The following is a 288358-nucleotide window of genomic DNA, read 5'->3' on the forward strand; positions in this document are numbered from 1 at the left end:
CTTCATTTGAGTCCAGCTGTGTTTGATTATACTGGTTGGACTTGATTAGGAAAGCCACACACCTGTCTATATAAGACCTTCCAGATCACAATGCATGTCAGAGCAAATGAGAATCATGAGGTCAAAGGAACTGCCTGAAGAGCTCAGAGACAGAATTGTGGCAAGGCACAGATCTGGCCCAGGTTACAAAAAGATTTCTGCTGCACTTAAGGTTCCTAAGAGCACAGTGGCCTCCATAATCCTCAAATGGAAGACGTTTGGGACGACCAGAACCCTTCCTAGAGCTGGCTGTCCGGCCAAACTGAGCTATCGGGGGAGAAGAGCCTTGGTGGGAGAGGTAAAGAAGAACCCAAAGATCACTGTGGCTGAGCTCCAGAGATGCAGTCAGGAGATGGGAGAAAGTTGTAGAAAGTCAACCATCACTGCAGCCCTCCACCAGTCGGGGCTTTATGGCAGAGTGGCCCGACGGAAGCCTCTCCTCAGTGTAAGACACATGAAAGCCCGCATGGAGTTTGCTAAAAAACACCTGAAGGACTCCAAGATGGTGAGAAATAAGATTCTCTGGTCTGATGAGACCAAAATAGAACTTTTTGGCCTTAATTCTAAGTGATATGTGTGGAGAAAACCAGGCACTGCTCATCACCTGTCCAATACAGTCCCAACAGTGAAGCATGGTGGTGGCAGCATCATGCTGTGGGTGTGTTTTTCAGCTACAGTGACAGGACGACTGGTTGCAATCGAGGGAAAGATGAATGCGGCCAAGTACAGGGATATCCTGGACAAAAACCTTCTCCAGAGTGCTCTGGACCTCAGACTGGGCCGAAGGTTTACCTTCCAACAAGACAATGACCCTAAGCACACAGCTAAAATAACGAAGGAGTGGCTTCACAACAACTCCGTGACTGTTCTTGAATGGCCCAGCCAGAGCCCTGACTTAAACCCAATTGAGCATCTCTGGAGAGACCTAAAAATGGCTGTCCACCAACGTTTACCATCCAACCTGACAGAACTGGAGAGGATCTGCAAGGAGGAATGGCAGAGGATCCCCAAATCCAGGTGTGAAAGACTTGTTGCATCTTTCCCAAAAAGACTCCTGGCTGTATTAGATCAAAAGGGGGCTTCTACTAAATACTGAGCAAAGGGTCTGAATACTTAGGACCATGTGATATTTCAGTTTTTCTTTTTTAATAAATCTGCAACAATGTCAACAATTCTGTGTTTTTCTGTCAGTATGGGGAGCTATGTGTACATTCATGAGGAAGAAGAATGAACTTAAATGATTTTAGCAAATGGCTGCAATATAACAAAGAGTGAAAAATTTAAGGGGGTCTGAATACTTTCCGTACCCACTGTATATATATATATATATGTGTGTGTGTGTATATATATATATACATATATATATACACACACACACACATTATATATATTAATATATATATATATATATATATATAATTTCCTTAAATATATAAAAATACACACACACATTATATGTACATACACAAGGCACAATGAAAATGAAAAGCTATGTAATAATTTTTTTTTTTTTTTTTAATTGAAAGTTCATTTTTATTTATTTTTTAGCTTAAGTGGAATGTTCTTTTAAGGAACTGTCAGCTAGGATAATGCGGTTTTGTTGTCCGTAGCATCCTTCTATTCTTCAATTAAAGTACCTTGTTGCTTTAGGCAACTCAAAGAGCAGGTCCCCCTTGTGACTCGGCACCAATATTCATCTACCTGGTATCAATGAAGTCAAGGGTGATAACATTCCTTAGCAATGACAAGCTTGGTGTTCCCCAGACTGATACTGATAGGTATAATACAGGGATAGAGATAGCAGGGAGGTTAATTTAAGCATGTAGGAATTCCTGAAGCATATCACTGTGTAGATAATAGATGACATGCACACCACTCCCTGCACACAATACATATCTCCGTCCACACACCCACAGAATACATGTCCTATGCACTATCCCGCTGTTTTCCTGGTATCCTTGGCAATGGCGGCGGCTGGGAACACACAGCTGTGGGTCTCCGGGCAGCCCTTGAGAATACACCAAGAATGTGCCGGCTTTATTGTACTTTTTTGTCCTCAGCACAATGTTGTAGACAAAATGTTCGGAACTGTGGCCAGTTTTCCTTTGACCTGTCTACCCATTTTAAAGTGTCCATCCATCCTGTAACATGGGATGGGGAGGGAGGTAGGCAAACATGGATCCTTAAAGTGTATCTAAAGCCCAAACTTTTGTTTTGTATTTTCGACAAAAGTTAGAATCTCAGTCAGATTTGTATTGCTGTCTGTGTCCTTGCTGGAAAGATTTACCCTTCCTATTTGCACTTCCATTGTTACCAAACGAATAATGTTACTGTTGTTGAGGAAGTACTAGCCCTGCATTGTGTATGATGATGGCGAGGGACTGTCCATAGAGCGGAGCGCTCGGGAGAAGAGGACAGCTCTGCAGCCTGCCAGGGTGGGGAATAAAGTAATAACCTCCTCTTCCTCTGGCCCATAGGCTAATTACCATTTAACCCAGTATTTCTATATCTTTTTACCCCAGAGGAACCCCTAAAATAATTGTCAAGTCTCTGGGAACCCTTATTATCACCAAATTATCAGGCTTCAATGGGAAACATGCCCCTTACATCAGAGGTCAGTAGGAAGAATGCCCCTTACATTGGTGGTCAGTGGTAAAAATGCCCCTTACATTGGTGGTCAGTGAGAAGAATGCCCTTTACATTGGTGTTCAGTGGGAAGAATTTCACTTATATAGGTGGCCAGTGGAAAGAATGTCCCTTACATTGGTGGTCAGTTGGAAGAATGCCCCTTACATGAGTGGCCAGTGGGAAGGATGCTTAATGCATTGGTGGTCAGTGAGAAGAATGTCCCTTACATAGGTGATCAGTGGGAAGAATGTCCTTTACATTGGTGGTCAGTGGGAAGAATGTCCCTTACATTGATGCTTAGTAGGAAGAATGCCCCTTATATTGGTGGTCAGTGGGAAGAATGTCCCTTACATTGGTGGTCAGTGGGAAGAATGCCCCTTACATTGGTAGTCAGTGGGAAGGATGCCTCCCTTACATTGGTGGTCAGTGGGAGGAATGCCCCTTACATAGGTGGCCAGTGGGAAGAATGGCCCCTACATTGGTGGTCATTGGGAAGGATGCTTAATACATTGGTGGTCAGTAAGAAGAATGTCCCTTACATTGGTAATTAGTGGGAAGAATGCCCCTTACAAATGCAAAAAAAAACCTAGAACGAATTCCAAATTTTCTTCAAAACATCTGATTGTTGTTTATACACATTGATCTTGTTTGTATTAATAATATGTTTATTCAAAATATGCGAAGTGCCCTAATTAATAAAAGTAGCATCTTACTTTCAACATTTTACTATGTACAATACTGTGCAGAAGTTTTAGCCAGAGAAAAATAATGTCAAGAACAAATGCTTTTAATTATTTATGTTTTACTGATTTCTTTTTATTAAATTTACACTTGCAAAGTAAACAAAAAAAAAAAAAAATCTTCATTAAATGATTACAATGACTCTTTAAATCATCCTTGGCTTAACAAAAACAGCATTATTCTGAAATGGTACTCTAATAACACACACAGTCTTTGATTTCAACAATATGTTTACAGTTCAAATTAAAATGGAATTCAATATAAAATTAGAGTTTAATTTCTTTTTTTTTTTTTTCCAAAATAAAATTAGAGTTTAATTTTAATTCGAATTTCAGATATTCGAGAAAAAAAAAATTGTTTCATTATTCTGAGAATTCAGTAAAATGTGTCTGTACTGTAATTCAGGGATTCAGATATATCCGAAACTCCGAATAACGAAAAATTTGTCCGAATATTTATTGTGTAATATTATTATTCATGTCTAATTATGACTGGGAGATCTCACTGCTGGAACATCAAAGATCTAAAACATCCCCATTGAGTTGACTTACCCTTTAATGATTAATATATATAAGCCACTTCCATACAGGCTTTGTGTCCTCTGTACCAGTAAACAATGCGGCAGCCATAAGAAAGGCAGTAAATTCAGGTTAAAGTATAACTAAAGGCAAGAACCCTATTGCTGTCTGTGCTGCCATTAGGGAGATTGATCCTCTCTATTTGTCCGGTTTACCTTTCTGATTGAAGGTGGAAGTAAAAGAAAATCCCACATTATGGGTGTCCCCAGAAAAGTAATAGAAGAGAAATCTTCCAATGGGGACACTAGTTTTCCGATGACCTGGGGGTCCCCAAGGAATTCTCGTAACACCTTCCTGCCTGGCCTATAATAAAATGACGATGGGACGAGAGCACTTCTTGCTCTGGGAGGACATCACATGGCGTTGTCCCAGAATGCGCCTCTTGCTCGGCCACAAGGTCGCACAGCAGCGCGATCTGTCACCAGCTGTGTCCACTGGACACAGCCAATGACTGATCACTGCATCGGCCCACTGCCAGTATCATGTGATTGCTGTGACCAATCATAGCAGATCACATGACAATTGTAAAGAATGGATGGTTTTCTTTCATGCCATCCATTGTATATTTATGTGTTGCTAGCTGTGATTGGTCACAGTGAACACATGGTACAGACAGAGCCAATCACAGCACATCTGCACCATGTGATCAGCTTTGACCAATCACAGCTGATCACAACAAATTACAATGAATGAACCAGTTTTATTCAGTAAAAATGGTTGCTTATACCAATGAAATTCATTGGTATATGCAATCATAATGTGTGAAAAAAAAAACCTGATCACTTCCTTAGAGTAGTTTAGTGTTACTATGGTAACATTATATTGTTCTGGTCACAGTATGTTAGAAAAAACAAATCGTAAAAAAATAAAAAAAAACGTAATAAAAATGAAATCATGTATTTATAATTTTTTCATTTTCCAAATGATTGTGAGGAAAAAAAATTACAACTTCAAAAAACTTGCCATGTCTCTTACTAAATACCTTGGAATATCTTCTTTCCAAAAAGGGGTCATTTGGGGGGACATTTGTACTGTCCTGGCATTTTCTAGCCTCAGGAAATGAGATAGGCCATCAGTACATCAGGAATGATCAGTTTTTAGACATATACCATAGTTTGTGGACTCTAACTTTCCAACAGACTAAATATTATCCCGTGATTTGGGTTATTTTCACCAAAGAAGTGTAGCAGTATACATGTTGGTCTAAATTTACGAGGAAAGATTTATTTGCAAAATTTTATAACAAACTAAGAAAAAATGCATTTTTTTTATTCAAAATTTTCCATCTTTTTTAGTTTTATTAAGCAAAAAATAAAAAAACCGAGAGATGACTAAATACCACTGAAAGAAAGCTCTATTTGTGTGGAAAAATTATAAACATTTCTTATGGGTAAAGTGTTGCATGACTACGCAATTGTCATTAAAAGTTGACAGCGCTGAAAATTGGCCTGGGCAGGAAGGGGGTATAAGTGTCCGGTATTAAAGCAATTAATTTGCAGGTATTTCTTCTCACTTCCTGTCTGGCAAAGGGAAAGGAAGTGAAGGGAAATTTTTGCAATGGGACACAGGTGTCGAAAAAAAATAAAAAAATCTGACAGGGGTTATAACTCTTCCTTACTTTATCCAAAATGAAAAGAAAACGGAAAAATGTATCATACTTACCGTAATTTTCCTTTCCTGGTGCCTATCCATGGCAGCATACTAGTGATAGAGCTCTGCCTCTACTCCTCCCTCAGGACCAGAGAGTAGCATAAAATAAAGGCCCAGTCCCCTGTCCCATCATTTTCTGTCATATAGAATACCAGGGGTGGGAGCATATGCTGCCATAAATAGGCACCAGGAAAGGAAAATTATGGTAAGTATGATACAATTTTCCGTTTTCCTGGTGCCTCCATGGCAGCATACTAGTGATAAATAACTAGCAAAGACAAATGGGTGGGTAATGCTGAATGTGTGAATCTTTAATTGGACAAAGACATGGCCGACTGAATAGTCCTTCTGCCGAACTCCACAGTTGTGAGAGACCCTGGGTCGATACGATAATGCTTGTAGAACGTATGACGTGATGACCATGAGGTGGCCCTGTCTCTAAGGAAACGTTGGCCCTTGCCACCCAGGAAGCTGAGACTGCCCTGGTTGAATGAGCTCTTACTTGGGAAGGTGGAGATAGCCCCTTGACCTTATAGGTTTTCTGGATGAGCTTGGTGATCCATGAAGATAGAGTCCTCTTGGTGGCCTCCTTGCCCCTGTTTTTCCCAAGGGGATGACAAACAGACTGTCAGAATGTCTAAATGAGCTTGTGGCCTCTAGATAGGCCCGAAGAACTCTAGAGATGTCTAGGTCCTGATGAGTTGATTTTGAGTTCTGGAAGACCGGAAGAGCCCAAGGCTCTAGAAGATGAGAAGAAGAGGAGACCTTAGGCATGAAACCCTGAAGTTCCACTCTGTCCGGGAAGAAGGTAATGTGATCTTCACTTATTTCTAGGGCATGCAGTTCAGAGACTCGTCAGCCAGAGGTGATGGCTAAGAGGAAGGCGGTTTGTAACGACAAATTCCAGAGAGAAGCCTGTTCCACAGGAGAAAATGGGGGGTTAGATAGACCCTCCAAGACTAGGGTAAGATCCCACTGTGGAAAAGGGCGCCTAATGGGAGGATGGATTTTTAACACTCCCCTTAAAAAGGTAACTACTAGAGGATCTTCTGTCCATCTCTTGTTGGTTGCAGCCGAGATTGCAGCCACCTGCACCTTAAGGGAGCTTAGACCCAATCCTAAATCCAATCCTGTCTGCAGGAAGGCCAAAACTTGAGAGGTAGAGGGAAGGATGGGGTTGAAGTCCTGCCCTGCGGCAAATGCTAAGAATTTATTCCAGATTTTTGAATAGACCGCGTTGGTGGAGGGTTTTCTTGCCTTCAACACTGTCGAGATGACTCCAGGGGTACATCCTAAGGACTGAAACCTTCTCCTCTCAGTTTCCAAACCCGAAGATCCAACCTCTGAGGGTTCGGATGACATAGTTCCTGCTGGGATAGTAGGTCGGAAAAAGGAAGAATCCATGATGGATCCACGGTCTCTTCGGCCAAAAAGGGAGTATCGCTAGGATTTGTACTGACTCTGTGAGGAGTCTCTGGAGAAACTTCAGAATCAGCGGGCGAGGAGGAAAGGCATATGCCGTGGAGAAATTCCATGGGCATGTCAGGGCATCGACTGCTTCCGACTGAGTGTAGGGAAGGCGAGAGTAGAATCTGGGGAGTTTTGAGTTCTCCGGAGTGGTAAACATGTCCACTTGAAGAGGGTACCAGAGGTTGAAGATTTGGAGAAAAACGTGGGGATGTAGAGACCACTCTTTGTTATCTACGAACCTTCTGGATAGTGAGTCTGCTACTGTGTTTAGCCGGCCCGGAATGTAAACTGCCCTGAGATCTCGCAGGTTCCTTTCTGCCCATAGCATTATGGGTTCGACCTCTCGTAGGAGGGTCCTGCTGCGAGTACCCCCCTGTCTTAGCAGGTATGCCAATGCCGCCTTGTTGTCCAATCTTAGGAGAACTCTGTGGCCCTGGAGGAGGGCTGGCAAGGAAATCAGAGCCAGGAATGCCGCTCTCAGTTCTAGAACGTTGGATACCACTCCTCTGGTTGAGTGAGACCATCTTCCCTGTAGCTTGAAATTTCCGCAATGGGCGCCCCATCCGTGTCCACTTGCATCAGACGCAAGGATGGTCCAGTTGAACGAGCCTAGGTGACGGGGGTTGGCGAGATTCTCTCTCTTTGTCCACCAAAACAGACTTGAATCTTCTGGGAAATATGTTGTTTTCTCCATTGTGACAGAAAGCCTGTTTGGAAGAGCCTCAAGTGCCAGTGGGACCACGGCACCATGGGAATACATGAGGTCATTGTGCCCACTAAACTCAGACACTGAGAGGCCGTCAGATGAGTACTCCGAATTACAATGAACATCCTCTGTATGATCATATCCATCTTCTGGAGGGGTAAGGACACTGTCCCCACTTGGGTATTGAACATGGCCCCCAGGTAAATCATCTGTTGTTTCGGGGATAGGTTGCTCTTTTGAATATTTATGAGCCAACCAAACTCCTGTAAGGTCTGAAGAATAATCTCCCTATGGGATCTGAGCTGATTGCTTGCTAATAGGAGAATGTCATCTAGATAATGATACACTCTTAACCACGCTAGCGGTAAACCCGAGCGTGACTCGGGGTAGGAATTACCTGCTATTATCGGTATCCCCGAGTCACGCTCGGGGCGAATGGGCAGAGCTATGAAGACAGCGGAGCGGAGTGTCTTACCTTATCCTGGCGATCCAGCGATGAGCTCTCATTGCTGTGACCGCCAGCCGAGATCTCCGCCGCTCGTCTGTCGGTAGGAGGACTTCCTAGTTCCGTTCCCTGCAGCAGCAATGCTGCATGGGAGCGGAACTAGGGAGGGAAATTAAAAAAAAAAAAAAACGTTGCACAAAACACAAACACATTTTATATTATATATATATATATATATATATATATATGTATATACATATATGTATATATATATATATATATATATATATATATATACCTATATACACACACACATATATATATATATATATATATATATATATATATACATATATAAAATTATATTATTGATTCGATTATAATTCATGCGTTATATATATATATATATACATATACACACACACACACACACACACATATATATATATATATATATATATATATACACACACACATATATATATATATATACACACATATATATATATATATAATATATAACGCATGAATTATAATATTATAATCTAATCAATAATATAATTTTATTATATATATATTATATATTATATAATAAAATTATATTATTGATTCGATTATAATTCATGCGTTTGTGTTTCAAATTTATCACATCTGGGATGTCTACTAGACTCTTGTTTTGGTCAGGTTTAAGTCAGTAATTACTAAGAATTGTAGGCCTATAATACATAACGCTAAATTTCCATGAAAAAAATGGTACCGCTTTTGGTACAGAATTCCTGACAGAATCATACCACCAGGGAGGTTAACCCCCTCTCCCCGAGGGGGCGAGAACAGTTATCAGGAGGATCTTGGTGAATACTCGAGGAGATGTGCAGAGCCCGAATGGAAGAGCCTTGAACTGAAGGTGTGTCTTGCCTACAGCGAATCTCAGAAATCTCTGATAAGCTGGAAAGATTGGGATATGTAGATATGCATCCTGCAGATCAAGAGCTATCAACCAATCTCCTGGTTGGATGACCTGGATGATAGTTTGCAAAGACTCCATCTTGAAGCTTTCGAGCTCTATATATCGGTTGAGCCTCTTGAGGTCTATCACCGGCCTCCAACTTCCCGTCTTCTTTCAAACTAGAAAGAGTGGGGAATAGAAACCTGTGTAACGCCCTGCCAATGGAACTGGCATGGCTGCACCCTAAAGCTGAAGGTCTGTCAGGAATTGGGATAATGCCAAAGCTTTTGATGGAGAGGCTGGTATCCTTGTCTCCTGAAACGAGGCGTGAGGAGGAGGATGAAAGAATACCCACCGGTGACCCACGCGGATTGTTGACAGAACCCAAGGGTCCTAGCAACGAGAAGTCCAAACTGGGAGAAAGGCCTGCAGTCTGGCTCCGACCGGGAGGGACTGGAATCTTCTGCCGTCAAAAAGGCTTTGCTGCCTCCTGGGGGGCGGTGAAAGCCTTAGTTTTGCAAGTGTTTAGAAAGGAGGCCTGTGATCCTCTCCAGGGTCTTCTGTTATCCCTGCTCTGCCTGGATTGCCTATAATCCCTGGAATTTGAGGGTCGGAATCTAAATGAATAGAGTCTTGTTCTTCTGACTTTTTTGTCTTGAGGAAGGAGACCAGACTTGCCTCCAGTGACCCTGGAAATTGCCTTGTCCATTTTTTCTCCGAAGAGGGCTTTACCATCAAACGGGATCCTACACCAACTTTGTTTGGATGCAAGATCAGCTGTCTAAGGCTTTAGCCAGAGAGCCCTTTTGGCCATTACTGTATGGAGCATTGACCGCGCAGAACAGCGGATGGTATCAATGGCGGCCTCCCCAATGAAGTCTGCAGATATCTTCAGCTCCTCCAGCGCCTTAATGATGTCTTCTCTGGGGACATCCTGGCGTAGAGCTGTCTCGACATTTTCAGTCCATGCCCTGATGGCATTGGAGACAGATGTGAGGGTAATAGCTGGTTTACAGGCCGCGCCCGAAGCCAAGTAGCTCCATTTTAGGTCTAGGTCGATTCTTCAATCTAGCGGGTCCTTAAAATAAGTTGAATCCTCCATAGGCAGTGTGACATTTTTGGCGAGTCGTATTACTGCAGCATCTACCACCGGCATGGAATTCAACGACTGCGTCTCAGCCTCGGCTAGAGGTTATTAAGGCGGCCTAAGGAGAACTTTTTATCCGTCTTCATCCATTCCTCTTCGATAATCTCTCTTATCTCGCCCATTAGAGGAAAGAATACCTGCTTCCTTTTTCGGAAGGGAAAGTATGTCCTCGATTTTGGAATGGGTTCTTCGGGATCCTCCCAGGCAATCACCGTCTTGACTGCCTGAATAAAGGGTGGGATTAAGGCATAATTAAAGCCTGAAGGGTCCGACTCCTCTGAGGATTCAGAGGGAGCAGGGAAGAGAAGCTGTCCTCAGGTAGGCAGAAGGAGGAATGGCCCTTTAATAGTAAAGGGAGTAAGGAAAACCCCTCCCTCTAGCTCCTGTGGGAACTCAGGGCAAATTGCTACCTGGTTTCCACATCCAAGATAGCCGCCCAGGCCTCAACCGAACTGCGCATGCGCCCGCACATGCGCAGACCGCTCCTCGAGGACGGCTGTACTATCCGTCCCGGCGAGGAGGCTTGCAGAGATGCCCCTGTACAGCACAGGAGAGGGGCGGCCTAGAGCTGATGGCGCTGCAGGGGGAATATCAGACCTGGAAGACACCCAAAAAAGGTTTGGATGCTTGGCCCGATTTAAAGAGACAGATACAGAGGAGGTAAGAAGGAAGCGAAGGGGAGAGAGGGGAAAGAGAAAGGAGAAAAATGGAGAGTAAAGAAGGAAGGGGGAAAGAAGGAATAACAAAGCAAACAAACAAAAACAAAAAGGAAGAGAAAAAAAAAAGTGTTGGGAAACATAAAGGGGAACCCAAACTGCAAAAAGAGAGGAAAGAGGAAAGGCAATGTGGCTCGTTATCGTCCAGCGACGTAGACCTACGTTGCTGGACTCCTCCCCTTGTGGGCGGTGCGCGCGCGCCGCCGGAGGCTCGCTCCCGCTGTATTCAGTTACAGCGCGAGTCGGGCCAGGGGAGGAGTGGCGGTGATCACCACTGCTCTTCCCCGATCGTCGGGGATCAAGTGTGGAGATCCGCCCGCTTGTGTCTCCTAAGTGACAGGCAGGGTCAGATTGCAGGATTCAGCATAGCTGAACCTGCAATCTGTCCCTGTGTCACATAGTCCCCTCCCCCCACACACGTCAGTAAGCACCAGGCACACATTAACCCCTTGATCACCAATAAAAATTAACCCCTTCCCTGCCAGTGTCATTTTTACAGTAACAGTGCATATTTATAGCACTGATTACTGTAGTAATGTCACTGGTACCCCCAAAAGTGTCAAAAATGTCAGTCAAGGGTCCGATCTGTCCGCCGCAATGTCGCAGTCCCGCAAAAAAATTGCAGATCGCCGCTATTACTAGTTAAAAAAAAAAAACAATAAAAATGACATCAATTTCCCGTAGTTAGTAGCTGCGATAACTTTTGTGCAAACCAATCAAAATACGCTTATTGCGATTTTTTTTACCAAAAATATGTAGCAGAAAACAAATTGGCAAAAAAAGTTAAAAAATTTTGATTTTTACATTTTTTTGGGGGAATTTCATATAAAAAAAATTTGAAAAATATTGTTATTTTTATAAAATTGTCTCTCTTTTTTTGTTTATAGCGCAAAAAGTAAAAATCGCAGAGGTGATCAAATACCACCAAAAGAAAGCTCTATTTGTGAGGAAAAAAGGAACATAAATTTAATTTGGGTACAACGTCACACGACCGCGCAATTGTCCGTTAAAATAACGCAGTGCCGAATCGCAAAATATGGCCTGGTCAGGAATGGGGTAAAATCTTCCGGTCTTAAAGCGGTTAAAAATACGCTCATTGAGAATTTTTTTGTCAAAGACATGTAGCTAAACACATTTTGGCCTAAATATATGACAAAAATTGAATATACTGGATATTGTTTAACTGTCAAAGTAGAAAAAAAAATTTATTTTTTCAAAATTGTTGCGCTTTTTTTATTAATATCGCAAAAAATGAAAAGCGCAGAGGTGATCAAATACCACCAAAAGAAAGCTCTGTTTGTGGGAAAAAAAGGACGTATATTTCGTTTGGGTACGGCATTGCATGACCGCACAATTGTCAGTTAAAGTTGCACAGTGCCAAGTTGCAAAAAGTGGCCTAGATGTAAAGCAGGAAAATCCTCCGGTCCTAAAGTGGCTAAATGATGCTTGTTGTCAGCATCTAGTGGCAAAAAAAAGTACTGCATGGGAAATCACTAAACTGAGGCTGAATAATGTGGGATAGGATGAGTTTGTTATTTTATCCTTAAATGGGCTTTTCTTTACTTTTGGCTGGAGTTCTGCCTTAGCAAACCATCAGTTTGGAGTAGATTTAGATATCTTTAAAGAGTTAAAGTGATTGTAAGCGATCACCTTGTAAAATAACACATGTAGTTAAAATAGAAATGAAAGGCAAAGCATTTTTGTATAGATTTTAAAAAACATTGTAAATACCTTTTATGTGATCACATTCCCTCCGTTCTCAGCTGCATAAGAGCTGGGGAGAGGAGAAGCAGCAGCACACTGAGCTTCCCACTGAATGGCTGTGCAGGGGAGGGGGGGGGGAGTGGTTTCAGGACAAGTCTTATCATGGGAGGAGAGCACACTGAGTTCCCAGCATAGCTAGAGAACTGACCACAGTGTGCTCTCCTGCCTAGTGTGGTCAGTTTTTAATAGGAAAGCAGAGGGACTGACAGGAACACCGGGGATTTCACATAAAGAAAGCCATACAAAGAGAACAGGAAAGTTTCTCATACAAGTACATGGTACAGCAGTCACATATCAGGAATATGAAGTTTTGGGGTAACAAAGGCATTAAGTCAAATTTCTAAACACAAATAAGGAATGTTTTTTTCTGCCTTGTGTCCTCCAGGGACCTTTCAGGAAACCAGCTGACCGTGTTCCGTGTGACAGTCCTGAGTGAGCTCCGGAGCCTCCGAGAACTGTGAGTAGGAAGTGGAGAGAGAAGAATTGAAGGGGCTTCCATGTATCTGAAGTTTAAAGCGGTATTAAACCCAAGAATATAATATATCACAGCTTACCAGTCATCAGATATCATGGCTACATCAGTTTTCTTTTCTTTGGCTTTTTCCCCTCTGTTTTCACCTGGAGATCTGGCCAGTAACACACCTCCTGTATTGAAGAGACACCACTCTGGAGGAATGACCTCTGGAGACACAGACAGCACCATTGACAATCTGGGGTTGAGGGTAGTGTTAAATGTATTAGCAGATTTAAACATACTAACAAATCAAAGCCAAAGCCCAACTCACTTTATAAGCAGTTACAGCAAACAGTTTTGTTTTCCTTTTGGGATAAGTATTTTACATGAATAAACAAAAAGCTGATCATTTTAATCACTCCTGCCAGTGTTAAAGCGGAGTTCCGGGCACAGAAACCATTTTTCAATAAACATACCCCCGGGACAGTCAGGGCTAGTACATTCCACAATGGCTAGCCTCTGATCTGTCCCGGGTCGCACTTACCTTTTAGAAGAAATACTCACTTATAAAATTTCTTCCACAGCGTTGCCATCTCTCTTGTGGGCAGCTGAAGCCGGCGCGATCCTCTTCGGCGTCCTCTTCCGCGTCTTTTTGTCCCAGAATGCGCCTTCACCGGCCCCTCTCGTCACTTCCGGTGCAGCGCCGCATTCCTCCACAGCTTCTGTGCATGCCCAGAAGCTGTTTAGTGGGGAATTTGGCGTCGCCCCGGAACTGACGAGCGGGGCCGGCGCCGTCGCATTGATTCCTGGGAGCGATGACGTTCAGCTCCCAGGAATCATCGCAAGACAGGAAGTGACGTCGGAGCCGCGGCACCGAGGGAGGAAGTAGAGAATAGGTGAGTATATTCAATCTCCAATTACAAGGTGAGTGAAAAAAAAAAATGCCTAACTATCCAATTCCTTTTCAGGTGAGGAAGACCAAGCGAATGGGCACAAAAAAAAAAGTTTGTTTTTGTGCCCGGAACTCCGCTTTAAGTGGTTTGTCTCATCCATGTAAACTGCTACATTCTGCTGGACAGCTGAAAAAAGCTGTGCTTTTGAAAAACAACAGACAACAGACTTGCTGGCTGGTTCACCAGATGAAAATAGAAGAAAGAAAGGCTAAAAAAGAAAACGAATGCAGCCATCAGTGTCTGTTCACACTGATCCGACACGACTTCGGGCGACTAATGCCGTCGCCCGTGCACCGCGACTTCGGCGCGGCTTGCAACGACTTCACATAATGGAAGTCAATGCAAGTCGCTCCGACTTTGCAAAAAAAAAAGGTGCAGGAACCTTTTTCTAAGTCGGTATGATTTGAGTCGCTCCTATTCGAACGGGAACCATTGCACAGCATGGAGCGCTACTTGTCAGGCGACCAAGTCGCCTGACAAGTCGGAACAGTGTGAACCGGCAGTTACATCAAAGAATTGCTAAGCTGCAGTATAATAAATGTTTGCTTTTGTGTTTAATACCGCTTTAAATCCAATTATACTTCCATCATGAGTAAATGCTATTCAACAAATTAATTTGCATGCTATGCATTCATCTGGCATTTCTTCCCCCCCTCCCCCCGCCCCCCAAGATCTGGGAGGTGATCCAAGCCTTAAGTATGACTGAAAGCAGGAGGGATCTCACTCCTCCTCCTGCATTCTCTGTAACCCAACTGGTGGGTCAGGATGACCTTGTGATGTCGGCAGAACAGAGGAGGAGCAGAAGAATTACAGTGCCTTGCGTTGTTTTTTTTTTAACCAGTTGAAGGCAAAGCATTTTCTGGCACTTTTTGTTTACACGTTAAAATCATTTTTAAAATTAGTTAGAGCCCTCAAACATTATATATATATATATATATATATATATATATATATATATATATATAAATAAATCAATTTTATAATATATTTTTTTTTAAAGCAGAAGCCCTAGAGAATAAATTGGGAGGGTTTTGCAATTTTTTTTTATGTCACATGGTATTTGTGCTGCAGTTTTTGGGAAAAAATATAGTTTTTTAAATTTTAATACAAAAAAAACACAACACATAACCCAACTTTTTTTTTTTTAAAACCTAAAAGTTGATGTCAAGCCGAGTAAATAGATAATAAACATGTCACGCTTTAAAACTGTGCACGCCCGCACAACGACGACAAACAGCGCATGTTTTATTATCCATAGGTGACGCTTTAAAAGCCTTTACAGGTTACCACTTTGGATGTACAGAGGAGTGTTAGAAATACTGCTATACTAGTGCTAGAAGTACTAATGCTAGAAATACTAGTGCTAGAAATACTGCTCATGATCTGACGTTTGCAGCGATACCTCACATGTGTGAGACGATCGCGGTTAGCGTGCGCTTATGACCATCGCGCACATTTGCCTTTGCTTGCTAGCACAGGGGGACGGGGGCACTTTAAACTTTTTTTTTTTAATTTTTATATATTTTTTTATTTTTACACTGTTGCTTTCAATTTTTTTTTTTTGATCACTTTTATTGCTATTGCAAGGAATGTAAACATTTCTTGTGACAGAAATAGGCACGTGACAGGTACTCTTATGGAGGGATCTGGGGTCTATAAGACCCCAGATCCCTCCTTTGCACTTGAAAGCATTCAAAGCGCTAAGATCGGCATTTTTTAATACTTTTGATTTTTTTAAAATGGTGCCTTTAAGACTTCAGTAATCCGGAAGTGATGTCATGACATGGCTTCCCGGTTACTACATCTGAGACCCGATCAAAGCCGAAAGGAGGGTGCAAATGCCTGGTGCATTACCTCCAACACCATAATAATTGATTAAAAAGCCAAAAACATACTCACAAACATGAGGTAGTTACAAACATATGAAATCACAACTCCAGCATGGTGAGAGCTCTGAGGACGGGGGCTGGTCTCCCGAAACGCGTCAACTTCCAACTACAGTGATTTTATATGCTTGTAACTACCTTGTGTGTGTGAGTATGTTTTTGGCTTTTTAATAAATTATTATGGTGTTGAAGGTTATGCACCAAGCGTATGCCCCCTCTTTTGTTTCTATATACAGCTTTTGGTCTGTACTAATAATTAGGAGCCAGAGGGCTGGCTCCTGATCATGTGACCACTGTTACAGCGAATCGCAGTGCTCACATGCAGGGCCGTCTTTTTAATATTGATTGGACCCTGGGTAAATATTTTATTGGGCCCTCCCGAATCCACTTATCAACTATTTGCAGGCAATATATGTGAGTGAATCAATGAAAATATATATTTACATTGATTCACTCACATATATTTTGGGTGGAATGCGTGGCTAGTAGGAATATAGTTTCACTTGATAATATTTGTTTAATTGTTTAAGCCGCAGCACATTTGAGTTAGGGCTCTTTCACACTGTCCGCCTCCGCAGGCGGATCCGTGTTGCTCAGCGGGGATCGATCCGCGATCCCCGCTGAGCCGGGCGGATGACAGCTCCGTCTCCGCTTGCAGAGCGGAGAGGGAGGTGTCTCAGCCCCCGCTGCCCTCTATGGGGGATCGGATGAGAGCGGACCGCTTGTCCGCTCTCATCAGATCCGCTCCGCTCCGATTACTGAACGGATGGAAAAATAGGGTTTCCATCCGTCCAGATTTCAGCACAGGATCGGATGCGGATGGCAGCGGGTGTCAGCGGAGGTGTCTCCGCTGACACCCGTTGCCCCATAGAGCTGCATGGAGGATCCGATCAGATCCGCCTAAAAAACTGACAGGCGGATCTGATCGGACCGCCCGTGTGAAAGAGCCCTTTGTGATTACACTATTTGATTACATTTACACCGAGATTTATTTATGTTTAGAAGCGCAAGAGCTTTTCTTTATATATTTGCAGACAATGCGGGCTCAAGGGGCAGCTGCTTTGGGCTCCACAACAATGACTGAGCCCAGGGCAGCGGCCCCTTTTGCCCTGTGTTAAAGACTGGCCCTGGTCACGTGATCCGCCAATTCCTCCAGTACCCCTGGGCATACAGACCCCTGCTTTTACAACTATGAACATACATTCAGTACAAACTAGCATATTAAAAAAATATATTGCTAGTTGAATCAGAAATGAATGCAGTTGAAGTTACAGAATTTATTGCAGTTAAATGAAAAAATTGATTTTTTTTCTGTAAAATTGAACCAACTCTGGAGAACATTAGAGTTCCACGGAACTCTGGTTGAGCATCCCTGACCTAGACTCCTCAAAGAAGGATTATGTTAATCTTCCGATTCCTGATCTCTTCTTTCTTCATTTAGCAATGTAAGTCACAATCAAGTTTCCATTATTGAAGAAGCAGGGATGGTCTCACTTCCCCAGCTGCAATTATTGTAAGTATTATGGTTAATTAAATATACTATAAGGGAGGTTAGTGAGGAAGGGGGAGGAACTCATAGTTTTCCAATGACATCTTCTGGTATCTCTTCTTCCACACTGCTGGTTTGTAGTCCAGTGAGAAATATATGATAAAGGACGTTACAATAAGAGACAATGTTGCTTTTGTCCTGGCTATACTGTCTGACAGAGGTGACCTAAGACTTCCTAATAGAATTATTATTATTTTGGTGGGTAAAAGATTAAAATCTACACAGGGTGTCCCAAACATCTGATCCATAGACATGGAATGTGTTATTGTGCTTATTTGGGGAGATACATGGGTAAGAGGAGCACCCCCCCACCCCCCATGTTAAAGGCATATGATCACTTATCCCCCCCCCCCCTTTCCTGATCTGCTGGACTGCATGCTAAAATAAGGACCTGTATGGATTTTGGGGGGGACCCCATGCTGTTTTCCTCTGACCGCATTTTTGTCCACACAACTTTCGCTCACTGGATATTTTCTCTTTTTCGGACCATTCTCTGTAAACCCGAGAGATGGTTGTGCGTGAAAATACCAGTAGATCAGCAGTTTTTGAAATACTTAGACCAGTCCATCTGATACTACCAACCATGTCACTTAAACCCCCTTTCTCTCCCATTCTGCTCAGTTTGAACTTCAGCAAGTCGTTTTCACTATGTCTAGATGCCTAAATCCATTGAGTTGCTGCCATGTGATTGGCTGATTAGCAAATTGTGTTACCAAACAATTGAACAGGCGTACCTAATAAAGTGTATATTCTCTGCAGTTGAAGAGGAAGTAAACCCTCCTCTGACACTTTTACCTATAGGTAAGTCTATGATAAGGCTTACCTATAGGTACTGTAAATATCTCCTAAACATGTACCGTTTAGGAGATATTTACCTTACATGCAGCCAGTGACATCACTGGCGCATGCGCTCTGAAGGAACAGCCACTGGTGCCGTTCCTTCAGAGTCCCATGCCGTGACCGTCGGCTCCCGCCCGCGTGCGCGGGAGTGACGTCACAGTGGCTCCGGCCAATCAGATGGCCGGATGCCGCAATCCCGGAAGACGGGCGACTGAACATGTCGCCCGTCATAGAGGTAAGCGGGCGGCACGGCGGGGGCTCGTTCTAAGGTAAGTATTTCATAATGAGCTAGTATGCGATGCATACTAGCTCATTATGTGTTTCTCTTTCAGGGTGAAAAAAAAAATTAGTTTACAACCTCTTTAAAATGTAATGAATGCGGACACTACTTCATTGTGGCCATTAGATGGCGCTAAGGAACATTCTTAGTTCCTCTGATAGTCAGTGCCATCTAGTGGCTGTCATGCGGTAATTTCTCTATTCACACATTTGCAATCTGCAGAGAATATAGCCTGAGAACATTTGATTTTAGCCACATTCGCACAGAACAAGTTTACATTGTAGTTTTATTGGACGAACAGCTATGCAACACTTTCATAAATACACCCTCTGTCTCTTCTGCAGTAAAGGTTTTTTCTACCCGACAGTCATTTTCTTCTAATTGCACACTGGGCTATACATGCCTAAAATCTCAACATTCTGTAGGTTCTGGAATGGAGTAACTTTTCCGAAAAAATGTCAAGATGACTGATCAGAAGATATCAGTGGTGGCAGGATTGCACACTGAGCTGTCTATGTACTGCCATTGTACAATTAGAAGAAAACTACTGGCAGGCAGAAAAGGAACTGAAACCTGCACATACTTTTCCAAGCCTAGAGGTGCCTGCATTATTTCTGTCTATACTTTTGACAATCTGATGATTGTAGGGGTTTATATTTAAAATGATCATTTTTCTCACCTAAACCATTACAATATTGCAGAGATCTTTCTGGCAACCGTTTATCATGCGGTTGTCCACTACATGGTTTAATTTCACATATGGCAAAAGGAGGAAGACTGATCATGGACCAGGAGGTGGAAATCTGTCTTCATGACTCCAGTTTGCTACTGATGCCATGTGGTAAGATGATTCAATATTTTGTATCCTAATATACAAATAATCTTAGAAAATATTTTGTTACCGAAAGAGTAGTTAACCGCTTTCCGACCGCCCACCGCAGAAATACTGTGGCAGGTTGGCCCTCCTGCGCAAACCGCATGCAGCTAGGGGACTCCGGTGCACGGGGCAGGTGGCTCCGATTGCCGCCTGACACCCCCGATCGCTCCCCACTGAGAGATAAGAACAGTCGGCTGTTGGAAACACAGCTGACCGTTCTTCTCCCTTCAATGTTCATAGAGCTCATGTGATCCTTCTATATAGGATCACAGGTCTCTGTGATCATTTCACAAGCCCAACCCCCATACTGTTAGAATCACTCCCCTAAGTACACATTTAACCCTTTGATCGCCCACAATGTTAACCCCTTCCCTGCCAGTGTCATTAGTACAGTAACAGTGCATATTTTTAGCACTGATTACTGTAGTAATGTCACTGAACCCCCCCAAAAGTGTCAAAAATGTCAGTCAGGGGTCCGATCTGTCCGCCGCAATGTCGCAGTCCTGCTAAAAATTGCAGATTGCCGCCATTACTAGTAAAGAAAAAAAACTCAATAAAAATCTCTCCCATAGTTAGTAGACACGATAACTTTTGCGCAAACCAATCAAAATACGCTTATTGCGTTTTTATTTTTTTTTACCAAAAATATGTAGCAGAAAACAAATTGGCCTAAAATGTTAAAAAATTGTAATTTCTAATATTTTTTTTGGGAATGTTATATAGCAGAAAGTGAAAAATATTGTTTTTTTTTTCAGAATTGTCGCTATAATTTAGTTTATAGCGCAAAAAATAAAAATCGCACAGGTGATCAAATACCACCAAAAAAAAGCTCTATTTGTGGGGAAAAAAGGACATCAATTTTATTTGGGTACAGCGTCGCACGACCACGCAATTGTCCGTTAAAGTAACGCAGTGCCGAATTGCAAAAAAGGGCCTGGTCATTAAGGGGGGCAAATCCTTCCGGTCCAGAAGTGGTTAAAGTGGTTGTAAACCTCAGAAATGAAATATGAACAAAACATATCCTTCTATAGCAGCAGCTCTCAACCTGTGGGTCGCAACCCCTTTGGGGGTCGAACGACCCTTTCACAGGGGTCGCCTAAGGCCATTGGAAAACACATATTTCCGATGGTCTTAGGAACCGAGACACCGCTCCTCTATTCGTCTCCAGGCGGGTCCGCCCACATGCAGATACGCCCACATACGAGTACCTGGCGTGATGACATCATCGCGCCAAACCCATCACATACACCCCATACAAATACAGGTGTATGTGGTAGGGTTGGCGCCATTATGTACTTATGCGGATCAGTCACACATGTGTAGAGAGCAGCTATTGTGTAGAAAGCAGCAGTAATGGAGGTAAAACAACACTTCATGAATTATAATTACTGGGTAAATGTAAAATCATCAACTACTGCAAAAAAAATAATAATATCGGTATCATGGGAACTTCATCTGGATGCTGATCGGTCTTTTTATATTCAGCTGTGGTTGATGTGAATACTGCCCCCTTGTGATAGTAACAGGTATGTAAAAAAAACAACACATAGAATGGTAAATCATAGGAAACTTTAATGAACTGCATTGACTGAACTATGCCATGTATCCTCTTTTGTATTATTAAAGCTATTGTTATAATAATAATATATTATAATATATAATATAATATAACAATATAATATATATTTATTTATTTATTTCAGGTACTTATATAGCGCTGTCAATTTACACAGCACTTTACATATACATTGCACATTCACATCAGTCCCTGCCCTCAAGGAGCTTACAATCTAAGGTCCCTAACTCACATACATACACAGTAGGGCCAATTTTATACAGGATCCAACTAACCTACCAGCATGTCTTTGGAGTGTGGGAGGAAACCGGAGTACCCACGCAGGCACAGGGCCAGCCAGCCCTGGCAGGAAGGGGCAGGGAGCAGGGCTGGCCCCAGACATTGTGCTGCCTGGGTTTGAGAAAGAAATGCTGCCCCACCCCCTCTAAAAAAAAAATCACGCCCACCCAAAGGCCCCCACATCCATTATTTTATATAAATATAACATTTCGAAAATATTACATACAGTAAACTGTTATCTTTTTCCATAACTCACCACCAGACCGGTCCACCAAACACCCACTGTCTGTCCTTAGTCCTCCCGTCAATCCTATGTCTGCCGCAGCCACCGCCCTAGAAGATCCAGCCTGCCCTGCATGAGATGGAGTAAGCCAGTGATGGCGAACCTTGGCACCCCAGATGTTTTGAAACTACATTTACTATGATGCTCCTGCCCTCTGCAGTGTAGTTGAGCATTATGGGAAATGTAGTTCCAAAACATCTGGAGGGCAAAGGTTCGCCATCACTAGAGTAGGCTGATGTCTGACGTCATTGCACACACTTTGATCACGTGAGGGCGGTACCCCACGGAAAAAAATCCACCTCCTTATACTCTTCTGTTTGTAATACGGGCGGCAGATGGGAAAATGCCACCCGTAACGCGCCGCAAACTGATGGCACACAAAACCGTTGGAAAAAAAATCTTGGGCGTCAATTTCCCACCCCTCTCAAAGTGTTGCCTGGGTCCAATGGGACCCATGGTAGGGCCCGCCTTGCTTCCTGCTTTTTTAGAGCTGAGAGATCCTGTGTCATTTCTGCACTTTGAATAGATGTAGGGGAAAGACTGCTGTAGAAAAACAGGTACAACTTATATAGTTTGTTTCATTTCTGTGTATCACCTGAGGCCAGTCACTTCTCTTTGTATATGTGAGGGTTGACAACCACTTTAATGCTTGGAACAGATTTCCAGGTAGAGCATCAGTCAACAGTAATTGGATTCAAACATGCTTGGGACAAACAAGGATCAATACTCAGACAAAAAAGTTAGAATAAATATGAAAACAAATTAAGGCAGACTCTATGGACCACATGTTTTTTTTTTTTTTTTTTTCCGCCATCACTCTTCTATAGAACATAAAGATATGTTTTTTTACAGCTGTTACAGCATGATAAAAAATTACAATTTGATCCATTTTTAATAAATAATTTGTGGTTTTCCTTTGTAGCGGCGCACTATGTCTCATGTCTATGGGGACTTCCACGCCATGTGCTGTATTACTCTCTCATCACCCCAGGTCCCTTCTCCAATAATAGCTGCCTCCTTCTCTGTTTCCGCCATGGCTATTCTTATTATGGAATGGACAGCATGCAGCGTTGCCTTTGTGGCTCAGTCACACTCGATGATGATGATGACGACCCCTGTTCGGGGGTGTGCTCAAGAGATGGGAATATCCACATGTGCAATAAGAGTATCATTCAGGATCTTCATACTGTGCAGGTAAACGTTTCATCCAATATGTGAAGTGTGCTCCTGCGCTATCTCTTAACCTCTTCCGGACCGCCCGCTGCAGTTTTACTGCGGCAGGCAGCCCCTCCTGTGCAAACCGACGTAGCTGTAAGTCGGTCGCGCGCCGCCCGCGGCGCACTCCCGCCCCCACTTGGCAGCAGGGACTCTGATGCACGGGGTCGGCGGCTCTGATTGCCGCCGGGCACCTGCGATCGCTCCCCGCTGAGAGAGAAGGATGGGCAGCTGTTGTAAACACAGCCGACCGTTCTTCTCCCTGCAATGATCACAGAGCGCCTGTGATCCCTCTATAAAGGATTACAGGTTTCTGTGATAATTTCAAAAGCCACGCCCCCATACAGTTAGAAACACTCCCCTAGGCTTACATTTAACCCATTGATTACCCCCGGGTTAACCCCTTCCCTGGGTCTATATATATACAGTATCTCACATAAGTGAGTACACCCCTCACATTTTTGTATATTTTATAATATCTTTTCATGTGACAACACTGAAGAAATAACACTTTGCTACAATGTAAAGTAGTGAGCGTACAGCTTGTATAACAGTGTCAATTTTCTGTCCCCTCAACACAACTCAACACACCATTAAACCACTGGCAACAAAAGTGAGTACACCCCTAAGTCAAAATGTCCAAATTGGGCCCAATTAGCCATTTTCCCTCCCTGGTGTCATGTGACTCGTTAGTGTTACAAGGTCTCAGGTGTGAATGGGGAACAGGTGTGTTAAATTTGGTGTTATCGCTCTCACTCTCTCATACTGGTCACTGGAAGTTAAACATGGCACCTCATGGCAAAGAACTCTCCGAGGATCTGAAAAAAAGAATTGTTGGGCTACATAAAGATGGCCGAGGCTATAAGAAGATTGCCAAGATCCTGAAACTGAGCTGCAGCACGGTGGCCAAGACCATACAGCGGTTTAACAGGTTCCACTCAGAACAGGCCTCGCCATGGTCGACCAAAGAAGTTGAGTGCCTGTGCTCAGCGTCATATCCAGAGGTTGTCTTTGGGAAATAGACGTATGAGTGCTGCCAGCATTGCTTCAGAGGTTGAAGGGGTGGGGGGTCAGCCTGTCAGTGCTCAGACCATACGCCGCACACTGCATCAAATTGGTCTGCATGGCTGTCGTCCCAGAAGGAAGCCTCTTCTAAAGATGATGCACAAGAAAGCCCACAAACAGTTTGCTGAAGACAAGCAGACTAAGGACATAGATTACTGGAACCATGTCCTGTGGTCTGATGAGACCAAGATTAACTTATTCAGATTTATTTGGCTCTCCGTGCCCTTAGTGCTTCTTGATTAACTTGGAGATCTGACATTGGGCTCTAGTACTGCCCACCAAGATAGCAAACCAAGTTTTAAAGAAACTTGGTTAGAGGAAACCAAGAAAATAATTTTGTATGTCTGCATGGTGTCTTTAAAAAATGTGGCACTGTCTCCTTTAAAGTATTTTGTAGGCAGGTCCAGTCTACTTTCTCCACTGCAGTTTTTTCTCTTCTTGGTGTATTTACAGGTGACAATATTGCTGTCAGCCCCTTCTTACTACAACGTTTTGCAGCCTGCTGAGTTCCATGCAGTGGCCTCTATCCCTGCCGCCCAGTTTGTTTGGGAATTTCAAGATGGAAGCCAATCAGTTGTCACTGTTAATGGCATGGTCAGTCATAGATATAGTCTACCTGGGAAATACACAGTAAAAGTAAGAACAGAAGCACCGCAGCCAGAAGCAGAAACCACAGTGACCATGGCAGTAGCAGTAGACATGGCAGAGCTGTACTGCCCAATGGTGGCTCAAACAGGACAAAATCTAGAAGTATGGCTACAGGTCAACCAGGGAACGGATCTCCAAGCTCTCTATAGCATCCAGATGCCAGATGGTCAACTATTGACAGGTAGGAGATGCATTACTGGGGAAGGGGGTAGATATCTATTTTTTCTTGTTTCTGCTACTAGACTTTTCCACTAATTGACATTTAATTTAAGGTGGTGCGGTAATATCATGATTTCCACTTTGTCCATTTAGAGAACACTTTGCATTTATTCGGATTATGCAAAGTGTTCCCTGAATGTCACCCATGCTATTGTGTGATCTCCTGTGTTCTGTAAGCGGAAGGGCAGCTGCTGGACACAGTACAGGGAAGCTAGCGCCGATCGCTGGCATATACATGCGTACATTAATTAGTCCAAGCTGGATCAATGTGACTATGTAAAAAGTTACACATATAAACTTCAGCTGTAAGGAATTAGAGAGTCTGCCATTTTTTAATGATTTACTGACTCTCAATGTTTACCAGTTCTTAGCAATGTTTTTTTTTCTTTTGACCTAACATTTTAAAGAAGCTGTCTTACTTTACCCCCTCAGAGTGGGCAGTTTCTAGAATTACAGGGAAAGTCTACCTAGGGTTTGTCGGCAGGTGCAGTCTACTTTATCTACTGCAGGCGGCGCTCTCCGTAGCAACACTGCACATGGAGAGGAAAGTTTCTCTGTGGTTTTCTGGGTCACTGGGGAAACATCCAATTGGATGCTGTCGCCCCATGTGACTCTGACAGCCATCTTGGGTCAGGCAGAACCTATTTAATGCCCTGGCTCACAGGGTTGGCGTGCATTTGCAAGTTGGTAGAGTAGGGACAGGTACCCCCGCCTGTTAAGGACAGCACTAGTGGCAGGGAAAAGGTTCCTGACAAGCGTAGGTCTCGCAACTTCTCTGGGAACAAGACATCTAGGCTGCATTCTTCCCCTCTCTACAGATGCTGACAGTCGGCTACATTCTGATTTCTACATGCTGTTGGAACTGTGAGTATTCCTGGTTGGGGGGCCTTCCCACTGGGTTATTTGTGAACTGTCTCTGTATTATTTCAACAAAAGTTCTTTCACTGAACTGGTGCTGTGTGTGTCATTCCGCCACACTGCGCTGCACCCTAGCTCAGTAGGCCATATCCCCCCCCCCCCTGCCAGTTTACTTACCTTGCTCCGCGGGACTGACAGGCAGCGGCGGTGGTGGCGGCTTCCCCCTCAGTCTTCATGTTCCCTCTCGGCGGCCGTCTCCTCCCTCCTTCTTGGCCAATAGGACGCCTTCTCCTTTTCGGCCAATCGAGAAACAGGTCTCAGGACCCACTTTCTGATTGGCCGGGAGGAGAATCAGTGTGGCAATAGCCAATATTCATTCGTTTTTGTCACACAACTGAGTGGGCTCAGGGTGCAGTGCTCTGCGCCCCGAGCCCATTCTTTTTTGAAGCCCATTAGAGCCGGCTCTAATCACGTGCACCAAAAAAATAAAAATCCCCCATTGGAATCCATTCATCCAGCGACCCTGCATGTAGATTAGGGGGCTGGACGCATGGATAGGGGGGGGCGGCGCCGCTGTGCCCCAAATGGATGGGCCGACACTGCCCTAGCTACAGGTTGATATCACGTGTGTTGGATGATGCTGGAGAAGGGCTGAAGTACCCCATGCATCTTCTGTCTCTCATGGACTTCTACGGCATATACATTCATATAATAAGCATATTTTTGCATATTTATTAGGTTTTCTTTTTTAGAGAAACTGCAGATTTGTGGTGCTGTTAGCGTTTAATAACTTTGATTGAACCTTTTCCAGATGAATCCTCTTGTCCCCGTGGAGGCAGAGTTTTCCATGAAAATCTCCGCTGTTATTGGCTAAATCAATTTAAGGAATCATTGTCAGATGCGCGTAGTCATTGCAGATTAATACCTGGAGGGGACCTTGCATACATAACCTCTGCTGATCAGCTCAGCTTCATCCAGGAGTCCTTCAGAAGGTAAATGCCATATGTTAGCACAGTAACTTTTCCTGTAACCCCCAGAAGAATCCTCATGATAAACTTTACTGTAAGGTTGAGTGGACAAAGGGAGCTGCAGAACAAGCCTTTATATTTATATATATACAGCGCATCCGTAAAATATTCAAAGCGCTTCACTTCTCCCACATTTTGTTATGTTACAGCCTTATTCCAAAATGTATTAAATTCAATATTTTCCTCAAGATTCTACAAACAATACCCCATAATGACAATGTGAAAGAAGTTTGTTTGAAATCTTTGCAAATTTATAAAAAAAAAAAAAGGAAAAAAATCCGATGTACATAAATATTCACAGCCTTTGCTCAATACTTTGTTGAAGCACCTTTGGCACCAATTACAGCCTCAAGTCTTTTTGAGTATAATGCTACAAGCTTGGCACATCTATTTTTGGGCAGTTTCTCCCATTCTTCTTTGCAGGACCTCTCAAGCTCCATCAGGTTGGATGGGGAGCGTCAGTGCACAGCCATTTTCAGATCTCTCCAGAGATGTTCCGTCAGGTTCAAGTCTTGGCTCTGGCTGGGCCACTCAAGGACATTCACAGAGTTGTCTTGTAGCCACTCCTTTGTTATCTTGTCTGTGTGCTTAGGGTTGTTGTCTTGTTAGAAGATGAACTTTCACCCCATTCTGCGGTCCAGAGCGCTCTGGAGCAGGTTTTCCTCAAGCATGTTGCTACATTCATCCTTCCCTCGAGCCTTACTAGTCTCCCAGTTCCTGCCACTGAAAAACATCCCCACAGCATGATGCTGCCACCACCATGCTTCACTGTAGGGAGGGTATTGGCCAGGTGATGAGCAGTGCCTGGTTTCCTCCAGATACGACGCTTGCCATTCAGGCCAAAGAGTTCAATCTTTGTTTCATCAGACCAGAGAATTTTATTTCTCATGGTCTGGTAGTTCTTCAGGTTCCTTTTAGCAAACTCCAGGTGGGGTGTCATGTGCGTTTTACTGAGGAGTGGCTTCCTTCTGGCCACTCTACCATACAGGCCTGATTGGTGGAGTGCTGCAGAAATGGTTGTTTCTCTGGAAGGTTCTCCTCTCTCCACAGCAAAACGATGAAGCTCTGTCAGACTGACCATCGGGTCCTTGGTCGTCTCCCTGACTAAGGCCTTTCTCCCCCCCAAGCCAGGGAGTCCGCTCCAGGAAGAGTCCTAGTTGTTCCATACTTCTTCCATTTCCAGATGATGGAGGCCACTGTGCTCATTGGGACCTTAAATGCTGCAGAAATAGTTCTGTACCCTTCCCCAGATCTGTGCCTCCATACAATCCTGTCTCGGAGGTCTTCAGACAATTCCTTGGACTTCATGGCTTGGTTTGTGCTCTGACATGCACTGTTAACTGTGGGACCTTATATAGACAGGTGTGTGCCTTTCCAAATCATGTCCAATCAACTGAATTTACCACAGGTGGACTCGGATCAAGTTGCAGAAACATCTCAAGAATGATCAGTGGAAACAGGATGCACCTGAGCTTAATTTTGAGTGTCAAGGCAAAGGCTGTGAATACTTATGTACATGGGATTTTTTTTAATTTTTTATTTTTAATACATTTACAAAGATTTTAAACAAACTTTTTTCACATTATCATTATGTGGTTTTGTTTGTAGAATTTTGAGGAAAATAATTAATTTAATCCATTTTGGAATAGGGCTGTAACATAACAAAATGTGGAAAAAGTAAAGTGCTGTGAATACTTTCTGGATGTATATACAATACATATAAATATAAAAAATGTGGCCCAAAACAAGTAGAGCTTCCCTTTAATAGCAGTTGCAGTGTGACCAAGACCTATGCTGGTTTATATTTCCCTTTGCTCCTTTCACCTATGCAGAATGTCATGCAGGAACGCCATATTATGCACTGTAGTGCAGCAAAGCTACATTGCCAGAGCAGGGTGGATTGCGTTTCTTCATGTGGTGCATACTAGCACATTATGATATTGCCTTGCAGGAAAAACTTTTTTTTTCAAAATACTTTACTACCGCTTTAATACAGGTGAGAGGCAAAGGCAGGCTAAATAACCTACATGTATGCTATTCAGCCTGTTCCGGGTTAGAAGTGCGCAGCACGCCCCCTCCTGCGACTGCTGCGTCCACTGGACACAGTGGATTGCTGATCCTATGATTTATTCATAACAGCTGTGTTTTTTCTGCAGATTGATGCACCTGGGCCAATCACAGCACCCTGTACCATGTGATTAGCTGTAGCCAATCACAGATCACTTGTAATCACAGCTTTCATGAATATAACCTATTCATGACAGTTTAAAAACATTGCTGTTACAATGAGCATCATTGTAACAGCAATGTGGAACAAAAAAAAAATCCCTGATCACCACACCACTTTGGTAACTGAACTACTCTAATGTAAAAAGTATGTTAAAAAAGAAAAAAAAAAGAAAAGAAAATGTAAAAAAATGTTTAAAATATTTTATTTTTTTAAAGCATACTGCCAGTCAGGGGAGGACTGGGCCAGGGGGGCAAATGCCCCCTGGGCCGCTCTGATGCCCCATAAAAAGGCTGCACTGCTTCTGCCACAGACATGTCTAAAGTTTGTAAGAAAAATGCGAAAAAAAAATTATTTAATTTCTTCTTTCCAAAAAAATTGTGATAAAAAAATTACAATTTAAAAAAACTCAACATGTCTCTTACTAAATACCTCAGACTGTCTACTTTTCAAAAAGGGGTCATTTGCTGATATTTGTACTGTCCTAGAAATGTAAGAGCCTCAAGAAAGATGTCATTACATCAAGATTGATCAATTTTCAAATGTGTATCCCATAGTTTGTAGGCGCTATTACTTTAATGCAATTAAAATACACTAATTGGGATTTTTTTTTTAACTAAAGACATGTAGGAAAATACATTTTGGCCTAAATTTTATTGGAAATTTGATTTTATTGGATATGTTTATAACAGAAAACTGAAAATATAGCAATTTTTAATTTTCGGTCTTTTTTTGTTCATATCGAAAATGTGGTGACCAAATACCACCAAAAGTATGGCTAGCTTAGGCTGTTGTTTCTTCTCCTGGTTCCTACTTACTGTCTGGTTTCTTTTTCTGTCCCTCTCTGTGTTAGTAATTCTCCAGTATGGGTGAACATTTCACCGTCCCTGCAAGAGGCGAATCGGAGACTCCTGGTTAAACTAGACTCGGGTGTTCATGAAATAGAGAACGACTGCCTGCGTCTGTCATTGTTACCAGGGGAGGTTTATCAAAGGAGCCCATGCCTAGAGAAAGCACCTTCTATCTGTGAATGCCGGGCAGGAGGTCCGTATTTTTTATTACTGATAAGAAATTGTCATAGACGATCAGGTTCATTGCTTGGTGCCAACTTATATCCATGGCAATCAGAAAATGTCCTAAGCCTTCCTTTGGACGTTTCGCAGAAAGATGGCCTCTATGAAATGTGATCTTCTACCTTTATAGACAAATTATATATTTAAAGGAAGAGATTGTAAATATTAAAGTTTTTTTTCAGATAAAAAGCCACTTTTGATGCAATCTCTTGCAGTGGTTAGGCATAATAAATACTAGTGATCAACCGATATCGTTTTTTCATTGCTGATACTGATATTTCGGTCATCGCATATCGGTATCGGCCGACATTGGCCGATATTTTCGTACATTTAAAAAACATTTTTTTTTTTTTTTTTACTTGACAGGTACTCTTGTGGAGGGATCTGGGGGTCTAAAAGACTCCAAACCCCTCCTCTGCACTTAAAAGCATTCAAAACGCCAAGTTTGGCTGTTTTGAATGCTGTTATTTTTTGAATCTGGCGCCAGTACCCGGAAGTGATGTCATGACATCAGTTCCGGGTTTTTGCATGGAGACCCGATCAGAGCTGAATGCGGCTTTGATTGGGTCTTCAGCGGCCGTGCAGGCTGGTTGCCCGGGTCTCTCGGTTGGACGGGAGACCCGGGCGAGCCGCGGAAGGAGGGAGGGATGTCCCCTCCCGCTCCTTGTAATGACAGCCGAGTGGCCTCTCAGCTGCATCAGTTGTCATTACAAGACAGTCAACGCCGGTACCGGGGTGATGCCTCTAGCTGCAGACATCACTCCGGTACAAGCACTTTCCGAAATATCGGCAATATCGGTAGCCTCCTTGGCCGATTCCGATATATTGGGGAAAGTGCATATCAGCCCTTGATATATCGGCTTTGCCGATAATCAGTTGATCCAGATTAAATACTGCTCTTAAATTTAATGTTCCCTAGCTGCACACTTAATTGTAATTTATTTCTTTGAACAGTGTACTGCACCAAGTCTTTTAAGATTTTACCCTGCATAAGTGTGCTTCTCTTTTTCAGTACATCTCCCTGATGCTCCTGTGTACCTGGTAGGCATTCTGATGTTTGATGATGCGTTTACAGAGAACGCCACATTATCTCTTTCAAATACCATACCACAACATGATATTGAGGTAAGTGCCAATGTTCCATTCTGGATCCAATTTTATTTTTGGAACAGTCCTCTTTATTATTAATAAAAGCAATATAACATATATAATAATAATAATATAAAATATGCAAAATGAATAATCTTACAAATCATGGGGCTTTTGTTAAAAAAAATTCTATGAAGAATGTTAAATTAAAAATAGAGCCTGTAGGCTTCATCTACAGGGGATGAGGCCTAAAGTCATAGCAACGCATTTTCATGCTTGCAGAGAAATGTGCTCCAAATTAGCTGGATGCCTGTATTTTAATTCCAATGTGAAAGGGCCATGCACACATGCATACAGGAATATGTCAATAATCTGGTGATCCTGGAACACACCTGTTGGGGTTCCCGGAGCAACCTCCTTGTTGCCTCCTACACACACTTTACCCCCCCCCCCCCAAAAAAAAAATAAGAAAATGTTTTTCACAAACATCAGTTTTGTTTGAAAATGTGAACATCATTAGTAACGTGGGAAGCAAAGAGAGAGAAAGTTACATAGCACAGGCTATCCTCCTGCACTCCTCCTGTCCTATTAATGCCCCTGTGAGGTGCTCTGTGTGTGCTGTGGCTGAAGTGAACGGAGAACTCAGATTAAGGTAAATTGATTTAATTTGCTGCAGTGTACTAGAATGCAGTAACTCACTGATTGTTTTCACTTGCCTGGAATCGGTATTAGGGCCAGTTCACACCACATGCAGTCCAGTGCATTTTGTTCTGCATCAAAAATGCATGGAAAGTAGGTTATATAGTCTAACAGGGGCACAGACAGCAATAACAACTTGACAAATTTTATACTCCCTCCACCTGAGTGTAGTATTAAAACAATCCTTTATTGGCATGAAAGGTAATGCACTCACATGAGTGATAGGAAAGCAGGCGCTATCTTGAACTCCTGACGAAGGGGCATGCATGAAGGCTAGCACCGCCCCGCTTCCGCCCGATGTGATGAGGGAGAAGATGTGATGCCACCATGACACCAGGAAGTGCCAGAAGCCACTGACACAGCCAGGACCCAGGGCTGTCTACACCTCTCCTGCCTCCCCTGGAGCCGATCGGATGACTTACTGTAACGCCTGCTTTCCTATCACTCATGTGAGTGCATTAACTTTTATGCCAATAAAGGATTGTTTTAATACTACACTCATTCGGTGTCTCTGTTTGTTCTGTGGCACAGTGCAGGGGAGACAATAGGGTTCTAAAAGACCCCTGATTTCTCTTTAAAGAGAACCTGTTATTGCACAATGCCATCACAAGGGGGCTTTCTGTAAAGTGGTCACTGGGTATCATGAATGTCAAAGAGTTGAAATTCGTTTTTTTTTTTATAGAACAGTGGTCATTTTGGCTGCATTACTGGCAGTTACCAGCCTTGTTACTAGCTCCTCTGTTCTGATGGAATTCCAACAAATGCCATTTTCATGGACAGCTACAAAGACACATTAACATCTCTATTCTTGTGACATAGAACGTGTCAAAAACATTTCTGCCTACTTTGATCATTTTCATAGAAACCAAAGTTTTGTCTTGTGTGTTTCACATTCTTCTTCTGCTATTTTTCCACTGTAGGTAATGGTTTTTCCTGGTCTGTGGTTCAGTCACTCGGGGTCTCTGCTTGCCTTGGATTTAGGGATTTGGCCTATACAACATGAGCTCTTGTTTCGAATTCAGATTCTCCGTCCATTCTGCAGTCCAGAACAGAATTTGATTCCACCAGGTAAATCAAAAATATATATGAAGGCTGCTTCACAGATCTATAGATCAAGAATTTGGTCCTACTTTCCCCAATATAAATTCTGGCCTCCCCTTATGGAGGAGGTTAGTAGATGTCTCTGAATATGGAGTAAGTCCCTGTCTATTAGCAGATACCTTAACTAGGGAGGAGCTTTGCAAATGTCCCTGCCTAAGGTAAAGTTTAGTAGAATGTTTTTAGTTTATGGAGGAGGTTAGCAGACGTCCCAGCCTAAAAATAAGTTAGTAGATGTCCGCATCTATAGTGAAATTTAGCCAATGTCTGTTGTCTAGCATGATGTCTGATAGGGAGATGTCCATGGCTAGGTGAAGATTAGCAAGTGTCCCTGGCTGTGGTGGAGGTTAGCATATTTCACAGCCTATGGAGGAGGTTAAAAGATGTGCCCACTTATGGAGGAGGATAGAAGATGTGCCCACCTATGTAGTAGATTAGAATATGTGCCTACCTAAAGAGTAGGTTAGAAGATGTGCCCACCTATGGAGAAGGTTAGAAGATGTGCCCACCTACAAAGAAGGTTAGAAGATGTGCCCACCAATGGAGTAGGTTAGAAAATGTGCCCACCAATGGAGTAGGTTAGAAAATGTGCCCACCAATGGAGGAGGTTAAAAGATGTGCCCACCTATGGCGGAGGTTAGAAGATATACCCTCCTATGGAGTAGGTTAGAAGATATGCCCACTTGTGGAATAGGTTAGAAGATGTGCCCATCTGTGAAGCAGGTTAGAAGATGTGCCCACCTGTGGAGTAGGTTAGAAGATGTGCCCACCTGTGGAGCAGGTTAGAAGATGTGCCCACCTGTGGAGCAGGTTAGAAGATGTGCCCACCTGTGGAGTAGGTTAGAAGATGTGCCCACTTATGGGGTAAGCTAGCAAATGTTTCTTCCTATGGAGGAGTTACCATAAATAACTCCTTATCTCTACTTCCCTGTTCCATTTTTTTGTCTATCCGCTACAAAGAGCAAGTCTTTAGGCAAACTGCACAGGTTGGGTTCTGCATTATGATCATTCAACATTGCACTTTACTGCTTGCTCTCTTATACTGAATAAGCTTAATTGATTTACTGCCAATTTAAACTTTCCAGCACATTGTAAATCAGATTATGTACTTTCTTTTACAGGTTGTGTAGCACTTTGGTCTCCATTTTCTACATGTAACTCTCAACCAGTGTGTAACACAACTGGTGACTGTCCTAATGGAAGGCAGTGGTGCCCACTTACTGAGACTTGCCTGAAACTCAACCGTCCATGCAGCACTTATACCTCCACACATTACCCATACCCACCCCGATACTCAGGGGTTCCTCCTTCATATTCACCTGTTGCTGATGTACTGTTGCAGCTCAGTCCCAACTTGAAGGAACGAAACATACAAGTAAGCTTATGTTTTAATTACACTCACTGTATATATGAAGCAACAAGTGTTCCAGGATTTGTCTATTAAAATGAACCTTTACTGAAAACTTGTCTGGCTGTTTTTCTTATTCTATGACTTCACTATTTTCTGAGTCACTAGAGCCAATATGCAAATCAGGAAATTAAGAATAACCTATTTCTGCAAACCAGCTCTAGATCATTGGCATTGAAACATGGGAGATAGCATGACAGCCGGACAGCTAGCATTTTCAGATTGAGAAGTCAGCAAAGGGAATCACAGTCTGCTTTTTTTCCTGGGAAAAACCTGAAAATTTCTAATGTTGCCCCTTGAAGTTTTTTTTTTACCTACTGCATGAGGACCCGGACAGTGAAACACCTTTACATTCACCCATGCTTTATCAATAAACCCCTATGAAGCAATCCACGTATGGTATTTTGAAATGGATGTTTTTTTTTTAGCTATTACTTTATAGGAAGTCCTTGGGCCCAACACAAGGAATGCAAATTGATTGCCTTTTATTATTATTATTTCAGGTACTTATATAGCGCTGTCAATTTACGCAGCGCTTTACATATACGTTACACATTCACATCAGTCCCTGCCCTCAAGGAGCGTATAATCTAAGGTCCCTAACTCCCATTCATACATATATAGTAGGGCCAATTTTTATACAGGATCCAATTAACCTACCAGCATGTCTTTGGAGTATGGGAGGAAACCAGAGTATCCGGAGGAAACCCACGCAGGCACAGGGAGAACATGCAAACTCCAGGCAGGTAGTGTCATGGTTGGGATTTGAACCAGCGACCCTCTTGCTGTTAGGTGAAAGTGCTAACCACTGCACCACTGTGCCGCCCAACCACTACACCACTGTGCTGCCCAAGGAACCAATCTGTCACGATTTGACCATGCCCACGGTGACTAGCTAACCGACACATGGTAAACCGTGACTGGGGAGTATAAGGGGATAATGGAAATAAAGAAAATTCCTACTAAGTAATTACTTATTGCAATACTTTCACAGCCTGCACTGCCTTTGGTCACCACTAGAGGGAGACTCCACTCCAATCCAGCTGACTGACCACACACAGGCAGATACAAATCTTACATACAATCTGGTGCACTCTAAGGGTTAGGGAGCAGTCTAGTAATTATCACACACTACTAGGATTCCTCCAGCTATCCTACAAGCCAGAACCCCTGTGTTAATCACTCTTCCCACTGTCCCCACACCCACACACCTGCCACCACCCAACAGTTTGTCCGCAAACTGGTCTGCTGGGACACCACACACACACACAGATCTCCATCTGGTATACAATCTGCATGCAATCTGCCAACACACAGTGCAATTGCATACAGATTGGCATGTAGCGTAGATCAAGCGATTTAGGCACTAAAATGCAAACAATCTCTCTAGAGGTATGGGTTCTAGCTTAGTACACAGAAGTCACTTATTAATTTTATAATTTAATATCCCGAAAGTGGGCAGTGCATAATAAATATATACAAAGCAAAAGCAGTTACAAAAATACACAAAAGACCTTTTTTAAAGGTCATATCATAAATGTGCTCAGGAACAGCTGCATCATCTTCATCACCTCTAGTTTTTCTCTAGTTGCTGTGCCTGTTGACCCCATGACTTACTTTATCAGCAGCCTTTAGTTAATGATGGTTTTAATTTTGATGCTTTTCTTTCAGGTCCAGTTGTCCCACATATCTCACTCTGTGCATCCCGAAGATATACTTTCCATACAGCACAATGGAAACCAAGACACTTTTTTACGTTGCAAATCCAGTCTAGATTCACCCTGGCGGCAAACCTATGCCAGCATGACACATCAAGGATGGCTAGAGGACTCTTTTCTGCTATATTCTGCCACCTGGGTTGACAATGTAGTCTGTGACCTTCGTGTCATCTATGGATCAGAGTTACGTAGCCTAGTAGTGTCCTCTTTGTTAAGCAGTTTTCAGGAAGAAGGGACATACGTACTCAGTGCTAACCTGAGCAATGGAGTTAGCTCAACAGTAGCAAGCTGTGATGTTACTATTCTGAGTCTTGTCAGTGATTTACAGATTATATACCCAGCACTAGATACTGATTGCCTGCATGTAGTCACACATCATCCAACCCTGGTGGTCATCAGTGCTCAGAGCTCCAGTCCAGCTCACGTTCAGTGGTCAACAGTGGCACAAAGTGGAGAGTCAATGCTACAGCAGGAATGTCCTTCAGATGTTTCCTCAAAATTACCTTTTTGTACCACACTTTTATCGAATGTTGGCTTTGCTTCAATGTGGTTGAGTCTTGACCACCCACAAACTACTAGCCTGACCATCTTGGTGACCAATGAGGTCAGTTCTATAAATCTCACCTTGCCAATCCAGTCCCATGATGTCATTCAAGGACTCAGAATTAACTCTGATGGACCAGATCATGTTAATCTCAATCAGACACGGGTAAGTCTTATTGTTCATACACTCTGGCTATTTTTGTACTTCTGAACATTAAAGTATAGACTTCTCCAAATGTTAACCATTAAAAGCCATAAACCTTTCTGCAGTTTACTGGTCCAACCCATGCCCTTATGTTGACAATCTGGGAACCCTTTTGTTCACTTGTTAGTAGAGCTGCACGATTCTGGCAAAAATGAGAATCACGATTTTTTTGCTTGGAATAAAGATCACGATTCACTCACGATTCTCAATATAATAATAATTAATGAAATTATTATTTTCATTATATTATTTATTGTAATATATTACAATAAATAATGAGAATAATAATTTCATTAATTATTATTATATTGATAATTCACAAGTAAAAATGCTGAAAAGGTAGTGTTATGTGCAGAAAATGTAATCCCTAAAAAAATAAATAAATAAATGTATATTATAATGAAATGAAATATATATATATATATATATATATATATATATATATATATATATATATATATATATATATATATATATAATTCATTCATTACAATATACATTTAATTATTTATTTTTTAGGGTTTTCCCCTCTCTCCTCCCCTCCTCTGTCCTTGATTACCTCATGGAAAGCTCATCATGCCATGTGAGCTAAAGGCCGGGTGTTGTATAATTTTCTCGGACCCGTGAACAAATCGGACCTCGTCACTTCCGGGGACAGAGCAGGCGGGGCTGAGGTGGGACGGAAGACACCGCCGCGTCATCTGCAGAGCTGAATAGAGGAGGCGTGACGGAGGTGCGGCCGTGTAATAAATGCAGGGCTTAAGCGACTCCGCCATTTGCATTCCAGGCTGGCCAACGGCTTCCCCTACCCCACCCCTAGAATCGCCGATATTCTGGATGGAGATCGCATAGGGGGGTGGATCGAGATCGCGATTCCAGAACGATTAATCGTGCAGCTTTACTTGTTAGTAATTCAAAAGAGGTATCCAATGGCAAGTCTTGGTGCTTAGAAGTTCCTCACAGCCACCAGTCATAATCAAACTCACTTTGGAAGTTTAAAAGTAATTGATGATATGACAAGCAGAGAACGTTGCAATGTACTGTTTACAGGAAGCAGATCCACCCAGCCAAACCTTTGGGTGTTCTCTTCAATGGATTATAGAAAACTCAGATAAAAGTACATTGAGTGCTGGTCTTAGTAAATTTAATAAAGCTACAGTGTTTGCCGAATAGCTTTACCAGTTCTGTTTCATTTGTTTCCTAAAATCATTATTTTAGACTCTTTCTCTCCTTGTGGGATTTATTTTTTGCAACAGGTATATTCAAACAGAATCATAAATTATCCTTATTTTATGTCTCTGTCTATGATTCTGTTTCTAATTAGTTTTCTTAGTTTCTAATTAGATTCTGAATCTAATCTTGAAATTTGTGCATGCATACAGACTGTTGTCTACACAGACAGACAGATGTCACAACATTAATCCGATCATTCCAGTTTTAATTACATTCAGTTTAAATTAAAGTGTTACTAAGCCCACAACAGTAAAATGAGTCTGTATATGCAGTAAAGTATGCTTGTTATACTCACTTTGGAACGTAAAGTGTTAATCCTCTGCATTATGTAAAAAGGCTGTTTGATCCTGTCGTATCTGATCCTCCCCTTCTTTTACAGTCACCAATCCATCTCCTGATAGTACAGAGCCTTGGGGGCAGTCTGCACATGCTCAGTTTGGTGTGTACAGTAATCCCCCGCTCCATCGCGGTTCAGTTTTTGCGGTCCCGGTAATTCGCGTTTTTTTTTTGTAATGTTATTTTACTATATAAATCATTAAAAATGAAATATTTTTGTGTTTTCCATAGCTCTTGCTCTGTCTCTTAGTATCTTTTATGTGTTTAAATGAGTTTCTATTGTTTTAAAAGTGTGTTTAAAGACCTTAAAATGCTTTTACACGTACAGTGACAGTAAAAAAAAACATGCCTACAATGCATTTTAATAGGGTTTTTCTATTTCGCGGAATTTCACTTTTCGCGGCTGGGTCCGGAATGTAACCCCCGCAATGGAGGGGGGTTTACTGTATTGCTAAAAATTTTGGAAAGGTGCATTTGGTCAGTACAGGGCCTATCAGCATTGTCCAGACTCTCAGGGGTCCTGCAGCCTCTTAGGACAGTCAGAGGAGAATAAAAACTCCTCCTACAATCTTTAATCAGTGCTCAGCCGGACATTGATAAAAGTTATATTTACTAAAATAATTGCATTTCCATGTTCTGAGTACTGTGGGAGACCAGATATAGTGAATGCAGGGTCCAGGGTTTAGTAACACTTTAAGTTTAAATTACAGCTAATGTAAATGGTAACATTTGCCAATCCAACTTCTCAGATCTTCTCAGCCAAAGTGACTCAAGGATCATCTGTCACATTCACGTGGACCATAGATAACAATGAAGGATTCTCATATAAAGGAACGAGCTATATGGTGACATTCAGGACTCCAGGCATCTATAAGCTTAAAGTAAGTCCATGCTGATTCGTTTATTTTATGGTTCAAACAGCTTAAACATCTTCAGGTGTTAGCATATGCTGAGTGATAGGGATACAGGAATAAAAAAAGAAAAAAGATAAATTCACGCTTAAATCATAAAAAACATATGAATAAATATGCGAATAATAAAATTTGTATGAAAACAAAAAGCTGCAACCAAAAGTGTAAGACAACCACAATGTAATGCCCCTTTCACACATACAGTCTGATCAGATCCGCCTGTCAGTTTTTCAGGCGGACCTGATCGGATGCCCCATGCATCCCTATGGGGCAGCGGATGTCAGCGGAGACATCTCCGCTGACACCCGCTGCTATCCGATCCGATCCTGTCCGTCAAATCTGGATGGATGGAAACCCTATTTTCCATCCGTCTGGCGGATCGGATGAAAACAGAAAGGCAGTCCGTTCTCATCCGATTCCCCCATAGAGGACAGTGGGGATCTGACAGCTCCATCTCCGCACACAGAGCAGAGATGGAGCTGTCATCCGCCTGCCCAGCGGGGATCGGCAGATCGATCCCCCGCTGAGCAGGACGGAGTCCGTCAGCGGAACGGACAGGTGTGAAAGGGGCCTAACAATTAGCAAAAAAAGGTTGCGCTAATAAATATCAATAATAAATAATGATTGCTGTGCAAATAAAAAGTCCAAATAAAAAGTCCATAAACCACATGAAGTAAACAGTGAGCAAACTGATGAAATGAAATGACAGTCATGTGATTCTTCAGTGAGGAATCCCCACACCACCCCTAGTGAATCCGTCACCAAACAAGGATGGTTCCTTACAAGAAAAAAAGACCATATAGGTCTACAGCGCTTGTAATAAACACCTCCAAGACCTCTTAGATAAGGAAATAGACTGGATATCCTTATCTATAAATCACTTAATCACAAACTTCAATGAGTGGAAATGGCATTTGCCATGAAAGAAATATAAATAGTCCGCCATAGTGTAAAATTGTATTACACTTCTTTAATAGTAAAGGAATAAACCCTTACAAACATTTGCTGGTTACAAGCAAGAGGTGAACAATAAAAGTAAAGCTGGCCGGCATTCACACCATCGCCTGTCCTTCCAGGATAATGCGCGTGACATCAGCATGTTGCAACTGACGCGTTTTGTCACAGATGACCTGCGGTAGGATGTCATTTGTGACGAAACGCGTTGGGTCGCAACGTGCTGACGTCAGCGCGCATTATCCCGGAAGGACGGCGATGGTGTGAGAGCCAGTGGGCTTTACTTTTATCGTTCACCTCTTGGTGTTTTTACTGCTTGCAACCAGCGGATGTTTGTAAGTTTTATTCCTTTACTATTAAACAAGTGTTATACAATTTTACACTATGGCGGACTATTTATATTTCTTTCATGGCGAATACCATTTCTACTTATTGGAGTTTGGGATTTAGCGATTTATGGATCAGGATATCCAGTCTATCTCCTTATCTAAGAGGCCTTGGAGGTGTTTATTACAAGCGCTGTAGACCTATATGGTCACCATTTCTGGTAAGGAGCCATCCTTGTTTGGTGACGGATTCACTAGTGGGGGTGTGGGGATTTCTCACTGAAGAATCACACGACTGTTATTTAATTTCATCAGTTCATTCATCAGTTTACTTTGTTTACTTCATATGTCCAGCCAGCCTATAATTTTTAATTCTTCTATACCAGGGGTCTCCAAACTTTCTAAACAAATGTCTAGCTTACTGTCCCTCAGACTTTAGGAGGGCTGGACTGTGGCCAGTGGGAGTAGAATATGTCCCAGGCTGGGTAGTCCATGGGAGTAAATTGATTACATCATGCCTGCGGTTGGTAGAAGGAATCGTGCCCCATCATTGGTATTACAAAAGGGCTGGTTGGGGAAATAGGGGAAATAGGGAGTAAATTAGTAAGACCACATCCCAGAATGCAAAGACAAAGAGGAAAGGACCCCCAATGGGACTTTTTAGGTCTTAAATAGTAATCCACTGCTATTTAAAGCAATGAAAAAAAAAATTCAAATTTCAAAAAAAAAATTCATCTGTATTAGTGGGAAGAATAGTTCCCATCATTGGTATAGTGCAAAATCGTTCATATCAGTGGGAGGAGGTATGCCCATTGTTGGTGTCAGTGGAAGGAATGGTGCCTCATTGTTGGTGTCAGTGGAAGGAATGGTGCCTCATTGTTGGTGTCAGTGAGAGGAATACTGGCTGTAGCAAAAAGAGTAACATTGCCTCCTATCATTCAAAGGGACAGTGCTCCAAGGGTTGGATTAAGGGGCTTCATCCAGCCCATGGGCTGCAGTTTGGCACCCAAAGTTTTAAACGAATGAATGGCTTTATCTGATGTCTATATATTTTTCCAGCTCTTTGCTCAGAACCCTATCAGCTCCCAAGAGGAAGAGATGCTTATACAAGTAGAAGGAAGTTTACCACTGCCAGAAGCTGAGATCCTTGTCTCCTCCACAGTGCTGCTGACCTCTGAGTCTCAAACAATATTATTTAGGATACAAGTGCAAAAATCATCTGATGTGGCCATAAGGTGACTTTCTGATAAACTTGCACTGGTCTTGCCTTCAGCAGACTTATTTCTGAATGAACAGTAAAGGTTAACATGCTTAAAGTGTATCTAAGCCCCCGAGAACAAATATTTTATATATTGCATCTTACTGGCCCTAAAGTGTGGCGGCTGCATTCGTTTTTTTTTTTTTTTTTATGGCTGTGTTTCCTTTATATTCATTTCCCATCCTGCTTCTTCGAACTTTCCCATCATTGTTGACAAAAACAAACACTGATTTGACACCACTAGCGATAAGAAAAATCCTATGAACGTCTTAAAATGAAAAGTTTTGAACTAAATTCTCCTAGTGTGTAGCCAGCTTAAAGGGATTATAAAGGAAGAAAAAAAAAATCAACATCTCTATACTTACCTCCTCTTCCCGCGTCCCCCGCTGGCACTCCTGGCTCCCCTCATCTCTGTCCAGTGCCCCCCGCGGGAAGCCGCCTCCCATGGAGACACTTGTGCGTGCTCATTTGCGAGCCCCACTGCTGCGTTCTTTAATACAGACAGCCAGACTCAGCCCTGCCTCCGCTCCCTTGTTACTGGCTTTGATTGACAGTAGCGGGAGTAAATGGCTCCCCATGCCCCAGCAAAGCCAGTGAGACATGGAAGTGAGAGAAGAGAAGAGCTGCAGACGTGCACAGTGCCAAAAACGATTACAAACATGTTTTACCTTAATGCAAGGAATGCATTATGATAAAAAAATGTTTACGCTTTAGAACCACTTTAAGGGGGGTATGTGGCATCCTACATTACGCAATAAAACGCACTCGACTGCAGGACATCTTCTCTTTTGTTTTTTGGCCCCTCTGTGTATTTACCATCATCAAGTTTCCCTTGTTACCCCCTCATTGTACATCCTAAACTTTATAGTGTATTATTGTACTTTCTCTACAGCTGGGATTTTGGAGATGGCAGTCCACTGCTAAACAGAAGTTTCTGTGCTCCTCATGATATGCAGAATGCTAACTTCTTGGTCACTTTGAATGACACCGAACACCATGTATATGCCAAAGAAGGTAAGTAGTTGGTGAAAAAACAATGTGCTATTAGTTTATACTTACAGATTAAAGTGTATCTAATGGCAGAATGTACTGTATGTATTATTTTGGACAGTGTAGGGAAGGGTTAGAGCCTCTGTTAGGTTTAGATGCTGTCTGTATCCCCAATACAGGGATTTACCCTCTATTTGTTCTGATGACCATTGTCAATGGGACTGAAAATTAGGGCAAATCCAAAGTTTTTCAGTTGTCACTGGAACAGAAATGAGGGGAAATCTTCCAATGGGGACATTTGTTCCAGTGGCAGCTGTCTAAATAAGGATTTTCTTCACTTTAGAGACATTTTGTCTTATTGCTCTGTCTCTAACACATTTGGTCCTCCATTTTTTTAAATTGTTATAAATGTAGAGTGTTTAGATTGGCCACTAATCTAAAGCCAGCCATACATGAATCGAAAATCGGCTGGTTTAGCAGGGACTGGTGGAATTTCGATCCGTGTATAGGCAGGGAGGTTGTTGGGTGTTCAACCACCCTGTTGGGTTTTCCTCGCTCGATCGGTACCACAGGTTATAGCTGGCAGAGCTGATCAGTATATTTTGATGGTGGGGAAGTCTCCCCGCTGTCAGCAAAGGAATGGCGCAGCGGTGAGGATTCCTCCATCCACCTTCAATGTGGGCTTGGGAGAATCGAGTCCTTTGGTTTCATTCAACACACTGGTTGAATAACTCATCTTTGGGCAGCTTATGGCCAGCAAATCTGTTTTCCAGGAAGGCAGAGGAGAAATCCCCACTCCAGGTGCGCCGAGGAGATCCCACAGCAGGTAGCCCCACAGGTGCTGGCCTAGCGCGCCACAACGACAAACTAGGAAACTTGGAAAAGACAGCCGCACACTTCAACGGGATACCAATAAATGGGTAGGACAAGATGTGTGAAGCATGGTAATCTTCCATTCATTCTTGTGACTCTGTGCGCATTACCTCTATGCCTCTGTGCGCATTATAAAAAAGACATTTTATTGGTATCCCGTTGGGGTGTGCGACTGCCTTTTCCACTACTGTCACTCAAACCTTGCTGCTTAAAGAGACGCTGTCACTTTTCCCTGAAATTGCAGTTTCCACATAGCGCACCCTGTCTAGACATGTATACTTACCCAGCCATTCTCCATTGTCAATTAGAGCAAGCCTAACATGCTGAGGCATCTGGTTGTATGGGAACATGTGACCTCCCTAAAGTGGCAGTGTTTGGGACTGAGCGGCCAACCATGAGGCCCAAACATTATAGTGTGGGGGGTACATTGACATCATTCCTATGTCCAAACTCCAACACCAGCCAGCACAGAGGTGTGATGCTGCAGTGCAGAGGTGGCAAGGAATTGTGAGTAAAGATACATGTCTGGGGAGGTAGGCTATATGCATTTAGTGTCTCTGTAACAAGTAATGCCAATGTACAAAACAATATACATATTTAAATTGCTGCATAAACTGTCAACACTATATAAATATCTGCAATAAATAAAAAAAATAAACCATTAGCATATGGAATGGGATACAGGAAGTGCTTTGGTTTCAGTAAATCCAGCAGATTTTAGACACTGAGATAGCGCTGGGAAAAAGTGAGCAGTACTTATATAAGTAATGAGGATGCATATGGAATGAGAAACTATTACATGCTAAAATAGGAAAGGACTATACATTTTATATAATAGCTAATGATAACTTTGGTTCATTATAGGTCATTATCAAGTGACTGTAAACGCTTATACCAGTGGCTCTGAGATCACAAGGACTTTACCGTTACAAGTTGTCCATCGACTCTCCAGCTTGAGTCTGAAAGTAGACCATTCCACTCTTCAAGTTCATAAAACTACATCGTTCTCAGCTACTTGTCTTCCTTCTCCCTTTGGTGTGACTGTCACATGGGATTTTGGTGATAAATCTGACATTGTCCAAAGTGATTATTTGCAAACACAACACATCTACACATCACTTGGCACATACAATGTCACAGCCACTGTGACAAATGGACAGAGCTCCGTAACAGGATCATTAATGGTGACCATTGAAGAGAAAATTGAAGGTTTGCAAGTGTTAAGCAATGAACCAACTGAACTGGGAGCAGAAAGCATAATAACCTGTTTATTAACTCAGGGCACAAACGTTATATGGAATTTTTATATGGGGGATGGTATAACTTACTCTAACCAGTCAAAGCCTTCAGTAACCCATACATACTCCCAGTGGGGCAATTTTACTGTTAGAGCAGTTGCTAGAAACTCTTTGAGCTACAAAAGTAGTTCCATTGTTATTCAGATTTACATGATTCATGTCAATAACATCCTCCCCGATGTTATCACCAGTCATTTGAAGACCCAATTTACTGTAGACCTCACAGGGCCGTCCATCTTGCTGAAATTTCGCTGGGACTTTGGAGATGGCAGTAAACCAATACTGGTGCAAGGAAAAGCTGAGGTTTGGCATAGCTATGTTGCTGCTGGTAATTATACACTGAAGCTATTGGTGAGTGGACAGAAAGGCAGCAACATTTATAGCAAAATCATTACAGTAGAAGATCAGATAATGGTGGCTACCATCAATGCATCGGCTTCAGTTACTAATGTGTCCCAGGAAATCCTTTTTAATGCTTTGTTGCAACCTCCACCAGATCTTGTGCACCTCTATTGGTATCAATGGGATTTTGGAGTTGGAATGTTACTTCTCAATTCTTCCTCATCAGAGGCTACATGGGCTTACAAGTTTGAAGGACAGTACAAAGTCACATTGACTGTATGGAATCAAGTCAGCCAGTACAGGACACAGTCTTATATCACTGTTCAAAGACCCATTACGTTGGTTTCTATAAAACATAATGGTGGAGATGTAATCTCAGCTGGTGTTGAGGTAGCATTTACTGCAGTCGTCTCTGATGTCTCTGCCAATTTCCTTTGGAGTTTTGGTGATTCATCTCGTGTGGATCTTGGACAAAATGTCTCATACACATTTCATCTGTCAGGCAACATAACTGTCAGTGTTCAGGTAAATAACAGTGTGAGCTTCGGTGAAACCTCTATTACAGTACATGTCCAAACTCCGATCAGAAGATTGTGTTTAGATGCTGATCATGTGGTGGCAAGGACAAGGCAAAAGGTCAATTTTTTTACATCTCTGTCTAGTGGGGATAGTGTGCAATATTACTGGTCAATGTGTAACTCATGTCCAAATGTGATTGGACCTTCAAATATCTCCCATGTATTCACTGATTCGGGAACCTACAGGGTTAGAGTGAAGGCAAAAAATTTAGTGGGCTTAGCTGAAGCATTCATCATGGTAGATGTGCAGGAGCCGATTGAAGGTGCTAGCATACATCAAGAGAACCCATGTGTAGTTGGTTATGCTGGTCTTACGGAACCCCTCACCCTCACAGCTCATGTTATCAAAGGCACCAACCTTACATTCCGCTGGGTGTTGTGGCCTGGGCCATGGGAAAACAACAATTCATCTATTTCTTTCCACCCAACTAAACTAGAAGTCATTTTGGCAGAGGTTTGGGTAGAGAATGCCTTGGGGGTTGCATATGCCAAAACTCAAGTCAAAATCTTAGAGCGAATAAGAGGTGTTTATATTCAGAAATCTGACAGCTTTGTTGCTCTTAGAAATCCAGTAAACATTACAGTTTATGCTGAATCTGGTAGTGAACTGGAGTACAATTGGCATCTTGGGGAAGGTTCAGCAATGCCAACCAGTCAAAAGCAATCTGTGACTTTGATTTTCCTTACCCCAGGTTTAAAGAACATTACAGTTATAGTGTCCAATGCTTTGAGTTCAGCTATTGTGTCAACAGTGTTGACTGTGCAAGAAGTTTTGTCTAACCTTAGCATTGGCATTGAAGACATATATCATTCCCAAGCAGTTATGTCACACAAAAAGATTTTATTATATGGGTCAGTTGAAAATGGCACAGATTTGACGTGGAAATGGGCAGTGACTGGAGCAAACAAAGATGTCACATACAATACCCAAAACATGTCACATATCTTCACAGAACCTGAGCAGTATTGGCTGTGGCTTTGGGCCTGGAACTCAGTGAGCAATGCCAGCACATCTGTTTCATTGTTGGTAGAGGATCCAGTAAGTGGGTTTATGCTAAGCACAGAGAAAAACCTCTTCTGTATGGGGCAAGAAGTCAACATTTGTCCCAGTGTTCACCATGGCACAAATGTGTCCTTCACATTGATGGTTCCTCAGCTGAATCTCTCTGAGACTCTCATGAATAACTGTGGTCACTTTAATTTTCCATTTCCAGGAACATTTAATATTCGGGCCATTGCGCATAATAAAGTCAGCAGAGCAAATTTTAGCCATAGCATTCAAGTTGCAGAGAGCCTGAAAGGGTTGAAAGTGATAGGTCTTCCATCTTCTTGGCCTGTGAATCAAACAATGCATTTAACTGCCATCCTGGAATCTGGATATGCCACCAGCTTTCAATGGACCTTCCAACAAATTGGACAACCTGAGTTTACACTTATAGGTCAATCCATAGCATTCACTTTTCTCAAAACTGGAGCACTTCATGTTCTGCTCAATGTTAGCAACCCCTCATGTTTCTCCTCATTTACATCATCAGTGATCATCCAATCACCAGTAACTAAGGTTTACCTGCAGAGCAACATCAAAGAGATTTTTCTGAACCAGTGTGTCACATTTCTTGCTGTTGTATCTGATGGGTCGGACCTACATTTCCTCTGGACATTTGAAGGTGATGGTAAAAATGTTACAAGTGTGGAGAATACAGTTGAATACTGTTACAACCATGAAGGGGATTTTTTGACTCGTGTTTCTGCTTTTAATCTTGTGAGTGTAGTCTATGCTCAAACAACAGTGAGAGTTCGATCACTGGCATGTGAAAAGCCCCAAGTCCAGATAATAGAACCACCAAAGTTTGTGTACAGATCCTTTGGTGGTAACTTTGAAATTAGTGTGAATCTAAGAGGATGTACTAAGTACAAAGGGGTATATCTATGGCAGCTTTACAAAGGGACAGATTGCTCCACTGACTTGTTAACTGTCCCAAAATTGGACACATCCAAAACTTTCTTGTCCATTCCTGGACGCACACTTAGCATTGGAATTTACTGCTTGCTGTTCACCATCACTCTTGAAAGAACACCGCTCTCTAATAATGCAACACATGTTTTTCAAGTCAGACATAGCTCACTCATTGCTCAGATCCAAGGAGGCTCAAAGCGAATTTGGCCAGTAGACATAGACTTGTCTTTGGATGGTACGCAGTCTTATGATCCTGACCTGGATGAAAGACAGAAAGAGATGGATATGGAATATGAATGGAGTCTGAAACCACTGGAGAAAAAGGTAAGCTAGCCAAGAACTATAATTGGTTGTTACATTGTTAGGCAAATCATACAATGCTGTTAACCTTCCTAGCGGTATTCCCGAGCGTGACTCGGGGTTAGATTTTAGAGCCAAAAGCGGTAACCCCCGAGCCACACTCTGGGTACCGCTAGGAAGATCGCTGGATCCTGGTAGAGGTTTTACTTACCTTTTCTCCGGGATCCAGCGAAGAATGCGGGCGGTATGCGGAGCTTCCTTCCGATCGTCTGCGACCCCCGGCTTCCGTCTCCGGCGACGTGACGTCCGCCGGGGGGTGGAACCGGTGGCAAATTCAAATGTAAAACACACCAAACACACTGATTCCATTCAAAATAAAAAAAATTCACATTACATTGCCCCCCAGTGCCCTTTCCTGCAGTTTTACTGTACTTTTTATGTATATATATATATATATACGTAATTCTTGTGAATGAGCAGCCCAAACCAACTGTATACATTATATATATATATATATATATGTACGTATATATATATATATATATATATATATATATATATATATATATTTATATTTATATATATATATGTATACATAATATATGTATACATACATATATATATATATATATATATATATATATATATATATATATATATATATATATATATATAATAAATGTATACAGTTGGTTGGGGCTGCTCATTCACAAGAATTACATGCAAAATAATGGTACCGCTTTCAGCACCTAAAATCCAAAAGAATCATACCGCCAGGGAGGTTAATTAAAGAGTAACTCCATTTTGTTGCAGATTCCTACCTTTTGTTATTCTGAAGAATCTGTATGGGGGTGTTTTTATAATTATTAATTTATTAATTTTGAATCTGCATCCCTTTAGATGGGAATTTTGGGAGCATCTCACCAAAAAAAGGACATTTTTATTGCAAGGAATGCCAAAAATCTGACTTGTATCAGAGTGCAGACTTCTGGGAAAATCATTTAGCCAATCACTCAAGCAGGAAATTACATTTTCAGGGGGCATTCTGTACACCATCTGTGTACAGAACACTTCCAGGTAGCCATATTGCATTACATTTTACTGAGAATTACAGTGCTGAAGATTATAAAGGGAAGGCTAGTTGCTTGTTGTGTTGTTGGTGGACAGGTTTCTGTGATGGTCCTGGCTTTCTGGCTGTGATTTCTGTGCAGTAATGGATTTTAAAACTGCTATCAGTGCTAAATATACCCATTTGATCAATACGGAGTGACTAAGAGGAATTGATCGTTCCATGGTGCTATCCACTTTCCCTTGGATTCATTGAGTTTTATGTGAAACATCCCTTTGCTTGGCGAGGCTTTCTCATTCATTTGAGTAGCCATGGCGCTCTGGTAAGCTGCTCCCATTATTTGTGCACTGTGGTGTCCCCATCCCACACATTGCCTGGGTGTCACAGGAAGGATCGTTTTCACAGTATTTGCACTTGGATCTGTTTTGAACTTTCACCATAAATTTCTTTTTTATTGATTTTTTATTGCTTTTTTGGGACTTTATTCACTATATTTTCCTTGGACATTTTGTTCACCCTTCTTGATGATGATTCATTGTCAGTGTATCATTTACTAATTTTATATTACTTTAGCGCTACACTTTTTTACTATTATTGCATTATTGATCACTGTCTGTTGATTTTGTGTTAGCTGCTTTTTTTTCACTTGCAATCATTTTTTTCACATATTGACTCATCATTTTTATAGCGCAGAAACATCCCTGTGCTATTTATTTGACAAAAATTGAAATTAATGGGGTTTGCTTGTTGGGCGTTTTGAGACTTCAGAGATGAGCGTTTTACGAGCTGAAAACACTTAGGTGTGAACAGGGCCTTATTATTTTAAGGAAAAAATAATGGAATGAAATGGGGCTTTTAATATCAGTTTACTATTAGACTTGATGGCTAATTTTTGGAGTATGGTAAATTGTGTGTTGTTTGTCCCATCCAAACCACTATGCTTATTGTATTTTCTCTAAAACAAATATACTCCTCTGACCATCTATAGATTGGAGTTTATTTATGAACATCCTTGCATGAATGACCTTCTTGGACAGTCTGTATTGTCTGCAGACCACCATGTTCTCCCATCTTAGGGGTCTCCAAACTAGGGCCTGCAGGCCACATCCGACCCTCTTTAAGATTTTTTCTGGCCCCAAGCCAGCATTAGTGGCATACTTTCAATGTGCACAAATTAAGGATTAAGGACTGCAGAGGCTGTATATGGTTTACATAGGGCCACTGATGTAGGCAGGCCTGCACTGGCCATAGGGCACACCAGGCATTTGCAGAGTGAGTCGGAGCCAACAGGCAACTGTCGAGCTGCCCCTTGACCCCGCGCCACACACCCAGCCTCTCCACGGCCAGCCACTGTTGGGGGACCAGGGGGAGGAAACTGGAGGTTAGCTGACCCCTGACCATGAAGGGGGAAGAGCTTGAGGAGGTCTCTGCTGTGTGAGCTGTAACTCACAGCCTGTGAGGAGATCCCATCTCCTGATCTCGTGATAGTTGTCAGAGTGACACTGACTGCTGCTACCTGACATGTGGAGGGAGCCAGAGAGACAGTGAGTGCCAGTGAAGTTATTTTATATCCCCCCAAGGTAAGAACTTGTCAGGTGGGGGGGAGCAATGGGGATGGGGAAACTGGGGATGATAATGGGGATGAAGGCTTCCATAGGAGGACCAGACCTTATCATTGGTGTGTGACCCCCTCCACTTGGTTCTGCCCCCCTCTCTTCTGTCCACCTGGCTCTGTCCTTCCCTCCATCTGGCTGCATCCCCCCTCTCTGCTGTCCACCTGACTCTTCCCCCCACCTCCTGGCTCTGTCCCCTCTTTTCCTCCATCCACCTGGATGCTGGGAAAAACCCCTGGGTGGCCACACTAGGCAGGTTTGTGGAGCCAAAAACAACAATTCTCCTGCACTCGGGTGGTGTGTAATGAAGGATAAGTACTTTTATATATGGTCTTGGTGTGCACCGCTCAAGGTCTTGCTGCCCCTTCTGGACCAAGGGTATCCAAAGTACACTAAAAGACAACAACAAAAGAAGGGCGCACCGACCTTGTGCGACCTTGTGCATTACCACTAAAAAAGGTTTATTAAGATCCAAAGACAACACATATACTCACAAACGAGTGATGATAAAAAACATTAAACCACAATGGAACCAGTCATCCTTAAAGTATCCAGGGTATCCCTGTACTGGACGACGTGATGGTGTCAGCAACTGTATGGCTTGGCTGATGCGTTTAGAGGGAGGACCCTCTTTCTCAGAGCCACAACGCGCACTTTTGTTGTGGAGCCAAGTGCCAGATTCTTTTGTTTTATTTAACCATGCCCCTTTAAGTCCCTCCCACTGTTAACACAATTTGGCCACATTCACTGTTCACCGCCTCATTGCTGCTCTCTTTGAGACACCTGGAGAACCTGATATAAGGTGGAACTTCGATAATAAAGGCCCTCTGTAATGGTAAGGGCTTATGTCACTTTAATGACTTCCTTTTACTTGTTTATGTTTTTCCAAGGGTACATCCTGCCCCTTGCCATCTTTGCCTGGAATGCCAAGGATCTCGGTCGTTTGGGCAGCACTTTGTGCCAATAACTCATTCATCTTCACCTTAACTGTATGGAAGCCTGGAAGACGTGCAGCTACGGCCCAGCAGATAGTAAGTGCATCACTGAATTTGATGCAAATATTATAAACTGCCACATGATTTACCAATAATGAAAAGAAATGGCTGCACTCCAGATAAGGTCAAAATCCAGGTTTATTGCTGGACATCCCAGTGTGACAAAAAGGTGGCAAGGTAGACGCGTTTCACACACTACAATGTGTGCTAAATCATTACTGTAATGATTTAGCACACATTGTAGTGTTTGAAACGCGTCTACCTTGCCACCTTTTTGTCACACTGGGATGTCCAGCAATAAACCTGGATTTTGACCTTATCTGGAGTGCAGCCATTTCTTTTCATTATCGATTATCCACGGAGGCGAGCCGGGGCGTGCACCGCTAGTGGTCATTAAGCCTCTGAACCACCTTGAGCAGTGAGTTTCCTTTCCTTGTATACACGATTTACCAAGTTATGATTTTAGAATTCTGTTAAAAGAATACCTGCCATTTGTTTCCCATGGCATTAACTAAGAAGCACGTAAAGAAAGTTTTACATTTTAGTTCCTATGTATAAAGACTTATCTGTATAGCTGAGCAACTCCGAGTCAGGGAAACAGGCTTAACTCCTATGCTATGCTCTCCTAATACACGAACCTCCCCTGGTTTATCCTAATTTTCAGCTGAAGCCCCCAAGCTCTACAACTGTTATCCATATCCACCAACAAACACCCAACACTTCTTCTAGAGGTCGGACTTATTGTGCTTATTGCTGGTCCATTGCTTGTCACAATCCAAGGACACTGGATCTCCTCAGTCTAAAGGATGCCGAGATGGCTTCAAGTGTTGTTTTGCAGCAGACACCAACTTCCTGGTAATTGCCAGCTGTATGTGTTCCTGCTTTTTAATATCTAAAGGGAATATGAACTTTATTGACTGGAGATGCCATTTTAGATTTAATCGTATTTTAGTCATATGAATTGAAACTGAATTTTTTTTTTTTCGTTAAGTTTTCGTCACTGAAAGCATGCAGGTGACGTAAACTATGACGAAAATGTTTTCGGTGACTAAATTAACACTGTTAATATGTTTTATTGTTTTAAATATTACACTACATTAAAAACGATCTTCTCCTACAACACCGTCTTTCCTCATTTGGCACTGTGATTTAGTTTTTTGTTGTGGAATGCTGGAAAAGCAGAAACCACATTGGGGGGGGGAATTTACTAAATCTGGAAAGTGCAAAATCTGGTGCAGGTCAGCAAAGAAACCATTCAACTTCCAGGTTTTATTGTCGAAGATTAACTGAACAAGCTGAAGTTAGAAGCTGATCGGCTCCAATGCCTAGCTGCACCAGATTCTGAGTGCTCCAGTTGTAGTAAATCACCCCCCCATAGTGACATACAGCTGGTGATGATTATTGGGAGAGTGATTTCTGGCACAAAAAGCCATGTGAAGTCATCCGGGGATTTATTGGACTGAGGAAATTGAAATTTTTATCCTTTTATGCAAGTAAAAACCCAGCAACAAGAACAGTAAGACCAACCCCTATGTCAGGGATCCTCAAACTACGGCCCTCCACCAATTGTGGAACTACACATCCCTTGAGGCATTGTAAAACTCTGATATTTCCAGACATGACTAGGTATGATGGGAATTGTAGTTCCTGAACAACTGGAGGGCCATAGTTTGAAGACCCCTGCCCTATGTGGTCATGCACTTGAGAATTTTGGGTACTCAGTGTTGGATAAGGATATCAGTTCCTAAAGGGCAGTGGGACCAGTCCCTTCTTTGGTCCTGCGTTACTTGCTACCTAAATTATATACTTAATGATGTTGGCATAATCTGTGATGGTTTATGGGTTTGATTACTAAATGTTCTGGTGACAATGATTGATTTTAAGGCCTAAGTACTATTTACAGTCTCTTTCTCTCCCTCTGCAGGTCTTGCTTCAACCTGGCAAAGTGTTACCAGTCTTTGTTCAATGCATCTCATGCCATTTATCATCTCCCTATAAGTTCAGCCTCAGTGGTCCTGTCATTTTGTATGGTGAATGTGATACTTGCCACAATAATACAATGGTGAGAAACTTCTGCAATTTATTGAAAAAAAAAATGTATGCAACAGTATTAAATTATGAGATCCAACAGTATCAATGTTGGGTGACTCTACAATTATAGTCAAATTTAGAAAGTTCTCAACTGTGGGGCGTGCAATGATGTGCATTAAAAAAAAAAAATTCTCAAAGGTTGGGACATACATTACATACACAGATGTTATTCATGTCTTTCAGTTTACTTGGAGTGCTTTTGACTCCCTGGGGGATCCTCTGATGTTGGACAGGAACACAACCACCAGTGGGCCTTGGAGCCCCGAACTTGTAATCCGGAGAGGGGTCCTGCAGGGTCATCTGTCTTATACTTTCTATTTGCGGGCTGCTCAGCAGAGAGGATCTGAATGGGGAGAAAGCAGCATCACTCTTATACCAAATATGCCGCCAACTGGGGGGAAGTGCTCATTGCTCCCCCAACACACTCTTGTGTGGTTAGAAACTCTCTTAGAGTATACCTGCACAGGTGAGTAGCCGTGGGAAATATCACACTGCAGCCACAGGCAAAGCTTATTTGTAATTGCAATGTAATGACAAGAAGATGCATTTACAGTGTCACCTTATGACATCTTCCCAGAGCTTTATCTTCTTTATTTATTATTACCTGAATTTTGATATTGGGAAAATCAACGTTTGGTTTATACAAAACTCTTCTCCACTATCAGTAATTTTCATTACTTAATGCCCTGAGGATCGTTTGGACCAATGGCTGCATGCAGCATTTTGGTGCTTATTGTTTGTCCATAAGACCCCAGAAGTGGAAGCATTAATTAGTAAAGGGGGTGTAATGACGGTGATCCCTAGCTGTCTCGAATAACATGCCGCTAGTCTCTTAGGGGTTGATTTACTAAAACTGGAGAGTGAAAAATCTGGTGCAGCTCTGCATAGAGACCAATTAGCTTTCAGGTTTTATTGCCAATGCTTAATTGAACAAGCTAAAGTTAGAAGCTGATTGGCTACCATGCACAGTTGCACCAGATTTTGCACTCTCCAGTTTTAGTAAATCAACCCCCTAATGTCTGCTGTAGCATGTCTTCAATGTCAAAGTACACCAGAGCTCAGAGCAACCATCCCCTGTATATTGTCAGCAGTTTCTGATCATCTCATGTGACATGTCTGCAGTCTCTGAACATTGCCTGAAGTATAACGGAGAGTCTGACCGTGTTTTGTAGTATGTCTGCAGTCTCTGACCATCTTGTGTAGTATGTCTGCAGTCTTTGACCATCTCCTGTACTATGTCTGCAGTCTCTGACCATCTCCTGTACTATGTCTGCAGTCTCTGACCATCTCCTGTACTATGTCTGCAGTCTCTGACCATCTCCTGTACCATGTCTGCAGTCTCTGACCATCTCCTGTAGTATATCTGCAGTCTCTGACCATCTCCTGTACCATGTCTGCAGTGTCTGACCATCTCCTGTAGTATGTCTGCAGTCTCTGACCACCATTTGTAGTATGTCTGCAGTCTTTGTCCATCATTTGTAGTATGTCTATAGACTCTGAACACTTTCTTTAGTATGTCTGCGGTCCCTGACCATCTTGTGTAGTATATTTGCAGGTATTTAACATTTCCTGTAGTATGTCTGCAGTCTCTGACAGTTTTATATGCAGCCCTGTGGTGATGTCAGAGTCCGCAGTTGAAGCCTTGTATATCTAGTAAGTTGACCACGATTGCTGTAATACTTTGTCTTCTTTAGTTTTGCATGTTGCCTACTACCAGCTTGTAAAATGCTCTTTGCAGTCTCTTTTGGTATGCAGCATTCCTCCTGACTGATCAGGGATCCTTGCAGATTGCAGCAGTGGTGGGGTAGAGTTGAGAATAGGTTCTTCCTTCATGTTTAGGGATGTTTAATTATATTGCACCATAGGTGTGTATAAATATTCTGCAGAAAGACTCTCAGACGTTAAGATAGGAATCAGTTTTGGGCATGGTGGCATAATTAGGTGTTCCCAAAACACCAATTTTGTGCCAGCTAGATAATTATACACCACAGGCACTACACAAGGATTATCACTTCTGTGTCAGTGACTCAGAAAGCATAAAGAAAGTTGGGTCAAAGCTCATGGGGTTGGTGACTCAAAAAGCACTGAATTCATTACATCAGCATGGAGCCAGTCAACTGGCATTTTTAGAAGACAGGAGCAATGTCAGCCTTGGTATTTATCCCAGTGCTAGCTCTCTTAAAATAAATGCTTATCAGACTTCTAGGGGAATACAAAATGTAATAAAATTTGTGAAATACACCATGCCAGGTAATTAAATTTCAACTTTGTTTAGTTTGAAAGAGTCACGCCCTGAAAGATGATTCCTGATTGGTCACAATATGTCACTGCAATTTGCCTTGTAACATGTACTGTAGGTAAATGCCCATTGACAGCCAGATCCAAAGCAAGAGAACTTCATCTCAAGAACCCCTCCATATACTGATCGTACTAATGGATTCTGTTTCTCTTCTAGGGTGGAGGGATCCTGATTCGGAGACTCAGCTCTTCTACTCCTTGTCAGTTGGGCTCTGCTCTGCCACAGGTTGTCAGAAACTCCATTTATACCGAGGACTAAAAAGCCAGGACAGTGTGCGGCCTCCTGCAGGCAGAGAGCTTGGAGAGATTTGGGTGTATGTGGAAGTGGAAGACTTGCAGGGAGCTCGGACTCTGGCATTGAACCGGTGAGGTCAAGGTCATTGGAATGGTCACACAATTCTCTGCTACCATGGGAATGTTGACCTTTGTAGAGAATATAAGTAACGGCTTTGTTATATCTTATTCTGCTTCTTGCATCAATGTCCTATCATTTATCTACCAAAATAACATATCTAATGTTAGCCAATTAAAGTGGATCTATAGTATTTTTGGTTTTAAATTAAGCCCTTAACAGTTTTATGATACACATTTTATTAACAGTATTCTCTTATAACGATGCTAAAACAGAACTATGGCATTTGTTGTATTTTGCAGAACCTCATGGTTTCCTTTATTTATTCTCTTTCCAGAACTTTATTGATTTCAGTGTCTTGGGTATCACCTGGTATTTCTATGACAAATTGGCTGAGGAATTACAGCAAGTCTATCTTGGAGAACATGCGTGTAGTGGGTGACACTCCGCAGGTGATCCAGTTAGCACTGGAGATGGTCACTGTTCTGAGCCTGGTGAGACATGGGGATGGCAATGGTATAAGCTGATGCTAAAGTATATATGGAACAAAGTTATAACAGCGCTTAACACATTAATTGGTGTATATAAATAGTGTTCAAAGAAATCCTCTTTCAAAGTGCAAATGTGCAAATATATGTGCAAAATTTATGCAGCTGCTGTGCATCCAAAAAAAATTCGGAAAGAATGTAAAATTAAAATTTAAAACAGCATTAGCATCTTATAAAAACAGGTATGGTAAGTAAATATATTATAAAGTGCAGAGTGATCAGTGAAAATATGACTATAGAAAACAGTGAATCAATATAGTCAAACAATATATCAGCATGAATAATAAATAAATAATTCTTGTATAAAAGTCCTTATTTCTTAATGTAATAAATATAAAGTGCTCAGGTGCAAAAAAACGATCCGATCGAATGGTGCTCCAGTGAGTGACCCGACCCTCCAGGTCCCCTACTCACCACAAATATATACAATCAGCGCTTGAAAGGATCTATGGCAACCGAGCTCCAATATTAATATTCCCAGGGGATAAGGAAAGCCTTGATAGGATCGCTCCAAACAAGTATCCGTTTTTCATCCAGATATAGGGAAAAGAAGAAGGGCCGATAGTGTAATACTTTTTAAATTTTTATATTCCCCCAAAGCATAGATGTATGTACTTACAAAGAAGAAAAAATGACTTCGCATGGATCAAATCAATGAATGAGGAACGCCGCAATGGCGTGCATTCCACGGATTACAGGAAGCAAAACCGGATGTGACGATGCGTGGTTGTACGCCGGAAATTACGTCAACGCGTTTCACCCGTGGAGTGGGCGTTTTCAAAGACCGTCTTTGAAAACGCCCACTCCACGGGTGAAACGCATTGACGTAATTTCCGGCGTACAACCACGCATCGTCACATCCGGTTTTGCTTCCTGTAATCGGTGGAACGCACGCCATTGCGGCGTTCCTCATCCATTGATTTGATCCATGCGAAGTCATTTTTTCTTCTTTGTAAGTACAATCTATGCTTTGGGGGAATAAAATAATTTAAAACGTATTACACTATCGGCCCTTCTTCTTTTCCCTATATCTGGATGAAAAACGGATACTTGTTTGGAGCGATCCTATCAAGGCTTTCCTTATCCCCTGGGAATATTAATATTGGAGCTTGGTTGCCATAGATCCTTTCAAGCGCTGTTTGTACATATTTGTGGTGAGTAGGGGACCTGGAGGGTCGGGTCACTCACTGGAGCACCATTCGATCGGATCGTTTTTTTGCACCTGAGCACTTTATATTTATTACATTAAGAAATAAGGACTTTTATACAAGAATTATTTATTTATTATTCATGTCGATATATTGTTTGACTATATTGATTCACTGTTTTCTATAGTCATATTTTCACTGATCACTCTGCACTTTATAATATATTTACTTACCATACCTGTTTTTATAAGATGCTAGCGCTGTTTTAAATTTTAATTTTAAATTCTGATGCTAAAGTGTTAGGGTACTTATAGACATGAGATGAGCAAGGTCTTTGGTCTAGTTAAATACATTTGATATAGGGCAGTCTACAGCCTCTAAACACTCAAACTCGGCGGGCCATTCTTTAGCCGGCCATACATGGATTGAAGTTGGCTGGTTTATCAGGGACCAGTCAAATTTTGATCCATGTATGGGCAGGATAGTTGTACACTAGTTGATCGACTAGTGCACAACAAACCTGTTGGGTTTTTCCCAAACAATCAGTGTCACCTTCTGTAGCTGGCAACAATCATCATTGTATTCTGACAGCATGGAAGGATCCTTGCTGTCGGAGTACAATAGTTCAGCGGAAAGGGTTCCCCCATCCACCTTGAATGTGTGAATAGGGGAATTGGATCTTTTTTTGTCATTCAACCCACTGGAAGAACAAAAAACATGGTCAATGTATGGGCTGCCTTACTGCAGTTAGGAGGTGCTATTCTTTATCAAGCCTCTAAAGCATTCCATCATAATAACATCAACTGCTCAAGTCCTGAAGAAGGGGGAGGCTTTTCCCCCAGAAACATGTTGGTTGTATTTGATGCTCTTAACCAATAAATGTTTCAGAAAGCCCTTTTAATAATAAAAGGGGTTCCTCAGTACATATCTAAGTGTTTATCATCTGCTGAGCGATTACTTTGTAATCAGAGAAGTAGCAACCTAGGACAAGAATAAGCCAAAGCATATATCACTTGTACACCTTGGTTCTCAAAAATAACATCCAAAAGTTTATTAAAGTTTTCACAAATTGTGAAATTTCGGAGGAGCCCTTCATCAGGTATGGGATGACCAGAACAAGGTCCATATACACTATACTTTTATCAAAGATCTGTTTCTTTGAAAGAAAACACACTTCACTGTATATACTTCAGACTCTCACTTCTATATTTCCTGTGTTATCACACACACATCAAACATTTGAGCATGTGTGGCTGACTGATCGCAAGGAACAATTGATCATCAAGGATGTTTTTACTAGAGCTGATCAAGTAATGAAAAGTTTTCATTTTCGTTCCTCCAGGTAAATATTTGATCAATCCCATGTCATTTTCGTAAAAAGTGATCCCAAGGCCACATTACTAGTTAACTGCTCAATTTAGAAAAGTGCATAGTGGCCCCCCAAGTATGTGCTGCTCCATGTTCTCTGGGTGAAATCCCGGTGCCACCTGTGTGACATCACATCATAAAACCTTTTGGCGTTAAAATACAGGATTCCTGTTTAGAATGCCACTGTGCATTGTAGCCACTGAGCAAACAGAATTTAAAGGGAATCACCACTCCCTAGCAACCCTTGGCTGGAAGCAAACTAGCCAGATCCAACTTGCACAACTCATTATGCTCATCCCTAGATTTTATCAGATCTTTTGCTTATGTTTTTCTGGGATTAATCCAAATCCAGGGAATGTCTGTTCAATCTTGGATCTTCTGACCTCCTTCACATGTCTGTGATCAGATAATGTCATGCATTTTACATGATGGTAAGCTATGTTTTCCATCCACAGGGTGATAATATAACTGAAGAAGAGCACGATTATCTTAGGCTTCTTCGAAACAATGTGACCCATGCTGTGTACTCCTTACCAGTCTCCAGTATGTGGGAAGTAGCTGCAGTTAGTGCAGCCTTGACGCAATGTGTGGTAAGTTCTTACAAGTGGAACATCATAACACCCAGACAGATATATGGAAAAGCTCTTGTATATTCTACCCCAGAAGTCATGGCTTCATTGTTTATTTCAGTTTGCAAAAGTAATTTGTATAGTGAGTTACCATGTGTTAGCTGACAGTTGGACTCAGCCCTCAGTTCTCTCCTTATAAGCCCATTGGCAGTACCTTGGTGGGCTTGCACAAGGGAGATATCACAGACGGCAAATATTCGATTGAAAATGTTCAATAGCAATCAAAGCATAAGTTGTTGCTGAACATATAACAAGTAGATTATTTTATTTCGACTTTTGTTTATAGCCAAGCTTACCCGCCATCTGGAGCAAATTTACTAACTATCCCTCAGGATCCCTCCAATTTTATCTGTCCAGTACGTGTTTCGATCAACAGTACCAAGCCCAGATAAAGAGAGTGAAACTCCAAAACACATTACCTTTTTATAATACAAGAGTCAAAATTAAATTAATCCAGAATTTATATGTTCTGCTTCTGGTGCTTAGCTCCTTGCGCACCCAGTTTCGACTCCAGAAAAAAGCCTATATTCAATTCAGCAACCCATACATTTCCACTACTTCTACTTCCAAGAGACTGGTCATGACTGAGATGTCCACTGGCCAACTGGGTCTGGTCACCAGTCCTCTAAGATCCTCTGGCAAAGAAAAAGTGACCAGTGCCTTGGTATTAGTCATTCAAAGTATTCAAATTACCCCTTTTTTAAATACACTCACGACCACTTTATTAGGCACACCTGTTCAATTGCTTGGTAAAACAAACTGCTAATCAGCCAATCACATGGCAGCAACTCAATGTATTTAGGCATATAGACGTGGTGAAGAGTACTTGCAGATATTCAAAGCGAGCATCGGAATGGGGAAGAAAGGGGATTTAAGTTACATTGAACGTGGCATGGTTGTTGGTGCCAGACGGGCCACTGGTCTGAGTATTTCAAAAACTGTTGATCTACTGGGATTTTTAGGCACAACCATCTCTAGGGTTTACAGAGAATGGATCCAAAAAAGAGAAAATATCCAGTGAGCGGCAGTTGTGTGGACAAAAATGTCTTGTTGATGTCAGAGATCAGAGGAGAATGGGCAGACTGGCTCAAGATGATAGAAAGGCAACAGTAACTCAAATAACCACTCCTTACAACCAAGGTATGGAGAATACCATCTCTGAATGCACAGCACACCGAAGCTTGAACGCTACAGTAGTAGAAGACCACACCAGGGTGCCACTCCTGTCAGCCCAGGGTGCCACTCCTGTCAGCAAAGAACAGGAAACTGAGGCTAAAATTTGCACACCAAAATTGGACAACAGAAGATTGGAAAAACGTTGCCTGCTGTGATTAGCTTCGCTTTCAGCTGCGACTTTCAGATGGTAGGGTCAGAATTTGGCGTAAACAACATGAAAGCCTGGATCCATCCTGCCTTGTATCAACGGTTCAGGCTGGTGGTGGTGGTGTAATGGTGTGGGGGATATTTTTTTGGCAAACTTTGGGCCCCTTAGTACCAACTGAGCATTGTTTAAATGCCACGGCCTACCTGAGTATTGTTGCTGACCATGTCCATCCCTTATTGATTACAGTGTTCACATCTTCTGATAGCTACATCCAGCAGGATAATGCACCATGTCACAAAGCCTAAATCATCTCACCACTTGTTTCTTGAACATGACAATGAAGTCATTGTTCACCAATGGCCTCCACAGTCACCAGATCTCAATCCAATAGAGCACCATTGAGATGTGGTGGAACAGGAGATTTGCATCATGGATATGTACCCGGCAAATCTTCAGCAACTGCATGATGCTATTATGTCAATATGGACCAAAACCTTGTTGAATTTATGCCAGGAAGAATTAGGGCAGTTGTGAAGACAAAAGGGGGTCCAACCCAGTACTAGCAAGGTGTACCTCATGAAGTAGCCGGGGAGTATATATGTGTATATATATAATATATATATATATATGTGTATGTATGTATGTTTTTTGCCATCTGTATCCCATTAGGGAGATTTCACTTCTTGTTCTGTAGACACAGCAGGAAATGGGAGAAAATCTATCCAATATGAGGGACAGCTGTGTATCCAATTATCTGAAAGGAGTGCTTTCACAAAATGTTAGGGCTCTTTCACACGGGCGGTCTGATCAGATCCGCCTGACACCCGCTGCCATCCGCATCCGATCCTGTCCGTGAAATCTGGACAGATGGAAACCCTATTTTTCCATCCGTTCAGGTATCGGATCGGATCGGATGAGAGCGGACAGGCGGTCCGCTCTCATCTGATCCCCCATAGAGAGCAGCGGGGGCTGTGACACCTCCCTCTCCGCACTGCAAGCGGAGACGGAGCTGTCATCCGCCGGCTCAACGGGGATCGGCGGATTGATCCCCGCTGAGCAGCACGGATCCGCCTACGGAGGCAGACCGTGTGAAAGAGGCCTTAGGCTATTTAGGCTCCACAGAAGGTCTGGTGTGCTGAGGAAAATTTTTTTTTCGATTTTCCTGTTACCATGCCCCTATGCCCAAGTTTCCTTGTGTCTGTGCTTTGTAATGCTCTTTGTCTCATATTAAAGGGTTTCCGTCATGATGTGGGTATGCCAGTATGGCTAAATGTCCTGAATGCCACAGAGAGGATGATCCATGTGCTGAATGAGAGGGGTGACCAGGGACACGGACTTGGTGCTGATGTGCCGCAGAACATTCTCACTTTATTAGGTAAATGCGTTCACTTCTTACTAAACCCAGGAATAGTACTGTGCAATGCCAGTGATTAAAGTATATGTCTAACCAATTTTTTTCTTGTTTTGAATAGAGTGTGAAAGGGTTAGAAGAACCTTTATCAGACTTTCCATTTGTCCTGATGAGAATTGTAACCTGAACAGAAAGATGGAAAATCGAAAATTTCCTCCATAAATGGGATGATGGTGTTCTAGTGTAGACACCTATAACCGTCTCCTCACTTTGAAGAGATTTTTCACTCACTTTGGCCCCTTTCACACGCCGATCCAATCCGATCAGTTTTTTCAGGTGGACCTGATCGGATGCTCCATGCATCCCAATGGGGCAGCGGATGTCAGCGGAGACATCTATGCTGACACCCTGCTATCCGATCCGATCCTGTCCCTGAAATCCGGACGGATGGAAACCCTATTTTCCATCCGTCTGGAGGATTGGATCAGATGGGATCGGATGAGAACGGACAGGCGGTCCATTCTCATCAGATTCCCCCATAGAGGACAGCGGGGATCTGACATCTCCCTCTCTGCACACAGAGTGGAGACTGAGTTGTCATCCGCCTGCTCAGCGGGCATCAGCGGATCGATCCCTCGCTGAGCAGAATGGACTCCGTCGGGCAGTCCACCCGTGTGAAAGGGGTCTTACTGACATTTCTCTAGGACAGGAATAAAAACTCTGATATGGGTTCCAACCAGTTACTTCTCTATCTAAAAAAACTAAAGAAAAGTTTTTGCTACAGATGCACTAAACAGAAGATGAGTTACACAAATGCAGCTTTGGATGACCTGTAACGTGATTTGACTTTGCTGGAAGATTGGTCAAAGCAGTGGAAACGGCAGTTTAATGTTTCTGAATGTAATGCACCAAGGGAAAAAGAATCCCCTGAGAGAGTACAACATTGGGGGCACATTGTTGGCCAGCATTACAGAGTAAAAAGATTTGGGGGTACTTATTTCAGATGATTGCAAAATGAGCAAACAGTGTGACCCGACAGTGAAAAGAGTGAATAGAATTCTAGGATGCATCACTAGAAGCAGTGGCAGAACTACCAGGGTTGCACAAGTCGCACTTGCGACCAGGCCCTGGCATTCCAACACTGTGGAGGGGCCCCAGGACGGCCGCATATCTGGGGCAGTGTTAACAGGCACTTTTCTCTAGTAATAAAAAATTATTGTCAGCGCCTTTTAAAGCGGAGTTCCACCATGAAAATTTTTTTTTTCACCGTCCGCTTGCTCTAAATTACCTGTAAAACAATTAGATAATTAACATTTTTTTTTTTTATTCACTTGCCTTGTTTTTAAAGAAAATATACTTATCTTACTTCCTCTTCCTCCCTCTGCGGCCACGGCCCACGCCGTCACTTCCTGCTTGTGTTGACTCCTGGGAGCTGAGCGCCCCAGGAGTCAATGCGCCTGCACCGGCCCCGCTCGTCAGTTCCGGTGCAGGCGCGTCACTCCCTGCTAAACAGCTTCTGGGCATGCCCAGAAGCTGTGCAGGGATGACGCGCCGGAACTGACGAGCGGGGCCAGTGTAGGGCATTCTGGGACCGAAAAGGACTCCGAAGAGGACGCCCTGGCTTCAGCTGCCCACACCTGAGATGGCAGCACTGGACAAGAAATTTTCAAGGTAAGTATTTCTTCTAAAAGTTAAGTGCAACCTGGGAAAGTTCAGAGGCTATCCACTCTGAAATGCACTAGCCCTGCCTGTCCAGGGGGTATTTTTTGATTTGACAGGGGGTATTTTTATCTAAATTTTTATTTTCAGACTGGAACTCCGCTTTAACTGCTAATATGCAGTTCCGGAAGCAGCCAACTGGATAGCTGCTGGGCTCCGCAGTGGGGTGTGGCTTATATTCACAGGCCCCACTGCATGTGAAGGGACCGAGAGCAACAGCACACTAATCGGCTGAATTTAGAATTGCACATTTCCGAAATGTCGAAAATGTAATTTTTATACTGCCAGCCCGGCCGTTTGCGAGTTGCAGGTGGCCCGCTGTGACTAAACAGAAAGAGAGCCTGCTCCAGGCAAGAGACAGGTATCCCCTCCACAGCAAGGATGCATGCAAACCACAGTGAGATGCAATCTAAAAAGATTTTAACCCCTGCTTGACAAATACCTTTGGTAAGATGTATCAAACCAATATACCTGTAGACATTAAATATACAAAAGAAAATAAAAATAAACAAAAATAAATCATTTAAAATCACAGAAGGTAATAAAAGGGATCGTGATCCTAACCTGGAGGTACTATCTTAGTACCACCAGAGTGCCCCCTTAAATCCTCCTCCGGTGCATCCTCTTAGTACAGTAGGCACTCAGGAAGTACTAAGGGGGCACTCTGGAGGATGTAAGGCGGCACTAAGGGGGTGTTTTTAAAGGCACAGTTTGGATGATGTCAGCTGGCACTCTGGAGGCACCAAGAGGGCACTCTGGAGGCATTAAGGGGGCACTCTGGAGTACCTAGTACCAGTGTGCCCCCTTACATCCTCCAGAGCGCCCCCTTACATCCTCCAGAGCGCCCCCTTACATCCTCCAGAGTGCACTTGCAACCAGGCCCTGGTGTTTTGCCACCATGGGGCTGTCCCAAGATGGCTGGAAGGTTGTCCGCTGTAGAATATGAGAAAGGGCCCCAGGATGGGGTCAGGGGGGCCCTTTATGGTTTCTTACACCAGGGCCCTGGAGGTTCTAGTTACGCCTCTGACTAGAGGGATCACCAGCAGCAGGAAGGAGGTTCTGAGTCCTCTATATAGATCTTTAGTGAGACCTCATTTAAGAATACTGTGTCCAGCTCTGGAGACCTCACTTACAGAAAGATATTGTAAGATAGAAGGAGTCCAGAGACAGGTAACAAAAATGGTGAAAGGTCTGGGGGATAAAATATATTGAGAGCGACTTTCAGGAACTTAATATATACAATCTAGAGAAAAGAAGGAAAAGGGGAGATATGATTGCATCCTTTAAATATGTCAAGGGGGGTGAATAAGGTTCAAGAGGGCAGGATCTTCAACATGATACCAAGATGAGGAACACGGGGAGATGACCTCAAACTAACAGAAGGAAAGTTCAAAACTAATCTAAGAAAGTATTACTTAACTGAAAGGGTAGTTGATGCTTGAAATAGACGTCCAACAGAGGTAGAGATTCAGTCAACAGTAAGTCGTTTCAAAGATGCTTAGGACAAACATAGATCTATACTCAATCAGAAAAGTTAACGAAAAAAAGACTATAAAAAACATGTATAAAAAAAAAAACAAATGGGTATAAAAAAAACAAAACTTGGGTGTTTTTTCTGCTGACATTTTTCTGTTTCTTTGATCCTGGTCGCTCACATGTATGTACAGTAAATTCTCACAGATAAAATTATTTGGTGTTGGCAGTCCTAAGTAACAATGAAAAATTTGATACTTTTTGATTTTTTTTACTTTTCTATTACCACTTTTTGACTCCAAATCCCTTACACTCAATGTGCACTGCGGTATGTATATTTATTTCATAGTTTTCGATGTTACATGGTTTTTCAGGTGGTGTTTTGGCCTCCTCAAATTCGGATGACCTGTCTCTTACTACCATTGGTCTGACAAAGGCTCTGACAGTTTCTCTTGGAAGGCCACTTGTCACAGATGAAGATCCTCTACTTCTTGCTGTTCCTGGTATTCGGGCACAAGTGACACAAGTTCCAACCAAAAGTCCCTTGTGCGCCGCTTCTTTGTCATTGTGCCAAACCTCTAAATCTCAAAATCTGTTACATACTTTGTCAAGTCACCACAAACTTCTTCAAGTGACCATGGAACTAGAAGATAACCCATTTCCTGCTGGACTTCCTCCAAACCTTACCATGTCCTCTCAGTTGGTTGCCTTGGAGTTCACATTCATTGATGGTGAGCCTGTACCTGTAAAAGACTTGCCTGAAGATTTGGCAATCCAGCTGGCATTGCCCATCAAGGAGGAGATTGCTTTAACTCCAATATCGGCCTTCATACCACCAGGTGGTAGTGCCAGTGTCACGGTGACTACCAGCATGGCACACAGATCGGCAGGCGTGCATCTGCACTTTCGTTTTACACAGCTGAATGGTAAGCAGGGCTCTGGGAGGATTAATGCATGTATAAAGCTGATGTACATTAGGTTCCAGCTGAAATCACTGAACTATGATCTAATAAAATGTGTTTTTTTTTTTTTTAAAATAGGACTTGCCAAGTACATACTGTATGTAACACTTTTGGCAATGGCAGACCAGAGATTGTAAAATAACATATACCCAATCCAATCATTAACTACAATCATGCTTAGGTCTCTTCTACATAATACTTATCTACTGATTTACAGTAGAACTCATGTAGGAAAAGAGCAGGAAAAGCACCCATTGCTTCATGGGAGATAAGCTCCTCCACCTTTTTGGATATAGACCAAACAAAGGGCTGCAGTACCTGCCTTTCCTGTAGAAAATGGTGTTCCAGAGTCCATCTAGTGCTGGTCACATGACCAAAAATCTAGAAAGTTAGCTGCTCCCCTTTTAAGTATGACCAAATGCCTTAACCTTTCTATGACCAAATGCCTTGACCTTTCACACTTGAAGGACCCTAGCGTTTGCTCTCAGCCCTTCTATTTTCCTTTATCCACGACTGGTCACTTAACGTTATGTTATAGTTTATAGATTTAAAGAATTTGTTACCCCAACACTTCATATTCCTGATACAGTGCCTTAAATAAGTTACATTTGCGTTTTTGGTTGTATTATACGTGATAGACCAACACAAAGTGGCACATAATTGTGATATGGAAGGAAAATGATAAATAGTTTTCAAAATGTTTTACAAATCAGTTTTGTATTTGAAAAGTGTAGCATGCATTTGTATTCAGCCCCCCCAAGTCAATACTTTGTAGAACCACCTTTCGCTGCAATTACAGCTGCAAGTCTTTTTGGGGATGTCCCTACCAGCTTTGCACATCTAGTGACATTTTTGCCAATTCTTCTTTGCAAAATAGCTCAAGCTCTGTCAGATTGGATGGAGAGCGTCTGTGAACAGCAATTTCCATGTCTTGCCACAGATTCTCTATTGGATTTGGGTCTGGACTTTGACTGGGCCATTCTAACACATGAATATGCTTTGATCTAAACCAAGGGTCTCCAAACTATGGCCCTCCAGTTGTTCAGGAACTACAATTCCCATCGTGCCTAGTCATGTCTGCGAATGTTAGAGTTTTAAAATGCCTCATGGGATGTGTAGTTCCGCAACAGCTGGAGGGCCGTAGTTTGGAGACCCCTGATCAAAACTATTCCATTGTAGCTCTGGCTGTATGTTTAGGGTCATTGTCCTGCTGGAAGGTGAACCTCCGCCCCAGTCTCAAGTCTTTTGCAGACTCTAACAGGTCTTCTTCTAAGATTGCCCTGTATTTGGCTCCATCCATCTTCCCATCACCTCTGACCAGCTATAGTGTTAGTTTTCTAGCACACATTGCGTTTTGCCATGATGCTCAACTATACTGCAGAGTGCATGATGGGAAATGTAGTTCCAAAACATCTGGGGTGCCAAGGTTCCCCATCACTGGTATAGGGTGTACTCCCATGGAGAAAAAAGCATCAAAACGGCAGGGACTGCGGGCACAAAAAATTGTTTACACTATTTGTAAAGGGCAGTTTTGCTTTTAGGGTTTATTATTACTTTAATGTCTCTGCTGTAGACAATATCATAAGGCTTTTGTTTTTTTAATAAATCTTACTTTGTGAAGAAATTCGAAAGGCCATAAAATAATTTATGTTACATGTTTAGACTCAGACTGGTCACTTGAAGAGTCCCCAGAATTGGTAATTTCTTATGGACCCCTTCAGTTCTTCAATACTTCTGACATGCAAACGATTCATACGTTAAAGTTCTCATTGGGTGAAGAGAATACACGGAACCTCACTCTGCTTCTCCCTCGTACCTGGAGGTATAAACATATCCTTACCTGTTATATCTGTTTTATCTACAACTGTTGTTATTATTATATTCTTCCTATGTATTAAAGAGAAGCTCCAGGCATCTATAAAAAAAAGTGTTGCTGCTGACTTTTATAAAAACAGCCACTCACCTGTCCCATGGTCCAGCGGTGAGCTCACCCAAGCCGTCTTCATCCCCTGTCCTCCCTCGGCGGCGCCGGCATCTTCACTTTGGGCACCCGGCTGTGAACCCGGAAGCTGCCACAGGCCTGTGGCAGCTTCCGGTTTCACAGTCGGGTGCCCACTGGGCATGCGCGAGTCGTGTGGTGCATCCTGGATTGGTGAATGCAGTCTACTGGGACCTGTCAGTGTCCCAGAAGACTGCAGGGGGGAGGGAGGAGAACTTCAGTTGCTGAGCGCTGTAGCGTTCGGAACGGAAGTGGGAACAAGTACCTTTCTAAATTGGGTACCTGCTCCCCCCCACTCCTCAAAAGTGCCAATTGTGCAAGAGGACTTGGAGACGAGTCATTAAAACGGAACTTCCCCTTTTGGGTTGAGTTCCGCTTTAACTAGTAACCCAAATGTTAACCCCTCCATGCCTAAGCCTTTTTCTGACGTTTGTTGCTTATAAGTTAAAATCAGTATTTTTTGCTAGAAAATTTCTTGGAACCCCCAAACATTATATATATATATTTTTAGCAGAGACCCTAGAGAATAAAATGCAGATCTTTGCAATATTTTATGTCACACTGTATTTGCGCAGAGGTCTTTCAAATGCAATTTTTTTGAAAGAAATACACATTCATGAATTAAAAAAAAAAAAACAAAAAAACAGTTTGCCCAAATACACATTTATGAATTAAAAAAAAAAAAAAAACAGTTTGCCAAATTTATTTTTATAATGTGAAAGATGATGTTACACTGAGTAAAGAGATACCTAACATGTCATGCTTTAACCACTTCCCGCCCGCCCTATAGGCAAATGACGACGGGAAGGTGGTTACATTATCTTGGCAAAAAGAAACAAAAAAAGGGCGCACCGACCTAGCGCATTATCCTCAATAAGGCTTTAGTTGTATAACATATAAAAAATGGCTACTCACAAACAAAGGTAGAAAATAGTCATATCAAGCTCAGTCGCTCCAGTGTCAGGAGTAGTTCATGTGTTAGCCCATATTCCTGTTAAGATGACGGCTGACACGTTTCGAGGCTCAGCCTCTTCCTCAGAGCCAGAGTGGTCTCGGCGGCACGCGTTTAAACACAGCGGGAGTTGGGCTGGAGGAGGTTCCCTTTGAACCTTCACCGGAGTGGTCCCGTCTCAGCTAGGCAGACCCCCAGGGGCAGTTTGCAGTACTCACAAACTTGGAATGCTTTCCTGAAACTGGACTCCTTAGCTCCGCTGGTCCTCAGCACATCGGATTCTCTCTGCAGCTCAGCTCAGCTCTCTCTCTGTCCCCTCAGGCAAGCTGCCTGGGACACCCGATCCTTCTGACAGGAGGAGAGACAGCTGTACTCTCCCTCCTGGGACTCTGCTTCCCACCAAAGACGCTGCGTCATGCACTCCCCTCAAACTTATACCCACTCCCAGAATGCTGTGTGGCAGAATCTGCCTTTCTGGGGTAGATACAAGCCTGAACGTGCCATTGATTGGGTTTCCTCCACTGCTCAATGAGAGCCTTCTCATGGAGCACAGTGGGGAGACTCCCCAGTCTCAATAGCCACCCCTGGGAGACATGACTGCTAGCTGAAATCACGGCCCTGCTGTTAGGCAGCCAAGGCCCACTATACTTCACCTAGCACCTACCTTGTAGGGTGCTACATCTGTTTGATTTGTATTTCAAATGAATGCTAAAACTGGTAAAAAGATTGCCCATCGAATGTTAGGCCAATCTGTTGCCAGTACATTTATCTAAAATGTTGGTGGGGGGCTGCCTTCATCTGATTGGTTGTTTCTGCAATTAAGAGTCAGTTGTCAGCAGTTGAAATCACCTAAAAAGCATATGGGAGATCTGAAAAGCCACCATGCTTGAATGAAATTGCAGTTTTAAACAGCATTGGTCTTTAAAGTGCATTTGAAGTCATGGATATAGATATGCAGCCAGAAAGACATTATACTGACAACCTCCATTTTCATAGGATTACTGCCACTTTCCTGCTAAAACAGTTATGCTGAGTGTCTGAATATGACTGTGTAATCTACTAGGCACAAGAGCTAGAACCACTGCACTCAAAAATTAGCTGGTTGGACACGCCTCCTGCCTTCCTCTGCAATTCAAGTCTGTGTGAGGGCACTTGTGGGTGTGGCTGTTACTCTGCTCTGCCAGCACAGAGCGCTAAAGTGGGAATGCTGGTAGCAGCAATATCACTGAGAGGAAAAAGTATATAAAAGCATTTCCAAGCAAAACTCTATTATAATAAAGACTCTACTATATTAAATAATGCAGTTTTTGTGTGATGAACATTTAACAGTAGAAAGACTTGACTATAGCCTATAGTGTTGACACTGTTCTCTCTTTCCTTTTTTTTCTGGTGTCTCAGTGGGTCCTTGCTGGAGTATCAGATCAATATCACAAGTCTTCTCTCCGTCAGCTCGGTTGCTGTCTCTGTCAGCCTCTTCTCCAGCCTCTGCCAATACTTCCATGTGCCTAGCCTGACATGGAGAACAGACGGCATGAGCCCAAGCAATGCCAGTCTTCCACATCAAGCGGTGTGCCGGGCCCAGCATCTAACTCTGTTCGGAGCCAGTCTGTTTGTACCTCCTCACCAACTCGTATGGTTGACCCCTGTGAGTAGAATTACCTTTTATTGCAGTGATTGTGTCATAAGAAAAGTGCGAAGGTTGCCATTGCTGACCTTTGAGGATAATGATTCTCTCAATGTTATGCTGGAAACATTTTCTGACCTAAGGCTCCATTCACATATAGGCGTTTTGGATCGCGGGCAGAACTGCCGCGATCTCCCCCCGCGATCTCGAACCACTGCAAGTCGCGGGACGCCCGTTCAATTCCTGTGACTTGCAATGGCAACCCAAATGCGGCACGATTTTGCCGCGATTGTCGCCCGACGAATCGCGGTAAAATCACGCAAACAGAATCCCGAACCACTGCAAGTCGCGGGACGCCCGTTCAATTCCCGTGACATGCAATGGCACCCCAAACGCGGCACGATTTTGCCACAATTGTCGCCCGACGAATCGCGGTAAAATCACGCAAACAGAATTGCGGGACGCCTGTCGCCCAAAAGTACAAGTACAAGAACTTGTTTTGGGCGACAGGCGTCCCGTGATTCTGTTTGTGCAAGTTTACCGCGATTCGTCGAACAACAACTGCGGCAAAATCGTGCTGCGTTTGGGGTGCCATTGCGAGTCACGGGAATCGCACGGGCTTCCCGCGACTTGCAATGGTTCGGGATCGCGGGCAGAATCGTGGCAATTCTGCCCGTGATCCGAAACGCCTATATGTGAACGGAGCCTAAAAGTGTGGGATATCCCGCGCTACCTTATAGGTAATAATATATGGCTTGACTAAACTACTGAACAATTTAGCTTGGATCAACCACACAATATAAGGAGTGGCAGAGAATAATTGTGTTCCCACAATGTGAATCAAATAATGAGAGTGTATGTTGTTGTGCCTAATGCCCTTAGTAGTGTCAAGAATTGTGTTGTAAAGTGCAAAGTCTAAAATCTTCCTCCTTAGTCTCCTTGGTAAATAGTAATACACAAATATAAGTGGGTCTTATAAAAATATTGATGTCATAAAATCAAACACTGGTTCCTAGGTAAACTGTAATATAGTAATTATAAATGTGTAACATAAATATGTACTGTGAAAAAAAGTCGCAACTGAATGGCGTAGTCGCAAAATCACAATATCGCAATATAATTGCATATACAAAACAAAAAAAATCCTTAAAAATGCAACATGTATATGCAATTCATAAGTGAATCCATGATATTACCAAGCACAAGTGCAAACAAACTCTGAAACCTTCCTCCTTTAACCACTTGTTGACCGCCCCGCCGGCTCTTTACTGCGGCAGGGCGGCTCGGCTGCATCCAGTCACATAGTACTGCGTGACTGGAGTGCATGTGGTTTCGGCGGGAGGCGGGCCGCAGGAGGAGTGGCGGTGATTGCCGCTGCTCTCCCGCGGTCGTCGGAAAAACCGAGAGAAGACCCGCCTGCTTTTTTCGTAAACAAAGCAGGCGGATCTTCTCACAGACAGGCAGGGACAGATCAGCAGTTGTGATCTCTCTGTGCCTGTCACAGAATCCCCCCCCACACACAGTCAGTAAGCATATTAGGCATACATTAACCCCTTTTGGTCACCCCCCGTATTAACCCCATTCCCTGCCTGTGTCATTTATACAGTAACAGTGCATATTATTTAGCACTGATTACTGTATTATTGTCACTGGTCCCCAAAAAGTGTCAAAAATGTCAGTTAGGGGTCCGATCTGTCCACCGCAATGTCGCAGTCCTGCTAAAAATCGCTGATTGCCGCCACTACTAATAAAAAATATTAATAAATAGAAAGTCCAAAAATCTATCTCGTAGTTTGTAAACGCTATAACTTTTGCGCAAACTAATTAAAATACGCTTTTTGGGATTTTTTTTTTATTTTACCAAAAATATGTAGCAGAATACAAATTGGCCTAGACTGATAAAAAAATGTAATTTTTAAATTTTTTTTTTATTGGGAATGTTTTATAGCAGAAAGTAAAAAATATGGCGTTTTTTTAAAAAACTGTCGCTTTTTTTTGTTTATAGCGCACAATCTAAAAACAGCAGAGGTGATCAAATACCACCAAAAGAAAGTTCTATTTGTGGGGAATAAAAAGGACATTGATTGAATTTGGGTACAGTGTTGCACGACCGCGCAATTTTCCGTTAAAGTAACACAGTGCCGAATCGTAAAAAATGGCCTGGTCATTAAGGGGGTAAAACCTTCTGGGGCTGAAGTGGTTAATGTCCTTCATAAATAATATTGGTGAATACACAAATATAAGTGGATCATATATCGATCTCATAAATTCAAACCCTGGTTCTTACTCTAACACAGTGCAAATAAACATAGAACACATTGTGGTTTTTTTTCCATCCACTGACATCCGATTTTCGTCCTTTCAGTTCTGTTCCGTTTTTTGGAATGGAACAGAGCCCTATTTTTGTTCCGTTCCAAAAAACGGAAAGGACGCAAAATCGGATGTCAGCGGTGTCATCCGCTGACATCCGCAATGCCCATAGACATACATTATGTCCGTATATCATCCGCAAACGGATGGGATGATATGCGGACCTACAGACCGGATGACACAAGTGTCATCCGTGTCCGTGAAAAAAAAAAAAAAGCACCGGAGCGGATCGCAATACGGTCCGCTCCGTGTGAAAGAGCCCTATATACCATACCATTGAATCAATGTAACTATGTATATACCATACCAACGGATCAATGTAACTATGTATATACCATACCGTTGAATCAATGTAACTATGTATATACCATACCTGGCCAATGCCTTGGAAAGCTGGAAATCACCAAAGTAGACACTGCTACTCCAGTAATCTCCACTTACTTTTTGATCCCATGCTAAGCAGCTAGCCTGATGCATGGACACCATTAGGGAGAATGCAAAGCGATTTCTGATAGGACGAGGTGGAGAGGTGGGCTGTAGACATTACGTTCTCCACCTTGTGCTCTCATCGCGTCATGCTCTCCAGAATGCAAAGCATTCTCTAAATGGTGCCCGTGCTGCCAACTTCCTGTAATCACGATGCATCAGGCTGGCCACTAAGCACGGAACATGGAAGCAGGTGGAAATCAGTGAAGTGTCTATTTCAGTGATTTTCAGCATCGGCCTGGTATGATATATACAGTATCTCACAAAAGTGAGTACACCCTTCACATTTTTGTAAATATTTTATTATATCTTTTCATGTGACAACACTGAAGAAATGACACTTTGCTACAATGTAAAGTAGTGAGTGTACAGCTTGTATAACAGTGTAAATTTGCTGTCCCCTCAAAATATCTCATCACACAGCCATTATTGTCTAAACCACTGGCAACAAAAGTGAGTACACCCCTAAGTGAAAATGTCCAAATTGGGCCCTATTGGCTTATTTCTCTTCCCCGGTGTCATGTGACTCGTTAGTGTTACAAGGTCTCAGGTGTGAATGGGAAACAGGTGTGTTAAATTTGGTGTTATCGTTCTCACTCTCTCATACTGGTCACTGGAAGTTCAACATGGCACCTCATGGCTAAGAACTCTCCGAGGATCTGAAAAAAAGAATTGTTTCTCTACATAAAGAGAAGGAAGCCTCTTGTAAAGATGATGTACAAGAAAGCCCACAAACAGTTTACTGAAGACAAGCAGACTAAGGACATGGATTACTGGAACCATGTCCTGTCATCTGATGAGACCAAGATAAACTTATTTGGTTCAGATGGTGTCAAGAGTGTGTGGCTGCAGCCAGATGAGGAGTACAAAGACAAGTGTGTCCTGCCTACAGTCAAGCATGGTGGTGGGAGTGTCATTGTCTGGGGAGGCATGAGTGCTGCCGGCACTGGGGAGCTACAGTTCATTGAGGGAACCATGAATGCAAACCAGTACTGTGACATACTGAAGCAGAGCATGATCCCCTCCCTTTAGGGACTGGGCCGCAGGGCAGTATTCCAACATGATAATGACCCCAAACACACCTCCAAGAGAACCACTGCCTTGCTAAAGAAGCTGAGGGTAAAGGTGATACAGGTGAAATTATGCTGTTATAAAAGGTATTTTCCATTCTTTTCTGCTCGCCTTACCTTGTTTTATGTGTCTAGTCTCCCCATAGGTGGACACTGGCACTGCTGTGCTGCTCGATTCTCCTATCTCTATATCTGCTGCTGGTCCTGATAACCCACAAGTTGGACCATCTGGACTTGTCGCGGGTAGGAACCATTCCGCTATGTGGTCTGGAAGGCCAGTACAGATACTGGGTGCTGGTGAAGACAGGCTGGAGGAGGGGGGCAGGTGTGTACTGACTGATTGTATAGTGTATGCATATACACCGCATGGCAAACAACTTTAACCAAATATTATTTAAAGGTCATCTTATAAAATGTTCTGTAGTATGATATGCTCATCTTCTCATTTATTTGGTTATCGTTCAGGCACTACAGCCCATGTTGGCATCATCCTGTATGGGTTGAACAAAAGTGGAGCGCGTCACTTGAGCAGCAGGGGAGGCCTAACCACAGGAAGTCTCGATATGTTCCAGGTTGAAACAGACACCAACTTGGGAGAGATCTGGAAGATTCGTGTGTGGCATGACAACACTGGTAAAACAATGGGGAGGATTTACTAAAACTGGTGCATGCAGAATCTGGTGCAGCTGTGCATAGTAAACATTCAATTTCTAGGTTCTATTGACAAAGCTTAACCACTTGCCAACCATGCTATAGCCAAAAGACGGCTACAGCGCGGTTGTATAGTTCTGGGAGGGAATCCATAGATATTCCTCGGAGCGTGCCCTGGGACTGCTGTGTCCTTTGGACACAGCTGATCACAGATCGGGGTAAAGGGCCAATCACAGTGGCCCTTTACCATGCAATCAGCTGTGTCCAATCACAGCTGATCACATATAAACAGACTTGCCGGTTATTGGCAGTCCTTTCCTCACACCGATGTGTCTGTGGGAGGAAAGGAGAGCCATTAACGGGAAAGCCTGTCAGCACATCATTTACACTGATAAATATAATTATTATTAGCAGGGGATCCCTAAAGCCATAAAGATATTCAAAGGGTTCTTCCATGTTAAAAAGGTTAAGAAAGACTGCCTTAAACCATTCATATACCAGAACAAATGACCACATCGTACAGATTTTTAGTGACTTGTTGTGTGTCTAGGATTGAATCCATCATGGTTTCTGCAATATGTTGCTGTATGGGACAAGCAGACGGATTTCCTCTACTTCTTCCTGGTGAATGACTGGCTGTCTGTAGAGAATGAGCGGAACGGAGGAAAAGTGGAGAAAGAGATTCTGGCAACCTGTAAGTGTTCTATTATTTTTGTGTGATACTGTATATTAGATACAGTCAGTGGTAGGGCTGCACGATATTGGGGAAAAAAGTACATTGCGATATTTGGTTTTTAACTATATATATTGCGATATTTCTCCCGGACAGTCTCCGGAGGAGGGATCAGTGAGCAGAGTTCAGCTCTCCTCCAGGGGATGCACCACACTTGTAGAACTTCTCCCGCCGGAGCCGGAGTGTAGAGGAAGCGGGCGAGTGAAGTGTCCCCAGCAGTAGTATGGTGCAGTAGTACGGTAGCAGCCTTTGTCCCCCGGTGCTCCTCCGCCATGCTCCGGACGTCTCTCCCCCCTCTCCTGCTGCTTTGCACTGTAGCGCTCTGCAGCCTCTCCGCCGCCATGCAATCCAGCCCTCCCAGCTCTGCCTCTTAGTCTCCAGCCGACCATTACTCCGCCCTGCTCCGCCCATTGTCTCTCCATTGAATCTATTTACAATACATTACAGCCTGATCCCGCCCCCGATCCAGCCAGGAGAGACAATGGGCGGAGCAGGGCAGAGTAATGGTCGGCTGGAGACTAGAGGCAGAGCTGGGAGGGCTGGATTGCATCGGGCTGGAGGGGCGGAGTTCTGATCACAGCCGAAAGCAAAACGAATGTGTCGGCTGCCAGCACTGCGAGTCCTCCTCCTCCCCCTGAGTCCCGACTTCTCCCTGCCTCCCTGCCTATGCTAAATATCACGTCTTCGGCGATATGAATATCGCCCACGCCCACAGAACGATAGTCGATATCATATCGACTATCGTTCAGCCCTAGTCAGTGGTAACTTTGTTAGGTCCATCTATATATTATCCATACAGGAGGTCAGCACTATTTAGATATGCTGTGGAATGTCACTTTATATTAAAGGGGGCCATAGGTGCCCCAAAGAAAGGTTTGATTACAGCAGCTTCACCATCTGACAAGATGGATCCAATGCCGGCACTCCAGATTCTAACTTTCTAATTTTATTTCTAGCGTGTCAAAAAAGAACTCTTGGGTGGTCAGACCAGGCATGTTTCTTCCATTCTTCAGGCATCCAGTTTTGTTGATCTTGTGCCCACTTTATCTTCATTTTCCTGTTCTTCCCTGACATTAATGGAACTTGGTGTGGCCTATACTGCTGTATTTCTGCATCTTCATGGTTAGGCATGTGTGTTCATGGCTTCTGTATCACATTGGATTGGATATTGGAGCAGCTGTAGGCTTCCTCTAAGCTTGCACAAGCCCATTCAGATTTTTACCCCACAGGACTTCTACTTATTAGATTCTCTTCCCCTCCGTTCCCCATTATTTCTAAAGGCAGTGAGCAAATGCGTTAAATGTATTAGTGGACAGGGGTGGGGAGAGGATGGTTGTTTTTTTATAAGTGCTGGAGAACCTATCACTTAGCCCAAAATGGACAGGTTCTCTTGCAACCCCCCCCCCCCCCCTTTCTCACTGCTTACTTCAAGTAGGCAGTTCATATATAGCTACATCTACTTGTGTAGTTAACCAGTACCTATCTGCCAAACTGAACATCATGATCAACGTAGTGCTTTGAAAGCAACAACACTCCTCAAAATCCCCTGAATCATTAGTCTAATCCAGCATTTCTCATGCTTCAGTCGTGGCACCCTTAAAAAAGATCCCAAGGTATCCCAGTCTAAAATGTAAAAAATGAAAATGTTATTTATCAATGGGAACCCTAATCCTGGGGCAATGCACACAACTGCCTTGATGAAATCACATCGGAGTCCAATTCCTATCAGAGGTTCCCCCATCACATCATAATCTATCCTTCACTTTAGAGGCCTCCCTTCATTTCAGATGTTCCCGATCATTTCAGAGGCCCCCTATCACATCAGCGTTGTCTCCATTAATCAGAGGCCTCCTTTACAAGTATCCCCTTTACAATATAACCCTCCCATCATATCATAGTTCCTTCTTTACAAGTCTCCCCATCAGAGTCCTCCAGTCACAGAGCTTTCTAATCACACAGCCCCCCCATCACAGAGCCCCCATATTACTCAGTCCCCTCTTCACATTACAGCCCTAACTTGATTTCAGCTATAGGGCAGAAGGCAGGAGGTGGAGAAGATCTGGAGGAGGCAGACTCCTGTCTTCTCCTATATTCTGAGGCTCTGCTTGCTGCCTTCCCTGAATCGGAGACATGAGTTGCCATGATGGGGATGAGCCTGCTGCTATCACCATAGCAATGATAGCAAGCATGTGTCCTGGCCCTAGTTCACCACTTGTTGTTATGGTGCTCTTGGCTGGCTCACCCACACTACAGCAACGCATGGCATAGATGAGTACGTCGAGCAAACACTGGTCTAATCTCATGTTCTGTATTTTGTTTAGGTCCTCAGGAGTTAGGCAGTTTCTCCCAGGTGTTCCCCCAGCAGCTCTTCCTCGGTTTAACAGACTGGCACCTCTGGTTGTCCGTGTGGTGGCGTCCTTCAAGAAGTCGGTTTACTCGTGTTCAGAGAGTCACATGTTGTGCATTGGCACTTAATCTCTACATGACAACCTGCTCATTGTGGTATGGGGCCATTGGAGTTCAAAAGGGAAGGTTAGTGCCAACAGGTGTCACCACCAACCTGATAAGTGGGGTATTGAACCTTTTATGGGTGGATATCCAACCTATGGGGGAAATCACTGGAAATTCTATGTGAAAGATATACCGTACATAAAGGCACACCCATATCATTTTGGGAAGGTATTGCAGCCTGATGGCACCCCCAAATTTTGGTTCTTTCTAAAACGTAACCTAATAGTTAAACTCTAAACCCAACCTGTAATCTGTGGCCCCCTAACTCAGTTCACACAAATACACACATACTGTACTTTGTCCTTGCTGAAAGTATTGGTCCATTCTGTGCTGGAATCAGTTCCAGTCTCTTGGTGATCATGTGAAGTTTCTGCCAGTGTTTGCACTAAAAAGTTTCAATAAAAAAATCCTCCTTTATAAGTTTATCCTCCTATTAAGTTTTATTATACTCTCATTTTTATAAATATTACTATCTTGACATGTCTATTATTTTCATTATTATGAAATTCCTTTTTAGCGCCGGTTCACACTACCGCGACGCTACTTCCCGGGGCGACCTCCGAGATTGCGGTGCGAGCAGCATGCCGCGACCTCGGAGCGGCCGCCACGGACTTCATAACATTTAAGTCTATGGCGGTCGCCTCCTGGTCGCCCCAAAGAAGCTCCGGACCCTTTTTCTAGGTTGGAGCGACTTGTGTCGCTCCTATTAGAACGGGTCCGCAGCTTCCCTATGGGAGGCGACCTGCGGCGACCTGTGAGGCGACCAGGTCGCCTCACAGGTCGCCCTAGTGTGAACCGGGACTTAACATTATGTTTTTGTTTCTGGGGTTTGGGTAATAAAAAATATTTCTGCGAATGTTTGGGTTGTGCCGTAACTGAACAACAAGTTGGAATTACATTCACATTGCCGCGCTTATAGTGACAATTTAGGATTAATATAAGTGAGCCTTTATAGCAGGTTTAAGTAGACAATAAAGTGTAAATAACAGTCCCAAAATTAATTCAAGTTCAAGTTCACCAGTGTGACAATAATTATAGGAAAATCTGGTGTGATCCAATGTTTGCGACACCCAAGTGTACCGCCACCTCTGATCAAGAGGACTCTTTGAAACCTTTATACATAAAGAGTCAAATGGGCATAAGCACCTCCAAGTTTCCAGAGAAAGTCCACTCATTGTCCAATACAGTGACCCAAAATCAATCACTATACCAAAAATAAATCAGGGAAACTAACATCTTGTAAAACAGTTTGACTCTTTAATCACATTAAAAATAAGTAAAACTACTCACAAGGTAAAAGTATATACTAGCGCTTTTAGTAGAACAATACAGTTTCCAGGAATCGATCAAACACTTCCTCCTACGTGGGAGCGTGGTGATGCCACGCACGTAAGCTCCACCCTACGTGTTTCATCAAAGCTGATGTCATTGGGGCACTTTGATGAAACACGTACAGCGGAGCTTTCGCACGTGATGTCATCATGCTCCCATGTACAATCAAGTGTTTGATCAATTCCCAGGAACAGTACTGTTCACTAAGAGCGATTGTATATTCTTTTACCTTGTGAGTAGTTTTACTTATTTTTATTATATTTAAAGAGTAATACAGTTTCAGACTATGTGAGTTTCCCTGATTTATTGTTGGTATAGTGAATGATTCTGAGTTATTGAATTAGATAATGAGTGGAGCTTCTCCGGAGACCTAAAGGTGCTATTAGGCCCTCTGGAGACGGTGTTCCAGTCGAATTCCCTGCTAACAGGATTTTAAACACATGCCCATTTGACTCTTTATGTATAAAGGGTCCAAAGAATCCGATAAGAGTCTTTTTGATTGGAGGTGGCGGTACACTTGGGTGTCACAAGCATTGGATCACACCTAATGTCCTGATTATTATTGTCACAGTGGTGGATTTGCACTTAAATTCATTTTGGGACTGTTATTTACATTTTATTTTATACTTATTCCTGTTATAAGCGTGGCAATGTGCATGTACACTATATTACCAAAAGTATTGGGACGCCTGCCTTTACGCGCACATGAACTTTTATGCCATCCCTGTCTTAGTCAGTATTGTTCAATATTGAGTTGGCCCACCCTTTGCAGCTATAACAGCTTCAACTCTTCTGGGAAGGCTGTCCACAAGGTTTAGGAGTGTGTCTTTGGGAATCAGAAGCGTATTTGTGAGATCAGTCACTGATATTGGAGAGAAGGCCTGGCTCACAGTCTGCGCTCTAATTCATCCCAAATGTGTTCTATTGGGTTGAGGTCAGGACTCTGTGCAGGCCAGTCAAGTTCCTCCACCCCAAACTCTCTTATCCATGTCTTTATGGACCTTACTGTGTGCACTGGTGCGCAGTCATGTTGGAACAGGAAGGAGCCATCCCCAAACTGTTCCCACAAAGTTGGGAGCATGAAATTGTCCAAAATGTCTTGGTATGCGGATGCCTTAAGAGCTCTCTTCACTGGAACTAAGGGGCCAAGCCCAACCCCTGAAAAACAACCCCACACCATAATCCCCCCTCCACTAAATTATTTGAACCAGTGCACAAAGCTAGGTCCATAAATACATGGATGAGCGAGTTTGGGGTGGAGGAACTTGATAGAACACCTTTGGGATAAATTAAGACATGAATGAGCGAGTTTGGCTGGCCTGCACAGAGTCCTGATCTCAACCTGATAGGACACATTTGGGATGAATTAGAGGAGAGACTAGGAGTCAGGCCTTCTCTCCAACATCAGTGCCTGACCTCACAAATGCGCTTCTGGAATAATGGTCAAACATTCCCATAGACACACTCCTAAACCTTTTGGACGGCCTTCTCAGAAGAGTTGAAGCTGTTATAGCTGCAAAGGGTGAGCCAACTCAGTATTGAACTCTACAGACTAAGACTGGGATGCCATTAAAGTTCATGTGTGTGTAAAGGCAGGCGTCCCAGTACTTTTGGTAATATAGTGAACATCTGTGCACAATTTATCTAGTTGTTTTTGCCTTCTGATATTATTTGATCCACCAGCGTGATTTCTGTTATGTCTAATCAACTAATAAGTTGGAATTGCTCTTTTTGTGTTTCAGCTCTGTCACAGGACTGCAGTCTCTGGTTACATGGGAAAGTATTTTTATCGGGACACTTGCATCTGTGATGGTTGTACCTGTACAACTACTTTTCTCGTTTCTTTTTAGGGAAACCCGTAGCTTGGTAAGCAATACCCTGGTGATATTAACACTGATAACACCTCCGCCATTTATTATTAATGCCCATACAGTATCCAAGCTAGAGATCAGATAGCTCCTTCCATCTATACATTTCTATGTATCTCTTCTATTCACCCCACACTAAATCTAAATGTAGAATTTTACATTGAAAAACATGGCAATATTGTGCTAAATCCCTCATGAGATGCGCACACACACACTATGGGATCTATTTTTTTTTTTTTTAATTGCTGTGCAAATGTATACATGATATCTTCTACCAACAATCATTCCATGGTCGGAGCCATTGCAATTATTCATCTTGCCCATTGGATTGTTTGGCTGAACAGCTGAGAACCTTGGCCAAGTCTGCAAGCTTTATAGATTTGTTTTTCCAAAGTACATTTTTATGGATTGTTTTTTTTGATACCCTGTGTCACCTGTCATTGTCAGGTATTTGTCGAGGATTCTGCTACCTCCACCCAATCTACAGAACAGGACATTCATATGGATGCATCGTCCCTTTTGTCCTTACCTGGAAAGGCCGACTCTCTCCTGGATATCAGTTCACTCAGCTGTGTAGGTGGCCCAATAGCTACATGTAATGTAACAGATTTAAAGTGGAAGTTCTGCCTAACCATAACTATTCTTAACCACTTCTGGACCGGAAGATTTCCCCCCCTAATGACCAGGCCATATTTTGCGATTCGGCACTGCGTTAATTTAACGGACAATTGCACGGTCGTACGACGCTGTACCCAAATAAAATTGATGTCCTTTTTTTCCCACAAATAGAGCTTTTTTTTGGTGGTATTTGATCACCTATACGATCTTTATTTTTTGCGCTATAAACAAAAAAAGAGCGACAATTCTGAAAAAAAAACAAACAAAAAAAAACAATATTTTTCACATTCTGCTATATAACATTCTCAAAAAAAAAAAAAATGAAATCAAATTTTTTTAACATTTTAGGGCAATTTGTTTTCTTCTATATATATATCTATATATATATATATATATATATATATATATAGATATATATATATATATATATATATATTTTTTTTTTTTTTACTAGTAATGGCGACGATGTGCGAGTTTTTTGTTTTTTTGCAGGACTGTGACACTGCAGCGGACAGATCGGACCCCTAACTGACATTTTTGACACTTTTGGGGGGGGACCAGTGACATTACTACAGTAATCAGTGCTAAAAATATGCACTGTTATTGTAATAATGACACTGGCAGGGAAGGGGATAACATTGTGGGTGATCAAGGGGTTAAATGTGAGCCTAGGGGAGTGATTCTAACTCTGGGGGGCGGGGCGTGGCTTGTGAAATGATCATAGAGACCTGTGACCCTATATAGAAGGATCACAGGAGGTCTGTGATCATTCCAGGGAGAAGAACGGTCAGCTGTGTTTACAACAGCCGACCGTTCTTCTCTCTGGGAACGATCGCAGGTGTCAGGCAGCAATCAGAGTTGCTTGACTCGTGCAACGGCTTCCCCGCTGCCGAGTGTGGGCGGGAGCGTGCTGCTGGCGGAGCGCGCTTGCCCCCTAGCTGCCAGCACGCGACCGACGTAGACCTACGTCGATTCACGCAGCAGAGCCACATTGCTGCAGTAAAAAGGCGGCGGCCGGTCGGGAACCGGTTAAAAACGTCCCTTCCACCTCTTGCTACCAATGCTGCCTGCCCTAGGCATACTGAACAAAATTATAAACACAACACTTGTTTTTGCCCCCATTTTTCATGAGCTGAACTCAAAGATCTAAGAAATCAGGGATTCATCTGTGAAGAAAACATCTCTCCAAAGTGCCAGACGCCATTGAATGTGAGTATTTGCCCACTCAAGTCGGTTACGACGATGAACTGCAGTCAGGTCGAGACCCCGATGAGGACGATTAGCATGCAGATGAGCTTCCTTGAGACGGTTTCTGACAGTTTGTGCAGAAATTCTTTGGTTATGCAAAGCAATTGTTGCAGCCGCTGTCTGGGTGGCCGGTCTCAGACCATCTTGGAGGTGAAGATGCTGGATGTGGAGGTCCTGGGCTGGTGTGGCTACACGTGGTCTGCGGTTGTGAGGCCGGTTGGATGTACTGCTAAATTCTCTGAAGCACTTCTGGAGATGGCTCATGGTAGAGAAATGAACATTTAATTCATGGGCAACATCTCTGGTGGACATTCCTGCAGTCAGCATGCCAATTGCACGCTCCTTCAAAACTTGCGACATCTGTGGCATTGTGCTGTGTGATGAAACTCCACATTTTAGAGTGGCCTTTTATTGTGGCCAGCCTAAGGCACACCTGTGCAATAATCATGCTGTCTAATCAGCATCTTGATATGCCACACCTGTGAGGTGGATGGATTATCTCGGCAAAGGAGAAGCGCTCACTAACACAGATTTAGACAGATTGGTGAACAATATTTGAGAGAAATAGGCCTTTTGTGTACATAGAAAAAGCCTTAGATCTTTGAGTTCAGCTCGTGAAAAATGGGGGCAAAACCAAAAGTGTTGCGTTTTTTTTATAATTTTGTTCAGTGTATAAAACAAAAATTGTATACTTATCTTTTTCAGTCTGCTCTGGTCCAATCATTTGATTCTGCAGCTCCAGCGAGCATTTGATAACAGCTGGGAATTCCAAGAGCGGCGCCATCACCCATAGGCTCCCATAGCCCAGCCATTGTCAGTGCTCCCTTCTCCCCCCTGCAGCCAGTTTTACTTTAAAAAAGAATACCCAATCAAGTCCAAGGATAATAAAAAAAAAAAAAAAAAAAACATTTTTGCTTGCACATGATTGGATGATGGAAGTCAGCAGAGCTTCACCTTATTCAGTAGGTTCTGGGGAACTTTCCTTGTAAAGTGCAACTTCCCTTGCAAAGTGAATAGTCTATTTGGTTTTAGTAGTTAATTTACTAAAGGTAAAAAGGATATTCACTTTGCAAGGGAACTTTCCCCATAGATTAGTGAATGAGGGGAAGCTCTGCTGACTTCCATCATCCAATCATGTGCAAGTAAAAATGCTCTTCAAACTTTTCTTGCACATAATTGGATATTCTTTTAAAATTGAAAACTCACCTCACTCAGTGAGCTCTGGGTCAAATTCCCTGCCAAAGTGTAACTTCCCATGCAAAGAAGAAAGCCTATTTTCCTTTAGTGAATCAACCTCAAAGACTGAAACAGTCCTGCAATATGTTCCACAGTGAAGCCTGGTATTATCAATAAACGTTCTAAAGAAAGAGGATTCCTAATCACAATGCCAAAAAACACATTCTACCAATTACCAAAAAAGTCTGGAACCAACAATTTAATATGTATGACTAAAGGTGGCCATACATAATTCAGAATTTGGCCGGTTTAGCAGGAACCAGCGGAATTTAGATCCATGTGTGACCACTATGGTTGAACAGAAGTCGATCTACGACCAGCTTCTGTTCAACCGCCCTGTGTTTTTTGCTCGATCAGTGCAGCAGGCAATAGGCTGTGTATGATGGGGGGGGGGTTGTCGGGGGTCTCCCCGATGTCACAATACAATGACACAGCAGGGGAGATTCAATCCCTTTTTGTTTTCCTTCAACCCACTGTTTTTTTCCTTTAACCCATGTATGGCCATCTTAAGGTACGATTAAGGTGCTCCTCATCTCACAAACAAAAACATGCAGGGCAAAAACATAACAAAAACTAAATGTGCAAAGAAATGTCATAAATCCCTTTGTTTTTCTGATACAGTTTTCAGAATATTAGCAGTTATCTTTTTTCCTGAAGAAGCCCTAACAGGGTGAAACATGTTGGGAGTATGTACCCTTATACAGCTGTGGCAATAAGAACAATGAATCCATGTTAATAGCTTGTATGGTTTTAATATGGAATGTTTCTAACATTGTAATACAATAAATTGTGAATTTTATATTAATGTAGACTCTTATTGTCTATATCGGGGAAACTTTCTAACCAAAGGGCCAGTTTAATGTCCTTCAGACTTTAAGGGGGCCAGACTGTGGCCAGTGTGAATAGAAAATGCCCTGGCATCAATGGGAGTAAACAATGCCTCATTATTGATATTAGTGTGGTGAATAGTGCCCCATAGTTGGTGTCGGTGGAAGAAATAATACCCCATCTGTAGTGTCAGTGGAAGGAGTAGTGCCCCATCATTGGTGTAAGTAGGAGGAATAGTGCCCCTAAGTTGGTATCCGTGGGAGGAATAGTGCCCCATAGTTATCAGTGGGATGAATAGTGCCCGATCATTGGTGTCAGTGGAAGGAGTAGTGCCCCATCATTGGTGTCAGTAGGAGGAATAGAGCCCCATAGTTAGTATCAGTGGAAGGAATAATGCCCCATCATTAATGTCAGTGGAAGGAATAGTACCCCATCATTGGTGTCAGTGGGAGTAATAGTGCCCCATAGTTGGTATCAGTGGGAGGAATAGTGCCCCATAGTTGGTATCAGTGGGATGAATAGTGCCCATCATTGGTGTCATAGGGAGGACTAGTGCCCTATAATATCAGTGGGATGAATAGTGCCCCATCATTGGTGCCAGTGGGAGGAATAGTGCCCATCATTGGTGTCATAGGGAGGAATAGTGCCCCATAGTATCAGTGGGATGAATAGTGCCCCATAATTGGTATCAGTGGGAGGAATAGTGCCCATCATTGGTGTCAGTGGGAGGAATAGTGCTCCATCATTGGTGTCAGAGGGAGGAGCAGTGCCCAATAGTATCAGTGGGATAAATAGTGCCCCATAATTGGTATCAGTGGGAGTAATAGTGCCCCATCATTGGTGTCAGTGGGAGAAATAGTGCCCCATTGTTGGCATCAGGAGAAGGAAGAGTGCTCCATCATGGTGTCAGTTGAAGGAATAGCACCCCCGTCATTGGTGTCAGTGGAAGGAATAGCGCCCCATTGTTGGTATCAGAAGGAATGGTGCCCCATCATTGGTGTTAGTTTGAAGAATAGTGCCCTGCTGTTGGTGACAGTGGGAAGAATGGTGCCCAGTTTCTGGGTTTAGTGCCCTATTGTTGGCATCAGTGATAAGAATTTTACCCCATTGTTGGTGTCAAGCAGAGGAATAGTGCCCCAAGGGCCGAATAAAGACGAGCAAGGGGCCACATCTGGCCCCTGGACCGCAGATCACTGGTCTATATTGTGCTCCTTTAAAGTCCCAATAGCTTTTCCAAGTTTCCTTCATTAAGAGCTGTGGTGCTGTTATGCTGTGTTTACTCAGCCACACCATTATATACTTTTCAATAAGTCACCTAATGATTATTGTTTTTCAGGCTTCCATAAGCAGCAGTAAATTTACATTTGACCTTGAAAAAGGTGGCAGCTGGTTTGCAGAGAGGTGAGTTAGACTGTGTGGTGATTGGTTTTCTATGCCAGGGTTTCCGTGGAACAACTTATTTCTTTAATGATCTTTTTTGGGCATCAGGTATTGAGCTCATCTGTGTCCCTTTAATTTGAAGCGGATCTTTCCAAATGCTGAAATGTATAAATTCCACAGTGGTGACATAAAACAACTGTGTGTTTCAATGGTAAGTAACTTCACATCCTCCACCAGTACCTTTTTCTGCCACTGGATGTCCTCAGCCTGATGGCCATCATTCAACCTACTTCTTTGGAGCCCAGGCAGTCCTGGACCCGCTCCACCCTATGAATAAATAATGAAAGGAGAAGCAGCACAGCGATAAGCTCATCTCTCTTTGTCGCTCTTCTTTCTCCTCCTGTCAGCATGCTTCTTCTCAGTATGGGAACTGATTGACTTCTTGTGCTGCTCCTATCCCTGCTGTACAGACTGTCACACTATCCCTGCTGTACAGGGACTGCAAGAGGTTCATATCAAGTCAAATCGCACTTACACTGTTTGCATTTAAAAAACAGATCTAAGAATATAATAAAATGATTGTAAAGTTAAAAATGACTTTTTTTTAATAACATTTCATACTGACCTGCTCTGTGCAATGGTTTTGCACAGAGCAGTTCTGATCCTTCTGTCCTGGGATCTCCTGCTGGCGCACTTGCCTCCTCTTCTTCTCTGTGTGCCAACATAGGAAGCAGTTTCCTATAGTGGGAGACGCGTGGGCTCCATCCTGGGTCGTGCGTTGTGTGTCCTTTGACACTCAAAGTGAGCCTCAGCCCTGCCCCCGCTCACTTGTCACTGGATTTGATTGAAAGCAGCAGGAGCCAATGTCTCCCACTGCTCTTACTGAGTCCAGTGAGGAGGGAGAGAGCACAACGCTGGTTTAGGATCGGGCTCAAGTAAGTATTTGGGAGGTTGCTAATAGAAGTTTTTTTACCTTAAAGTGTTACTAAACCCACAACAGTAAAATCAGTCTGTATATGCAATAAAGCATGCTTGTTATACTCACTGTGGAACCTAAGGGGTTAATCCTCTGCATTGTGTTAAAAGGCTGTTTGATCCTGTCCTTTCTGATCCTCCCCTTCTTCCGCAGTCCCCAATTTATCTCCTGATAGTACAGAGCCTTGGGGGCACTCTGCACATGCTCAGTTTGGTGTGTATGGCTAGAGAGTTTTTTTTTCTTGGGTGAGTGCATGTGATCAGCACAGAACCAATCAGCACTGTCCAGACAGAGGGTCAGGGGTCCTGCAGGGGGGGGGGGTTGGTAAAAGACAACCCTTTCTGCAGCTGTACAGAGAAGTGCTGGATCTGGCAAAGGAGTTCTCTCATCTTTGCTGCCGACTACTGAGACAAGGTGGGGGCAGAGAGACAAGGGAGGGGCGGCAGCTGCAGGAGAGGTGCGAGGGCCACATGAAATGGCCTGGGGGGCCGCATTCGGCCCGTGGGCCTTGTGTTTGACACCTGTGCATTAAGGTAAAAAACCTTCAGCCTTTACAACCACTTTATTACAGAGCTTTATTCATTTGTGTCTTTTATCTCTGCTTTTGGTTCCACATTTACTCTTTCCTACCATATGAAAAAGTTTAACATCTTGGGCTATTTTTTCAATGTAATCATTAAAGCGGAGTTCCGCTGACTTTTGTGTTTATTAAAAGTCGACAGCTACAAAAAGTGTATCTGCTGACTTATAATAAACACGCACTCACCTGTCCCATGGTTCAGCGATGCAGCCGGGGGGAGCCTTGGTTCTCTCCATCTTCTCCCCGCGGTGCCGGGATCACTACTGTGAGCACCTGGTTGAGACAGCTTGCGGCTTCACAGCCGGGTGCACACTGCGCATGCGCGAGTCTCGCTACGCGTTGTGACTGGCCAGGCAATTTTCTGGGACCTGTGACATGTCCTAGGAGATTGCAGGGTGGGAGGGGGAGAGGAGAACTTCCGCTCGAGTCGCCTAGGTGGCCCGAGCGGAAGTGAGAGAGGGTACCTGTTAAAACTAGGTACCCGCTCCCCCCCCCCCAAAAAAAAATTACATGCCAAATGTGGCATGCCAGGGGGTCAGGACCACTTAAAGCGGAGGTTCCACTTTTGAGTGGAACTCTGCTTTAATATATTGGTGTCTGTTTTAAATTACATTTGTAGTTTGGGGGAGGTAAAAACATGCAGATGAGGGGCAGTAATGCTGTGCCCCATTTACTGCCCTTCAACTACTCTCCCGGCAGAGGACAGGGGTGTATCCCCACTATTATTTTGTCACCTCACTACATGTTTTAACCCCTGGTTGTGGATCAGCATAGTCCCATTAGGGACAGTACTGCCCACCAAATGTGACCCAATACACTCAACGGGGCTGCCTTCTACCGCGCTGAAATCACGTGCAATGCATACGGTTGCGGTATGGTGGTGCAGGTTTTTAAGGGTTAAAACAGGCAACATAGTGCATCCTGACTGCCTTTCAAACATCCTCTGAAGAGTTGTTTTTTTTTTTTTGCGCAACACTTCAGTTCTAGATTGATTGGGTGTTTCAGTGCCGGTCTTTACAGCTACCCGAGACTCACCAGAAAGATCTCCATCCATCACCATTGAGGTGTAAAAGGGCAAGTTTGTCTTTTTGAGCTCATTGCCCAATGTCACCTGCCCAAATGACTACATTTTGATCTTCCATCAGATCTAGACCTGTCTGGATGTCCTCCTGTGAGAGCCTTTATGACGCCCGCGGTGATATCCTGACCGAGTCAGGACTTGGTTTCATGCAACCGCTATGCAAGGAGAAAGAAAAAGACCAGAGGGGGTTCCTGTCATCCTACAGCTCAGGAGATGATCCTCTGTCATTATCGGAGGGGTCCGGCAACAGTCCGCATTTCACTCTGTCAGGTATTGTTGTGCTCTACCAAGGTCTGAAATGTTTTACCCTAAAGACCGTCTACCAACATATCAGCTTCCTCTGAAGTCCATACACTCCTGGAAATCCATACAGTCCAGAAGTCCATACACTCCTGGAAACTTTTAAAAGACTCTTGGACATAGATCTCAAGGACATTAACATTTAGGGGTATGGGAAATGATTCACAATGACACAGGTTAAACTGGATGGACTATTGTCTTTATTCAACCTCAACTACTATGTAACTATGTAAATGTAGTCTCTAATTCTCCACTCTCTATTGAAGATCTTCTCTGCTTGTGACCTGTAACAAATATCTCCCTGATAGAAAACCACACCTGAACACATACTGTAGCTCTCCCAGAGCAGCATCACACCACTTCGACCTTCTGTAAAACCTTACACATTATTACGTTCTTGACGAAACTCCTTTCATTTGTGAAATAATATAATGATTGTTGGTAAAATTAAAATAAAACCTGCACTTAGGATTTGGTATGTGCAAAAAAAAATGGAAGATGCAGATGCTGTCCACTAAGTAAAAACTTAGAACTATAACTATATATATACCCAAAAAGCAGCGCTCGCAAAGTGATAAATAAAATGAATAAAAAAATATAAATTCATCTCCATGTTAAATAACGTGCATGCATAAAATGAATATAAATAATATCAATTCATCTCCATATTATAATACTGAATATGTGCATAAAGTGCTAGGTGCAAAAATTACTGTATATTGATTGAAATAACGTGCATCAAATACTGAATACTGCAAAAAACTATGATTACCATAAAGGCTCATTTACCTTTTAGCTCCGGTGAGTGGATTCCCTCAGGGGGGCTGGAAGCACCGTCACTGTGTGGAGCACAACTGCACTTTGAAAAATTGGCACCTTAAGTTATACAGCACTTTTAGTGCCCATTCACACTACCGCGACTTGCCAGGCGACTGGTCAGCCTGACAAGTCGCGGTCCATGCAGTGCTACGGGAACCGTTCTAATAGGAGCGACTCAAGTCCTGTACTACTTCAGGGCGACATCGGAGCGACTTGCATTGACATTCATTATATGAAGTCCGTGCAAGTAGCACCGAAGTCGCGGTGCACGTGACTTCACAGGTCGCCCCTGTGAATCGTGCCGCGGTAGTGTGAACCGCCACTTAGGAGCATGTTTACCACTGTGAAAAAAAACATTTGGGACTTTAATTATTGTTGGCACTGTTGCACTTTGTAGGGCACTCTGTGATTAATTATTTGGAATCAGCATCATAGTTTTTTGCAGTATTCAGTATTTGATGCACGTTATTTCAATCAATATAATTTTTGCACCTAGCAGTTTATGCACATATTCAGTATTATAATATGGAGATGAATTGATATTATTTACATTCATTTTATGCATGCACGTTGCTTAACATGGAGATGATTTGATATTATTATATTAATTTTATTTATCACTTTGCGAGCCCTGCTTTTTGGGTATATATAATATAATGATTGTGGTCACTGAACTTCTACAACTGCATATTAATGCACGGCGCAAGATCATCTTTCATATTTTACAAAACAATTGGGTTATATATATTGTGTTTTTTTTTTTTTTTTTTTAATTCATTAAATTTTATTTTCTTTTAAAAAAACTTGCATTTGAAAAACCGCTGCGGAAATACCATGTGACATAAAAAAGTGCAATAATCGCCCTAGGGTGTCTGCTAAAAAAAATGATATTAAAAAAAAAATTATATAATTGTGTGTTTTTTCACAGAAGAAAATTTACTTCAGTCAATTGCTGCAGACACTCAAATGTGGAAACGCAGCGAAGAATCAGACAGCGGCAGGTTTTCGCCCCGGCCAGATCTTGGTTCACCCAGGTAATCCAGCTAAAGCTCCCCATTTTTAGCATTGACAACTACATGAAAACTCAGTCCTACATACTGTATATAAAACACAAATTTTTTTTAACATCTTGACTGATTATGTCAGTTCTGTTTTCAGCACTGAAAGTGGTTACAGCCTCATGACGGAGAATGAGGACTGCTATATGACTCGATGTTGGAGTGAGAACCACCAGTGGTGCAGTGATAGTAAGAGGAAATCATTCTCTTCCTCTTCTTGTGTCTCTGAGGGGTCCAGTAATGAGTCTGAGCTTCAGGAATGCTGGGATATCCCATCAGTCTCTCCTTCCGCTTTCACAACTCGCATTGGTAAGAAGTAAGCAGTTCAGCTAATGCAAAGCTCCCAACTGTCCCTGATTTCGGGAGACTGTCCCTAATTTGGAACAAAGTACCTCTTTCCTCTTCAGTTGTCCCTCATTTTAGTCTGATCTATAAAGCTGTATATAAAATGCGCTATTTATCTTTCAAACGCATGGCAATGAATCATAGTGCTTTGCGTTAAAAAATTTGTGGCACATCCATTTTCTGTTTTCTTTTTGATCAATATTCTTTTGTGTACCAATAGTTTATTTTCTGATGTACCCACAGGGGTTCGATGGAAGCCTCCTGGATGGCTATTCCCTCCCTGGATGCTGTGGGTAGTTTATATAATGGCATTCATACTATTAGCTGGTTGTTTTACCGTCACTGTCCTCTATACCTCATCACTTTCTGAATATGGCTTCTTCCTATGGCTCATATCATGTACCTGTGCACTGCTGTCATCTGCTCTCCTGCTGGAGCCACTTAAGGTAGGTGGGAGCAGGGCTGGGTTCTTCCTTCCTTCTGTCCTAGCAAATGCTGACATAAAACTTGGGATCACAGGTTTTAAAGCTCCTCTTGTATTGTAAAGTGATGACATTGGGCCTGGTTGTGGCAGCTCCCAGAAGCTCTACATTTTCGACACACCAGTCCTCCTGGTAGGTGCCGTAATTGCCACTGTGATGGAGACAGCTGATGTAAGGGGGACACTGTGATAGGAGACCTGATGTAAGGGGGCACTCTGTTAGGAGACCCAAAGTAGGGGGGCACTCTGATAGGAGACCTGATGTAGGGGGGCACTCTGATAGGAGACCTGATGTAAGAGGGCACTCTGATAGGAGACCTGATGTAAGGGGGCACTCTGATAGGACATCTGATGTAAGGGGGCACTCTAATAGGACACCTGATGTAGGGGGGCACTCTGATAGGAGACCTGATGTAAGGGGGCACTCTGATAGGAGACCTGATGTAAGGGGGCACTCTAATAGGACACCTGATGTAGGGGGGCACTCTGATAGGAGACCTGATGTAAGGGGGCACTCTGATAGGAGACCTGATGTAAGGGGGTACTCTGATAGGACATCTGATGTAAGGGGGCACTCTGATAGGAGACCTGATTTAAGGGAGCACTGTGATGTGGACAGCTGATGTAAGGGGGCACTCTGATAGGACACCTGATGTAAGGAGGCTCTCTGATAGGACACCTGATGTGTGGGGGGGGCACTCTGATAGGACAGCTGATTTAAGGGGGCACTCTGATAGGAGACCTGATGTAAGGGGGTACTCTGATATGAGACCTGATGTAGGGGGGCACTCTGATAGGACACCTGATGTAAGGGGGCTCTCTGATAGGACACCTGATGTTTTGGGGGGGCACTCTGATAGGACAGCTTATGTAAGGGGGCACGCTGATAGGAGACCTGATGTAAGGGGGCTCTCTGATAGGAGATCTTATGTAAGAGGGCACTTTGATAGGACACCTGATGTAAGGGGACACACTCATAGGGACACCTGATGTAAAGGGGGGCACTCTCATAGGCACACCTGATGTAAAGAGACACTATCATAGGTACACATGATGTAAGGGGGCACTGTGATGGGGACACATGATGTAAGGGGGCACTCCAATGAGGACAACTGATGTAAGGGAGCAAACTGATGGGGACACCTGATGTAAGGGGGCACTGTGATGGGGACACCCGGTATAAGGGGACACTCTGATAATTAACAATAAATATTGTTAAAATAGTATGGAAATTGTACATTGCTACTTTTTTTTTAATTACTACATGTACTGTATATACAAGCATCTCATACCACAAATATGAGATTTTTGCTGACTGGAATTTTAATTCGATACCCCTGACATATACTATACGATGCAGCCTGTCCCTGTTGTTTTTTTACCTGCTGATCATGCCAGTTGTTATTTTTCCATTTCCTGTAACAAGGTCACAAGAACACTGTTCACAGCAGCATTGTCCCCCTGTAAACGGGGTCGTTTTAAATGGACTATAAGTAAGAAACAAATTAACATATAACTCCAGCTAACACTTTTCAGCAGTTACAACAACCAGTTTATTTTCTTTTAGAAAAAGTTTTATGGGGTATAAATAAAAGCTGACCATTGTAAGCACCCCCACTAGTGTAATACAGTTTTCCACAACCCTCTAACTGCCACATATGCTGGACAGCTTGGTCTGATATAAGAGGTGGAACATTGTGGATTAACTGGCAGGATCAACATGTAATAAAACTGTTACAGAGGGAATTAGACAAACAAAACCTGATGTTTTAATGTCATTGACAGATTGCATCATGTTTTCATTTTGCCCATAGTTATACTTTACATTTTTTTTTTTTTACTTTTAATATTTATATATTTTTTACATCTTAGATCTATTTCCCAAACAATTATCATTATTAACAATTTTATTTATGTGGATCTTGCAGGTGGTGCTGCTTTCACTGTACTATGCTCTGTACTGCCCCCCAGTGCTCAGCGAAGGTATGGGCTTGGTGGAGGAGCCCCTTATTAGGAAGATAATGGATCACCCCGATAAAGTCCGAGCTCCAGGGGGCTTCGGCCTACAGCAGGCAAAAGAGGAAGCAAGGAGAATGCGTGCACTGAGGTCCATGATCCAGGTGACAGACCCTTATTACAATTTTCAACTGTTATTGTCAAGTAAATACTGAGGAAGTCATGTGGAACATTTCCGGATGGTAGGGACGGTTCCATTGAGGTACAAATTAGGTCCTTATTGTTTAACTCATCTTGTTTCTTTTCATTTTCGATAACAACTTACTCGTTTTACCACTTCTATATTGTCTGAAGACAACATGGAAATATGTATGATTTTTCTGATCTTTTCTAAGTAGCGACAGAAGGTTACAGGGCAGCAGACAAGTACAGATTGAGGTTTTTGTTAAATATATATAAGCTGGGCTGAAAAACATTTTAAAAAGTTGTTTTGGGTACTTTGAGAGGGCTTAACAGTGGTCCTAATTTAGAAGCTTAAGTTGCTTGAGATCTAATGTGGCAGCCACTATGTACCCTGTGTAAGCTCTGGGTCAGAGCTTACACATGGTTGATGATGTCACCCCCCTCTGTCATGTGTTCAGATTTGGCGATTGGCTGTTAAGTCTGAGTCTTTCATCAATAGGAGGTCACATGCTCCCCCATACTTAAAGCGGAGATCCACCCTAAAAATGAACTTTGCACTGTCCGTTAGCTTAAAAAAAAACCTGAAAAAGAATTGGATAATTAAAATCTTTTTGTTTCACTTACTTTGTTTTTAATGAAAATAAACGTACCTTCCTTCCTCTTCCTCCCTCTGCGGCAGCGGCCCCCGACGTCACTTCCTCCTTTGCATTGACTCCTGGGAGATGAGCGTCATCAATCCCAGGAGTCAATGCGCCTGCACCGGTGTCACTCGTCACTTCCAGTGCAGGCGCGTCATTCTTTGCTGAACAGCTTCTGGGCATGTGCAATGAGCTGTGGGATGACGCGCCTGCACCGGAAGTGAGGAGAAGGGCATTCTGGGACTCTGACATCCAGGAAGAGGGACGCTCTGGCTTCAGCTGCCAACACCTGAGATGGCAGCGCTGGACAAGACATTTTCAATTTTGTAGGATTTAATGTAATTTCTAGCAAACAAAATGCAGATTTTGACATGTGTGCGCAAAATTAAAAAAAACTGACTGGGAAGACAAATGGTTAAAGATATCCCGTATTTTTCCATTATGGATATGAGCTATGAAGCATGCAGTGGTAGGGTGAAAAGTGTGTTGCTGGTAGCTAGTCAGATTTCAGTTTTCTAAAGTCAAATTAGTAGAAGATGGTGAATTCTCATTGGCTCACTTTTATTGTTATCTAGAGTTGCACAGGTTACATGGTTTTCCTCCTCCTGGTGCTGCTGATGTATTTCCACATCAATTTTCATGACAACAACATCCGTCTCCTTCGCTCGGCCATAAAGCAATCTATAACTGGCTCTGCCTTTGAAAATAATACAATACAAAGGTGAGATGTAAGATGAGTGGAGCTGGTTTATGAAAACGGGAAAAAAGAAACTTGGGGCTCCTACACATAACTAAGGTTCAGATTCTAAAGCGCAGACATCCCCTCTGTTTATAGTGCTTCTAATGTATGGCATTGGCTACACACCACACTACCAGCTCATCTGTACCAGGACCATCGACTGAAACTTGTGAGGTCACCTCGTTTGTGCCAACTTCATAGTCTACCTTCCAACGTGTTAGGTGAGCCCGATACCATTTGTAGGATGATCTAATTTGCAATGTATAGTTGGATATCTCACTACTTTTACTGGATCTTTCAGGTTGGGCTTCAACTTTACAGACTCTACCACTCTCAGAGCCAAACACTAATTTTACTGTGGGTTCAAACCTTCCAATGGATTATAGCAGGTAAGAGAGTTGGATATCTTAAGTCATATACACTTTGTTAGAACTTTTTTTCCAAAATACTTTGTTAGAATTTAATTTTGGTGGATGTCAGCAGGGGCTGACTGGCAACATTCAGGCCAGGGGGCATATACAAACCAGAGGCCCATGGTGCAGTAACTCAGCCCCCCTCCCACTCTCCCTCTTCCCGGCCTCCTCCTGACCCCCATTCCAGGCTGAAGCTTCGCTCCAGGTACTCTCTACTCACTGGCCATGTTTGGGTTCCTAACCTGGCCAGCAGGGGGCAGTTGGGGGGAGCTGGGACAGCTTGGTTGGGGCTGGCTGGGGGAAGAGAGTCTCCAGTAGGGCATGGAACTGGCCTCTGCTCAGACACAGTTCACACCATCCATGCTGGGGGGAGGCCTGTGCTCTGTCCTTGTCTTCATCCCACACTCAGTAGGTCAGTGGAGGGGACCTTTTACTTCTCTTCACTAGGAATCCTTTAGGCATGTCTTTGGCAGAAGCGGTGCAGCCTTTTTATGGGGCATCAGAGTGGCCCAGGGGGCAATTGCCCCCCTGCCCCTGGCCCAGTCCTCCCCTGGATGTTAGTAGGTTGAATTACCAATGGGCTTCTTACGTCTTTTTGGGACTTTACTAGAGTCTGTATACCTGAAGTTCTAGCCCCACTGACTTGACTATTAGGTGGGTATTAGTCAGCTGATATGAAATCAAAAGAGTAATAATTGCTATTATCTTATTTAACCCAGGACCCTGCATTCACAATATCAGGTCTTCCACAGTACACAGTACATATGATTGCAATTATTTTAGTAAATATATAAACTGCTAAATACCTTTTCTCATCAGCAGTATATAGCAGTCTTGTGACTTCTATCAGTATCTGGCCGAGCACTGGTTAAAGCTTGTAGAGGAGTTTTCATTGTCCTCTGTCTGTCCTACTATGAGGCTGCATGACCCCTGACTTTCTGTCTGGACAGTGCTGATTGGCCCTGTGCCGATTACATGCACTCTCCCAAAAAAAAAACCTCTTTAGCAATACAGATCAAACTGATAATGTAGATAGACTGGGGACTGTAAAAGAAGGGGAGGATTAGAGAAGACAGGATCAAAAAGCCATTTTACACAGTGCAGAGGATTAACCCCTTAGGTTCCAAAGTGAGTATAATAATCATGCTTTACTGCATATACAGACTGATTTTACTGGTGTGGGTTTAGTAACACTTTAAGAAAAGATTTGTGTGGTAGGGCTTAACTGGATGCTGTTATCTCTAGCTTACTGCCAAAACCATGTCTTGAACTTGGTGATACGAAGGAGAAGACGTTCGACTTGATCCGAGCCCTGAAAGACTTTCATTGGATCAACAAGAGGTATGTGCCATACTAGGAAAGTAATATTGCAGGACACTTAAACAGAAACCCCAAACAACATGCAAAGATCAATCCATTGCTAACAGGAAATGTTGTAACTGTGCTGGAGTCAGAATGTTCACTTTTCTTAACTACAACCAAATTATTCTTGGTGATTCTGCGTAGAATTGCAAAATCCTTCACACCGTTCCTTGCTGTATATTCTTTTTTACGTTTTAAAGCGTGTGGAAGAGACTGCAGTGGGCTCTGCGAAAATGACTGTGCTGGAACCCGTGAACACTTAGCCTGCTTTTTCCCAAGCTCATTTTGGACTTTCTAGGTGATTCTCAACCTTTTTAGGAGCAAGGCATGGTAAATTCTTCCACAACCTTCCATGCTCCAACAATAAAAAATAAAGTTCAAACTAACACAAAAAGGTATTGGAATGTAATACATGTATTGAAGGGCTGGAAGGCTTTAAGTGGGGCTGGGTGTCACTTTGAATGGGGTTGAAGAGCGGGTAAGGGGACTCTGCAGCAGACTTTGATTCCTTGAAAGAGATGAGTTTTCTGAAGGAAGCTAGGGGCACTGTGGAAGGTTGGGGGGCATTGTTGGACCCTGTTGGAGGTTAGGGGCACTACGGAGGGCTGGAGGCTCTGCAGCAGGCTGGGGGGCACTTTAAAGGCTGAGGGCCCTGCATCTGGCTAGAGGCCCAGGAGAAGTGAGGTTTTGACTCCCTCTGTGGGATTGGTTGCTTTGCACAGTTGCAACAGATTCTGTATGCACCATTTTTAGTATATTTCCCCCCATATGGACTAACTACTAATAGCTATACCATGACCTGGATAAATAAGAACTTCAACTGACATATCTCCATTGGAAGAGTTCCCCATTATTTCTGTTCCTGTGACAAGCCAACATTATGGCTTTTCCCTCACTTGCAGCTCCAGTAGTTTTTAGAAGAGAAGAGGTCTATGAGAGAGCAGATTGCACTGGGAGAGTTGCTCTGCTAGTGTAGTCGGTGGAGCTCCTCAATCACTTGTCAACCATATAGCTTGTGTTCCACCCTGGTTCCTGGTATTTCCCCGCAAGTGGCGCCTGTCCGGCTGATGTCACCGCTACGGAACTACAGCGGAGTCCTTTCATCCTCGCGCCGGCTGGTTTCCGGCTTTGTGCACACACTGCTCAGCAGTCCTGGGAGACTGACCTCCTCGCACTAGTGTTGCTTGCTGCCAGGTGCCCTTGTCCACTCCAGCCCAGGGGGATGTAAGCATTTTATGTACTTTGTTTTTCGGTTATCAATACCAATAAACTGTTAACCCTTTCTATACTGGATGTTTACCTGACTTCCTTATCCATTTCATCCCGGTGTGGTTCATGCGCTGCCTTCCTCATGTACTTTTGTCCATATCAGCACCCTTCCTATGCTTGTTGGCTAGCAGCAGAAAAACCACTGGGGAGCCTCACATGCTTATTTCTATCCCTCCGCCCTAAAGGCACCACAGGAGCGCCAGATTTGTGATTATTGCTTTGACTTCTGGACTGGATTTTTTCCTATGGCTGCCCTAAATGCGAATCTCTTTACTGAGCCATTAGTTGGCTAACAGCTGAACAACCGCTGGGGAGCCTCACAGGCTTACATCTATCCCTCCACCCTACAGGCATCCCAGGAGCGCCTGGTTTGTGATTATTGCTTTGACTTAGGGATCCACTGTGGCCTGTTTATCATAACTGTACAGCGATGCTGATACAGCAGGGGAGTTCCAGCGATAATATCAAGAGAGCTGCTTTGTCCCAGTGTAATTTGCCGGACTGAACTATTATGGCGCTTTTCCACTGCATGGAACCGAATGGTATAGTGTAGGAACGGTTCGGTACGGTACGGCGGCGATTTTCCACTGCATGGAACCGAACGGTACGGCTCTCAAAAACAGTACCACCTCGATTGTGGTTTCAACAGGTACCATAACCAGTACCATATCCCACAATCCTTTGCATGCAGTCACTACTAGCCACTGATTGGTCAGAGAATCCCACCCACCCCGTTGTTATCCCACCCACTTAACTTTAGTACTACTTTAGTGAAAAAGCAAACCATACCGTACCGTACCGAACCGTTCCAACACTGTACCATGCGGTACCAGCAGTGGAAAAGCAAACAGGGCCAAGCAGGGCCGAGTAGAGCCGAGCCGGTACTTGCAGTGGAAAAGTGCCTGCACAGTGCAGCAGGTGACTGGGGCTATGCAATTGCGGAAGAGGCTCCTGTCTTCCTGAACCCCCCCCCCCCAGAACAATGAATGGCAGCCTTCCTGGCCTCCAAATAACACTGGTATAGCGATTCAATGATTAACTTGCCAGCCTTCGCCCTTAGCTTTTTTTTTTTTTTTTGGAAAGAGTGGGTAAGAGTTAAAACCTTTTTTTTTTTTTTTTTCTTCAGTATCTGTACCATTGGGGTAATTTCCCTATACTTTCTTTCCTAGAAACGCAACAGGTAATAAGTAAATAAAGAGACAAGTCATCTGTTAGACAGTTGCCCCTGGAGCAGGAGTCCCCATTGGATGCTTTCCCTTTCTTCTAGTGACAACTCAAACATTTTGGATTTTTCCTCATTCTTTTTCTAAGTGACAATGGTGCAAATAGAGGGGTGAATCTCCCCAATGGTTACACAGACAGCTATAACAAAAAAAAAAGTTTGCCCCCCTTACAAAGAAAAGAAGGGTCTATAATTTTTATCATAGGTGTATTTTAAATGATGAGACAGAATATCAACCAAAAATCCAGAAAAACACATGATACAAATGCTATAAATTGAGTTGCAGTTCAGTGAGTAAAATAAGTATTTCATCCCCAAGCAAAACATGACTTTCTACTTGGTGGAGAAACCCTTGTTGGCAAGCAAGATGTAAGACGTTGCTTGTAGTTGTTTTCAAGGTTTGCACACATCTCAGGAGGGATTTTGGTCCACTCTTCTTTACAGATCTTCTCTAAATCTTTAAGGTTTCTTGGCCGTCACTTGGCAACTCAATGTTTCTGCTTCCTCCATAAATCTTCTATATGATTAAGGTCTGGAGACTGACTAAGCCACTCCATGACCTCAATATGCTTCTTCTTGAGGCACTCCCTTGTTGCCTTGACAGTATGTTTTGGGTCATCGTCATGCTGGAAGACACATTTACGACCCATCTTCAGTGTTCATTTCTTTGTAAGTGGGCAAACTTTCCAAATCTGTGGGGGATCAAATAATTGTTTTTCCCACTGTACATTTTAACTTTAAATAGCAAAACTTTTCATAAGACCAACACATTTATGTCTATTTTCCAGCATTCTTCAAGTGGAGATCACACAGTATCATAAAGATGTTGGTCTTTATATCTCTACCATTGTTCATCTTGACCTGCCACCCTATGGAAGCAGAGCTTTCAGGCTCTCCATCCTCCCATTTCACCTTGAGAAGCAAGGACACGGTTTGAACTTACCTATGGCTCTAGCAGTAAGTATGACTTTTAAACTGCTATTTAACAAACTGTACCTTATGTTAAATGTGCCTGAAAGAAAAAGTGTCCATATATAACAGTTTTTCTTCCTTTATTTTAAAGGATGATTCATAAAAAGGTAGACTCTCTTAGGACCCATTTACACCTGCATTGGTCTGTGAAAGGCAATCCAGGTGCACTGTTTTTCACTGCATGGGCATAGATATAGCTGACAGGCATTGAGGAGAGGAGGTGATACTGCTGCCTCCTAAATGCCTGTTTTTTAGTTTTTTTGGGAGGGGGGTAATTTTATCAGCCAATTTGGCTTTTTGAAGTATTTGGCCTGTGGTTGTGGCAGACTGATTGATTGATTGAATGGGTGGTGTTCGGGGGTGGCACTGGCCACCAAACACAACAGTAGGGGTTATTTTCACTGCAGAAACAAGGCTGTTCAACCACTTATTTATACTGTTCCCTAACTGCAAATGTCCACTAAGCCTTAAATTGACAAGCCATTGGTGCTGGACTATTTTTACCAAGAAGTAGCATGTAAATTGCAAACAGAATTGGTGATGGTATTGAACGTTATGGAACACCAAAGAAAAAAGGCAAAGAGCTAGATGTGCCAGACTATGGTAGTCTTTCAGTCTCTGACTATTATGCCATGGTCAACATTATTAACTGCTTCAAAGAGATCTTGTATTACAGGATGGATCACCCATCCTGGTCTCTTGCCTAGACTAAGCCCTTCACTGTACAAGCAACTGCTGTTTCTATGTTGTACCTCTTGTCGATAAAGACACAGAATGAACCAGAGGATGATTAACCATTATCTTCCTGTCTTCCACAGTTGTCTCTCTTGCTTGCTGCTCTGCTTTTCCTGTATCCAGAACTGGCTGCCGTGGTTGGATTCTGTTCTTCAGGTTCATCTTACTCTCCCTGCTGGACACGGCTACTTCTTGGGTTGGCATCTGCAGCTACAGGCCTTGTTCACATTGGCAGGGTTTGGCTAACAAAGCATCGGATGGAACAATATCAAGCAAAGCCCTGGGTGTATATCAGCCTGTATGATGTAGCATTGCTATCACGAACACAAGCTGCCCTATCTGCCACTCTGCTTTTACTGATCATGTTGAAGGTGAAAGAGTTTTTATTTGGAATATCTATAACCCAGGCCTGAGAAGAACAAATTGGGATTGTATATAACAAGATTTAGGCATCTTTTCTTTGTTCTCTTTAACGCTGTTTTGTTTCTTCGAAGGTTGCACAACAGTTTCGGTTTGTGCGGCGCTGGGCGGTGTTTGTCAAGACATTCCAGTCATTGTGGAAGGAATTACCTGGTTTGGTACTTTTTATTGCTGCTCTTCTCCTGGTGCTGACTCATTGCATGAAGTTGGTAGGTAAAAATTGATTACTGAAACTCTCTGTAGTAAGAACTAAACTACATGAAAGATTTCAATAATGACTACAATGGTGGATGAAAACTATTGTGGGCCATGTGCAGTATTACAGCCAAGGGTACTTTGTTTCCATATTTCTTGTTCCCAGTAACTCACTGGATCAGTTATAATACTAGGTCTATGCCAAGAGCATCACCCAAAGATTATTGAAAAGACCCCCCAACCTTGTTTTCCACTAAAGGCAATTTTTTTTTTTTTTAATGCAAATGTAAGTACCTGAATCTGAATGGCTTTCCAATCATGCAATCATGAACAGCTTGCTTACTGTTGTGATCTGTGATTGGCCCAAAGAAATCACATGGTACCTGGCTACCTGTACCATGTGATTAGCTTAGTCAATCACAGATCACAACCAAAATCAAGCTGTTCATGAATGGGTAACCCATTCATGACAACTAAAACTATTGCTTATGCTTATACAGCAATCATCTCTGTTTAAGCAATAGGGTTGGGCAAACAGTTTGGCCCGAGCATGGGTTTGGGCAGAACATTGGCTGTTCGCCCGTTCGACGAGCAACTAAATTATCGGGGTGTTTGTTCGGCCATTCAAACTACCACAATGCACTGTGCTGCCGCAAAGTGCATTGGAAGGCCTGATTGGCTGAAGCATCGAAAGCTTTGCCCAATCAGGGCACAGAGCACTGTCAGAGCCATAATTGGAGAAAGTAATGATGACTGTATTTTTTCAACAGTGGCCATTTACAGTGTGATATTGGCGTGGAGAAATTCTTTATTACATTTTTTATTATGCGCCCCCTATCATGTCTGGGAAGCCAACAAGGAGAGGCAGAGGTTCCCATGGCACTGTGAAGGGGCCAGCAGTGTAGGTGTCTACAGGCAAAATTGTACATGGTCAGTCTTCAGGCAGGGCATAATTTCCTCTGTTTACTGATGTTGTCCATGCTATTCAGCCACAGCATGCAGAGGAGTTGGTGGACTGGCTTTCTAAACCATCCTCATTCTCCTCATCCTCATCCTCCATCACCCAAGCAGAGACTAGTGCGCAGTCCACTGCAGCTGCCAGAGTGGCTTATTCTACTTCCTTGTCCACAGCTATTCCTGCCATAGCCCCAGCATAAGGCATGGAGGAGTCAGCTGAGTTATATGAACACAGCATCAGCCACTTCCTCCTTGATGATGCACAGCCATTACTTGATTCAGATGTTGGTTCTGAGGTTGAGGTTGAGGAAGGTAGGAACATGAGCCTAGAGAGAGGGGAGAACACTGGTACACAAATGTTACCCCAGCCACAGCATATTGCCAAGTTGTGGAGGGGATGATGTTCATGAGGTCACTGACTCAACTTGGGTGCCGGATAGAGCAGAGGAGGAAAGCGAGGGTGAAGCACAACCCCAACGAGGCAGCCATCATGGAAGAGTAGAGAGCAGCCACCCTAATCAACCAGGTTGTGGAGCCTCTTATCTCCCGGCTTACTTCCCACAGCTCAGTTGTCTGGGTCTTTTTTAGCTTATGAGCAGCCGATCGCACTGTTGTGGTTTGCAAACTTGCTTCAAGCACATCAAGCGTGGCAAAAAACACCAGCCATTTGGGTACCACAAGCTTCACAAGGAATTTAATCTCCCACCACTCAGCCCGTTGGCAAGAGCACCCAAAAGCCACACAAAGGGGACGCAATTCTGCTCCTCCTCTTCACTACTTCAGTCTACTCCCCCTATACCTCATGACCTGGATTCTGCCACCTTCTGTGAATTTGCAGAATGTGCTGTACCACAATGGCAGGTTCCCATTTGCTATTTCTTTTCACGTAAGGCCATTCCAGCTCTGTACCATCACGTGGAAGGCAATGTTGTGCATGGTCAGGGATGATATAATTCATTCACAGCACACTGGGTAACTCTGCTTGTAACTCGAAAGGATGCAGGACCGGGCTCAGTGCTGCAGCTTGTTGTTCCACCACGTCTCCATACAGCTAGTGGTGATGATGCGAGAATTGTCAGCTCTACCCACAAGTGCCCCCTAAGTGATCAAGGGGCTATTCAATGAGTCAGATTAAAAGGTGCCATGCAGTGCTTTAGCTGGTGTGTCTAGGGGACAGGAATTACACCGGAGCAGAGATTATTGCAGCTCTGCAGGAGCAGGCCCAGAGGTGGTTCCACGTCAGCTGGAGCCAGGAATGGTGGCGTGCAATAATGGCACAAACTTCCTGCCCGCCCTTAGACAGGGAAAGTTGAAACATGTGCCATGTCTGGCACATGTCCCCAATTTGGTGGTGCACCGTTTCTTAAATAGGTACCCAGGGTTGGAAGATCTGCTAAAGCAGGCCAGAAGAGTCTGTAGCCATTTCAGGTGAGCATACACAGCCTGTGTTCAGTTGCCTAAAATTCATCAGGAATTCCACCTGCCCATAAATTGCCCTATTTGGGACATGCCCACCAGATGGAGCTCAGCTTTGCAAATGCTGCAGTAGCTGCACATGCAGCAGAGGGCCGTCAGTGAGTATCTGTGTGAGTATGGCAGTATGGCACAATGACACACTCAGGTCGGCTCTGATACTGTACTCCTCAGTGACCCTGAGAAGTCTGCTTCTCATGCCTCCGCAAACCTGTGGTGCATGGGTTCCCTCATGCTTCAAAGCCTGCAAAAGGACTTGAGAATACGTAGCATCAAGGAGAAGGATTATTGTTGGTTGGCAACCCTCCTTGACAACCTTTACAAGGGAAAAGTCTCAGAACTCATCCTGTCCCCACAGCAGGAGCAGAAGATGAAATTTCTTAAGGACGCCTTAAAGAGGAGTTTATCTAATGCCTTTCCAGACTCTGGTGAGTTACAGTCTAATGGAAAACGTAGTTTTAAGGCTTCTGTTGGGTCAAGAGAGGAGGGGTGGAGAAGGAGGCTGCCTAAGTGATGCAATTCACAATTTTTTTAGTACTGGGCTATCAGCTTTAACATCCCATCGGCAGCGTCTGCAGCATATGGTTTACGAATATATAGGGGTGAAAACAGAGATGGAGAGCTTTCCAGGTGACTATCCACTAGGTTACTAGGTCATGAGAAAAGACCACTGACTAGAACTTGCCCTGTATGCAACTGAGCTGCTTGGCTGTTCTGCATCAAGCGTGCTTTTTGAAAGGGGAATCAGTGCTGCCAGAGGTTTTGTTACTGATAATAGAGCGCGTCTGTCCACAGACTCATTTATAAAAATGAATCAGTCCTGGATTAGCAGCAGCTATGAAACCCCTGATGCTGATGTTGCTGATTACATTTGTTTGGGATATTGAATCTCTGCAAGACTTCTAGACTGCCTAGTGTTGTGGGTGTTGATTTCATCTGGAAGAAATGTTTTGGTGTAGGGTTCATGGGAACAATAAACACCCAAAGACCAATTTTTCCACACCTGTTTAACAAGCGCATATTAACTTTTTTACAGCGAGGCCAATTCTTGCTTTAATCAAGAGTACCTCTATGGGTGTCGGTGGTGCCTTCACACTGTAACCCTAAAGACCAATTTTTCCACATCTGTTACTTCTATCCAAACTCTGCAAAAGAGACACCAGAAGTATTCCAAAAAATCTCTAATCTTGTTTCCAGCGCACTGCATTGTGGCCTCATCATACAGACTGGCTCCCAAACCGTTATTTCCAAAATAAAGAAAGCTTGCAGGGAAAATTTCATTTTTTTGGCTTTATAAATGTCATTATTGCTGCAGCAGCTTCTATACACAGTATAGCTGTGCCACTTTACAGGCAGACTAAAGGGACCCTCTACACACTATATTGAAAGGAATTTTTCATTTTTATTGTTATTTCTCATTTATATGTTTTTACTTTAAGCATCAGTAAATCACTGCTAATTTAAAAATTAATTTTTTTACAAACTTTTTCATTGATACATGTCCCCCAGGGCCATACCTGGACCCCCATAACCATTGTATGCTCAATTACTTGTATATAGGCCTTCAAAATGGGCTGTTTTGATTTTTCCAGTTCGGGTCCCATAGATTTCAATGGGATTCGTTATTCGGTTCGGAACTTTTGCGATGTTCAAAAGTTCTGCTGCAAACTGAACAGGGGGTCATTTGGCTCATCCCTAAAAGACAATAACAGGTAAAAATCTCTGATCACCCCCCAGAGTAGTACAGTATCACTATGGTGACAATAAACTATCCTGATGACAGGATGTAAAAAAAATAAATGTTAAAAGAAAAACATGTTTAAAAAAATTGAATAAAAAATGATTTAACTTTTTTTTTTTTTACATACTATTATCGGTCAATATTTTTGATCACCGCCACACCAGCCATATGATGCCATGCCTCTTACTAAATGCCTGATTGTCTACTTTCCAAAAAGGAAAGTAGACAATCAGGCATTTAGTAATGCCTGGGGGGTATTTGTACTGTCCTGGCATTATGGGGTCTCAAGAAATAAGATAGGCCTTCAGTACATCAGGACTGATTAATTTTCAAGTATACTATACCATAGTTTGTAGACCCTAAACTTTCACACAAACCAATTAATATACACTTATTGGGATTTTTTGAGTTACGTAGCAGAATACATTTTAACCTAAATTTATGAAGAAATTTATTTTATTGGATATGTTGTACAAGAGAAAATAAGAAATATATATATATTTTTTTTAAATGTTCGGTCATTCATTTATATAATAAAAATAAAAAAACACAGCGATGATCAAATACCATAAAAAAAGCTATAATTGCATGAAAAAAAATATATAAATTGAATTTGGGTACAATGTTGCACGACCGTGTTATTGCCAGTTAAATAACACAGTGCTGAATAGCAAAAAATTGCTCTGGTCATGAAGGGGGTAAAACCCCTTGGAGCGCATGTGGTTAAGTAACAGAGGTCTGGGTCAACTTGCTTCTATGGAACTCAGAATGTTACTTGGTTTTTCCATATTATATAATCTGAAAACTGAAATTTTAATGTGGTAATTTTAAAAGGAAACTTTTTCAAAAAAACTGCCATCTAGCTGGGTTACCATTGTCCATCTTTCAGGATTCCATGTCAAATGAGACCTTTGCTACATTATGCACAGTGACTTGCCTACTCAAGATAAAGCACTACTTTTGGGAGTAGAGTAGATACAGTCTCCAATGTTGGGTTCAAGCTTCTTGTGTTCTAAGTATTAGTCATCCTGAGATTTTCTGTTCAAAGTAACTATAGATGTATGCGTTAGGTTGAATACCAGTTATTGTTTTGCCTTTGTATTCGGCACCTCTATAATATATACATTAATTATTGCACAAATAATTTTAAAACATTGCTTTATCTCTCTTCAGGTGACCGTTGTATTATTACCAGCACTCAGTATCTCCTGCAATACATTTTCTGACTTCTTGTGGAACAGTCGGAGCTTCTGGCCCATGCTAAAGTGTGTCCCTTGTCTTGGATGGTTGGGGCTGTGTGTCTTGATGGTGTGCAGGGGGCTTCTGTGTGGCTCAATACTGTTTAGTTATCGTCGCACCCGAGCTGAATGTTACCGTCTGGCTCTGGAACCCCAAGATTATGAGATGATTGACTTCTTTGTGAAAAGGTTTAAACTGTGGCTGGGAGTCAACAAAGTGAAAGAGGTGAGGAATTACACAATTGCTTAAAAAATGATAAATTACTTACAAAGCCCTTACTAAGACTTCCTCTAGTCAAGTGACCAAGGGTGAGGGGAAGCATTAGCAGCTTAGTTTTAAACGTTGTATCACGTGAAATATCAATGATGCAGAGCCACAGGGGAAGTTTTAGAATGCTGTCCCCTTAGTCTTTGCGATGCTGCTAGTTGGTGAGAATTTAACTCTCTTGTTAAGGGTGGCTTAAGATATTTTTTTTTGTAACCCCATTAATGTCTCTTAAATCTCCCCATCTCCTTTACTACACACTTGATAAATAGGAACAATTTAAAGCAAAAGTATGCTTATTCTGGTCATTTTTCAGTACAAGATACCACGATAGGGTGTGTAAGGCAGTGGTTTTCAACTACCAGGGATGTGGCTTGCTGCTAGCCTGCAGCCTTCCTCCTCCTTGGCCTTCAGCCCACTGCAGATCCGCTAACCTACCACAGTGCCCTCCTGTTCCCAACCTCCGTTAAGTGCCCAAAGCAACCATCAACAGAGCCCCCAGCCATTAAGAGCCCTCTGCCCACAAATTGCCCCAGCCTCCCATTGTGCCTCCAGCCTGCTGCAGACCCAACAGCCTCCTCTAGTGTCTCCAACCTCTAACAGTGTCCCACAGTACCTCCTAGCCCCTTCAGTGCCTTCCAGTCAACCCACAGCACGCCTGAAAAGCCTCCAGTCCCTTCCAGAAACCTCATCCTATACAGGGCCACCATGTCTGCTGCGGAGTGCCCTAACCCTCTCCAGAACTCTCATCACCCCCACACTGACACCAAGCCCCATCTAGAACCTTCCAGCATTTCAATACATATTTTGTTACCCCCATAGTTTTATTGTGTAAGTTTAGACTTTTATTTTTACTGTTGGGGCATGAAATGTTTTGGGAGAATTTACCAAGTCCTGATCTCAATAAAGTTGGGAAACACTGGTCTATGGCATTCCCTCCTTTATGTATCAAACATATGGAGAGTGGTGCAAGCAGGTGTGCGTTATTGGCTGTAACAAAGTCCATGTTAAGGTCCCTAGAACAGATAGTTCAGTATTCTGATAAGATAGGCAACATGCAAAACAGAAGAGAGACAGGCGTCTCCTGAGTGCAGACTGTTACACTTTAATAACAACACATTAACGTAAAAAACTCACATTTGGTTAGAGGTGAATAGGCACAATGTATAAAACTGGTGACCCGGAGCTGCGTGTCCATCCAAAGAACCAAAATCCGCCGTGTGTAGGGCCCTCCTGGCTAGCAGGAAGTGGCAGCGGTGATGGTACATGGGAACGAGGGCTGAACTGCAGGCTGGATTGCAGGGTGGACCGCAGCGTTATCCGTGATGATGTCACTGGCGTGCTCGCGACGCGTTTCGAAGCATGCACACTAGGAGGCAGTACCATAGCGCACTCCTTCTTCAAGCTAATGGATTAGGGACGGGAAGTGCCTTATATACAAGAAGGTACACTGCCAAAAGTACAAAATTTGAATTGGCAAATATAAAAGACCTTATTGTAGCCCTATAATCATTGAGGGATTAGCAATCTTGTTTGCTCTCACGACCATGTGTTTGTTTTTTCGAAAACGGGTTTGAACAATTTTCCGACTGGTGTATGGCTAGCATAATAAGACTGCAGGCACCCACAAAATAAGTGTACACAACCTGGTGTCTGTGGATTTATACATCTGTCTCCCCACATTTTCTGTAGATGGTCATTCTCAATACTTAAAGTTGTTGTAAACCTCAGACATGAAATATGAACAAAGCATTTCTCTCTATAGTGTGTTCTTGTCTTAATTAAAAGCACTAAGTGTAATTTCTGTCTGCTGATTTGTTCCTCTGCTATCAGCATGAGTCACTTCTGACACGTTTTCCTGACACTGAGAGAAAAAAGGTGACGAGAGGGATCTCCAGCTGATTGACAGCCACAGCTCTGTTCCTGTGTGCTTTGTGAGGGTGGGAGTGTCCCTTTCCTCCAATCAGCTCTCAAAGTCCTTCTCACTGAGCTCTGCAGAGTGTAGTTTCAGCTCTCCGCCCCTTTTTTCTGAAGACAAGCTTTATAAATTCTGAACTTTGAATGTATGAAGAGGAAAGAAGATAAATAAACAGATACAACTTATATAGGATTATTGGCTTTCCATCTGAGTATCACCTGAGGACAGTCCCTTCACTGAGTATATGTGAGGGTTTACAACCACTTTAAGGGGCTCATTCCTGCTTCAACTTGAAAGGCATCATGATTGTATGATGATATGGACAGGATTAAAAAAAGCTGTGCATTACTTTAGAAGCAGAGATGCCCAATAGTAGGTATAGGAATCCCAGAGGAGTACATTTCTTTTAAGAAATACAATTCTAAAATATATATTCCTAAAAAATCCATGTCTCTTAGAATATTATACCTAGTATACTGTATATACATTGACCCCTACATCCAGAGGAAAAACTAGAACCTTCAGGGCCCGGGTGCAAGAAACCTTGAAGGCCCCCCCCCCCCCTGGACCCCTGGCCGGGGCCCTTCCCTTCAAGCCTGGGGCTCTTCCCACTCATCCCAGGGGCCCTTTACTCTCGTTGCGGAGCCCTTTTTAATGGTCCGGGACTCTTTCACAAGTTCTGCAGTGGGCCACCCCCCCTTCCTGCCATCTTGGGGTCTCCCCACGGTGGTGGAATGCAAGGGCCCAGTTGCAAGTGGGACCTTTGCAATCCTGGAGGTTCACCCACTGGTGTCAGTAGTTTTTATTTTTTGGTATTTTAATTGTATTATTTTTTATCATTATATTTTATTTTTTTACAATGTCACTGACTATGACTCTGTCCATTCAGAAAAGGAAGGAGCTGGTAAATTACATATTTACTGACCCCTTCCTAGTTCTCTATTGTGACACATCCCCTGCAGCAGCCGGTAGGAGAGGGGAGGGAGCACAGTGGGGGGGGGGTCAACACTGTGAGGGGGACCAGGGGAGCACACAGGGGCCCAGAGACAGCAGAACACAAGTGAACTGGATAGGAGGAGTGGTGGGGGCAGCATACAGAGGAACCAATCTCCTCCATTTTCCTCCTGCAGCTACAGGAGGAAAAAGGAGGACAGTGATTTCTCTACATGCTGCCCCCCGCCGCCCCTCCTATCCAGGTGTAGAGGGGAGCCGCACGCGCCCCTGGAATATGGGGCCCGGTTGCAATTGCAGCCCCTGTAGTTACGCCCCTGCATCACTACAGGACATAGTGGTCAGGAAGAACCACTGAAAATCTTGGGACACAGGAGATTGCCGCTCCTACAAGTGGCACTGTATTCAGTGGCATGGGCAGAGGTATTAACTTTATTCTTTGCAGCATGTTATTAAGATTTTCAGTTTTTATTTTTTTATTTTTTTGCTTAAGCATGTTTATACCATGATATGTCCTGTTAGCGCAGTACTCAATCATCACACTTCCTATTTATTTATTTATATATATTTCTAATTTCCATTCAGTATCGTCATAGTGTGAGATTTGAAGGCCTAGGATCTTATTCAACTAGATTATCCCCGGCCTCCTCCCATATGCCAGCTAAGACTGAACTGGTCCATCGACCACCCTCTGCGGAAGAACAAGACCAGTTTTCTCCAAGCAGTCCTCGGCCTGTTCTTTCGCCTGCCCTGGCAGTGGAACATCTTCCCAGAGCAATCTCTGACCTCTTGGATAAGATGGACAAAGTCACCCAGGTCCTAAAAGAAGTGAGCATCTTGGAGCAGAGACTCAGACTTTGGCAAATGGTGCAAAAATCTACCAAGCTGCTGCATAAGGAAACTCCCACCACCCCAATGGATAAGCAACTTCTACCTCGGACCTACAGTACTTTTTCCGAATCTGCCCTAAGTCGCATAAATACAAGGATCGTCAAGTCTAACAGCTACAGGTTCTCACGCTGGGCAGTGCCACTAAATATCGGCTTGCCAAGGCACCCTGCATCAGCTGGACAGTGCGACAGAGCCAGATTGCCCACAAGAAGACCCCACAGTCAGGACAGTTCAGGAGGCCTCAAAGAAAAGGAAGATCTTAACCGCCCATTTCCTCTGAAACGTAGAGCCTGGGACTCAGAGAAACCGGGGGCGTTGTGCCACAGTCCAAGTGTGACTAGTGTTAAAGGGAGTATATCGTCCTAAAGGATACCTGTGATAAAGGAAACACCGGGCACCTTCATGAACCTCTTTCTAAAAGACTAGAAGCCTGGCTGCTTTTGCTTTCAATATTTAGTCACTGGGCTGGAATAAGCATGAAGATTAATCCCAGGGAATGCATGCTTGATCCAGGTCAGTGATTTTTTTTAGATTGTGTTAACCACTTAAGGACTGGAAGGTTTTACCCCCTTAATGACCAGGTATTTTTTGCGATTTGTCACTGCGTTATTTTAACTGACAATTGCACGGTCGCGCAATGCTGTACCTAAATAAAATTGATGTCCTTTTTTCCCACAAATAGACCTTCCTTTTGGTGGTATTTGATCACCTCTACGATTTTTATTATAAACAAAAAAAAAAAAAAACTATAAACAAAAAAAGAGCGACAATTCTGAAAAAAAAAACAATATTTTTCACATTCTGCTATATAACATTCATAACATTCCCCAAAAAAAATTAAAAAATCAAATTTTTTTAACATTTTAGGCCAATTTTTTTTCTGCTGCATATGTTTGGTAAAAAAAACCCTGCAATAAGCGTATTTTGATTGGTTTGCACAAAAGTTATCGCGTCTACTAACTACGGTAAAGATGTCATTTTTATTTATTTATTTTTTTTTGTTACTAGTAATGGCGGCAATCTGCGATTTTTAGCGGGACTGCGACATTGCGGCGGACAGATCGAACCCCTAACTGACTTTTTTTACACTTTTGGGGGGGGACCAGTGACATCACTACAGTAATCAGTGCTAAAAATATGCACTGTTACTGTAATAATGATACTGCAGGGAAGGGGTTAACATTGTGGGTGATCAAGGGGTTAAATGTGAGCCTAGGGGAGTGATTCTAACTACGGGGGGGGGGGGGGGGCGTGGCTTGTGAAATGATCACAGAGACCTGTGATCCTATATAGAAGGATCACAGGAGCTCTGTGATCATTCCAGAGAGAAGAACGGGCAGATGTGTTTACAACAGCTGTCCGTTCTTCTCTCTCAGCGGGGAGCGATCACCGGGGTCAGGCGGCAATTGGAGCCACCCGCCCGCTGCATCGGCTTCCCCGCTGATGAGCGGGAGCGCGCTGCAGGCAGGCGACCGACGTATACCTACGTCGGCTCACGCAGGAGGACCGCCCTGCCGCAGTATAACTGTGGTGGGTGGTCAGAAAGTGGTTAAAGCCATTGGTCAGCATGACAGCCAAGCAACTAGCATTTACACAAGGCTTTTTTAGTAATGGCAGCCTCCATATTAGCTCAGTACAGATTTCCTTTGATACAAAAATAGTATAATATGCAAATCATCAACTTCTAAATACAATAAACTTATAATAAATGTATTAAAATGACTAAACTTTCAAGTTGTATCTTCTCTTTATTGATGCTTTATATTGCCTACTGCCTTTGATCTGTTACATTAGCTTTTGGCTTCTAAAATTTTGATAAAGTTATTTTGAGTTTATGAGTTTTGGGAGCACAGTGTTCAGCAAACAAATTTTCGGACAAGAAAGGTTTATTGAAAGTGTTAGCAAGGCATACATATATCACACACAAAATACAATAAAACCTTGGATTGAGAGTAACTTGGTCTCAGAGTGTTTTGCAAGACAAGCAACATTTTTTTTATAAATGTTGACTTGAAAAACAAGCGATGTCTTTGGTAAACAAGGAACGTCACAACAGAGTATAAAAGAGAAGAGAGGCGCCTCTAAGTGTAGCAATATGGTTACATTTAATGATAATACAACAATTAGCAACTCACATGGTTTATGATTAACCACTTGCCGTCTGCTCACTCGAGCTCTACTGCGGCAAAGTGGTTCGTTATCGTCTGGCGACGTAGACCTACGTTGCCAGACACTCCCCCTTCTCGGCGGCGCGCGCCGCCGGAGGCTCGCTCCCACTGTATTCAGTCACAGCGGGAGTCAGGCCAGGGGAGGAGCAGCAGCGATCGCCGCTGCTCTTCCACGATCGTCGGGGAATCGAGTGAGGAGATCCGCCCACTTGTGTAAACACAAGCGGGCGGATCTCCTAAGTGACAGGCAGGGTCAGATTGCAGGGTTCAGCACAGCTGAACATGCGATCTGTCCCTGTGTCACTCAGTCACCTCCCCCCACACACTAAGCACCAGGCATACATTAACCCCTCCCTCTCCAATAAAATTAACCCCTTCCCTGCCAGTGTCATTTTTACAGTAACAGTGCATATATATAGCACCGATTACTGCAGTAATGTCACTGGTACCCCCAAAAGTGTCAAAAATGTCAGTCAAAGGTCCGATCTGTCCGCCGCAATGTCGCAGTCCCACAAAAAAATCGCAGATCGCCGCCATTACTCGTTAAAAAAAAAACACACCAAAAATGACAGAAATCTTTCCCTTAGTTAGTAAACGCAATAACTTTTGCGCAAACCAATCAAAATACGCTTATTGTGATTTTTTTTACCAAACATAGGTAGCAGAAAACAAATTGGCCAAAAATGTCAAAAAATTTTGATTTTTAAATTTTTTTGGGGGGAATTTCATATAAAAAAATGTGAAAAATATTGTTATTTTTTCAAAATTTACGCTCTTTTTTTGTTTATAGCGCAAAAAGTAAAAATCGCACAGGTGATCAAATACCACCAAAAGAAAGCTCTGTTTGTGGGAAAAAAAAGGATGTAAATTTCGTTTGGGTACGGCGTCGCACGACTGCGCAATTGTCAGTTAAAGTCTCACAGTGCCGAATCCCAAAAAGTGGCCCAGACGTAAGACAGCAAAATCCTCCAGTGGTAAAGTGGTTAAAAGAGGCACATCTAAGTATGCAGGCATCCGGGGTAAAGCTGTCCACATAGACCGTCCTGCGCACCACCATCATCCCTTCCACGCTGCGCTCCATGACGCTTCAAGCCTCGCTTTCAGATCGCTCTACTGCAGGGTGGTCTTCCCGGTCACGACTGCAGATTGACAGCGGTGAGAGCTGGCGGTGTGGAGGACGGTCTATGTGCACAGCTTTACCCCGGATGTTTTATTCATCAACCATGTGAGTTGTTAAATGTTGAACCTTCATTAAATGTGACCATATTGCTACACTTAGAGGCGCCTCTCTTCTCTTTTATACTCTGTGGCTCCTGCTGGATTTTGCTTCCAATCCCCTTGTGGAGGCGCCGTTTGTGGATGAACATTTTATGATTACACATAAAATCACATTGCTTTAAACTTTTTATATGGACTATAAACTGAAGGACTTATGAATAAATGGTTGTGGAACGAATCATCTGAGTTTCCATTATTTCTTATGGGGAAATTTGCTTTGATATAAGAGTGCTTTGGATTACAAGTATGTTTCCAGAACGAATTATGCTCGTAATCCAAGGTTTTACTGTACTGAGTTACTAAACCCCTTAATGATAAAGGTCTTTGATGCCTATAAGAGCGATTCTGCTTGGGTTTGAAGCCAGTAGCGTACTCCTTGCTGATACAGAAAAAAAGAGGTCTTAAGAAGGCCAGTTTGGTCTATGTAACTGTGAACATGGAGTGGGAGTACACAAGGGTATATAGCCCACCACACTGCATTCTCCAGTATAGCACTGTAAAGCACAAAATAGCATTGTATAGCAAAGTGTGTCACCTTTTTTCTTGTCATAATGTCCAGATACTGTACATCAGCTTTCTCTAACCAGCTCCAACATACTCTGACAAGATAGCTTCTATAGTGAGGAGGCTGACTTGTCAATTTCTTCAGATTCATGGATCTTAGAGACCTATCTAACCAGGGGCAATGGTATTGCTGTACATAATGGGTTTAGGTGTGGATATTTAGCTATTAATTTGGAATTCAGCTGAATTGTGATCTGCCTCAAACCCAAAGTGGCTCTGAACCCAAGCATCATTCCTAATGCCTAAATGGTCAGGCCAAAATTAGCAGCATCAGCATGAGTTGGTTAACTCTATAATTATTTTGCATACCTAAATATTTTTTTTTTTTGTTTAAGAAAAGCTTTATTTGTAACATACAAATAACACCACATGCACAGACAATTGCATCACACAAATGGCATAATACAGAATAACATATCATTTTCCTCAGGAAGCAAACTGGAGAACAACAAGTGATACAATCCAGGAGGATACCATGTAATACACCATGTACACAAAAGTAATAACTGTCTATGTATGCTAAAACTTGCATCTTGAACCAGAAAAGGTAATTAATCAGGATATGGAGTTGGAGGTCTAAAGTAAGGTATAGAGGGTCATCTTAGAATTAGACTATGTGGTCGGTTTGACCAACTGTATCTGGAAAAATCCCCATGTCAAAGCTGTCAGTGGACCTAAAATGCACAGGTCTGGGGATACAACCATCTACCTCATCAACAATCTGTCTGGTATAAGGTGTCATCAGAAAATATCAGGTATTTGTGTGCAGGATGGTAAGTTAAGGTTTACAGATATCTAAAATATTTTTATATATAGTTCTGTTTTTTTATTATAGGCTAACAAATGCACGAAAATATTTTAAAAAACATACTTTTACATTTTTTTTTTAAATAATTATTTTCTCAATAATGTAATTGTATCTGACAGTTACACTATAAAATAGATGCCATTGCAGATCCCACTGCAGCCTGAAGGTGGTATTGAAGGCTTATTTTGTCCATGAAGCCTGCAGTTTGCATGTGATCATGATGCCATAGCTCAAAGTAATAACATAAACTTACAAATGGGACTTTTTAGGCAATGTATGATCTAAACACAGATTACCTTAAAATACATAATATTTACTTTATTTACATCACATAGAAAAACAGACATGACATTTTGGCTGGCCTATTTGCATTTTTAAACAATAGTTTCAGATACAAGGATATCCCATAGTCCATGCATTTTCAATAGTACTTGAAATGATCTACCTGGTTGCCGAAGACAAATCCAACGTGTTTTGGAAAAAATCCTTTGCCAGGAGTAAGTGGGGTATGCCATATTTTAAATTTGTACATAAGGAAAGAAGAAACCAGTCATAAAGTTAAAACCAAAACGCTATCAGTATGGTTGTGCTGCTATCCCTCAACTGGGAATTTTGCTGGGCCACCCCCCAAACAAACACTATGGGGGAGATTTACTAAAACTGGAGTACACAGAGTCTGGTGCAGCTGTGCATGGTAGCCAATCAGCTTCTAACTCCAGCTTGTTCAATTAAGCTTTGACAATAAAACCTGGAAGCTGATTGGTTTCAATGCAGAGCTGCACCAGATTTAGCACTCTTCTGTTTTAGTAAATCTCCCCCTATGCGTCTAGTGAGGCATGGCTTAGGAAACCCTAATGGAAACAGCGGATGCCCAACCTCATTTCATAAGCTAACAGAGGTGTCAACCGCAACCTCTGCAACCCTTAATGATACAGTACTGAATTTTTGTTATCGTAAATGTTTAAATTGCTTCCCGGGTTTCAAATGGGGCCTCCTTTAACTTTCAGGCCACTTAGTACCTGCATGGGCTGCTAGTTCTATAGTGAAGGCCAGTCCAGGTGCCTACCACTGATCATGAGGATGGTCTTCGAACAGCAGACCCTTTCCCCTGGAGAGAAAGGTCACACTTTTGTGGAAGACCCTTGGCTCTCTGCAGACCTCCCAAAAGGGATCAAAGCCTGGGGCCTGATGCTTCTGTTCATCCCTGTATATGGCAGGAAGAGAGTTTCTTGGAAGAATGCTAACCCCCAGGAGGATTAGACGGGATGTGGATCAAAGTGGCAAATTCCTGAACTGAGAATAGCACAGTGGTGCCCTCCAACACCGCTTCCTCCCAAAGCACAAGAAGCTAACGCTCTGCCCAGAGGGTTCAAACTGACTAATGATTTGTCACTTCAAGATGCCAAATCTGAGAGCAATCAAAATGGGACTAAACTTAAGCCACATAATGAGTAGAATGTTAACTATAAACAGTAGATTAGGTTTTTTAGAGGTATAATGCTTTCCTCTTGGATGACATTCTCAGGACCACTGAGCCTCAGTTCTGTTTTACTTAGACTTTCTATGTTTCTCTCACCCACCCCATGAAATTCCAAAAGCTGACAAGAAGTTTTGTATAATGAGACAAGCTCAATTTCAGGAATAAGAGGCAATAAGTCATAGCTCACACATCAAAAATGAAACAAACGCAGTTTCACTTTTTGTATGATAAGGCAAACATTACAAAGCAAAATAACCCACAATCAACCAGGGCCGACTGCTTTAGAAGCATGACGTGTGGCTGCTGGGAAAATACATCCTTGCGGAGGACACAGTTTGTATGGCCAAAACTTTGTGGACACTTGACCAGAACACCTATGTAAGCATTTTGGACATCCTATTCCAAAACCATGGGCAATAATATGGAGTTTTGTCCCCTTATGCAGATGTTACAGCCTGTTCTCTTGTGTAACGGCTTTCCACAAGATTTTAGAGTGTGTGGAATCTGTGCCCATTAAGCCAAAAGAGCATTTGTGAGGTCAGGAACTGAGGTTGGAAGAGAAAAATTGGTTTGCAGTCAGTAATCTGATGCATCCCAGAGGTGTTCAGTGGGGCTGTGCAGGTCACTCAAGTTCCTCCACATTAAACTCATCAAATGATGTCTTTATAGAGCTGTCTTTGTACACAGGGGCACAGTCATGCTAAAAATGGTCTTTCTCTAACTGTTCCCATGGCATTGGAAGCACACAATTTTGGGCACAACTCTTCCATGAAAACGGCTTTTGATAAAGCATCCTTAGACCAAAGATGGGTCTACCATCTACCATTACTGCTTTACCATTACCAGCAGCCTTCACTGAGATCACCTGAATTCAGCCATTTGTTGGGGTGTCCATATGCCTATAGGTAGGTGTGATGGTCAAGTATTTGCAAACTGATGGCCACAGAGTGTAAATTACAATACCTACGCTTACCTAAACAAATAACCCCTTCTCAACATTTAAAACCAAAATATATTTTCTCTTACGTCCTCCGACAGTCGCCGCCTCTTCATATTCGTCACATATGGGGTATTAGACTGCTCCGAAGGAGTAGCTAGGCAACAGAATATGTTAACATTAAAGCTTTTAACATATCCCACCCTCAAGGGGTGGTCCCCTCAGTCAATACCCTCCTACTTCCTGCAACCATATCTCAGTTTTAATGTCTAGCTTGTCAGGAGTGGCTGGCTCTCTCTGTGCTGGGGCTTTGTGCCCCAGACTCTTTCTTCTTTTTTGATTTTTTGTTTGAGTTTTCTCTCTACCTTTACTTAGCTGTTCTTTTTGTCAGCATTAGTTAGTTCTTCGGATGAAGAGGATCATGCGGGCTGGGTCTCGGGCTGATCCCCCTGGTCGCAGGTCGTGGGTCAGTGGCTTCCCAGCCTGCCATCGAGCGTTCAGCCAGGTAACGCTCCTGGCACAGTGAACGACCCATCCCTGTTCGGTGCAGGGATGATTGGTGAGGTGGCTACCTCACTGGACGCTGTGCGGTTTCTTAACCCCCATTCTGTGCGTCTTGTATGCGACTCTCCCTGCCTCATGTGCAGCGGCTTGTTCGCCTGTGCGGGTCCCCCACGCCACTGTGAGGTAAGTGTATTTATGTGGGGACCTGTCTGTCTGGGGGGGTGTCAGTCTGGGACTGTGTAACCTGCCTCTATTCACAATGTTTGTATCCCTATCTCTCGGCTGCATGCTGTGGGCTGCAAGGGGGGGGGGGGAGCTGTGTGACACTGTGTGTGTCAGCCTTGTCAGTGTGAGAAGCTGTGTGCTGTGGGGCATGTTTTGTGGCATGTTTGGGCATTATACAGCGATCGCTGCGGCGATCTGACATGTTTTTTTATATACAGACATGTGTGCATTACTGTACTGTGGAGCGGCGGTTTCGGCGCCAAACGGCGCCATTTTGCCTACACTCGCTCCGGCCGCATGTTCTACATGCATGGCGGCCATTTTCTTGTAGCCTCCCATAGGCTTTCATAGAGCGCCCTGGCAGCATCACTTCCTCTTCTCCAGGAACACCGATCGAGGCAGCAGCAGCGGCGAGGGTCTCCTCAGGTTATATCCTTCCTATCCATTGCCTGTGTCAGTTTTATTGTCCCTGTGGGGGTCTCATTGTGCTTGTGTGTGGTGCGGTGGGCTGCGCTCGCCGCGCTTGTTAAAGGGGCAGTTAACCCTTTATTATCCGGCATTTGTTATGGGGCAATGGATTCTCAGGAGGGCAAATTTCCTACCGCCTTGGTGGAAAACCAGGGGACCGCTGTTTCCCCCCCAGGGGGGGATTTAGCCACTATTGTGGCTGGCCTTGCTGCTCAGGTGCAGATGCTGGTGGCTGCTCAATCTACTAAAAGACCCAGAGTTGCTCTTTCCTCTGATTCTGAGGGTGAAGGTGATGGGGTTGTTATGGCGGGGGCCTCCTTATCGGGGTCCCGCTCCTCCCTGGATCTAGTGGGGTCCGAGGTGGAGGCTGAAGTTGAAGGGGTTGATAATTCTCCCCCTGGCTCGCCTGAAGAGCTTGCAATCATGGATGAATTGATTGCTTCCATAAAACAAACGCTGCGTTTGCAGGATGAAGTGTGTCCCCCCGCTGCCTTGGCGGCTTATGGGACGCAGAGAAAACGCAGGACGCCGCAGGTTTTTCCCTGCAATGATGATTTTCAGCGCGCTGTTAAGGAACAATGGCGCAATCTACGCAAACCTTTTGCTGTACCAAGTAGGTTCAAGCTGCGTTATCCTTTCTCGCCTTCCACTGATGAAAGGTGGTGTGTGCCACCCCCAGTGGATCACGCAATTGCGGTTTTAAACAAATCCACTGCGATTCCTGCAGAGGATTCCCCTGTGTTCCGTGATGCCACGGATAGGAGATTGGAGTCTCTTGCCCGTCATACTTATTCTGTTACGGGTTCTATGCTTAAGGCTCTGTTTGCCTCTCTCATGGCGGCCCAGGCGGTCGCAAGTTGGACGCAGATGCTTAGGCGCGTCCTAGTGGCCGATTCGGCCTCGCCGGCGACCCTGGATATGGTGGATCAAATCCACCAGGGTGTCATGTATCTGTGTGATGCGGACTTGGACCTAGTCCCGTTGGCTGCACGTGTGCACAGCGTGGCGGTGTTGTCTCGCCGCCTGGTTTGGTTGAAATGTTGGTCGGTGGACCAGTCTTCACGTAAGACCTTAGCCAATCTGCCTTATGATGGGTCTCGCCTTTTTGGGGAGTCCTTGGATGTGTTGATTAAGGGGATCACCGGAGGTAAGAGCACTCTCTTGCCCCATTTCCCCAAGGCTAAGGGGGCTTCTGGGAAGAAGCATGCTAATTTTCGGCCCCCTCAGGGGTCCTTTCGTGCCTTTCGGTCGCACTACAAGGGCAAACCGTTCAAAGGTCAAGGCTCTCAGAAGAAGCCCTGGTCTGGAAAACAGAAGTCCGGTCAATCCGGATCCGCAGCCCATAACAGTGCGGCCTGAAGGGGCGCCCTCACCCGGTTTTGGGGTGGGGGGACGCTTGCTCGGTTTTCTTCAGCCCTGGTTGACCCGCGTGCGGGACAGATGGGTTCAGGAGATCGTTCGATCTGGTTACAAGATCGAGTTTCTCTCTCGGCCGGAGAGCAGATTTTTTCCCTCAAATCTTCAACTGTCTCCAGAGCGTTTACGGGACCTGCACCTGGCGGTGCGGGACCTGAGGGCTCAGGGAGTGGTAGTTCCGGTGCCTCATCGGGACAGGTTTCGGGGGTTTTATTCCAATCTGTTCACCGTGCCCAGAAAGGAGGGCAAGGTTCGTCCAATTCTGGACTTGAAGGCTCTGAACCGCTCTGTGCGGGTTCGCAAGTTCCGCATGGAATCCCTGCGGTCGGTGGTGGCTGCCCTGGTTCCGGGGGAATTCATGGCCTCCATCGATTTGAAGGATGCGTATCTTCACATCCCCATTTTCGAGGGTCACCAGAGGTTCCTTCGATTTGCCATTGCGGAGGATCACTACCAGTTCGTGGCGTTGCCTTTTGGTCTCGCCTCGGCTCCGCGGGTCTTCACCAAGGTGCTTGCACCGGTTCTGGCATTATTGAGGGCGCAGGTTCCTTCGCAGGTTACACTCGGAACGCAGCACGGTGATTCTTGTGGCACCGGACTGGCCTCGCCGGTCCTGGTACGCAGACCTCGTGAATCTGGCGGTCGACGCCCCGTTGCGTCTGCCTCTTCGAGACGATCTCCTGTCTCAAGGACCGATTTACCATCCTGCTTTACAGTCGCTGGTTTTGACAGCCTGGCTGTTGAGACCAAGGTCCTGAAGGAGAAGGGTCTCTCCCCAGAGGTCGTTCATACTTTGATCAACGCGAGGAAGTCTTCCTCGGGGGAAGGTTTATTACCGTACTTGGAAGGCCTATTTTGCCTGGTGTGAGTCCAGGGGGTTTTCACCCCGCACGTACTCGGTTTCCCGAGTGCTGTCCTTCCTTCAAACGGGTGTCGATCAGCGTTTGGCGCTGGCTACGATAAAGGGTCAGGTGTCTGCGCTGGCCGTTCTGTTTCAACGTCCCGTGGCTTCCAACTCCTTGGTTGGCACTATTGTTCAGGGTGTGCGGCATCTGGTTCCTCCTAGGAGGGATCCTTTGCCCCCTTGGGACTTGAATCTCGTTCTGTCTGTGTTGCAACGTGCTCCTTTTGAACAGATCAGGGAGATCTCGTTGTCTATGTTGTCCAAAAAGGTCGCCTTTTTGGTGGCGATCACTTCGGCTCGCAGAGTGTCGGAGCTGGCAGCTTTGTCCTGCAAGTCTCCGTATCTGGTTGTTCATTTGGATAAGGTGGTCTTGCGACCTAATCCTTCTTTTCTTCCGAAACGAGTTTCGGAATTCCATCTTAATGAGGATATTGTCTTGCCTTCGCTGTGCGCGAAGCCTAAACATCCAAAGGAGGTGAGATTACATTCTCTGGATGTTGTTCGGGCGATAAGGGTTTACCTTAAATCGACTGAGTCTTTTCGAAAGACGGACTCCTTGTTTGTTCTTCCAGAGGGTCCTCGGAAGGGCATGGCGGCGTCGGCCTCTACCATCGCCAAATGGATCAGGCAGACCATTGAACGGGCCTATGCCTTGCAGGGGAAGGTTCCCCCTGTGCCTGTGAAGGCGCACTCTACTAGATCTCTGAGTACGTCTTGGGCCTGTCGTCATGGGGCTTCTGTAGCCCAGGTGTGTAAGGCGGCGACTTGGTCGACCGTGCACACTTTCACAAAATTCTACAAAGTAGATGTTCAGGCATCGGCGGATGCTTCCTTTGGCCGCAAGGTTCTTAGTACGGCAATTCCCTAGGGTCCCTTGTTGGGGACCTCTGGCTGTTGGGATAAGTTTTTTATCCCCTGGTTATTTGTCTTTTCCTGGGTTGTTGCTCCTGTTGAGCACTTGTTTTTCCTGTTGCCCAGCTGGTTTCCTTCCTTTGGTAAGGTTCCTTTCTTTGATGCGGAGACTGCGTTGCCTTTTCGGCGCGGATGCGTTTCCCACCCCTCATGTTTGCACTGCTTTGGGACGTCCCCATATGTGACGAATATGAAGAGGGCGGCGACTGTCGGAGGACGTAAGAGAAAACGGAATATTTGTAAAATCTTACCTGTAAAATTCCTTTCTCTGAGTCCTCCGACAGTCGCCGCCCCCGCCCCTCTTTTGGGGTTTGGTTGTATACTCTACTGCTATTCCACTAAAACTGAGATATGGTTGCAGGAAGTAGGAGGGTATTGACTGAGGGGACCACCCCTTGAGGGTGGGATATGTTAAAAGCTTTAATGTTAACATATTCTGTTGCCTAGCTACTCCTTCGGAGCAAAGTCTAATACCCCATATGTGACGAATATGAAGAGGCGGCGACTGTCGGAGGACTCAGAGAAAGGAATTTTACAGGTAAGATTTTACAAAAATTCCGTTATTGTTGCCATAATACCATTAATATATTATTGTATATATTTTGTTGCTGACTAGAAAAGCATGTAAAAAAGGACTTTTATCTCAATTATATTTTGATATTACATAATAAATGTCAGGAAACGGTGTACCAGCAAGGGCAAAATGGGTAGAGGACATATATCAGACGACCAATGGGTAAGAGGCTCTATCAACACTACCTATAGTCTCCCTATCCCCTACACATAGTTTAACCCAATTATTCATATTGCATAGATCTTACCATACATAGGAGAAGCTATTTAAGTGGCGACATCGGGACACATCAACATGTCCCAAATGTAATCAGGATCTAGCAAATTTAATACATATGTTATGGAGGTGTCCCAAGCTCCACCGATATTGGCAAGGAGTTATCTCTACTATTAATTTGGTCTTTAAGGTGGTTTTATTGGTTGAACCTGGAATATGTTTGTTAAGTATACTGGATAGAACTGGATAGATTCCGGAAAATACTCTTGTTCTGATAGTACGGTGGCTTTTTCTTGCCCGAAAACTTATAGCACAAAAATGGTTGGCACCACACCCCCCAACAGTTGAGGAGTGGACAACACAAATTAAGGAGACTATACTTAAAGAAAAGTTCATTTTTTTGCACACAGGTTGTCCAGAGAAACTTGAAAAAGTATGGAAGAAATGGCTGGATACGTTGGATAATGTTATAAATTAAAAATGGTATAGGGAAAGGAGAGAAGGGAGGGAGAAGGTGGAATATTCCCTTTTCTCCTTTCCTTTTTTTTTTTTCTTTTGTGTTTGTTTTAAAATTATTATATATTTTGGTTATGTTGGGTATTATTATGTACATGAGGATATGTTTGTGAGATGTTTGCATAAAAAAATGTTCAATAAAAAAAGACGTGATTTACAAATACATATATTTTCCTGTGAAGAACTTCCACTACTAGTTAACAAAGTGCAAAAAGACCAAAACTTGAAAAAAATATAAAGTATGTAAAAATATGTGTCCACAATACAATTCTAAAGTCTAAATAAACAAATCCGTTTGTGCTTCCACCAATCTGTCCAATATTCCTCGGATGGATAAAGGAAGCTTACCACTTATATATAAGTGAATCACATAATGCTTTTCAATATGATCCCTATGTGTGGCAGGCTCCCAAGAAGCTTCCCTTATTCAGGTAATCTTCCATCTTCACCTTATCCACTCCATCGTAGTATAATATTAAAAAAGAGAACATTTCATTGTGTAGTATATCACACTCATCATATGCAGAATATGGTCTTTTTGCACTTTGTTTACTAGTAGTGGAAGTTCTTCACTGGAAAATGTATTTTGATTTTGAATGTTAAAAATTTGTTATTTGGTTATTTGTTCACGTAAGTGCTGGTTTGTAATGGGTAGTGTAAGATTGCAAACACTAGGAGGTATTGAAGTTTGCTCAGTGCAGGAAATAAGATTTGCGTGGAGTGAATATGCATGACGGCATTAGACAGCTGCCATAGGATCAGAATATCTACAACTAAAAGCCTAGGCCTCATAAACAAACAGTACTCTAACGCAGGGGTCCCAAAACTTTCTAAACAAATGGCGGGTTTACTGTCCTTCAGACTTTATGGGAGCCGAACTGGGACCATCGGGAGTAGAACATGTCCCAGCATCAGTGGGAGTAAACATTGCTCCATCTGTGGTGTCAGTGGGAGGAATTGTGCCCCACCGTTGGTGTCATTGGGAGGAATTGGGTCCCATTGTTGGTATCATTGGAAGGAACTGTGCCACATCAATGATGTCATTAGGCCCCATTGTTGGTGTCATTGGGAGGAATTGTGCTCCCTCATTGGTGTCAGTGGATAAAATGGTGCCCCAAGGGCCAGATAAAAGCAAGCAAAGGGCCGCATCTGGCCCCACAGCTTGGAAACACTTGGGGGTATTGAAGTTTGCTCAGTGCAGGGAATAAGATTTGCATAGAGTGAATATGCATGACGGCATTAGACAACTGCCATAGGATCAGAATATCTACAACTAAAAGCCTAAGCCTCATAAACAAACAGTACTCTAAAGCAGGGGTCCCAAACTTGCTAAACAAATGGGTTTACTGTCCTTCAGACTTTATGGGGGCCGTACTCGGACCATCTGGAGTAGAACATGTCCCAGCATCAGTGGGAGTAAACATTGCTCCATCTGTGGTGTCACTGGGAGGAATTGGGCCCCATTGTTGGTATCATTGGAAGAAACTGTGCCACATAATTGTTGTCATTAGGCCCCATTGTTGGGGTCCTTGGGAGGAATTGTGCCCCCTCATTAGTGTCAGAGGATGAAATGGTGCCTCAAGGGCCAGATAAAAGCAAGCAAAGGGCTGCATCTGGCCCCACAGCTTGGAGACCACTGCTCTAAAGGATAGTGCTCCTGTTGACTATAGCAACCAGGGTCCTACATTTGTTTTCTAATATGGGCATGACAACTTAAGACCCTGGCGTATTTTCCTAATTCTTCCAGGCACATAATCAATGTGTGATGTTTTTTGGGCACAACTCTTCCATGAAAACAACTTTCGATAAAACGTCTTTAGTCTATAGATGGGTGTACCAAGTTTACTGGCACACAGAAAGGCTCCATTGTGGGCACAGATCAACCAATAACATTGGGCAGCAGTCTCTTAAAAATGATGGTTGTCCGAGCTCCCTAAATTTGCATATTATCACACAACAATACGAAAAATGCTTGTAATCTCCCTTACATCCAGTGAGCTACATGGATTATGTAATGTCTACCAGTAACTTTACACTGCTAAAAAAAATCCCAGAGCCATTGTTGATACCTGTCTAAAAGTCTTTGTTCTGTGAAAGGCACCATCGTGAGGTTAGTATGTAAAAAATACCATGGACTTTCCAGTACAATGATGGTAAGTTCTCATATGCTGCAAGCAGGAATTCTACCACGTAAGGGGTTTGAAACTCTTAGGCACCGCAGAGGTTCTTCCTCATTTTCTTTGTTTCTAGTATTTTCTTTTAGTTTTTCACCAGAATGGGAACTGAAAGATCACATATTTCCTTCGGGGAACTATTTAAGATGTAAACACAATCTGAGATCCTTCGGAAAATTACTGAGCTGGCTCAACACCGTAGCGTTTGGAAAGACCTTGCAGAAGAACTAAAGCCATATATTCCATAGTGCTTCAGTAAGGTAGGATCTATCAGTAAAATGTATTTGTTTGTTATTAGCCATGTTGTTTATTATATTGTAATAACTTCTGTTGGCCAAATACAGAGAAACTTTCAATACTTAAACCCCTTTTTCCAGATTTTAAAAGAAACAAAGGAACCTACCATCACCTAACGGTGCCAAAGAAACTGTTGGTGGCAGGTTGCATACATCCATTTAGTTCTTTTCACATAATCTGGTTGAAAGTGGTTAGCATTGTCATGTTGTAGCCGAAAGTATCTGTTTTGTCTTTTGTGTGGACTTTCAGTATCTCTCCCATCTCTTACTTTTGTGCTTTAAGCATTTGGGATTTTTTTGTTGCCAGATAGAAAGTTTGTGTTTTTTTTTTGTTTGTAGTGAGCCCAAAAGTGTGCCGTATTCTGTTGTGTTGTATCTGACTATGGCTGGCCATTGATGACAGATAGCTCAGAAAGAACTGGCAGTTGTGCCAGTCTCTGCTTGACTTTGTACAAGTAACTGCAATACTGGGGCCCCCCAGAATCTTTCAATGCTCGCAGACCACGAGTTGGGCCTTACAGGAAGATCTTCAAACACACTGGAAAATCTCACTGTGCAAAATGTGTGTCTTTGATGCCAGAACTGCTTATCAGTTCAGAGACAATAATGTCATCTGGTGCCCATGGTCAAATGAGTATTTAAGGCAAGAGAATATTTAAAATGTGCAACTTAAAATGGAATAGGTTCAATTGATTTAAAACAGATTTCTCTTACCCTGCGCCTCGCCCTCAAAATGCAATGCAACCCCTTCTGCCCTCCCTTGTCCCAGCCCTGGTACTTATTATTAGTGATCGTCCAATATCGTTTTTTTATTGCCGATACCGACACCGATATTTTGGTCATCGCATATAGGTATCGGCGGATATTGGCTGATATTTTAGTACGTTAATAAAATGTTTTTTTTTTTTTTTTTTTACAGGTACTCTTGTGGAGGGATCTGGGGGTCTAAACCCAAACCACAACTCTGCACTTAAAAGCATTCAAAATGCCAAGTTTGGCTGTTTTGCATGCTGTCATTTTTTTGAATTTGGCGCCGAGTACCCGGAAGTGATACATAGAGACCCGATCAGAGCCGAATGTGGCTTTGATCGGGTCTTCTCTTCGGCCGCCGTGCAGGTGAGCCGTTGAAAGCGGCGGGGGGGGGGGGGGGGACGGACGTCTCCTTCCGCTTCTTGTAATGACAGCCGAGCGGCTTCTCAGCCGCATGGGTTGTCATTACAAGACAGCCGACCATCGGCTATAGACGCAGATACTGGGGTGATGTCTCTAGCTGCAGGCATCACTCCAGTACAGCACTTTCCCGAAATATCTGCAATATCAGTAACCTCAGGGGGCGATTCCGATATATTGGGAAAAGTGCATATCAGCCCCCGATATATCGGCTTTGCAGATAATCGGTCAATTCCTACTTATTATTGTTATTTTATTTATTTTTTGCTTTTTTCTTTGTTCATATAGTGAGAAAGATTTTATTTCTCCCTTTTATGTCATCACTAGGCTTGTAAAATATTTTACACAGTAATCAGAAGTGGATCTAGAATTGTGATTTACAGCATCCATGGGTAAATTAAGCCGTGGTTTGCTTAGTGGATAATTTCTGAAATCACTTAAATTTCTGTAGTATCCTTAACCATTTGCTGACTGCCCGCCGAAGATATACTGTGGCAGGCTGGCTCGGCTGCGCGAACCGCCGTACCCCCACGGCAGTTTGCGGGAGCTCTCCTGGGGGCGCGCTTGCCCACCCTAATTAGGAAGTGGGGAGGCCGATCCATGGGGCCGGCGGCCGAGATTGCTGCCGGCCACCCACGATCGCTCCCCGCTGAGAGAGAGCGACGATATGCTGTTGTAAACACAGCAGACCGTTGTTCTCTCTGGAATGAACACTGAGCTCCTCTGATCCTCCTATTTAAGATCACAGGTCTCTGTGTTCATTTCACAAGTCCCTCCCCCCACAGTTAGAAAACACCCCCTAGGCTCACACTTAACCCTTTGATCACCCCTGAGTTAACCCCGTCCCTGCCAGTGGCATTGTTACAGTAACAGTGCATATTTTTAGCACTGATTACTTTAGTAATGTCAGTTAGGTGTCCGATCTGTCCGCCACAATGTCGCAGCCCTGCTAAAAATCGCCGCCATTACTAGTAAAAAAAAGTAAAATAAAAATAAAAATGACATAAATCTTTCCTCTAGTTTGTAGACGTGATAACTTTTGCGCAAACCAATCAAAATACTCTTATTGGGAGCACTGACATTACTACAGTAATCAGTGCTAAAAATATGCACTGTAACTGTAATAATGAAACTGGCAGGGAAGGGGTTAACCCAGGGGCAATCAAAGGGTTAAGTGTGAGGCTAGGGGAGTGTTTTCTAACTGTGGGGGGAGGAACTTGTGAAATCAACACAGAGATCTGTGATCCTAAATAGGAGGAACAAAGGAGCTCTGTATTGATTCCTGTAAGACAAATGGTCTGCTTTGTTTACAGTAGCAGACCGCTGTTCTCGATTCACGGGAAGCGATTGCGTGTGCCCGGGGGCAATCGCAGCCGCCGGCCCCGTGGATCAGCATCCCCACTGGCGAGCCCCCAGGATCTGCGGCAGCTGGTCGGCAAGTGGTTAAAGATACAAAAGGAAATGTTAGAAATCTCTCTAACATGTGGGAAATTCCATCTTAGGCCCCTTTTACAAGGGGATGCTCCATTTAGCGGATTCCACTTGCTCAGCAGCGGATCGTTCCACTGAGCAGGTGGCTGACAGGTCCGTGTCTGCTCCACTGTGCAGAGTGGACACGGACACAGTCCTGCTCTCCTCTATAGGGAAATCGGATGGAAATGGACCATCTGATCGTTTCCATCAGATCCAGTCTGAGGCAGATGGAAATTAGGACCACCATCTGTCTTTTTTTTGCGGGCAGGATGGGATTGGATAGAGGCAGGTGTCAGCGGACAGAGTGACATGCACCACTCCATAGGGGAGGCTGTAGGGTTCGATCAAGTCCACCTGAAAATGACAGGTGGACCTGATTGGATAGCCTGTGTGAAAGGGCCCTTAGACAGTCTCCTGAGCAGCATTGGATGATTTCCTCTCGCCTCCTGTTCCAGCAACTATAACAATTTTTGATTTCCCATCACTGGCTGCCAATGGACAATGGTCACCAAAACAAACAAAGATGATGAATAACTCCAGTGGGGACACAGACAGAAATTAAAACTTAATAAAGGTTCTAGCCCTTTTCTTCTCCATCCAACACAAAAAAAGGTTTTGGCTAAAGACACACTATGATGTCTATGTTGGGTTTTCCTATGGATTTCCAGTATCAGTTTTGTGCTCATATGATGATCCCTATTTTGCTGTTGTAATTTTAAGAGGTAGAGTTGTCTTCTGAGTATCTGTTTTTTTCTGTTGTAACAGGAGGATGATCTTGCTGCTCGGGCTCGGCGTCCTGCTACTTATGCCTTCTCCTTTTGATTTCTTGGAGAACACAGGTGAAGTAGGAAAATATTGCGATAATACTAGTGATATGGAAAGAATTGGCTTCTGGTATTAGTCAGACTTGATAGTCTTTAATTTCAAGTATGCATTTCCCATACCTGAGGATATGCTGTGAAAGCTGATAATCACTTTTTTTTTTAATCCAAAGAATAAACTTTTTTTTAACAAAAAAAAAAACAGAACGCATATACAAAATACATACAACCCAAGTCAATATGGCATGTCACTGGAACAGCAATATTGCCATACATAAGATAGAAAAAGCCACGTCAGCATTAGTTATACCTTCCAGACACATATATAACAGATACAACATTTTCCCCCTCCCGGAATATCAATATCACCAACCTTGGTATCTCCACCTCTAACAAAGACTTGAATGCATCCTGTTCAACCAGCAATCCCGCCTAGTAGTCTATCCATGACTAGGTCCACCGGGGCAAGCCCAGGTGTATCCAATCGTCAAGTGTTCAAAGAAAAAGTTTGACCGCACTCAGGAGTAAATAAACTGGAAGTGTTTTATTCCCATAAACTTGAATACATAGGTGCATCATACAGACATGGGACAGGTTGACGCGTTTCACGATTTCACAGATCGCTTACTCATAACCAATGAGTTATGGTTATGAGTAAGCGATCTGTGGAATCGTGAAACGCGTCAACCTGTCCCATGTCTGTATGACGATTGGATGGCGGATCCGACCGGCACCGGAGTGCTTCGCCTCACCTGAGCGGCTTTTTTCTGTTGCTACAGGTATATCCAGCCATGGTCCCCACAATCTCTCGAACTTGTGTGCTTTACCCCTATGTTGATACATTTTCTCCATTCTGAGCGCATTGCCTACATTATTGATCCATTCCCTTACAGTAGGAGGGTTCTCTGATTTCCAATGTAGCATAATCAATGTGCGAGCTAAAAATAAGGACCGAAACATTGCCTCTCTGGCACACCCTTCTAAGTCATAATCGTCCGGCAAGTTAAGCAGGCATGGTTTTGGATCCAAAGGAATAGAGGTCTGAAATATACCATTAAGAGTGTCCAGCACCCCCCTACAGTATGTGTGTAACTTGGGGCATCTCCACAGTAGATGGATCAAATCCCCATGAACCCGCCTGCACCTAGTGCACAGTGGGGTGGAGATCCAACCCACAGCATGAAGTCTATGGGGAGTATAGTATACCCTCAGTAGGATATACAATTATGTCAACCGTTGTGAAACATTGAGAGAGCAGACCGGCACCACCCGAAGGGCCTCATCCCAGGCTTCCCCGGAAATCGGACCCACATCCCCCTCCCATTTATGATAATCACTTTAGTAGTCGGTGCTACTACAGTGATCAATGCAATCTTCAGGGTCCCGTATCAGCACTTGGTACTTCCGCCATTCACATAACACCTTGCATTTTGAAAACAAGGCATTCTCTGATTGCACAAAGTAAAGACTGTGACATCACCACTCCTTCTCTCCAACTCTTCCAATCAGAAAATTCTTGGCAACTATTGAAAAAAAATACAACACGTTCTAGGGATGGTGGAGGTGCCACAGCAACTTTACATGGTTAGTGTGCAGAGAGGAAGCCACTCGAACCAAGAAGATCATGGCTCTCACTGTATGTAGAGCAGACCACTACAGTGATTTATGGCAGCCCTCAAAATTTCCAGTTGCCTGCTCGCATTAGCTGGCGGGTGCTGCCAGCAGGCGGGGTTGAACAGGAGCTGATTCTCCTCTCAGTCTCCGCCCCCTGTCATTCTCTTAGCAGGGCCTGGCATACAGCAAGATTCAGCAAAAAGCTAGATAAGGTGGGGGCGTAACGGGGGAGGGCCGGGGAGAGGGGTTGGGCGGGAGCTGACAAAATTTTTCGTTTTTTATTAACAAGCTGGTGATTGGGTGCTTGGACCACCTAGCAACCAATCATTAACGTGTTAATAGAAAAAGTTAACTTTGGCAGTTCCCGCTCCCCTGTCCAGTGGTGTGCTCCTCTGTAAGTCTCTCTGCATCCTAAATCAGTGAAAGTGTCATTCATTGGTTTTCATTTTTTTAATGCTATATTTAATATAATATTAAAATATTTACTTAACAAGGCAGTAATTATGTGTACAGTGCCTAAAGTAGCCAATCATATCTTATCCTTATTTTATTTATCACAGTCAGATCAATTAAATATGCTTTATGTTAATATTGTTAAAGTCATTGTTGTTAATATTTATTTTTGTAACTTAATTCTGCATAAAACATTTACCAGTGTCATTTCATGAGATAATTTACAAGAGTGTGTTTAGGGGCGGGGCATGGTAGGGGTTGGGTGGGGCAACTGGTGGCGAGTAAGGCCCCTTTCACCCTTGTGCGACTTGTCCTGTGACTTGGGACTGCAAGTCGTACTCCATGATTTCCAATGAGTACAGTTCAAATCTGTGTGGCTTCAAGTCACAATGACTTCAAAGTAGTCCCTGCACTACTTTGGGTCAATTTTAATGCGTTTTGAGGTCCATAGACATAGTCCAGTCAGATTCGCGGCAAAATCATGGTAAAATCACGGCAAAAAAATTGTGGCAAAATCGTGGAAAAATCGACTTTCAGGTCGCATAAGTGTGAAAGGGGCCTAACTCTTAAGACCTGGCTAGTAGCTCAGGTTTTGAAATTTTGAGCCCTAATTTACAGAATTTCCAAAGGCCCTCTTGATATCACATATGCCTCCTTAAAGCGGAGTTCCACCCAAAAGTGGAACTTCCGCTTTAGGCAGTTCTAACCTCCTGACATGCCACATTTGGCATGTCATTTTTTTTGGGGGGGGGGGGGAGCGGGTACCTAGTTTTGACAGGAAACCGCTCTCACTTCCGCTTGGAGCGCCGCGGCGCCCTGCGCGAAAGTTCTCCTCTCCCCCTCCCTCCCTGCAATCTTCTGGGACATGTCAGAGGTCCCAGAAGATTGCCGGCCAATCACGACGCGTAGCGCAACTCGCGCATGCGCAGTGCGTACCCGGCTGTGAAGCCGAATACTGTCACAGCCGGGTGCCCACACCAGTGATGCCGGCGCCGCAGGCAGAGAGGGAGAAGAGCGAGGCTTCGGGCAGACGCATCGCTGGACCGTTGGACATGTGAGTGTGTGTTTAGGCTGGAACTCCGCTTTAAGACCGGTACACACTGCAAGTTTTTCAACCAGCGGGTTGAATGAAAAAAAAAAAAAACTGGCAGATCGATGTACCAACAAAACGATGTGTGACGTTCTCCCCCGCTGTGCTATTGTATTCTGACAAGGGAACCGCCCCCTTTCTCAGCCAGAATCAGCAATTGCAGCCACTGGCTGATCAGACGCTGGTTTTCCAGCATGTCCCTTTAACAAAATCCCGGCTTCTGTCAAACAGACAGCTGTACACACTGACCCTGCTGAACAGGCTGATTTGCGCCCAGTGTGTACTCGGTTTTACACGGAACCAAGCTAACAAATGGGAGGCTAAGGACACAGAACAGGAACACTTACGACTCTCATTGTATTTAGTATGGACTACTACAGCAATTTACAGCAACCACAATGACCCACCAGATACACTAAATTACCAAAAGTATTGGGACGCCTGCCTTTACATGCACATGAATTTTATTGGCATCCCAGTCTTAGTCTGTAGGGTTCAATATTGAGTTGGCCCACCCTTTGCAGCTATAACAACTTCAACTCTTCTGGAAAGGCTGTCCACAAGGTTTAGGAGTGTCTTTGGGAATGTTTGACCATTCTTCCAGAAGTGCATTTGTGAGGACAGGCACTGATATTGGAGAAGGTCTGGCATGTAGTCTCCACTCTAATTCATCCCAAAGGTGTTCTATTGGGTTGAGGTCAGTCCAGTCAAGTTCCTCCACCCCAAACTCAAGCCAGGTTAGCCTAATGGAAGTATGCAGAAAGATATAATTCTTGAAGTTTGGCTTTAAGACCAAGGATAATTTTGTAGGGGATTGCTCAGGTATAACTAAGTTGCTATCATAGGAAACTCACATTTTTGAACTGTCTGTCTGTCTGGCCCCTATAGCAACATATTTCTGCTCGGGGAAGTGTTTTGAATGCAATGAATGTTTTGTTAGGGAAGGTTGTCACTGCACAGAAAAAAACAAAATATCCATGCATAGCAATGAGACAGCAATGTATTGCAGGCTTGTCAAGATGCTAAGTTATCTATCTTTGCTTCTCACAGTGAGTGTTCCCATCACACAGCAGTATGAGCAGCTGGGAACCGACGTCATCTTGCAGTGCGACTCTTGGTTGCTGAGTGTTAAATGGAAGCATAATGGGGTCTGGATACCTCATAATACTAAGATGCATGAAAATGGACAGCAGCTGACCCTGATGGAAGTGAAGAAGCACCAGGCTGGTACATACAGCTGTCATAACCCTGACAACGACAAGGTTTTATCTGTGATGGAGCTGTATCTTGGATGTGAGTTGAAACGTGCAGTACATAAGTTTTTACAAAACAATGAATGATGGGAAAAATTAGGAGTTAATATTTGTAAAGTAATATATAGGATGCCATTGCTCACCTGTTCCTGTCAATGATTTATTCAGTCCTTGGGCCAATATTCCTCCCACAGACAGCAACAGTGGGACATAGGTCCTGTGACTGACACCATTGATGGGGCACTATTCCTCCCACTGACACCAATGATGGGGCACTATTCCTCCCACTGACACCAATGATGGGGCACTATTCCTCCTACTGACAACAATGATGGGGAACTATTCCTCCCACTGACACCAATGATGGGGAACTATTCCTCCCACTGACACCAATGATGGGGAACTATTCCTCCCACTGACACCAATGATGGGGTACTATTCCTCCCACTGACACCAATGATGGGGAACTATTCCTCCCACTGACACCAATGATGGGGAACTATTCCTCCCACTGACACCAGCGATGGGTCACTATTCCTCCCACTGACAGCAATTATGGGGCACTATTCCTCCTACTGACATTGATGATGGGGCACTATTTCTCCCACTGACACCAATGATGGGGCACTATTCCTCTCACTGACACCACTGATGGGGCACCATTCTTCCTACTGACAATTATGGGGCACTATTCCTTCCACTGACACCAATGATAGGTCACTATTCCTCCCACTGACAACAATGATGGGTCACAATGCCTCCTACTGTCACCAAAAATGGGTCACAATTCCTCCCACTGACACCAATGATGGGTCACTATTCTTCCCACTGATACCAATGAGGGGGCACTTTTCCTCCCACTGACACCAATGATGGGGTGCTATTTCCCCCACTGACACCAACGATGGGGCACAATTCCTTCCACTGACACCAACTATGGGTCACTATTCTTCCCACTGACACCAATAATGGGCTCTATTCCTCCAATTGATACCAATGATGGGCTACTATTTCTTCCACTGACACCAACAATGGGGCACTATTCCTTCCACTGACACCAACAATGGGACACTTTTCCTCCCACTGACACCAACGATAGGGCACTATTCCTCTCACGGACACCAATAATGGGGCAGTATTCTTTCCACTGACACATACGATGGGGTGTTATTCCTCCCACTGACACCAACGATGGGGCACTATTACTCCAACTGACACCAATGATGGGCCATTGTTTACTCCCACTGGCCACAGTCTGACCCCCCTTAAGTCTAAAGGACAGTAAACTGTCTCATTGATTGGAAAGTTTGGAGACCCCTGGTTTAGACAGTATTACAATGTATGGAAACCCGAATACCATGTATACTAATAGCTCCATTTGTTAAAGCACAAGTAAATAAAATAAAAAAAAAACTGCAGATTTTAAAATTTCTCCTTACACATACCTTAAATCCAGAAGTCTACTGGCTGTTCAGGTCTTCTTCCCCCTTCTCCCTGCAGCAGGGGTAGGTGGTCTTGGGGTTTTCAATACTGCAGAAAGAGGTGCTGGTGTTATGAGCGCCATTCCCTGCAGTACTGTAATGTGGGTCCAGGCAGATGTAATGCTCTACTAGGCATTGTGCCCCTGCCAGCCTGGGCTCACACTGGTAATGCTTGCTTCCTCTCTGGTGCTGTCCCCTGCAGAGTCACCACCCGGAGGCCCAGCACAGCGGCACTCAGAGAAGTGAATGTGCCATTAATCACAGCAGTAAAGCTTTACAAAATACTTGCCAATCCTGTTTATTTCTGTTGTCTCTGTGAACCTCCTGTGATAAGATGATAACGCTAACCTCAGGCTACTAAAGCCATGGTGGCATTGTCACCATACATTTATTAATGGTACAATTTTATATTTTCAGTTACAGGTGGACAGTTGTGGGCTAAATTATCTACTGGCTTCTTATAGCTCTCAATAGTTTAAAGTGCACCTGTCATGAGAGGAGTAAGCCATTTCTGGCCTCCTGATGACAGGCCCTCTCTGGTTTCAGTCCCAGAACAAGCAGGCTGTGAGTGTCAGAATGACGTTAGAATTCCTTACCTGTAAATTTGTTGTCAGTAACTTAAAGGGATGTATTTATAAAAAAGATTGCACAGATTTTCATCCACCAGAACCATTCCATTCATTTCAAGCAAATGGGGCAAAATTGAATGGGACAGAAAATACTGCATTATGGCCACTAGGTGGCACTGACTATCCTAAGAAATAGGTAGGTTCCTCAGCTCCATCTAGTGGCCATAATGTAGTATTTTCCACATTCACACTTTGACTTACATAGAATTTAGCCAGAGAACATTTGATATTTCCCCTATTTGCAAATGAATGAATTGAATGCAGTTATGATGGACAAACAACTGTGCACATGTTTTATAAATCCACCCCAAAGTGTTAAAGGCCATCAGCATGACAGCCAGGTACCTATCACATTCAGGAGCAAAGCAATGGCGACCTTCAGAAGTTCTCTCATAACAGGTGGACTTAAAGTGGAGTTCCGGCCTATTTTGCAACTTTAGTGATTCCTGGAGTGCTCACTATGCTGACCAACAATTGGGTATTTTCAATTTTTTTCGGGGGTCCCTTACCTCCCTGGTCCTCAACCCTGGTCCTCAGGGCCCACTAACAGGCCAGGTTTGCAAGATAACTCAAATACATCACAGGTGATATAATTTGCTGCTCAGTGATTGCAGTACTCTAGTCTGCATCTCCCCAAGGTAATACCTATAATCTGGCCTGTTAGTGGGCCCTGAGGACCGGAGTTGAGGACCACTGCCTTACCTTATTTTCAGGGCATTTTTGATTGTACTTCCTCCTTTTCCCCTCTCTGTGGCCGCGGCCACCGACATCACTTCCGCCTTTGCATTGCATCCTGGGAGCTGTTTGTCATCACTCCCAGGAGGCTGGAATCAGGAAGAACTCCCAGAACACTCCCTGGAATCAGGAAGAAGGACACAGCAGATTACACTGCGGTTTCAGATGCCCACTTCTAAGATGGCCGCGTCCAGACAGCGTTTTTAAAAGTAAGATTTTGACTAAAATCCAATACTGTACACCTTGTAAGTATGAGAATAGCGGTTCTGTAAAGAGCGATGGATTAGTATTATAGGGGTATTTTTAGTTAAAAAAGGTATTTGAGGCCGGAAATCCGCTTTAACTGCCTGATTTCCCTTGTCTGTTCCCTGAAGTTACCATGCTCCTGATGGATATAAAAAGCCAGAAAGTAAGCCTTCACTTAAAGCGGAGTTCCGGCCTCAAAATCGAAAAAATCGATTTTGGACCATCCGCTTGCTGAGTGCAACCCGAAAAAGAAATGGATACTGCCGATTTTTTTTTTTTTTGGTCACTTACCTTATTATAGAAGAAAATATACTCACCTTCCTTCCACTTCCTCCCTCTATGGCCGCGGCCCGCGCCGTTACTTCCGGTTTGCGATGACTCCTGGGGGCTGAACGTCATCGCTCCCAGGAATCAATGCGCCTGGCCCGGTGCATCAATGCGCCTTGACTTCCGGTGCAGGCGCGGCATTCACTGCTAAACAGCTTCTGGGCATGCCTTGAAGCTGTGCAAGGATGCCGCGCCTGCACTGGAAGTGACGAGCGGGGCCGGTGCAGTGCATTCTGGGACTCCGACGTCACAGAAGAGGACACGAAGAGGGACGCTGCGGCTTCAGCTGCCCACACCTGGGATGGCAGCGCTGGAGAATAATTTTTCAAGGTAAGTATTTCTTCTTACAGGTAAGTGTGACCCGGGACAGTTCAGAGGCTATCCATTATGGAATGTACTAGTCCTGACTGTCCCGGGGGTATTTTTTAGCTGAAATTGACCCCCGAGGCTGGAACTCCGCTTTAATTCCACATTTGTCAAAATTGTTGAAAATTTTGATGACCTAAGCAAACTCAGATTTTTGCTTTCAGTGCCAGAAAAAAAAGATGTGAAATATATATATATATATATATATATATATACATACATACATACATAGAAGTACCTGAAATAAATAAATAAATAAATAAATAAATAAATAAAATAAATAAATGTAAATTAGCTTCTAGATAGAAATGTAGACACTTTTTAATTTCATGTCATGATCATTAACAGATGGATATGTGTTTAGTTCCTCCACAGGTATTGAACATCCAATGCTGGGCCTCAGAGTACCCAGAAAGGATTAACTGTACCTGGAACATCCGGCCTGACACTCACTTACACACTACCTTTATTACTACCTATAGGTAGGTGATATTCCTGTCCCTGTGTGTTTTGGGTGGACTGCCCATTTGGGGTCAGGTAATGGACCTGTGCAATTTGGGATGTGACCCCAATTGGCCTGAGCTAAGCAGGAACAGAGATCTCTGTGTCCATCCAGTGAGATGGATGATACAGTTAGCAAGCACCCCCTAAGGACACACTTAACCCTTTGATCGCCCCTGATGTTAACCCCTTCCCAGCCAGTTTCATTAGTGCAATTTTTTTTTTAGCACTGATCACTGGAATAATGTCACTGGTCCCCAAAAAGTGTCAGTTAGGGGTTCGATTTGTCTGCCGCAGTCCCGCTAAAAACCAATATACGCTTATTGGGATTTTATCTTACCAAAAAGTGTCAGTTAGGGGTTCGATTTGTCTGCCGCAATGTCGCAGTCCCGCTAAAAACCAATATACGCTTATTGGGATTTTATTTTACCACAAATATGTAGCAGAATAATTATTGGTATAAATTGATGAAAAAAAAATTGTTTTTAATTTTCTTTTTTTTATTTGGAAGGTTTTATAGCAGAAAGTAAAAAATATTGTTTTTTTTTTTTTTTCACAATTGTCGCTCTTTTTTTGTTTATAGCACAAAAAATAAAAAGAGGTGATCAAATACCACCAAAAGAAAGCTCTATTTGTGGGGGGGGGGGGGAAAGGACATAAATTGTATTTGGGTACAGCGTCGCACGACTGCGCAATTGTCAGTTTAGGCCCCTTTCACACTTGTATGACCTAAAAGTTGCGTGATTTCACTGCAATTTTTTTGCTGCTATTTTGACTGGACTTGAAGCAATTCCTGTGTAATCTTAAGGTCTATAGACCTCAACACACATCAAAGTCAGGCCAAGGTAGCGCAGGGACTACTTTGAAGTCGTTGCAACTGGAAGTCGCACTGATATGAACGGTACAAATCGAAAATCATGGAGTACGGCTTGTCATGTGACTTTGCAGTCCCAAGTCGCACACGTGTGAAAAGGGCCAGTAACGCAATGCAGTATCGCACAAAATGGCGTGGTTATTAAGAGGGTAAAACCTTCTGGTCCAGAAGTGGTTAAACCACACAAGCTTTTTTTTTTTTTTTTACCCCTAGCTTTTCTTTATGTTGGCTTTTCAAAATAACACATTCAGGCATATAGAGGTTGGATAAAAGGTTAAGTGCAGCATGACACTTTTGGTAGTTTTTGATGGGGAGATTGAATAAGGGGGCACTCTTATGACCCTGATGCGGGGGGGGGGGGACTCTGATGTAAGGGGGGGGGGGCTCTGATGGGGACTCTGTTGTAAGGGGGGGGGGGGTTCTGATGGGGACTCTGATGTGTGAGGCATGGAGGAGCTCAGCTATGAGAAAAGATTAGAGGAATTGAATTTATTCTCTCTTGAGAAGAGGAGATTAAAGGGGGGGGATATGATAGGGTCCATATAGTGAACTTGGTGTTGAGTTGTTCACTTTAAGGTCAACACAGAGGAAAAGGGGGCACTCTTTATGTCTAGAGGAAAACAGATTTAGTCTCCAAATACAGAAAGGTTTCTTCACTGTAAGAGCTGTGAAAATGTGGAATAGACTCCCTCCAGAGGGGGTTCTGGATAGATTGCTTTAAAAAAGGCCTGGATTCTTTCCCGGGTGGACTTAATATACAGTAACTGGGTACCAATATTTATAGGTAAAACTGATCCAGGGATTATCAGATTGCCTCTCGGGGGATCAGGAAGTAATTTTTTCCCCCTGCTGTAGCAATTGGATCATGCTTTGCTGGGGTTTTTTCGCATTCCTCTGGATCAACTGCGGGTATAGGATTGTGTATATGGGATTGTATGGTTGGGTTTTCTTTACTGTTTTTTTTTTTAATCGGTTGAGTCATGTGGACTTTTGTCTTTTTTCAACCTGACTAAAGCCTAGTACACACGCAACGATTATCGGCCGACCGATCGTCCGACTTTTGTCCAAGTTGTGTTTTGTTGGTTGGAATGTGCCTAGACTGCACACGAATTTTCTCGGTCAACAAAATTCTACTTCAGAAGTGATGTCATGTGTTGGATTGCTTTCTTTGTGTTCTTTCATCTCTGAGCATGCCCAGTCTTGCTCATCAGATTTTTCCCTGTCGAAATCTGTACTAACTGCACGAATTTTATAGTCTGCACACCAGATTTTTTTCAGCCGAAAAGTCGGAGTTGGTTGTCGGAATCATCATACTAAACAAGCCGAAAATCAGCAGATCGGACGTTGGATTTACTATGTAACTATGTAAGGGGGGGGGGGGGGGGCTCTGATGGGGACTCTGATGTAAGGGGGAGGGGCTCTAATACATAAAATAATCATAAAGTGAAGTCAGCGCCTTAAAATAACTCATCTAGCAGCTTGCAAACAATGTGAATATACAAACATTAAAAAAAAGGGGAAAATATAGGTTGCAGCGCTTAAAATATGAAAACAGTGAAACATATATATGTGCATAAATAAGTGCAAAAAAAATGTATATATATATAATAAATAGGAACTCATTTCATAAAAGCTAGAAAATAAGTCCATAAATAATATTCAGTGCCAATGTGAAATAATCAATCCTCCACCAGTGGTTCTTCACCCAAAAGCAGAAATGCTCACTCACCAGACCATATTGCTGTCTTATTAGGACAGCTAATACGTTTTTATAGTATAACGTCAGGTCTTGAACCAAAGCAAATAAGGAAAGAGGATACGCATCGGAGGTAATTCCTTCAAATACTCCAAACCAGCAGGAAATTAGATCAGTAGGCATAGGTAGTAGGAGCTCCTGAGGAAGCGTCTTCATGCGGAACGGCCGTAGAGCAGTATTATATGTCAGAGGTCCTAGCCCCCAGTTCTATCGTGGGTCTGGTGGCTTTTCATATTTTTCTCTCCTTTATGCCTACTGATCTAATTTCCTGCTGGTTTGGAGTATTTGAAGGAATTACCTCCGGTGCATATCCTCTTTCCTGATTTGCTTTGGCTCTAATGGGTACACTGATGTAAGGGGGAGTGGCTCTAATGGGGACTCTGATGTAAGGGGGAGGGGCTCTGATGGGGACTCTGATGTAAGAGGGGGGGCTCTAATGGGGACTGTAAAGTAAGGGGGAGGTGCTCTGATGGGGACTCTGATGTAAGAGGGAGGGGCTCTGATGGGGACTCTGATGTAAGGGGGGGCTCTCATGGGGACTCTGCTGTAAGGGGGAGTGGCTCTGATGGGGACTCTGATGTAAGGGGGAGGGGCTCTAATGAGGACTCTGATGTAAGGGGGGGGGCTCTAATGGGGACTCTGATGGGGACTCTGATGTAAGGGGGAGGGGCACTGATGGGAACTCTGATGTAAGGGGGAGGGGCTCTGATGGGGACTCTGATGTAAGGGGGGGGGCTCTAATGGGGACTCTGCTGTAAGGGGGAGGGGCTCTGATGCAGACTCTGATGTAAGGGGGAGTGGCTCTGATGGGGACTCTGATGTAAGGGGGAGGGGCTCTAATGAGGACTCTGATGTAAGGGGGGGGCTCTAATGGGGACTCTGATGGGGACTCTGATGTAAGGGGGAGGGGCTCTGATGGGGACTCTGATGTAAGGGGGAGGGGCTCTGATGGGGACTCTGATGTAAGAGGGGGATTTATTTACCTATAAAACTGACCTTTTTTTGGCCATCAAATATTAGTTAAAATATATGATGATGCCTTCATGCTGAAGAGTTTGGTGACCCCAGCTATAGTTTATTTGAAGTTGTAATTGTCTCAGATCAAATTGTTATTTCAACTGTGAATTTTGTCACTCTGCAGGCTGGGATTGACCGGTCCGGACCCTCCCCATCAGTGCCTTCAGCTTGACGTTAATCCATACAGCTGCCAGATTACAGACTTCAAGATGTTTGAAGAAGTTCCCTACCTTCTAAATGTGACAGCTGTCAATCCGCTGGGATCAATAACACTGCTGCATCACTTCTTTGTAGAGAAAATCAGTGAGTTGTGAAATGAGGGTTTACAGAGGGGATGGATATCTAGAATATATCATTTTCTGTCTTTAGATGTTGTGATGTATCATTGCTTAGCTCTCCTCCTCAAACTGGTAATTTCTTGTCCGTCATGGCTATTATCAGGCTTTCACCTTTTACTGAACCAGAAATATTCAATATTAAATACTGAAAGGGTAACTTCACTTTTGTTGGGAAAAAAATCTGCAAAAATAGAAAAAACAATACAGCGTATACAATTGGGACACAAATCATAATGTAATTAAATGTTATTAAAAATGACCTTTCCTTTTCAATCTGCAGCTGTTGTAATTTTCTGAAAATGCAATGTAATATGGCCGCCTGGAGGTGTTCTGTAGACAGAATGTGTACTGACCACACCCCCAGAAACATCATTTCCTGCTTGTGTGATTGGCTCACTGATTTTCCCAGAAGTCTGCACTAAGATACAAGTCAGATTTCTGACATCCCCTGCAACAAAAATGTCATTTTTGGTGAGATTCTCCCAATAGGAACACGTCTAAAGGGATGCAGGCCCAGCAGATTCCCTCAGAGCCCTGCAGCTGCCACAGCTGATAGATAATTATGAAAACACTCCAATTTGACCCACTCAGCACAGAGAAACAAACAGGAATTGGTTCAGAATAATAAAAGGTAGGAATCTGCAACAAAGTTTGTTAAAATCCTTGTAATGTACAGAGATCACCCAGAGGGGAATGTTTTTTTCTCAACAAAAGCGGAGTTACGCTGAAGGTCTTGAAAGGCAATTAGCATTTTCAGGAGGAAATCAGCAATGGCAGTTCTATATTTCTCTTCAAATAATTTTATTTTAAAGGCTAAGTTCACTTTTTCACTAAAGTGAACCAGGTAGTGTAAGGGGCCCAGTGTGTTAAAAAATGCGGTGCAGTTTTGACATTTTGATCTTTGATTTGATGCCTTGCCAGCCGGCCAGTGGCGGCCGATGCATGATAACTTGGGGGGGGGGGTTTGTCCTTCGCATGATTATTTGGGGTGGAGGGGCGGCCAGTGCATGATAATTTGGGGGGGGCGGCCGGGGAATGATAATTGGGGGGGGGGGGTGGCTGGTGCATGATAATTTGGGGGGGGGCAGCCAGTGCATGATAATACGGGGGGGGGCAGTGCATAATTGGGGGGGGCAGCAAATCCCCCCCCCCCCAGGACGGTCGGATGGACAGCTTCCTTACCTCCTCCTTCCCCGAGTGGCTATGCATCTCCTCTGGCCGTGCATCTCCTCCCTCTTCCTGGCCAATGGCCAGTAAAATCGCTTCTCTTTTCAGCCAATTGGGAATGGGGACTCACGACCCTTTTCCTGATTGGCTGAGTGTGATAATAGCAAATATTAATTCGCTATTGTCATACAACTGTCTCTGCGCCCTGAGTCCACCCTTTTTTGAAGCCTATTAGAGCCTCTGGCTCTAATCACGTGCTTAAAAAAAAAAAACCCATTGGAATCCGGCGCCTTGCATGTAGATTAGGGGGCCGGATGCATAGATGGGGGGCGGCGCCCCTGCACCCCTAATGGACAGGCCACCACTGCAGTCGGCCATGACTGACATCCCTACAGCCTGCCACTAAAAATCCCCCCAATGGGATTAACTGCTGAAGTTTCAGGATCCTCCACACGTTAGACGCTCACTCCCAGCAACCCAGGAACAAGCTTGCTTCTGCATTCCAAGCCCACACATGCGCAGTGGGCTCTCCCTTCATCTATAGGGAGAGTGTACTGAGCATGCACAGGTTTGGAACATGGAAGCACACTCACTCCAGTGACAGTGAGAGCGAGGGCCTAACATTTTGGAGCTTCCCGGAACGTGGCTAGGATGCGGCTGACTGCTTCAGGGGGAAGGCTTTGGGTATATCGGTCATGGCCTACTATTATGCCATTAAAACTAAGGACACTATTTTGAAATCTGCACAGCTTTTTTTTTTTTTTTTTTACACTGATACAACAAAGTATTTTTAGTGAAAATGTGAACTTGGCCTTTAACTTGGCCGGAAGGATTTGCCCCCTTAATAACCAGGCCATTTTTTGCGGTTCGGCACTGCTTTACTTTAACAGGCAATTGTGCGGTCCTGCGACGCTGTACCCAAATAAAATTGATGTCCTTTTTTTCCCACACACAGTTTTCTTTTGATGACATTTGTTCAATTTTTAGCGGGACTGCGACATTGCGGCGTACAGATCGGACCCCTAACTGAAATTTTTGACACTTTTGGGGGGACCAGTGACATTACTACAGTAATCAGTGCTAAAAATATGCACTGTTACTGTAATCCTGACACTCACAGGGAAGGGGTTAACCCTGTGGGTGACCAAGGGGTTAAGTGTGAGCCTAGGGGGTGTTTTCTAACTGTATTGGGGAGGGGCTTGTGAAATTAACACAGAGACCTGTGATCCTATCTATATAGTCACTATATAGGCACTATCGATCTATATAGGCACTCTGTGATCATTTCAGGGAGAACAACGGTCAGCTGGGTTTACAACAGCTGACCGTTCTCTCTCAGCGGGGATCGATCGTGGTTGCCCGGCGGCAATCGGTACCACCAGTCCCCTGGAACGGCATCCCCACTGCCTAATGGGGATCGACCTATACGTTGATTCACACAGCCGAGCCAGCCTGCCGCAGTATATCTGCAACCGGCAGTCAGCAAGCAGTTAAAGAGGGATATGGGACAGGGTAAAGGTTGTGATTTAATTTTTCATTTATATTTTCTAACAGTACGGCCAGATCCACCTGTGAATGTAAGCTTATCTCCTGTACACCAAGACAGCAGGAAACTGTTACTGCAATGGAGTCCACCTCCTTCTTGGCCATATCCAGACTATTTCCCTCTGTCATATTTGATCCGCTACAGAAGGACAGGTGTTAAAATGTTTAAAGTGGTAAGAAGCTGAAAGATAATTTTATCTTTATTTACATATTTTGTACTAAATTTTATTAGATCATTTTCAGCTAAAACAAATTGCAAATTTACTGCTAGTAATTACTAGCAAAAAAGTGTGGCCACTCGGGAACAGACAAGGTTGGCAATATTACAGATAATGCTAAAGAAGTGTCTTAGAGGGCAGGATGTGTAAGGAGTGTGCAAAGTGGGCATTCAATGCAGGTGAAGAGCGCAAAGGATATGATGGCAGGCAATATATATATATATATATATATATATATATATATATAGAGAGATAGATAGATAGATAGATACACACACACATATTTGTATATATATATATATATATATATATATATATACACACACACACACAGGGGCTGACTGGCAACTTTCATACCAGGGGGCAAGTACAAACCAGAGGCCCATGTTGCAGTGACTCGGCCCCCCCTCCCACTCTTCCCGGTCTCCTCTTGACCCCCATTTCAGGCTAAAGCTCCGCTCCAGGTACTCTACTCACCGGCTGAATCCGGGTTCCCAACCTGGTCAGCAGGGGGTGAATGGGGGGAGCTAGGACAGCTTGGTTGGGGCTGGCCCGGGGGAGGAGAGTCTCCAGTGGGGCATGGAACCGGCCTCTGCTCAGACAGTTTACACCATCCATGCTGGGGGGGCGGGGGCTGCGCTCGGTCTTCATCCCACACTCAATAGGTCAGTGGTGGGTACTTTTTACTTCTCTTCTCCAGGAATGCTTTAGGCAAGTCTGTGGCAGAAGTGGTGCAGCCTTTTTACCAAGCATCAGAGTGGCCTGGGGGGCAATTGCCCCCCTGCCCAGTCCTCCCCTGTATGTATATAATGAGCAGTGCAGAGGGTATGACAACTGGCAGTACATAGGGAGAGGAGTACTAGAAGGTTTGCACATGGGCAATATGTGCAGGAGAAGAGTGTGGAGGATAGGATGATGGGTAGTATATGCAGGAAAGAATTATGGAGGGTATGATGGGCAGCACTATACACTGGAAAGGAGTACAGATGGTATGCCTGTGGGCAGCACATGGGGGAGAGGGGTAACAAAAGTTAGGAGAGTGGATACTATGTGAAAGAAAGAATCCTGGGGGGGGAAAAAAAAAAAAAAAAAAAGTTTAACCACCTTAGAGCAGGCTACGCCTCTGATGAGGACAAGGGAACAACCATTTTATTTTCCAAACATTTATTTATGATTATCAAACATGTATTTATGATTAAGCAGATATATTGGATGTATATGTTGTGAGAAGTCATATTGTATAACAGCTGTAGTGTTCAAAAGCCATTTACACCTCCAGCTGTTAGATTGCTATCTATCTAGACCTTTGAAGACCTGTTCAGCAAACAAGCCTTGGAAGTGAATGACCATCCGCATATCAAAGAATGTCACCAAAGACTCAAATGGGACTTCAAAAGAATTTCGTTAGCTAGGTGCCACCCACTTCAGAATGTATAAATTGTAATACAAGTCCTTAGGAAGACAGAGCAATGTTTATCAAAACCAAAAGAATGTAATGTGACTGAATTGCTCTTCAAACATGTCTGTGTACCTACATGTTTCTCTAATAAATAATTTAGAATCTGGCTTCAACAGTCAAAATGTTACTGAAACCCATGAGTTTTGGGGTTTCCCCTACACCTCTAACACATTTCCCTCCACACTGAATCTTAGTCACCCCCATGACTAAGCTTTGGGGCGGACAGAAACGCGTTGAGGGCATGGCCTGGTTGGCTCCTGGTTTGAGGTTGTTACACTTTCCCACACACGGCTTGCAGCGATGTGCGGCTTACAGGATTCTTTCCCATACAATGATGTTTAGAGCCAGGACGAACTTCATCCTAGCCAGCACTCCTAGCGGTTGGGTCATAGAAGAGGACCCTTCAGAGCCTGAGTGGCACCAACAACTTTAGCTTTGGTTCACAGTGGCTAGTATGTGCTGTAGAATTGTGCACATGGTATGATGGCAGGCATTGTGTGCAGGAAAGAAGAGCAGAGGGTATGACAGCAGGGTGTATGCACATTAGGGGAGTTATGAGAGCGGGCAGTATAAGAAGGAAAGAGGGGAGCAGATAGTAAAAAGTATTGCAACAATGTCGCACACTCTTCCACTGAAGATCTATAGTGATCATGCCGATGCACAAAACGCAGGTATAGTCCACCGCTGTAACCATCAGGAAACCTGCCCTAAGAAATGCCATGCAGCCAGCGCTGGAATGCATGCAGACAGAAGGCGGCTACAGAAATCTGCAGATAAGTAGTGCACACATGCAAATAATATATATTTTTATAAATAAGGGCTTTTTAAAAAAAAAAAACAAACAAAACAAAATCAAATGATTATGTGTGCTTCCTTTACCTGCCATTCAGTTGGGGTTGAGATGTAAGGTATTGAGGGTATACATTTGGCATGCCTCATGTGCAGTTTAGCAGATGTGTCTAAAGCCCCATACACACGCACCGATTGTTGGCCGACCGATCGGCAGTCTTTTGTCCAGTGTTGGTTGAAATGTGCTATAGACTGCAGACGAATTTTGTCGGCCAACAACAACCAACTGCAGAAGTGATGTCATGTTCTGGTCTACTTTTCGTGTGTTTTTTCTTCTCTGAGCATGCCAGTCTTGCTCATCAGACTTTTGTCGGCCGAAATCTGTACTGACTGACGAACAATCGGGCGTTCTGTTGACGGCCAACAAAAATTTTATAGCATGCACACCAGATTTTGTTCGGCCGAAAAGTCGCAGTCGGTTGTCGGAAGCATCATACTAACAAGCCGACAATCGGCTGATCGTACGTTGGCCGAAAATTTACGGCCAACAATCGGTGCGTGTGTACGAGGCTTTAGGCCCCTTTCACACTTGTGCAACTTGTCATGCAACTTTAGACATCAGAGTTTCATGACATGTCATTCCCCATGTTTTCCAATGATACCCATTCATATATGCGCAACTTAAAGTTGCAGCAGCTTCAAAGTAGTTCTTGCACTAGTTTGGTCTGACTTTCATGCAACTTGAGTGCCATAGACTTCAATGTTAACCCTCAGAAGTTGCATGAAATTCCTACCGAATTGTTATACTATGCAACTTGTGTGCAGCAGTTGTCCATTAAAACTGGTCAAAGCCAAAGTCATATCCACGTTGCACCCATCCAAAAGTTGCACCAAAGTTGCACTCCACAGTCGGTGCAACTTTGGAGTCGTACAAGTGTGAAAGGGGCCTAATACAGACTTAACAAAAAAAAAAAAAAAAAAATGGAAATTGCTGGGAAGACTGCACAATCACTTTGATTGACATGAAAATTAATATTTGCAAGTCACTGTAATAATACAGATGTGCCAAAGGTGATCAAAAATCATTTTAAAAAAGCTTACATTATGTAAATCCTTCTGATTTGTTTTGTGTTTCCTTGCACCCCACAGGTTGGGCCCTATGAACAGACGTCTTTCCTTATCACAGGAAACCGCCCCAGGTCCACTGTACTTGCACAAGTGGCGGTCAGGGATTTCACCGGTGCAGGACACTACAGTGAATGGAGCACAGTGGTGACCGGACAACCATGGAGACCACATTAAAGCTCAATAGTGGAGTGACTGTCGTAGATAAATAAATAAGATGCAAACTTTCATTCTCCAGTGCTCATCTAACTGGACTAGCTACAATGAGTCCGAACATATGAAAGTGCCGGGCTTACATGTCTCATTTATATGAGCACCCCTGTACACCTCAACTATGGCAGCCATGGCGGGGCAACTCTCCCCAACATAGACAATTACATGACATTCCATAAATGTGCTGGTATTCCTGCTAGGCACCTCCCCCTTGTGTAAGTAGATTCTTATCTGGTCCAGAAAGCTGTGCTACCACTTTGGGTGCAAAAACAGTGTATTGCCTGCCATTATTTGCCAGAATAGGCAAAAATGGCAGTTAATAAATGCTTATTTCAGAAGCATTCATAAAATGAGGCCCAGCCTGCTCTACAGAAGCTCAGCATCTAGTTTAAAATATAGCATTTTGAGCCTTGTGCATCAAAATCTTCACAACACGGAAAACAAGGAGAAAGGATGATATTGCCAACATCTTCTATCAGTTGGTGACTTCAAGTCCTGATACCACTGGATCATTATGACAGTTAGGGAACTAGCATTTTTAGAAGGCAATGTTAGCAATGGTGGACTGTAGCGTTTCCTTTGAACGGGTTTTCGTGAAGAACTGCAGTCTGTCCCCAGAAAATGGCAGGCCTGTGTCGACAGACTTTAGACTTTTGTCAGTGGCCTCATTTTGAGACACTAATGCCTCGTACACACAAACCAATTGTTGGCCGACCGATCGGCCGTCTTTTGTCCAGTGTTGTTGTGTTGGTTGAAATGTGCTCTAAACTGCACACGAATTTTCTCGGCCAACAACAACCAACTTCAGAAGTGATGTCATGTGCTGGTTTACTTTCCGTGTGTTTTTTCTTCTCTGAGCATGCCCAGTCTTGCTCATCTGATTTTTGTCTGCCTAAATCTGAACTGACTGACGAACAATCGGCCGTTCTGTTGACGGCCAACAAAAATTTTATAGCATGCACACTAGATTTTGTTCGGCCGAAAAGTCGCAGTCGGTTGTTGGAAGCATTATACTAACAAGCCGACAAACGACCGATCGGACGTTGGCCGAAAATTCACGGCCAACAATCGGTGCGTGTGTACGAGGCATTGAGATCCTTCAGAAGTCATTGACAGGGACATTTAACCTGCAGTTGACCTCCTTCTGACTGGCTTTAAATCATGTTGTGCTTTCTGATAGACTTGCTTGGGAATGCATAAGCTGTTTTGATGCGAACAACAAAAGCCCGTCGACACAGACCCTTACACCAGTGTTTCTCAACTACGGTCCTCATGGCACACTAACAGGCCAGGTTTGCAAGAAAACTGAAATACATCAGGTATATCATTTGCTGCTCAGTGATTGCAGTATTCTAGTCTGCATCTCCCCAAGGTAATACCTAAAATCTGGCCTGTTAGTGTGCCCTGAGGACCGGAGTTGAGAAACACTGCCTTACACAATAACTAGGTTAACCACTTAAAGACCAGCTGCCGCTGATATACTTCGGCAGGCTGGCTCTCCTGCGCAAACTGACTTATGGGCACATTGGCTCACGGGAGCGGATCTCGGGCACGTGCGTGCCACCGGTGGAGTGATCGCGCACCCGCCCTCTAGCCCTGCGGCTAAGCAACGGGTCTGGGGGCAGCAGTGGCCACCGGGAACCTGGCGATCGCTGCAGGGACTGACAGAAGGCTCATCTGTCAATGATTGAAACAAGGCTCCTGTGTTCCTGTTATTTCGGAACACATGAGCCCTGTTTCCATCCACCAAGTCTGGCCCACACACAATTAGAAAGCACCCCCCTAGGTACACATTTAACCCTTTGATTGCCCCTGGTGTTAACCCCTTCCCTGCCAGTGTCATTATTACAGTACCCAAGCTGTATTAATTACTTACATTGATCCACCCTGGTCTTATGAAAGTATACATATTACCAGAGATGTATAGTAACTAAGTAGAACTACTTCACTACTGTACTTAAGTACCGAAAGGCGGTATCTGTACTTTCCTGGAGTAGAATTTTTTTCTCCTACTTCCACTTTTACTTCACTACATTTTTTCAATGATTTCAATACTTCTACTCCGATATTTTTTTTTTGTGCTGCATAGTTACTCGTTACAATTATAAAAATTACCACTGCCAGAACAGTAGATGGCAGGTTTCATGGAGCTCAAAACATGTGTATTATCAGCGCATACGAAAATAAAAATGCTACTGTATGTATAAATAAAAGCTGCATTTGAAATAATAAAAAACAATATGATGTTCAAACTTTTGACTTCTTTCTTTAATAACTACATAATACAGTACTTGTACTTTTACTTTCAGTACTTGAGTAGCAAAATTTAAAAAAAAAAAACTACTTGCAATACTTCAACATTTTTTGTACTAAATACTTTAGTACTTCTACTCAAGTCCCTTTTTGATCGAGCACTTGTACTTTTACTCAAGTATGGGTTTCGAGTACTTTATACAACTCTGCATATTACATACCTGAGGGATCTGCGTGAGGATGAAAATCACTGTATTAGTCAGTAATCTTTAAGGTCCTGTGCCAGGCAGCTGCCCCACTGCACACTGATCACAGGGGTCCCCTGCTTGGCACTGCTACCATTCACAGAACACCTTGTCAATAAAAACAAGGCCTTCTTTGATTGGATGAGATGATGATCATGATGTCACCACTCCTCTTCCTCACCTTGTCCAATCAGAGGACACCATTTAGAAAATGTAATCTCTCCAACAGGGAACAAGGACAGTAAGGACCTTTTCACGGGCGATCCAATCCGATCCGCCTGTCAGTTTTTCAGGCGGACCAGATCGGATGCTCCATGCATCCCTATGAGGCAGCGGGTGTCAGCGGAGACATCTCCGCTGACACCCGCTGCTATCCGATTCCAATCCTGTCAGTGAAATCCGGACAGATGGAAACCCTATTTTCCATCCGTCTGGAGGATTGGATCGCTTCCATCGATTTCCATCCCTTAGAGGACAGCGGGGATCTGACAGCTCCGTCTCTGCACTCGAGAGGAGACTGAGCTGTCCTCCACATGCTCAGTGGGGACCGGGGGATCGATCCCCCGCTGAGCAGAACGGACTCCGTTGGGAGGTGCGCCCGTGTGAAAGGGGCCTTACACAAAACCCTGACCTGGTATTAGTGCCAGTTCCTGTTCTGGGTATTTTTCATGCACATCTTGCTTGATGAGTTTTTAAAACAAATGCATACATCTGTCAGTTTAGATCCATTTTGAATAAATAAAGAACACACAGTTGTTTGTCTCAGGAGTCATGTTTATTCTTTCTTGTGGTTTCATAGTACATATAAACCATTTTGCTTTTCATATATTCACATGCTCCATGTAAACCATAACCCCCGATTTTCATAGAAAAATAGAATGAAGAGGAACAGTGTGATGAGAGAACTTTAAACATCCATCTAGAGAAGCCTTTTGCTATTCACAAAAACAAAAAAAACACATATTTCCTAATAGGATACGTCATTGTTCCTAAAACAGCAATCCAAAATAAGAATCTTAAAGCAGACCTCCCCCCCACCTTAATAAATACAACGGAATCTAAGTTTTACAAGCAATAAAGTTACTGGGGGGTTACTTGCCTCTTTATTGTAGTTTGTCACCAGTCTCCCCCTAATACTGCTAAAGCCATAGCAAGATATAGGGGGAAAAAAAAAAAAGGACTTTTCCCTAAGAGCTCACAGTATATAGATGAGATCTTCCTGGAAGGCACTAGTGACAGAGCCTTTCCAGCGGGTAGCTGTGAGGTCCTGTCAACGTCACCAGTGCTTCAATACTCCAGGAAGTAGGATTAAAGAAATTGTCAGTAATAAAATAAAAAGTCTTATCAACCAAAATAGCTTGAATAAGTTTTAAAAATCAGCATGCAGAGCTGCATGCACCACAAATTTTTAGTGTTGTGGGGGGGGAAAGTCCACTTTAAATTTAGTGATGTAAACAGTTTAAAAACATTTACCAGCTGACTTAAAGCATTACCAATTTACTGTGGTACTGAATTTCTAATTTTGCGTATATGTGTGAGACTTCACCAAGTGGCTTTTGTTGGATAAAACAGTAGGGAGTCCAACGTCACAATACAACGGAATGTCACTTATTAAACGAGTACAAGCCCTGCCACTGTACATTGTTTACAATGGTTTAGAAAAGGGCAAAAAAAAAAGGGCACCTTTGTGCATTAAAAACAATATTGCACTCACAATGGTGTAGAAGTGACAGCACCAGTAATAAGCCTAGGAGATAATGGCCTCCCCCATGGTCAGCAGCAGAGATGTAATTGAAGGGGATACTCCAAACTTGATCTTTGTAAGGGCAACTGACCCACCCAGTGATGAATACAGACGTGCTCTTGCAGCCGAATACAAGCCTCACTTCTGTATAGCAAGGGTTGATAAGACAACGCATTTCAGGGGGCTCTTCTCACTTTGCCAAGCCTCCGATTTTGGTGGTTTTGTAACAAGGATTTATATAACTTACACAAACGACTGGAGGCAGACTCAATCGTTTAGGCTACGTTTACATGTGTGCGTAGCGGATCGCGGGCAGAATCTCTTGAAGCCAGTATTTACCAACCATTGTTCTGTGGATCACAAGTTTTCTTAAGCCCGTGAAGGTTTCATTAAGGATACCACGTGAGCTTCTGAACAAGTAAAATAAAAAGTCCTAAATATATCAATTCATATCTTCTGAATAAGGCTACGTTCACATGTGGGCATAGCGGATCGCGGGCAGAATCACCGCCATTCTGCCTGCAATCCGGAAATCATTGCAAATTGCGGGACGCCTGTGCGTTGCCCCTGATTTGCAATGGCACCCCAAACGCTGTGCGATGTTGCTGCGATTTCCGCCTACCGAATCGCGGTAAAAAATGGCGGGAGGCATTAAGCGCAAAAAAAGGTACAAGAGCTTCTTTGGGGCGTCATGCGTCCCGCAATTTTGTTTGCGCGATGTTACCGCGATTTGGCAGGCGGAAATCGCGGCAACATCGCACAGCGTTTGGGGTGCCATTGCAAATCACAGGCAACGCACAGGCGCCCCGCGATTTGCAATGATTTCAGATCGCGGGCAGAATCATCGCGATTCGCTACGCCCACATGTGAACGTAGCCTTAGTCAGAAGATATTAATTGATATATTTAGGACTTTTTATTTTACTAGTTCAGAAGCTCACGTGGTATCCTTAATGAAACCTTCACGGGCTTAAGAAAACTTGTGATCCACAGAACAATGGTTGGGAAATACTGGCTTCAAGAGATTGGGGCTGTTGTACTCCCCCCATCTGCTTCCTTTGCAGTTTAAAGTAGAACCATAGGCAAAAAGTATTATTTCATTTTGGATAGAGTAAGGGAGGGTTATAGCCCCGGTCACAGTTTTTTTTCTCCGCCATCTGTGTCCTATTGCGGAGATTTCCCCTCACTTCCTGTCCCATAGCCAAACAGGAAGGGAGAGGAAAACCCTGCAATGTAAGGGAATTCCTTGGAGACTCCCAGGTCACCAGAACCAGTGTCCTCATTGGAGGATTTTCCTTCTATTACTTTTCTGGGGACAACCCAAAATTTGGGGTTTTCTTTTACATTCACTTTCATTGATAATGGTTAACAGGACAACTAGAGAGGGTGAATATCCTTAACGGGTGCAGAGACAGCAATAAAAACTGATAGGGGTTCTAATCCCTGTCCCCTCTGTCTAAAACTTAAAAAAAAAAGTTTTGCCTTTAGTTATACTTTGAGAATGGGGGGGGGGGGGGGTCATAAAAATCACAGCTTAATCGTGTTTTTAGTTTCAATAGATTTTTATTGAGTTTGACAAGTAAACAAGGGTAAACAGCCAAGTAAAGCGGTACATATGGGTCAAGGTGTAGCAGGCATGACAAAAAGATAGATCAACTACACATAACATTATAGCATAGCATACTAATACAGTCGGGTGAACATATCCATAAGAAGTCTGACATCGCCCCCCGGGCACCCCAAGGGGAACAAACTGTGCCCCGGGAGGATGGTATAAGACAGATCAATACAGGTTCACAGACCTCCAATGCGAACAATCTTACAAACGGTGAATCAAACAACATGCTCAAAACGTAGAGCCAGGTGCCTAAGGTCAACCCAAACGCTAAGGTAGAGCACTTGGGGGAGGCATAAGCTGGAAAGGCAAAAAGGTGGGAAGGAGAGATAATGGGAGCAGGAATGGAGGTAAGGGAGAGCAGAAGAGAGGAAAGAAAGGGGATGAAAGAACAGGACAGGGAAAGGTCCAGCTAGATCCAGATAACAAATTCACAGCAACATATCAGTCTAAAACCGTACACTTGGGGTGAGATAGCCAAACTTCCCACCTCCTCCGGAATGAGGAAGCGGCAAGGTTGACCACCGCTAGCGTTCTTTCCATCAGACAGTGGTGGTTAAGTGCAAGGATGACTTCACTACAGGAAGGGGTTACAGGAGATTTCCAGTGCGTGGCTATAGCAGTTTTTGCTGCGAGAAGCAGGTGTATAATAACCGCTCTGTGACAAGGCTTAAATTCATGAATATTGACATGCAAAAGGGCCAACGCTGGAGATGGGGAGACCTTCTCTTGTGTTATATCCGAAATTAACATAAATAATTTATTCCAAAAGGACCGTAGTGAGACACAAGACCACATGGTGTGATACAGAGTACCTATTTCTCCACACTGTCGCCAGCACAGAGAGGGGTGTGATGGGTAAAACTTAGAAAGCTTGAATGGGGTGAGGTACCAGAAGTGGAGCACCTTCTGGTACTGTTCCCAATGGGTAACACATTTTGTGGCCGCATAGGTGTAGGCAAAGGCTTTCAGCCAAGAGGTATCAGAGTATGAGGACGACAGGGTACTTTCCCATTTGGTGACTGACGGGTGTTTAGAGAAAACATTATGGTTATTGTAGATGGCGTAGAACAGCGTGATACCTTTTATGTGAGTAGCTGTGTTTTGAAGGAAAGGATATACCAAACTGGGGATTTCTACACAAGTGGGAAGGGGGTATTTGTGGAGGAACGATTGGATCTGGAGGTAAGAGAAGATTGCTCCCTTTGGGAGGTCGAAGCGGGTTTGTAAGTTATCAAACGGGCTCAGGCGAGATTCGTGGAACAGGTCGCTAAGGAGTAATACTCCCTTGCGCAGCCAAGGTTGTATATTTAGGTGCGGGAGAAAGTGGCACAGCACCTTTAGTGGGACCTGTATTTTGTACATGGAAGCAGCAGGTGATTGTAAGCGACAAAATTCCCTCCACACCGAGAGGGAGGCTTGAACAATCGGGTTCTCGGAAGTCCCAGACCAGTTTCCCAGTATAGTAGCAATGAGATTCAACTGTAAGTCATGCCCAGGGACCTCAGAGGACTCAATGGAAGCCCACGTCTTGTGCGGAGACGGCGCCCACCAAAATTTAAGTTGGTCTAGAATACACGCCTTGTAGTAGGCGGTCAAATTAGGGACTCCCATACCTCCATGTCTTCTATGTAAGACCATGGTTTTAAGGGGGCACCTTGGAGGCCTGGCATTCCATATAAAACGGGTCAGCTGTTTTTGGAGAGCAGAGAAGAAAGACACAGGCAAGGGTATGGCAAGGGTCCTAAATAGATAAAGTAGCTTTGGGAGGACAAGCATTTTAAAGGAAGCTATCCGACCCATAGTGGACAATTCATGCGTATGTAACTGTTGTAAAAGTGAGGGCAGGGAATCTAAAAAAGGTTTAAAGTTGTGTGCATACAGTTGTGACGTATGGGGTGTAAGGTGAATACCGAGAAAGGGGATAGAATGTGAGGACCAGATAAAGGGAAACCTTCCGGCTAGGGAACTCTGTAGTGTGGGCGGTATATTAAGGCTCAGTATTTGTGATTTGTTGGCATTTAGTTTATAGTAAGACACCCTACTGAACTCATTCAGGAGGGTGTACGATTCTGGCAAGGAAGTGGCAGGGTCTGTAAGCATAAGCATAACATCATCTGCAAAAAGGCTTATCTTATGTTCCAACCCGGCCACTGACAAACCTTTGATGCAGGGGTGAGAGCGAAACCGTTCTGCCAGGGGCTCCATGAGAAGGGCAAATATGATGGGGGACAAGGGGCAGCCCTGCCTAGTACCATTTGTGATCTGGATAGGTTTCGATTTCATACCTGAGTTGAGAACAATCGCGGACGGGTTGGAATACAGAGACAGGACTGCTGACCGTATCCATCCTCCAATCCCGAAGGCATCGAGGACTGCCCGTAGGTAGCCCCAGTGGACTCGGTCGAACGCCTTCTCCGCATCTAAAGAGAGAAGCAGAGAAGGCGTCCGAGCAGCCCCAACTCTGGAGATCAAGCCGACAAGCCGTCTCGTCCCGTCCGGAGCTTGGCGGCCCGGGACAAAGCCAACCTGATCCGAGTGAACCAGAATAGGTAGAATTTTTTGGATCCTAAGGGCCAGCAGTTTAGCAAATACCTTAACGTCAGTATTTAAAAGCGAGATTGGCCTATAGTTGGCCGTAACCACAGGGTCCTTGCCTGGCTTAGGAAGGGTCACTATCACAGCCCTCAACATTTCCGGAGGGAGCGTAGATGAGGAGGAAGCAAGTTCAAAAACAGGTTGCAAGTGTGGAGTAATAATATCAACCAAAGCTTTATAATACTCATTGGGGAGACCATCTTCCCCTGGGGATTTATGGTTGGGGAGCCCGCGGATGGCTGAGCTAATTTCAAGGGAAGTAAAGGGTTGAGAAATAGACTGGAGTTGTTCGGTCGTGAGAGCGGGGAGCTTAACCTTGTTAAGAAAATCCGCAATCAGTTCAGGACAAGGCTGAGGAGTGGCAGGGTCCGATCGCAGGTCATAAAGCGATTGATAATAATCCGCAAATGCGTTGGCTATATCTTTTGGATTAGCCACAGAGACTTTAGTGTTGGGATGTATCACCGAAGCAATTTTACGTTTAGCTTGTAGCGTTTTGACCCGCCTGGCTAGCCACGCCCCAGCCCTATCCCGGAGACCATAGAATTTGGCCTTGGTGTATTTCAGGTGATTCTCATATTTATAGAGAAGTAGGGATCTTAATTTTTGCCTGTCAGTTACCAATTCCTGGGTAAGAGTAGGACTCGGGTTCGATTTATTGGTCGCCTCTTTGGTTTCTATAGTAGCCAAAAGTTCCTCAACTTGCTTCCTCCTGCGGTTCTTAAGACTTGAAGCAAGTTGGAGTAAAATACCCCTCATATACACTTTATACGTGAGCCACAGGGTGAAACGTGAAACATCATCCTTATCATTGAATTCAAAGAAATCATGGTGAGCCTGCACGATCTTTTGGTATGAAATCTTGTCCTCCAACAAGGAGGTATTCATCATCCAAATAGGGGGGGGGGAATTGCCAAGCTTATCATCAAATTCCAGTGTTATCGGAGCGTGGTCGGACCAAGATATCGTACCAATTTCAGCGCGCAAAACATTTTGCAGAGACCTTTTGTCGGTCAAAAAATAGTCTATCCGGGAGTAGGATGAATGGGCAGCAGACAGAAAGGTGAAATCCCTCTCGTTCCCATGGAAGCACCTCCATACGTCGTATAGATCATGTTTCTGCAGCAGGGAGGAGAGAGAGCAGGACGGCCTTCTAGCTTGGGTAGTAGAGTCCATAGACGGTTGTACAACAGTATTGAAGTCCCCTCCAATGAGAAGTGTGCCTTGCACAATACCTTCCAGTGATTTAAAGAGGTGGGTGAGAAATGTCCTCTGCCTGGTATTGGGAGCATAGAGATTCACCAGTGTGAAAAGGGAACCGTTGAGTTCACAGATAAGAACAATATACCTCCCCAATGGGTCCTCAATGGTGCGTATATGCAGAAAAGAGACAGAGGCGTTAATGGCGATAAAAACCCCACAGGACTTCTTGGGAGCATTAGCCATATACAGGTGAGGGAAGTTGGAGAAGGACAACTTCGGGCACTTTTCCTTGGCAAAGTGGGATTCCTGCACAAACAGAACATCTGCGCGGAGAGACTTTGCTTCTCTCAATAACGAGGCCCTTTTAGCAGGACAGTTCAGGCCTTTAGTGTTTAGTGACATGAACTTCAATGGCATGGCAGCATGGGGGGATTACTTGGTAGAGTGGCAATGAGACATAACAAGAGAAGATGCAATGTAACTGCTTGCCAGTAGAAGATCCTGTACTTGGATGGATTAAAGGACAGGAAGAAGAAACATCCAAGGGAGTAGCCGTCATGATGGTATTGGAGCAGTATTGCACGGTTGAAGCAGAGCAGGAAAGGGATGACAAGCATAACAAGCCACTGTGGGTGCTGGACCAAAAAGAAGAGAGCAAAGGAGGGGGCAGGCAGGGAGAAAAAAAGTAAACAAAAACAATACACAAGTACATATAAAAAAAGCCTGAGCATGCAGGCGCAATGGGCGGCCGTGGCCGCTAAAGTACAGCGGGGGGGATGATGAAGAGGCATCACTGAGGATCGAGCGTCCAGTCAAAACATTGGACTGGCGGGCATCCGAGGAAAAAAGGGAAAAAAAGAACTGGAGAAAAAGGATATAGTAGAGGGTTCCCCGGCTCATCCATCCTGTGGTAGCTGAAGGAAACGGGGAGCAGAGCATTCAGGTTTCCATTCCAGATCCGGCTTGGCTCGGGCGCTCGGGGGGAGACCTCCCGGGAGGCACAGAATCCTCCGGCAGTAGATGCCACTGTTTAAACAGCTGGATGCCCCTATCCACACTATGAACAGGATACATTTTACCATTCCATGTGACTAGCAATTTGGTGGGGAAGCCCCATTTGTAGATAACGCTGTTGTTACGAAGAATTTTCGTGAGCGGGGACAACTTCTTTCTATTGAGAGCCGTTTGCTGGGATATATCGGTGTAGAGGGTGATACCCGCAAATTCATCCGGCACCACCGGGTCGTGCTTGGCTGCCGCCATGACCCTCTCCTTAACGTGATAATAGTGAATACGGGCCAAGGTATCCCTAGGTGCAGTGTCAGGCAGGAAGTTAGGCTTAGGGATGCGGTGGGCCCTATCCACACATAGCTCAATATCACTGAGAGATGGTATAAGGGATTTCATAAGGCGCTGAACAAATTTGGTCAAGTCTTTATGTGGCACCGATTCAGGAATGCCCCGGAACTTAATGTTATTGCGCCTAGAGCGGTCCTCTAGATCCGCAAGCTTGTACTGGAGGCGCTGCATCTCGCTTTCTTGGTCGGCATAGGCATCAACAAGGTCATTGTGAGCAGTGTACAGATCCGCCATTTTGGTCTCTAGATGCTGTATCCTGTCATCATGTATTTGCACAGTATCATGAAGTGGAGAGAACATGGTGGCCAGCTCACTAAACAATGTGCTTTTCATGGATAGGAGCATTTTTTTCATAGTGGCCTCAGAAAGAGCCTGGTCTGTGGCTGGAAAGGCCTCTATTGGTATACCTGGCATAGTGTTAAGTAGGGCTTGATAGGCTGCATTATAAGCTCCAGGGGGGGCTTCCCCCTCATGCCTGCGGTATTTCGTCTTGGTGGGGCTGCTTGTTGTAGGTGACAAGGGGGGGGAAGTCTCATCCAGGGCAGTCTGGGGGGGTCCCAAGACTCTAGCAGACAAGGCAGTGTCGGGTGGGTTACCTCCTGAGGAGCGCGGGAGGCCGATCCCGGGGCCGGCGCCATCTTGCCGTCCCCTGTGAGGAGCCGCCGGAAAGAAATCAGTGAGCCGCTGCGGCGGCTTGTTGTTCTTCCGCCGCTTTGACATGGCCGGGAACGATCGGCGGGATTCCCTGGAGGCTGCGGGTGAGTCGTGGAGGGAGAAGCTCGCTTCACTCCGTTGCTGAGAGCCGCTACGAGGAGGGAAGGCAGGGAGCTCTCGCACTAAGCGGCCATTAACATCGCCGGCCGGACACGCCCCCCTTAATCGTGTTTTTATCACCCCCGTTCCCCAGCCACAAGTGTGAACGTGACCTAAACAGGCTCAGACTTCATTAAGCCTACTGAAGGCCGGAAAACACTTATAAAGGCCCAACCCTCTTCACTAAACCTTGGTTCAAACCAGTGTTGCTTTCAAAAATCGCTCTACTTCATGGTGACTTCAAAGCCGCAGATCAGTGCGTTTGGCTCCTCTGATTTCATTACAGCTTGTGACTTCATTTAACAGGAGTCTATGCAAGTCACAATCAAATTGGAAAAAAAAGCAGCGCAGGAACTTTTTTCAAAGTCACTGTGACATGAGTCGCGTGATTTTAATGTTTTTTTTTGCCGGCAATGGGGTGCGACTTGTCATGGGATTTGGAACTGTCAAATCACATGACAAATCGTACCAGTGTGAGCCAGGGCTAAGTGGAAAAGTGTAAAGTGTGTATTATCTATAGAGAGCCTCTCTGGGCTAATACAAAGTGTTCATCTCTAGGTAGAGTACAACACCTGTAGGTACAGTTATACTAATCACTGAAGTTGGATTATGATCAGGTAATAAATCTTCTTACCTTCTATAAAACTAGGTCACATAGTAACGAGTAACTAATCAATAAACAAATAAAGGCATATTTCCAATGGATTTAGCAGCATTAGATAAATGGCTTCATATTACTTAAGCCCCGGATTGTCCATATACAGTATTCAAACAACAAGGACAACATCTTCAATACAAAACTGTGCGTTAGATTGCTAAATGCAACTAAAAATAACTTCCTTTTAGGTAAGAAACAGCTCTAGAGTCACTGACTAATGGGCACCTAGACACAAATCTTATCTTCAGTAGTGCACACATATAAGCTTTAAATGCATATGGAAAAGTAAAATGTAGTTTAGTAGCTACAGATCTAAAAGCTCAAGAGACTTTACATGACCAAAATAAATAAAAATCTCTAAAGAAACCCCTTTAGAACCTTAACTTATCAAGGCCAAGGCTCAGTTGCAGTGATGGCGCCTGATACTCCTCAAAGCACTGCTAGTTCTGGGGTGGTGTAAAGCTGTACACCTTTAGAGTCCATTCACACTGCCGCGACTTATGAGGCGACTTGTGTGCCCTCAAGTCGCCCCAAGTCGCTTGACAAAAAACAAAAGCAATGTTAATCAATGAGTGCCGTCTTAATTGGCACTACTGAAGTCGCTCCGACTTCAGAAAAGGGTCCTGTACTACTTTGAGGCGACTTGTATCCGACTTGTCCCATAGACTTCAATGGGAGTCGCCTCCTTATCTTATTTGAAGCGACTTGTGATTCGACTTTCCATTGAAATGGTCCAGAACAAGGAAAAAAGATAATTTTTCTTATAATTTTTAGTAGCGCAGGGATGGGGCTCCGCTCCACCTGGGCGTTTATTGGGCGTCTTTGGAGGCAGGCATGACTTTTTTTGGATTTCTTGTCTGGGGGGTCTAAAAAGTGTACCTGTGAAGTTTCAGCTCTGTAGCATGTCCAGAACCAGAAAAAAAGATAATTTTTCTTAGAATTTTTAGTAGCACAGGGATGGGGCTCCGCTCCACCTGGGCGTTTATTGGGCATTTTTTGGGCGTCTTTGAGGCAGGCATGACCTTTTTTGGATTTCGTGTCTGGGGGGTCTAAAAAGTGTACCTGTGAAGTTTCAGCTCTGTAGCATGTCCAGAACCAGAAAAAGATAATTTTTCTTAGAATTTTTAGTAGCACAGGGATATGGCTCCGCTCCACCTGGGCGTTTTTGTTGCAGGCATTTATCGGGCATTTTTTGGGCGTCTTTGGAGGCAGGCATGACTTTTTTTGGATTTAGTGTCTGCCCGATAAACACCTGCAACAAAAACGCCCAGGTGGAGCGGAGCCCCATCCCTGTGCTACTAAAAATTCTAAGAAAAATGATTTTTTTTCTGGTTCTGGACATTCTACAGAGCTGAAACTTCACAGGTACACTTTTTAGACCCCCCCCCCCCCCCAGACACTAAATCCAAAGAAATCTCTTTTTTTTTTTTTCATTTTTTCAATAATTGGCTCTCTAGCAAAAACGACAATTTTTAAGAACTTTTTTGGGTGTGATGGAGCATGACCCAGAACCATCATGGGCCAAATACAAAGTCGTCTATCATACAAGTCGCGCTGAATTTGCGCAAAGCCGCGCTGAAAGTCGCGCTAACAAGTTGCCCCTTATGAGGCGACTTTCTGGTCGCGGCAGTGTGAATGGGGTCTTCCACTCCATCAAGTGCCCACCCTAGAACTAGTGCCACTCCCAGGGATTGGATTTTGGAATCTTCCAAAATTTGAAAGGCGCCTCGGTGCATAAAGTTTAGGCAAGGCTTTGACAGGCTTCCTCTAGCAATGTAAAAACAAGTCAAGCAAGACTTAACGTGGAAGATCTACAATTCTCTACAGACATTGACTATCCTTAAGTATTTGTTTAACACAAAAAAAAACCGAGTCCCCTGAGAATTCATCTCTTGGACCAAGTGCAGAAGAGTGTATATATATTTATATAAATATATTCATCCTCAATAATTTCTTCACCAACCACTTGTGACATTACCTCTTTATTTCTAGGTCAACAAGGAGGCTTTTGGGTTCATTTCTTGGTGGCTTCTGACCTGTCCTGGATTCTTCATTAGACTCCTTTCACACGGTCCGCCTCCGTTGGCGGACTCCGTGCTGCTCAGCGGGGGATCGATACACAGATCCCCGCTGAGCAGGTAGATGACAGCTCCCTCTCCGCTCTGTGTGCGGAGAGGGAGGTGTCAGAGCCCCGCTGCCCTCTATGGGGGGATCGGATGAGAGCGGACTGCCTGATCCCCTGGACGGATGGAAAATAGGGTTTCCATCCGTCCGGATTTCACGGACAGGATCGGATGCGGATGGCAGCGGACATGTCTCTGCTGACACCCGCTGCCCCATAAGGATGCATGGAAGATCCGATCAGATCCGCTTAAAAAACTGACAGGCGGATCTGATCAGATCGTTTGTGTGAAAGAGGCCTAACTCCTAAAACACTTGGGGTTTTATTTGCTAAAACTGGAGAGTGCAAAATCTGCTGCAGCTCTCCATAGAAACCAAATCAGCTCTGTTTTTTTTTTTTTCGTGGAAGCTTAATTGAACAAGCTGAAGTTAGAAGCTAACTTGGTACCATGCACAGCTGAAACAGATCTTGCACTCTCCAGTTTTAGTAAATCAACCCCTTGGAATATATTAGGTTCAACTAACTATACCCATGAAGTGATCGCTTAATAAAATATAAACTGCTAAGCAGTAATGGCTCCGTATAGGAAAAGCATACTTACAAACCCATTTTTGTAAACAAGTCACTTTCACCATAGGAATGTTTATACAATCCATACAAATTAGGTATATTAACTTTAACCCGCTGTACATCTATATTCAGAAAATCAAGTTTTAAAAAGCACACTCGTATCGCTTCAAAGACATTGCAGACTGTGGTGCTAAATCATGGAATGCTACAGGTGCTGGCAGCACTGTCATTTTGTAGCGGACATAATGCTGTAAAGGTAAATATATATATCTATATCTCAAACATTGATCCCATTTTTAAGTGTATTAAGTTATGAGGATCTCCTTTGTCTCAAGTTAACCACACCTTTGCCCTACATGAACCCTCTCTTCCCATTTATGTATAACAATGGCAGTGATAAGGGATTAGGATGTATGTTGAGCCAGTGGTGTGCCAAGAAGATCTAAAAAAAAAACAAAAAAAAAAAACAGACAGCTTGTGTGATGGTCAGGGTTCAGGCTTGGGGACCAGGGGACCAGTAGCTATAGCAGTAGAGAGGTTCCCACCGACCAGCTGGATAAGTGAACAAGCAGGGCTCCCTGGTGGGTGACAGGGGCTCACCTGAGGTGCAGGGACTAAGTACTAACTGGTGTTCACCAGATCTTCTTATGGTGGAGATGGGTTTTGCTGCAGGTGAGTACCAGGTCACGCCCCTCAGGATTGCCCCATCAGGTGGTGACCAAGCCAAGGTCCAGAAGCAGATATAGCAGGTTGGGTTTAAGCAGAAGCATAGTCAGTAAACAAGCCAAAGGTTGGTAACAAGTGGTTGCAGGTTGGGTTTAAGCAGAAGCGTAGTCAGTAAACAAGCAAAAGGTTAGTAACAAGTGGTTGTAGGGTGGGTTTAAGCAGAAGCATAGTCAGTAAACAAGCCAAAGGTTGGTAACAAGTGGTTGCAGGGTGGAATTAAGCAGAAGCGTAGTCAAGGAACAAGCCAAAGGCCAGTAACGAGTGATAGTGAAGACACAGATGGCAACGGGAGTGAAAAGAGCAAGATATTGGCTGAAGAGAGCGCTATAAATCGGGCAAACAGGATGTTCAGAGACATAGCTTAAACCAGGAAGTTCATGGGAGTAGCAAAAAAATGTAAGGCGCACGAGAAGCGTGACATAAGGCAAGGTTATCTAAACAATCAAGCAGGGATTTGTCCAGGATCTCAGGTGGCTCACGAGAACATTTACTGCCAGACACATCAAAGGACCCAGGTTAACGTCCAGGTCTTGCAGGCTGGATGTTGTGGGGACCTTATAGTTGAAAGGTACTATAGCAACAGGCTGGTGGGAACGAGGGAGCTACAGAAGGGTAATTAAAGCCGAAGTTTAGATATGGCAATTTTTAAATGGTTACATTGGTCCAGCTTGGGACGCTTTGCATTTTCTCAATGAATGCAAAGTATTCTAACTGAATGAGGTGGAGTGGTGAGATGTCACATTCCATATATTGTCCAATCAGAGAATGCAAAAAAGAGCTTTGTTCAAACAAAGAGGAGCGGGAAAGAGTGCGCAAGAGAGAGCGAAAGTCTGCAATAGCACGATACAACAAAAAGCTTCAAAGAGATTTAAGCTGTCCATACACGGCCAGCAGGAATTTAAAATTGGAGCTGTGAGTGTCCCTGTTGCCCTTCCATGTGCACCATACTGCAAAGGCTAGTAGTTTTAAATTGGGGTGGTTGCCATCTTTTTAGAATTGGCATGGGGACACATTGGATTCCTCCAGTAGCCACTGTGCTCTTGCTGCGTTTCCATTGTGGATCTGTGCCTTCAAGGAGGAGTGGGCTCCCTCCAGGCAACCCTTAAGCTGGATACACACTATACACACTATACAATTGTTTTTAGATTTTTTCCTTTAGATTTACCAAAACCATATAATATGAGGTCAAACCTAAACACTTAAATATGTATGGAATCAGGCAGGCCCTTGTACTACATAGTTAAAGGTAAATCTAAGGGAAATCTAACAACAAAAGTTGTATCGTGTGTATCGACTGCTATATATGCACCAACTTGGAGACTCTCAAAAATATAGACTAAGGCCTGCAGTATACAGAGAAGCCTTCATATGAGCACTGCAGCTTTCGCATATATTTACAGATGTGTGCAACTACAACCTCTGTTAACATTAATTGTTAGACAAGGTCCATTTTTTTTTGCAGGCTTTCTAGTAAGTGCGCTGAGAAATTTTTGTCTGTAAAGCCCCGTACACACGTAGCGATTGTCGGCCGCAAATATTCGGCCGCCGACCGATCGGCCGATTACCGGCTTGTTAGTATGATGCTTCCGACAACCGACTGCGACTTTTCGGCCGACCAGAATATGGTGTGCAGGCATTAAAATTTTTGTTGGCCAACACCAGAACGGCCGATTGTTCGCCAGTCAGTACAGAATTCGGCCGACAAACAGCCGATTAGCAAGACTGGGCATGCTCAGAAAAGAAAAAAGACACGGAAAGTTAACCATCACATTACATCACTTCTGCAGTCGGCTGTTGTTGGCCGACAAAATTCATGTGCAGTCTTTTGCAGTTTTCAGCGGACAGGACAGCACCGGACAAAAGACGGCCGATCGTTTAGCCGACAATAGCTACGTGTGTACGGGGCTTTACTCTGTTGCCACCACCCAAGCTCAATAAAATTTGATTTAAACACTTGAAGGATCCAATTGGAAAATTGTTGGCTGATCAATGACTGCATCCTATTTGATGTAATCACTGTTTGGGTTTATAGACAGCCACTATGGCTGTCAGAATACAATAGCCTGCAGTGGAAATTTCTCCATCAACGCTATTTAATGTGGATGGAACAATCAAAAGATTTCTAATTAAATTAAAATCTAAACTGGCTAGCCTGCCAACAAGCTTTGAAAATACAGAGAAAAAGCTAGACAGAAAGCTGGAGATAGGAAGCCTGAGGGATCATGCTGTTGTGCGAGTGTTATGCGGGGGACACACGAGAAGTTTTTTTTTCGTTCAACCCAGCAGGCTGGAGGGATACCCATACAAACACGAGGGATTGCTGTACTAACACAAGAGATATTAGTGCAGTGATTGTGCCATTGTGTTCTGACAGGGGGACTCTGCCAGAGCTGGTCGAATGCTGGTTTTCGAGCATTCAACAGAAGCTGCTCCTAGGACCGACTTCTGTAGAATAGACAGCTGTACACACGAACTGACCGTTTTCAGACGTTTTTCAGCCTGTGTGTACCCAGCCTTACCCTTGATAGCTTTTATGTTCTAAGACAATGCAGTGAAAGAGGTCTACAGATAAAAACTGGAAACCATGGAACACTGTGGTTTTGAGAGGTTGATGGGAGGAAAGAGGAAACTACAGATAAGCTTTTCCCTTTACAGCATAGGTTCTCCTACAAAATGATGTCTGCTTTACTGGTCAAATGAACGGAAAACTACCCCTAAAAAACATCCCCTCTTATTTACTGTAGATCTCATCACTGCAGCATACAGCATCTCTGGTATCCTCCCAATTGTTTCAAGGCGGCACCAGATATGTCCAAATTGCTCATGAACATTATGGTTTTCTAATATCACAAATTCACTTATGCTGCGACAACAGTTAAAATACAGTTACAGTGTTATCAAATGACATTCAACTCCGAGGAAAGTAAACATGATACACATACACCATAAAAAACAAACCATGGGGGAATTTATTAGCTAAGTTGAAGGTAGAAGGCAAAAACATCCCTTAATTTGGTACATAAAACAATTAAATATGTTTAGAAGTACAGCTAGTTTCATTACCCAAGCCCTGTCTTTAGATCAGGTTCCTGTACTCCAGCAGAGTAGCGCTCAGATGGACAGAGGGGTGATCCAGCACTCTGAGCCAATCAGGGTTTTATTCCTTTATCTATTGCACAGATTTCGCCCCGATGTGTGAGATCGGGGCTTTTTGGTGCGGTAAAAAGGCACAGGCACACCGTCCACCACCACAGCCAGCAGTACGTCAAAGACTATGACAGGCTAAAAGCTGCTGTGGCTGGAAAGTGCACTGAGTGTTTAGGGTAGTATGCGCCTAGGGATGAATGCCCAGAATGCAAATTGCTTCTGTTCCTTGTAATTGTCTCTGGGCCCATATCACCCTAAACGTTGTGCACCATCCAGCCCCAGCAGCTGTCAACCTGTCAGAGTTTTACCGGCTGCAGGGCTGGACAGTGTGCCTGTGATTTTCACCTGCACCAAATCACTGGGATCTCATGCACCGGGGCTAAACGCCAAATCTGTACAATATGCAAAGCAATGGAACTCTGCTTGGCTCTCAGTGCCAGTATGAAAGAGGCCTTAAAGCGAAACTAAACCATCCTATCTTTTTAAGCCAAGGAAGCTGCCATCTTGGCCTCTGATCTGCAAACTGCCATGGTGCTGCACATATGATTGGTTATGACCCCAGGCATTTGATGGTTTGACAGTTTGGCTAAAAGAACAAGCAAATATGACCATAAGCATTTCCAGCATGCCGAGAATGTAATTTTTTTGAAACCGTTAAATCAATGGGTTTAGTTCCGCTTTAGTGTGCTAAGGCTCCATTATGCAGACAGCCAGCTACACATCAGACAGATGAGGACCATTGTCATGATTTCTGGGAGAGACAGATATTGAATTGTAAACATGGGGAATGCATAAGGTTTAAAAAGATCATGATTTTTCTGTTTTGGGTCACCACTGTTAAAACAGTAACAGTACAATGGTCACCTTCACATTTGCCCAAGAGATAATTCATGTTCTAAAAGCAAATGCTTGACATACACAGTACTATATGTACTGGTTGATGAGCAAGGCTCTATTTCAATGCTCTGGATGTTGCATTTCACAAAAAAAAAAAGCTTTCCACTAGAGCAAAAAGAATATCTGGCTCACTTGTAAACAGGTGAAAACAGAACTATTTTAATTGGGCTGCCAAATTTTTGTCAACTTCATTTAATAATTCTCCCCCTCTAATACTTAAGAAAAAATGGGAATCCATCACAGAATTTTTCACTCCAAAATGATACACAGCACCTAAAGAGGAGTTCCAGCCTGGGGGAAAAAAAAAAATTTAAGTCAGCTGCTACAGTATTTTTATTATAAGGGCACCTGTCCAGGGAGCCTGCAATGTCAGCACCCGAAGCTGAAGCTGGTCCATTCATCGGCTCAGGGTGCAGGGACTGGGATCGTCACTTAGAGAAACAGGAAGTGAAGCCTTGTAGCTTCACAGCCTGTTTCCTATTGCGCATGCGCGAGTCGCGCTGCGCATTCTGAATGGTCCTGCTGTCTTCTGGGACCTGTGTGAAGTTAGTGGGGGGGGGGGAAGGAGGGGGGGAAGGAGGGGGAGCAGGAAATTGCGTAGATCGCTGCACAATTGCGGCGATCTCACCTGGAAGTGGGGGGGGGGGGGGGTATCTGGTTTTGATAGGTAATCCGCTCCCCCCTTCGCCCCGAAAGGTGCCAAATGTGGCAGTCGAGGGGGGGGGGGGGGGGACACACACAATAGGCAAACCCTACTATTGTTTTCAGTCAAGGAAGCTGCCATCTTGACCTTTGTTTAATCTTCAACTGGCATGATGCTGCACATGTGATCAGTTGGTTTAAAAGTTGGGTTATCGTACAACCAATATAACAGGTAACATTTTCGTCACGTGTCCGGAATGTCACTGTTCTTTGAAACAAATTAATCAATGCGTTTACTTCCGCTTTAATAACCGGCATAAACAGAAGCCTGTGGGTACCTTTAATAGTCTTCTTTGTGGCCTGAGATTTCCAAAACATTGTTGCACACAGCAAGAAATGAGCTTGACTACTCTGAGGTGGTAAAGGACATGCCAGGCCTTTGCAGTCACTCTCCAATTGGGTGCCTGGCTGTTGGCTGCTGAGGTATACAATTGGCTAGTGAGAGGTCAGGTGGTGTCCCGAAGCTCCTAGTTTTGACACTTGCAGCCTTGTTTGGGAGATCCCAAGCCACGACGTGAAAAAGTAATTTAGGGAATAGATTGTGATTTTGTATATATTTTATATATACTATACAGTAGATAGCTTTGACTGAGACATATGGCATTTTTGCCACACTAGTTTGCTGCAAATTTTTTTAAAAAAGCTCAAATTTAAGCAAATTTAACAGTCAGAGGACTGTCTACCCTCCTTATTCTTGTTACAGGAAGGCAGCTCTACAGTATAGTATGTTTCAATTAGAGAGAAGGACTCTGGAAGTAAACAGCTTTTGTGTGGCATTCCTCATTCAACCACCTAATGATCTGTGAATATTTATCTGTAAGAATACAGATTTTTCTACAAATACTATAAAAATAGACATCGGTTATAAAAACATAAAAACTTATTAAAACAAAAAAATTAAAACAAAGGAACCCCAAATTCAGTTGGCTATATATAAGTTTGAAATGGTAAAATTCTCTGACACATTCACTTTAAAACACCTCTACTAGGTTAAAGTGTGTTTAAGGTCAGTCTGTTGCAGATATCATTATGTTGTTAAAGGGTTAGTTCACCTTTACTAAAAAAAAAAAAAAAAAAAAACTCCAAGCTGTTACTGCTCATCACCCCCACCATCACAGGAGAGAGCTCTAAAACCCCAGCACATGTGTGGTCCACTATCTCCTCCGTCACAGCATTTCTGATATCAGGGATACTGTAACAGGGGAAAGAGAGCACGTGAGGGGGGTTAAATCAGCTGGGGGTCTTAGCAAAGTCCTAACAACAAGGCAGGACAGGACAGGATGATGCCATCTCTGGGAGTTTTTCAGACCGGGTTCTGGAGGTATGAAAATGGTCTAATGAAGCGGAGATACACAATACAGCAAAACGATTCGATGTCACGACGTATGCTACGTCACCGGCAGCCACTCCCCTATCCTTGAAGTACACTCAGCCAGTGTGGGGAGGCTGGGGGTGACTGGCAACAGAGTACAAGTGAGTGCTTAGACATCTCTATAAGCCAGAAGACTTTTTATCCGAGAACGGCGCGGAGGGAGCTGTTCCATGCAGCTAGGTAATATTACTGACTGACAGCTGTCCTCCCGCTTAGTATATGAAGATCCTTTATGTCTAATACATCATGAGTAAGGTGGTGAGACATCACTAGTGTGCGGGGGATTGTTATAAGATATCAATCAAGAGTGTGTGAACTTTACAGTGTGGAAATTCTCTCTGAAGACGGTTTGTAAATCCCTTAGCACACTACCCGCAAATCCTGCTTCTGTCTGTTGCCTTTGCTTCAGCTTTAATAATTCCACCTTTAATTAAGCATTGCTTATATGCTTGCCTTGCCTACTTGTTGGCTGCAATGAACAGTCAGATATTCGTAAGCCTCGTACACACGCAACGATTGTTGGCCGTGAATTTTTGGCCAACGTCCGCTCGGCCGATTGTCGGCTTGTTAGTATGATGCTTCCGACAACAGACTGCGACTTTCCGGCCGAACAAAATCTGGTGTGCATGCTATAAAATTTTTGTTGGCCATCAACAGAACGGCCGATTGTTCCTCAGTCAGTACAGATTTCGGCAGACAAAAATGTGATGAGCAAGACTGGGCATGCTCAGAGAAGAAAAAAAAAACAGGAAAAGTAAACCATCACATGACATCACTTCTGAAGTTGGTTTTTGTTGGCCGATAAAATTCGTGTGCAGTCTAGAGCACATTTCAACCAACACAACAACGCTGGACAAAAGACGGCCGATCGGTCGGCCAACAATTGTGTGTACGAGGCTTAAGGCTTAAAGTGATTGTAAAGTCTTCTTTCTATTTTGGAAAAAAAAAAAAAAGACATTACAAGGTTTATTTAAAAAAGAAAAGAGACTTTACAATCACTTTAAGCTTTAGAGAAATTTAGTCTTCAGAGAGAATTTCCACACTGTAAAGACCACACACTCTGTGCTGTTGGTTTTGCACAGATAAGAAAAGAAAGGCACCTCTAAGTGCAGTATTAAAAGGACTTATTATTTGGTGCAAGGGATTAAAAAAGTTTACAAGATGGCAGAGATAACAGGCAAGTAATAACTATCCCTCACAATGTCGGTATGCAAGCCTTACAATATTTCTTGATGGAAGACACATCCATCCATCCCAACCAAATCCAGTTCATTCTAGACGCCACACTATTCTGTTACTTTAAGTTCCAAGATCACTACGATCTTCAAACCCACGGCACAGCTATGGGTACAAATTTTGCCCAATCATGCAAATCTAACCATGGGTCACTGGGAGGGACAATACCTATGGGCGAACAACCCCTTTCTGCCCAACATCATCTTTTATGGCCGCTACATCAATGATGTCTTCATCATGTGGGATGGAGACACCAACGACAGACAAATTCATCTTCCACTGCAACAACAATATGAGCCTAACCTTCACTTCCGTACAAGATAACACACACTTAGCATTCTTGGATTTAGATCTATACCATGAAAATAGCCTTATTCACGACAAAAATTACAACAAACATGTAAACGGCCTACACCTATAGCAAGAACATTATCCAACTTTAGTCAAAGCTGCACAGTTTATTATTTTTTTACAGGGACCCCTTACTCGCTTAGGCAGTTTTTTTTTGTAAAGGTGAACTAACCCTTTAAGGTATGAGGACATTTCTCAAGCTCCAGTTAATGTTATGATGCAGAGGTTATTTGCTCTAAAGGTAAGCCTGCTTTCTACTCTGTCCAGCTCAATAAAATCCCCCATGGTTTTTGCATGACACAAAAGGTTATTAAAAAAAAACAAAAAATGAAGTGCAATGAAATAAATAAATATAGAGTGCTGATAGGCAGAAGGATCTGCAGTATATGAAAGCATTTAAAAGGTATCTCATTAAGCTGCCATTTCCTATGCCTTTTTGTCACTGTCGCTCACATCATGTGGGATGTCTTGGTCGGAATCACTTGAAGTCTCTTCGTCGTCATCATCATCATCATCAGTTTGTTCCCCTAAATGGTACAGCATGTGAGCGTGTGTCTTATGAGTGATAGTGACTTCACATGGTCCCTGAGCCCAGGGTTCACCGTCCACCTGCATTGGCATTCTGGAATTCTTCAAAATTAACTGCAAATAAAACACAAAAAACAAATCAACAGCCAAGGTGACATGAGACATCAGGAGAACAACTTCACCAAAGAACTACTGTAAGAGCAATGCTACAGGGCAAGTTCCTTAAAGTGCAAAAGCATCCCTTTAACTTCTTCCCTGGCACTGACATAATGGTTTCTGTGGAACAGAATTGATTCCAGCAGGCCAGCTCAGTAACCCTTGCTGCAGATGCATTCCCTCAGGCTATAAGCTCATGGGCGATTCAGTGATCATGAACTTATAGCAGAAGGAGCCCTTAGACTCATGAATAGCTGTGATCAGTTGCTCACAATTGCAACCAATAATTAAAAATGTGACTGCCACATAGTGTGCCCTTCTCCCTCTGTGTGCTCTCTGCCACCTGCTGTCTTCCCTATGTGTGCCCTCCTGCAGCAATGCCAATCTCCCCCCAGCTCTTGTGTATCCGCCTCCTGTTGTAACCCCACCCAACTCTTACACAACACAAACACTGGCAATGAAACCGTGATGAAGCCAGGACATCTGATCACTTCTGTGATCAGTAGTAAGCATCAGCAGTAGGGAAGATAGAGACTGAGGACTCTGATCAATCTCTTCCTCCACCCCTCAGCCCCCGTTCACACTGGGGTGACCTGTCAGGCGACCTGGTCGCCTGACAGGTCGCCTGCCATACAGAAGCTATGGACCCGTTCTAATAGGAGCGACACAAGTCGCTCCGACTTAGAAAAAGGGTCCGGAGCTTCTTTGGGGCGACCCGGAGCAACCTGCATTGACTTCAATGTTATGAAGTCCGTGCCGGCCGCTCCGAGGTCGCGGGGCGAGCAGCGCGCCGCGACCTGTGAGGTCGCCCGGCGAAGTAGCGTCGCCCCAGTGTGAACGGGGGTTTAGAGGTCTGTTTAGATCAGGGGTCTCCAAACTTTCAAAACAAAGGGCCAGTTTACTCCCCGTCAAACTTTAGGGGGACTGGACTGTGGCCAGTAGGAGCAGGAAATGCCCTGGCATCGGTGTGAGTAAACAATGCCATAGGCTTGGAGGCCAGTCAGAGTAACGAATTACATCACTGGTTTCAGTGGGAGGAATAGTGCCCCATTCTCCAGTGTCAGTGGGAGAATTAGTTTCCTATCATTGGAGTCAGTGGGAGGAATTGTGCCCCGTCTCTGGTGTCAGTGGGAAAATTAGTTCTTCATAATTGGCGTCAGTGGAATAGTGCCCCATCTCTGGTGTCAATGGGAGGAATAGTGACCCATCTCTGGCATCAGTGGGAGAAACCGTGCCTTTTATCAGTGGAAGGAATAGTGCCCCAAGGGCCAGATAAAGGCAAGTAAAGGGACACCTCCAGCCCACAGGCCGCAGTCTGGAGAACCCTGCTTTAGACCCTCAATATTTCTCGAAATAAGCCTGTCAAACATGGTGTAAATACTTTCAATGGCGTAACCCCCTACCCGCCTGCCCTGGCGTCCCCTTTTAAAATTCTTAACGCCCATGGGGGGGGGGGGGGGGGTGGAAAGGATAGACAATCATGTGACCACTGTGATTGGCTACCAATGTTTTCTTGGGAATGAGAGTCATTTTTGGCGGCTTGGTCTTTGTGCCGGGGTCGTGCAGTGAGCCTCCTAGGACAAACATTGCCTGCCCAGCGACGCATATGTGCAGCGTGTGGGAGTTAAAGCCCAGGTTTTAGCTACCGTACATATGGGTTACTGGGGCATAAAGGGGGGTTAAAAGAAAAACATTTCTTCGATAAGATGATGCGCCATCACTTACCCTCACAGTGTGTGCTTGGCCGAGACGGACCGGATTTGCCAGCTTCACCTGAATCTGAGCGCAGTGGAATGATCCATAAACACCCACAACCTCTAGCAGTCCATCGTCATGCCTCCAGAAACAAACAGATTATATTATCAGTTTACATATTTTCTGACATGGAAAACATGGACATTTTTCAGGGCCCAACATTTCAGACTCAGGCTTTACTTTTTTGCTACTCCCCGCCATTCATTTATCATTTCACATGGTAATAGCTGACAATACTACCAACAGTTCTATGGCCCGCTTTACCTACAAACATATGAGAATACAAAGAAATGTTCATATGCCTGCAGGCCTTCTCCATTGTTGCCTTGCTATCGCTTCTTGGGGTAAGAAATGATTGCTCAGGGTGAAAATTTCCACTCTACTCTGTAAAGTTAGTCAGTGCATGCTGTGGTTCACCCCCCCCCCTGTTGGCACTTGCCCCTTGGCCAGACTGAATGGATGGCTGGTCACCATCTAATAATAAAAAAGCCTCGGTTTAGACTAGATGCGGTGTGAATTCACAGCCAACTTGCTGCGGATTTGGCAACACATCTAAAATCACAACTCGTCCATGCAAACTGAATATGGAGTGTATGTTAAATAATGACACCCCACAATTGGTTTGCAAAATGCAGCACGATTTGCAGAAATGGATCTATGCGATCCGATTCTGGTGCGAACAAAAAAAAAAAAAAAAAAAGGGTCATGTAAGCAATTTGAGGAACAGGAAGTAAGTACATTAAACAGGTGCTTTTACATGATTATGTAACTGGCTGACGCATTATCAGGTCTAGCAATAAAACATGGACACCCAATGACAGGGAAGGGGAAGCATCTAACACGGGTGGCGGGTAGTGCCAACCATCTGTCCCATACCTTATTATATTTAGTAGGACCACCTCCGTGAATGTAAATAAACCTTTTATAGGGAAGAGTAAGGTTCACCTCACATACCCAGGACTCAAGTGTGGGAGGGGTTGCCTGCATCCGGTTTCTCGCTATCAACTTGGGTGCCGTAAATAAGGTTTTTTATAGGAATATAGTTTGAAATTTGTCCTTATCGGGGTCTGGTAGGAGACCTAGCAGACACGATTTTGGATCTAAAGATAAGGGGGAACCCATGTTGTCGTGCAAGAAACTAACAATTTGAACTCAATACGTTTGTACAATAGGGCAGGAGCGCATGAGATGATAAAAAGGTGCCTGCTTGTGGATAGGGGGACATACGATCTATGAGAAGGCTTATCGTGGGATACAGGGACTGGAGTCAGGTAAGCTTTGTGTTGTATGTACAATTGAGTCAGATGCAGTGTTAATTTCGTCGACTAAAACGTTTTCGTCGACTAAATTAACCCAATTTTAGTCGACTAAAATACGACTAAAACAATTCAGATGACAAAAATACGACTAAAACTAAAATGGCATTTTAGTCAAAAGACTAACTAAAACTAAATCGAAATTTGCTGCCAAAATTAACACTGGTGCATGCTCAAAGCTTAATACCATAAATAATAACATATTAGATTTTTCACTCCAGGACCAGCAGTAGTATATAATGAGTTTGGAAATTGTAGAGAAATGCTTAAATAATGCATTACAAATTACAATTGAACTACACCCATTCGATTATAGATGACTAAAATGAGTTTTAGTCGACTAAAATGTAGGATGTTTTAGTCAACTAAAATGTAGGATGTTTTAGTCGACTAAAATGTACTGGAGTTTTAGTCGACTAAATACGACTAAAACTAAAACACTTGCAGAAGACTAAAATGGGACTAAAACTAAAATGCCATTTTAGTCCTAAGACTAAATTGAAATTTGCTGCCAAAATGAACACTTGTCAGATGATCAGAGACCTATGGAGACACCAGCTTTAAATCCTCTATCTGCGATCCGATTCTGGTGCGAACAAAAAAAAAAAAAAAAAAAAAAAAAAGGGTCATGTAAGCAATTTGGGGCGATTTGAGCCATACAAATCCACGGCTCAATTCGCACCCCAGAGAGACCACATGTAATTCACACAGGAATGTGCTACGATTCCTGTGTGAATTGCATGCGGTGTCCCGCACCGCAGCAGTGTGAACCCGAGCTTAGTGAGGAGGCCTATTCAAAAAAGTCAAGCTTTAAAAATATGAACAGAGCAACCATGACTGTAGGACTTTCCAAGTATCAAAATGATGAAAGAATAGGCAGGTACCTTTTGCCAAGTTCTTAGATTACATATTTGAAATGTATTTAAGGCCAACAAAAATGCAAAAGACTGCAGCTTACCAGGTTGCATTATTTTCTTTTTCCATTTTTTGCCTCCTTTATTTTCACCTGGTGGTAATTCACTTCCTGCAATATGGTGGCAACACTCGCACAATGCACTAGGAGCCGCAGTGTCACCAGAATAGGGAGTGTTAGGACAACACACACCTCCCTCTCTATATACCTACAACATATGGGGAGGAGGGGCTCTGTAGATCACAGTTGATGAATTTGGCAGGGCTGATAACACTGCCCAAAATGTCATTGCAGCAGAGGCAGTAGTGCATTAGGGAATTGTGACAAGCTCACTGAATTACTGACATGTTGGCACACATCGAACAGATGTTTTAAATAGGTTTCCATTTTTTAAATGGAAAGCGGAGAATTTGTTCGTATGAACACACAGTGCTGTTCAATGGAGCCTTTCGCCACTCAGAAACTCACAAGCATCCATTCACATTTGAATATTTTACCATAGATTAGCTCTGACTACCGTCACTGGGAGCTTCATTTCAGCATAAAGCAGTCCAGCCCGAGAAACCGATTTGCCTACAGGTGGTCAGCAGAGGGGAGACATATACCCTCAGGATTTACACTTTAAATAGTGCATTTGCATATATATATCTGTAGAACAGGTACAGCACCAAAATAAAACTGCAAGCTATTACTTTAAAGCTGAACACCAGGAAACAGTTAAATACACCGCTGAAATAGATATTTTAAGCTGCTCTACCTGTTAAAGGATTTGTACTTCTATCTATCCAGTCATAAGATTTATACAGCAAAGCCAGTTGTTGACCTGACTGCAGTTAATCAACACTACTAGGTTACATCCCTGCCCCTAGCCTGTCAGAGGAGCAGCAGATGTGAAAGCAGGGCACCCGATTGGCCCTAGCATTGCTTTTCCCTCTCCCAGCCTTAGTGCTGCTACGCAGGGGAGGTACGAGAGACAATAACATTAAATAGGCATACTGGTTGCATTTAAAATAAATTGAATTAAATTACCACTCATGCTGATAGGGAAGGTCAATTTATTTTAAAAACAAATTTGGCAGCCCAGATCCTCTACATTTCACTTAAAAAAACAGCTTTATTAAGAAATTAAGTGCAATGAACACAGACAGAACACGAATCTTCTATGCAGGATGTGGAAACCTTACAAGCAGACCTTAACAAAATAACAGGGTGGGCAACTACTGCAAGCAAAGCCAACAGAATACTGGGATGTATAAAAAAGGGGATTCACTCCAGAAATAAAGATTATTCTCCCTCTCTATAAGACTCTGGTCCGACCACATCTGGAGTATGCTGTCCAGTTCTGGGCACCGGTCCTCAGGAAGGATGTGCTGGAACTGGAGAAAGTCCAGAGAAGGGCAACAAAAATAATTAGGGGAATGGAGGACATCAGCTATGAGGAAAGACTACAAGCACTGAACTTATTCTCTCTGGAGAAGAGACGATTGAGAGGGGATATGATATCAATGTACAAATACTGTACTGGCGACCCTAGCATAAGGAACAAACTATTCAGAGAAAGGAAATACAATAAGACACATGGCCACTCACTAAAACTAGAGGAAAGGCGGTTTAACCTTAAAATACGTAGGGGGTTCTTCACTGTCAGAGCAGTAAGAATATGGAATTCTCTTCCGCAAACAGTGGTATCAGCAGGGAGCATTGATAATTTCAAAAAGCTATTAGATGGACACCTTAAAGACCATAACATAGAGGGGTATACAATGTACGGTTAACAGCAAACACACACACATCATAGGTTGAACTGGATGGACTGATGTCTTTTTTCAACCTCACTAACTATGTAACTATGAATCTGTACAATAACATACACTATATTACCAAAAGGTATTGGGACGCCCTCGCCATGGACACAGTTTGAGCCCAATCGGGGGTGGGACCTTTGCTCACCTGTCCGATAATGGTTTAGCACAATTTCTGGTCGCTGATCATGCCTGCCACGACGCTGTACTACTGTGAGATTATACGTGTTATAATGTCCGATACAAATGGTACACTGTTTTGTACACTTGAGCACGCTGGTGTGTGTTTATTTTCTGTATGTTAAAAAAAATTTTTCTCACTGTTCTGAAAAACCTAATAAAAATTATTGAATACTAAAAGTATTGGGACGCCTGCCTTTACAGGGACATGAACTCAAATGGCATCCCAGTCTTAGTCCATAGGGTTCAATATTGATTTGGCCCACCCTTTGCAGCTATAACTAATTACTTTTGGCAATTTAGTGTAGAATAAAAAAATTGTGCATGTTAATAAACTATCAGAGGAAAAAAGTACAGGAAGTACATTATACAGGCGCCTTTACATGATTATGTAACTGGCAGATGCATTATCAGGTCTAGCAATCAAACATGGACACTGTGTTGCTATAGAATAGATATTTTATGATTTTATAGCAAATGTTTGTTAGTTAGATTCTGTGTTAAGAAGCTAGGTTCGTTTTGAGAGGTTCGTTCTTGGAGCTGTGGAAGGAAAGCATGCAGCAAAAAAACCTCATTGTCCTGTTCCAGATATCAAATGCAAGTACGGTAAGTATTATTTGACCTTTCTTTGGGATATTGGGAATAGGAGTGTATGTTTGAGTTTTGTTAAGGTTTATGGTAACTTATGTGTGTAAGAAGCTTTATGTATTTTGATGTCCAGTAAAGTTTTGTTTTATGCTTTTTATCAAAACTGCTCTTGGTTTGTCTGTTCGCAGCCATTACTAGTAAAAATAAATAAAAAATGTCCCATAGTTTGTGGACACTAACTTTTGCGTAAATATTATTTATTTTTATATGCATACTAGGATTTATTTTTTTACCAACATGTAGCAGGATACATATTGGCTTAAATTGATGAAGAAATTTGATTTTCTAATTTTTTTTATTGGATATTAGTTTCATAGCAGAAAGTAAAAAATATTGTTTTTTTCCCCAAAATTGTCAGTCTTTTACTGTTTATAGCGCAAAAAATAAAAAAAACGCAGTGGTAATCAAATACCACCAAAATAAATTTCTATTTGTGGGAAATAAAGGGCATACATTTTGTTTGGGTACAGGGATACATGGCCGTGCAATTGTCAGTTAAAGTAACGCAGTGCCGTATCACAAAAAAATGGCCTGGTCATAATGGTGGGTAAATCTTTCAGAGGGTAAGTGGTCAAGTAAATTCTCAACGTTAAAAATACTACATAAGGTATGGATTGAAGTAAAACAGGTTATGCATTACTCCACACTGTATGTGTCAATAGACACACAGAGCATGAGTGCCCCCATAGCAAGCGGTTTGCCATGAAGGTGCTTAGGAGGGTGAAGGGGTGGTAACCATGAGTGTCGGTGGGGGACCTGAGGAAAGGAGGATCAGGACTACTCTGTGCAAAACAATTGCACAGAGCAGGTAAGTATCATGCAACAGGTTTCCTATTTAAAGATAAACCTCTCATTAACTAAATATCAGGCTGTCAAACAGCCGACGTGTTTCAGGGGCAACTTCACTCCGCCTTCAACTAAAATAAGCAAAAAGCATAGTTGTAATAATGAACAATTATGTTTAGAAATGCATATGAGAAAATATAACAAAATCTAGAACATCACCCAATAACAAACTTATTAGGTGATGTTCTATATTTTTGGTATATACACATACATATTTTGACATCATTCTTCATCATTATGACTATGCTTTCTACTTATTCTTGCAGCCCTGATGATGGGGGAATAAAGTTCCCCTTAGAAACGCATTAGCGTGATATTTCTTTCATGAGGTTTATTTTTAAATGCAAGAGAAACATCCTGGACTGCTGACACATGGTAATGTTTGCTCATAGCTACACATAAATCCCACAGACACTCACCTTGATAAAGGATATGGCTCATCTCCCATGCCTTCCCACAACCTGCAGCCTCCTCCCCAGTAACCGATATTCAGCACTACGATCCCCTCCAGGTTGGGTAATGAGATTCTTTCTCCATCCAACTCCAGCTGCAGTTACAAAGTACAAAAGGTCAGCACACACACTTGGCAGCAAACCTGCATGAGAATGAACACAAACAAGCTTTAAATCTTGGGAGATAATTTCCTAAAGGCTTCTGTCATTCTAAAACATTTTCATAGAATATTTATTTTGTAAGGAATGAGTTAACCTGCCCAACTTCCCATCAGCAATAATAATCAACAGGTACCACTGTGGTAAGGAAAGGGTTTATAAATCTGTCCAATATGTTATATAAGGGCATTTGCCCTTTAAAGCGGATCTACTTTCTAATCTTAAAAGACCTCTACTAAAACATTCAGCCTAAAAAAATCCTAAGGAGACTGTGGCATTACATAAAAACAGCTCCTAGGTTCTTGCAAATACTTGAAAAAGTCTCCCTTCTGAGATGGATTGGGGGGAGGTGGGTCAGTTATTCTAGGCATTTTTGAGGGACTGTGCCATTTATTTAAAGTTGTAATGAAAGTGTCAATTCTGAATGTTTTTACTCCCATACTCGTTAGAAAAGAAAGATACATGAAATGATCTCTAATTTATCAATTGAAGAGTATTGCACAATTTTAGCCAGCAATTAATGCAGAAAGATTGGTATTTAGGAAATACCCTTTACTGGTTAACTGAAGTTATCAAAGATGCAAGCTCTCGGGATTACATAGATTCTTTGTGAGACTTTATACTTTTCCAGAGCCTGATAAAGGGATCCAAGTTATCCCAAAAGCTTATTACTGAAACTGCAAACTTTCTGGATGTCTTTCCTTATAATCCTTTGGATCCCCTGTAGGCCTCCCCAATCTTATGGGACGTCTATAGTGACAAAGATTTTTTTATGTAATGCACAGTATATTCTTCCTATCTCCTAAAAAAGTAGACTTGTGATCTAAGAAAAGTGTCTTAAAGTAGTTGTAAGCTCTCACACATACCCAGTGAAGTGACTGGCCTCAGGTGATACACAGGGATGACAAATCCTACTACTTCAGTTGTACCTGTCTGTCTACAGCCATCTTTCCCCTACATCCATTCTAAGTGCTGAATTTTAAAGCTTGTCCGAGAGTCCAAAAAAAGGGGGCAGAGAGCTGAAGTTACACTCTGCAGCGCTCAGAGAGAAGAACTCTGAGAGCCGATTAGAGGGAAGGGACACGCCTCTTCACACAGTACACAAGAACAGAGCTGAGGCTGTCAATCAGCTGAAGCTCCTCCCCAGTCACCATTTTTCTCTTGGTGTCAGGAAAAAATTGTCAGAAGTGACTCATGCTGATAACAGGGGAGTGAAGCAGTAGACAGAAATTACACTTAGGCAGGCCGTAGACAGTGTGAATTTCTTTCCTGCACCCACGGGTTGCAGGAAAGAAATTTGCACAATTCCCCCATTAACACAGAAAGTGCTGATGGGGGAATCCCTCCTACTGAGCAATTGTCTTCTGGCGGGGAACCGGTCCCCACCGGGAGAAGACAGTGATTATCGCTAGCGGTATAGCAGCCGCTAGCGATAATCACAACTGAATCCTGCAGGCTGGTTGTACCCAAGTTGATTGATTAACTTGGTACATTCAGCCTGCCCACAATTGGTTCAGATCTTGGCAGGTTCCTGCTGAACTGGCTGAGATTCGAAGCATCTGTAGGCAGCCTTAGTGCTCTGGATTAAGAAAAGTACACACTATAGGGGGATATACTTTGTTTATATTTCATGTCTGAGGTTTACAGCCACTTTAAGTCTTGCCATCCATGTCCCTATCTGATGGCTTAGATAACATCACACAAGAATCCTGTTTTTCTTCTCATCTTATTAAGGTCACTATCTGCAGACAAAGCGTGCACCCCCCTTGCTGCAATCTTTGAATTTGCCTTGGCCAGTGAGGCAGTCCATCATAGTGATGGAACAGGAAATCAGTAGGCAGTCCATCATAGTGATGGAACCGGAAATCAGTGGGTGACAGGAGGTAGTGGCAAGCTTCGACAGTACCTGAAAAGTGTAGAGTTTGACCTTTCAAAGCAGCCCAGAATGTGGCTGCCACAGCAAGGTATTAGAAACTGCTAACCTCTAGGTGCCATGCACTTTATACCTGCAGTCGTTTTTAGTAATTTTTTGTTATAAAGTCAACGTCTCTATATAGATATGTAAAGGAAGACAGGAACTCCTCTTTATCCTGTAATACTGGTGCCTGGTCATATGATCAATGCTGAGACATTGGTCATGCTGCTCAGCTGATGTGGATGATGAGTGTTCAGGAAAAGCTGAGAACTAGGCAAGAGCCTATGGCAAAGACCACAAAATGTTATTAAAAGGATTTCTGATGCAAAAAAACTAAAAAAAAAAAAATAAGACACTGCCAGACTCCCTATTCATATAGCAGCTATGCCCAACCCATTCAGCCTCACTGAATGTGATGGCATAGATATGCGGTCTGGAAAAGGGATTACTTTCATTGCACAGATATGTGGTCTGTAAAGGGGATCATTGTCATGGAACAATATGAGGTCCATAAAGAGGATGGCCAACAAATTCTGAAAAATGCCTAAGAAAAAAAAAAAAAAAAAAAACACATGTATTGCCATGTAAAGGATGCTCTCTTGGACACGATGGGATGATCCAAAGGGGCCTTACATACAAAAAATCAAAATACGGTACAACAAAAAGTTATGGCTCTATTTTAATCTGGAGTGCCTGGGGGGGGGGGGGGGTGTTGGTTGTTCAAAGATGCTTAATTAGATTTTTAAAATCACAGCCAATGTGTTTCAGAGTTTTAATACTGCCCCTTCATCAGGGCTTTAGTGAAGGTGAATTACTGGAGTAAAGTGCAAGGTACCATCATTAGTAGCAGTGGTTAAATGTGGCTGACTTTGCAGTGGTTAAATGTGGCTGACTTAGAAGAAAGGCTTTGCACTATAACACAATAGCACAGCAGGCAGAGAAACATTACATGAAGCAGGTAAAGCAGAATACTAGTCTTCTTTAGAGGCTTCTGAAAAAAGTAATTTGGGATCAGTGTGTTAGTTGGATTCTCACCTCCACTTTTTTGTCGAGATCTTTACACTCCTGAATCAAGCAATCCTTGGTCCCATAAAAAAAATACACTGCCTGAAAATAAATAAATAAATAAATAAAAAACGCATATTTAAATCCAAATTAAGCCTAAAACAACATTTATTCCTGTTACATATTTGGCAAAAAATTCAATACAACCACTATAAATGCAAAAATCTGCCTTATCTGCCTCCTGTAATCCTCTGTACTCACTGGGTTATTCAGGGCTATAAAGCCCCATACACACGTACTGATTGTCGGCCGAACGATCGGCCGTCTTTTGTCTGGTGCTGTCTTGTAGGCTAAAAAGTGCTAAAGACTGCACACGAATTTTGTTGGCCAACAACAGCCGACTGCAGAAGTGATGTCATGTGATGGTTAACTTTCCGTGTGTTTTTCTTTTCTGAGCATGCCCAGTCTTGCTAAACTGCTGTTTTTCCAGGCCGAATTCTGTACTGACTAGCGAACAATCGGCCATTCTGGTGACGGCCAACAAAAATTTTAAAGTCTGCATGCCAGATTCTGTTCGGCCGAAAAGTCGCAGTCGGTTGTCGGAAGCATCATACTAACAAGCCGACAATCGGCCGATCGGACGGTGGCCGAATATTTACGGCCGACAATCGCTACGTGTGTACGGGCCTTAATGCTTTGATTGGTGCTGCCTGTCAACAGTAAGAACACACTCTTAAAGGAGAAGTAGCGCAAAGCTCTTTTGATCTTTCATCTCCCATGGGTCACAGAGTGCACTTGGTTCTGCACTCCTGTGACCCGTATTCAGCCGACAGCAGGCTAAAGTCCACTGTTGGCTGACGTCACCCAGCCAGTCCAGGCTCTGGATAGATCCCTCCTTTAATGTCAGGCTTCATCCATATTGCCATATTATACATATTGGGCTCTGAGGAAGAGGCTAGGCCTCGAAACGCGTCAGCCGTCATCACATCGATTATGAACGATTGTATGGACTACACCCGGACATTGGAGCAATCTAGCTTGATATGATGTATTTTCATCTACGTCTGTGAGTAGCCATTTTTTATTGTTACATAAATAAAGCCTTCTACTGAGGATAATGCGCTAGGTCGGTGCGCCCTTTTTTGTTTTCTTTGATTCTAGTACCGGTGGACTACCCCAGTCCGATATGGGCAGCAAGACTTAAGCCATTTGAGAAGCCAGTTGTGAGTCCCGTGAGGAGTGTGGTCGAGGGGTTTGGATACCAAGCGCAGGAGGAGGGTGGTCACACCCTATTGGTTTTTGGAGCCTTCATTCATATTGCCAACTGGCAGCTGGCTCAGCCTCTCAGTGCCCTGCTGAGAGCCTGAGTGTATTTTTATTTTTTTGTAAAAGGTGAACATATCCTTTAATGGTAGAGTGAGCAGTGAAAGCTTTCCAGAGCTGGAAGTTCCATTTTTCTAATAGTAAGCAAGTCAGTCAGAAAAACAAAGTGGGGTATGTGCAGGCATGTTTCAGCAATTGCATTTAAGCATAAATATATTACCTTGGGGAACACACAAGGTTTACCTGATCATCTGACAGCCTACCTTATTAACAAGCCTGCTAGAAAACAGTGAAGGGGTCTTCTCTCGATGTGTGTGGAAGTTTAAAGCCATCAAGGCATCAGGACCTACTGAGAAGTAATTATTCATTGACAAAACCTAAAGAATCAACATACAAAAGCGTGTTATTTTATGGTTTTACTTCCAAAGTATACAAATATGAAATTACAAAAACCTTGCTATGTGCTATTTGAAAAAATTACAACAATGCGAAACCTCAATAAAAAGTCTGACAAAAAACAGCAACTCTAGAAATAAAAATGTCTACAGCTTAAACTTTACCCGGGCAGGGCAAAGAAATTGGTTTACTTTTAAGTCCAGTCACCTTCCCTTTGCTCCCTGCTGCCCAGTTCAGTCACTGGGAACAATGGAACTGCCATTGCATTCAGCTATGGAAGATCATGTGACAGCACTGGTGCTTGGCTCAGCATTGTCCTATAGAAACAGGTAGACCTTAGCGGTGTGTAAGCCCGGACTAGAAATCCGGATTGAGTTTACAATACACGGAGGTGTTTTTTCACTCCAGGCAGCTGGAGGCGAAGGTAAAAGGCCAAGCCTAAATTTCAACATCTGCTCAGCCTGAATTATAGGGCGTTGTAAAAAGATTAACCTCAATGGCAAACCCAGGTCGTCATACACACAAGACTCAACTCCCTGAAAATGCTGGCAAGAACAGAGCATAGAGTACAGAAGTGATGAAGATGATTACCTTTGGTTTTCTCAGACTGTAACCCTTGTTAGTAACCTGGACTTTCCACCTGAAAGACAGAGATTAACCCTTAGCATCACCACAGATGTTGCTTTTGTTCCACAGATGACAGATGATTGTTGTCTCCACTATACTGAGATTTAAGCTCTGGAGAAATGAACACAGAAGTGAAACTAGTGATTACGATGCCAGCCTACCAACATGCACAAGAAAAACAATGGGGACTGCTAGAGGACCTGGTCAGAAGCGGCCCCAGCGTGGCCCACCTACTTTCCTCCCTGCACCAGTAGGACCTTGGAACTACAGGCTTCAGGTAGATCACTCATCAACAGGCTATATCTTGGAAAAGTTCCCACTACCACCGAGCCAGATAGACATAATCAGCCAACCCCCCCTGAACCTACACCACAGGAGGAGATCACTGGACATCCCATGCAGGAAGAGGTCCACTACTACAGTCCAGTCCACAATGGCCGATGGAGCTCAACCTGACCAATAAGAAGGTAAGTTACCCTCAGTGCTGCTTCTTTCCAGATAAAAAAAAAAGGGATGAAAGAATCAGTACTCTTAACCACTTTACCACCGGAGGATTTTCCTGCTTTACGTCCAGGCCACTTTTTGCGATTCGGCACTGTGCGACTTTAACTGACAATTGTGCGGTCACGCAACGCCGTACCCAAACAAAATTTACATCCTTTTATTCGCACAAACAGAGCTTTCTTTTGCTGGTATTTGATCACCTCTGCGCTTTTCATTTTTTACAATATTAATAAAAAGCGACAATTTTGAAAAAATAACAATATTTTTCTAGTTTGACAGTTAAAAATATCCAATATATTCAATTTTTGTCATATATTTAGGCCAAAATGTATTTAGCTATATGTCTTTGACAAAAAAATTCTCAATGAGTGTATTTTTAAGAAAATTTTACCCCATTCCTGACCAGGCCATATTTTGCGATTCGGCACTGCGTTACTTTAACAGACAATTGCGCGGGCATGCGATGCTGTACCCAAATTTATATCCTTGTTTTCCCCACAAATAGAGCTTTCTTTTGGTGGTATTTGATCACCTGTGCGATTTTTACTTTTTGCGCTATAAACAAAAAAAGCGACAATTTTGAAAAAACAACAATATTTTTCACATTTTTTTTATATGAAATCCCCCCCCCCCCCCCAAAAAAAATGTAAAAATCTAATTTTTTTTACATTTTAGGCCAATTTGTTTTCTGCTTCATATGTTTGGTAAAAAAAAATCACAATAAGCGTATTTTGATTGGTTTGCGCAAAAGTTATCGCAGCTACTAACTACGGGAAATTTATGTCATTTTTATTGTTTTTTTTTTTAAACTAGTAATGGCGGCGATCTGCGATTTGTTTTGCGGGACTGCGACATTGCGGCGGACAGATCGGACCCCTGACATTTTTGACACTTTTGGGGGTACCAGTGACATTATTACAGTAATCAGTGCTATAAATATGCACTGTTACTGTAAAAATGACACTGGCAGGGAAGGGGTTAACTTTTATTGGTAAACAAGGGGTTAATGTATGCCTGGTGCTAACTGACGTGTGTGGGGGGACTATGTGACACAGGCACAGATCGCAGGTTCAGCTATGCTGAATCCTGTAATCTGTCCCTGTCTGTCACTTAGGAGATCCGCCCGCTTTGTTTACACAAGCGGGCGGATCTCCACACTCGATCCCGGACGATCGGGGAAGAGCAGCGGTGATCACCGCCTGTCCTCCCCTAGCCCGACTCCCGCTGTGTCTGAATAGAGCGGGAGCGAGCCGCCCACAAGGGGAGGAGTCGAGAGACGTAGGTCTACGTCGCTGGACGATAACGAGCCACTTTGCCGCAGTACCCTCAACGTGAGCGGTCGGCAAGTGGTTAAAGACTACAAGTAAAGAAGAAGGTACTGTAAGAAGAGACTTCCTTAACAGGGGGCGAGAAAAAAAAAAAAAAAAGACAAGAGGATTCTCTCTCCCACTGGGAAATGTTTATTATTTTGTGCTGGTGTCATTGCTGTTCTGTTGAAAGGAGCCTCTATCTCTCATGGGCTATTCTGGAAGACAACTGTGTAAAAACCTGAATCCTGGAGAAAATGGCAACATTAAAATGGATGCAAACCCTCTCATATAAATTAGTAAAGTGAACAGACTCAGATGATACACAGGTGAAACAAATCCTCCTAAATAAGTTTTACTTTATCTGCAGTCTTCTCTTTTCTACATCCCTTCAAAGTACTGGATTTAGATAAACTCCTTCTGCATCTGTCAGTAGCACAGAGGAGGGGGCGGGGAGCTGCAGTTACACCTCTTGTGAGAGCTGATTGGAGGAAAGCGGCACACCCTCCTTCACACATCACAGGAACAAAGCAGAGCTGTGTTGTGAATAGACAAGCTGTGTGCTGAGCTCTCCTCCCCCATTTTATCTCTGGTGTCAGGACAACTTGTCAGAAGTGACCTATGCTGATAACAGAGGAATGAAGCACCAGAGAGAAATGACACTTAGATATTTGGAGAGAGAGAAGCAAACACTACAGATATACACTGGCTGGCCAACAGATCTACACTGCCTGGCCAAAAAAAAAAAAAAAGTTGCCACCTGGAATTAACTAACTATCTAAACGAAGCATGCAGTAACGATCCTATTGGATAGTTACTGCATGTGCCTAAAGAATAAGGCCAGCTGACTACCTGAATATACTGAAAGATCAGGGTATTCCATTCATGGATTTTTTTCTCTCCTGATAGCACGGGCATATTCCAGGAGGACAACTGCAGAATTAATCAGGCTCAAATTGTGAAAGAACGGTTCAGGGAGGATGAGACATCATTTTCACACATGGATTGGCCACCACAGAGTCCAGAACTTAACCCCATTGAGAATCTTTGGGATGTGCTGGAGAAGGCTTTGCGCAGGGGTCCGACTCCGCCATCATCAATACAAGATCTTGGTGAAAAATGAATGCAACACTGGATGGAAATAAATCTTGTGACATTGCAGAAGCTTATCGAAACAATGCCACAGTGAATTCCGTAATCAAAGCCAAAAAAATATTAGAGTGTGTGACCTTTATTTTTTTTTTTGGTGGCGACTTTATTTGGCCTGGCAGTGTATGTGCTTTGTTCAGATTTCATGACTGAGGTTTAAAACCACTTTAACTTAGATTTTTAATAGGACAACTCTAGGGATGGAGTGGAAAATCCATTTTACCTAAATGTACTGCTTAGGGTTGAACCCTCTGTGGTGGTCAATACTCACAATTTCTGTGACCTTTCTCACCTGTCAAGCTTAACTCTGTCTGCTTCCACAATATTGCGAAGTATCTGCTCTACAGGCACTTCTCCAGCATAGCCGGCCCCCCATCCTAAAGTATTAGCCAGATCATTTCCAGTTCCCAGGGGTAACACTGCTACTTTGGGAACAAAACTTTCGAGACCCTGTAAAGAGACAAACACAAACATGACAAACTGAAGAGTAAAGCCAGCCATAGATGATACCATTTTCTTTCCTGCAACCAGGAAAGGGGGAAAAAAAAAAAATCGCTTGATTCCCCCATTAACAAAGTCAGTGTTGTTGGGGAAATCCCTCCCACAGAGCTATTGTGTCCCCTGGCTGGGGAGCCGTCGCTGTCGGGAGAACACAGTGAATATTACTAGCAGCTATAGCCACTGGTAATAAACGCATCCTAAAAATCTAACATGCTGGTTGTAACCAACATGGTCGGTGGATCGACTTGGGCACAATCAGCCTGCCCATACATGGTTCGAATCTCAGCTGGTTCCTGCTGAACTGGTCGAGATTTGAACCGTCTATGGCCGGCCAGAGTCTAAAGCTGATACATACAATATTTTAAACACCAGAAAAACAAACATGCACGCTGAGACAAAAAAAAAAAAAACCTTGCATCCTCAAAACCCCTATTAGAAGTAGCACACTTATCTTGTAGTCCCCTGTGACAGCTGCACAATGAAGCATGACACTAGATAAGCTTTCCCATACTTTTCTAAGGAAGCACGTCCAGAAGCAACCTCCAATCCACTTGTGACTACCTCCATATCCTAGAAGTTTAAAGTGACTATAAAAGATTACATTTTAAAAATGAACAAACATTTTATACTTACCTGCTCTTCGCAATAATTTTGCACAGAGCAGCCTCTATCCTCCTCTTCTAGGGTCCCCCTCTGGTGCCCCCCAATACTGGCTCACCCACCAACCCATGCTGAGTGCCCACCTAAGCAAGCTGCTTGCTACGGGGGGGGGCACTCCTGCGGGCTCACTCCCAAGCCAGATCGATGTATCCATAGACACACAGAGCGCGGCACAGGCCCTGCTCCCTCCTCACAAGCTATGGTTGACTACAGCAGGAGCCTCTCCCAATGCTGTCTCTGAGCCAATGAGGTGAGAGAGCCTATGCTATGGGTCAAGGACAGGTAAGGGGCGTTAGGGGGGGGGGGGATAAATGCATTAAAGTAGAACCACTTTAAAAACATTTATCAAACTAATCTGTACAATGGATGGTTAAATGAATGTTTTTTGTGTCCAGCCAAATACAGCAAAAGTAATAGAAGGTTGTTACCTTTATCTTCATCTCATCCACAGCATCAAGGACCCAACCAACAGTGCCATCTCCACCGCAAACAAGCACTTTGGCCGAGTTAGGAGGAAGAAGTGTACACAGTTGAAGTGCTTTGAATGGAGATGTCTTGCTCAAATCAAACACCTACGAAAAAAAGTTGGGGCAAAAAAGAGGACATAAATTGGTTGAGTTTATATTTTTATTTATACAATTTTATATACACATTTATACCAGTATATATACAATATTTGTTTTACAAATTAACACTTAATACAGTGTGCATCTGTGATCGGATTCCCACTGCACTTTGGGCTTTCTAAAGAGCAGAAGTTGTTTCTCTTCAGACTCTCTCTTGCTAAACCTCCAAAAGTCATAAAGGGGAAGAGGGAGGGGGGGGTGTCAGTGCTCTGTCTAAGCTGGTGATCAGTGCCCATCAGTGTCTCCTCATCAGTGTCTCCTCATCAGTGTCTCCTCATCAGTGCGGCGTCATCAGTGCGGCGTCATCAGTGCGGCGTCATCAGTGCGGCGTCATCAGTGCAGGGAAAAATTTATCCATTTACAAAATTTTATAACCTAAACAAAAAAACTTTTTTTTTTTTAAACTTTTCGGCCTTTTTTTATTTGTGCACCAAAAAAGAAAAAACCTGGCGGTGATCAAATACCACCAAAAGAAAGCTCTATTTGTGGGGAAAAAATGACAAATTTGGTTTAGGTACAGTGTTGCATGACCGCGCAATTGTCATTCAAAATGCAACAGCGCTAAAAGCTGAAAATCGGTCTGGGAAGGAAGGGGGTTTAAGTGCCCAGTATTGAGGTAGTTAAAGATGCTGTTTATAGCGGTTTAATACCACTTTAAAGGATGTAGCCTTCATAATGCCTAAAGTTTTCAATGATTTGACAAAGAAGATTACACATTCGTCACTTATAGAGTATTTTATTGTAGTCTGGGCCCCTGCTGGAACTTTGTTGCCGTGACACCCAGGGCACTGATGTGGACTTTTTGTGACAGCATTACATTGATGAAAAGGATAATTATTGATAAGGTACCAGTACTGTAAATATGCATCACTAGAATATCTTTAACCACTTGCTCCCTGCCCACAGTTAAAACTGCAAGCGGGAGGCCGCACCGGACAGAGTGACGTAAGGGGAAGAAAGGCTGCAACGTACCAACTCGTGCTGTTGGAGTTTGGCAGCTGATTTCAGCCACTGATTGTGACTGAAGTCAGCTAATTGGCTGTAGTCAATTACACACAGAATTCTGTGTTTACAAAAACACAGAACATTGTGTATTGTGAACAGTGATCTGGCCGAACAATCACACGCTTAACCCTTTGATTGCCATTAGATGTTAACCCCTTACCTGCCAGAGTTATTAGTACAGTGACCGTGTACAGTATTAGTGTCTATATTGATGTTAGTGTCAATTAATGTACCTTCCAAACAGCCTCAGCAAGCGCCAGATTGGCTGCCACACTATCACAGTCCCACTATAAGTCGCTGATCACCACCATTACTAGTATATTGTCATAGTTGCGTAAATTCCAGTATATATACCATTGTCTGTAGACACTTTTAACTTTCACACAAACCAATCTATATCTGTGACGGTATTCACCATCACTGGAATTTAAAGACAGATAAGTAATGGTTTGGATTGCTTCATATTTACCAGCAATATCTCCATATAGAAATATTAAGATTTATTCCCATTTGCCATGAAATCTGTAATTCCTAAATGCTGTGTATATTACATATCTTTCAATGTCAGCAAGGTTTTCCTTTTGTTTGTGTATTGGGAATGTGGATTGCCCTGTCTCATTGTAAGTGCTAATGACCTCCCATTGTTCTGTGTCTGGCTATTGTGTACATTGATTGCCCCCTGGGGGCTTCTGTCTCATTGCACATGGCAGTCCTTCTGGTCAAGCTATCTGACCAATCCCTGCCGACTCATTTTCAAGTCCTCATTTGCATGGCTAAGGAAGACCTGAAGGAGACCACAGGTACTTTACAATAGGAAAGCGGTTGTTGGGGGCGGAATGTTCCAAATTCTGTATACAAGTCTTGTTCAATAAAGTGGTTTTGAGTTCCTTCACCTCAATCTAGAGTTCTGTCTCTTATTGGGGGAATCTGCAAGGGATTGCTATGTCCTCCAGTCTCCCTTGGATAATCACTGAGCTCTTGTAAGAGCTTGTGTAAGAGCTTGTTCGTGCTGCACTCTCTGGGGAAAGAGCGGTTCACCCACAGGAACCTGGAGCCTCGTCGGAGGTCCAGGGTGGGTAGGAGATTGCGAGACCCTAACTAAGCTGTGGCGGTTCGTGGAGTCTGAAGTGCTTACAGTGTCTGGTGGAGTGCTTGGAGCCCTCAGGAAGCACTAGGAGCATCTGTCAACGGAGGTACTCGCTCAGGGGTGCCCTGTTCCGTTACAATTTCCACCTGTTGGGATTTCTTTTTTTTTTTTACCAGAGATGTAGAATACATTTTGGCATAAATTTAGAATTTAGGAGGAAATTAGATTTTTTTTTTTGGATAGGTTTTATAATAAAAAGTAGAAAATATTGGGGTTTTCTTTTCAAAATTTTTGGTCTTTTTTTCATATTGCAAAAAAAAAAAAAAAAAAAAAAAAAAAAAAAAAAAAAAAACCCAGTGACGATCAAATACCACCAAAAGCAAGCTCCATTTGTGTGAAAAGATGATAATGTAATTTGCGTACAGTGTTGCATGACCAATTGCCAGTTAAAGTAGCACAGTGCTTAATAGCAAAAAATGCCCTGGGTATGAAGGGGTAAAACCTTCCGGAGCTCAAATGGTTAAAAGCTTGCAGGGGGCCTCATTAATGATACAGCTTTTGTGATCATTTAACCACTATGTGCATGAAGAGTTTTTAGGCTTAAATTATTCCCCTGAAAAACCTGAACTTCCAGGTACAGTGCAAATATGCATGTCTTCTGCTATCCTACAATGCAGTTGTAACTGCCTAAGAATCCTCTCCTTAGGTTCAAGTGGAGACTCAAGTGATGTATAGGGGTGGTGTGGTAGCACTAAGAAAATACCTGCTACACACAGCTGCAGTGTTGCTCTGCTTTGTATCAGCACATTACAGGTACACTTTATTTTTGACAATATACTTGCCTGGACAGGATTCAGAAGACCTTTAAATTCTCCAACCAAAATTTCACCCATATTGTTCCCGCTGCGGGTGTTAGCAAGAATTATCAGAGGAGTCCAGTCTTTGCCCAGTGAAGACAGTAACTACAAGAGAAGACGGGGGGGGGGGGAATTAAAATAAAAGTTGTGCAAATACCTTAAAGACAGCCTGCTGGGAATGGGAATTTGTAATCATTTGAATCCCCACTCTCAAAGTATATTTAAAACAAGGGGTCTCTGTGACGGTACAGTGAAAAAACTATGTGACAGATAAGTTGATGGTTTGGATTGCTTCAGTTGGTCAGACTTGTAACAGATGCATGTCATCAGCTCAAACACCTGTCTTCCACGCATTGTAAATCATGCTGATTTGCTCACCTATTGTTTACAGTGGGTTCTCAGTATTTACACTATAATAATGTATATTATATCTTATTTTACCTTTGGTGCCGGCAGTCTGGGCTTCCAGGCTGACTTAAGTATGCTGAGCTAATTAGCTCATTGTGAATGATAACCTTGTCTAGATGGGATTAGCCATGAGTCAGCTGTACCTCGTTAGTTATTCATTGTGTGATGTTTTGGGTAAATATTCATGTAGTGACCGACCTACTTCTAAAGTGTATAAAAGTCTGTTTGTTTTAATAAAGGAGTCAGTTGTTTCCAGTATACAAGCTAAGTTTTCAGGCTAGTTTTGTATGACAGCGGCTGGGATTTGATATCTATGTTCATTACTGTGAGGAAGCCGTATACTGACGGAAGACCACAAGTACAGTGTGGGTCTGAGGTTCCGTCACAGTCTCCAAACACCAACGGTTCAGTTTACTGTCCTTTGGGCTTGCTGTGGGGGCACCTGGCAAGAGGGGGGAGCCAGGAGTGCCGGCGTGGGACCCGTGAAGAGGAGGATCCGGGCTGCTCTGTGAAAAACCACTGCACAGAGGAGAAGTATATTATGTTTGTTATTTATATTAAAAAAAAAGAGGCTTTGTAATACTTTAAAGTAGGGATCGACCGATTATCGGCAAGGCATATATTTCGAGGGCCGATATTGACTTTTGCCGATATACATGTATCGGCCCAGGAACTGGCCGATATTAACGATGTGCCAAATATTGCTCATTTGAGGGTAAAATGAGGTCACATAGCATAATTCCATTTACAAATGTTATTGAATACGCCACTCACATACAGTATGTACAAATTAAAGATATAAAACAATGAAGTGATGTCATGACCTCACTTCCGGGTACAGGCGCCAGATTAAAAAAAATGATAGCATTCAGCTTGGCTGATACAGATATGCAATGGCCAAAATATCGGTATCAGCAATGAAAAACCGATATCGGTCGATCACTACTTTAAAGCCCAGATGCCAATAGCCTACCTGGGATATAAGCATCGCTCATTCCTCATAACTGGAGAAAAAGTAAAAAGCAGGCGCCAATAGTAACTAACCCAAATTCAGCTGTCAGATCTCTAGAGCCAGCGCCAAAAAGAACACAAAGTACTGATTAACTGAAAGCGGACTTTACTTGTGGCAGATTTTGAAAAATCTGTATAATTTAAAAAGGCAGCAGGAGAAAACTTATTTCAATTTATGAACACATAACTCATGAAAAGTAATTCAATTACCAGGCAAAGCATAATTTCCCATGTAAATCTCTCCTAGAATATTTTTGAAACATTTATTCAAGCAATGAATAAAAAGCGCCTCACCGCCACCTTCTCATAATCTGTATTCTTGCTCTTTTTCATCTGCTTCACAGCCAGGAGATAATTAGGCGGAATAATGAGGTTTCGGAACTCCCCAAGGTCACAGTCTTCGGTCTTCAACTCGTTGTGTATGCATTCATCGTGGACGGTCCTCTGACACCAGATACATCTATTTGCAGAATCAAAATACGGTTAGAATTCTGTAATGCAAGGTATTTTTTGAAAACAGTCCTAGCTACTCAATACCATTCTTGTGTATTCAACTCCATTCCTGTTTATGGCAATGTGACATAAGGCTCAATTCACTACACTGATGCACCAGAATGAGCCTTTTTTTTTTTAAAGTGAGTTATTTTCAGTTGGATACTATGAGATTTTTTTTCAAATTCTTTATTAGAAATAAAAAACAACATTCACAAACATTGTGCACACTCAGCAAAGTTTAGCATGTGGCAAGGTATAAATAAGGCCCCTTGCACACTTGTGCGACTTCAAAGTAGTGCAATTTTACCGCAATGTTGCCACGATTTTGATGCAAGTTTGACTGGGCTTGAATGTCTTTGGCCTTAAAACGCTTCAAAGTCGTGCCAAAGTAGTGCAGGGACTACTTTCAAGTCGGTGCGACTTCAAGTCGCACAGATATGAACGGTACTCATTGGAAATAATGGAGAATGACTTGTCATGCGATTTTGCAGTCCCAAATCGCATGACAAGTCGCACAAGTGTGAAAGGAGCAAATTACTACAGTGTGCCCCCATTCGATGCAGAATTACTACAGTGTGCCCCCATTCGATGCAGAATTACTACAGTGTGCCCCCATTCAGTGCAGTGACCAGCGTGCCCCCATTCAGTGCAGTGACCAGCGTGCCCCCCCCATCAATGTAGTGACCAGCGTGCCCCCCCCCATCAATGTAGTGACCAGCGTGCCCCCCCCCCATCAATGCAGTGACCAGCGTGCCCCCCCCATCAATGCAGTGACCAGCGTGCCCCCCCATCAATGCAGTGACCAGCGAGCCCCCCCATCAATGCAGTGACCAGCGAGCCCCCCATCAATGCAGCGACCAGCGTGCCCCCCCCCCATCAATGTAGTGACCAGCGTGCCCCCCCCCCCCATCAATGTAGTGACCAGCGTGCCCCCCCCATCAATGCAGTGACCAGCGTGCCCCCCCATCAATGCAGTGACCAGCGTGCCCCCCCCATCAATGTAGTGACCAGCGTGCCCCCCCATCAATGTAGTGACCAGCGTGCCCCCCCCATCAATGTAGTGACCAGCGTGCCCCCCCATCAATGCAGCGACCAGCGTGCCCCCCATCAATGCAGCGACCAGCGTGCCCCCCCCCCATCAATGTAGTGACCAGCGTGCCCCCCCATCAATGCAGTGACCAGCGTGCCCCCCCCCCCATCAATGCAGTGACCAGCGTGCCCCCCCATCAATGCAGTGACCAGCGTGCCCCCCCATCAATGCAGCGACCAGCGTGCCCCCCCCCCATCAATGCAGCGACCAGCGTGCCCCCCCCCCATCAATGCAGCGACCAGCGTGCCCCCCCCCATCAATGTAGTGACCAGCGTGCCCCCCCATCAATGTAGTGACCAGCGTGCCCCCCCCCCCATCAATGCAGTGACCAGCGTGCCCCCCCATCAATGCAGTGACCAGCGTGCCCCCCCATCAATGCAGTGACCAGCGTGCCCCCCCATCAATGCAGTGACCAGCGTGCCCCCCCATTAATGCAGTGACCAGCGTGCCCCCCCATCAATGCAGTGACCAGCGTGCCCCCCCATCAATGCAGTGACCAGCGTGCCCCCCCATCAATGCAGTGACCAGCGTGCCCCCCAATAACCAAACTGAAAGACCAGAACAACATAATGATAATAAGTGCATACCCAAATATACGTAGAGAAAGGCAAACAAATATCAGGCAGAGTATAGGTCAATGGCAGCGAACCAAATACAACATCTGAAGGAGCATAATATAAAAAAGGTATGCAGTACGGAACTGAGCATGCATATAAATGCAAGATCAAGAGGATACCAAAAATACTTTTTGCCATATTAGGAAAGGGGGAAGTGGAGGGGGGATGAAGGGAGATTATGGCAGCAGAGAGGGGATAGAGGAGAAGAAGAAGAGAGAGAGATGTAGATGAGAGGAGAAAGAGATGGTCATCCTGCGCGGGTGACTCTGCGTCGGATACTATGAGATTTAAAGCAGTACAGTACTAACCACATCAATGTAATGGTTTAAAAAAATAAATAAATACATTTTTCATAGTTTGTTATAAAATTTTGCAAACAGGTAATTTCTCTTCTTCACTGGTGGGGCTGAACTGGAGGGCACTGGTAATGAGTGTAGATGTCCCTTTTAGAGAAGCCGGTTATCGGCTCGCTTCTCATCTCCCTATGCTGTCAGCATGAGGAAAGGAGGGCCGATAACCGGCTTCTATTTACATACATGATCAGCTGTGATTGGACAGAGCTGATCACGTTGAGTAGTGTATATACAATGTCAGGTAGGTACACACACTTACCTCCAGTCACACAGGCTGGTAGTAATGTACAGTATATAGGAGGTCAGGTAGGTACACACACTTACCTCCAGTCACAGAGTTTAGGCTGGTAGTAATGTACAATATATAGGAGGTCAGGTAGGTACACACACTTACCTCCAGTCACACAGCTTAGGCTGGTAGTAATGTACAGTATATAGTAGGGCTGCACGATATTGAAAAAAACAAAACAAAAACCACATTGCGATATTTTTTTGCGGCGGATCCTCCGTCGTGCATTTTTAGTAGTGCAGAATTACTACAGTGTGCCCCCATTCAATGCAGAATTACTACAGTGTGCCCCCATTCAATGCAGAATTACTACAGTGTGCCCCCATTCAATGCAGAATTACTAGTGTGCCCCCATTCGATGCAGAATTACTAGTGTGCCCCCATTCAGTGCAGTGACCAGCGTGCCCCCCATCAATGCAGTGACCAGCGTGCCCCCCATCAATGCAGTGACCAGCGTGCCCCCCATCAATGCAGTGACCAGCGTGCCCCCCCATCAATGCAGTGACCAGCGTGCCCCCCATCAATGTAGTGACCAGCGTGCCCCCCATCAATGCAGTGACCAGCGTGCCCCCCCCATCAATGCAGTGACCAGCGTGCCCCCCATCAATGCAGTGACCAGCGTGCCCCCCATCAATGCAGTGACCAGCGTGCCCCCCCATCAATGCAGTGACCAGCGTGCCCCCCATCAATGCAGTGACCAGCGTGCCCCCCATCAATGTAGTGACCAGCGTGCCCCCCCATCAATGTAGTGACCAGCGTGCCCCCCATCAATGCAGTGACCAGCGTGCCCCCCATCAATGCAGTGACCAGCGTGCCCCCCATCAATGCAGTGACCAGCGTGCCCCCCATCAATGCAGTGACCAGCGTGCCCCCCATCAATGCAGTGACCAGCGTGCCCCCCATCAATGCAGTGACCAGCGTGCCCCCCATCAATGCAGTGACCAGCGTGCCCCCCATCAATGTAGTGACCAGCGTGCCCCCCATCAATGCAGTGACCAGCGTGCCCCCCATCAATGCAGTGACCAGCGTGCCCCCCATCAATGCAGTGACCAGCGTGCCCCCCATCAATGCAGTGACCAGCGTGCCCCCCATCAATGCAGTGACCAGCGTGCCCCCCATCAATGCAGTGACCAGCGTGCCCCCCATCAATGTAGTGACCAGCGTGCCCCCCATCAATGTAGTGACCAGCGTGCCCCCCATCAATGCAGTGACCAGCGTGCCCCCCATCAATGCAGTGACCAGCGTGCCCCCCATCAATGCAGTGACCAGCATGCCAGAGCTTAAGCTGGTAGTAATGTACAGTATATATATATATATAGTAGGTAGGCAGGGCTGCTGTTAGAGATCGCGGGGCCCCGTACAGACTACCTGGCAGGGCCCCCCCAAGAAAATATTAAAGATATATTTAGCTAAAATTACAACAAAATCACTATTATCAGACACAAATATAACATAACTCGCATAATTCCTGCTAAAATCTATAAAAAAAACTATGTTAAATAAAAAAGAAGATGAGATGAGAAAAATATACAGGCTGGGCAGTTGGAGCTCAGTGATCAGAGAGACAGAGAGAGAGAAACAAAGTTACAATTTACAAATAAATTCCTGAGCAGAGATAAGTGCTGGGAGGGGGGGGCCCACACAAGGGAGGGGATTAGTGAGGGACAATTGTCTCTTTCTCAACAGATAAAAGCTGATAGCAGGGAGAGGGACAGATCAGATTCAGGTGCTGGAGGAAGATTTCTGTATTTGTTGTCCATCACTAATCCCCCTCTCTGTGTGGGCCCCCCTGTGTGCTAGGGCCCCCTACAAGAGGACTGGTGGTCCCCCCCTATCAGCGGCCCTGTAGGTAGGTACACACTCTTACCTCCAGTCACACAGCTTAGGCTGTCCCCCGCACTGTAGGCCGCAGGCGGTACAGAGGCTGCAGAGCGGTAGGTTCCCCCTCACCCATTGGTGGCCCCGGGCCCCCTCGCTCCTCCCCAGGCCCTCCTTACACGGGAAGCGGCGGCCGGCCTTCCATACACACGGGTGATCGGCGCACAGGCCGCAGCACAGGCAGTAGCCGCCCCGGAGGATGTGTTGGCCGCACACCGAGCAGTAGGTCGGTCTCCCGAACAGGTCCGTCTCCTTCCAGGTGTGTTTCCCGGAGGCCAGGGACAGCCCCCTCCTTCCCGCCCTCCGTACACTGCACCACAGAGTGATCAACACCGGCAACAGCACCGCCAACACCGTCCACACCGCCAGCTGCAGCCCGGTCCCCTCCTCCTCCATGTTCTCCGCCGCCGCCGCATCCCACTGACAGCTCCGGAGGACGTAACCAAGGCGACCGGAGGACGCAGCGCTGATGACATCACCCGAGCGTCCTTCCGAAAACACAGAGATGGAGAGAGGGGAGCAAGCTCCCTCTGCTGGTCGGCAATGTGTACTGCACTGCAGCCATCCATCTATGGTGGTCCTTGTTCAGGCACTTCCTGTTATGGGGTGACAACATTCTCACCATTGTTCTCCTATGTTGTCATCCTGTCACTGCATTTCTGTTAGAGAGTAGAAACTACTCTGCACAGGCATGGCCCAACAATGTCAATTTAGGCCTCATTCAGTGAGCTTTTTGTCCGGTTGACCTGGACCGTTCAGGTTTTAACGCATGTGTCAGTCTCCCTGAAACCCGGACACGCATACCTCCAGTCCAACTCATCTAATAGGGGTCTCTACGGGAGCCTCTATATTATGGTGGGGGTGACACTGACCCCTGTATTACAAAGGGGGGGGGGGAGGGGGGTGTGACACTGACCTCTGTTATGAATAAGGGGGGTGACACTGACCTCTGTTATGAATAAGGGGGGTGACACTGACCTCTGTTATGAATAAGGGGGGTGACACTGACCTCTGTTTTATGAATAAGGGGGGTGACACTGACCTCTGTATTATGAATAAGGGGGGTGACACTGACCTCTGTATTATGAATAAGGGGGGTGACACTGACCTCTGTATTATGAATAAGGGGGGGGGGGGTGACACTGACCTCTGTATTATGAATAAGGGGGGGGGGTGACACTGACCTCTTTATTATGAATAGGGGGGGTGACACTGACCTCTGTATTATGAATAAGGGGTGGGTGACACTTACCTCTGTATTACAAAGGGGGGGAGGGGGGTGTGACACTGACCTCTGTTATGAATAAGGGGGTGACACTGACCTCTGTTATGAATAAGGGGGGTGACACTGACCTCTGTTTTATGAATAAGGGGGGTGACACTGACCTCTGTTTTATGAATAAGGGGGGTGACACTGACCTCTGTTTTATGAATAAGGGGGGTGACACTGACCTCTGTTTTATGAATAAGGGGGGTGACACTGACCTCTGTTTTATGAATAAGGGGGGTGACACTGACCTCTGTTTTATGAATAAGGGGGGTGACACTGACCTCTGTATTATGAATAAGGGGGGGGGGGGTGACACTGACCTCTGTATTATGAATAAGGGGGGTGACACTGACCTCTGTATTATGAATAAGGGGGGTGACACTGACCTCTGTTTTATGAATAAGGGGGGTGACACTGACCTCTGTTTTATGAATAAGGGGGGTGACACTGACCTCTGTTTTATGAATAAGGGGGGGGGGGGGTGACACTGACCTGTGTATTATGAATAAGGGGGGGGGGGTGACACTGACCTGTGTATTATGAATAAGGGGGGGGGGCACTGACCTCTGTATTATGAATAAGGGGGGTGACACTGACCTCTGTATTATGAATAAGGGGGGTGACACTGACCTCTGTATTATGAATAAGGGGGGGGGGGGTGACACTGACCTCTGTATTATGAATAAGGGGGGGGGGGTGACACTGACCTCTTTATTATGAATAGGGGGGGTGACACTGACCTCTGTATTATGAATAAGGGGTGGGTGACACTTACCTCTGTATTACAAAGGGGGGGAGGGGGGTGTGACACTGACCTCTGTTATGAATAAGGGGGTGACACTGACCTCTGTTATGAATAAGGGGGGTGACACTGACCTCTGTTTTATGAATAAGGGGGGTGACACTGACCTCTGTTTTATGAATAAGGGGGGTGACACTGACCTCTGTTTTATGAATAAGGGGGGTGACACTGACCTCTGTTTTATGAATAAGGGGGGTGACACTGACCTCTGTTTTATGAATAAGGGGGGTGACACTGACCTCTGTATTATGAATAAGGGGGGGGGGGGTGACACTGACCTCTGTATTATGAATAAGGGGGGTGACACTGACCTCTGTATTATGAATAAGGGGGGTGACACTGACCTCTGTTTTATGAATAAGGGGGGTGACACTGACCTCTGTTTTATGAATAAGGGGGGTGACACTGACCTCTGTTTTATGAATAAGGGGGGGGGGGGGTGACACTGACCTGTGTATTATGAATAAGGGGGGGGGGGTGACACTGACCTGTGTATTATGAATAAGGGGGGGGGGGCACTGACCTCTGTATTATGAATAAGGGGGGGGGGGGTGACACTGACCTATTATGAAGAAGGGGGGGGGGCACTGACATCTGTATTATGAAGAAGGGAGGGGGTGACACTGACATCTGTATTATGAAGAAGGGGGTGACACTGACCTCTATTATAAATAAGGGGGGTGACACTGACCTCTGTATTATGAAGAAGGGGGGTGACACTGACCTCTGTATTATGAAGAAGGGGGGGTGACACTGACCTCTGTATTATGAAGAAGGGGGGGTGACACTGACCTCTGTATTATGAAGAAGGGGGGTGACACTGACCTCTGTATTATGAAGAAGGGGGGGGTGACACTGACCTCTGTATTATGAAGAAGGGGGGGGTGACACTGACCTCTGTATTATGAAGAAGGGGGGGTGACACTGACCTCTGTATGAAGGGGGGTGACACTGACCTCTGTATTATGAAGAAGGGGGGTGACACTGACCTGTGTATTATGAAGAAGGGGGGGGGTGACACTGACATCTGTATTATGAAGAAGGGGGGTGACACTGACCTGTGTATTATGAAGAAGGGGGGGTGACACTGACCTCTGTATTATGAAGAAGGGGGGTGACACTGACCTGTGTATTATGAAGAAGGGGGGGGGGTGACACTGACATCTGTATTATGAAGAAGGGGGGTGACACTGACCTGTGTATTATGAAGAAGGGGGGTGACACTGACCTCTGTATTATGAAGAAGGGGGGTGACACTGACCTCTGTATTATGAAGAAGGGGGGTGACACTGACCTCTGTATTATGAAGAAGGGGGGGTGACACTGACCTGTGTATTATGAAGAAGGGGGGGGGTGACACTGACATCTGTATTATGAGGCTTGGTTACCACCTGACCTGGATTCACCTGGACAGTCCAGTTTTATGTTGATATATCCGGGTTTTAGTCTAATGCCCCATACACACGTGCAGATTATCTGCAGACTTTTGTCTGCAGACTTACCTTTTCTATGTAGTGCAAGGGCCTGCCGGATTGCATACAAATTGAAAGTGTTTAGGTTTGACCTCATATTATATGGTTTTGGTAAGTCTGCAGACAAAAGTCTGCAGATAATCTGCACGTGTGTATGGGGCATTACTGTAACCCAGACACCTTATTCAGACCAGACTGTGGCTCCTCAAGTAAACGAGATAGTCACACACAAATCTGTTGCCATCTGTTAACGTAGTGTGGCCACACCCACTTTATGTAAATGCAATTGGAGACTGACTGGCCATGGGCGCAGACAGTACAGGGATTCTGCCCAAAGGGGGGGAGGGAGGTGTGACACTGACCTCTGTTATGAATAAGGGGGTGACACTGACCTCTGTTATGAATAAGGGGGGTGACACTGACCTCTGTTTTATGAATAAGGGGGGTGACACTGACCTCTGTTTTATGAATAAGGGGGGTGACACTGACCTCTGTTTTATGAATAAGGGGGGTGACACTGACCTCTGTTTTATGAATAAGGGGGGTGACACTGACCTCTGTTTTATGAATAAGGGGGGTGACACTGACCTCTGTTTTATGAATAAGGGGGGTGACACTGACCTCTGTATTATGAATAAGGGGGGGTGACACTGACCTCTGTATTATGAATAAGGGGGGTGACACTGACCTCTGTATTATGAATAAGGGGGGTGACACTGACCTCTGTTTTATGAATAAGGGGGGTGACACTGACCTCTGTTTTATGAATAAGGGGGGTGACACTGACCTCTGTTTTATGAATAAGGGGGGGGGGTGACACTGACCTGTGTATTATGAATAAGGGGGGGGGGGGTGACACTGACCTGTGTATTATGAATAAGGGGGGGGGGGGCACTGACCTCTGTATTATGAATAAGGGGGGGGGGCACTGACATCTGTATTATGAAGAAGGGAGGGGGTGACACTGACATCTGTATTATGAAGAAGGGGGTGACACTGACCTCTATTATAAATAAGGGGGGTGACACTGACCTCTGTATTATGAAGAAGGGGGGTGACACTGACCTCTGTATTATGAAGAAGGGGGGGTGACACTGACCTCTGTATTATGAAGAAGGGGGGGTGACACTGACCTCTGTATTATGAAGAAGGGGGGTGACACTGACCTCTGTATTATGAAGAAGGGGGGGGTGACACTGACCTCTGTATTATGAAGAAGGGGGGGGTGACACTGACCTCTGTATTATGAAGAAGGGGGGGTGACACTGACCTCTGTATGAAGGGGGGTGACACTGACCTCTGTATTATGAAGAAGGGGGGTGACACTGACCTGTGTATTATGAAGAAGGGGGGGGTGACACTGACATCTGTATTATGAAGAAGGGGGGTGACACTGACCTGTGTATTATGAAGAAGGGGGGGTGACACTGACCTCTGTATTATGAAGAAGGGGGGTGACACTGACCTGTGTATTATGAAGAAGGGGGGTGACACTGACCTCTGTATTATGAAGAAGGGGGGTGACACTGACCTGTGTATTATGAAGAAGGGGGGGGGGTGACACTGACATCTGTATTATGAGGCTTGGTTACCACCTGACCTGGATTCACCTGGACAGTCCAGTTTTATGTTGATATATCCGGGTTTTAGTCTAATGCCCCATACACACGTGCAGATTATCTGCAGACTTTTGTCTGCAGACTTACCTTTTCTATGTAGTGCAAGGGCCTGCCGGATTGCATACAAATTGAAAGTGTTTAGGTTTGACCTCATATTATATGGTTTTGGTAAGTCTGCAGACAAAAGTCTGCAGATAATCTGCACGTGTGTATGGGGCATTACTGTAACCCAGACACCTTATTCAGACCAGACTGTGGCTCCTCAAGTAAACGAGATAGTCACACACAAATCTGTTGCCATCTGTTAACGTAGTGTGGCCACACCCACTTTATGTAAATGCAATTGGAGACTGACTGGCCATGGGCGCAGACAGTACAGGGATTCTGCCCAAAGGGGGGGAGGGAGGTGTGACACTGACCTCTGTTATGAATAAGGGGGTGACACTGACCTCTGTTATGAATAAGGGGGTTGACACTGACCTCTGTTTTATGAATAAGGGGGGTGACACTGACCTCTGTTTTATGAATAAGGGGGGTGACACTGACCTCTGTTTTATGAATAAGGGGGGTGACACTGACCTCTGTTTTATGAATAAGGGGGGTGACACTGACCTCTGTTTTATGAATAAGGGGGGTGACACTGACCTCTGTATTATGAATAAGGGGGGGGGGGGTGACACTGACCTCTGTATTATGAATAAGGGGGGTGACACTGACCTCTGTATTATGAATAAGGGGGGTGACACTGACCTCTGTTTTATGAATAAGGGGGGTGACACTGACCTCTGTTTTATGAATAAGGGGGGTGACACTGACCTCTGTTTTATGAATAAGGGGGGGGGGGTGACACTGACCTGTGTATTATGAATAAGGGGGGGGGGGTGACACTGACCTGTGTATTATGAATAAGGGGGGGGGGCACTGACCTCTGTATTATGAATAAGGGGGGGGGGGTGACACTGACCTATTATGAAGAAGGGGGGGGGGCACTGACATCTGTATTATGAAGAAGGGAGGGGGTGACACTGACATCTGTATTATGAAGAAGGGGGTGACACTGACCTCTATTATAAATAAGGGGGGTGACACTGACCTCTGTATTATGAAGAAGGGGGGTGACACTGACCTCTGTATTATGAAGAAGGGGGGGTGACACTGACCTCTGTATTATGAAGAAGGGGGGGTGACACTGACCTCTGTATTATGAAGAAGGGGGGTGACACTGACCTCTGTATTATGAAGAAGGGGGGGGGTGACACTGACCTCTGTATTATGAAGAAGGGGGGGTGACACTGACCTCTGTATTATGAAGAAGGGGGGGTGACACTGACCTCTGTATGAAGGGGGGTGACACTGACCTCTGTATTATGAAGAAGGGGGGTGACACTGACCTGTGTATTATGAAGAAGGGGGGGTGACACTGACATCTGTATTATGAAGAAGGGGGGTGACACTGACCTGTGTATTATGAAGAAGGGGGGGTGACACTGACCTCTGTATTATGAAGAAGGGGGGTGACACTGACCTGTGTATTATGAAGAAGGGGGGTGACACTGACCTCTGTATTATGAAGAAGGGGGGTGACACTGACCTGTGTATTATGAAGAAGGGGGGGGGGTGACACTGACATCTGTATTATGAGGCTTGGTTACCACCTGACCTGGATTCACCTGGACAGTCCAATTTTATGTTGATATATCCGGGTTTTAGTCTAATGCCCCATACACACGTGCAGATTATCTGCAGACTTTTGTCTGCAGACTTACCTTTTCTATGTAGTGCAAGGGCCTGCCGGATTGCATACAAATTGAAAGTGTTTAGGTTTGACCTCATATTATATGGTTTTGGTAAGTCTGCAGACAAAAGTCTGCAGATAATCTGCACGTGTGTATGGGGCATTACTGTAACCCAGACACCTTATTCAGACCAGACTGTGGCTCCTCAAGTAAACGAGATAGTCACACACAAATCTGTTGCCATCTGTTAACGTAGTGTGGCCACACCCACTTTATGTAAATGCAATTGGAGACTGACTGGCCATGGGCGCAGACAGTACAGGGATTCTGCCCAAAGGGGGGGAGGGAGGTGTGACACTGACCTCTGTTATGAATAAGGGGGTGACACTGACCTCTGTTATGAATAAGGGGGGTGACACTGACCTCTGTTTTATGAATAAGGGGGGTGACACTGACCTCTGTTTTATGAATAAGGGGGGTGACACTGACCTCTGTTTTATGAATAAGGGGGGTGACACTGACCTCTGTTTTATGAATAAGGGGGGTGACACTGACCTCTGTTTTATGAATAAGGGGGGTGACACTGACCTCTGTATTATGAATAAGGGGGGGGGGGGTGACACTGACCTCTGTATTATGAATAAGGGGGGTGACACTGACCTCTGTATTATGAATAAGGGGGGTGACACTGACCTCTGTTTTATGAATAAGGGGGGTGACACTGACCTCTGTTTTATGAATAAGGGGGTGACACTGACCTCTGTTTTATGAATAAGGGGGGGGGGGTGACACTGACCTGTGTATTATGAATAAGGGGGGGGGTGACACTGACCTGTGTATTATGAATAAGGGGGGGGGGCACTGACCTCTGTATTATGAATAAGGGGGGGGGGGTGACACTGACCTATTATGAAGAAGGGGGGGGGCACTGACATCTGTATTATGAAGAAGGGAGGGGGTGACACTGACATCTGTATTATGAAGAAGGGGGTGACACTGACCTCTATTATAAATAAGGGGGGTGACACTGACCTCTGTATTATGAAGAAGGGGGGTGACACTGACCTCTGTATTATGAAGAAGGGGGGGTGACACTGACCTCTGTATTATGAAGAAGGGGGGGGTGACACTGACCTCTGTATTATGAAGAAGGGGGGTGACACTGACCTCTGTATTATGAAGAAGGGGGGGGTGACACTGACCTCTGTATTATGAAGAAGGGGGGGGTGACACTGACCTCTGTATTATGAAGAAGGGGGGTGACACTGACCTCTGTATTATGAAGAAGGGGGGTGACACTGACCTGTGTATTATGAAGAAGGGGGGGGGTGACACTGACATCTGTATTATGAAGAAGGGGGGTGACACTGACCTGTGTATTATGAAGAAGGGGGGGTGACACTGACCTGTGTATTATGAAGAAGGGGGGTGACACTGACCTGTGTATTATGAAGAAGGGGGGTGACACTGACCTCTGTATTATGAAGAAGGGGGGTGACACTGACCTGTGTATTATGAAGAAGGGGGGGGGGTGACACTGACATCTGTATTATGAGGCTTGGTTACCACCTGACCTGGATTCACCTGGACAGTCCAGTTTTATGTTGATATATCCGGGTTTTAGTCTAATGCCCCATACACACGTGCAGATTATCTGCAGACTTTTGTCTGCAGACTTACCTTTTCTATGTAGTGCAAGGGCCTGCCGGATTGCATACAAATTGAAAGTGTTTAGGTTTGACCTCATATTATATGGTTTTGGTAAGTCTGCAGACAAAAGTCTGCAGATAATCTGCACGTGTGTATGGGGCATTACTGTAACCCAGACACCTTATTCAGACCAGACTGTGGCTCCTCAAGTAAACGAGATAGTCACACACAAATCTGTTGCCATCTGTTAACGTAGTGTGGCCACACCCACTTTATGTAAATGCAATTGGAGACTGACTGGCCATGGGCGCAGACAGTACAGGGATTCTGCCCACAGCTAATCCATACCTCCCAACCAATGGAGGCGGCTCAGGCTCTCATAGGCTCGCTGAGAGGCTGAGCCGGGTGTCACCAAGGGATCTGATGGATCCCGATTCTGTGGTTGTGATGACGTGGAGTCTGGACCGACTTCTGGGATGAAAACTGATCACAGGAGTGCAAAACGAACTGCACTCACTGAACTGAACTGCATAGGAGATGTACAGCCAAACAAGCATTGGCTATACTTCTCCTTTAAAGATAGGAGTGCTTTTTTTTTTACTACTACTATTCCTTTATATTGGCTTTTGAAAGTTACAAATGCAGCAATTTAAAAATTGGATGAAAGGTTTAGCACTGGGAAACACTTTTTGAAAGATAAATCGTGCATTTTATATAGAACTATATAGATCAGACCAAAATGAGGGACAGATAAGGAAAGCGGGACAGAGGGACTTTGCTTCAAATCAGGGACAGTTGGGAGAAGTGGCAGCTGGTGCTCCATCAGTCGGGGGGGGGGCACCCCTCCCCCCCAACCACTCCAGCTCGCACCACCATAACCCCCCCCCCCCCCCGGGACGGTTTACTTACCTTGCTCCACGGGACTGATAGGCAGTGGCGGCGGAGTCTTCTCCCTCAGTCTCCATGTTCCCTCTCGGCGGCCATCTCCTCTCTCCTTCTTAGCCAATAGGATGCCTTCTCCTTTTGGCCAAACAGATCTCAGGACCTGCTTCCTGATTGGCCGGGAGGAGAATCAGTGCGGCAATAGCGAATATTCATTTGCTATTGTCACAACTGGGTGGGCTCGAGCCCACCCTTTTTTTGAAGCCTATTAGAGCCTCTGGCTCTAATTACATGCTTAAAAAAAAAAACCTTTATTGGAATCCATGCATGCGACGCATGGATTAGAGGGCCGGGGCGCATGGATAGGGGAGCGGCACCCGTACAGCCCTAATGGACGGGCCGCAACTGTTTAGTCTGGCGATGAGCAGCAAGGAGGGTATGGAGCACATCAGGCTGGTATGTGGCCGGTGCCAACGTGTGACAGACTGCACACCTGGGGTGAGTGTGGGCATTGTGGAGAGATGCTGCTGAAGGTAGAGCCAAGTGACCGTCAGCCCAGGATTCTTTATTTGAATTGAGAGACAGATTTCACTTATGGTATGGGTATGCCGACAGCTGCTGTTACTACCGCACCTGGAGAAGGCAGATATGCGCTGAGAGCACCGCTGGGGCCGGGACCAGTCTACACACACCACCGTCTGTCAGACCAGGGAGACACACATTTCAGAGGTACAGAGCACCCAGCTGGTCAGAGCTGGATATCGGCAGCAGCATGCATCGGCCACAGCTGCAACAAGTCCGGGTAAAGCTCTTAAAGGGGCAGAGGGGACCCAGAAGGTCCAGAGGCCAGAGTCTAAGTTCCTCAGGTGAGGAGAGGCCAGGGAGCATTGATGTGGGGTTCCCCAGTTTTAAGTTTCGCTTTGGATCCATAAAGGAAGGGATCGCAGAGTGGGGGTTTAAAGTCGACACAGAGTGGGACTTTGAGGCTGAAGAGGTAAAGGATTCTCCTGGCTCTGACCTGTGTAATGAGGATGGTGAGCAAGATGCCATTTTCATACGATGTGCCAAAAATTTATGATTTTGTGAGGCATACGCTAATCGAGTTCCTGATTTAACTCCTCTTCACAACTATGCTCAGGCTCGAGCTCAAAATGAAGCCTTTATCCTGTTGATCAAGAAAGCAGAGACCCCGTATGGTTCCGCCGAGCAGAGGTGACAGACAAACTGCCTAGGCTTTCTCAGCTTCAAAGGCTCATACAGCAGAAGGTGGCCATGGAGTATGGGTATGACTACCCCTATTCTCCCAGGGAGATCATGCACGAAATTAAGGCAAAAAGGGCTTTGTGGTGTGAGGAAGCAGTATGGGACTTCATGTTTATCCACAAGCCTTAATACAACAAATCCAAGCCCCAGCTTTGGGGGGAGTTCCTATTGGTCAAAGAGAACTGGAACCTGGGGAGATCTTTCTACATTGACCAAGTAGTGGTCAGGCGACCTGGAAAGAGGAAATCGGGAATGGTCCAGCAATATCTGGGGCCCAGATGGAAAAATGGTCCAGATACCACAACGGGATCTTGTCGGATGGAGCTTTGCTACTCCACCCTTAAGCGAACCACACTCAAGGATCTGCTGGAATCAAGAGGACAGAACGCTGGCAACAAGTCAAAGGCCACCTTAATTGCTGAGTTGGAGAGTGACCAAGCCAGCGATCGAAGCAGAGGGCCAGCTATGGAGGGGTCTGGAATGTCCAAGCTCCAGCGAGAGATCCAGTGGAGGCTCTCACTCTACAGCACCACTCCCCCCCCAAGAGGTGATCACCCAGGTAATTATAGACATGACCCGCCTGAAAATGCTTGAGGTCCAGAAGGAGATCGGGGGTACTGCAGTTGCAGAACAGGGTATCCGCAAGAAACTTCCCTTTGCGGCGTTCCGACCCTTCCAGGATGGGGTGGAGGAAATCGACCGATACCAACATGTCTTGGAGACACAGTGTGATCTCCAGGGAATTGACAAAGCTGACTGGGTCACCATCCTCATCAGCAAGCTGTCTGGTCGAGCACTGGATGCTTTCGAAGCCATACCTGCGGAAGACAAAAAAGACTATGAGCGGATCAAGGAGCGGCTGCTGGCAAGATACGAAATCACCCCCGAAGCTCATCGGTCCAAATTTTGCAGATTACAACGGGAAGAGGGTCAGCCCTATACGGAATGGGCTCATCAGATGTCCCGATCAGTAGATGCATGGTTCTCTGGCTGTCAGGCGACTACCTTAGCGGATGCTGCCCAGCTGGTCCTACTGGAACAGTTCTACAAACAATCCCCTATTGAAGTGCGACAGTGGGTTCTGTCACAAAGTGCATTCAAGTTGTTGCTATTCAATGTAGCTGTACTTTTCCTGTGCGAGAGCTTTGTCAAGTTCAAAGGCTACTTACTGGGTTAGAAACACAAGGAAGAAACAAAGAGAAGAATACCAACTCTTTCATCACTTCTGTGTCTGAAGAAGAAATTTCTCCTGTTCAAAGATTCGAACGTTGCTACCGGGGGTAATACCCCATTTCCTAATCCCCTTTTCCTTCTATCCTTGCAAATCAAAGGAGGGTAATTTGGAACTTGTGCTAATGGGAGATAGGGACTTTCACATGAAGGACTTCTATTTCATCCAGGGGCTGCTGCCTGGATGGGGTAAACCCCTTGTTGCTCAAAGGACACCTTGTGAAGATTCTCTCTACAGATGGACACCTTGTGAAGATTCTCTCTACAGATGGACACCTTGTGAAGATTCTCTCTACAGATGGACACCTTGTGAAGATTCTCTCTACAGATGGACACCTTGTGAAGATTCTCTACAGATGGACACCTTGTGAAGATTCTCTACAGATGGACACCTTGTGAAGATTCTCTACAGAAGGACACCTTGTGAAGATTCTCTACAGATGGACACCTTGTGAAGATTCTCTGCAGATGGACACCTTGTGAAGATTCTCTGCAGATGGACACCTTGTGAAGATTCTCTACAGATGGACACCTTGTGAAGATTCTCTACAGATGGACACCTTGTGAAGATTCTCTCTACAGATGGACACCTTGTGAAGATTCTCTCTACAGATGGACACCTTGTGAAGATTCTCTCTACAGATGGACACCTTGTGAAGATTCTCTCTACAGATGGACACCTTGTGAAGATTCTCTCTACAGATGGACACCTTGTGAAGATTCTCTCTACAGATGGACACCTTGTGAAGATTCTCTCTACAGATGGACACCTTGTGAAGATTCTCTCTACAGATGGACACCTTGTGAAGATTCTCTACAGATGGACACCTTGTGAAGATTCTCTACAGATGGACACTTTGTGAAGATTCTCTACAGATGGACACTTTGTGAAGATCTATAGGCCAGCGGGCCATTTTCTGTCACAAAGTCAAGTTTGGTGAGTGGCTGCCATGTCAGAGGCAGTTGCTGGCTACCTTTTTGCAAGTAAATTGTGCCAGGCAAGATATTCAGGAAGCTGTCCTCCGAGATCCGAGGGTGCTTTTGGGTATCTTGCACTCATTTTAAATATAGTCTGCGCCAAGTAAAAATATCACCACTAATCACTCAATGCAGCTGCGGTCAATCCAAGCATAGTGCTAAATGATAAACCAAAAACTGCGCTGCAACATAAATATGTGCAATATTTCAATATAAATACATAAAAACTGGAAATTCATATAGAACAAACGTGCAATAATCAAAAAATCATAAAAATTTCATTAAAAATGTAAAAAAAAAAAAAAAATTGCAACCAGGTTATCCCACTATTGGCTCCAGCTAAGGGCCCAGGGCATGAGTGGACAAACTGTTTTACAAATATTTTTTTTTTATATATTATATTACTATTTTTATCATATGTAATACCTCATCAAATTGTACAAAGTATTATAGTAACGTCATACCACATCCCCCATTGGGCAGCGCCAATTCCCTACCCTTTTATATATACACAATATTCAGATATAGTTTGTTGCTATATCCTAGGGAGGCTGCAGCCCCTTCATTCTTTTCCATAGCGCGGGATCCCCCTTATTTAAACTGTGCAGACATACGCCACTCCAGTAAAGCTTGTCCCTACGCGTTTTGATGTAATGTCGACATCAGGGAGGAAATGGACGTGCATCACCATCTACAATAGTTTAGAAACAGAAAATAAATAAATACACATATACACACACACACACACACATATATATACACACACACATTAATATATATCTCTGTATATACTGAAACAGAAACAATAAAAGGGTAACTATTGTCCTCTTTTAATGCAAGCAAAGTCAAACCTAATTATCAGATCAAAGAAATCAACACATCATCTCTGGAAGTGCCCCCAAGTGGTAAAGCATATCTAAAAATGCAAAAAGATCAGATAAGGTGAAAGATGGGATATTATGTTATATGCCCAATCTTAAGGCCAAAAAAATAAAGACCTTAAAAAATGATTTCAATAAAACGAATCATACAAGAAATAACCTCCGAAAAAAGAACAAAAGAGCCCTTAGATAGGAAATCCACCTGGGTCTGACCAAGTGGAATGGTTTTGATGCAAGAAAAGTATGTGACCTTACAGATTTATCAGCCAAGATATGTTTTTATGTGAATTGTTTTATTCATGTTTCATTAAATTAGTACTTTTAACTAGATTTGTATATAATTGTATATTTATTAAATTGATTCACTTGTATAATTGTGTAAATTGTATATTTATTGAATGGATTAATTTTTAGAATTGTGTATAATTTTATATTTATTGAATGAATACATGAATGAATTTGTAAAATTGTGTTTAATTGGTGCCTAAAAAAATCTGGTTCATTCACTGTAAAAAAAAAAAAAAAAAAAAAAAAAATTCTGTAATCACTATCAGGGATCTGAACCTTGAAGATCAGACTATATTTATAAATTACCATACATGAGTGAGCGTTCCCAAGACAGGAAATGGCTTCCTCCTTGTCCCTCCCTGTTTCCTGTCCCAGGAACGCTCTCTCATGTATGGTGATAAACATATTTTGTGACATTGTTTCGGAAGTGTAACTACAGTTATGTACTGGGCTGTCACATTCATTTAAATAAAACCTTTATTTCAAAAAGGAAAAAACTGTTTCTGTAACTGGTTCAAAGTATTATATGGGGTTCAGCTTCAATTTGATTGTCAGGTATATCTTAATCTGCTAGTATCTAACACTACCCTCTCCCCAAATTGACATACCTGGGATCATTTGAAGATCAGAATTCCTGGAAAGGGGACAGAGTAAGGGGCGGGGGTTAGAGGGGTGTATAACAAAATTGTGCTAACAGTGGGAGGAGTTTAAAACTTGACCCTATGTACCTAGTGAAGGAGACAGGGTTGGGTAACGTACATAGTGCGGTGGTCAGGTGTGTAATGTACAGAGTGCGGGGGTCAGGTGTGTAATGTACAGAGTGCAGGGGTCAGGTGTGTAATGTACAGATTACGGGGGTCAGGTGTGTAATGTACAGATTATGGGGGTCAGGTGTGTAATGTACATAGTGCGGTGGTCAGGTGTGTAATGTACATAGTGCGGTGGTCAGGTGTGTAATGTACAGAGTGTAAGGGTCAGGTGTGTAATGTACAGAGTGCAGTGGTCAGGTGTGTAATGTACATAGTGCAGTGGTCAGGTGTGTAATGTACAGATTACGGGGGTCAGGTGTGTAATGTACATAGTGCGGTGGTCAGGTGTGTAATGTACAGAGTGCGGTGGTCAGGTGTGTAATGTACAGAGTGCGGTGGTCAGGTGTGTAATGTACAGAGTGCAAGGGTCAGGTGTGTAATGTACAGAGTGCAAGGGTCAGGTGTGTAATGTACAGAGTGCAAGGGTCAGGTGTGCAATGTACAGAGTGCAAGGGTCAGGTGTGCAATGTACAGAGTGCAAGGGTCAGGTGTGCAATGTACAGAGTGCAAGGGTCAGGTGTGCAATGTACAGAGTGCAGTGGTCAGGTGTGTAATGTACAGAGTGTAAGGGTCAGGTATGTAATGTACATAGTGCAGTGGTCAGGTGTGTAATGTACATAGTGCAGTGGTCAGGTGTGTAATGTACAGAGTGTAAGGGTCAGGTGTGTAATGTACAGAGTGTAAGGGTCAGGTGTGTAATGTACATAGTGCAGTGGTCAGGTGTGTAATGTACAGATTACGGGGGTCAGGTGTGTAATGTACATAGTGCAGTGGTCAGGTGTGTAATGTACAGAGTGTAAGGGTCAGGTGTGTAATGTACATAGTGCAGTGGTCAGGTGTGTAATGTACATAGTGCAGTGGTCAGGTGTGTAATGTACAGATTACGGGGGTCATGTGTGTAATGTACATAGTGCGGTGGTCAGGTGTGTAATGTACAGAGTGCGGTGGTCAGGTGTGTAATGTACAGAGTGCGGTGGTCAGGTGTGCAATGTACAGAGTGCGGGGGTCAGGTGTGCAATGTACAGAGTGCAGGGGGTCAGGTGTGCAATGTACAGAGTGCAGGGGGTCAGGTGTGCAATGTACAGAGTGCAGGGGTCAGGTGTGCAATGTACAGAGTGCAGGGGTCAGGTGTGCAGTGTACAGAGTGCAGGGGTCAGGTGTGCAGTGTACAGAGTGCAGGGGTCAGGTGGGTAGTGTACAGAGTGCAGGGGTCAGGTGGGTAGTGTACAGAGTGCAGTGGTCAGGTGTGTAATGTACAGATTACGGGGGTCATGTGTGTAATGTACATAGTGCGGTGGTCAGGTGTGTAATGTACAGAGTGCGGTGGTCAGGTGTGTAATGTACAGAGTGCGGTGGTCAGGTGTGCAATGTACAGAGTGCGGGGGTCAGGTGTGCAATGTACAGAGTGCAGGGGGTCAGGTGTGCAATGTACAGAGTGCAGGGGGTCAGGTGTGCAATGTACAGAGTGCAGGGGTCAGGTGTGCAATGTACAGATTGCAGGGGTCAGGTGTGCAGTGTACAGAGTGCAGGGGTCAGGTGTGCAGTGTACAGAGTGCAGGGGTCAGGTGGGTTGTGTACAGAGTGCAGGGGTCAGGTGGGTAGTGTACAGAGTGCAGTGGTCAGGTGTGTAATGTACAGATTGTGAGGATCAGGTGTATAGTGTATCTATTAAGTTATCAAGAGTATTTATTGGGCAAGACATTTTTGGGAGTGCAGTGACTCATTGGAATGGTAAAGCAGAGGCAAATTGGGGCCTGCCTGTTCCCAGCACCTAATGCACAGGATGTGCTGTCCAACATTTTTTTTGTTCGAAATATAGAATCACGAATGAATTATTATTTTCAGCAGATTCACAGCTTCTGCTATAGTGGAACCAGCACAAATCATATGGTGTGTGCTGGGCTGCATGTACAGCTAACTAAGTGGTGAAGGATTGTCCACTACAACTACCTGGTCTATGGGACCTGGCAGATCCCCCCCTGCCAAATCTGCACATCTCCTAGGCATGCACAGAAATGTTTCAGGTCCTGCCAGTAAACTGGCAGAGACCCTATGCCGTTTCTGTGCATGCCTGAGATCCCACAATCTGCTTTCTGCTGTGTGACATAGAAATTCCAGGAGGTAGTCTGCAGTTCATGTATGCGCAGAAATACCGCAAAGGCTTCTGGAGTGACCCATGGTGTTCCTGTACATGGGCGAAGTCTGAGTTCATAGTTTTGCCTAGATGAGAACCTAGATGAGTATATTATGTCCAACGCATTTCATCAGGAAATTACGTAAGTCAGGGACTGGTTAGGCAGTTCCCTGATGTAATTTCCTGATGAAGTGCGTTGGGTGTGGCAATGGCGTGACAACATCTGGCAGGAGTCTAATGAAGGAACTTCGTTTTGAAAGACTGAAGATACTGCTTAAAGCGGAGTTCCACCCTAAAAAAAAACCTTTTCACCGTCCGCCAGCTTACACAAACCTGAAAAAGAATTGGATTATTCATTTTTTTTTGTTTTACTTACCTTGTTTTTTAATGAAAATATACTTACCTTCCTTCCTCTTCCTCCCTCTGCGGTCGTGGCCCGCACCGTCACTTCCTCCTTACATTGACTCCTGGGAGATGAGCGTCATCGATCCCAGGAGTCAATGCGCCTGCACCGGTCCTGCTCGTCACTTCCGATGCATGCGCATCCTTCCTTGCTGAACAGCTTCTGGGCATGCCCAGAAGCTGCGCAGAGATGATGCTCCTGCCCCGGAAGTGACGAGCAGGGCCGGTGCAGGGCATTCTGGGACTCAGACGTCACCGAAGAGGACGCTCCGGCTTCAGCTGCCCACACCTGAGATGGCAGCGCTGGACAAGACATTTTCAAGGTAAGTATTTCTTGTAAAAAGGTAAGTGAAACAGGGGACAGTTCAGAGGCTATCGTTGCTTAAATGCACTAGCCCTGACTGTCCCGGGGGTATTTTTAGCTAAAAAAATTTTTCTAGGGTGGAACTCCGCTTTAATGGGGTTATGAATATTTGGCTTGTAAGTGCATACTATATTTTAATAACGCAGATTTTTATATAGTACACTATAATCTGTACCTTTTATCCCTTTGACATTGGCTATTGATGGATGTGATTGTGGCTCCGAATACCATTGGAGGTAAGAGTGTTGTGGCTTTATGGCATGTGATTGGTGTTGGAACACACAAGGGTAGATGTTGCTGCATGAGAAGGTGGAAGCTTTAATACAGTGGTAAAAAAAAAAAAAAAAAAAACTTTTTGGGACTGTTTTTCGGAAGTTTTTTTTTTTTTTTTTTTTTTTTTTGTGGCCTATTGGTTTTACCACCATTTACCTGGTGATTTCATAAGCACTTGATCAGCACTTTTACTCTCAGCACTTTCATGTTTAATATGGGTTATATTCATAGATTGATTTACATATAATTTTATGCATTTTTATTTTTATTATTTTATGCATTTTTATTTTGATATTGCACAATTTGCATTTTATGTGTGGTAACATTTGTATCTATATGTGTTCACAGTATACATTATAGTGAGATTGATATAGTGCTACACTATTTATTTTAACAGATTCTGAAATTTGGCATTGCAAATTAAATGTTGGCAGCTTTATCTTTTTTGGGATTTTTTTCTCCAGTGCAGATTATTTTTTAAAATATTCTACATAAGAATTAAGGACATAGAATTTAAATACTTTTTTTTTTTTTGTTTTACTTACAATAGGGAGAGGCAGGAGAGAGGATCAGTAGAAAAAAGGTAAAAGTCCACTTTAAAGTGTGAGTAAACCTACATCATAAAAGACTATCAAATGGTGTATTCCATGCTGTTCATACTCACTCAGTCACTACGAGATTCTTTTCTGTATTCTGCAAAAGACCTGGTTGATCCTGCTGCTCTCTATCTCCCCCTTCTGTCCATGTCCCCAATTCAGATAGGGATTTTGCAGCTGTGGTGGCAACTCTGCACATGCTCAGTTTGCAGTGAGTTTTTATGCTGAGAATTTCCTCCCGATCACATCTGAGCAGCCCATGTGACTATAGAGTCACACATGTGGGTGTATACACAGTGGTAAATGACAGCCTTCTCCCTCCCTCCTCCTCCATGTCCGCTAAACACAATGGGGATTGGATATTGCATGTAGATTGATGGAGGCTTCGCCTCTGTCTTATTCTAAGACACAGGCTGGATGGGCGTGACACAGCCTAACTGGCAGAAATCTGCCCACACCATATTTGTGCCAAAAAATAATAAAGAATTCATTTCAAATATAACAAATTTCAAAACAGTTTATTGATATTAATTATTTATTTTTACTCCGTATTCCAAAAAGTTTTTTTTTTTTGAACATGTGACCAGCAGCAAAGGACTAGAAGCTCCTCCTGCTTATGTTTCCCGGCAGACAGGCTGGAAAAGCTCTGGGTCATGTGACAGATGTATATCGATTAGGAAAAAGGTGTTTTTTTTTTTAATTAAAATGTAGCACTGTCCCCTGGAGGACTGCTGGATTATTCACCTTGGGATTCCTCTGGGTTACCGTTAGCAACTGCAGCATGCACAGTTAACTCTTTACTCCTTGGCTCAGTCAATAAACAGTCTAGGGGTTGTAGTTTGTGGTTTTTATTTAATTTAGGGATGAGAGAAGGGAAGAGTGGGCTACTCCAAATTGAACTATTCACAATGGATGAGGACTCCTGTCTGAAGATGCAACCAATCTGCAGATCCACCTTGCCACTAGATCAGGATTACATTTCTGTAAGAAAGACTATCTTCGGGATACCCGCCTATTATCCCCTTTCACTCCACAGACCGACACCCGTCCTCTGACTATCCTACACCGGGGTGGACCCTCTCAGGTCAGGCCCTTAGACACGATCCCCTTTACTTACGATACTGTTTTTTGAGGGTCTCCAATGTCTCAACCCCTTTCAGTCACCTCTGGGTTCAGCTCCTTTCCTACTGGTCCCCAGGCCGACTGCCTGTTACCATGTGCCACCAATGCAGAGGAGGAGACAGCCGGCACCCTCCCTCACCAGCCAAAGACCATGTGCTCCTGGCTTTTATACCTCACCCCAGAATGCACCAAGGCCACTAGTCTGTGCCAATCACTGAAGCTGTATCAAAGCATGTGTACCCATTGGTCAGGTTTCCTCCACTGTCCAATGTGCCTCCCTATTGAACCAGCGGAAACACTTCCCAGACCACATGAATCACACACTGAGCACCATGAGCAGACCTAACTCACAGATCCTGCTCTCTCTTAAGCAGAAAGCAATATACAATTTCCCTGCTGCTCCTCTGATAGGCAGGCAGAGCCACAACTATAATCACTCTCTAGCACCTACATAGGAGGGTGCTACAAAAATAATTAGTGCCATCATCCATATACAGAAATAGAAGGGACCATGTAAATTAAACGTTGTGTGCAGTGCCGAAACAGGGTCATATGGTGCCCAGGGTGAAGATGGCAAACTGCACCCGCCCCACGGGTATAAAGAAAAAGTCAGTGTCTTTTCAAAACCAATTTTTTCCATAGACACCAATGTTAAAAACCGGGAGCAGTGCCATGTCAAGCTGACCAAGATTTTCCATTGATGCCAATGTTAGACAGGGAGCAGTGCCATATCAAGCTGACTGAGATTTCCCATGGATGCCAATGTATAAAACTGGCAGCAGTGCAATGTCAAGTTGACCAAGATTTCCTATAGATGTCTAGGTTAGACAGGGAGCAGTGCCATATCAAGCTGACTGAGATCTCCCATAGACGCCAATGTTGAAAACCGAGAGCAGTGCCATGTCAAGCTGACCAAGATTTTCCATAGATGCCAATGTAAGACAGGGAGCAGTGCCATATCAAGCTGAGATTTCCCATAGACACGAATGTTAAAAACCGGCAGCAGTGCCATGTCAAGTTGACCAAGATTTCCTATAGACACCAATGTTAAAACCCGGGTGTAATGCCATGCCAAGCTGACCAAGCTGTGTCCATACTCGTAAGTGTACGTAAAACGAGGTATGCCTGTATTTTAAATAAGATTGGTAATTATTTAACCTCACCTCTCCTCTCCTCTCCCCTCCCCCCGAGTTAGCTGATTAATCAGTAGATGCCCCTCTGCTTACTTTTGAGATTCGCTGCCTGGTTGGGTTGGTTCCTCCTCTTCAGTCACACTTCACTCGCTGCCCAGCTGCTCTCTATGATCCTCTCCCAGCCCGCCTCCCGGCCAGCCTCTTGGTGATGTCACGCAGTGGCGGGACTCAGAAGCACCTGTCAGGCAGCGATTATTCCGCGGCTCTGCCTGACAAGGAAGTGAAGGCCGGGTCCTAGGCTTGTGCTGGGTGCAGGGGTGCACTTGGCACATCCTTACAGCTCTGCAGCATTGTAGCGTGGCCGGTGGAAGTCACAAACTTTTGCCCAGAAAACTTTTGGCAACATACTGCCGGTACTTCACCTGCGACCCCCTCCCCTTCTTACAATAAACTGTTCCACCCAGGACACCTGTCCCTTCCACCCACCCCTTGTACAGGCCCCGATTGTGTGTTTAGTATAAAATAAAGTTTTTGGACTGCTGCTATGTATTAAAAAAATCTGGACATCAATGCATTGTGTTTAAATAAAATATATCAGTGCATGTCAACTCAACGTGTGCTAAATGCAACAAAGGTGGTGCAAATCCACCCTGAAATAAAGCTGTCCGTCCTTTGTCCCATTTACTTTTTTTTTATAAATGCATAAATGCAGTGTGAAATTGTGAAGGTGACATTATTTGAATTCCAGTAACAGGACTCCAAAGTTCTATATTTTCTTTACTCCTACTTGCAGCTGATGTGTAGTTCTGGGAGGAGGGGGGGGGGGCACTCAAATTCTTGGAATGGTCACATCCCTATGTGTATTCTGAGCCTTTGCACACTGTAGAGTCTGAAAAAAAAAAAAAAAAAAAGACAGTTTTTGCTGACGTTGGGACCTTAAGAGGTCCGTTTCTTCCTAAGTGGTGTTCATTTTTGAAACGGCAAGCGGACAGGAGAGTCAAAATGAAGATTTCCGTAGCCCTGATCCTTCTCGTGGTGCTTCTGGCAGTTTTCACTGGTAAGCGCCAAACGTAATTTTGACGTAGAATTGACTAGGTTTACTTAAAGTATACCATTTATTGTTAGCAAATTATATTATTTTTATACTTTTAGTTAAAGTCTAAAAATGATTGTTAGCAAATGAAATGTATTCTTTATTATTGGCTATATGATAATAAATTGGCTTCCTAAAGTAGTGCAGGTGATAGAGCTACCATCATTCTATCATTAGAACAATGAAAGATGACTGCTGACTGGTCGCTGTGAATTAAGCTTACCATACACTTGTAGAATGTTGTGCCAAAATTGTAGTTTTTGGAACATGCAAATCCATGATCGTTTTCAACCATAGTGATGAGCAGGATGGAAATTTTTTTATTTTTTTTTAAATTCCAAAATTGAATATAAAAGCAAATAAAATGCTGAAGGGAACAAAATTCTTCTAGTCTCTGATAGAAGAATCGAATGTACTGCGGAGTTTTTCATAGAAAGGTTTGTACAAAAATCTACCAGTTTATGGCCAGTTTTACTGCATGCTGCGCATACACCCAACATACACCCAACATACACCCAACATACACCCAACATACCTGAATATAACCTACACACTGCATACAACATACATATACACTGCAAACACATACTGTTCATACACATGCATACAACATACATATACACTGCAAACACATACATACACACTGCATACAACATACATATACACTGCAAACACATACTGTTCATACACATGCATACAACATACACACTGCATACAACATACATATACACTGCAAACACATACATACACATGCATTCAACTTGCATACAACATACATACACATCACAGCAGTACCACCTATGCATATACATGCATACAACATGCATACAACATGCATACATACAACATACATACAACATACATACAACATACATACAACATACACACTGCATACAACATACATACACACTGCATACAACATGCAGACATACACACTGCATACAACATGCATACAACATACATATACACTGCATTAACATACATACACATGCATGCACATACATATAGTACGATGGTATACAACATACATACATACACATGCATACAACATACGTAAACACTGCAAACACATGCATACAACTTAGATACACATGCATATAACACACACTGCATGCACATACATACCATACACATATATACAACATACATACACATACATACAGTAGACATGTATAAAACATACATACATACAGTAGACATGTATAAAACATACATACATACAGCATACATATACATACAACACACAAAGACTGCAAACACACACACACTTGCATACAACATAAATATAACATACATACAGTACACATGTATACAACATACATACACATTGCATACACATACATACACACTGCAAAAACTTACATACACATGTATACAACATACATACACACTGCATACACATCTACAACAAACATACACACACTGCATAGAGTCATTGTAGGACACTATTATAAGTTGTAAAATATCCACTGAATATTGGGGGATTTTTGCTCCAATGTTTATCAGGGAGGCATTGTATACAAACTGTAATTGTATAGACTTTATATGTTTTTAACATTATAATGTAATAAAGCTGTGAATTTAAACATTTTGCTCTGACAGTGTCTTGGCACCAGAAAAGTCCATCTTTCTTCTTGCATATTGAAGTATTTTCGAACAGCATTCCTCAAGTCATCGAATGTACTGAGGATTTTCCTACGAATGTTAGTTTGAAAAATCTACTCGTGTATGGCCACAGCTTAAATGCCTTCTACGTGTGATCCTTCTCAGACTTGCGCTTCTGGAGGATTAAAAAATGCCCTTGGGGGTTATTTACTAAAGCTGGAGAGTGCAAAACCTGGTGCAGGTCTGCATAGAAACCAATCAGCTTCCAGGTTTTATTGCCAAAGCTTAATTGAACAAGCTGAAGTTAGAAGCTGATTGGCTACCATACACAGCTGCACCAGATCTGCATCTGAGTGCACCAGTTTTAGTAAATCAACTCCTTTGTGTACTTTATTTATTCAGTAAGGTGGTGCAAAAAGCAATCAAAATGCAAAGGGGGGGGGGGATTGATTTACTAAAAGTGGTGCACACAGAATGTGGTGCAGCTCTGCACAGTAACCAATCAGCTTCCAGGTTTAATTGTCAAAGCTTAAAGGAGTTGTAAAGGCGGAAGGTTTATCTTAATGCTTTCTATGCATTAAGATAAAAAGCCTTCTGTGTATAGCGGCCGGCCCAGCACCCCCTAATACTTACCTGAGCCCCATCTCTATCCAGGCATGTCCACGAGTCCCCCGGCCGTCCGGGACGCCCCCTCCTGATTGGCTGAGACACAGCCGCGGCACCATTGGCTCCCGCAGCTGTCAATCAAGGTCAGTTAGCCAATCAGGAGAGAGAGGGGCGGGTCTGGAGCACAGCTTTGTGTCTGAATGGACACACAGAGCTGCAGCTCGACTCAGGTGCCCCCATAGTAAGCTGATTGCTGTGGGGGCACTCAACAGGTGGGAGGGGCCAGGAAAACCGAAGAGGGACCCAAGAAGAGGAGGATCCGGGCTGCTCTATGTAAAACCAACTGCACAGAGGAGCAAGTATAACATGTTTAATGTTTTTTAAAGACTTTACAATCATATTAATTGAACAAGCTGAAGTTAGAAGCTGATTGGTTACCATGCACAGCTGCATCATCAGAGTCTGAGTGCACCAGTTTTAGTAAATCTCCCCCCTGGTGTACTTTGCCTTATTCAATAAGGTGATGCAAAAATCAATTATAAAATACAAAGGGAGGATTTACTAAAACTGATGCACACAGAATCTGATGCAGCTCCGCATAGTAACCAATCAGCTTCTAGGTTTAATTGTCAAAGCTTAATTAAACAAGCTGAAGTTAGAAGCCGATTGGTCACTATGCAGAGCTGCACCAGATTATGTGTGCCCCAGTTTTAGTAAATCCTCCCCAATGTGTTGCGTCCTGTAACTACCAAATAAATGTTCCCGGACTGTAGCTGTCTACGCTCAGAAATAAACGGCTTCTTCTTCAATAACCCATCTTGTAGGTAGCAGCAGCTTGTTAAGCAGACTGAGCATTCCACTCATATCTTCTGGACGCTCTGTTCCCAGGAGGACGCTACTTTTCTGAAAGAGGACTTTTGTCCATTCATTTTTCAGCAGCCTTAAGTCAACATCCCTGAAACAACAAGCCTTCTCCTGTTGGTGCGCTGAATCCCAATGTATGGGACAGGTCCCTGAGAGATTCAATAAGTGAAGCTTGATACATTTTCTAGATGATAGAAGAGAAGCAACATAAATTGAGAAATGTAATGGTGTGAGCAAATATTTTACATATATTTTGTAAAATATTTAAAATATAACATACATATACACACACATATATATATATATATATATATATATATATATATATATATATATATATCAAAAAAAAAATTATATATATATTATATATATATATATATATATATATATATATATATTAAAAAAATAAATATATATATATATATATATATATATATATATATAAAAAAAATAAATAAATATATATAAAAAAATAAATAAATAAATATATATATATATATATATATATATATATATATATATATATATATATATATATATATATATATATATATATATATATAAAATAAATAAATATATATATATAAAAAAATAAATAAATATATATATAAAAAAATAAATAAATATATATATATATGTTTTTTTATATATATATATATTTTTATTTATATATATAAAAATATATAAAAAGTATAAAACGACTCCCCAGCATTGCAAGTGTGGGCTCCCGGCTGTCCCAGCTACCCCCCCTCCTTCAAATCAAAGTCCCCCCCCCCATTACCACCAGAGCCCTCTGTGTCCCCTACCTTTCACAGATACCTCTCGAGGCACCTCAGTCTAAAATGGGGTCCCTTGTCACATCTGAGTCTTCAACCCCCCCATCCCATCAGAGTCCTCAGTCACTTTTTCCCTTTTTCACAGATTCCTCCCCCATCCACACAAGATCAAGCATTACATATATTGAACATTATGTGCAACTGTTTGGTGATGTTGGGGCCCCCCTTTAGCTCATAAGTTGACAGCTACTGCCCTAAGTGAACAGTTTTTGGTGGATTTTCTAGAAATCGTAAACCTGTAGTAACTGTTCCACAAGGGGTACATCTACTGAATCCATGGGGTACTGTAGCTGCATGTTGAAATTTATTCAGCATACCAGAAGGAGCTTTTACGTATTTGGCACCAAACCCCATAACAGTATAGTTCTTAGCTGTGCTGGAAGGGAAGGTCAACCAACTTCCCATCAGATTTTAACCCCTAAGCTCACCCTAAGGCCAATCCTAAAATCTTTCTCCATTTCCTCAGGGGTGGGCAAACTTTGTCATTAGGAAGTGCCAAAGCTTTGCCCATCAGTACAGACCTTAAAGAGGTAGAAAACTGCAGTTTGTGAAAAAAAAAAAAAAATTCCCTGGAAGGCAATGTCATAATGTGCTAGTATGCATCCCATACCAGCACATGAGAAACCTACTTTAGAACTAAGTCCTCCAGTGCCGCACTGTCACCGCTGAGGGCTGACATCTTTCCCTGGTCTTTCTTCCAGGTTCATGGCCTCCGGCTGCATGAGTGGCTGAAGGCAGGATGACGTCACTCCCGGAGCCACTTTTTACGGCACGGGCTCTGAACACCCAAAACTGTATGCTGGACCGTCAGAGCACATGTTCCGGTGACGTCACCAGAGCATGCACTCTGAATATCTCCTAACCACTTGCCGACCAGTTACGTTGACTGTACTGCGGCAAAGTGGTTCGTTATCGTCTGGCGACGTAGACCTACGTCACCAGACATTGCCTTCTCTCGGCGGCGCCGGAGGCTCGCTCCCGCTGTATTCAGTTACAGCGGGAGTCGGGCCAGAGGAGCGGCGGTGAATCATCATCTTCGAGTGTTTGTACAGTGCATCCAGAATGTATTCACAGTGCTTCACTTTTTCCACATTTTGTTATGTTACAGCCCTATTCCAATGATTGATGGATCTACACCGAAGGACATTGTTTTTTAATAAAGTAATTGTCAAAAACTGGTGTTGTGTCCTCATTCACTTTTTTGGTAAATGGGTAGAGGTACTATGTACCCCATACTTGTTAAAGGGGGCTTACAGATCCAGATAAGCCCCCGTCACAGACCCCCACAACCACCACCCAGGGTTGCGGGGAAGAGGCCCTTGTCCCCATCAACACTCGTTCACACGCTCACTCCCCCCCCCTTACCTGGCCTGCCGGGCAGCATACTCGTATAAGGGTCTGGTATGGATTTTAGGGGGGCCCATGCCATTTTTTAATCCATCCTTAAAATCCATACCAGACCCAAAGGGCCTAGTATGGATTGGGGGGGACCCCACACTTTTTTTTTCAGAATTTTCTACTGCCGGCATTCTACAATTCAGCTGTCAGTGGGGAAGCCCGCTGACAGCTGATAAGTCATCGGTTGTTAAGGATGCGCCGACCGGCTTCACACAGATTTCAAATCGATAATTTTTCGACCGATCTGAATTCTAATCATTCCCGAAAATTTAGAATTGGTTAGAAAATGTATAAACAAAATGAAATTAAATGAAACAAAAAACGGAACTAAAATAATTCCAAAATGAACAAAATGAAATTAGTAACAAAGAATCTATCCAAAACTAAACAATTCTGCACATGTCTAGAAAATATCATTTTATTTTGTGTGGAAAGAGCCTCTGTCAGGTTTTACTGACATCCGAGTCTTTTTTGGAAAGATTTTATTAAGGGCATGCCCTTGAAAAAGTCACATGTTGGTGTGACGCAACGCGTCGGGAGTAGCCGGCTGACGTTACTTCCGGTCTACGGCCGTGACCGGATGTTCGGTTTTTACACGCCACTTACTGTGGGGACTGAGTGGTCCATATCCTATTCATCTGCCTGAACTTAATTTTAAGTCTTTTATTGTTCTTCATTAAACTATATCGTATATACTACACTATGGAGTCTATTTCCAATAAGTGAACCAGCAAGGGATTAGTTCCCTCCAAAAAGTTTGGCTGTCCATTTACAATTTTATACCAGCTGAGCCATCACTACCATTGGAGCCTCACAGAGGAATATTACTTCTATGATAAACGCCCTATTGATTTATTATTGAGGTGAGCGGCCATTGCACTCACACTGTTGGGATCTTTTCATCTTTTCATATCGGTGACACTGGTGGATTGAGTGTTTACATCACGTTTTTGGATCTCTATATTTTTTTGTGTTTTTTTTTGTGTTTTTTATTAATAATTATATTTTTCAGCACATTTACATGGACTTCTTTATGGACTTTTTTTTTAGATATATCATTATTTCATGAATATTTAAATTAGTTTTTTCAACTTTTTTCACACTGATTTTTTTTATGGATTTATATACACCAACTGCTATTTTATGTATATTTATTATGTGTGGTTTAAAATTATTCTGACAGAGTTTATGATTGATTTTTTCTATTATTGGAATTAGCGCTGGTTTACACCTGGCTGTTTAGTTTCTAATCTGAGTAATTAACCACTTCTGGACCGGAAGATTTTCCCCCTTAATGAGCAGGCCATATTTTGCGATTCGGCACTGCATTATTTAATGAACAATTGCGCGGTCTGTACCTAAATAAAATTGATGTCCTTAATTTCCCACAAATAGAGCTTTCTTTTGGTGGTATTTGATCACCTGTGCGATTTTTATTTTTTGCGCTATAAACAAAAAAAAAAAAAAAAAAGCGACAATTCTGAAAAAAACATTCTGCTATAGAACATTCACCAAAAAAAAAAAAAATGTAAATATCAAACTTTAACATTTTAGTCCCAATTTGTTTTCTGCTGCATATTTTTGGTAAAGAAAATCGCAATAAGCGTATTTTGATTGGTTTGCGCAAAAGTTATCGCCTCTACTAACTACGGAAAAGATTTGTCATTTTTATTGTTTTTTTTTACTAGTAATGGCGGCGATCTGCGATTTTTAGCGAGACTGCGACATTGCGGCGGACAGATCAGACCCCTAACTGACATTTTTAACACTTTTGGGGGGACCAGTGACATTACTACAGTAATCAGTGCTAAAAATATGGACTGTAAGGCCCCTTTCACACGGCTCCGTTCCATCGACAGAGCCGTTCTGCTCAGCGGGGGATCGATCCGCTGACCCCCGCTGAGCAGGTGGATGACAGCTCCCATCTCCGCGCTGTGTGCGGAGACAGAGCTGTCAGATCCCCGCTGTCCTCTATGGGGAATTGGATGAGACTGGACCGCCTGTCTGTTCTCATCCGATCCACCAGACGGATGGAAAATAGGGTTTCCATCCGTCCGGATTTGACAGACAGGATCGGATGTCAGCGGACATGTCTCCGCTGACATCCGCGGCCCCATAGAGATGCATGGGGCATCCGTTCAGATCCGCCAAAAAAACTGACAGGCGGATCTGAAAGGTCCGCATGTGTGAAAGGGGCCTTACTGTAATAATGACACTGGCCGGGAAGGGGTTAACACTGGGTGATCAAGGGGTTAAATGTGAGCCTAGGGGAGGGATTCTAACTGTGGGGGGGTGTGGCTTGTGAAATGATCATAGAGACATGTGATCCTATAAAGAAGGTGATCATTCCAGAGAGAAGAACGGTCAGCTGTGTTTACAATAGCTGACCTTCCTCTCTCAGCGGGGAGCGATCGCGGGTGGCAGGCGGCAATCGGAGCCCCCTGCCCCGTGAATCAGAGTCCCTGCTGCCGAGTGGGGGCGGGAGTGGGCCGGCGGAGGCGCACGCTCGCCCCCTAGCTGCAAGCGCGCAACCGACATAGATCTACGTTGGTTTGCGCAGGAGGGCCGCGCTGCTGCAGTAAAAAGGTGGCGGGCGGTCGGCAACCGGTTAACACTTGCAGACCAGGCACAGCCCCACTGCAAGGGATCATTTTTTAGTTGCCCGAAGTTGGGCTTTAACTGTTCCCCACTCTACCCAAACCCTAAAAAAAATGTCTAAAGTTAGGCTTTAACCACTTCCGCACTGCTCACTAGAGCTCTACTGCAGCAAAGTGGCTCGATAACGTCTGGCGACGTAGACCTAAGTCGCCAGACATTCCCCTCTTGGCGGCGCGTGCCGCCGGAGGCTCGCTCCCGCTGTATTCAGTCACAGCGGGAGTCGGGCCAGGGGAGGACCAGCGGCGATCACCGCTGCTCTTCCCCGATCATCGGGGAATCGAGTCTGGAGATCCGCCCGCTTGTGTAAACAAAGCGGGCGGATCTCCTAAGTGACAGACAGCGTCAGATTGCAGGGTTCAGCATAGCTGAACATGCGATCTGTCCCTGTGTCACTCAGTCACCTCCCCCCACACATGTCAGTAAGCACCAGGCATACATTAACCCCTCCCTCTCCAATAAAATTAACCCCTTCCCTGCCAGTGTCATTTTTACAGTAACAGTGCATATGTATAGCACTGATTACTGTAGAAATGTCACTGATACCCCCAAACGTGTCAAAAATGTCAGTCAAGGGTCCGATCTGTTTGCCGCAATGTCGCAGTCCCGAGAAAAAAAAAAAAAAATAGCAGATCGCCGCCATTACTCGTTAAAAAAACACCAAAAACTACAGAAATCTTTCCCTTAGTTAGTAAACGCAATAACTTTTGCGCAAACCAATCAAAATACGCTTATTGCGATTTTTTTTACCAAAAATATGTAGCAGAAAACAAATTGGCTTAAAATGATAAAAAATTTTGATTTTTACATTTTTTTGGGGGGGAATTTCATATAAAAAAAATGTGAAAAATATTGTTATTTTTTCAAAATTGTTGCTCTTTTTTTGTTTATAGCAAATATCACCAAAAGAAAGCTCTGTTTGTGGGAAAAAAAGACGTAAATTTCGTTTTGTACGGCGTTGCATGACCGCGCAATTGTCAGTTAAAGTCGCACAGTGCCGAATCGCAAAAAGTGGCCCAGACGTAAGACAGCAAAATCCTCCGGTGGTAAAGTCGTTAATCTTCATGTTGCATTTGTTTTTAGACGCCTCGCCAATTCTGCCAGAAAAGCAAGCCAAGCAGATTCTGCGAACAAAGCGCTCGGAGAGAGAACGGAAAGCTGGACACTCTGATGAACCAATGAGGGTAATTCTAATATCATTGCAAGCTTCTTATATACTCTTCCAGGCGCTTAGGCTACATTCACACCTGAGCGTAGCGTTTTTCGCGCGTTTTTACCGCGATTTTACCGCGATTTTTGCGGCGTTTTTTACCGCGATTTTACCGCGATTTTTACCGCGATTTTTGTGCAGGCGTTTTTAGATTGAATAGAGATCAATGGAAAACGCCTGTAATCTGCCCAAAAAGAAGCTCATGTACTTTTTTGAGCGTTGGGCGTTTTGTATACAGCTTCAAAACGCTCAGATGTGAACAGGGGCCATTGAAATGAATAGGATTTGTCTTGTTGGGCGTTTTGAGAGCTGATCCTAGAGCAGAAAAACGCCCCAAAAACGCCCCAAAACGCCTAGATGTGAACGGAGCCTTAAGGCTACATTCACACCTGAGCGTAGCGTTTTTCGCGCGTTTTTTACCGCGATTTTACCGCGATTTTTGCGGCGTTTTTTACCGCGATTTTACCGCGATTTTTACCGCGATTTTTGTGCAGGCGTTTTTAGATTGAATAGAGATCAATGGAAAACGCCTGTAATCTGCCCAAAAAGAAGCTCATGTACTTTTTTGAGCGTTGGGCGTTTTGTATACAGCGTCAAAACGCTCAGATGTGAACAGGGGCCATTGAAATGAATAGGATTTGTCTTGTTGGGCGTTTTGAGAGCTGATCCTAGAGCAGAAAAACGCCCCAAAAACGCCCCAAAACGCCTAGATGTGAACGGAGCCTAATACCCGAAATCCTGTTTTATTTCACTGATCACAAATCTCTCTTTAATTATAAACGTTTATTGAAAATAAATGTAAACAAAAGATATATATGCAGTGTCGATCTCTCTTTAGAACATTCAGCATGCAATGGAATCAAACACTTTTCTTACAGTATAACCACAGTTTTGGATAGAGTGAGGGATTGGAACCCCTGTCAGGTTTTTTTTTTTTGCTGTCTATGGTCCCATTAGGGAGATTCACCCTCAGTTTTCACTGAGAGAAAAAGTGAAAGAAAATCCCAAATTTTGGGTTGTCACCTGAACAGGAATAGGGGCAGTTCCGGGACAAGGTCATTCAGCGCCCAGGGCAAGGATGCCAAACTGCGCCCCCCTTCCCTTAGGGTCAAGGTGACCCCCCCATCCCTGCAATTAACCATTGCGCCCAGGGCAACCGACCCTCCTGCCCACCCCTTGTCCCGGCCCTGAATGGGGACACTAGTTCTGGTGACAACTTGGGAATTCCCTACTTTGGAGGATTTTCCTCTCATTTCCTGTTTGGCTATGTAAAGGGGAAATCTCCCTAATAGGGCACAGATGGCAAACAAACGAAATGACAAAAACTGACAGGGGTTATGATTCTCCTTTATCCAATTGAAAACAAGATCCTACTTTTAGCCCTGGATCACACTGCTGCGACTGCTCAAGCGACCTGCACTACTTTTCTGTGACTTCCTTGCGACATGAGTGCCATAGACTGAGATGGTAAAATCACAAAAGTTGCAAGGAAGTCATTTCTTTGTCTTATCATTGTAACTTTGGCTGCGACTTCAGAGGGTTTTGTAAGTTCAATAATACACTATATTGTCAAAAGTATTGGGACAACTGCCTTTACGTGCACATGATCTTTATTGGCATCCCAGTCTTAGTCTGTAGGGTTCAATATTGAGTTGGCCCACCCTTTGCAGCTATAACAGCTTCAACTCTTCGGAGAAGGCTGACCACAAGGTTCTTCCAGAAGCGCATTTGTGAGGTCAGGCAATGATGATGGACGAGAAGGCCTGGCTCACAGTCTTTGTTCTAATTCATCCCAAAGGTTTTCTATCGGGTTGAGGTCAGGACTCTGTGCAGGCCAGTCAAGTTCCTCCACCCCAAACTCGCTCATCCATGTCTTTATGGACCTTGCTTTGTGCACTGGTGTGAAGTCATGTTGGAACAGGAAGGGGGCATCCCCAAACTGTTCCCACAAAGTTGGGAGCATGAAATTGTCCAAAATGTCTTGGTATACTGACACCTTAAGAGTTCCTTTCACTGGAACTAAGGGGCCAAACCCAACCCCTGGAAAAAAAAACCCCACACCATAATCACCTCTCCAGCGTACAAAGCATTTGGACCAGCGTACAAAGCAAGGTCCATAAAGACATGGATGAGCGAGTTTGGGGTGGAGTAACTTCACTTGACTAAGTCCTGACCTCAACTCGATAGAACACCTTTGGGATGAATTAGAGTGGAGACTGCGAGCCAGGCCTTCTTGTCCAACAAATCAAAAACGAAGGGATTTCCAGTCACTACTTACCAACCAGCCAGCAACCAGCCAAATTAACCTGTCTAACAGTATGCGTTAAAAATAGGGGTTTAGTTGCACACATTTGCAAATACATGCGTAAGCTGCAGGCCGCGCCAAGGCACCCTGATATCTGCAGTCCCTAACTCTACCTTTAAAGAGTCTCCACAATGGGAGCACATGCATTCTGATGAGATAGATGGAGGACAGGTGACTAGAGAGAGCCCACCCCTCCTTAAAGGCGCAGGGTCACACTGAACACCCAGCACATAGCACTATGGCAGCGAAGGTGTCAGTGCGTTGCCTGACCAATATAAACGTTATACGATATTGCAAAAAGTGGTCACCTTCTTGTCCAACATCAGCGCCTGACCTCACAAATGCATTCCTGGAAGAAAACCTTCCCATAGACACACTCCTAAACCTTGTGGACAGCCTTCCCAGAAGAGTTGAAGGTGTTATAGCTGCAAAGGGTGGGCCAACTCAATATTGAACCCTACAAACTAAGACTGGGATGCCATTAAAGTTCATGTGCGTGTAAAGGAAGGCGTCCCAAAACCTTTGACAAGATAGTGTATGTGTCACACTCTGTATTGTTATGATTTGCCAAAGTTGAAAAACATCAAAGTTGAAAGTCGTATTGAAGTTGCATCAAGTTGCCAGCAAGTTGCACTAAGGCTGGATTTTTATCTTCTAGCCTTTTAATATGCATTATCAGAAATCATGCATTCTCATGTACTGCTATTCCCTGTAATATTTGTTTTTTCAAAGCACAGAGAAGGGTTAAAACTAGGGATCGACCGATTATCCTGTCTTGTAATGACAACTGATGCAGCTGAAAAGCCACTCCGCTGTCATTACGAGGAGCGAGAGGGGACGTATCCCCCCCCTCCTGCCGCCTTCCGCGGCTCGTCCGGGTCTGCCGGGCAACCAGCCTGCATGGCCGCTGAAGACCCGATCAAAGCCGCATTCGGCTCTGATCGGGTCTCCATGTAAAAATCCGGAAGTGATGTCATGACATCACTTCCGGGTACTCGGCGCCAGATTAAAAAAAATGACAGCATTCAAAACAGCCAAACTTGGCGTTTTGAATGCTTTTAAGTGCAGAGGAGGGGTTTGGGGTCTTTTAGACCTCCCCAGATCCCTCCACAAGGAGTACCTGTCAAGAAAAAAAAACAAACAAAAAAACAAAACATTTTGTAGGAAAATATCGGCTGATACCGATATGCGATGACCAGAATATCGGTAATAAAAAAAACGATATCGGTCAATCACTAGTTAAAACCTCCGCTGGGTTATTTATTTTTATTTTTTGTTGTCTGTATATCATTGGGGAAATTTTCCTGCACTTCCTGTTCCAAAGAGGCAGCAGGAAGTTAGAGGAATTTCCAAAATAAGGGCAATTCCCCACTTAGACAACAGCCACCGGAACAGGCGTCCCCATTGGAAGAGTTCCACTTACCACTTGTTCTGGGGGCAACTCTAACATTTTGGATTTCCCCCTCACTTTCTTGTTGACACTTCTGAAAATGCTAATTGCTTGACTGTCATTCTGACTCTAACTTTAATATCTAAAGTAACTGAGCCAAAACTAGTCTGCAGAAAAAGACCTCTGACTTCTGGGTCAATGACTTGGAAGCATTGATGCCAGAGGCTCAGAATAACAGCCAGTCAGAAAGCATTTCTAGAAGAAGGTTTGCAATGGCAGGCCTCATATCTGTGCAGCACTACAGTAGCACTTCTATCCAGGCCCACAAGATGGCAGTATAGTTTCACAATGAATTTATCTATAATTGTATCTTTCTATTAGGATCAGGTCATAGTAACATTGTAACAGATTTGTAACAACTATAAAAAAATAAATAAAAAAAACAAACAAACATTCTTCTCTGGCGAATTGTAGCTGACTACAGATTTTGTGCTGTAGCTGCCTGCAAGCCGCGGGTACGCTGCGGTTTGCGTGCAGCAAGATCGGATCTGCATTTTTCTGCGCTCCCATTGTCTTTTATTTGACCGCTCGTTTTCTGAAAGTGCATTAAAGATGCAGCATGCAGGGCATTGATGCGCTTGCATTAAAGATGCAGCATGCAGGGCATTGACACGTTTTCATGAAAACATGCAATCGAATAGAAGTCGATGAGAGTGCATCTAAAATCGCATGTAAAATGCATTCCCAAACTGCAGCGCACTTGTGTGCCCAAACGCAGCGCACCCGTTATAAGGGCTCGTTTAGGGCTCAGACTACCGCTCCTTTGAAAGGCCCCCTACGCCCACTTGTGACAGGTGGTGAGGAGGTGATATGCCTCCTCACTGCCATTTTTAACACCTTGAGTCCCGGTTCACACTTATGCGATGCGGGAACCCTGCAAATCTACTGTGGGTTCCCGCATCACATTCCCAGCGCAGGCAGTTCACACTGCCATATGCGAATCGCTGGGGATGTCAATTCAAAGTTAATGACACCCCCAGATCAGTTCACATATCACAGTGCGAACTGACATTCGGACATGAATCGGATCGCATAAGTGTAAACCACCATGGGATCCGATTCTGCTACGGACCCAAAAAAAAGGGTCCTGTGCGTGTTTGTGCCGAATCCGATGCGAATTCAGCTATACAATCTGTATGGCTGGATTGCGCATCGCACCGACATAGCATCGCGTGATTTTCAGATCAGTGCGCCCTGAATCACATGCAATGTCTGTTATCGCACTAATGTGAACTGAGCCTAAATGCCACACTACTATACCGCAACTGTGTGCGTTGTGTGTGGGTGAAGGGCGGTTCCACTTACAGTAAATGGGTGGCATAATGCATAATTTCTGCTGCAGAAGTTAAGCAAAGCATCGCAGCCGTGGCATGCGTACTCCCCCATTCTCTGCCTTTGCAGCTAAAGGGTGAACGGTTGGGGGGAGGCAGTAAATATGTGGCTCATCCACATGGTTTTACAGACCCCCCCATCCTCAAACAATAGTGTAAACCAGGGGTCTTCATACTATGGCCCTCCAGTTGTTCAGGAACTACAATTCCCATCATGCCTTGTCATGTCTGTGAATGTCAGAGTTTTCCAATGCCTCATGGGATGTGTAGTTCAGCAACAGCTGGAGGGCCGCAGTTTGAGGATCTCTGGTGTAAACCATACCTCCCAACTTTTTGGGATATGAACGAGAGACGACTAAGGTATTAGCAAAAGTATGTAGGCATAGGACACACACCCTGCCACGTCCCCTTAACCGCTTCTGGACCGCAGGCGATTCGGCACTGTGTTATTTTAGCTGACAATTTTGCGGTTCTGGGACACTGTACCCAAATTAAATTGATGCATTTTTCCCCACAAATAGAACTTTCTTTTGGTGGTATTTGATCACTTCTGCGTTTATTTTTTGCGCTATAAACAAAAAAAGTGTGACAATTCTGAAAGAAAAAACATACATTTTACTTTCTGCTATATAACCTTCCCAATAAAAAGAATGTAAAACTCACATTTTTTTTCATCATTTTAGACCAATTTGTATTCTGCTACATATTTATGGTAAAAAAAAAAAGCGTATTTTGATTGGTTTGCGCAAAAGTTATTGCGTCTACAAACTAGGGGAAAGGTTTATGGCATTTTTATTTATTTATTTATTTTACTAGTAATGGCAGATACAGTGATTTTTAGCGGGACTGTGACAGCGGACAGATCGGACCACTAACTGCCATTTTTGGGGGGACCAGTGACATTATTACAGTAATCAGTGCTAAAAATATGCTCTGTTACTGTACTGACACTGGCAGGGAATGGGGTTAACTCAGGGGCGATCAAATAGTTAAGTGTATGGAGAGACAGACAAGAGAGGGGAGAGACAAGAGAGGGGAGAGACAAGAGAGGGGAGAGAGTCAAGAGAGGGGAGAGACAAGAGAGGGGAGAGACAAGAGAGGGGAGAGACAAGAGAGGGGAGAGACAAGAGAGGAGAGAGACAAGAGAGGAGAGAGACAAGAGAGGGGAGAGACAAGAGAGGAGAGAGTCAAGAGAGGAGAGAGTCAAGAGAGGAGAGAGACAAGAGAGGAGAGAGACAGAGAGGGGAGAGACAGAGAGGGGAGAGACAGAGAGGGGAGAGACAGAGAGGGGAGAGACAGAGAGACAGAGAGACAGAGAGACAGAGAGACAGAGAGAGAGATGGAATAAGAGAGAGGCGGAATAAGAGAGAGGCGGAATAAGAGAGAGGCGGAATAAGAGAGAGGCGGAATAAGAGAGAGGCGGGATAAGAGAGCGAGAGAGAGGGGGAAATGAGAGAGGCGGCTCTAGCAACTAGTGGGCAATAGAGTCTCGGGTGGAGGGGGGGTGGCTTTTTTGCTGCCCCCCTGCAAAGTGCCGCCCTAGGCCTGGGCCTTGTTGGCCTAGGCCAAAATACAGCACTGAGTGTATGCCTAGGGGGGTGTTTTCTAACTGTGAGGCGGATGGGCTTGTGGAATAAACACAGAGACCTGTGATCCTAAATAGGAGGAACACAGGCGCTCTGTGTTCATTCCAGAGAGAACGGTCTGCTGTGTTTACCATGGTAAGCCGTCATTCTCGCTCCACGGGGAGTGATCGCGGCCGCCGCCCCCGTGAGTCATCTTCTCCGCTAGCTAATGGGGGTGCGAGCGCCTCCGATGACATGTGCGACCCCATGAGAGACTGTACAGTGGTTCGCGCAGCCGAGTCAGCCTGCCGCAGTATATCTGGGGCAGGCAGGCGGTCGGCAAGTAGTTAAGTCATTTGCTCATTTGCTCAGTGACTGAGCTACAAATTGTTAAAATCGACTCAACACAGAACTTTAAATGCAATTGATTTTTGTTTAGTAAGAAAAAGCCCGCGGAGAGCAATTCTTGTTATTACTACAAAATTGATGCGACGGGGAATTAGGGAATTTAATCTTTGTGCACACAAAAGATTAAATCTTTCTTGTGCAACTTTCCTTTAGATTTACCAAAGCCATGTAATACAAGATCAACCTTGCACTACATAGATGAAGGTAAATCTAAAGGAAATTGAACAAGAAAATTGTATAATGTAAGGCCAGCTTAACTGCATTTTTATAGTTTCACTGTAAGCATCATAAAAATCAGTAAATCACTGCACCTTTAAAAACTATTGTTTTTTCAAAAAATTTCCTGACGGCAACATGGCAGCATACATATGATCTAGCTCTGCCACTATATCCACTCACCGGACCGGTTTAAATCTATAGAAGCATGACTGAGAACAATCTCCCCAGTCTGCTTTTTGTCCTAAAAAGATCAACACCTACAGACTGTTATATTCAAGAGGAATGTTCTTACCTGCTGTATAGGACACAGTCCTACATCTAAAAGCACTAACAAGTGTGACAAGATCTCTGTAAAAGAAGGAGTCCCTCATGTGTTTTATCCATGTTGTGAAGTCTGATTACAGCAGCAGAGGCAGCATGCATTTCATTTCTTTTTCTCTCTTTCTCTTGTTTGTTTCCTAGGTTAGGAGTTGGTTCTTAATGCTCATTTTTTTTCATTACATGGACTGCTTAATGTTTAAAATGAAATAAAATTTAAAAGAAAAAGGTGGAAAGCCAGTAACCTGGGAGCTTCTCTCTCCCCCCCATTCTCTCTCCCCCCCATTCTCTCTCCCCCTTCTCTCTCCCCCCCCATTCTCTCTCTCCCCCCCATTCTCTCCCCCCCCCATTCTCTCCCCCCCTTCTCTCTCCCCCCATTCTCTCTCCCCCCCATTCTCTCTCCCCCTTCTCTCTCCCCCCCCCATTCTCTCTCTCCCCCCCATTCTCTCCCCCTCTTCTCTCTCCCCCCCCATTCTCTCTCCCCCCCATTCTCTCTCCCCCTTCTCTCCCCCCCCCCAATTCTCTCTCTCCCCCCCATTCTCTCCCCCCCATTCTCTCCCCCCCATTCTCTCTCCCCCCCATTTTCTCTCTCCCCCCATTCTCTCTCTCCCCCCATTCTCTCTCCCCCCATTCTCTCTCTCCCCCCATTCTCTCTCCCCCCCCCATTCTCTCTCCACCCCCCATTCTCTCTCCCCCCATTCTCTCTCTCCCCCCCATTCTCTCCCCCCCCCCCATTCTCTCCCCCCCCCCATTCTCTCTCCCCCCCATTCTCTCTCTCCCCCCCATTCTCTCCCCCCCATTCTCTCTCCCCCCCCATTCTCTCTCCCCCCCAATTCTCTCCCCCCCCATTCTCTCTCTCCCCCCCATTTTCTCCCCCCCCCATTCTCTCCAGTGGGGAGACTCCCCAACACAACAAGCACACCTGGCAACACATGGCAGCCTAGCTGAACATTTTGGACCTTGCTGACAAGGTCTTCCCTATATGTTAGCTAGCACCTACCTGGGAGGGTGCTACATATACACACCACAATGTGTCACAGCATGGCAGACGTGCTTATTATTGTTCTCTGGGTACTCAACCCCCCCCGGAAAAAATATTATCTACGGCCCTGAAAACGGCCAAGGGTGCTACATGACTGCTGGGAGGCCATTATGCAGATTTTGTCTTTTTACAACACTGGGGCTGATTGTGTGATCACAGCAGGCAGACCCTCCCACTTAGCACTCTGTATGGGGAAGTCAGTCTGATGGCATTCCTCAGTAACAGAAGCCAGTAAGAAATTGCAATGAGGTTTTCTAAAATTCTTGAAATGTTTATTCTTTAACAAAATCAAAAAAGCTATAAATGCTTTTTTATGGATCAAACTATCTCTTCCATAGTCTTTTTCTGCATAGCAAATTGGAATGCTGGCAATTCTGTGTAGAGAATAAGGAGGTCCTTATATTTCCATCTTGCAATGTAGATTCAGCGTCCACTATAGCTATAAATTCTTTGTGTTTTTTTTTTTTTAATTGCAGAAAAATCAAGTATTTTCAATTCAGCATTTTCCTTTTCATATACATTTTTTTGACATGCAATGTATGTCTTCCCCACGAAAAGCCAGTTCCCTAGCACAGCCCCCTTCTTCCTTTCAAGTTATTATAGTCTCTTCTGTGCCTGTGCTGGCATAGCTGCTCTGTCCCTCCCCTCACAACCCTACATGCACAAATGACAGTGTATGTAGCTGCTGGGAAGGAGTGAAGATGAATACTATAGAGCAGTCTTTCTCAACTAAGATTTCTCAAGAGGATGCCAGGGGTTCCTTGAGTAATGGGCACAGCAGCTGGAAGGTTGCCCCTTTACAAAGTCTGCCTTTATATTGCAGTGCCCCTTTACATTGCTGTGCCCATCACATCACAGTGCCCCTTTATACGACAGTGCCCCTTCACATTGCAGTGCCCTTTCACATCACAGTGCTCCTTCACATGGCAGTGGCCTTTTACATCGCAGTGCCCCTTCACATCGCAGTGCCCCTTCACATAGCAGTGCCCCTTCACATCGCAGTGCCCCTTCACATTGCAGTGCCCCATTACATTGCAGTGCCCCTTCACATTACAGTGGCCCTTCGCATCGCAGTGCCCCTTTTTACATCACAGTGCTCCTTTCCATCGCAGTACCCCTTTACATTGCAGTACCCATTCACATCGCAGTGACCCTTTACATTGCAGTGCCCCTTCAGATCACTGTGCCCCTTTACATTGCAATGCCCCTTCAGATCACTGTGCCCCTTTACATTGCAGTGCCCCTTCCCCTCACAGTGCTCCTTTCCATCACTGCCCTCCTTTCCATCACAGTGCCCCCTTTACATCGCAGTGTCCCTTTACTCCACAATACCCCTTTATATTACAGTGCCTCCTTAGGTTGCAGTCCCCCTTTACATTGCAGTACACCTTCACATTACAGTGCTCATTTTAATGGAAGTCTCCTTGGGCAGGGGCATTTATCAGCGTGGATGTCCTCTCCTGGATCTGCTGCCCAGATGCCACTGTCATTCTCACAGCAGGGCAGAGGGTGGGAGGTGCTGCAAATCTGGACAGAGAGCAGGAGCTGCCAAACCTATTATGTTAACAAGCTGGTGATTATCGCTTGTTAATTTGAAAAGACTCCCACTCTCTGTCCATATCTGCGCCACCTCCTGCCCCCTGCCCTGCTGTGAGGATGACTGTGGCTTCTGGGCAGGAGACGTGGGAGAGAGCACCCAGCAGTGGCAGCTGTGGTCTAGGCAGGACTGTCACTCGGTCCAGGTCCAGACCACGGTCCACAATTTAATGATCCCGGCTATAGAGTGCCATTTGAGTGACAGCTGGGAGCCTGCTTGGGCTGGTGACATCACTTCCTAGATGTCCAACCCCCACAGCAATTTCAGGCCATTGGATGTCGAAAGAAGGTCAGTCACACTGGAATGTTTCTAATATACCAACCAGAAGCTACAAGCGCTAAAATTACTTGCGTAACAAAACTTTTTCAGCAATATCCAAGAAGAGAGAGGGTTAGTTCATGATGCACGGGCTGACATTTCACTTAATGCACTTAAAGACGCGCATTGCAAGGGCCTTGTCAACGGCACATCACGTTGCGGTAACAGCGTGGAAGCCTGTCATCGCATTATGTTCATTTCATCAATGAGATGATGTATATGAGATCGGTATTGAGTACAGCCTGATACAATTTGACCTTTGGATCTGCGTAAAACTTGTTACCCAGAGCTGTGACTGCATTCCCTGCAATGCGCAATGGTCTACTTTAACTTGTAATCACAAAGATGCGTAAGCGATATGAGCTTGAAATGGCAACGTCCGCAAGAAATTAGATCTGCGCTAGTTGATGAGTCGGATTTCAAATGGTAATTAGAAGCTGTGAGATTTTAAATCTATGAGTCAGGCTGCGAATGGCAAGCTTTTTCGAGGAAGTTGTAGGAGTTTTTTTGCTTAACATCAACAAGGATGATTCATACGAGGCACTGACATCCTTTAAAAGGGGAACTTTTAAGGGAGATTTCTTTAGTTTTTTTTTTTAAATATATTTTATTCTATTTACCTTTTCACAAAGTAAATGTAACTTGCTTATCCACAAAGATCAGGCTTTTTCTGGTACTTTTTGTTTACAGATTTAAATCAATATTTTTTTGCTAGAAAATTACTTTTAAATCCCAAACATGAGATATATATATATATATATATATATATATATATATATATATATATATATATATAATTTTAGCATAGATCCTAGGGAATAAAATGGCGATCGTTGCAATTTTTTATGTCACACGGTATTTGTGCAGTGGTTTCTCAAAGAAATTTTTGGGGAAAAAATACACTTTAAAATGGTAGTAAACCACTGTGTTTTTTTTTTTTTTTTTTTGCAACCTGCAAGGCAATGACATAATGTGCTAGTATGCATCGCATCGGACAGGGAGTCCTCATTTTGCTGTTGGAAAAAAACAGCACTGTATGCTGTATGTGGCGGAGGAGGCTACATATGTTATAGAAAACACAAAAATAGTCCGGCGCTAAAATACCAGGACCTGCACACCTTCCATGATGGACAATTGACATATGGGGGTCATAAAGCAGCTATGTGGGAAAGATGCACCAGGATGGGTGCTCAAAATGTATAGTCACACCAACAATAAACACATATAAGCGCTGAATGAGCTCAAGGGATGATGGGTAATGGCGGCAACAAATTTTGTCAAGTATAATATAGAAAAGTTTATTGAAGGAAAATTCCAAATGAATGCAACTGTAGTATAAGACAATGGCAAACCTTATGCGAAAGACCCCAGATCTGTGGTGTTAAACCCAAAGGGGTAAAGGTGACTCACAAAAAAGTATCCAGCTGACTCACTGTTGAAGGCATGAAACCAACCAGGAAGGTGCAACAGTGACTAGTAATGGCAGTTATCTGTGATTTTTGGCAGTGGACAGATCAGACCCCTAACTGACTTTTTTGACACTTTTGGGGGGACCAGTGACATTACTACAGTAATCAGTGCTAAAAATATGCACTGTTACTGTAATAATGACATTGGCAGGGAAGGGGTTAACCCAGGGTTAAATGTGTACCTAGGGGCGTGTTTCTAACTGTATGGGTGGCGTGGCTTGTGAAATGATCACAGAGACCTGTTTTCCTATATAGAAGGATCACCGGAGCTCTGTGATCATTCCAGAGAGAACGGTCAGCTGTGTTTACAACAGCTGACCGTTCTCTCTCAGCGGGGATCGATCGCGGGTGGCATGCGGCAATCGGAGCCGCCTGCCCCATGCATCAGAGTCCTGCTACCGAGTGGGGGCCGGAGCGCGCCGGCGCACGCTCGCCCCCTAGCTGCAGGCACGCGACCGACATATACCTACTGCGGTTCGTACAGGAGGGCCACCCTGCTGCAGTATTTTTGTTGCGGGCTATCCAAAAGCGGTTAAAATGCTGCAATGGACCTTATCCTCTTCCTTACTAGATGCAGTGCTCTATACTGAGCATCCAGTCAGTACCGTGAATCGAATTACTGTGTAAGCTCAATGTCATATTGTTTCCATGCTTACACAGGACATTAGCTTTTTCCTTCCCCCTTGATTACAACAGTGATTAGGCCTGGCGACTGGATGCTCAGTAGAGAGCACTGCATCCAGTAAGGAAGAGGATAAGGTTCATTGCAGCATTTTACGAAGAATTTCAGGTATGACATTTTTTACATATTAATATTGGTTCAGCTTGGACCAATGTAACTATGCATATACCATACCTGTGGTATTATTCTAGAATAGTGGTTCTTAAAGTGATGCCTTGAGGAGGAGCCATCAGCTCCTATCATGTAGCCTTCACCTTCTAGTCTTCAAGGACTGTGTTCAGGACTCCCCGTACCGGTGACGCCACTTCCGGCTCCGCGTTCCACGCTGGCCAAACACAGAAGCACCACAGAGGAATACCAGCCCTTCATCCCCAGTGACATTGGTGCGATCCAGTCCTCCAGCATGCAGCAGTAGAAAGACCGTTTATCTCCAGACATGCCCATCATTTCTAAGGGTTTTCAATCATTTTCAATGAATGCATCCCTTATAATACTGCACTTAGTGGCACCTCCATTCCCCCCCCCCCTTCTCTCTTGTACACCCACAGAGCATGCGCACACTCTGAGGATCATAAAGAGATAGTGGCCACACACCAAAAGGATGACTTGATAGTAGCAAAAATTTATTTGTACAAATCTGGATGCAAGGTACAACAGAATGGAAATGGTAGACGCGTTTCACACAACCAACAGCGTGCTTGTTCACTAGTGAAACGCGTTTACCATTTCCATTCTGTTGTACCTTGTATCCAGATTTGTACAAATACATTTTTGCTACTATCAAGTCATCGTTTTGGTGTGCGGCCACTTTTTCTTCATGTTCCTGTTATCCGGTGGCGATCCGAGGTCCAGCACCCACGGCTGATTGTGGATATAGATCCACCTGAGCGGTGTACATCTTCTTTTCACACTCTGAGGATGGCAGCCTGAATTACAATGCAACCAACTTTCTGCACAGATAGCAGACTCATTTTCCCTGCCCCTTAGCAGTCCAGGTGACTCTTAAGCATTGGAATCTTGGAGCGCCAGACTCCCAACTCCCAACAATACTTTTTCTTTGATACTAAACACACACTGGTTAATTTTCATTGTCCTTTCTATTTCTGTATGTTGATGATGGCAATGTAATTATTTTAATTTAAAAAAAAAAGGAACCTTTTCCCTAATCCATGTACAGCTGTCACAGGATTCAGCCTTCTCCCAGCCTGTCTGCAGGGAAACATAAGCAGGAGGAGCTTCTAGTCCTCTGCTGCTGGTCACATGTTCAAAATAAAAAAACGGCCTTTGGAATTCAGAGTAAAACTCAATAATTAATATCAATAAACTGTTTTAAACTGGCATTTCTGCCAGTCACAGGCTGTGTAACGCGACACCAGCCTGTGTCTTAGAACAAGAGGGAGGTGAAGCCTTCAACAATCTACATGTAATATCCTGCCCTCCCAGTGTTAAGCTGGTTTGTGGGCAAGGAGGAGGAGGAGGAAGGAGTGGGATGTTATTTACCACTGTGTATATGCCTACATGTGCGACTCTATAGTCACAGATGTAATAGGGAGGAAATGCTCAGCATAGAAACTCACTGAAAACTGAACATGTGCAGAGGTGCCAACATTGCTCTGCAAAATCCCTAGCTGAAATGAGGACATGGACAGAAGGGCAAGATGGGGAACAGCAGGATCAATCAGGTTTTTTGCAGGATACAGATACCGAATATCGTAGTGACTGAGTGAGTATGAACAGCGTGGAATACACCATTTATTGATAGTCTTTTTATGATGTGGGTTTAGTGACAATTTCACATTTTTTAAGATTCTGATGAAAGCTTTGAACCCCCTCCCCAGAATTATTGACATAAACACAAATTCGCATGCAATGAATCTATGTAATTTTTTTTAAATTGAAATTCGATTGTCTCCTACATGCAGTGTATGACCATAATGGATAGGAAAGTTTTGTGGGACTTTATAGGTGCAAACAAAAAAGGAAAATACATTTTTACAAAAAACTCAAAATTTTTATATAAAATACTAATAATTTTATTAAATTGATTAGAAAGGCATTAAAAAAACATTTAGTCATAAAATGGCACTTGTGTTGGTATCCGCCCTACATGTTTCACCACAAGTCATGGCTTCCTCAGGAGACTTACGAATCCATATGCCAAATATTTTTCTACATGAAATATAACAAAAAATATACATAATTATAGACATATTGCATGAAAATAACAAGGACTTTTTTTTTTTTATTGAAATTCGATTGTCTCCTACATGCAGTGTATGACAATAATGGATAGGAAAGTTTTGTGGGACTTTATAGGTGCAAACAAAAAAGGAAAATACATTTTTACAAAAAACTCAAAATTTTTATATAAAATACTAATAATTTTATTAAATTGATTAAAAAGGCATTAAAAAACATTTCGAGTCATAAAATGGCACTTGTGTTGGTATCCGCCCTACATGTTTCACCACAAGTCATGGCTTCCTCAGGAGACTTACGAATCCATATGCCAAATATTTTTCTACATGAAATTTAACAAAAAATATACATAATTATAGACATATTGCATGAAAATAACAAGGACTTTTTATACAAAAAAATCATACCACAGAAAAAAAAGGGTGCCTTTCATCATCCATGAATGTGGATATTATTCAGTATATGACACACACAACGTTTGAATAAAGTAGACAATCTTAACACAAACCTCACTTATTTTCATGCAAAAAGTAATAGGCATCCATTACAAAAATGAAATGCAATAATCTTGTACAAATTAAACAAAGCTATTTTAATTCTGTTTAATCTACTACTGCTATTACTACTAAAAAAAAATGAGAAAATAGCACTTATTAATATGGAGGGGCACAAGATGCTGCATTGTGAACACAGAAAGTTGACGGTTTGGCACTGTGACATTCAGAGAATGCTTTCAATGAATATCACTTTTGGGTAGACTGGCCCTTTAAACTCTTGCTGGCAGTCACCTCAATTGCAGCACTTGGCCTGGAAATGTGATGTCATGAAGATCTGTGTTTATGATGTAGCGCAGTAAAAAGGACCACTGTGGCACCCCACTAATGTTTGACCCATACATTACCTATCTGACTTGATGTAAAGCAATATAAATAACAGCTTTAAAGCACGGTTTAGATAAAGCATGCCTGTTCTTTGTTTTATAGGAGTATATGCTGTATCTCCAGCGCCTGGAGCAGAGATCAGAGGAACAATTCTATGAGCATTGGTGGAACCCACACTGCCAACCTCACTGCAATCGCAACATTGTCAATCCTGTTTAATAGCAGCAGGACAACCTGGCCTATGAAGGTATCCTTTTTCTGTTTCCTGAATTCTGATTTTGGACAGTACCTTGGATTACGCTTCTCTCTCACCTGCCTTGACCCCTAGACTATGACCACACTTCTTTCTGCAGCCTTCCTCAACCCATAGCCTGTCTGACTATGCTTCTGCCTGTCACCTGCTTCGAACCCTAGCCTGTCTGACCATGCTTCTCTTTGCAGCCTTCCTCGACTCAAAGCCTGTCTGACTATGCTTCTTCCTGTCACCTGCTTCGAACCCTAGCCTGTCTGACCATGCTTCTCTTTGCAGCCTTCCTCGACTCAAAGCCTGTCTGACCATGCTTCTGCCTGTCACCTGCCTCGACCCCTAGCCTATCTGACCACTAGGGATGGGCTCTGTGTTCGAGTCGAACCTAAGTTCGACTCGAACATCAGCTGTTCATGTGTTCACAGAACACACAAACAAATAGGGCGCTCGGTGGGAAGTTCGCTCGCCGATGAGCGCTCCATAATGCACTGCGCTGTGGCAGTGCATTGATTGCTGATGATGGGCCAAATCATGCACCTGAGCTGTATGCTTTGGCCAATCACAGCACAATGTCCTGTCAGAGCCAAGATTGCCCAAGGGGTTAAAGGGGGCTTCCAGATTCCGATAAGCCCCCCACCCGCAGACCCCCACAACCACAGCTCAGGGTTGTCGGGAAGAGGTCCTTGTCCCCATTAACATGGGGAAAAGGTGCTTTGGGGGGCACCCCAAAGCACCCTACCCATGTTGAGGGCAAGCAGCGTGGTATGGTCGCCCCCCCCTTTCCTGGCCTGCCAGTCTGCATTATTTTTTTTTATTTTGGCATGGAGTTCCACTTAAAATCTGTACCAGACCCAAAGCTTCTGACAAGTCCTTCAATAAAAAGAAAAAAAAAAATAGTGTTCCTCAATGTAAATCCATCGTCAATCACGACGCCCGCCGGACCCGAAAAATAGAAAAAAATTAAAAAGGTTCACCTCTTTAGAGGCTACCCACCGTATGCCTGCTCTTCAGCTTTGACAGCTTTTTTATAGGCAAGGGGCGGGTCCACCCAATAATGTCCCCTAGGTGGCGCCGCCCTCTTCTGACTTCACATGCAAACCATTTTTGAATTTTCTTCTATTTTTTGGGTCCGGCAGGTGTTGTTAATGACGATGAGGGGGGTGGGATCTGGGGGCTCTCTTGTGAAAGGGAGCTTCCAGTTTTTGATAAGCCCCCCCACTCGCATACCCTGACAACCTGGGGACAAGGTGCTTTGGGGTGGGGGGCAGAGCCCCCGTGCTATAAAGCATCCATCCCCCCATGTTGAGGGCATGTAGCCTGGTATGGTTCGGGGGGGGGGGGAACTCGCTCATCCCCTCCTCTTTCCTGACCTGCTGGGCTGCATGCTCCGATAAGGGTCAGGTATGGGTTTTGGGGGGGCCCCATGCTGTGTTGTTTTTTTAAACGTTGGCATTGGGTTTCGCTTAAAATCCAAACCAGAACGAAGGGCCTGGTATGGACTGGGGGGCGGCCTGCAGTCTGTCCACATGTCCTCACCCGCCGGTATTTTCATTTACTGATTTGCCTCCTGGACCCTGCCCTCTGGCCCAATTTGCCCCATAAAACTGGCACTATAATAAAGTGTAGCGCTAGCCAGTGGGGACCCTTTTCGTGCGGGAGCCAAGAGGAGGCTGTGGGGAGCAGCTTTTTTTTCTGCTGCCCCCCTGCAAAGTGCTGCCCTAGGCCTGGGCCTTTTTGGCCTAGGCCAGGATACAGCAGTGGATGCACTACTTTACAGGCTCAGTAAGGGGACCCCCCAGGCACGATATTTAAAGGAATTTTTCATTTTTATTGTTTTGCTTTAAGCATCATTAAAATCACTGCTCCTATAAAAACGATTGTTTTAAAAAATTATTTTTGCATTGATACATGACCCCCATAGCCGTACCCAGGTCCCCATAACCTTTTTTGGCAATAACTTGCATATAAGCCTTTAAAATGAGGACTTTAGATTTTTCATGTTCGTGTCTCATAGACTTTAATAGAGTTTGCATGTTTGCTAGAACTTTTTCCCTGTTCGAGATGTAACCGAACAGGTGGGTGTTCTACTACTGATCACGCTTCTCTCTGCAGCCTTCCTCAACTCAGAGCCTGTCTGAGCATGCTTCTGCCTGTCACCTGCCTTGACCCCTAGCCTATCTGACCATGCTTCTCTTTGCAGCCTTCTTCAACCCATAGCCTGTTTGGCCATGCTTCTGCCTGTCACCTGCTTCCAACCCTAGCCTGTCTGACTAAGCTTCTCTCTGCAGCTTTTCTCAACCCATAGCCTGTCTTACCATGCTTCTGCCTGTCACCTGCCTGTCACCTGCCTCGACCCCTAGACTGGTGATCATGCTTTTGTCTGCAGGCTGCATCGACCCTCAGCCTGTCTGACCGCTCTTTTTTCTGCAGCCAATCTCAACCCCTAGCCTGTCTGACCACGCTTTTGTCCCTCAATTTGGTATTGTACCTGGTTTTCTGCTGTTGCTTAGCCCATCTGGCTGGGGACTCGCAGCACTCTAACATTGGCCTAACTCTGGCCATTGCAACTGTCAAAACAGAGGATCTACCGAACTCTGAGACTCACAGATTGTAATAAAAAGTTTACTGAGGTCATAGACACTTCTAAGTAAAGCAACTGTTGAACCTCAAAACGAGTCAGCAAGCATACATAAGGGTATTCCAAAGCCAAAAATCTAAATCTATAGACTAGTATTATTCGATTTGTAAGTGGTACTACCAGGTTGTACCTTGGAACACAGTCAATACCGGCAAATCCTAACATTACTTTGTAGCGTTACCTCACAAAGGCCGCTGATATTAACTGGTTCTTTCCCAAACAGTATAGAGGCCGCCAGTCACCCAAGCAACAGTCCATTCACTCAGGCTTCAATAAACAGCCACGGAGTTGTCTTTTTGTAAATTATTGCTTGTAGAATTTGTAACAGGAACGGGATTGAGGCATGGGATTCTCCAAAATGCTTAGTAACATTAATCAGGAGACACTCTTCTTCTTGTGGGTATGGGAACCTCACAGTTGAAGACCATGAGGTATGTCTCTTAGGCATCTGGATACCCTGTATGGCTGCAGAGCTATGGGTAGCCAGTGAGATTTTAGGGTGCTGCACAGTCAAAGGGGGGTCAGTCAAGTGGGGTAAACACTAGTAGAAAATCTGCCAAATTCCTGTCCGAGGTAAAATCGTATGCTTTTCGGCTAGTGTGTACACAACTTTCAGCAGCCGATGCCGACATTTTCAATGAAAAAAACGGAGGGACAAACACCAACATTTTTTATCATCCATCCCCAGCACGACCAATTTTCGTTTAATGTGTATGCAGTACGTCTGTGAAAAATCAGATACGAAAGACCGCGCATGATCTAAAGTTGCTGACGACCCCAAAAAAATAAAAAAATCGGACGAGAAATTTCGTGAACATTATGCACTGTCAACTAAAAACGGTTATGACCGCTGAGCATGAGAGAGAAAAAGTGTGTACGAGCCTTTAGGGTCTTTACTCAAAAGTCACCAGGACAGCTGCTTCCTTCCAACTCTTTCCAGACATGGTCCAGCGAGTGAAACTCTCCCTCTCCAGAGCTGATCCCCCATGTAGAGAAATCCTGCACTCAGCTCCAGATTATTCCCAGGTTCCCCAGCCCTGCCACAGCTAAGACCCTACAGAACAGCAACTCAGTCCATAGGATGCCTCAGAGGCAACCAGCCTCCTAAAGCTCCCAGAACTTTCCCTTATGGAGAAAGGAACAGTATCTCCAGGGCTCCAGGCTATTTACCACCTCCCAGACCACCTTCTGAGCACACCTTCCCAGAGATTTTGCCAGGACATGATAAATATTCAGACCAGTTATTTGAATTTTCCACCCTACGCTCTGGACAGGATGAGGACCTCCAGCATTGCCGAAATCCCCATAGGAAAGCATTGAATAATGCTTTCCTATGGGGAGGTCTAATGCGCGTACGCAGCCATTGGCACACAGGCACATTAGGTCTCCCCCCGCCGGCTGACATTGGCAGCGGAGGAGAGTAGGCGGAGCCTGACCCAGTGCCGAGGTAAGTCACTAAAGGGGTTTAAACCCCTTCAGCATCTTAGGATGGGGGGTGGGAGGGAGAGGGACACTACAGGGTCCTGCAGTGCCAGGAAAACTAATGTTTTCCAGGGGGCTGCAATTTTTATTTTGCCTAGGGCGGCAAAAATCCTTGCACTGCCCCTGGCTCTGGGAAATTCTTCGTGAGACGGGGGGAAACAAACTCCCAGCCCGTCAAACCATGAGCAGACCTGAGCAAGTGATTACTACTCCTTTTGATTACAGAAAGGGACAAAAACTAGATTTATCTAGAATCCTACACTAGGAGGGTGCTACATCTATGTAATAAAAATATTAAAATTATTTTAAAAAATCTTGCTGTCCAAACTACAAAGTAAAAGTTTTGGCTGGAGTTGGGCTTTAAATTGGCAGAACCAGTGCTTTTTTTCAGCGGGAACATGGGGGAACGCAGTTCCGGCACCTCCAGCAATAAATGTATGTAATGGCAAGGAGTGCTGGAGGGTCTATTAATGCTTGCTGTTGGGGGATCTATTTTTGTGTGGAGGTCTGTTGTTACTGGGTAGGTCTATTGTTGCTAGTGGGGATCTTATGCTGCTGGAGGGGTCAATTGTTGATGGGAGGGATTTACTGTTGAGGGAGAGGTCTATTGTTGATGGCTCCTGGAGGGTCTATTGATGCAGGCTGCTGGGAGATCTGTTGGTGCTGCTGCAGGCCTGTTGCTGAGATGGTATTTTGTTGCTGGGGGGGGGGGGGTCTATTGTTGTGTGGAGGATCTACTGTTGGGTCTTTTTTTACTCATTACGGGGGATCTATTTTACTGTCATTCTTGTTATCATGAACTGTTGAGGGGGAGGTCTATTGTTGCTTGCTCCTGGAGGGTCTATTGATGCAGGCTGCTAGGAGATCTGTTATTGCTGGTATGGTATTTTGTTGCTGGAAGGGTGGGGGAGTCTATTGTTGTGTGGAGGATCTATTGTTGCTCAGATGAGGTCTATCATTTCCGGGGGGGGGGGTCTACTGTTGCTGGGGGTTGGGTCAATTGTTACTCACTGCGGGGGATCTATTTTACTGTCATTCTTGTTATTATGAACAAATTCCGTGCAAATCATTTAGTAGCGCAGAATGATACTTGGTTCTGTATTCTTTAAAAGGGGTGGTGCTTGGAGGTGGGTAGGAGGTCTAACCAAGGGACGCTGCTCAGAGGTGGGAAAGGAGCAGAAACGAAGGATGACTCACAAGGAGGGGGAGTTCCTGCACCTATTCTATTAAAAAAAAAGCTCTGGGCAGAACTACGAGCTCTCATTCTTATCCTTGCTTTACTACTCAGACACTGACATGGCATAGTTGCCAACATTTGAAAAACATTTCCGGGGACACTTTGCAGGACAGCTATCAATTACTTTCCACACCCACTTCCCTGAAGCTCCACCCACTCCACATAATTAATCTCCGCCTACATATTATCAGATTATAGGGTCTACTCAATAAAGAGAGAATTACAGGAAATTGAAAAGGGAATTTTAAACCGAAGGCCAAAGTAGCAGAGTTGGAATAATTCTCCCATTCAGCTGCACTACTTCTGCCAAAAGTTTAAAATTCTCATCACAATTCCCTGCAATTCTAAAGTGTCAAATGTGCTCAGGTGTGACCATAGAAAAAATGTAATATGTAAATATAAATAAAGTGTAAATAAGTACATTGCCGTGACAATGTAAATTACCCGGGACAGGCTGCTATTTGCCGGGACTGTCACTGCAAAAACGGGACAGTTGGCAAGTATGACCTGGAACAAGCACCTATTAGGTATCAGGACTCTGGATTTGCACATGCTTGTTTTACAATATTAGGCAGGGATGTGAGGATCCAGAGCATGAACCTTCTAAAAATGTCAGCAATGAATATTTCACATTTCAATCATGATAGATTCCCTTTAAAATCTGCACTAACCCCTATGGCTTTTATTTATGTTGTCTAATTCCTTTGTGAAAAAGTACTTTGCATCGATTTAAGTGTATTGAAACAGGCTAAAAATATGTTTTAAATGTCCAAGTCACATTCATATGCAGCAATCCAGAGCAGCACATAATTATACCGCTGTGAATACATGACAGGAACACATATAGCCTGGGTGAAAACCCATTGTTTTTGCTGCTATTAAATCAGTGGTATAATTATATGTAGCATTAAAGGTCTCCTGTAATTTGCTTGACATATCTCTTAGGAGAGCTAATTAAGTATTGCTGTTCTTTGCATCTCTTGTACCTTTAAAGTAACACTAAAGGTTCTTTTCTGACAGCCTAAGCAACAACCAAATCCAGTTACTATGTGCTGCAAAAAAAATGTAAAAAGTAAAATTCTTCCTTTAATCACTTGCCTACCTACCCCTTCCTGCCCAGGCCAATTTGTAGCTTTCAGCACTGTCGCACTTTGAATGACAATTGCCCTGTCATGCAACACTGTACCCAATTAAAATTCTTATCATTTTTTTCACACAGATAGAGCTTTCTTTTGGTGGTATTTAATCACCGCTGAGTTTTTTTTTTTTTTTGCTAAATAAACAAATAAATATTGAAAATTTTGAAACAAAAAAAAAACAAAACAAAACGTTTTATAGTTTGTAGTGTTGAGCGAACACGGACTGTATTATTCGTGTTCGTACCGAATAATTGGATTTTTTGTACCCGAACACGGACACGGACACTTTACTGTATGTTCGGGTAAAAATCCGTGTTCGGTCGTTTTATTTCCGGGTTTTGCATGCTTTGGCGCTCTTTTCATGGCGGGCTTTCAACAGCCAATCAACAATCGTTTAACTGGTGTGCCTTAAGCCATCCCAGCCATGCCTGCAAATGTCTCAGTAGCTGTGATTGGCCGTCTGAAGCATGTGACCAAGTCTTTATAAGTTCGAGGCAGCCGCAGCGGCGTCATTATGCTGCTTAGATTCAGGGACAGAGCACACATCAACGTGCTGGCTGCTGATTAGGGAAAGATAGGCAGGAAAAAACCATTTGTGTCCGGATAGAATTGAGGGACAGGTCGGAGTGTTTAGGCAGGGCGAGTTGTAGGCATTTTAGGGATAGAGTCTGCTGAATTATATAGGGTCAGTGTCTTCTACAAACTACAATCGATATTGCTGTGTGGGGGGTGGGGTCTGCACTCAATCCTGATCTACGATCTCTTCTCAATCCTGTTAGGGACAGAGTCTGCTGAATTTTAGGGAAACTGTGTTCTACAAACTACAATCGATATTGCTGTGTGGTGTGGGATTGGAGATAGGCAGGTGTCAGTGATCCACATCCATTTTTCTGTGTGTGAGCTGCAGTGAACACAATCTTTTTGGGCTGCAGTGAACACAATCTTTTTGGGCTGCAGTGAACACAATCTTTTTGGGCTGCAGTGAACACAATCTTTTTGGGCTGCAGTGAACACAATCTTTTTGGGCTGCAGTGAACACAATCTTTTTGGGGTGCAGTGAACAAAATCTTTTTGGGGTGCAGTGAACACAATCCTTTTTGGTGTGCAGTGAACACAATCTTTGTGGGGTGCAGTGAACAAAATCCTTTGTGGGGTGCAGTGAACACAATCTTTTTGGGGTGCAGTGAACAAAATCCTTTTTGGGGTGCAGTGAACAACATCCTTTTTGGGGTGCAGTGAACACAATCTTTTTGGGGTGCAGTGAACAAAATCCTTTGTGGGGTGCAGTGAACACAATCTTTTTGGGGTGCAGTGAACACAATCTTTTTGGGGTGGAGTGAACAACATCCTTTTTGGGGTGCAGTGAACAAAATCCTTTTTGGGGTGCAGTGAACAAAATCATTTTTGGGGTGCAGTGAACACAATCTTTTTGGGGTGCAGTGAACACAATCTTTGTGGGGTGCAGTGAACACAATCTTTTTGGGGTGGAGTGAACAACATCCTTTTTGGGGTGCAGTGAACAACATCCTTTTTGGGGTGCAGTGAACACAATCTTTTTGGGGTGCAGTGAACACAATCTTTGTGGGGTACAGTGAACAGAATCTTTGTGGGGTGCAGTGAACACAATCTTTGGGGGGTACAGTGAACACAATCTTTGTGAGGTGCAGTGAACACAATCTTTGTGGGGTGCAGTGAACACAATCATTGTGGGGTGCAGTGAACTCAATCTTTGTGGGGTACAGTGAACACAATCTCATACTGAAGGTTTGAGGGTGCTGCCTGTTCCATACTCCCCCTACTCCTCATCTAGCCTTTTAGGGGTACAAACAATAGTAATTGGGGCCTAGTGTGGTTGTGTACGTGTGATATACATACACTTTTTTGGGATCATATTTTCTATTCCGCTATTTAATCAAAAACCTTTGGGGATCAGTTAAATTGGGGGATAGTCTGTGTTGGTACGTGTGAGAGAGATCCACCTTTCCAAGTTGTTGGGGTTCATCTCATACTTCTGAAGGTTTGAGGGTGCTGCCTGTTCCATACTCCCCCTACTCCTAGCCTTTTAGGGGTACAAACAATAGTAATTGGGGCCTAGTGTGGTTGTGTACGTGTGATATACATACACTTTTTTGGGATCATATTTTCTATTCCGCTATTTAATCAAAAACCTTTGGGGATCAGTTAAATTGGGGGATAGTCTGTGTTGGTACGTGTGAGAGAGATCCACCTTTCCAAGTTGTTGGGGTTCATCTCATACTTCTGAAGGTTTGAGGGTGCTGCCTGTTCCATACTCCCCCTACTCCTAGCCTTTTAGGGGTACAAACAATAGTAATTGGGGCCTAGTGTGGTTGTGTACGTGTGATATACATACACTTTTTTGGGATCATATTTTCTATTCCGCTATTTAATCAAAAACCTTTGGGGATCAGTTAAATTGGGGGATAGTCTGTGTTGGTACGTGTGAGAGAGATCCACCTTTCCAAGTTGTTGGGGTTCATCTCATACTTCTGAAGGTTTGAGGGTGCTGCCTGTTCCATACTCCCCCTACTCCTAGCCTTTTAGGGGTACAAACAATAGTAATTGGGGCCTAGTGTGGTTGTGTACGTGTGATATACATACACTTTTTTGGGATCATATTTTCTATTCCGCTATTTAATCAAAAACCTTTGGGGATCAGTTAAATTGGGGGATAGTCTGTGTTGGTACGTGTGAGAGAGATCCACCTTTCCAAGTTGTTGGGGTTCATCTCATACTTCTGAAGGTTTGAGGGTGCTGCCTGTTCCATACTCCCCCTACTCCTAGCCTTTTAGGGGTACAAACAATAGTAATTGGGGCCTAGTGTGGTTGTGTACGTGTGATATACATACACTTTTTTGGGATCATATTTTCTATTCCGCTATTTAATCAAAAACCTTTGGGGATCAGTTAAATTGGGGGATAGTCTGTGTTGGTACGTGTGAGAGAGATCCACCTTTCCAAGTTGTTGAGGTTCATCTCATACTTCTGAAGGTTTGAGGGTGCTGCCTGTTCCATACTCCCCCTACTCCTAGCCTTTTAGGGGTACAAACAATAGTAATTGGGGCCTAGTGTGGTTGTGTACGTGTGATATACATACACTTTTTTGGGATCATATTTTCTATTCCGCTATTTAATCAAAAACCTTTGGGGATCAGTTACATTGGGGGATAGTCTGTGTTGGTACGTGTGAGAGAGATCCACCTTTCCAAGTTGTTGGGGTTCATCTCATACTTCTGAAGGTTTGAGGGTGCTGCCTGTTCCATACTCCCCCTACTCCTAGCCTTTTAGGGGTACAAACAATAGTAATTGGGGCCTAGTGTGGTTGTGTACGTGTGATATACATACACTTTTTTGGGATCATATTTTCTATTCCGCTATTTAATCAAAAACCTTTGGGGATCAGTTAAATTGGGGGATAGTCTGTGTTGGTACGTGTGAGAGAGATCCACCTTTCCAAGTTGTTGGGGTTCATCTCATACTTCTGAAGGTTTGAGGGTGCTGCCTGTTCCATACTCCCCCTACTCCTAGCCTTTTAGGGGTACAAACAATAGTAATTGGGGCCTAGTGTGGTTGTGTACGTGTGATATACATACACTTTTTTGGGATCATATTTTCTATTCCGCTATTTAATCAAAAACCTTTGGGGATCAGTTAAATTGGGGGATAGTCTGTGTTGGTACGTGTGAGAGAGATCCACCTTTCCAAGTTGTTGGGGTTCATCTCATACTTCTGAAGGTTTGAGGGTGCTGCCTGTTCCATACCCCCCCTACTCCTCATCTAGCCTTTTAGGGGTACAAACAATAGTAATTGGGGCCTAGTGTGGTTGTGTACGTGCGAGATACATACACTTTTTTTGATCATATTTCCTATTCCGCTATTCAATAAAAACCTTTGAGGATCAATTGAATTGCGGGATAGTCTGTGTCGGTACGTGTGAGAGAGATCCACCTTTCCAAGTTGTTGGGGTTCATCTCATACTTCTGAAGGTTTGAGGGTGCTGCCTGTTCCATACCCCCCCTACTCCTCATCTAGCCTTTTAGGGGTACAAACAATAGTAATTGGGGCCTAGTGTGGTTGTGTACGTGCGAGATACATACACTTTTTTTGATCATATTTCCTATTCCGCTATTCAATAAAAACCTTTGAGGATCAATTGAATTGCGGGATAGTCTGTGTCGGTACGTGTGAGAGAGATCCACCTTTCCAAGTTGTTGGGGTTCATCTCATACTTCTGAAGGTTTGAGGGTGCTGCCTGTTCCATACCCCCCCTACTCCTCATCTAGCCTTTTAGGGGTACAAACAATAGTAATTGGGGCCTAGTGTGGTTGTGTACGTGCGAGATACATACACTTTTTTTGATCATATTTCCTATTCCGCTATTCAATAAAAACCTTTGAGGATCAATTGAATTGCGGGATAGTCTGTGTCGGTACGTGTGAGAGAGATCCACCTTTCCAAGTTGTTGGGGTTCATCTCATACTTCTGAAGGTTTGAGGGTGCTGCCTGTTCCATACCCCCCCTACTCCTCATCTAGCCTTTTAGGGGTACAAACAATAGTAATTGGGGCCTAGTGTGGTTGTGTACGTGCGAGATACATACACTTTTTTTGATCATATTTCCTATTCCGCTATTCAATAAAAACCTTTGAGGATCAATTGAATTGCGGGATAGTCTGTGTCGGTACGTGTGAGAGAGATCCACCTTTCCAAGTTGTTGGGGTTCATCTCATACTTCTGAAGGTTTGAGGGTGCTGCCTGTTCCATACCCCCCCTACTCCTCATCTAGCCTTTTAGGGGTACAAACAATAGTAATTGGGGCCTAGTGTGGTTGTGTACGTGCGAGATACATACACTTTTTTTGATCATATTTCCTATTCCGCTATTCAATAAAAACCTTTGAGGATCAATTGAATTGCGGGATAGTCTGTGTCGGTACGTGTGAGAGAGATCCACCTTTCCAAGTTGTTGGGGTTCATCTCATACTTCTGAAGGTTTGAGGGTGCTGCCTGTTCCATACTCCCCCTACTCCTCATCTAGCCTTTTAGGGGTACAAACAATAGTAATTGGGGCCTAGTGTGGTTGTGTACGTGTGATATACATACACTTTTTTTGGATCATATTTTCTATTCCGCTATTCAATAAAAACCTTTCTAGGGCAAGATCTTAAATTACAGAAATATGAGGAGACCGTCAAATAAGGGCCGTGGCCTGGGTCGTGGTGCTGCTGGTAGAGCTCCTGTTGCAAGGAGAGGACATGGTCGATCTGTGCCAGCTACACGCACAAGTGAAACACCTTCCTCAAGTGTGAGTAGGCGACAGAACCTGCATCAGTATTTGGTAGGGCATCAAACGCCCCTAGAAGTGATGAGGCCAGAACAAGTTGAGGCGATAGTAGATTGGTTTGCTGCTGACAGTGCCTCCAGTTCCTTCACATTGTCTCCCACCCAGTCTACTGCAGAAAGGTCAGAGTTGGCACCTGCAGCCAATGTCCAACCGTCTTTCACCTCACCCCCTTGCAAATCAGGCCAGCAGTCTGAGCCCCAAGCCATACAGCAGTCTCTTATTCTTTTTGAGGACTCTGTCAGCAGGGTTTCCCAGGGCCATCCACCTAGCCCTGCCCCAGAAGTGGAAGAGATTGAGTGCAGCGATGCCCAACCACTTATTTCTCAAGATGAGTACATGCAAGGATCATCGCAGCACGTCTCCGATGATGACGAAACGCAGGTGCCAACTGCTGCGGCGTTCAGCATTGTGGAGACCGACAAGGAGGGCAGGGGTGAAGACTGGGTGGAAGATGATGTGGAGGACGATGAGGTCCTCGACCCCACATGGAATGAACGTCATGCAGGTGAACTGAGTAGTTTGGAGGAAGAGGCGGTGGTCGCACAGAGCCACCAGCACAGCAGAAGAGGGAGCAGGGTGCAGAAGCGGAGCGGCCGTGCCCTAGACACTACGCCCGCTACTGCCCAACGCAGCAAGGGAACGAGCGCACCAAAGTCAGCTCAAAGGAGTTCTCTAGCGTGGAAGTTCTTTAGAAAATGTGCTGATGACAGGACACGAGTGGTTTGCACCCTGTGCAATCAGAGCTTGAAGCGAGGCATGAACCTTCTCAACCTGAGCACAACCTGCATGATCAGGCATCTAAGTGCAAAGCACGAGCTGCAGTGGAGTACACACCTTCAAAACCAAGAAACGTCTCTGGCTCATCCTGCTTCCTCTTCTGCTGCAGTCTCGGCCGCTCCAGCCACATCTGTAGTGATACCGGCACCTGCCACCCCGCAAACAGACGATCTGTCAGCAACACCACCACCTGGGTCACCAACAACCATCTCCACAATGTCCCGTGGAAGCGTTCAGCTTTCCATCTCCCAAACACTTGAGAGGAAGAGGAAGTACCCCCCTACCCACCCGCGATCCCTGGCCCTGAATGCCAGCATTTCAAAATTATTGGCCTTTGAAATGCTGTCATTCCGTCTGGTGGAGACGCACAGTTTTAAAAACCTTATGTCGGTGGCTGTCCCACAGTACGTCGTGCCCAGCCGCCACTACTTTTCCAGGCAAGCCATCCCTTCCCTGCACAACCAAGTGGGGGAAAAAATCAGGTGTGCACTGCGCAACGCCATCTGTGCCAAGGTCCACCTAACTACGGATACGTGGACCAGTAAGCACGGTCAGGGGCGTTATATCTCCCTAACGGCACACTGGGTAAATGCAGTGGCGGATGGGCCTGAGGCGGATAGCAATTTGGCGCATGTCCTTCCACCACCGAGGATTGCAGGGCGCTTCAGTTTGCCTCCTGTTCCTAACTCCTCCTACTCCGCTTCCTCATCCTCTACCGCCTCCTCATCCGGACAGCGTAACACCTTCACCACCAACTTCAGCACGGCCAGGGGTAAACGACAGCAGGCAGTTTTACAACTTGCCTGTTTGGGGGACAAACCACACACCGCGCAGGAGTTGTGGAGGAGCATGGAACAGCAGACAAATGAGTGGTTGCTGCCAGCGAGCCTCAAGCCCGGCCTGGTGGTGTGCGATAACGGGCGAAATCTCATAGCAGCTCTGGGCCTAGCCGGTTTGACGCACATCCCTTGCCTGGCGCATGTGCTGAATTTGGTGGTGCAGAGGTTCCTTAAAAACTACCCCGATATGTCAGAGCTGCTGCAGAAAGTGCGGGCCGTTTGTGCGCACTTTCGGCGTTCTCACCCTGCTGCTGCTCGCCTGGCAGCGCTGCAGCGTAACTTCGGCCTTCCCGCTCACCGCCTCATATGTGACGTGCCCACAAGGTGGAACTCCACCTTGCACATGCTGGAAAGACTGTGCGAGCAGCAGCAGGCCATAGTGGAGTTTCAGCTGCAGCACGCACGCGTGAGTCGCTCTGCGGAACAGCACCACTTCACCACCAATAACTGGGCCTCCATGCGAGACCTGTGTGCCTTGTTGCGCTGTTTTGAGTACTCCACCAACATGGCCAGTGGCAATGACGCCGTTCTCAGCTTAACTATCCCACTTCTATGCCTCCTTGAAAAAACAATTCGGGCGATGATGGAAGAGGATGTGGCACAGGATGAGGAGGAGGAGGAGGATGAAGAGGTAACATTTCCAAGGCTTTCAGGGCAGTCATTCGCAAGGGGCTCCGAGGGTGGGTTCCTGCACACGCAAACGCCAGGGACGCAATTGTCCAGCAGGGGCACAGTTCTGGAGGATGAGGAGGATGAGGAGGAGGAGGAGCTGGAGGAGGAGATGGAACCATGTTCACAGCAGGGTGGCACCCAGGCCAGCTCATGGCCATCACTGGTGCGTGGCTGGGGGGATACAGAGGACACGGACCATACACCTCCCACAGAGGACAGCCTTTCGTTGCCTCTGGGCAGCCTGGCACACATGAGCGATTACATGCTGCAGTGTCTCCACAACGACCGCCGAGTTGCCCACATTCTAACTTGTGCTGATTACTGGGTGGCCACGCTGCTGGATCCCCGTTACAAGGACAACGTACCGTCCTTAATTCACTCACTGGAGCGCGATCGCAAGATGCGCGAGTACAAGCGCACGCTGGTAGACGCCATGCTGCTGACATTCCCATCTGACAGCGGGGCCACAGTGGAAGCACAAGGCAGAGGAGGAGGAGGAGGAGGTCGCCAACGCAACCAGGGCACCGCCAGCACCTCAGAAGGCAGGGTTAGCATGGCCGAAATGTGGAAAAGCTTTGTCAGCACGCCACAACAAACAGCAGCACCAGCAGCTCAGATGGAACGTCTTAGCAGGAGGCAGCATTTTACCAACATGGTGGAGCAGTATGTGTGCACACGCCTACATGTAGTGAATGACGGGTCTGCCCCCTTCAACTTCTGGGTCTCCAAATTGGGCACATGGCCTGAGCTTGCCCTTTACGCCTTGGAGGTGCTGGCGTGCCCTGCAGCCAGTGTATTATCTGAACGGGTATTTAGCACGGCTGGGGGCGTTATAACAGACAAGCGCAGCCGCCTGTCCAGAGACAATGTGGACAAGCTCACGTTCATTAAAATGAACCAGGCATGGATCCCACGGGACTTTTCCGTACCTTATGCAGAATAGCAATGGATACCGACCTTACCCACCCATTGTTCCATTTTTGCTCTTTCTCACTCTTTTGGGGTGTACCCTCATTTAAAATTTGTGAAAAGAAGCAGTGTTGGCTACCTCGTCCTCCTCCTCAGGGCCAGATTAATGTAGGGGCTATTGGAGCTGCAGCTCCAGGCCCCTACCTTTTATATAGGCCCCGGGTTGGCCATATTCACTGTTACCGCTCTTCTGTCACTTGTAAACACAGAAGTCTGGCTTCTATGCTCGCTTCCCCAGGCAGCACCCTCAGAACCTCCCCACACAGCGTGAAGGCCGGACAAGGAGGGACAGTTGGCGATGCATGGATGTGTTTATGGGCTTCAGAGACAGCATCCCATGTTGAATTAGGCATGTATGGCTGCACCCTTCCTCCTCTGGGTGCATGGCAAGGCACGGCCCTAAGGCCCTTCAAAATCCTCAGCACCAAGCCCATGATGCTGTTAATCCGGCCCTGGTCCTCCTCCACCACCGCTTCCACCTACACCGCCCATAGGTGTGCGCAGCCTATTGCATTAAGGTGTGCACCCCAAAGTTGAAATACACATGCATGTGTTTGCCAGCAGGGAGAGTAATGTATCGGGGCCATGTACCTGTAGGCAAGGAGAAATAGAGCAGAGCAGGTCCCAGGGAGATCTTTCCCATCTCCTCACTGGCAATGCTATGTGCCCTAGGTGATTAGGGTGTGCCCAGGCACACCCAGCACACCCTGTGCGCACGCCTATGTCACCGCCACATCCACCACCACCTCAACCTCCCTCCTACTCCATATGGGCCTCGTCCTTCAGAGATGAAGAAGAACATTGTTTTATTTTTCTGTTTTTTTTTGTTGTTTTAAGTTATTTCCCTATCCACATTTGTTTGCAGAGCACTTGCCATGCTCTTAATTACGTTTTGCTGCCATTTGCAGCACTCTAGCCCTTTCCTTTGGTGTTTTAGAGCCATTTTAGTGCCTTAAAGTTCGGGTCCCCATTGACTTCAATGGGGTTCGGCGTCCGGGAAAAGTTCGGTAAAAGTCCGGGACACGGACCCGGACTTTTTTTTAAAGTTCGGCCGAACCCGTCGAACACGGACATCTAGGTGTTCGCTCAACCCTAATAGTTTGTTATAACATTTTGCAAATTCGTAATTTTTCTCCTTACTGATGTGCACAGATGAGGCTGCACTGATGGGCACTGATAGGCTGCACTGATGAGTACTGATGAGGCAGCATTGATGTGCACTGATGAGGAGGTACTGGTGGACACTGATGAGGCAGCACTGATGGGCACGGATAGGCTGCACTGATGGGTACTGATGAAGCAAAACTGGTGGGCACTGATGAGGAGGTACTGGTGGACACTGATGAGGCTGCACTGATGGGTACTGATGAGGCGAAACTGGTGGGCACTGATGAGGAGGTACTGGTGGACACTGATGAGGCAGCACTGATGGGCACCGGTAGGTGGCACTGATAGGTGACACTAATAAGGGGGCACTGATGGACACTGATTGGCAGCACTTCTCAGGTGGACCCGATTGGACCCTCCAGTCTCTTCAATAGAGGTATCATCCAATCCTGTCTGCCAAAAATAGACGGATGGAGGACCTTTTCCCCATCCGTCTGATAGATCGGTTTGGATGGAAACAGACAGGCGGTCCGTTTACATTTTGTCCCATAGACCAGGGCGGGCTGTGTCCGTGACCACTCTACATAGAAGAGCGGACACGGATCTGTCATCCACCTGCTCAGCTGGGATCAGCATAGAGATCCGCTGCTGAGCAAGCGGATCCCGCTTCATGGAGGCACCCATGTGAAAGGGACCATACTGGGCACATAGAAATCAAAAGCACACGATCGCTCCTTCTTATGAAATTTTATTTTGCACTGAAGCAGTTACAACATCTTTGAAATTCTAACGTGTTTCGGCCTAAGCCTTCCTCATAACCTACAAAAAATAAAATCAAATTTATAAAAAGGCACACAACCCCTGTTGACCAGGGGCAGTACAATCTTAATTAAAATCAATTGGAAATACGAGGAGAAGAAGAGAAGCCAGAGAAACCAGAGAAAGGGAAGTAAACACACTGTGGAAGCTAGATAACATTAACCACATATATGCTGAGACTAAACTCTTCACTTCAGAAACAGGTTATTGTCCATTCTGCTATTCATTCCACTTGGAATTCTCATATTAAGCTTGTGTATCCACCACACTTCACGCTGGAGTAAAATGTAGTGTGTATCTCCCCCTCTGATAGGTCTTTAAACTTGTTCCAAACCAAAGAAAGAAAAAGAATCAAGGTTTCCTCCATGCACCATTTTAAAATGTTTCGATAATTTTGAAATGTTTTTTTGCATTAATATTGAGTGTGTCATTATAATGTTCTGATATTCTCACACGTAAATTACGAATGGTACACCCCACATACTGCATTCTTTGGTCTAGGCCGAAACGTGTTTGGATTTCCAAGGTGTTGTATCTGCTTCAGTGCAAAATAAAATTTCATAAGAAGGAGCGATTCTGTGCCGGCTTTTGATTTCTATGGATTCATGTTGGATGGGATAGCCACAGCACCGACACACAGCCCATCATCCTTTTATTGCGGTAGAGCTTGGGTGCGTTCTTATACTTCATACTGGGCACAGGTTCACTTTTAGTGTTGCTTTTAGGGTTAGGTTAAGGGCTAAATCTAAGAGCAACCTGTACTGAGAAAATTATGGAGGCCACCATTGATAACCTCAAGCTTTCAGAATCGTTGTCCTGAAGCAAGCTTTCTATATGCATACTTTCTTCATTTCAGTGAAAGTTTTAGGATAAACAAATGGCGACCACTTCAACCTATAACTGGCCTTTGCAGCAAAGAGAACGTGGAAGGCCCCGTTCACATAGGGGCGACGCAACCTCGGAGTGGCCGCCACGGACTTCATAACATTGAAGTCTAAGGCGGTCGCCTCCTGGTCGCCCCAAAGAAGCTCCGGACCCTTTTTCTAAGTTGGAGCGACTTGTGTCGCTCCTATTAGAACGGGTCCGCAGCTTCCCTATGGGAGGTGACCTGTGAGGCGACCAGGTCGCCTCACAGGTCGCCTCAGTGTGAACCGGGACGAAGGGTGACGCATGTAAAAAAAAAACAAACAAAAATTCCCAGCTCACCTACCAGCCAGCCTGCAACAAACCGATTTGACCCTGCCTAACAATTCACGTTAAGTTTTAGCATAACAATACTTTTCCAAAAATGAATGTTAACAGGCTATGCCAGTTGCCCTACTCATCCACTGCATATGCCCCAACACAATCCTCAGATCGGCATGTCCCCTTTTGCCAAATGCTGCTCTGAGCTGGCCTGTGTGATGGGAGTTGGCTGGCCAATAATACATCACCTGTTTCTCTGCCATAAAGTGCATGGGAATGCCTCTCTACTTGCGATCCCACTTTGTATTTCAGGGATGCCCAACCTTTTGACCTTCCTGGGACACAATTGAAGAAGAGGAATTGTCTTTGGCCACACATAAAATACACTAACAATATAGATAGCCGATGAGCAGAAAATTCAGGCAGATCATTGATATAGATAATGTACAGTACCTATCTGAGTAATAAAACTTCATTTTTTAAAAAAATATATTTTTAATTAAAAAAGTAAAAGAGGGCAACATAAAACGAGTTCAGTATTTGACACTGTTTATGATAAGCTAACGCGTCAATATCTGGTTGGACGGATGTAGTAGCAATTTGCGATGAATTCTCAAGGTGCTCATTGGATATTTTGGTTCTTTGCCCTTTGTGTGTGCTTCTTCCTTGAAAATAGTTGCTCACAAATATAGGTGCTGCCAAAAAACTGATGTAGCGCCCCCCCCCCCCACTCCCCCAACCTCTGGAGACAGGGAGGTCTTCTAGCATATACCTCAGGGCTTAGTTGATGGCTATAATGGGGAGTTTTGAACAGAAATTAGGCACCAGTTCCTATTGATCTTTTCAAAGCTTTAATGTGGAACTTGAAAGAAGGTAGTAGGAGAGTTAGGGGTCTCAGATACCAGTAGCAGATCATTTGCATTCTCCTTGGATCCTGAAAAAGTACAGATTCACAGTACCAGAACCTTTATGCCATCCCAGGAACACTGCAAACTTGCTTTCAGATGTAGAACAAGATTCAGCTTCACAATGTTAGAACCTTTAAGCCGACCCGGCAACACTGTAAGCACATTTTAGCTGTAGGTGCATCCTCCAAACTAGTCACCAGGCCCTCCTGAGAGACCAGCCTTCATCCTGGTTCTCTCCAGCAAGCGTCCTCCCCTGGATCTTCTCAATTTTGCTTGGCTTCATCCACAGGCAAGACAGCCTAAGGACCACCTTAAGGATTAGTAGGCCCCAGACAGGCTTCTGGGCCTACACACAGAGCTCACTTCAGCAGCATGTCAACAGGCCAGGAGAGCCTGAGGCTGGAGAGTGAGCGCATGGCCCCATCCAAATATATATCCTCCCCCATATTGCACCAGTGGCCTGGAATCTCCTACTGAGCTGGCTGGAAGAAAATTAAATATTCATAACTCAATTTAGTTGTACTATCTCCTACTGGCCTGTGTTACCAGTGACACCTACTGGTGACAGTGAGAAATGCACAACCTAACTGAGATTAGAGAAAGACCAGATAAACTGTACAATCAATCTGAGCTGCCTACAGCTAAACTTGCATTATAGCCCCAGTTTAGGACCAGGGGACTACACTGATGACATGAATAAGGCGTGATTGTGAAGAGTGGAATCTTTATCTTTGGGAAGATAAAAGTCCAGTAAAGAGACACTGTCACATTTCTCTTCGGCCAAATGTGTTTGCTAAGTGGAAATGCTTTTCTACAAAAAAATTCACAAACAATCAACATTTTGAAGTAAGTATGATTTTGTGTTGGACTGGATTTATAGTCCTCTTGACCCATAGGTTGGACACCCCTTTTGTATATGGTAATGTGTAATAATTTTTTTTATTAAAGTGTTACTAAACCCAGGAGCCTGCATTCACACAGAACATGGAAATGCAATTAAATATAAACTGCTAAATACCTTTTCTCGTGAGCAGTATACAGCAGTCTTGTGATTTCTATCATTGTCTGGTTAGAGCTTGTAGGAGGAGTTTTCATTCTCTTCTGACTGCCCTATAAGCTGCATGACCTATGACCCTCTGTCTGGACAGTGCTTATTGGCCCTGTGCCGATCACATGCACCCTCCCAAGAAGAAAAACTCTCTAGCAATACAAATCAAACTGAGCATGTGCAGAGTGCCTCCAAGACTCTATAAAACTGATGGCGAACCTTTGCACCCCATATGTTTTGGAACTGTTTCCCATGATGCTCAGCTACACTACAGAGTGCATGAGCATCATGGGAAATGTAGTTCCAAAACATCTGGGGTGCCAAGGTTCGCCATCACTGCTCTATATTATCAGGAGAGGGGAAGTCGAAGAAGGGATCAGAGAAGAGACAAAAAACTGAAAAAATTCCCAGCTCAATTCACCAACCAGTCTGCTTACCAACCAAATTAACCTGTCTAACAGTATGCGTTAAAAACAGGAGTTTAGTTAGCACACATTTGCAAACGCATGCATGAGCTGCAGGGCCACTTCACGGCACCCTGTATTACCTGCAGTCCTAACTCTTGTAAATTTATGAGAGTCTTCACAGTGGAAGCACATACATTCTAATGTAGGGTGACCAGACGTCCCCGGTTTCCAGGGACAGTGTCCGTATTGAGGACACTGTCCCCAGTCCAAGTCTGTCCCGGGTTTGTCCCTGTATTCAGGGCCGGATTCATGTAGACAGGGCATCCATGCTGGCTGAGAAAAAGCCTGGTGGCTCGGATGCTGACACCCCCTGCTGTGTGTATTATGCAGTCCTGTACCCAGCGCTCTGTGTATTATGAAGTCCTAAATACAAAAAAAGAACACCAGCGGGTGACGTCAGCGAAGGCGACTCCACCTCCCGTACACCGTAGGACGTAACGCCGCTTACGGGAGGTGGAGTCGCCTTCGCTGACGTCACCCGCTGCTGTTCCGAGTGTTTGCACGGTCTGCTGCCTATGTGCAGAGCCTGCGGCGCTGTTGATGTTATGAATTTTTACTGCATTTTTAATCCTTTTTCTATGCAAGTGTGATTCTTTTATTAAATTACTCAGTACTATACAGTATACGCTTAGAGGCCTCTTTTCTCTTTTCATACACCAATTGGAGTCTATGCTCAAGCGGCTGCACCTTAGGAGGCTTGCTGTATCCTGGTATTGTCTTTAATTGGAAGGATTGATGCTGTTTGCGTTTTTTGACCCGCTGGTAATACAGGGGTCAAATACTGAGGTGAGCGCATACGTGTGCCCTTGGTGAAGGGGATGTTCACTGACTAGTTCCTGTGTTACCTGTTTTCCAGCACTTTATGTGGATTTATGTACCTTAATGGTCTTCTGGGACTTTATCTGTACTTATGGACAGTTCCTTTACCCATCTTTCAATTGTTGCTGCCATTGTAATTTATCTCTGTTGAATGTGATTTGTGCTGCATCTTTTTGTGTATTTATTTCTGCCTGGGATTTCTGTCCTGGTTCGGTGTTCAGCAAGCATTTCAGTTTTTATTTTCTATTTATTTATCACCTGTCTGCGCTGATTGTTTTTTGTGTTCTTATATTATGCAGTCCTGTACCCAGTGCTCTGTGTATTATGTAGTCCTATGCCCAGCGCTCTGAGTATTATGTAGTCCTATGCCCAGCGCTCTGTGTATTATGTAGTTCTGTACCCAACGCTCTGTGTATTATGCAGTCCTGTACCCAGCGCTCTGTGTATTATGAAGTCCTGTACCCAACACTGTGTATTATGTAGTCCTGTGCCCAGGGCTCTGTGTATTATGTAATCCTGTGCCCAGCCCTCTGTGTATTATGTAGTTCTGTACCCAACGCTCTGTGTATTTTGCAGTCCTGTACCCAGCGCTCTGTGTATTATGCAGTCCTGTACCCAGCGCTCGGTGTATTATGCAATCCTGTGCCATTTGCCATTAAAAAAAAAAAAAAAATATGTCCCCGGATTTCATTTTAAAAATCTGGTCACCTTATTCTAATGGAACATGCGTTGTCCTTCCATGTGCTCTTTGCTATGAAGGTTCCCCAGTGAGTAGAACAAGCATACTTTTCTGCATATACAGAATGATTTTACTGTTGTGGGTTTAGTAACACTTTAGATATGAAATCCTGTACATAAATATTCTGTGTGTTTACCCAGCAAGTGGTGTTATAGCTCATTTTCCAATATTGTATTGTAATAGACATGTTTTCTCTTTTTAGATCTGGATAAGGACCTCAAAGTACTCTCAACAAAAATAAACAAGAATAGTTTTGAACCCTTCAAGCTAGATGCCCCAAAGCCTGAAAAATCGATGTGAGCAAGGACACATGTAGTGGACCGAACTGCTTGTTCATGGTGGAAGTCAACTGAACCCGACCGCCGGCTTTGAAGTGGTAGCAACCAATTAACCTCTTAACATATTGAGTTATGTGCGCTGTTTTGCAATTCAGAATGATCAGAATAACAAATGTTTATTAAGTAGAGGAAAGATATATTTCAATATTTTTATGTGCTGGGACAATGCATACGTACCATTAACTGAACCCTACCCCTCTGAGTGGCTCCAAAAATTGGGACTATACTTTCAAAAATGGGGAACATTATATGCCTTGCAAAGAAGGGTACAGATCCCATTTTTTTTTTTTGAAGAATGATATATAGTGCAAAACAGGCTTTTGAAATTTTGACTATATAGAGTAAATTCCTGATAGTGTTCTGTTCTCATAACATAATAATGTAAAATAGTGTATACGTACAACATGATAATGCTTTTAAATATGGTACTGCATTGTATATCTGCATGAATTACTGTATAGCCTTGGATGTTTTAATTATACAATAAATTCACTGCAAATTAAAAAAAAAAAAATGTCCTTCTTTTGTAATTATCTAGACTGTCTTTTCATTGATATACACTATATTGTTAAAAGTATTGGGACGCCTGCCTTTACACGCACATAAACTTTAATGGCATCCCAGTCTTAGTCCGTAGGGTTCAATATTGAGTTGGCCCACCCTTTGCAGCCATAACAGCTTCAACTCTTCTGGGATCTTGCTTTGTGCACTGGCCCAAATCATTTGGTGAGGGGGGGGGGGGGGTTTGGGTGTTGGGGTGTGGGGCTGTTTTTCAGGGGTTGGCTTGGCCCCTTAGTTCCAGTGAAGGGAACTCTTAAGGTGTCAGCATACCAAGACATTTTGAACAACTTCATGCTCCCAACTTTGTGGGAACAGTTTGGGGATGGCTCCTTCCTTTTCCAACATGACTGAGCACCAGTGCACAAAGCAAGGTCCATAAAGACATGGATGAGCGAGTTTCGGGTGGATCAATTTGACTGGCCTGCACCTCAACCCCATAGAACACCTTTGGGCTGAATTAGAGTGGAGACTACAAGCCAAAGTGGTCCTAGCATGTGAGACGGAGACCTTAGATTGTAAGCTCTTTGGGGTCAGAGACTGATGAGAATGTACAATATGTAAAACGCTGTGCAAATTCTCAGCTCTATATGAATACCTGTGATAAATATTAAAGGAAGAACTTCCTGTGTAGCTCTAAAATGCAATAAATTCCACTGGAGTGATAATGTCTACAGACCAGAAGCAGGTAAGGGTTGGCAATAACATTTGCAATGTACTGTTTCATAGTTGGTCTTTGTTTTTTATCTTTATTGGCGAAAATCCCTTAATCTGTTTCAGACTACTTGTATAGCTATAGGTGTGCGCAGCCTATTAAATTAGGGTGTGCACCCCAAACCCAAACACACATGCCTTTTCTCTGCAGCCTCAGCTGCACGGGACAGTGAATGAATGGGAAGTGCTCTGTGCTGAGTGGTTTCCTGCTCATTCACAAACTGAATCATAGTAAACAGTTTACTATGCTTCAGTTGTGATTGAACACAGTGTTCACTGTGTTCATTTAAAAAAGGAAGAGGCCCATAAATGACATTTATTTATTAGAGGTACTTATATAGCGCCATCAATTTACGCAGCACTTTACACAATATTGTATATGCACATCAGTCCTGCCCTCAATCTAAGGTCCCCAACTCACATACACATACTAGGGGCAATTTATGGCGCTTTTCCACTGCATGGTACGGCTCGGTTTGGTGCTTTTCCACTGCATGGTACCGCATGGTACGTGTTAGAACAGTGCGGTACGGTTTGGTACAGCGACGCTTTTCTACTACATGGTACAGGCTCGGTACGGCTCGCTTAAACAGTACCACCTCGGTTGTGGTTCCAAGCGGGCCGCACCTATACCATATCCCACAATCCTTTGCATGCAGCCTTGATTGTTTGTCACTACTAGCCACTGATTGGTCAGAGAATCGTTGTAATCCCACCCACTTACTACTTTAGTGGAAAAGCAAACTGAGTCGAGCTGGGCCAAGCAGTGCTGAGTGGACATGAGCCAGTACTTGCAGTGGAAAAGTGCCGTTAGACAGGAGCCAATTAACCTACAAGCATGTCTATTGACTAGCCCGTTCCCCCACTCTCTTTTTTGAAGCATCCCTGGGGAAAGGAGAGAAGTGAGCACTACGTTGGGAGGGGCTGGACAACACTGGGGGAAGCCCAGGCAGTATGGGGGCACCACAAAGAGTGATTAGGGTGTGCCCAGGCACAGCTGGCACACCCTCTGCACACGCTTATGATAGTAGCATAGATGGGTTCTCAGCTTAAAAGAACTTTAGATGCAATAACAGGTTTTGTTGTATGTCATCAGTCATGCTGCACTTAGAATCTTCCACTAAGTGGTAGTGCAGATGAACATTTTTATACTTTTGATACTTTTTGATACATCTGATACTCATTGAACACACAACATTGTATTGGTATGAGGCAAGCAAACCTATCGCATGGAAAACACACTAGAGCATTTGTGCATGTGTACATTTTAAGCACCTCCAGTAATAAATATATATATATATATATATATATATATATATATATATATATATATATTATAGTCCATTAAAATATAAATTAAAAAAGATATATTTTTCACTTCTAGGTGCCCTTAGTCTTATAGGTTGAATGACAGCCGGCATCATTCGGCTGGTTACCTCAGAGCCCGGGTTGTCGTGGATCCTCCCTAAGCCTGTGTCTGGACAGTGAAGAAGAAGCTGCTTGTCTGTCGCTCTGCTTTCTCCTCCTATGAACATAGTCTTTGTCAGTACATGAACTGATTAGCTCCCTGTTGTGCTTCTCCTTCTTCCAGTCTGAGTTCTGCTGTACAGGGACTGCAAGAGGCTGATATCAAATCAAATTCAGGCACTTACACTGATTGAATAAAAAAAAAAATACAATTATGATATTGTAACAAAAACAGAGCTGCATTAATTTGTACCTTTTATATCTGCCTAGAGCTCATCATTAACGTTTACATGTGTGTTTCACATTTTGGGATTAAAGTGAATCTATTATTAAAATACAAACTAACAGCAAAAAAACTAGGGCAGAGCATATTGCACACATAATTGACGATGATGGGAGGATGGTTACAGAGGCCACTGAGAAGGCAACCGTGCTTAATGCTTTTTTCTCGTCAGTCTTTACGCAGGAAAAGGAAGGGTACACTGACCACAACTATATGGTTAGTAGTAATACACAGGACTTGCCACTATGGCTAACAGAGGGAGAAATCAGTGAAAGGCTGGATAAAATTAACACAAATAAATCACCAGGCCCGGATGGCGTACATCCGAGAGTACTCAAAGAACTAAGTAAACTATATCTAGACCTCTGTTCCTGATCTTTGCTGACAGGAAATGTACCAGGGGATTGGAGGAAAGCTAACGTGATACCGATATTCAAAAAAGGGCAGAGGCATGTCCCGGGAAATTATAGGCCTGTCAGCCTGACGTCAATAGTATGTAAACTTCTGGAGGGGATAATAAGGGACTATATCCAAGAGTTTGCTAAAGACAACAACATCATCAGCAGCAATCAGCACGGGTTTACAAATGGGCGTTCTTGTCAAACCAATCTATTAACATTCTACAAGGAGGTGAGCTGTGAGCTAGATAGGGGCAGACCAGTGGATGTGGTGTACTTGGATTTCGCTAAGGCGTTTGATACAGTTCCCCACAAGCGCTTAATTTATAAAATAAGGTCTGCAGGCATCGACCGCAAGGTTTGCTCTTGGATAAGGAACTGGTTATAAGGGCGTGTCAAAAGGGTGGTAATAAATAGCGCATACTCAGACTGGTCTGAGGTGGTAAGCGGGGTCCCCCAAGGCTCAGTCCTGGGACCAACCTTGTTCAATTTATTCATAAACAGCATTGAGGACGGGATTAGTAGCTCGATCTCAGTTTTTGCAGATGACACAAAATTGGGCAGGGCAATAACTGCACAGCATGAAGCAGATATCCTACAGAATGACCTGAACAAAAATAACAGAGTGGGCAACTAAATGGCAAATGAGGTTTAATGTCGAGAAGTGTAAGGTTTTGCACTTGGGGACTAAAAACATAAAAGCACAATACACTTTAGGGGGGGGGGGAACCAAAAATGGAGAAGGATCGGGGAGTCTAAGTAGAGGATAGACTAGGCAATAGCATGCAATGCAACTGGTTCTACCATGTGACATTGAGCTTGGAACTATATAGGCACCATCAAATGGGAGGTTAATCAGCCACAGCTCAAGGAACCCCAGCAACCTCTGAAGGAACCCTAGGGTTCCACTGAACCCTGATTAAGAATGGCTGTTCTAGGTGGTTGCTGCGAATCCTCTCTATTTCTTGTTTTTTTACATCCTCCAGCTGCTGCAGTTGAAGAAGAAGTGTAGTCACACAGACATCAAATGACTACTCTGTGATCTAAACAAGGGGTCTCCAAACTGTGACCTGGGAGCCAAATGTGACCCTTTGCTTGCCTTTATCCGGCCCTAACTATTCATCCCACTGATTTGAGACACTATTCTGCCTACTGGTGCCAACAATGGGGCATAATTCCTGCCACTGACAACAATGGGGTGCTATTTTTCTCATTAACACCATCAATCATGCACTATCCCTTCCCCTAATACCAAAGATCTCGCACTATTTACTCCCACTGATGCCAGGAAAAAAAATTATATTCACACTGTCCATAGTCCGGTCTCCCTGAAGAATAAAGGACAGTAAACTGGTCCTTTGTTTAGAAAGTTTGGAGACCCCTGATCTAAACAAGGCAGTCACTAGTATAGAACAGTGGTCCATAGAGTGATCACAGTTTAAATAAGGTCCAGAAGGAAGCTATATGTCTTGCTTTTTACTAGACATTTGAAGGAGAATAATTCCTCCAATTCTTTTTTTTTTTTTTTTATGAAACATTTTATTGAAAATTTTTATAGGCATACAGGTAAGGTTACATTGAATGCATATACAGAATTGAGAGAAAACCAAAATGCAGTTTAAACAAACCTCAGTAGTTGTAGCAATAACACGTGACAAGCGGCACATAGTTAATAACAAAGAACCAATTGAAACGTATAAAGGAGGAGAGGCACATGAGCTAGTCCAGAAAGTCAAGGCAATTTGAGCAATAGGGAGAGTGTTTGAGTCACAAGAAGGGTTCGGATTGATAGGGAAAGAGCGCCCTGAAGGCGAAAGGCACTGTGGGATCCCTAGGCTGTATTAGAGGGAGATGCGGTCCATGCGATGGAAACTTTGGAGGCCCCTGGGTACACGAACGGGGGGCAGACACCCCCAACGGGAACACACTGTGTCCGCGGTCCCCGAATGTGCGCCCGAGGGGGCTGTGAGAGGACCGTACTCGGAGATAGAGGGAACACGGGGATCAAGCAGAAGGGAATGTTGGAGAGGGCGGATAATTGGTAGGTGATTGTGGACTACTAGGTCATCCACAATATTTTAGGGGACGGGGGGAGAGATAAGAGGGTAGAACAAAAGGGGCGGGAGTGTGGCGACAAGACAGGAGCAGGAGGGGTGGTCAAGGAGGAGAGAAGAAAGCGGGGAATTCCTCCAATTCTTAAGTCAGCAAGCAATGCATGTTTTGGCTTGTACATCAGGTATGGATTGTGGAGTACAAGTTGCAAAGGAACTGAAAACAAAGACGGGAAATTGTGGCAAGATCTGAGGGTCCCCCACTTCATGTAAAAGACAGTGGCATTTTAGAGGGTGAGGAGTCCAAAAATAGGAAATTCTGGTGGATTTAAACATAGGCTATGAATATGTGGTATGAGGTGCTGGCAAGAACGAAAAAATCTTGCCCATAAAAAGGGACTTTTGAGGCTTTATACTGAGACTACGGCAACACAATTCAATAAAAGAAGGCTTTTATTTTATAAACCCATTAGGAAAATAGATAATGGGGTTTTACAAAACCACCATACTATGGTCACAATCACTAGGGTACAGAACATAATAAAAAAAAGTGAGTAGATGACAATATAGAAGCTGGTATATCCTGCTGGTCTATTCTGATGCGTTTGGCAGCCAACAGCTGCTTCATCAGGGAAAAGGCGGAAGCATTTAGAAAGTTAGAAAACATTTTACAGTACAAACATCATTGCACATTAGATATAGCAAATTACATTATTATTATTATACAGGATTTATATAGCGTCAACAGTTTGTGCAGTGCTTTACAACATGAGGGCAGACAATACTGTACAGGTACAATACAATTCAATACAGGAGGAATCAGAGGTACATCACCATTCACAATATATACCAATAGGCTTACCACAACGTCTATCAGGCTTGCACCAACCGCTAGATCTGAAGGAGACATCACATTCAAGGTCTATCAACCAACCCTGAACAGATATATGGGAGGCAGCGTACCGGGCACTGGACCACCCATAGAGGAGACAAGGGCCACGACCAGCCACACCGTCACAGCTGCAAAATTAACATAACTCTGATTCCACCTACATATCAACAAATATCACTGTTGCATATAAGTGGGACTTATAAAAGTCTCTACTTCTACACTTACACCCACCCACAAAGTACCAGAACCCCCCATACACAAATAACCCTCTACAACTCATGTATGGACCTCCCATACGTCCTCCTAAACCCCAAATCCAGACACCTCAGAAAACCAACCAAACAAAGCCTACTGCACACCCACAACCAGGTGCTAACAATCACTCCTTCCATCCACACCTCACATCTGTCAGGGTTGGCTGATAGGCCTTGAATGTGACATCCCTTTGAGATCTAGCGGTTGGTGCAAGCCTGACAGAGGTTGTGGTAAGCCTATTGGTCTATATGGTGATGTAATTTGCTATATCTAATGTGCAATGATGTTTGTACTGTAAAATGATTTTTAACTTTCTAGATGCTTCTGCAGTTTCCCTGCAGTTGACTGCAAAATGCATTGGAATCTATTTTGTCATCTACTAATCTAAGATGTTTTTATTATGTTCTGTACCATAGCGACTGTAACCATAGTATAGTGGGTTTGTAAAATTCCACTATCTATCTCTTAATGGGTTTATAAAATAAAATCTTTCTTTTATTGAATTGTGTTGCCCTATTCTCAGTACGAAGCCTGAAAAGTCCCTTTATTGGAAAGGTTTCTCCTTCTTGATGTGGGTTTAGTTTTGTATACTTGCTAAAGGTATAAATACTTTCACTCCAATACAATTACAGTACTATGGTTAACCTATAGACAGAAGAGAGGAGAATCTCTTGCTTTTCTTTTTTTTTTTTCAATGAAGTGCTCTGAAGATGGAGATATTAAACACAAGAAGTTGAAGTTTGGGTTTTGTCCGCAGTCATGTGTTTGGGTCAAGATGTTGAAGTTATGGAGTTAGGAATGTTTGAGATTATAATACTGTGAACACTTAACCTGTGTAGTACATAGGGTTGGGGGGACTTGGATATGGGAGGTTAGGATGTTGGAGGAGTGGATGGTGGACATAGGCATTTCATAAATAGTAAAATAAAAATCAACACGGAGAAAGCAATGAGGCTGGTCGGGGGCAGACTGGCAACTTTTGGCCCAGGGGGCAAGTACAAACCAGAGGCCCATGGTGCAGTGACTCAGCCCCCCTCCCACTTTCCCTCACACCCCTTCCCACTCTCCCAATCCTCCTCCTGACCCCCATTCCAAGCTGAAGCCCTGCTCCAGATACTCTCTACATACCGGCTGAACCTGGGCTCCTGACGTGGTGAGCAGGAGGAGGTTGGGGGGAGCTGGGACAGCTCGGTTGGGGCTGGCCAGGGCAGTAGAGTCTCCACTGAGGCATGGAACCAGCCTCTGCTCAGACACAGTTTACACCATCCATGCTGGGGAGAGAGGCCTGCACTCTGTCCTTGTCTTCAACCCACACTCAGTAGGTCAGCGGCAGGGACTCTTAATTCTCTTCACCAGGAATCCTTTAGGCATGTCTGTGGCAGAAGTGGTGCAGCCTTTTTACAGGGCATCAAAGAGGCCCATGGGGGCAATTGCCCCCCTGCCCCCTGGCCCAGTCCTCCCCTGAGGCTGGTGGACAGATGCTCGGGAAAATTAGGTATTCTGAATTATCTTCTTCAAGAAGGCTAGAGGATCTATCGCTAGATAGATAAATATACTTCAAACAATGATGCCATTTAGAGTCAGCAGTGAAGGGGTAAATAAACAGACTGGATGGATGTTAGATCGATGAATAGTTCTTTCTGTAATAACACGTTCTCACTTTCAAAAGGTCACATTAAAATCTACATTGGGCCATCATGTTCCATGTGCAAGAATTGCTCATCAGCTAATGACAAACTCATTTAGGTTTACACACTTCAAGACTCAAGCCAAGAATCTCAGATGACAAGGCTTGCGACACTTCAGAACAGCTTGCTGCGCCTTGGTTGAAGCCTGACGCATGCAGAAACTTCATTATCTTTGTTAAAAACTCAGTTCATCCAAAATGGTATTTCAATTTTGAACAGATGCTGGCTGGTGAAATTACCAGCTTCCTAAGGACTCACATTACCCAGCTGTGTTTACCTGCCACATTTATTAAAACAGGGTCACACTCCCTTATTGGATATTTTCTTTTTTTTTACATTATGGTGAATGCAGCAGAAGGAATTGGGTTCTGTAGTAGAGGGTGAAGTTGGCAGTCCCATGTTTGAGTTCCTAAGACATTAAGGGCTCTTTCACACGGTCCGCCTCCGTAGCACAAGGGACAATATTTACCTTCAATGAGATGTGTCCCTTTTGCTGCTGTGTCCTCCTTTCTCCAGAATTTTCCTCCTTTGATGCACCCCAGCCCCCACCGCGCTTATCATGTACCTGGTGAAGATCGAGCTGTAGGGGGCTTCTCTTGCACCTCCTGCCTTGATAGGAAATCGATGGCCGTGGATCACCGGACCGGCACCTGGAAGTGGAACTCTGTGATGCTGGATGACAAGGCAGGTGTGTAGCCAGAACACAAGCCAAGGAGGTATCAACAGCCGGGCAGTGTGGGTACAGGAACTTGAGACGGAAGCGGTGTCAGGATACAAGGCAAGGTCAGTACACAGTCGGGCAGCAAGGTACAAAGACATGAGACAGGAGCAGGGCCAAAACACAGGCTGAGGTCACAGGTAGGCAGGCAGGAATCCAGAGGAGAGCCGAGGACAAGCCGAATCAAACACAAGTAAACAGGAAGCAGGTCAGGGCACAGGCGAACAGGAACAAGACCACTCAGTAATGTGCTCTTGCCATTGCTCAGCTGAAATAGGCCATTTGGGGCCAATGGGTGCATGCCTGCTCGAGCACCCTTTCTTTTTGTGCACGCGCTAATGCGCCCACGCAATGCCTGTTTGGGTCTGGCTAAGCTTCTCTTACAGCCGTAAATCTTCTGGAGTAACAGAACTAAGGAGCTGTCACAGGCTCTCATGAAGGAATCCTGACTATGCCTGCTCTTTCCACCCAGCTGCTCCATTCATAGATGCTGTACTACAGCATCTATGAATCAAACACAAACTATGAATGGAGGGGGTGGAACTTTCAATCATCCACTCATCGTCCATTCATAGATCCTGTTTCATTCATAGACTTACTATTTAAAGTGATTGTAAACTATACATTTTTTTTATTTAAAATAAATTAAGTTAAAAGTGGAAGTAAACTCCCATGCATAATTTGTACCTATAGGTAAGCCTATAATAAGCCTTACCTATAGGTAGTGTAAATATCTCTTAAATGTTCACAGTGTAGGAGATATTTACTGCACATGCAGCCGGTGATGTCACCAACACATGTGCTCTGAAGGAATGGCCACCCGGGCCATTCCTTCAGAGTCCTGTGCCGTAGACAACGTCTTCCGCGAGCATGCGCGGGAGTGATGTCATTGCGGCTCCAGCCACTCACACAGCCAGAGTCCATGAACCTGGAAGGAAGATCGGGTGAAGATGGAAGCCTTGTCAGCTGTGACAGTGCAGCACTGGAGGGCTTCGTAATTTTCATTTAATGAGCTAGTATGCGACGCATACTAGCACATTGTGGCTTTACCTTGCAGGTTAAAAAAAAAAAAAAAAACACACACAGTAGTTTACTAACGCTTTAAACTTACTTGCTCTGTGCAATGGTATTGAACAGAGTGTTGCCTTACCCCTCTTCTGGAGTCCCCCCCTGGCATTGTATGTGCCTCCATTCCTGTGCGCCCCCCCCCCCTCAGAAAGCTGTGTACTGAAGGTACCCCTGTGGGAGACAGACACACACAGTGCAGCTCAGCCACGCACCCTGCTCCCTCCTCACAAGATTTGACTGACAGCAGTAGGAGCCAATAGCTCCCACTGCTCTCAGAGTCTCCTATGGGAAGAGGAAGAGAGAGCAGCGATGCTGCAGACGGGGGTGGAAACAGGTAGTGGGGTGTTTTTTGCATAGAATGCATTAAGTTAAAAAAATGCTTAGACTTTTAAACCACTTTAACTGTGCCTCCTTAAGCCTCTCTCCGCGAGGTCCCTCGTTAGAACTGGTATCTTCTGGGTGCAAGTCCTTGGTTGTCTTAATTGGTTGGCACAGGATGATGTCTGTCCTGTGCATGCACCGGAGTTCAGTCAACCCGGCACACAGGCACTGTGCTGGAAATGTAAACTGAGCTGGGCATGTGTACATTCTAAAGCTGGCCATAGATGGTTCAAATCTTGGCAAGTTCAGCAGGGACCGGCCCAGATTCGATCCATGTATGGGCAAGCTGTTTGTACCCAAGTCAATCCCAGCATGTTGGACTTCTAGCATGCGATTATTGCCAGTGGCTATAGCTGCTAGCAATAATCACTGTGTAACCCGCCCCCCGCTGGGAGAACACAATAGCTCTGAGGGAAGGATTCCCCCATCAACACTGACTGTGTTGATGGGGGAAATTAGTGATTTTCTTTCCTGCAAACCATGATTGTAGGAAAGAAAACTGCATCATCTATGGACTACCTAAGGTACACTGTGAGCAGGCATGTAAGTTTATCATAATGTGGCGGCACAGTGGTGTAGTGGTTAGCACTTTCAACTAGCAACAAGAAGGTCACTGGTTCAAGTCCCAACCACAACACCACCTTCCTGGAGTTTGCATGTTCTCCTGGTGCCTGCGTGGGTTTCCTCCAGGTACTCCAGTTTCCTTCCACACTCCAAAGACATGCAGGTAGGTTAATAGAATCCTGTATAAAAAAAAAAAAATTATAATTGGCCATACTGTGTATGTATGTGAGTTAGGGACCTTAGATTGTAGGGCTCCTTGAGGGCAGGGACTGATGTGAATGTACAATGTATATGTAAAGTGCTGCATAAATTGACAGCACTATATAAGAACCTGAAATAAAATAAATAATGCACAAAGAGGCATTGCATATCTCTTCTGCAATAAATAGCCCATCTGCTGATAAACCTTTAATATTTTACTTTAGTTCTAGTTTAATGAACTGCGTTATCACAATTTGCATTCATGGTGCACGTGCAGTAACACATCACAGCGCATCCACACAATCTATATTGACCTTTCCACTTATAATTTTTAATAAATTCACTTGATTGTGGTTGTCTAATCAGACATTCGGTATATCTACATATTGTCTTACTTGAATGTCATTGTTGTCTAGAACAATTAAACTATTAGGCAGTCCATTGTAAACACCTCCAAACATCATTTTCAAGTGCAAGATTAGTTTGCAGTACATAAACCTGTCCAGCAGATGTCACTATTCATTCACTACAACTCAGAATAGTCAGTTTTGTTTGGGAAGACCAATTTGCATTTGTGTCTTTTATCATGTATAATCATATTATAATATAATTGAATAGAGTTTATTAAGTTAGATTATTATGTAATGAATATAATTTACACATACTGAAACATCATAGTTCTCTAATTTTCTGTTGAATTAATATATTTATGTATATGTTTAGTGGCTACTCAGTTGTTACTCTATTAAAAATGAAAAAAAGGTTTTGAATTTAGTTTCAGTCTTTAGAGGAGATGTACTGTGGAAGCTGTGTCCAAAAATGTCATGCGGAGAGTCACTGGTATTGCGTGTAGGCTCCCTGCACCTGATCTTTTCCCATTATTGACTTTCAATGCCTTGTACCAAACAGGCTATAACTATAAATGATAACAGGGGCATCTATGGGCACATTGGGGCAATAAGATACCCAACAATTTGGGATCCCCCACAGCCTCCTCTCTAAGCTGTTCTCAGCCGCTGTCACACGTTCGCCCCTACCACTCACAATACAGGGTTATTAGACCTGCATTGTACATGATCCCAAGAAGCGTATATTGATTGGTTTATGTGAACTAAGGTTCACTAGTGTCTAATGTCTAACTAGGGTCTAGTTCACTAGTGTCTACAAACTATAGGATATACAGTATCTCACAAAAGTGAGTACACCCCTCACATTTGTGTAAATATTTTATTCTATCTTTTCATGTGACAACACTGAAGAAATAACACTTTGCTACAATGTAAAGTAGTGAGTGTACAGATTGTATAACAGTGTAAATTTTCTCTCCCCTCAAAATAACTCAACACACAGCCATTAATGTCTAAACCGCTGGCAACAAAAGTGAGTACACCCCTAAGTGACAATGTCCAAATTGGGCCCAAAGTGTCAATATTTTGTGTGGCCACCGATATTTTCCAGCACTGCCTTAACCCTCTTGGCATGGGGTTCACCAGAGCTTCACAGGTTGCCACTGGAGTCCTCTTCCACTCCTCCATGATGACATCACGGAGCTGGTGGATGTTAGAGACCTTGCGCTCCTCCACCTTCTGTTTGAGGATCCCCACAGATGGTCAATAGGGTTTAGGTCTGGAGACATTCTTGGCCAGTCCGTCACCTTTACCCTCTGCTTCTTAAGCAAGGCAGTGGTCGCCTTGGAGGTGTGTTTGGGGTTGTTATCATGTTGGAATACTGCCCTGCGGCCCAGTCTCTGAAGGGAGGGGATCATGCTCTGCTTCAGTATGTCACAGTACATGTTGGCATTCATGGTTCCCTCAATGAACTGTAGCTCCCCAGTGCGAGCAGCACTCATGCAGCCCCAGACCATGACACTCCCACCGCCATTCTTGACTGTAGGCAAGAAACACTTGTCTTTGTACTCCTCACCTGGTTGCCGCTACATGCTCTTGACATCCGTTTTTTGCGTCCGTTCCGTTTTTTAAACGGAAGAAAAATAGGGTTCTCTTCCATTCCAAACATCGGAACTGAACGGAAAGGACGCAAATCGGCTGTCAGCGGATGGTCATCCGCTGACATCCGCAATCCCATTGACATGCATTATGTCCGTTTTTCATCCGCAATCGGATGGGATGAAAAACAGACATACGGAACGCCCATGTGAAAGGACCCTTACTTAAATTAGGCCCCCAGCCTCAACACACCGGCTCAGAGACAATTTTCATTATCCGCAGTGACCTCCATTTACATATTCTGAGTTAACCCCTCGTTAACAGGAATATTCATGAGAACCCCATACCACCGATGGGTCCCGAACCATTCTATGATCTAGAATTTTTCCTCCTCCAAAAACCAAAAAAACTGCCCCCACTCATCAGCGGGGACTCCGATGGGGAAAAAAGGACATCAAATCTATTTGGGTACAGTGTCGCACGACCGTGCAATTGTCTGTTAAAGTAACGCAGTGCCGAATCGCAAAAAATGGCCTGGTCATTAAGGGGGCAAATCCTTCCTGTCCAGAAGTGGTTAATTAAGGATTTTGGTCCTGCGGTCTCTGGACAGCCGAAAGGAACCCTTTGGTTTTATGCTTTTACATAGCATACTCTTGTGAGTATAATGTATGACGTGGTTTTAAAGATTTTGCAATAAATGTTTTACGTTATTGCACTAGGTCGGTGCACCCTTCTCTTGTTTTTTATACCCTGTCTTGTCTGTCCCTACGCTTATTTTCTGCTGAACCTGGGACCTGGGACTACCTAGAATTGAACTATAAGGTCCTTACCTGTTGGTATAAGGTTATGTCTCTCTTGAAAAAAATCTATTCTGACGTGGTGGACACCTGTTGGCGTTGTGGAGAGGTTGAGGGTACCGTGTTGCACATCTTCTGCTCCTGCCAGGAACTGAAAGGGTTTTGGTCCCAGGTGCAGGACATCATCAAGCGATCTACTGACTATGATTTGGGCACTGACCCGGCCAGCTATCTCCTTTACTATTCTGATCCTTCAAAATGTAGATACAAAAACTCAATGCTGGCCCCATAACATCAGAACTCTGATGTGATGGGAGATGCTGGGAACTCAGATGTGACAGGGAGGATTCTGATGTAACGTGAAACATATTATTGCACTTTTCCACTGGAAGTACCGGCTCGGCTCCACTCGGCCCTGCTTGGCTCGGTTTGGTTTTCCACTGCATGGTACCGCATGGTACGGTGTTGGAACGGTTCGGTACGATTTGCTTTTCCACTAAAGTAGTAAGTGGGTGGGATAACAACGATTCTCTGACCAATCAGTGGCTAGTAGTGACAAACAGTCAAGGCTGCAAGCAAAGGATTGTGGGATATGGTATAGGTACGGCCCTCTTGGAACCACAACCGAGGTGGTACTGTTTAAGCGAGCCGTACCGTTCGGTTCCATGTAGTGGAAAAGCACCGCCGTACCGTACCAAACCGTTCCAACACCGTACAATGCGGTACCATGCAGTGGAAAAGAGCAAAAGCGAGTCGAACCGTTCGGTTCCATGCAGTGGAAAAGTGCCGCCGTACCGCACCGTACCGAAACGTTCCAGCACCGTACCATGCAGTGGAAAAGTGCAAAAGTTAGCCGTGCCGTTCGGTTCCATGTAGTGGAAAAGCGCCGCCATACCGTACTGTACCGAACCATTCCAACACCGTACCATGTGGTACCATGCAGTGGAAAAGCGCAAAAGCGAGCCAAACCGTTCGGTTCCATGCAGTGGAAAAGTGCCGCCGTACCGCACCGTACCGAAACGTTCCAGCACCGTACCATGCAGTGGAAAAGTGCAAAAGTTAGCCGTGCCGTTCGGTTCCATGTAGTGGAAAAGCGCCGCCATACCGTACTGTACCGAACCATTCCAACACCGTACCATGTGGTACCATGCAGTGGAAAAGCACAAAAGCGAGCCGTGCCGTTCGGTTCCATGCAGTGGAAAAGCGCCATTAGATAGGGGCTCCTCAAGATTTTGCATACTTTCCAAGGGTGCCATTGACTTTAAAAAAAGGTTGGTAAACTCTGGATTATAAATGCTAAGGACCTTTTAGGCCTGGTGTTCCTAATAATGAAAAGACAAGCAATTTCCTTCGTAAATTAAACTGCAAAATGATTATAAATATTTGTGACATTTAATCAGTGAGTGTTTATGGATTCTATTGCTTTGATTCCTCCTCACTGTGAAGAGATCTTGCCAACCAAGGATTAAGAATGTATTTACAAAGCTCCAACACATGACATCCTTGTCCAGTTGGCTCATTTATAAGCTGATGAGTTATAAAACTCTAGAAAATGTGTGAATGAAGCCCCAGGCCCGCTTTTACTTCTCATGGTTTCTCCAACCTACTTCCCTGTGTTCTTTACTGTATGGTGCTGGGCCAGGCCGCACAGTGCAGATTGTTGGAAAGGGGAGGAAGGTAAATATTTTACCAGGGGTTACCAAAAGTACAACTTCACTAAGGGACTCGTTCACACCTGGGGGGAATGTGTTGATTCTTGGTGTGCATTGTGCACCGCATTGCAT

The 288358-nt window shown here is 44.0% G+C and overlaps 4 protein-coding genes and 1 long non-coding RNA gene across 6 annotated transcripts; 4 read left to right on the top strand and 1 right to left on the bottom strand.

The window, feature by feature from the left end:
• Positions 1-13211: 13211 nt before the first annotated feature.
• LOC309566322 lies at positions 13212-19627 on the top strand. The gene is made up of 3 exons (XR_014225864.1): positions 13212-13287; positions 17565-17636; positions 19494-19627. It is a non-coding gene; the product is annotated as an uncharacterized lncRNA (long non-coding RNA).
• A 3242-nt stretch (positions 19628-22869) lies between these two features.
• LOC309567341 (polycystin-1-like) lies at positions 22870-113815 on the top strand (the record flags this gene model as incomplete). The annotated part of the gene is made up of 43 exons (XM_082272757.1): positions 22870-23001; positions 24541-24916; positions 26624-26804; positions 29921-30111; positions 31153-31265; positions 32849-32996; positions 34148-34401; positions 36106-36861; positions 39219-39350; positions 41720-41895; positions 42811-42932; positions 44646-48280; positions 51829-51969; positions 53858-53995; positions 54208-54490; positions 56480-56687; positions 57012-57168; positions 60194-60328; positions 62925-63066; positions 66609-67160; positions 68859-69018; positions 71546-71792; positions 75833-76022; positions 76163-76330; positions 76899-77042; positions 79403-79613; positions 82667-82790; positions 83240-83365; positions 88059-88123; positions 90804-91009; positions 92787-92892; positions 93017-93225; positions 93505-93707; positions 95671-95862; positions 97095-97240; positions 97355-97479; positions 97560-97647; positions 98917-99012; positions 102313-102481; positions 103315-103602; positions 103726-103860; positions 109191-109481; positions 112975-113815. 43 exons carry the CDS (start codon positions 22870-22872, stop codon positions 113644-113646), a joined length of 12333 nt encoding a protein of 4110 aa, XP_082128883.1. The 3' UTR covers positions 113647-113815.
• A 14719-nt stretch (positions 113816-128534) lies between these two features.
• EBI3 (Epstein-Barr virus induced 3) lies at positions 128535-151406 on the top strand. 2 transcript variants are annotated; one of them, XM_082272604.1, is made up of 7 exons: positions 128535-128684; positions 132129-132202; positions 136392-136634; positions 140743-140860; positions 144651-144829; positions 147586-147749; positions 151192-151406. In XM_082272604.1, exons 2-7 carry the CDS (start codon positions 132133-132135, stop codon positions 151342-151344), a joined length of 927 nt encoding a protein of 308 aa, XP_082128730.1. In that variant the 5' UTR covers positions 128535-128684; positions 132129-132132; the 3' UTR covers positions 151345-151406. The 2 variants fall into 2 exon arrangements, with proteins under 2 accessions (XP_082128730.1, XP_082128731.1); XM_082272605.1 differs by lacking the exon at positions 132129-132202.
• Positions 151407-175222: 23816 nt separating this feature from the next.
• On the bottom strand, positions 175223-203290 carry DGKE (diacylglycerol kinase epsilon). Its single transcript, XM_082271431.1, has 11 exons — positions 202838-203290; positions 198427-198586; positions 196693-196812; positions 193561-193704; positions 192264-192421; positions 188976-189024; positions 188252-188365; positions 186696-186767; positions 183554-183681; positions 177400-177511; positions 175223-175632 (listed from the first exon to the last, which is right to left on the bottom strand). The coding sequence occupies exons 1-11, from the start codon at positions 203242-203244 to the stop codon at positions 175417-175419; spliced, it is 1680 nt and encodes a 559-aa protein (XP_082127557.1). The 5' UTR covers positions 203245-203290; the 3' UTR covers positions 175223-175416.
• Positions 203291-224658: 21368 nt separating this feature from the next.
• On the top strand, positions 224659-272577 carry LOC309567319 (uncharacterized protein C17orf67 homolog). Its single transcript, XM_082272735.1, has 4 exons — positions 224659-224809; positions 233893-233993; positions 249906-250050; positions 272458-272577. Exons 1-3 carry the CDS (start codon positions 224755-224757, stop codon positions 250020-250022), a joined length of 273 nt encoding a protein of 90 aa, XP_082128861.1. The 5' UTR covers positions 224659-224754; the 3' UTR covers positions 250023-250050; positions 272458-272577.
• The last annotated feature ends 15781 nt before the right edge of the window (positions 272578-288358 follow it).

This window comes from Pelophylax lessonae, assembly GCF_965119305.1.
Source record: "Pelophylax lessonae genome assembly, chromosome: 11".
NCBI classification, from domain to species: Eukaryota; Metazoa; Chordata; class Amphibia; order Anura; family Ranidae; genus Pelophylax; species Pelophylax lessonae.

What these genes read in the sequence shown, in the direction of transcription:
- EBI3 (XM_082272604.1), top strand. Translation starts at nt 132,133, where the DNA reads ATGATCTTGCTGCTCGGGCTCGGCGTCCTGCTACTTATGCCTTCTCCT. An exon ending in TGATTTCTTGGAGAACACAG is followed by an intron (nt 132,203 to 136,391) that starts GTGAAGTAGGAA and finishes TGCTTCTCACAG; the next exon opens with TGAGTGTTCCCATCACACAG. An exon ending in GTGTTAAAATGTTTAAAGTG is followed by an intron (nt 147,750 to 151,191) that starts GTAAGAAGCTGA and finishes TGCACCCCACAG; the next exon opens with GTTGGGCCCTATGAACAGAC.
- LOC309567319 (XM_082272735.1), top strand. Translation starts at nt 224,755, where the DNA reads ATGAAGATTTCCGTAGCCCTGATCCTTCTCGTGGTGCTTCTGGCAGTT. An exon ending in GCTTCTGGCAGTTTTCACTG is followed by an intron (nt 224,810 to 233,892) that starts GTAAGCGCCAAA and finishes ATTTGTTTTTAG; the next exon opens with ACGCCTCGCCAATTCTGCCA. An exon ending in ACTCTGATGAACCAATGAGG is followed by an intron (nt 233,994 to 249,905) that starts GTAATTCTAATA and finishes TTTGTTTTATAG; the next exon opens with GAGTATATGCTGTATCTCCA.
- DGKE (XM_082271431.1), bottom strand. Translation starts at nt 203,244, where the DNA reads ATGGAGGAGGAGGGGACCGGGCTGCAGCTGGCGGTGTGGACGGTGTTG. An exon ending in CCTAAGCTGTGTGACTGGAG is followed by an intron (nt 198,587 to 202,837) that starts GTAAGAGTGTGT and finishes TTCTGCAAATAG; the next exon opens with ATGTATCTGGTGTCAGAGGA. An exon ending in GCCAAGCACACACTGTGAGG is followed by an intron (nt 175,633 to 177,399) that starts GTAAGTGATGGC and finishes TTTTATTTGCAG; the next exon opens with TTAATTTTGAAGAATTCCAG.